This window comes from Geotrypetes seraphini, chromosome 1 (genome assembly GCF_902459505.1).
Source record: "Geotrypetes seraphini chromosome 1, aGeoSer1.1, whole genome shotgun sequence".
Classification (NCBI taxonomy): Eukaryota; Metazoa; Chordata; class Amphibia; order Gymnophiona; family Dermophiidae; genus Geotrypetes; species Geotrypetes seraphini.
The window spans coordinates 299,222,114-299,453,643 of record NC_047084.1 but is presented as its reverse complement, the minus strand read 5'-3'; the positions used below and the strand labels follow the sequence as shown (position 1 = coordinate 299,453,643).

The 231,530-nt window shown below is 42.1% G+C and overlaps 2 protein-coding genes across 5 annotated transcripts; one reads left to right on the top strand and one right to left on the bottom strand.

The window, feature by feature from the left end:
- Window positions 1–49,858: 49,858 nt before the first annotated feature.
- On the bottom strand, window positions 49,859–140,971 carry WDR54 (WD repeat domain 54). Of its 4 annotated transcripts, none has more exons than XM_033954459.1 (11): window positions 140,801–140,937; window positions 128,563–128,735; window positions 125,968–126,203; window positions 119,869–119,931; window positions 112,711–112,777; window positions 106,976–107,032; window positions 96,902–97,029; window positions 95,515–95,615; window positions 82,586–82,748; window positions 60,845–60,919; window positions 49,859–51,330 (listed from the first exon to the last, which is right to left on the bottom strand). In XM_033954459.1, exons 3-11 carry the CDS (start codon window positions 126,190–126,192, stop codon window positions 51,199–51,201), a joined length of 1,011 nt encoding a protein of 336 aa, XP_033810350.1. In that variant the 5' UTR covers window positions 126,193–126,203; window positions 128,563–128,735; window positions 140,801–140,937; the 3' UTR covers window positions 49,859–51,198. The 4 variants fall into 4 exon arrangements, with proteins under 4 accessions (XP_033810350.1, XP_033810360.1, XP_033810342.1 ...); XM_033954469.1 differs by having other exon boundaries at window positions 125,968–126,199; XM_033954451.1 differs by lacking the exon at window positions 128,563–128,735 and having other exon boundaries at window positions 140,801–140,971.
- A 225-nt stretch (window positions 140,972–141,196) lies between these two features.
- C1H2orf81 (chromosome 1 C2orf81 homolog) lies at window positions 141,197–224,589 on the top strand. Its single transcript, XM_033954445.1, has 4 exons — window positions 141,197–141,325; window positions 158,862–159,104; window positions 200,282–200,494; window positions 222,184–224,589. Exons 2-4 carry the CDS (start codon window positions 158,865–158,867, stop codon window positions 223,192–223,194), a joined length of 1,464 nt encoding a protein of 487 aa, XP_033810336.1. The 5' UTR covers window positions 141,197–141,325; window positions 158,862–158,864; the 3' UTR covers window positions 223,195–224,589.
- Window positions 224,590–231,530: the final 6,941 nt, after the last annotated feature.

The window sequence follows — 231,530 nt, the reverse complement described above, 5'->3', positions numbered from 1 at the left end:
TCAGTTGTTTGATCACTACGATAAAATAAATAAATAATCATCTTTATGTAGCAGATTAGCGTATGCAGGTCTGTGCAAGATAAGCTACATGGTTGATACTTTTGTATTTTAGAGATCTTACAGGCTGTGTGAGCACGAATTAGTCCTAGGTAGAGAAGGAATCTGGATATCTAGTATTATAGCTCAGTGCTCTATCAACTATGTGCATTTTGTCTCACCGAAAAAAGCACGTGTGCTGTAGATGATAAAATATGCACATGCATGTGAAGAAGGAGAGATGCTTAGTCCTACGAAGTTGACCCTCCTCTTAAGCAGTTGTTCCTAATTATTTACCAGACATCTTCTTGTATCTTTAAGTATTTTCCTTGAAGTTCTTCTTTGGCATTAGGCTTTGCCTGGGGATTTTGGTTAGATTTTACAAAGGTTTTGCCAGGGAATGTTGTACAGAGCCACTACTACTCAATTGTATGGCAGAACTTTTCCTGCCATGTTGGTATTCCTGTTTTAAGCTTTCTCAGCTGTTGCTCCAGGACTATAAGTTTGGAACATGTTAGCTGACATTCCATCCATGACTTCTAATTGATAAAAGTTTTAAGTCTTGCATGTTTTCTGGACTCTATGAGCATGTGAAAAGGTTGCAGAAAAAGAGGTTTTCTATTTGATATCTTCTCTTTATTTTGCAAGAGAGGTGATGGCCTTTTGCTAGCTAATGCCTTGAATTCCCTTAGTGACGGCACCCGCGGTTCTCACTTTTACCCTTTTGCTATCTCTTTATGGAGGACAGAACTTGTTTGTTTTGTTGATATTTGGTTCCTTAACTACTCTGCAAGCTTAGATTTGCTCTGCAATCATATTTTTATAACACAGATGTAATTGATTGCCCTGTTTCTATCACCATCTTATCAATTTCAGATAATACATTTGGTAATGCTTGGAACATTTTTTTTTTTCCAAGGGCCTTGTGGAAAATTCCAAGTTGAGCATGTCTATCTGACACGGGTAGGATTTTAGTGGGCACTCGTATACGCAGAATAACCTTATTAAGTTGCATGGTAGATTCTGCAGCATGTCTAAGCCACTGCAGTTTTCTAGAGTAGGCAATCTCGGCATGTAATGATGAATTTATGAGACATTAATGCTGGCAGGAACAGGTTTGTTTCAAGGAAGGGCCATTCTCTCGCCTCTCTCTTTTATCCTGTTCCTTTGAGGATTTGAGAATCGTTGTAGCAACTCTTGACTCTTTCATGCGCTTCCTAATTGCTTGGGAATACTGTCTGTTGACTCTACAGCAGGGGTGTCAAAGCCCTTCCTCGAGGGCCGCAGTCCCAGTCGGGTTTTCAGGATTTCCCCAATGAATATGCATGAGATCTATTAGCATACAATGAAAGCAGTGCATGCAAATAGATCTCGTGCATATTCATTGGGGAAATGCTGAAAACCCGACTGGATTGCGGCCCTCGAGGAGGGACTTTGACACCCCTTCCCTACAGGATTGCAAAAGGAGCTCTGAACCAACTGAGAGACCATGACGAGCAAAATCATCAGAGAATATGTTCTTTGAGGAGGCTATAGACTTAGAAGTTAACTGCACAAGATGCAGGCATTGATGCAGATAAGAGCCTCTGGTCCCCAATTTCTGATTTTTCCAATGTGCATACATCTTATTACATTAGGCTAAAGTTTATGCAGTGATATAAGAAGAGACAACTTGGTTCCCTTTTGGATCCTTCGCTCTTCTCTTTGCAGTATGAACAACCTTGTTCAAAAGTAACTTCCCAGTATTTTGTTCCTCTTGGCAAATTATTATCATTGCTTCTTTGACAGAGTCATACTTTTGTTTCATTGACAAGTCTCAGCAAATTTATGGGGATTTTCCTTGCCAGTGTTATGTTTATGTTAGATTACTGAAAAAAAAAAAAAAAAAATACCTGCGGAGCAAAATTGCTTGCAATTGCAGAATACTTTTTTGTCAAGTCACTCATAGATAACTAGAAAAGGGAGCAACATGGTTTTCCGCCAGTAACTATAATAGTAACAGTGTGCTTCTTTCTACCTGAGCTACTGGTGGGATTTGGAAAATATCTAGAGCTTCTCTTAACTCATTTTGATTTTTTTTTTTTCTGGTTGCAAAAACATCGAAGAGACTCCTGTTGTGAAAGGTAGATGAAAGCCGTTTTCTGCACGTGCTTAATAGGGTTAGAAGGAGGAGTATCGCTGAACTCTGATCATGCAGCTGTGAATGTGTTGTTCGAAGGTTTCAGAATGGAACTCTTGTGTAGCAAGAAAATACAGGGAAAAAGTGAAATATTTGTCTCCTGTTATTTTCAATAACACCTGTTGGAGAATTTTTGAGTTTTAAGGCTCCTTTTATGAAGGTGCGCTAAGCGTTTTAGCGCACGCACCGGATTACGCGCGCTAGCCGAAAATCTACCGCCTGCTCAAAAGGAGGCGGTAGCGGCTAACGCATGCGGCAATGTAGCGCGCGCTATTCTGTGCGTTAAGGAGCCCTTAATTTTTGTGTTTTTTATAAAATTGGAGCACCCCTTCATCTCCAAAGCACTTTGAGATGTTGAGCTCCCAATTGACCCTCATCTGAAGGGATATATTTTCTTACCTCCTCTTTTACAAAGCCCGATAGTGGGGGCCGCTGCGGAAACTGCCCCAAAGTCCATAGGGATTTAAAGGGCTTCAGGGCTTTTGCGGCACAGCTTTAGAAAAAGGAGGGGGTGTTGGTGATTAAACATTGGTTTTGCTTGCTTAACCTCTGACAGTTATTTGTGTTGATTTTTTTCTGTTACGTATTAGAATAGGAAATTAATCCGAGGACTGTTGCGAGCATTATTTTGTTCTCATGTACTCCAGCCTAGTGATGGCTTGTTTTCTGATTGGTTAACTTCAAATGTTTTGTAAATTTTAGAAGACTAAGGGCTCCTTTTGCTAAGATGCGCTAGACGCTAACGCCACCATTGAGCTGGTGTTAGTTTTTGGCACGTAGCACGGGGTTAGCGCGCGCCAATCTGCAGCGCATGCTAAAAACGCTAGCGCAGTTTAGTAAAAGGAGCCCTAAATCTCTTTCGGTGGTAAAAGACTACATTACATTACATTAGTGACTTCTATTCCGCTCGTACCTTGCAGTTCTAGGCGGATTACAAAGAAGCTAACTGGACATTTCCAGAAGATTTGCAGGTTAGGTAGCGGAATACATGGTTGATACTTAGGAGGGAAAAAAATTATAAGAGGGGGTGAAGCTATTAGGGAGGATTTACAAGGGAGAAGAAGGACAAGGGGAAGAGTTAAGAAATCTGGATAAATTTTTTGAATAGCATAGTTTTGATTCCTTTTCGAAATGCTTTGAAGTCGCTCGTTGTTGTCAGTAAGTTGGAGATGGAGTGGTCAAGTTTTGCTGCCTGCGTCGCTAGTAGGTTGTCAAACATCTTCTTCTACTGAGTACCTTTGAATGGGGGGTAAGTAAATGGAGTGTGAGTTCTTCTTTGCCTAGTAGTAAGATTCTGATTTAGGCAGTTGTTTAGGTAAGTAGGGGCAGTACCATTTATAGCTTTGAATAGTAGACAGTATAGTTTGAATTGAATTTGTGCTTGTATTGGTAACTACATTCATAATGGTTGCAAGAGTATTATTTTGCCCAGATTGAAAACCTTTCAAAGCTTCTACCACTTGATAGCTTTTTTATGTATTCAATTTTGGACATCCTGTTCCAATAGAACATTTAAACTACACACAATAAAAAGACAAATGCTCTCGCTTGAAGGCCTTCTGAAAAAGTCAAGCCTTACTTTGCATTGGAAATTACAAATGCAAAGGCACCAGCTGCAAATATCTAGGAATCACGTAGGGCTCCTTTTACGAAGGCGCATTAGGTCCTTAACGCGTGGAATAGCACGCGCACTAGCTGCTACCGCCTCCTCTTGAGAAGGCGGTAGTTTTTCGGCTAGCGCACGCTAATCCGGTACGTGCGCTAAAAATGCTAGCGCACCTTCGTAAAAGGAGCCCATAGTTCAAGATTAGTGATGTAAAATGCACGTTCCTTTGTCAGTACCCATTTATAAAGGACTTGGGGGAGGGGGCCGGGGTTACGTAGCAATGTTTTGAGGTGATCGAAGATTCCTAGTGGGAGTCTACAGTTCCAAAAAATCCTATTAACAACTTGGCTTATCTAGATGTAAGGTTTTAAAAATAATTAACAGTATCTTAAAAATTCAGAAAGCTGCTGGCTTCCAATGCAAGGATATCATGGTCAATGTGAGATGGTCCCAAAATTTCATACCCTGCTGTATACAGTTGGGTTCACTTTGCTCTGGATTTATACAAAAAGCAACTTTTGTCATTGAAATTAGAGGTACAGTGACCTGATTGGATAGTCTTGAGTCAAGAAACTGGCAGACCACATTTAAAGAGAGATTTTCTTGAACTTAGGTCTAGAGAATGACATAGGGACAAATTTTTCCCCGTCCCATCCCTACAAGTTTTGTTGCTGTCCCTGGCCTTGCCCATTCCTGTAAACGCAGCCTTAACCGCGCAAATCTCAAACACTTATGATTTTAAAGTTTTTGAGGCTTGTGCAGGTGAGGATGGAGCTTGCAGGAATGGGGCAGAGACAGGAAAAGAACTTGCTGGGATTGGGATGGGGAAAAATTTGTCCCCGTGTCATTCTCAGGAGCATAAATTGTTTACCTACAGTAGTATTTGTATCATTTTTTTTCTCACAAAGATTGCTGGTGAGCATGGAATATGGTATCAGATATAATTGCATACGAGCCAACTGTTTATTATCTTTTGTACAAATCAAGAAAATGGTAAATCATAGTCTTGAGGTAGGGGAGAAGCGAAGGAAGCCATTGCACAATGGAGACACCTAGTGGCGAGGTTAATATTGCAAGCTTCTGGAATGAGTCCAGATGAGTAGACTCTCAGTTGCAAAGTGTCACTTCAGTGAGTAAGCTAAATGAATTGGGAGGGAATATAAAATTAGGAAATCTCCAGGTAGAAACAAATGGTGCTCAATACCAACCCAGTTCCAACTGAGCTATAAGCCTAAGAGCAGAAGGAAATTATTGCATCAAATAATAATAAACTAATGTTGTCTGGGAATGCTCTTTCCCTGATGCTGCCTTACTGTATTTTTGAAAGGGCATGACAGTATTGATTTGTCGCATAGACAGCGGAACAGACCATAACCTGACCAACCTTTTGCCCTAAATGGCATCAGCAAATAAAGAGTTTGGGGGTGGGCAAAGTCAGAGATTGGTTTGTCCACTCTGATTTGTAGGGATGCTCTTAAGTACTTTTTTTTCTGTGGTAATGTAGCATTATATTCATTCTCTCTCACTGCCCATCCCCACTATATTCAAACTGCTTTCCTTTTCAAAGTAGGGATATTTTTACTGTGCCTTTCAATGTGGAAAGCTTCTGCTGGTGGTCTGCTGTCTTTTTTATCCCCTGGTTTTTTTGTACAGCAGAATTGACGGATTGATGGAATGTGTATCCTCTTACAGAAATGAAAATAAGTATTCTGACCAACAGACTTAATCTGAGGCACTTGACAACCATCTTTTGATTTGAGTAAAGTTTTTTGACACCTAAAAGGGTTTTGGGGGTGGCAAAAGAATAAAACTTTAAGGAATCCCATTAGGTATCATTCCAAAACCCATTAATTTCAACTGGTTGCTCTTCAGACCTCAAAATGCTTTTTTTTTGGGGGGGGGGTTCTTTTGTTTTGGTACTACAACACTGGGCATAGATAACTAATTGACCTTTTGGATTTTAATATCCTGCCCTCAGAATGCTCTGGGCTTCTTTAGCCTCTTTACTGAGATCATCGATGGCATTCGAGTGCCTCCCACACCATGTGACATAGCTTGTATAGGTCAGTATGCTCTAGTGTTGCTCCCTATTTTTCCACCCATAAGCTACCCATTCAGTAGTCCCTTGTGTTGCAAGGAAGCATAGTTTATACTAAACAGAATTATTCTAGGATCGTTGTTCCACAGATATCCATTGACTCTTATTCTAGCCACTGCTTCCTTGTTGTGTATTTACTTCTAGCCTCTTTCCTCTGCATTTCCAAAGCAGCAGTAATACGTACATTCCTGAAAAGACGGAGCTGCCTGTTAGTTTATTTCTCAACCCCTGCTGCTTTTTTCTCCTGAGAATATTTGTGCATCAGGTATACAGGTTTCTGTAGGGAATCAGCATGGCAGCATCCTGATTTAGGGCTCCTTTCATAAAGCTGTGCTACCAATTAGCAGCGTACTGAATGCAAAGAAGCCCATGGGAATAGACTTGGCTTCTTTGCATTCAGCACGCCGTAATTAGAAGTTTTCAGATTTTTTTTCAACAATTATTTCTCTTCACAATTTTTAATAGAATCAAAGGCAAAGGTAGAGTCTCTCTTATTTTACTTTTTAAGCTAAATTAGTTTAAAGGTAGGGTAGTATTGCTGCTTTAGTGAATGTTATTTAAATATGAGTCAACCAGCTGTGCTTTATTGCAGAATGAATTCCCTCAGTCCAGCCAGTAGGACATGAGGAAAGTATCAAAATCTGCCTGCAAGGGGAGGGGCCTGATCTGACTGACAGGTCAGGAAGGGGCCCATGTGAGGGCACATTCTTGTCCTCTCTGAACACACCTGCTCAGTCTGGTTCTGAACAGTACCCCTTGTACAGTAGCATATTGATAAATGTGTGAGTGAATTTGTGCTTGTGTGAGTGCATTCAGTGGGGGAATGCTGCTGTGAGCTGCACAATTGTTTTACACTTTTATAATTCACTTTTCTGAACACCTTACTGTGCACAATCTTTAGAAAAAAAAAAAAAACCAACAACAGATAAAATAAACCAGTTCACTTTATATACTTAAAGGGCTGTTTGCATTCAGGGCCTTCTGCTGATGCAACCTTTTTGTATGAAGCATTTTAAAACCACTGTGAGTTATAATAAAGTTAAATATGTAATCTTGGAAAAAAATTTACACCTTTCAGTATTTCACTGTTTAACCTTTTATTAAAAAAACATATTTTGTAAAGTGTGTTTGACCCTATTTTGTTTGATTTTTATAAAAATGACCAACTGGGATGAACTGGTTCACTTTTGTGGTCTCTTCACCATATGTTGTTTCTCCTCAGTTTTCTGTGAACATGAACAGGACTGGACCTGTCAGCGACTATTTAGGAACCTGCCAAGAAAATCCTGTAGTTTCTTGACTGAGGAATTGGTGGGGAGAGAAGGAAATGCCAAAAAGTACAAATAATGAATGTTTATTGGAATTAGCAATTTATATATATTTCATATCCCATATGTGAAATTAAAAACGATCTTAAAGAGTTTAAAAACTATTTTTTTTAAATTTCACATATGAGATATGGAGCACAACTTTTTTGCCCAGTAGTTTTAGCAATATGATTGAGAAGAACTTGAACACCTGGACATGCAAAGGGAGATACTCCCTAGAAAACGTCCTTTTACCTGTTTTAAGCACATGGCTCTCCTGTTGCCTCTAATCACTAGAATATGAACACACTGGCCCTTCTGCAGCTGAAACTGCTACTGAATGAAAGATTAGGTTCTTACCTGGATAATCTTCAATTTACCTGTTTTTCTGCCTCAGATATTTCTAGTTTCCAGGCCTGGTGTAGTTCTCCAATCAGATGTCTGAAAAGCAAATTCTCTAAAGTCACCATGCATATGCATTTAACGGTGACTCTATACCATTGTTAAATGCACATATTTTACCACCCAATTATCAAAATGGCTTACTGTGGTCTTTTCTGTGCTTTCTAGCAGCCTCCGATTGTACTATGCAAATGTAGTACAATGAGGCCATTAATATTAAAACTGTAGTTTAATGAGGTCATTAATATTAAAATGATCTCTCCAGGTGATTCTCCAAAAGGAACGCCCCTCTATTTATGAGGAATCAGGGCCGATGTATACTGGCAGGATCTGAGCTCTTGTTGCCTTACTTTCCTGTCAGTGCCTAAGTGCTGATTGACTTAGGCGTTGACAAGAAAATAAAGCAGCTCAGACCCACTGCCACAATTGATCCTGATTCCTCCTAAATAAAGCCAAGAAAAAGCCTGATGGTCTTGTATCCTCCCCCACCCCCCGCCAATTTCCCCTTCATCCCATGTAGAAGATCGCAAGTGGGATGCCCCCTCTCTCCTGCTGCAGGGTCGAGGACCCATCCTAACAGCAAGCTCCCCCACCCAACAAACCCCACCAAGCCTGGTACTCTAGTGAGCTATCCCACCTCCCCCCCCCAGTATTCCCACAACAGCAAGCTCCTCCTGACAGCGCTGCCCCCCCCCCCACACACACACACACTTCACACCAAGCCTGGTATTTTTTTTACCATGGTGGCGCTTAAAGAATCTGGTCTTGAGTATGAAGACATGCTATATGTGTAAGTGTTTCCCTCAGCCTCTGGTTCTTTTATTGTTATTCTAGTGGCTCTCTTATTCTTATTGTAGTGGAACTCAGTTGCTTTGGGATGTAACTGGAGGGGACATTGTGCTCCGCCTCTAGATGGGAGGTGCTCAAAACTGTAAGTATTCATACTACTGCAAGTCCAGTTCACGAGAACAGATTGATCACCATACATATGGACTCCTGAGAATATTAATAGAAAAAAAGATTATCCACATAAGAACCTAATCTTGCATTTATAGGATGCACATGTAAAAATATGTTCTTTGGGCTCTCTGTCAGAGCTTTGTATTTCTACAGCAGGGGTGTCAAACTCAATCACATAAGGGACTGAACTCTAAAACATAGGCTAAGTCGCTATACTTAGGAGCTATATTAAGGTAGGCTAACCGATTTAGTGTGCGCTAAATAAGCACCTTAATAAAAGGACCCCTTAATCTTAGTAGAAGTATAGGGTTACAACCTCTCCAACCCCACGCCGGCTCTATGATATAAACAAAATAAATAAAAAAGTATTTTCTTCTCTCTTTTAGGTCCTAGTTCACGCTTTCTGTTTAACACCAGCTCTGGCAGGATACACATTTCAAATCTGACATATTGTAATCACAAAACAGAAAATAAAATTATTTTTCTACCTTTTATTGTCTGGTCATTATTCAAATCATGTTGGTCCCAGGCTCTGATTGTCTTCTGATAACTCACTTGCCAAGGTCTCCTGCCCATTTGTTGTTTCCTTCTTTCTCTGTGCTAACCATCCATCTTCCATCTCTGTCATCCCCTTCCGTTTCTCTTCCCTCCTCCGGAGATCTGGTATCTTTCCTTTTTTTCATCTCCATCCCCGCAGCTGCAGCGATGGACCCCACCATCCCCAGATCTACCATCTTTCCTTTTCTCAACTACCCTTTCATCCAGCATATCTCCCTCTTTCCCCACCACCCCAGGGTCCACATCTCTCCCTTTCTCTTGCCAACTACCCTCCTATCCAGTATCTCTATCCCTCCTCCACACCATCCCTTGTGTCCAACTTCTATCCCTTTCTGTTCCTGTCCTCCCTCCATCCCATTGTCCATCATCTCTCTCCATCTCCTATGATTTTAGACCCATTATTTCTTCCCCTCCCCCTCAGTATGGCATATGCACGTCTCTTTGGACCCCTCCTTCCCTCCCTCTGTATACTTCTACACCAGGGCCTGCTGCCCCCCCCCCCCCCCCCAGGCCTACATGTTTTCCTCCTTTTTTTAGCGTTCTCTGGCTTCTCGGTCTCACCTTCAAAGCAGCCTGCAGAGGATCGCCAGTCGGGTGTAGAAATCCTAGTAGGCTGCTGTCGGCCTCTACAGCACGTTCCCTCTGCCGCAATCCCGCCCTTCCTCTGACATACAGAACCACAGCAGAGGGAACGTACTGCGGAGGCTATGGTAGCCTGCTAGGATCACTACAGCCGACCAGTGATTCTCTGTAGGCTGCTTTGAAGGTGAAACTGGGAGAGAAATGATGGACAATGAGATGGAGGGATGGAAGGAACAGGGTACTTTCTCTCAGGCCAAATTTAATTACCCTGCGGGCCAAATTTGGCCTTCGGGCCTGAGTTTGACACCCCTGTTCTACAGGGTTAATCTGACTTTTGGAGTATTCACTGTGTTCTTTCTGCCTTCCTGATACGATTTCTGTGCTATAAAAACCTCCTTAGCCCTGTTATCTTGCTCCCAGTCTGGTCTGATTCCTCCACTATTCAGTACTGCACCTTGGACCTTGTGTTTCAGGCAGCCAACACATGGTGACCACCAGCACCAAAGAACTTGATTTAAAAGGAAGACGGTCACTACAGTGACAGATCACCTGTATGATATCTTAATTTATTCCTCAGTTAGACTACACATTTTTGTGGATATCTTTTGCTTCATGAGTAAATCAAGGAAAATGTTTGTTGTTTACCTGCAATTACATCACTTTCTTTTCCAGAGATAAATAAAAAAAGATTTGACATCGATATGTGAACATTTCTTAAGAAAGAACTGAATATTTCATGGGGTGTCCTAATTTTTTCACATGACATGTATATGATTCAGTGAGAAAAACATAATTTTTATATGTAACCTGTGGTTTGTGTAGCCTGGAGAGTACACAAAGGGCCTGATTCTGTATAGGATGCCTATATTAGGCGCCGTTAGACATCTGAATAAAGGACACTTAATGACACCTAACTTTGGAATCCACATGCAACTTTTTTTAATTGGCTTGGTAATTGACTGTGACAGTTTTCAGCCAATCAAAAGGATGCCTAGTGATGCTTAAGTTGAGATGACTGGTGACACCTAATGATGCCAATCTGAAAAGTAGGCAGAGAATAGGCCTAATATACCAGCCAATTATCAAAACGGCCTAAGTATGCCTAGGCACCACTAGGTGGGATTCTATAAAGGACATACAAAGTGTTAAAAAAAAAAAAAAAAAAATCTGGGGGGAGGGTGTGAAGCAGATGTCCCCAGATCCTGACTGACTGATGGAAAGGCAAAAATTTCAAGCAGGCCATTTGGGCTTGTAGAGCCATCCTTCCACAATGCCTGCAATCAAACCGATTACGGTCTTAGACAAATAAGGCATTCAAGTGAGCGTCAAAGTTCTGGATCTTTCTTCTACACTGCGAGCAAGACAGACTTTGTAAAACATATTTCAACCAAGGAAGAAAACAAAACATTTTCTTTCTCTTTTTTTTTTTTAAGGAGTGATAAAAAAACAATGGTAGAAACATACAGGTGAAAAATCTCTTGAATATGATAGGCCCTTGTTTTTGCATCTGTTAGCAGGTTGTAAAAAAAAAAAAACGGAGTGAACTGAAGCAACATGGGAATGCTGTTAACTATCCTTCCTTCAATCTTCCAGGCATTATGAACTGAAGCAACATGGAAATGCCGTTAAATATCCTTCAATCTTCTAGGCATTACTTATTGACGGGTAACCAGGTTTAACATCCTGCCTGCCAGGGAACATGAACTAGTATCGTCCAAAAATGTGCTGGTCCCATAGAGCTACGCAGCCTCAGATCTGTGCCTTGTAAGAATGCACTGGCAAAAACTTAAGGTGGTATAGTTGGGTTCACATAGCTGTCCTTCCACAGTATCTGTAGTCAGACTGACAGTGGTCTGTCCAAATTGGGAATCATTGGTTATTTTGACCCATGAGTCATGTATATTAATGCTATTTAATGGTGTATATAATGTATACAATTGGCTACCTCAAATTCTAGGAGTGGTGGCAGTAATCCATGCAAAGGCAGTAATCCTGCTTATGCAACTCCATAAGCAGGATTGTCAACCATGCCCATACCCTTCAAACTGGATCTTCCCCTATACTTTCTTGGTGATACCACATTTTAAACAGCTATTCTGTTTTCTTTTAGCACTAGTCTTTAAGCCTGTTAAATTAACGGGTGCTAGAATAGATGTCTGTCTGTCTTTCTTTCTGTCTGTCTTTCTTTCTGTCTGTCTCTCTGGCCCCCTGTCTGTCATTCTTTCTTTCTCTCTCTCTATCCTTGGCTAGTGTTTGTCTGGGGGGGGGGGGACGTTTCTTTCTCTGCTGTCTGTGTTTATTCTATCTGTCTCCCTAGCCCCCTGTCTTTCTGTATGTCTCTCTGTCTTTCTCCCTGGCCCCCCTGCCTACCTGTATTTATCTGTTGTCTCTCTGGCCCCCTGTCTGTTTGTCTTTCTTTATGTCTGTCTCTCTCCCTGGCCCCCTGTCTTTCTTTCTGTATGTCTCCCTGTCTTTCTCCCTGGCCCCCTGCCTACCTGTATTTATCTGTTGTTCCATGCCTGACTGTCTCTCCATGGCCCCCTTCTGTCTCCCTTCCCCCTCCCGAAAGCAAGCCCATTACATTAACGGGTGCCCTGTGCAGCAGCATTAGCGTTTCCTCTACCCCCCTTTCCCTTCCCGTGGTCCCGACTAAAAAGCTGGTGATTCCAGCAGCGTGTACAGCAGTCTTCACACGCTGCTTCGGGTCCTTCTACTGCCCTGATTTACTCTGGCACGTCCCTGATGACATCATCAGAGATGCGGCAGAGCAAATCAGGGCAGTAGAAGGGCCCGAAGCAGCAGGTGAAGACTGCTGCACACGCTGGAATCGCAAGGTTCGTAGTCGGGTCCGCGGGAAGGGAAGGGTGGGGTGGCAAAGGACTCGGGTCCTGGGTGGCAGAGTCAGTTTTTTTGTTCATCCCGGGGGGGGGGGGGGAGAGGAGGCGCTCTTTGTACCCCAGTCCCGGCTTGTGGAGGTGATCGTAAGCTGGCTGGGAGCAGGTTTGTGGAGGCGATCATCAGCGTGTAAAGAAACTTCCGTATTGTGAGGTGGAGAGCAGGGAAGCTTGTCTGGCGCGCATGCGCACTCATGCCGCCGCGACAGATCAGGGAACATGCGGCGTGAGTGCGCATGCGCGCTTAGCGTTTTATTATATATGATGATATAGTTTGCAATGAGTTGAATGGCATAGTGCTCTGTCTTGTGAAAGTAGAGTGAGATTTTAGAGAGCACAGGACAAACTCACTGAAAACTGCATGGTATAGGTACATAAGAACATAAGAATTGCCGCTGCTGGGTCAGACCAGGTGATTCATCGTGCCCAGCAATCCGCTCCCGTGGTAGCCTGTAGGTCAAACATCAGTGGTTCAGCAGGAACTTGTCTAACTTTGTCTTGAATCCCTGGAGGGTGTTTTCCCCTATAACAGCCTCCGGAAGAGCATTCCAGTTTTCTACCACTCTCTGGGTGAAGAAGAACTTCCTTACGTTTGTACGTGATCTATCCCCTTTCAACTTTAGAGAGTGCCCTCTCGTTCTCCCTACCTTGGAGAGGGTGAACAACCTGCCTTTTTTTACTAAGTCTATTCCCTTCATTATCTTGAATGTTTCAATCAAGTCCCCTCTGTCTCTTTTCAAGGGAGAAGAGGCCCAGTTTCTCTAATCTCTCACTGTACGGTAACTCCTCCAGCCCCTTAACTATTTTAGTCACTCTTCACTGGACCCTTTCGAGTAGTACCGTGTCCTTTAAGTACGGCGACCAGTGCTTGACGCAGTATTCCAGGTAGGAGCGTACCATGGCCCTGTACAGCGGCATGATAACATTTTCCAATCTGTGATCCCCTTCTTAATCATTCCTAGCATTCTGTTAGCCCTTTCTGCCGCCACCGCACATTGCGCGGACGGCTTCATTGACTTGTTGACCAGTACTCCCAAGTCTCTTTCCCAGGGGGTCTCTCCAAGTAATAATAATAATAATAACTTTATTTTTATATACCGCAGTACCACAAATAGTTCAGAGCGGTTTACAGTGTAAGAGACTGTACATTTACAGCGAAGATACAATGCGAATTGTACATTTTCAGAAAAGGTATTTATACAGCAAAAAAACAGTAAGAAAAACAGTGCAGATTTAACATGCAGAAGACTGTACATATGCAGCAAAGATATGTATATAGTGGAGAGGCAGTGCGAGAGGCATTATGAAGAACAAAGCAGTAGACAAAACCAATGCAGGGTGGTGAATGTCAGGAAGACAACTAGTTTCTGTTGTAGGATGGTAGAATTTGAGTATTTGGTGATGGGGGAGGTTCCAGAAATTTGTCATAGGAAAGATTTGAGAGATTTCCTGAAGTATGAGTAAGATGGGGCCGATGAGATGAGGGTGGTCAGGCAGTCTGTCCATCTGCCCGCTTGGTATGAGAGAGTTCTATTGAAAAAATTTTTGTAGGTGCATCCCTTTGGGGAAGGGTAGGTAAACAGGTTGGCATTACGCGTGCGAGTGGTTCCAGGGAGCACGAAGTGGTGAGCCAGATAAATCGGGGATAGGCCGGTTAAGGTTTTGAAGCTGAGACAGGCGAATTTGAAGATGACTCTCGCTTCTATTGGCAACTAGTGCAGTTTTCTATAATAAGGGGTGATGTGGTCTGACTTTTTGAGGGCAAAGATCAAGCGGACCGCGGTGTTTTGGATAAGTCTCAGTCGCTGGATGGTTTTCTTGTAAGAGCCTATGTAAATTATATTACAGTAATCCAGTGTGTTTAGGATTAGGGATTGGACCAGCAATCTGAAGGAGGAGAAGTCGAAGTAATGTTTGATGGTACGGAGTTTCCAGAGGGTATAAAAGCATTTTTTGACCTGGGCGTTGGTGTGGTCTTTGAAGGTCAGGCCATGATCTAGGATGACTCCAAGGATTTTGATGGTGGGGTTGATAGGATAGGTTAGGCCGTTGAGTTGTAAGGTGGTGTTCGTTAATTTGTGGTTGGGACTTGCTAAGAAGAGTTTGGTCTTTTCTGGATTTAGTTTCAGTTTGGACTGAGTGGTCCAGTGTTCAACTATAGTAAGTACTGTTGAGATGTGTTGCTCTGTTTCTTGCGAGAATGAGTGGATGGGGATGACAATTGTGATGTCATCTGCGTAGATGTAGGATTTCAACTTTTGGTCAGATAGCATGTGTCCCAGTGAAGCCATGTAGATGTTGAATAGGGAGGGTGATAGGGGGGAGCCTTGTGGCACACCACAGGGGTTGGACCAGGTGTGAGAGTAGGTTCCCTCGTTGTGTACTTGGTAGGTGCGGTTTTTTAGGAAGCCTGTGAGCCAGGTTAGTACTTGTCCCGAAATGCCTATGGAATCGAGGTAGTTGAGTAGAATGTCATGGTCTACCAGATCAAAGGCACTACTGAGGTCAAACTGGAGTATTAGGGCACTGCTTCCCTGTGACAATAGTTGGAGGAGGTAGTCGGTTAGAGAAGCTAGGACGGTTTCCGTGCTGTAGTTTGTGCGGAATCCAGACTGGGAGTCATGAAGGATGTTGTATTTATCGAGGTAGGACATGAGGTTCTGGTTTACAAGGCCTTCCATAATCTTGAGGAAGAAGGGTATGTTGGCGATGGGTCTGTAGTTGGTGGTTGTGGAGAGTGGTTCTTTGGGGTTTTTGATAGTTGGTGATATGAGGATGTGGCCAAGTTCCAGTGGGAAGTAGCCAGTGGACAGGCAGAGGGTAATCCAGTTGAAGAGCTCCACTTTGAATGGAGGGGGGGCCATTTTCATGATGGAGGGAGGGCAATTGTCTAGAAGGCAGTTTGATTTTGCATATTTAGTATATAGCTGTAGGAATAGGTTCCAGTCTGGGTTCTCGAAGCGGTTCCAGGACATGTCGGCGGTAATACCTTCATTGTTTGGGGTGGGCAGAAGGGTTAATGGGTTGGTGCTTGTTGTTGCGAGAGAGGTTTTTAAGTTGTGAATTTTGTTGGCGAAGTAGTCCGCTAGGTCAGTTGGAGAGGGTGGAAGGTCTGTGGGGGAGCTTTTATGTGAGTTGATGTCGAATAATGAGTTGATAAGTCTAAAGAGTTTGTTGCTGTTCAGGGTTGGGGTGTTGATTGATTGGGCATAATATTTGGAGCGTTTTTCCTTGATCATTTTTTTGTATTCGGTGACTTTAGTGCGCCAGGCATACCTATCTGTATCCGTGCCGGATTTGCACCGTACGTCCTGTATTCGTGTATCACCTTACTCTTATCCACGTTAAACCTCATTTGCCATGTCGCAGCCCATTTCTCAAGCGTGTTTATGTCACGTTGCAGGACTTCACAATGCTTCTGTATCTTCACTACTCTGAATAACTTCGTATTGTCTGCAAATTTAATCACCTCACTCGTCATTCCAATTTCCAGGTCATTTATAAATATGTTGAAGAGCACATGTCTAAGCACCTGCGGCACTCCACTCGTGATGCTTTTCTAGTCCAAGTATTGTCCATTTACCGCCCACTCTCTGTTTCCTAACCGCCAACCAGTTTTTAATCCACATATTTCACCCTCGATTCCATGGCTCGCAATTTTTCGAAGTAGTCGTTCATGCGGGACCTTGTCGATCGCCTTCTGAAAGTCTAGATTTACAATGTCGACTTAGTCACCCTTGTCTATCTGCCTGTTTACTCCCTCGAAGAAGTGCAGCAAGTTCATCAAGCAAGATCTTCCTTTACTGAAACAGTGCTGGCTGGTCCTAATCAGATCGTGTCCGTCAAGGTGGTCAGCGATGCGGTCCTTTTATCAGCGCCTCTACCATCTTTCCCGGTACAGAGGTCAGACTTACCGGTCTGTAGTTTCCCAGATCTCCCCTCAAACCTTTCTTGAAGACCAGGGTAACATTTGCCACTTTCCAATCTTCCGGAATCCTTCCCGGGTTGATCGACAGATGGGTTATTAGTTGAAGATGTTCAGCTAAAACCTCTTTCAGTTCCTTGATTACACTCAAGATGCCTAGGTTCCAGTCTATCCCTGGATAATTGAAGTCACCCATGATAACTGTGCTGCCTCCCTTGCAGTTGCGTTTAATCTCGACCATCATTTCCTCATCCATTTCTTCGGACTACCCTGGGGGTCGGTAGTAGCTGCCGATCTTCATTTCCGTTCCATTTGTTCCTGGAATTTGGGCCCATAGAGACTCTACCTTATTTTTCATTTCTGGCGTGTTCTCTCCGGTAGACTCAATTCCCTCTTTGATATATATGGCAATACCCCCACCTTTTTGACCCACTCTTTCTCTGCAGTATAGCTTATATCCCGGTAGCACAGTGGTCCAGACGTTTTCCTCGTTCCACCATGTTTCCGTGATGCCGATGATGTCAAGGTTATCTTTTTGTGCCATAGCTTCCAATTCCCTCATCTTATTCCTTAGGCTCCTTATGTTCGTGTACATACATTTGAGTTTGTGGCCTGTTACTTTCATGTTTTTCCTCCCCTCTTGTGTCCCTTTCGATCCGTCAGGATTTCTGTGTAGCCTATGATCCAGTGGGTCCTCCCCGCTATCTTCCTGCATGGTATCCTCTGGGTATACTGGTTCCCGAACCATCGACCCTTGGTTGACTGTCGGCTTTCCCCTTCTTCATAGTTTAAAAATTTCTCAATTTCTCTCTTGATGTTGCTTGCAAGTAGCCTTGTTCCGTCTCCGCTGAGGTGGAGTCCATCCTTCCTGAATAGTTTGCTCTTCCCCCAGAATGTTATCTAGTTGCGCATGAAATGGAATCTTTTTTCCTCACACCAGCACGTCATCCACACGTTGACTGCTTGCAGCTCCGTCTGCCTCTTCTCATTGGCCCTGGGAACCAGCAGAATCTCTGAGAACGCTACCCTCGGCGTTCTGGTCTTCAGCTTTTTTCCTAGCATCCAGAACTGGTCCTTCAGTCCTTCTCTGCTGTAGTTCCTGTTGCTCACGTTGTTTGTCCCCACATGGATCACCACTGCCATATCTTCCTCTTCTACGCTGTCAATAATCCTGTCGATGCGGCTCACTATATCTTCTATCTTGGCTCCCGGTAAGAAGAGTGTGGTGCAGTAGTTAGAGCTACAATCTTAGAACCCTATTAAATCTCAGCACCCTGAGGTTGTGGGTTCAAACCCTGTGCTGCTTCTTGTGACCCTGGGCAAGTCACTTAGGCCCAAATTCTGTAACCAGCGCCTAAAGTTAGGCACCTATTTCAGAGGTGCCCATCTAGATAGGCGCCTATCTAAATTGAATGCCAAGCCCAATGAAGCTTTTTAATCAGCACCGATTGAAACATAGGCGCCTATCAAGAAAAACGTGATTCTGTAACAAGGCGCTTCTAAAAATTTAGGCGGCCTTCAAAAAAATAGGCGCTATGCATGTTAGGCGTGGATGTGGCTATGCGTTAGGCACCTTTTTACAGAATCACTGCTCTTAAGCGCTCAGTTAGGTGCCTACCTTTTAAGTGTGCCTAGAGCTGGCCTATTTAATGGGTGCCTCCAAAACAGATACCGAAATAGCTGCCGCTCAGCGTGATTCACTAAACAGCACCCATTTTTACTTGAATCACGCTGAACAGTGCCTATATAGGCGTCTAACTTTTGGGCGCTTTCATATAGAATTTGCCCTTTAATCCTTCTGTGGGAGGATGGGCTACAAAATTAAATAAATATTAAACAGAGCAACCCTCCCTGCCTTAAAACTAGTGTAAAGTTACAAGCATGCATGGCCCTCACACACACACTAGTTGGTATGGATGAGTAGACTGGACAAAGCCATATGGTTTGTCATTAAATATATAATGAACTTTTGTGCCTGTGCTAAATTTCAAAGGGAAATTATGCAGATAGCTCCCTGTGGAAATATTTTTTAAAGTTCTGTAATAAAATGGTGATGAAGCCATGTTAGTTCATTTTTAAAGATAATATATAGAAATATTTTGACACGCACCAGACAGGACTTAACAAAGATCTAGGTCTTCTATCACAGTAAAATCCATAAAATTATACTACTGTGTCACCCCTCACCCATCCATCTCTCCCTGTTTCTCCCTCCCCCCCCCCTTCCCCCCACCCTTTTCTGTGAGTCTGTCATTGGAATGCTTTTATGTTTCACTTATATAGTATACTGATATTTATCATTTGATGTTTCTGATGTGAAGAAGGTATTGCTTTCTTATAAAAGTATTTAGTCCAATAAAAAAAATGTATAATTTTAAATTAGGGGGGTTCTTCTTGTTTTATTTCTGTTTATTACCTTTAAAGCGTCTGGAAATCAACTGGTGAGGATTCTGCATATTTGGGAGGAGGTAAGGAGAGAGATGGCTCAGTACAGAATTACAAGCTAGCTGGTTTGAAATCCCTCTATTGCCTTGTGTGACCTTGTCAGAGCCGCTGACTGTGAGAGACTTTAAGCAGATCACTTTATCTTCGACTGTAATTAGGTAATAACACTTCCACCTCTCCCTCTCTTGGAAGATGTCATTCATTGCAGTTTATGGAAACCTACTTCCAGATGATCTATATAAGTTATGTGTATGGGTTTTATATTTATAAACTATGCTGGAATTTTGTTTGGATAAAAGCCACTAGATAAGCCCACACTAGTATTAATAACTTTTTCATTGCCATCGCCTGCTTAGATAGATGTACACTTCTCCTTCCGTATTCGCTGTGATAGGGGAATAACAGAACCACAACTACAGAAAAAATGTGAATAACTTTTTCATATGTTATTTGCTGTTTTCTATTAAAAACCATTGTGAATATGGTGAAACCATGAATAACATGGTGGGAGACCTGGCCTGTTCCTGAAGGAGAGGCAAAGCACGGTGAAGAAAATGCTGGGAATCAGCAATTTTATCTGTAAATGCTTGGAATCAGCGATTTCTCTATGCAAGCTGGTGTAATTTGGGGGGAGGAGCCAGCAAGCTAAAAACCGTGAATAATTGAAACCACAATTGCTGAAAGCGCGAATGCGGAGGGAGAAGTGGAGTTAGGGATCTTTACTAAAGGGCATTAAGCTCTTAATGCTTGGTCAAAGCATGGTAACAGGCTACTGCAGAACATATTAAAGTGATTTGCAGTAATTTGCCCATTTGCATTCTAACCAGAGCACAGTACAGGGGTTCAAGGAAGGTTTAGATAGGTTCCTAAAGGATAAAGGGATTGAGGGGTACAGATAGAAGCAGAGGTAGGTTATAAGAATGGTCAAACCACTTCACAGGTCATGGACCTGATGGGTCGCCGCGGGAGCGGACCGCTGGGCAGGATGGACCTCTGGTCTGACCCAGTGGAGGCAACTTCTTATGTTATCTTTTTTTTTAATATATATAAATATATTTGGAATGGGGCATGGCAGAGGCAGAATGAATGTTCCTGAATTATCCAGCTACTACATTCACATTAGTATGCACTAACTAAATAAAGCAGAGTTAATGCATGAGTTAATGCTCCCTCATTAATTCATTGCTAGTACCATGAGCCAGTGATGTAGTAAGAGGGTGCAAGAGGGACAGTCCTCCCTGGGCGCAATTATGGTGGGGGTGCCGGCATCCCTCCTCCTCTCCACACACCCCCCACCTCTTCCCATTCCTCCCCTCCACGTATGTGTCCCCTTCCCCGATACCTTTTGTTGAAGTTGGTCACTGCGGTCAACAACGTGCTCTTCGTGATCCCATCAGCTCTCCTGATGATGTCACTTCTGGGTGCCGCACATAGGAAGTTACATCAGAGGGAGAGCCGACGGTCACGAACAGCACATTGTTGACCATCACAAGTAACCACTTCAAGCAGAGGTACAAGGGATGTCTGATTGGGGAAGGAGCGTCAGGTGGGATTGTGACAGGAGTGGCAGGGGCAGAGATGAGGGGAGGGGCCGCCAGCTCCCGAGGCGCTTCCCACCCTTACTATGCCACTGCCATGAGCTAATGGAAACATTAGTGCACGACCTGCAATATAAACACTTGAGAAAGCCCTACAAATATACTGCTTCCAATCTGGGTTTAGTGATTGGGAATGACCTGCATTAAACCCTGATGATTGCACTGCAGCTTAGTAAATCAACCCCTGGGGTTGCAGTTTGGAATGCCCAAGAAACTGTTGTCCTGGGCAAGAAAGGAAAGGCACATGGCATGAAAAGGGGTGGTTTGTTTTTTTTTAATTTCTTGCAAAATACAGCTAAGGATTCATCACTTGTAATGAAATAAAATGTTACTGGTTAATCTTTATAAGATAAATATAATGAAGAACAAATACATAACCAAGTTCATGACATTGCATAAAATAATTTGCTAAAAATGCAGTTTACAAGTTAAAAGTGCTTAAGAAGCTTGTATCACTCCAGAAAACATAAATAAATGGACTTCAACCTTTAACTGCCCTCTCCAGTGAGCTATGCACAATTCTACTGTTAACAAGAGCTGATAACATCAATGGTTCAAAGAACACATATTTGACTGACTTCAACATTTCAGTACATTTGCATGAATATTTGAGAAAGAAAAATGCACCGAGCTGTAAACCACCTGGTCTAAGCAAAATTTTTTTTTTTTTAAATCCCTTCTTCTCTGGGTATATTTTGCTAGGTCAGGAAAAATCTTGACATGAGTTCTTGAAAAGGGAATATCTCTTTTTCTTTTTAATGCAAAAAGCCAGTCCTAATCTGATGAGGCCAATGTAATCACCAAAGTTGAAAAAGTTTGAAAGTTAGACTCGGAAGTCTTGAGAATTTCAGAAATATTCAAAATATCAATTTCAGTAGTCTGATCTCCATAAACTTTAAGGGACTCATAATAAAAAAAAATAAAATAAATTCAAAAAGTGGCCTAAATCAGTACTTGGACGATCAAAAAGCCAGATTGTCCAAGTACCGATAATCAAAGCTGGTTTTAGATGTATCTAAAACCAGCTTAGGCCTTTACCCTGCCTCTAAATGCCTAGAGTGAAAAGAGGCATTTTTAGAGCAGGGGAAAGGGCAGGAAGTTGGCTGACCTAAACTTAGTCATACAGCAAGTATAACCAAAGACTTTAACAGGTTGCCCAGTCGGAACCTATACGTTTTGACTTAGACTAAGTCAAAACAGGTATAAGATCCGAATAGGGCCCCCCCCCCCCCCCCACTACAACAATCGCAGCAGGAGAGATGGCTCATCTCCCCTGCCACGATTGCGATCCCCCCCAAACAGCAGTGAACCGCAGCAGGAGAGAAGCCCAACTCTCCTGCCGTGATTCGTGGCAGTTCAGAGGGGATCGCAATCGTAGCAGGAGAAATGCCCAATCTCTCCTGCCGCAATCTCGATCCATCCCCAGAACCCCGACAATACTGGCAGGAGGGAGCCCGACCCCTCCTGCCAAGGTGCAAGCCCCCAAACCACCCTGACTCCCTCAAATGCAGGAGGGAGCCCAACCCCACCTGCCGAAGCAACCCCCACCCCCCCCTCAAATACCAGCAGGAGGGAGCCCAACCCCTACCGAGGCATGAGCCCCTGAACTCCCCGAATCCCGCAAATATGGGCAGGAGGGATCCCAGGCGCACCCTCCAACCCCCCCCCCCTAAAATACAGGCAGGAGGGATCCAAGGTCCTCCTGCCCACCATCATCCCCCCGTGACCCCACCCCCAACACTTTCCCCTGCACTTACATTAAGTTGGATGGATGGGTCCCAAGCCCGTCCGCCTGGCAGACCTGCCATCCTCCGAATGGCAGGCCCAGGGCCTGATTGGGCCAGGTGCCAAAGGCCCCGCCCATAGGAGGGGCCTTAGGTGCCTAGGCTAACCTGAATTGGCCCAGTTGCCTTAGGCCCCTCCTATGGGTGGGGCTTTAGGCACATGGGGCCAAGCATTTCATGCTCCACTCTGCAGTAGAAACCTACTGTGGCTTAGTAAAAAGGAGGGGGGGGGGGAGGGTGTTAAAGGATTCTAAAAGGAAAGAAAAATATTTGACCTTATGATAAATGTGAAACCATAATACAAAATGAGAGCATGCAATCTGGTAAATGCAAACAGGATACAAACCTTTGTGGCTGCAGTGTCTGTAAAATAAAGACAACTCTTAAACCAATAAAACAATGGATATTTAGTATTATAACTAGCTGATAACCCGGCGTTGCCCGGATATTTATTTATCCCAAAATGTCCAACCCCCTACATGTCCAACCCCCTACATGTCCCACCCCCCATGTTACCCCCCCACATGTCCCATATGCCCCACCCCCATGTCCCAACCCCCTACCCTCCACATGTCCCAAAAGAATGTCCCTCTCTATGGGGCTGAACTTAGACTTAAACGGCATCGGGAGTGTCGGTATTCATCTCTGCGAGCCCGAAAACTATGAGTTGGACATTAATATCTGTCGCTTTTGATAATTTTAACATATCACCCCCTTCCCACCCCCACAGTATTTTACCCCGTCCCACCTGCACAATATTTTTCCCCAGATAGTAAGTCATATGTGTACCAAGTTTGGTTGAAATCTCTCCATGCGTTTCAGAGTTATGCTGAGTATTCATGTGTGAGCCCGAAAACACTATGGGGTAGATACTAAAATCTGTCATTTTAAATCATTTTTACATATCCCCCCCTTCCCACCCCCACAGTGTTTGTCCTCAGATAGTAAGTAATGTGTATGTCAAGTTTGGTTGAAATCTGTCCATGCATTGAAGAGTTATGCTGGAACATACATACATACACACACACATATATATTCAAATTATAATGTGAAATATTTGACAAAATGAATACAATACAACTAACGCAAAACTTGATTCTAAACAACAATTTTAGTTTCACCTCCAGGAGCAAGAACATATAAATTCTTGGGTGAACCCACCCTTGAGCAAGCAACATAGAGTTGTGGGCCGCGAGACCCCCAGAACATATCACCCCAGATAGTGAGGGATCTGCATACCAAGTTTCGTTCAAATCGGTCAAGCCGTTTGTGAATTACTGTGAGAATGGCAGCTTTTTACATTTTTTCCATTGACATGAATGGGTGAAATCCGATTTTCTGTTTGTAGCTCCGCCCACGTGTGCAGGTGGGCCGCGAGACCCCAGAACATATCACCCCAGGTAGTGAGGGATCTGCATACCAAGTTTCGTTCAAATCGGTCCCACAGCTTTTTACATTTTTTCCATTGACTTGAATGGATGAAATCTGATTTTCTGTTTGTAGCTCCGCCCACATGTGCAGGTGGGCCGCGAGACCCCCAGAACATATCACCCCAGGTAGTGAGGGATCTGCATATCAAGTTTCGTTCAAATCGGTCCCACAGCTTTTTACATTTTTACCATTGACTTGAATGGGTGAAATCAGATTTTCTGTTTGTAGCTCCGCCCACGTGTGCAGGTGGGCCGCGAGACCCCCAGAACATATCACCCCAGGTAGTGAGGGATCTGCATACCAAGTTTCATTCAAATCGGTCCCACAGCTTTTTACATTTTTTCCATTGACTTGAATGGGTGAAATCTGATTTTCTGTTTGTAGCTCCGCCCACGTGTGCAGGTGGGCAGCGAGACCCCCAGAACATATCACTCCAGGTAGTGAGGGATCTGCATACCAAGTTTTGTTCAAATCGGTCCCACAGCTTTTTACATTTTTTCCATTGACGTGAATGGGTGAAATCTGATTTTCTGTTTGTAGCTCCGCCCATGTGTGCAGGTGGGCCGCGAGACCCCCAGAACATATCACCCCAGGTAGTGAGGGATCTGCATACCAATTTGCGTTCAAATCGGTCCCACAGCTTTTTACATTTTTTCCATTGACTTGAATGGGTGAAATCTGATTTTCTGTTTGTAGCTCCGCCCACGTGTGCAGGTGGGCCGCGAGACCCCCAGAACATATCACCCCAGATAGTGAGGGATCTGCATACCAAGTTTCGTTCAAATCGGTCAAGCCGTTTGTGAATTACTGTGAGAATGGCAGCTTTTTACATTTTTTCCATTGACATGAATGGGTGAAATCCGATTTTCTGTTTGTAGCTCCGCCCACGTGTGCAGGGGGGTTGCGAGACCCCAAGAACATATCACCCCAGGTAGTGAGGGATCTGCATACCAAGTTTCGTTCAAATTGGTCAAGACGTTTTTGATTTACTGTGAGAATGGCAGCTTTTTACATTTTTTCCATTGACATGAATGGGTGAAATGTGATTTTCTGTTTGTAGCTCCGCCCACGTGTGCAGGTGGGCCGCGAGACCCCCAGAACATATCACCCCAGGTAGTGAGTGATCAGCATACCAAGTTTCGTTCAAATCGGTCAAGCCGTTTGTGAATTACTGTGAGAATGGCAGCTTTTTACATTTTTTCCATTGACATGAATGGGTGAAATCCGATTTTCTGTTTGTAGCTCCGCCCACGTATGCAGGTGGGCCGCGAGACCCCCAGAACATATCACCCCAGGTAGTGAGTGATCAGCATACCAAGTTTCGTTCAAATCGGTCAAGCCGTTTTTGAATTACTGTGAGAATGGCAGCTTTTTACATTTTTTCCATTGACATGAATGGGTGAAATCTGATGTTCTGTTTGTAGCTCCGCCCATGTGTGCAGGTGGGCTGCGAGACCCCCAGAACATATCACCCCAGGTAGTGAGGGATCAGCATACCAAGTTTAGTTCAAATCGGTCCCACAGCTTTTTACATTTTTCCCATTGACTTGAATGGGTGAAATCTGAAGTTCTGTTTGTAGCTCCGCCCACGTGTGCAGTTGGGCTGCGAGACCCCCAGAACATATCACCCCAGGTAGTTGGAATTACTGTGAGAATGGCAGTTTTTTACATTTTTTCCATTGACATGAATGGGTGAAATCTGATTTTCTGTTTGTAGCTCCGCCCACGTGTGCAGGTTGGCCGCGATACCCCCAGAACATATCACCCCAGGTAGTGAGGGATCTGCATACCAAATTTCGTTCAAATCGGGCAAGCCGTTTTTGCATTGGCAGCTGTTTTACATTTTTTCCATTGACATGAATGGGTGAAATCTGATTTTATGTTTGTAGCTCCGCCCACATGTGCAGGTGGGCTGTGAGACCCCCAGAACATATCACCCCAGGTAGTGAGGGATCCGCATACCAAGTTTCGTTCAAATCGGGCAAGCCGGTTATGCGGAGGCAGCTCTTTACATTTTTTCCATTGACATGAATGGGTGAAATCCGATTATCTGTTTGTAGCTCCGCCCACGTGTGCAGGTGGGCCGCGAGACCCCCAGAACATATCACCCCAGGTAGTGAGGGATCTGCATACCAAGTTTCATTCAAATCGGTCCCACAGCTTTTTACATTTTTTCCATTGACTTGAATGGGTGAAATCTGATTTTCTGTTTGTAGCTCCGCCCACGTGTGCAGGTGGGCAGCGAGACCCCCAGAACATATCACTCCAGGTAGTGAGGGATCTGCATACCAAGTTTTGTTCAAATCGGTCCCACAGCTTTTTACATTTTTTCCATTGACGTGAATGGGTGAAATCTGATTTTCTGTTTGTAGCTCCGCCCATGTGTGCAGGTGGGCCGCGAGACCCCCAGAACATATCACCCCAGGTAGTGAGGGATCTGCATACCAATTTGCGTTCAAATCGGTCCCACAGCTTTTTACATTTTTTCCATTGACTTGAATGGGTGAAATCTGATTTTCTGTTTGTAGCTCCGCCCACGTGTGCAGGTGGGCCGCGAGACCCCCAGAACATATCACCCCAGATAGTGAGGGATCTGCATACCAAGTTTCGTTCAAATCGGTCAAGCCGTTTGTGAATTACTGTGAGAATGGCAGCTTTTTACATTTTTTCCATTGACATGAATGGGTGAAATCCGATTTTCTGTTTGTAGCTCCGCCCACGTGTGCAGGGGGGTTGCGAGACCCCAAGAACATATCACCCCAGGTAGTGAGGGATCTGCATACCAAGTTTCGTTCAAATTGGTCAAGACGTTTTTGATTTACTGTGAGAATGGCAGCTTTTTACATTTTTTCCATTGACATGAATGGGTGAAATGTGATTTTCTGTTTGTAGCTCCGCCCACGTGTGCAGGTGGGCCGCGAGACCCCCAGAACATATCACCCCAGGTAGTGAGTGATCAGCATACCAAGTTTCGTTCAAATCGGTCAAGCCGTTTGTGAATTACTGTGAGAATGGCAGCTTTTTACATTTTTTCCATTGACATGAATGGGTGAAATCCGATTTTCTGTTTGTAGCTCCGCCCACGTATGCAGGTGGGCCGCGAGACCCCCAGAACATATCACCCCAGGTAGTGAGTGATCAGCATACCAAGTTTCGTTCAAATCGGTCAAGCCGTTTTTGAATTACTGTGAGAATGGCAGCTTTTTACATTTTTTCCATTGACATGAATGGGTGAAATCTGATGTTCTGTTTGTAGCTCCGCCCATGTGTGCAGGTGGGCTGCGAGACCCCCAGAACATATCACCCCAGGTAGTGAGGGATCAGCATACCAAGTTTAGTTCAAATCGGTCCCACAGCTTTTTACATTTTTCCCATTGACTTGAATGGGTGAAATCTGAAGTTCTGTTTGTAGCTCCGCCCACGTGTGCAGTTGGGCTGCGAGACCCCCAGAACATATCACCCCAGGTAGTTGGAATTACTGTGAGAATGGCAGTTTTTTACATTTTTTCCATTGACATGAATGGGTGAAATCTGATTTTCTGTTTGTAGCTCCGCCCACGTGTGCAGGTTGGCTGCGATACCCCCAGAACATATCACCCCAGGTAGTGAGGGATCTGCATACCAAATTTCGTTCAAATCGGGCAAGCCGTTTTTGCATTGGCAGCTGTTTTACATTTTTTCCATTGACATGAATGGGTGAAATCTGATTTTATGTTTGTAGCTCCGCCCACATGTGCAGGTGGGCTGTGAGACCCCCAGAACATATCACCCCAGGTAGTGAGGGATCCGCATACCAAGTTTCGTTCAAATCGGGCAAGCCGGTTATGCGGAGGCAGCTCTTTACATTTTTTCCATTGACATGAATGGGTGAAATCCGATTATCTGTTTGTAGCTCCGCCCACGTGTGCAGGTGGGCCGCGAGACCCCCAGAACATATCATCCCGGGTAGTGAGGGATCTGCATACCAAGTTTCGTTCAAATCGGTCAAGCCGTTTTTTCGTGATCGCGGCACATACATACATACATCCGATTTTATATATATAGATTCATGAGTACTTTGGTAAACAAATGTCCTAATGGCTCCATGCACCAACATACGAGTATATAGGCATATTAATGTTTGGTCAAATTGTACATGAAAATGATTGATTTGAACAAAAGAAAAATATGAGTAAGTAATTGCCAGAAAATGAAACCAAAATATTTTTCATTTTGGTGTTTGTGTTTTTGTGGAACAATACTCAGAAGAGCCATAGCACACATTCACGTACTTTAATTCCATCAGATATTGGTTGGAAAATCAAGTACCTGTCTCCGCTGGCACCTTTGCACAAAGCCTCAGTCAGTGAGCTCTCTGGAGCAGAGAATGTCATCCTCGAACTACTTTGGCTTTGGCGGTATATAAACAATAAATTATTATTATTATTATACTGCATAAAACAAGAAGTGTATGCCAAAGAATTCAAATGCATTAACTACAGTGATAACACCACTAAAGGTAACCATTTCTGGAAGTTGAACCCCTTTGTCAGTAATGATGACCTATTAAGAGTCAGTGGTTAACACAACTATGTGGAATTAGTTAAGGAGAGGAACCCTCTCTCTGATCACTCCTGGTGAGCACACTTCTCTGCTCCATATACTACTACCATGAGCAACTCAAACATGAAAATAATCTAGTGAAGGTACTATGAAATTTGCACAATTGTGGACAGTGAAAACCTGGCACCACCCAGGAATTTTGACACCAGAGACTTCTACTAGACCAGCATCTCTCAAACTTTTTTTTAGCTCCAGCACACTACTAAATGGAGCACATGTTTTTCATGGCACATTATAACTGTGCCGGTCTTCGCAGTCCATTTAGAATTAAGTCCAGAATTGCATTTCCTCTTGTATTTTCCTTGACAAGTTATTCCAGGAAGCAATCACCTACAGCATCCAGGAACTTGGTCTCCCTAGCATAGCCAGAGGTGCCTAGGTTCCAGTCTATCCCCAGATAGTTGAAGTCACCCATGATAACTGTGTTGTGTCCCTTGCAGTTGCAATTAATCTCGTCCATCATTTCTCCATCAATTTCTTTGGACTGCCCTGGGGGTCGGTAGTAGATGCCAATCTTCGTTTCCAGTCCATTTGTTCCCAGAATTTTGACCCATAGAGACTCTAACTTATCCGTCTGTTGTGGCTTCTTCTGTCCAGTAGATTCAATTCCCTCTTTGACATATATGGCAATGCCTCCACCTTTTTGAGCCACTCTTTCTCTGCTGTATAGTTTGTATCCCGGTAGCACAGTGTCCCAGACGTTTTCCTCAGTCCACCATGTTTCCGTGATGCCGATGGTGTCCACGTTATCTTTTTGTGCCATAGCTTCTAATTCACCCATCTTATTCCTTAGGCTCCTTGCGTTCATATACATATGCTTGAGTTTGCGGCCTGTTCCTTTCTTGCATTTCCTTCCCTCTTTGTCCCTTTTGATCTGTCTTGCCTGTGATCTGGTGAGTCCTCCCATCTATCTTCCTACACGGTATCCGGGTATACCGGTTCCCGACCCATCGACTCTCTCTCTCTCGGTTGACTGTCGGTTTTCCCCTTCTTCCTAGTTTAAAAATTTCTCAATTTATCTCTTGATGTTGCTTGCAAGTAGCCTCGTTCCATCTCTGCTGAGGTGGAGTCCGTCCTTCCTGAATAGCTTGCTCTTCTCCCAAAATGTCGTCCAGTTGCGCACAAATTGGAATCTTTCTTCCTCACACCAGCGCTGCATTCACGTGTTGACTGCTTGCAGCTTCGTCTGCATGTAAGAGGAGCGGGGTTTTTCAGCTGATTTACATTCCCTGAGAAAGCCTTTGAGAGGCGAAACAAGGCACTTGTTGGAGGAATTGGGCAAGGATTCTGGATTTTTCATCTGTATGACATGGCGTTTTCTTTTGAAGTCTGGCCAGACATCTTCAATCAATTAATCGTGGCATTTCAGACATGGTTCCCAAGCTAAGTAAAACTTTTTGTTTTTGCTTTTCCTGTGCACAGTGATGGGTATATTACCCTTTTGATAATTACATTTCTGTGGTGGTGGAGTTTTTTGCCAGTGATAGTAAATGAAGACGATTTGAACTTTAAACTATTATTGAAAGTTGTCTGCTGTTGTTCATGAAAATTTTGAGGCTTTTTCTCCACTTGGTTATGAAATTTCTATCGGGGGTGTATAGCCCATCTCTGGCGAGTAATATTTTGTGATTGATTTTTGGTATTATTCTATTACTCTATAATTTTTCTTGAGAAACATTTGAATACCTACATAATGTAAACGCGCATGAGTCAAGTCTCTTTCATTTGAAAAGAAACTGCAATGAGAGGGCATAGGATGAAGTTAAGAGGTGATAGGCTCTGGAGTAATCTAAGGAAAAACTTTTTTACAGAAAGGGTGGTACACTTCTCCCTCCGTATTCACGGTTTCTGCACTCACGGTTTTGCTTATTCGTGATTTTTTGCATGCTGACCCCTCCCCCCAAATTATGTCATGAGTAAAGTACTGTACCGATAAAAAGTTTGGCACTTACCAGCTTTCACCCTGAAAATTGCTGCTTCCCAGCATGCACAGAGAACATCGTTGCTTCCCAGCTTTCATAATCGCTGCTATTATTCTACCTAAACAGCCGCCTACACCAAAACCTTTCACCCAGAGTAAGGAGAACCCAGATCCCATTCACCTACCCCCCACTCAAAGGCATAAGACGCAAAAAACTATATGACAACCTACTTGCTACACAGGCCGCGAAAATTGACCCCACCATCTCCAAGTTGCTGATCACAACTACTGACTACAAAGCGTTTCGAAAAGATATCAAAACCATACTTTTCAAAAAACACATCCCAACAACATAATCTACCTTCATCTTCTATTCCCTTCGCAACTTCCTGCAATTCCTCTCCACAGGCAACATCTAGTCTAGTCGCAATTGACGATAAGTCAATTCATATATAGAAACATTGTATCCACCAAATACCTCACAACGTCAGATATAACAACTTAAAAAGTTATGCTATGTAAAGTAATGTAAAATAATGTAATGTAAGTTATGCTAGTACTGTAAAGATAATGTAAAGTAATGCAAAGTAATCCCACGTAAAGTTTTGTAAAGTTATGTACGAAAAGTTATGTAAAGTTAGGATTGTAAAGTAATGTATTGTCATCGCCTGGAAATGACCAGCCATCTTCTAATGTACTCCGCTTAGAACCGCAAGGCACAAGCGGAATAGAAATCACTAATGTAATGTAATGTAATTTGCGATTTTAATATATTAAAGGATGGCTGTTACAAAAAAACCGCTACAGCATATAAGCTCTCTTGTTATAGGTTGGATATTGCATGTGACCCATTCCCTCTCATCTCCTTGAAACCAGGTTGGCTTCATGCCCCTGGTTTCATTTTTAAATAAACAAATACCATTGGAGATCATTATAGATTCAGGACTTACGTTTAATAATCAAATTTCAGAAACTGTGAAGAAAGTTTTTGTTCACTGAGATTCTTAAGATCAATACAACAATTTACATATTTTAATTCACACTTTCTTTGTAAGAAAAATTGACTACTGTAATGCAGTTTATGCAGGAATCTCAGGATTTAATTTGACATCTTCAAACATTACAAAACACAGCTGTAAAATTATTACACCATTGTTTTTACAGTTACACTTATGCACAAAGTATTATATCTTCAAGAACTGATCTACTTGAATTTATTGATTATACTGTATATTCCTTCTCGAATGCTTAGATCATTACAAGATAATAGGTTAGTGATACCACCGGTAAAATTTCAAAGTTTATTTAAAATTTGATATATCACCTATACATGGTTTCAAGGCGGTTTACAATTAAAATTAGCATGCAGTCAAATATTTCATAACAATAAATACAACAAATGTCTTACTGGAAACAGTTGGGTAACCAGGGAGAATTACAGTATTGATTGGAAAAGAAACAATTAGGGCAAAAACAATAGGTAGGGTAAAAAATATTTAGAAATTGAATAAAATTAAAAATGTCATCTTTGAAATATTGTTATTATCATCCAAAAAAAGGTAAAGTGAGAAAAAATACTAGATATAAAGCATTCTTTCATTTAGGTCCTAGTTTATAGAATCAATTACCAAATTATTTGCAATTAGAATCTAATTTCATGACATTCAAAAGATTATGTAAAAGTTATTTTATTCACAAGCTTTTGGCAAAGAGATACCTACCAATGATCATATTTATTAATCTGTGATATCTTGACAGTGAGTTTCACCAGAAACAATTGTGAGCTACTGTTTTAATAGGTACTATGTATGAGTGGATTAGATCTTTCCTTTTATTTTATGGAGTCCCTTTCCTGTTTTAATTTTATTAACTGATTAGAACAGGGGTAGGGAACTCCAGTCCTCGAGAGCTATATTCCAGTCAGGTTTTCAGGATTTCCCCAATGAATATACATGAGATCTATTTGCATGCACTGCTTTCAATGCATATTCATTGGGGAAATCCTGAAAACCCGACTGGAATATGGCTCTCGAGGACCGGGGTTCCCTACCCCTGGCTTAGAACTATTGAAAGCTTGAGCAGTATATCAAATTTTAATAAAACATTAAACATTTTCTGAACTTATGGGCCATTTCCAGAGATCCTAGTTCTTATGGATATTTTTGTCACCCCCTATCTCTATTTCAAAAGGCTCTTATCTTGGACTTAAAAAGCAAGCAGTCCGTAATCTCATCTCTCTCTCCCCCTTTCCATCCTTGGAATGCATATCCTCTTTCTATTACCGACGCTCAACGTCCATCTTTCCGATGAACTCAGCATCCATCCAGTCAAACAAACATCCAGTCAATTCAACATCCATCTATTCAGTAGTAAACTCCTTCATTGTGTTCTGGGAGAAGTAATTTATATTGGGGCCTGATAGTCAAAATAATTTAACTGGACAGGAGAGGCTTCTGCCCAGCTGAATCATGCTGAGCAAGAGGGGAGGGACTATACCTAACTAGATAATGTTACTGAATATTCCCTGTCTAGGGTTATCATATGGCTCTAGAAAAAGGAGGACAGATTGAGACATCCAGGTTTTACTTCCACTGTGGAGAGTGATGAGGAGAAAGCAAATGTGCTAAACAAATACTTCTGTTCTGTGTTCACAGAAGAAAATCCTGGAGAAGGACCGAGATTGTCTGGCAAAGTTACACGAGAAAATAGAGTAGATTCTGCGCCGTTCACTGAGGAGGGTGTTTATGAGCAACTTGAAAAACTGAAGGTGGACAAAACGATGGGACCAGACGGGATTCATCCAAGGATACTAAGGGAGCTCAGAGAGGTTCTGGCGAGTCCTATTAAAGACTTGTTCAACAAATCTCTGGAGACGGGAGTGGGGATTGGAGGAGAGCGGATGTGGTCCCTATTCATAAAAGTGGTCACAGGGATGAAGCAGGAAACTACAGGCCGGTGAGCCTCGCTTCAGTTGTTGGAAAAATAATGGAAGTGTTGCTGAAAGAAAGGATAGTGTACTTCCTTGAATCTAATGGGTTACAGGATCCGAGGCAACATGGCTTTACAAAAGGTAAATCGTGCCAAACGAACCTGATTGAATTTTTTGATTGGGTGACCAGAGAGCTGGATCGAGGACATATGCTAGATGTAATTTACTTGGATTTCAGCAAAGCCTTTGATACAGTTCCTCATAGGAGGCTGTTGAACAAACTTGAAGGGCTGAAGTTAGGACCCAAAGTGGTGAACTGGATCAGAAACTGGCTGTCGGACAGACGCCAGAGGGTGGTGGTTAATGGAAGTCGCTCGAAGGAAGGAAAGGTGTCTAGTGGAGTCCCTCAGGGTTCGGTGCTGGGGCCAATCCTGTTCAATATGTTTGTGAGTGACATTGCTGAAGGGTTAGAAGGAAAAGTGTGCCTTTTTGCAGATGATACCAAGATTTGTAACAGAGTAGACACCGAAGAGGGAGTGGAAAATATGAAAAAGGATCTGCAAAAGTTAGAGGAATGGTCTAATGCCTGGCAACTAAAATTCAATGCAAAGAAATGCAGAGTAATGCATTTGGGGATTAATAATAGGAAGGAACCATATATGCTGGGAGGAGAGAAGCTGATATGCACGGACGGGGAGAGGGACCTTGGGGGTTATAGTGTCCGAAGATCTAAAGGCGAAAAAACAGTGTGACAAGGCAGTGGCTGCTGCCAGAAGGATGCTGCGCTGTATAAAGAGAGGCGTAGTCAGTAGAAGGAAGAAGGTGTTGATGCCCCTGTACAGGTCATTGGTGAGGCCCCACTTGGAGTATTGTGTTCAGTTTTGGAGACCGTATCTGGTGAAAGACGTAAGAAGACTTGAGGCGGTCCAGAGGAGGGCGACGAAAATGATAGGAGGCTTGCGCCAGAAGACGTATGAGGAGAGACTGGAAGCCCTGAATATGTATAACCTAGAGGAAAGGAGAGACAGGGGAGATATTATTCAGATGTTCAAATACTTGAAGGGTATTAACGTAGAACAAAATCTTTTCCAGAGAAAGGAAAATGGTAAAACCAGAGGACATAATTTGAGGTTGAGGGGTGGTAGATTCAGGGGCAATGTTAGGAAATTCTACTTTACTGAAAGGGTAGTGGATGCCTGGAATGCGCTCCCGAGAGAGGTGGTGGAGAGTAAAACTGTGACTGAGTTCAAAGAAGCGTGGGATGAACACAGAAGATTTAGAATCAGAAAATAATATTAAATATTGAACTAGGCCAGTTACTGGGCAGACTTGCACGGTCTGTGTCTGTGTATGGCCGTTTGGTGGAGGATGGGCAGGGGAGGGCTTCAATGGCTGGGAGGGTGTAGATGGGCTGGAGTAAGTCTTAACAGAGATTTTGGCAGTTGGAACCCAAGCACAGTACCGGGTAAAGCTTTGGATTCTTGCCCAGAAATAGCTAAGAAGAAAAAAAAAAAAAAAAAAATTTAAATTGAATCAGGTTGGGCAGACTGGATGGACCATTCGGGTCTTTATCTGCCGTCATCTACTATGTTACTATGCTTTCAATAGAAGTAAAACCCACATGTCTCAGTCTGTACTACTTACTTTCATTGCTTTCAATGTCAGTAAAACCCGGATGTCTCAATTCGTCCTTCTTTTTCTAGAACCATATGGTAACCCTACCTGTGACCAACATGGCACTCACTGGTTAGTGGTGGGGAGGTCCAGGGGTGGAATCAGGGAGGACCTGAATGTTATTTAAGCACTAGGAATATTCAGGGCTGTTGCCCACACAGCTAACTGGACAAGTAAGACCATATAAATAGCAGTCCTTACTTTGCTTAATTAGCTATGTGGGTACAGCACTGAATACTGGCCAGACCCACATAACTTCTGGGCACTGCTAAACAATGTAAGAATAGCCATACTGGGTCAGACCAATGCTCCATCTAACCCAGTATCCTATTTCCACAGGGGCCAGTCCAGGTCACAAGTACCTGGCAAAAACCCAAATAGTAACAACATTCCCAGATATTTAGAGATGGTGCTGGAATCTGGATAGAGCCCAGCACTGAAAGTACAGGTCTAATTTAGCCATGTCTGAATATTGACTCAATTGTGTTTGGCATACCCAATCATCTTGAACAATTAATGCCTACACCAGTGATTCCCAACCCTGTCCTGGAGGAACACCAGGCCAATCGGGTTTTCAGGCTAGCCCTAATGAATATGCATGAGAGAGATTTGCATATGATGGAAGTGATAGGCATGCAAATTTGCTTCATGCATATTCATTAGGGCTAGCCTGAAAACCCAATTGGCCTGGTGTTCCTCCAGGACAGGGTTGGGAACCACTGGCCTACACATCCATCTCTTCAGTCTGCCAGCCAATTAATCAGCATCCGGATACCAAAGACTCATCCTGCCAGGGCAAGTCTCATTGGATACTGGGTTGGTTTAGCTAATTGTTTGGTAATGCATACAATAAGGATTAAGAGAACAGCAAAAGACACTTTTGCCTAGAGAGAAATGTAAAGCTTTAGCAAAATTATGAAATGTTGCCATATAATTGCCAGAGAATTTAAAAAAAATATGCTGCAAGAATCGAGGATATATAAATTACAATCGCTAATATACAAAGGGCCACTGAAAAGTTCTCAGCCAATTATCAAAGGTCTATACACTTAGTCCACTGATTATCTACTTTTTTTTCATTCCATCGTAAAAATATGGAACGAAAAAAGTAGAAAATTGCTGGAATAAGCCCTCGATGGAGACTGCCCAATCTTTGTTGATTGGGCTAACTTTTCAGTGGCCCCTCGTACATGGCTTTATTTAAATGGTCTAAGGCAGTGTTTCTCAACCCGGTCCTGGAGTACCCCCTTGCCAGTCAAGTTTTCAAGATTTCCACAATGAATATGCATAATCTTGATTTGCATACATTACCTCCATTATATGCAAATTTCTTTCATGCATATTCATTGTGGATATCCTGAAAACCTGACTGGCAAGGGGGTACTCCAGGACTGGGTTGAGAAACACTGATCTAAGGTGCTCATTTACTAATAGCATGTGCTAACCATTAGTAAATGACCTCTTGAATGTATACATTCCCAAGTTTGTAACTTAGTTGATGGCGTAACCTTTCTATGTACGGACGGCACTCACTTACACTTCCTCACTCATTGGCGGTCTACCAGCGACTGACAGCTTCTGTAGGCGGGAAAAAATTCAAGCATGCTCATTAAGGTCACCTACATACATGCACCAAACCACACCTCCCTAGCTTTATTTGTTTACGCAAGAAAAATTAAGGTCCGATACTTTTTGAATAGCACTCGTATATTGAATATTCCAGTAAATGTGCCCAACTTCCCCTGACTTACTCCATCCAAAGAAATAGCAGATGCAAAATCACAGGGACCTTTTGTGCCAGCATGTTCTGTAGTGAATTTTCAAAGGGGAACTAAGCAGGTAGTTTCCCATGAAAATATTTGTAAAGGTTCTGGAAATCAACAGGTGAGGATTTTGCATCTTTGGGAGGAGGTAAGGTGAGGGAAGGCTCAGTGCAGAACTACAAGACAGATGGTTTGAAATCCCTTCTATTATCAACTCCGTGTGACCTTGCAAAAGCCTTCTGACTGTGAGAGACTTTAAGCAGATCACTTTATCTCCAGCTGTAATTAGGTAATAACATTATCCTTTTTCTCCCTCCCTCTCTTGGAGGATGTCATTCATTGAAGTTTACAGAAACCTACTTTGAGATTAGCTGCATAAGTTGGTTATGTGTATGGGTTTTATATTTATAAACTATGCTGGAATTTTGTTTGGATGAAAGCCACCAGATAAGCTCAAACTCATATTAATAACTTTTTCACTGCCATCTCTTGCTTAGATAGACGAGTATTGCAGCTTAGAAAAGGTTGCTGTCTCACTCATGAAAGGAAAGGGAGATGGCATGAAAGGTGTTCCAAAGCAGCACTTCCAAAGGAGTGTTTGGGTTTGGTTAGATTTGAGTTTGTCATGTTCTGACTCTTTTAATTAATCCAACTTCTTGCACAATTTTAGTTTGCAGACTTATCCCGCTTTCCACAAAAATAGAGTGCACATTAATATCTACCGAACAGGATAAGGACAGAGGTCTTTGGATATAACAGATGAACTGAGTAAAAATGCAGGAAAAATTGCTACACACTAAATTTTAGTAGAACTAAACAGGAAAAAAAAAATGAGTAGGAAAACCTGGGCAATTTATTTTATTCACGTTCCCAAAAGCTCAGTGATTCAATGGAAGCTTTTGCTTGTTGTTTCGGGGTCAGCTGGGAAGAGGATAATAGAAAGCCCAATCACAGATCCTGGATAGGGCAATAACCCAGCTGTGATATATACATTTTTGGTAGGGGACTGTATTCTTTGATGCCTGATCAGAAACTTTCACTGCAATAATTATGTTAGATTTCTTTAGGGTCCTTTTACTAAGGTGTGCTAACCAATTTAGCGCACGCTAAATACTAAGATTCCTATTATATTCCTTTGAGCATCTTAGCATGTAGCATATGGTAATTGTTAGTGTGCGCTAAATGAGTTAGTGCACCTTAGTAAAAAAAAAAAACCTTTATATACTACATAAAGATCCACTCATTTGCTGACATACAACTGTACCAAGGCTCAAACCAGGATGCTCAAATCTCCAAACTACACAACTGCCTCTCAGAAATAAAAAGTTGGATGACTAGAAACAAGCTGCAACTAAACGATAAAGGATGGGGTGTGGGTTTGACTTATACACATACTTTTGGATTTTGAAAGTTATCATGTAAATTTCTTGAAAATATTTGGGCCAATATTCAGCCATCATTATTGGTATTTTTGTGTGTGTGTAAATGCCGGCAAATACATTTAAGTCAAATCCTGAAATTTAGCAATAGTATCCAAATAATGGCTAATGCTGAATATCTGGATAAAGCAATGACTGGCAGCATTACTGATAGGAGTGATATGCAGTCCACTACTCAGATAAGTTATCTGGACAACTTTAAGAACATAAGAGTTGTCATTCTGGGACAGACCGAAGATCCATCAAGCCCAGTATCTACTACTATTACTACTACTACCAGTATCCTGTTTCCAACCGTGGCCAACCCAGGTCACAAGTACCTGGCAAGATCCCAAAGCATAAAAGTCTTTTTGCTTTCCTGAGTTGTCTAAATAGAGGATTTAATATCACTGCTATCCAGATAACTCTGCCTACTGCCCCCTGCTCTGCCCACACTCCACCAGTCAGGGCACATATCAGGATAGCAGGTGCAATTGATATTTCCCTCTCCCACCACCTCCAAGCTAACCCTGCACCTAAGCACTAGCTCTTCTCTTTCTATAAAAACAATATTTCAGACACGCATATTAACCTACTTGTGGTATTTCTCTGGTTTACACCTAATCTCATTTGAGAGACCTGAAGAGCTGCTAAAAAACTACCAGATCTGTTGAGTACACTGCACATAACCTGGTGCAATGCACATTACTACTACTACTTATCATTCCTATAGCACTGCTAGATGTATGCAGTGCTGTAAATTAAAACATTCAAGAGACAGTCCCTGTTCAGTAGAGCTTACAATCTAAACAAATAGGACAAGCAAGGGGTAAGGGAGTATTTCAAGCATGGTTATTTTATAGTGAGTGGGGGTTAGGAGTTAAATGCAGCCTCAAAAAGTCTGGATTTGAATAATGCCAGGGATGGAGCTTGACATATTGACTCGGGCAGTCTGTTCCAAGCATTTGGTGCAGCAAGGAAGAAGGAACATAGTCTGGAGTTGGCAGTAGAGGAGAAGGGTACAGATAACAAAGACTTGCCCGATGAATGGAGTTCCCAGGGAGGAGTATAGGGAGAGATAAGAGAGGAGAGATGCAGAGGAGCTGCAGAGTGAATGCACCTATAAGTCAGTAGGAGTTTGAACTGTATGTGGAAATGGAGAGGGAGTCAATGAAGTGACTTGAGGAGAGGGATGACATGGGCATGGTGACTCTGGTGGAATACAAGTCATGCAGAATAAGCTTGTGATATGGCATGAATGATCACAACATTGATTCTTTTGTTTGGAAACTGCAACTCTGGTTTAATAAATGTTTGTATAGTAGTATAATGGTTTCTTGAGAGGGGCCATTAGGATTGTCCAGAAAAACCTAAAGTTGAGAAAACAGTGCAAATTTACATTTTTCCCATTAATTTGATTGTGCTTGTTCAGAAAATATTTTTTTTTAATGTTTTAAAGCCCATCCTGGGGTACCTCAATGCCACTGATTATATAAAGCTTAATTTTTCTTAAAATTTACTATTATTTTTGCTTAATGGAGAAAATTTCTTGGTATTATGGCTATAATTTTATGTTCTCATACTCAGCAATGATACAAGGATAAAAAGACATTTTATGTCATCTGTTTTATAGAAAAAGAACAATAAACCAGTACAGAAATAACACTAGTCTCCAATATGTGTATTATAACAAGTAGGTTTGGATTCCTTAGAACCTCAGTGTTACAACCACAAAAGAATAGGAAAACATTTTTCTGTCATCAAATAATGATGACATTTTACGCAAAAAGTCTAGCAGTATTTTATTAAATGAACCTTCAATATCTGCACTTTATTATGAAAAATAACAGAAATTTAACATATTTCGATAATAGCTAAACAAGTACACTTTGGTGTAGTTATCTACCAATGGCGTTCCAAACACCCAAGCATTCAACATCTTCTTCAGATAGGATAAAGCCTGCAATGCTGTTCAGCTCCTTAATAACATAAGAACATTAGAATTGCCGCTGCTGGGTCAGACCAGTGGTCCATCATGCCCAGCAGTCTGCTCACGCGGCAGCCCTTAGGTCAAAGACCAGTGCCCTGAGACTAGCCTTACCTGAGTACGTTCTGGTTCAGCAGGAACTTATCTAACTTTGTCTTGAATCTCTGGAGGGTGTTTTCCCCTATAACAGCCTCTGCGTTCCAGTTTTCTACCACTCTCTGGGTAAAGAAGAACTTCCTTACGTTACCCTTTTAACTTTAGAGAGTGCCCTCTCGTTCTCTCTTCCTTGGAGAGGGTGAACAACCTGTCTTTATCTACTAAGTCTATTCCCTTCATTATCTTGAATGTTTCGATCATGTCCCCTCTCAGTCTCCTCTATTCAAGGGAGAAGAGGCCCAGTTTCTCTAATCTCTCACTGTATAGCAACTCATCCATCCCCTTAACCATTTTAGTCACTCTTCTCTGGACCCTTTCGAGTAGTACTGTGTCCTTCTTCATGTATGGCGACTAGTGCTGGACGCAGTATTCCAGGTAAGGGCGTACCATGCCCGGTTCAGCGGCATGATAACCTTCTCCGATCTGTTCATGATCCTCTTCTTAATCATTCCTAGCATTCTGTTTGCCCTTTTTGTCGCTGCCGCACATTGAGCGGACGGCTTCATTGAACTGTCAACCAGTACTCCCAAGTCTCTTCCTGGGGGGTCTCTCCAAGTACTGCACCGGACCTCCTGTATTCATGTATAAGATTTTTGTTACATTTAACTATTTATGTTTCATTTTTTGATTGCATTACATGGATTCCTGATGATAGTACTTATAACCTCTCTAAGGGCCTCTTTTACAAAGCCCAATAGTGCAGGCTGATGCATAAATGCTCCGATGCCCATAGGGACTGAAAGGGTGTAAGAGCATTTGCCGCGTGGCACTCGCTAGCACCGCTTTGTAAAAGGGGGCCTAAGTGTTCTGCTTCATAAAACAGAGCTGGTCCTGTGGAAAGATTTCATAGAAAACCCCCAGGGAATATGACTTTTAAAAACCGTGGGATTGTTGCCATCTGGTAACATAAACCAGCTTCTAGTGTGCATGACCCTAGGGGACACCAGGAACACATGACAGCCTACATATCATCCTAGAGAAGAACACAATGACAATCTAAGGCTGTCAGGTGCCATCACAGTAGCAACAATTGTTTCCCCACTTTTCTCGGGAGATACCACATCGCTTCTGTGGCACATCAAACACCAACCAGCCAGGCCCTCAGATTCAACTCTTCTACCACAGTGGACAATACTACAGTCTGATTAGGGAAAGCAAAGCACAAGATAATCTATATTATATCTTACTTCACTCTCTGGTCTTTTCTCTCCATCCAACAGTTTGAAGATCTCAGCACACTCCATTGAAATTTTTATATATCCTTCCACAACATTGTACAGGCTGGAACAGGGTGATTTTCGTGCTGTGGCTAGGAAAATATCTAAACCTGCAACAAAACACACATGCATTGATATCCTTAGGCAGCAGTTAAACATTTTCAGGAGCCATAATATCCCAGGGTTTTCCTTGGCTTTACACAAATACATGCTCTAATCATGTAATAAAATCTCAGTACTCTAAAAAATGATACACAACTGATTTCTGAAGATGTCAGATTAATTTCCAATTTATCTATTTTGAAAAAGTCATGGTAACCTTTAAAGGCAGTATAGCAAGCCTTGAATGAATAAATCAATAAATTAGCATACAGCCTGAAATAAAACAAATAGAAAGAAGTTTATTTTACAATTGTGCTAAATATGGGCTTAGCGTGTGGAAAAGACCTGTGTAACGGTACGCTAAGCCCATTTACCTGTGCGACTTAGTAAAAGGGCCCTTAAATGACTTAAACAGGAAAGAAAATGGGTCTCAGAAAGTTTAGGACTCAACATATTTAGTTAGGTGCCATTGACTTGTGTTCGAGTCCTAGCAACTTGATGAATTACAGATCTGTGCTAGTCCGGTAAGGTCCTCCCAGAGTCAACCCCATGGTTGTTTTCAACATGAACAGCCATCTGATTGTAGGTCATCTTCTTCATCTAGTTTCTTCAATCTTCCCAAACATAATATCCTTCTCCCATGATCTTTCTCTTCTGACAGTGTGACCAAAATAAGACAGACTTAACTTCATTATTTGGGCTTCCAGTGACCTAGCCAGTTTGATCTCTTCCAGAATTATTAGTTCTTCTGGAGGTCCACGGTACACATAAACATATTTACATGCAGAAAATTAACTTCTCACAGAAATGGACAGATTAGAACTTTATATTTTGTCTCACTTCATGTTACAACATATTTCCTGCCAAACATCAGCATGCTCAATCACACAAGTGCTTCCTGCACGCACTTACATGTTGTCAGTAAAACAGAATAAACCAAGACTTGCGATTTTGCAGCAGATAGGACGTTAACAAGGCCTCATGCTGCATTCAGTGCACTCAGCGTGAGGCCTTGTTGCAAGGAGTTGAACAGCATTGCAGGCAGAATTTTGTGAATCAGGCCTATGCACATATCCACCAGATTTTCAGGTTTTGATGTGGGGGTTTTTTTTTTTTCACATGTTTGCACTCACTGCAAAATTCTATTCATAAACCTCTAGATCTGGTCTGAACCAATTACAAATTGCAACTGAGCTGCCCTGCTGTTTTCTCCATATGTTTTTGCAAGGGGGTGCTGAAAAGTTCTCAGCTCAACTTCCTAAATTCTGAGCATTATTTTGCCATTGTAATGGAAGAGTGTTACCTTATTTTGTTAAGTCCCAATTTGCAGAAACAAAATTCTATGTTTTGACATTGTTTCAGATCATTAATTGAACCATACCCATGTCATTCTCTTCTTGGTTGGGCTGAGAACTTTACAGCACTCCCTCATATTGGGATCTCATTTCCCTAAAGTTCCTTTGGAGAATATCATGGACACAATGTGGGGGTAGAAAATAAGGGTGTTTTTTTTTCTTATATGTTTAGAATGGCAAACTGCTGTGCTTCTATGTTCTCTTTCTTAATGAATGCATCAAATCTATGTCTATTAATGATGTCACTGGAAAGGAAGAAACATTTGTTGAATTCTCACATCTGCCCAATCCAGCATCTTAGGGGTTTTTTTCTCTTTGGCACTTCCCTTCTCTGTCTTTTCCACAACATAAATGGTCTTTGCTTTAGTTGTTCAGCTGCCTGCTATGAAAAGACTTGATTTAAGCAGCCCCTGTTCTCCTAAGGAAAACTTCCAGGCACAGATGCCAATTCTTTTCTTTAATAAATGTTGTTTTTCTGCTTTGGCTTTGTACAAGTGAAGACAGCCAGAAAAGCTTAGCACAAGAGGCCCTTGTATGCCTGTAGACACAGCCTGCTGGGAATGAAAGAGGTTTGGGAACCTGAAAACGTAAAAATATGATTATCTAAATAATAAACCTTGCATTGTGTGTTATTTTAATACGTATATATTGAATTCATCCTGTTGGCTAATTTTATTTCAATATTTTAATGGTGATGTTAATTTTAAGACACTGATGTGCCATTTTTAAGTTGTAGTGCATCTGCAAACTCAAGCAAAGAATTGGAAACAACCTTCGTAGGAACTGGCTTAACTAGCTGAACCAATGTTGTTCATTCAATAAATCCACTGCTTAATGCCAGTCACTTTCAAATTCTTAATCTACTAAATCTAATAGCTTCTCTCTTTAAGCAGCAGCTACTGTACTCTCGCATCTGAATCAGAAAGCTAGCTTCTGGAAATGGTATTCCTTCCTCCTAACACAAGCTCCACAACTCCCTTCTGGTTTGGCCAATAACTCATAGACCTCATCTACTACAAAAGCCCTCAAGAAGCTTTGCAATTGCACACACAAAGGGACTATTCCTTAGAGGATTTATTTGATCACTTAATAAAGTCTGAGTTCATGGTCTGAAATGGGTCGACAGTTCAAATTTACCTTGAAAATTGGTCTTCCCTAGCCCAGAACAAACTTCCATGTTGAGCATTGCTGCAATGCTATATCTTCCTCTGCTACTTTTTATTTTTTAATGCAACTATAGCCTGTTCCTGGTTTTCTGACAATTGTCTCATCTACAAGAAGGTTCTTGCCATGCACACTTCTCCCTCAATATTCACGGGGCAGAGCCAGCCCACGAATATTTAAAAAAACACAAATATTTGGCCCGGTTCTGACCTACCCCTGCCTTCCTCCAGAATCCCTGACCTTACCTTAAGCCCTCCGAGACTCCCTGGAACCGTACCTGGTGATCTAGCTTTCGGGGCAGGGACAATCTTCCTACGCTCCTGCCCCGTGCAGATCACTCATAGGAAATGGCTACCGTGAGCTCACGTCATAGTCTTAAGAGCGTAGGAAGATCGCTCCTGCCCTGAAAGCCCGCTAGACCAGGTAAGGTTCCAGAGAGTCTCAGAGGGCTTAAAAATAGCCCCAAAAATTAAAATCGATTTAAAAAGCGGATACTGAAACCGCGGATTCGGAGGGAGAAGTGCAGTCATGCTCCTTCATGGAAATCTTAAATATGTTTAGAACTGCCCTCTCCAACTTATGAACAAAACTTACTAGCTCATGAGGGGTTTTGGTTTGTTTCCGTTCTCTAAGAATTTGGATTGGCAAACTCCCATCATCCAAGAAATGTTAGAAACGGGCAGTTTTGACCCTAATTGGCTGGCCTTTTAGGTGAAAGGTTTTATAGTATTTCTTCTTTACTTTTAGAAATGGCTGTCTTATAGTGATGGATAGATTGAATTTTTCTTGAAGTCTGGATATAAAAAACAACAACCAAGTTGTAGGTGATACCTTTTCATTAGCCTACCTCTAGTAATGTATCTTTGACAAGAAATAAAACAGTTACACTGGATCAAAATAGTACAAATTCAACTACAGTACTTAGGTTTTAGGTTGCCTGCATATGATAGTACAGTTCAGTAAAAGGGGATGAAGGCATAATGACAGTTTAGAGAACAAAGAACCTTTATCTGATAATAGGTGAGAAAGCCAATATCTCTATTGAGTCCTTTTGTGTCAGTTTCAAAGGAGCCAATGCAGAAAACTATCGCAGGCAGACATGCAGAATTAATGAGAGGTCTATTTATATGTTACTGGGTGAATGATGGAGAAGGGGGTTCAGCACATAAGTTAACTCCATCTATTCATTCCTCTACCCCTCTGAATAGCAGTCATTTACCACCCCCCTAAGTCCCTCTCTTCTTTCCTCACTGTATGATTCCTGGCTCTCCTCTCCTGAACCCTCATTTCCCTCCCTCATCCTTGGTGACTTTCAACATCCATGCTGATGACATCTCTTAAATCCTATTCTTCCCGGTTTCTCACCTTAACATTCTGATACAATCTTCAACTGTGATACACCATCCCTAAGAACCAGAATGGCCCACTTGTCTTCTCCAACTGCTCTACCACCAAATTCGGCACCTCAACTCTTCCCGTCTCTGACCCTCCCTTCACAACTAGTCACCCTCCCCCCCCCACGACCCAACCAATCACTACCTACACTACCTATATGTTTCAGAACCTTCAGACTATAGACCCTGACATCCTCTCCACCACCATCTAATCCCTCCTTTCTACTACTATGTCACACAAGTCTGTCAATAAGTCATCCTCTACTACAATATCATTCTTTCCTCTGCTCTAGATACTCTCACTCCTCCATTTCACATCCTGTACGGTGCACCAAACCACAGCCCTGGCTGACTCCGAACATCTGCTACCTGCGCTCTTGTGCCCGATCTGCTTAATGTCTTTGGCTTAAATCCCGCACATGTGCTAACTTCATACACTTCAAATTCCTGCTGACATCCTTCCAGTCTGCTTTCTCACTTGCCAAACAAGAATACTATGTCCATTTAACTCTCTTAGCTCTAACCCTCGCTATCTTTTTGGCATATTCAACTCTCTACTCAAAGTCCCCCTCCCCCAACCCCTCTCCTTCACTTTTCCCCCAACTGATGGCAGAGTTCTTCTACAAGATTCACCTTGAGTTCTGAACCAGGTTACCTCCCCCCACTTCTTCTTCCAGCTGTCTACTCTGCCAACCTCCCTTCAACTCTGCTACTTTTTCTTCTTCTAAAATCACTGAAGAGGAAACTGCACATTTTCTCTTCTCCTCCAAATCCAGTACCTACTTCTCTGACCCAATTCCCACTAACCTACTCAGTGCTATCACTCCCACTATCATCCCTATCTGTCACATCCTCAACCTATCACTCTCCACTGCAACTGTTCCTGATGTCTTCAAACATGCCATAGTCTCACCTCTCCTCAAAAAATCCTTACCAGACCCCACATCCCCCAACAACTATCACCCCATTTCCCTCCTCCCCTTCTTATCCAAGCTACTTGCTGTCCACTGTGGTTGCCTGGATTTCATTTCATCTCAAGCTGTTCTTGACCCACCTCAATTGGGCTTTCGCCCACTCCATTCCATGGAAACCACCCTTGCTTAGAAACATAGAAATATAGAAAGATGACAGCAGAAAAGGGCCACAGCCCATCAAGTCTCTAATGACCTGTTCTTGGTCAGATTCAATGGACTGCACTCTATCCTCATCCTTCTTGATCTGCTGCCTTTGATACCGTTGATCACCACCTACTCCTCGCTACGCTGTCCTCGCTGGGATTCCAGGGTTCTGTTCTCTCCTGGTTTTTTTTTTCCTATCTCTCTCATCACATTTTCAGTGTTTGCATAGGTGGATCCTCCTCCACTGCTATCCCACTCTCAGTTGGCGCACCTCAAGGATCTGTCTTGGGCCCTGTCCTTTTTTCCATATATATACACTTCTTTGGTGCATTGATCTCCTCCCATGGTTTTAATATCATCTCTATGTTGATGAATCCCAGATCTATCTCTGCACACAAGACATTTCTGCAGGAATCCAGGACCAAATCTCAACCTGTCTGTCCAACATTGCAGCCTGGAAGTCTCACTGCCACCTAAAACTGAACATGGTTAAGACTGAGCTCCTTATCTTTCCACCTAAACCCACCTCCCCATTCTTCTTGTTCTCTGTTTCTGTGGACAACACTCTCCTCCTCCTGTCAGCTCTCAACCTCAAGGTCATCTTCTCTCTCCTTCTCTGTCCAGATCCAACAAACCACTAAAGCCTGTTGCTTCTTCCTCTATATTACAAAAATCTGACCTCTCCTTTCCAAGCACACAACCAAAACCCATATCCACCTCTCGCTTAGATTACTGCAATTTGCTTTTCTCAGGTCTTCCACTCAACCATCTCACCATATCCTAAGTGGTTTACACTGAATAGTGATCAAGTAAGTATTTTTCCCTCTCTGTCCTGGTGAGCTCACAATCTATTACCTGGGGCAGTGGAAGGTTAGCCAACTTGCCAAGGATCATAAGGAGCAGCACTGGAATTGATCCTGCAACCTCAGGGTAGTGAGGCACCAGCTCTAACTACCATGCTACTCCTCCTCTCAGTATCTACTAAAAGTCCATATCTCTGCCAGAAGACATAGGGAAAACAGGTAGCATAAGCAGGTTTATAAAGGATATAAACAAGTTCCTGGAGATAGCCAGGTACAATTGGGAAACCACTGTTTATCCTTAGGTAATAGCAATAAGGACTGAATATACTTTCTGGGATCCTGCCAGCAGGAGCATAGCCAGAAACATTTACTGTGCAACACGTCCCATGGATATCCTTTCCCGCCCATTGCATTGCAGTCAAATAGGGAAGGCAATAAATAGGACAACTGTGGAGCCCCCCCACCTTCCTTGTAATCGCGATGCCGTAAACCCTACACATAGCTCGCTACGATCCTGTTTGCCAGATGGTCCTTGGCTATTGTCAGAGATAGGATGCTAGGCTTTGGTATGACCCAGTATGGCATTTATGTTTTTTAAGAAATAAAAAGACTTGATTTGCTGCTGCTTCTACAATCACAGTTTTATTACATAATGCATTTTCTTAGGAACATAACAAAACTTGACATTTTTATAATACAAATGAGATTTATAACTGACACATGAATATGCTTACATTTGCAGCTGTAGGATCACTTACATATCTCAGACTGTTGCCACAGAAATAGTGATTAATAAAATAAAAATAAAAAAATAAAGAAAAGGTGATAGCTTTTTATTTGATTCATTTAATACATTTTGATTAGCTTTGAGAGCTGTCAATCCTATTCAGACTATTCTCTTTTTTCCTAAGAAAGGCAGTATCATTCATAGCTTAGCATAAAGGACCCTATTTATCAAGAGTTTTATCTACAGCTACTAAATGGGAGATCAACCTCAATAAGTCAGGGGTCACAACCTTTTATCTGATAAATAGCAATCATAACAGAAAAGTGGGCTAAGAAATAATGAACATAAAAGAATAATGATGTGCAACCTGTAATATGCTGCTGCATTTTTGAGGGTGAAAGAAAACAAAGAAAAAAGAAAAGCTGGAAAGATAGCCAAAGTGAGAAAGTTGCAGTGAGCAGAAGAATATAAACAGAGAAGAAAACAGAGAAATAGAAAATATATTCTCCAACTAACTACAGTTTTATGAAATTTTGGTTAATCTGAACTCCCTTCCTGGTCCTTTTCATTCTCTTACAAAAAAGGTGAAGAGAGAGCAGAAAAGCATTTCTTTTAAACAGAAAAGCAGTAATCACAGAGACCAAATGATAACATAAATAGTGCCTTCACTGAAAATAAACTAGTCAGTTAGGAAGAAACTCCAAGGTCACCGGATTCATATATACCATGGGCCAGAATTCAAAAACATCCACATAGCAGAGGCTGTCTTTTTGATTATTTATAAGTATTAATTTACGAATCTATTGATGTTTTCATATGTCTATAATTATTTATTTGTATAAAGACTTTTACATTGATCATTTTGTTTCCTTAAATATCTTTTCTGCCGTCAGTAAACTATTGTCTTTGCGGTTTGTTTCTGTGGGTTTTGTTTTGTTTTTGTAGAGCTTTTTGTTCTTGGTTTTATTTTACACGCTCTATCTGCCATTATTCAGAGGCATTATTTTAACAGTGCTGCTGAATATTGTTTCAGACCTCAGGGCAGAATGAATGTGGCATGTGCGTGATCTGCCTATTCTATGGACAGTCAAAAATATTCAGCCATTACCCAGATACCTATGTGGATCAAGGTAGGCCATAAAAAATGCTGTCCTAACTTAAACCGCATAGCTATTTGGATAGCAATTAAATATTGCTACTATCTGTAGAGTGAGTGGTGGTCACCACAGCTTGTGGTTGATGACAGATACTGTATATTATGTAACCACAAGTCAGTCAGCTTTTTTAGTGGCTGTCGCAAAATTATGGAATGGTTTGCCAGGTACTCTATGCCTATGTAGCAATATAGATCATTTTTGAAGATTACTTAATACACTTCCCCCTCCGTATTCGCGGGGATTAGGGGCAAAGCCGGCCCGTGAATATTGAATATTCACAAATAACTTTTGGGCCAGCTATGACCCACCCCCACCTCCCTGCATCCCAGACCTTACCTAGTGGTCTAGCGGATTTTTGGGGCAGGAGCAATCTTCCTACGCTCCTGCCCCGTGCAGATCACTCATAGCAAATGGCTGCCATGAGTTCTCATAGTCTCTCGAGACTATGACGGGAACTCCCCGCAGCCATTTGCTATGAGTGATCTGCACGGGGCAGGAGTGCATGAAGATCGCTCCTGCCCTGAAAGCCCGCTAGACCACCAGGTAAAGTCTGGGATGCCGGGAGGAAGGTCTGGAATGCTGCTTTATTAAAAAAAAAAAAAAAAAAATCACAAATAACCAAATCTGCGGATACTGAAACTGTGGATTCGGAGGGCTCACTGTACCCAAATGTTTGCACAGGCTTTCATTATTTGAACATTCTGTTAAATCATAAGGGTCAGTGTTATATTCATAAAGAGTATGGAATATTTGTCATGTATATGGAGATTGGGTTTATGTATGTTATGTTGTGCCTCACCTAGGTTTTAGTCAAAAAAATTTTTAATAAATAAATAAATATATATGTATATGCAGCACTACATGCTTTCTGGATAGCAGCAATGAATATATAGAATAGAAATAAATATTATGTAGCCAACATTTTAAAAACACGTTGGCCATGTTGTTTGAATATACAGTAGACCTATATATGCCTTTATGAAAGCATATAGTCAAATTCTAATGCCGTTAACAGTGGATACAGAGGATATACAATGCACCTCTCCCTTTAATACAAATGATTCAAGATAAATTATTTGAAAATATTAAATGCAAAATGTACAACATATGATGGATTCTAATATAACGACTAATAAGACACTGGACTGATTTTTATTTCACGATTCAATAGGGCAGAGTATTTTTTTAGGTATCATTTTTAAATCATAAAATAACTGATCTAAAGAGGTTTGTTTGCAATTTTCTTATTAATCTAAAAATTCTGTTGGTATCTAAAAAATGTAATATACAAAAATCTCTGCATCCCCCCACCCCCCGAAACATTACCCTACTGTTTCCAAAATAAGTATCTCTCAAATAATTTCATTTGAATCCTGTGGTTAGCTTTAGTTTGTAGAAGTTTTGTCCTGTTATACAATGCATCCAAGATCTAAGGTTTCTCTAGGAGTTCATATTCAGATAAGCCCCTGCACATTTCCCCAGCTATTATTTTATTATACACAAACTTTGGGGTTCAAGTGAACTGCTGAAAAAAGAGCCAAATCGTATTGCTGACAATATCATTAAGATACTGGTTAAAACTCTCTGGAACTCATACAGAGCGATTCAACTTAGTGCAAGAATCAAGGTGCAGGAATTGTTTTCTGTATTTTGTATAGATTACAAACCAAATGCTTAAGGAATCTGATAAACTAAAGGGAAGGAGTATATGCTTGTGTACTCAGATCTAGCAGAATCACTTAGACTTTTGTATGTTTAGATGTTTCAGCACTTGGCTTCTGTCCATTTGTTGATCTACAGTTCCATGAGCTCTGCAAGGATTACGCACACTGCCTAACATCTGAACCTCCTTAGAGCAACCAGCACCATTTCCACGTTCAGGAAATTCTGCCTTCTGTTCAGGCACTCAAATCTGGATGTATCGGATGATCTCGCAGAGGTCATAGCCTGTCACAGCAAAAGTGTTGCCTTCAGGGTCACAAAATCGAGAGCCGCAGATTTGTACATCAGTGACACACTCCGAGTGGCAGTGTTCAATCTGTACGAAGAGAAAGCACAATTACTTACTGTAACAGGTGTTATCCAGGGACAGCAGGCAGCTATTCTCACATATGGGTGATGTCATCAGCGAAGCCCAGATGCGGAAGCTCGCAAACAGACTTGCTTGAAGAAACTAGAAGTTTCAGGTCGACCGCACCGCGCATGCGTGAGGACCTTCCCGTCCAGCGTAGGGCGTGCTTCCTCAGTTCAGATAGCTAGCAGAGAAGCCAACCAGGAGAGGTGGGTGGGTTGTGAGAATAGCTACCTGCTGTCCCTGAATAACACCTTTTACGGTAAGTAACTGTGCTTTATCCCAGGACAAGCAGGCAGGTATTCTCACATATGTGTGACCTCCAAGCTAACCAGAATGGGATGGTGGGAGTGTTGGCAATTTAGGAGAATAAATTTTGTAATACTGTCTGGCCAAACTGGCAATCCCATCTGGAGAAAACATCCAGACAATAGTGAGAAGTGAAAGTTTGAACCGAGGACCAAGTAGCAGCCTTGCAAATTTCTTCAATAGGCATAGATCTGAGGAAGGCTACTGAAGCTGCCATTGCTCTGACTTTATGGGCTGTGACTCTACTATGTAGGGGTAATCCAGCCTGGGCATAGCAGAAAGAAATACAAACAGCCATCCAGTTGGAGATGGTACACTTAGAGATAGGATGTCCCAACTTATTTGGATCGGAGACAAAAAGTTGAGGAGCAGTTCTGTGTAGTTTGGTGCGTTCCAAGTAGAAGGCTAAAGCACGTTTACAGTCCAGAGCATGAAGAGCTGATTCTCCAGGATGAGAATGAGGCTTTGGAAAAAACACTGGAAGAACAACGGATTGGTTGAGATGAAATTCTGAAACCACTTTAGGCAGGAATTTAGGATGAGTATGGAGAACCACCTTGTCATGATGGAAGACAGTGAAAGGTGGATCAGCAACTAAAGCTTGCAGCTCACTGACTCTTCGAGCAGAAGTGAGGGCAATGAGAAACACCACTTTCCAAGTGAGATACTTCAGATGAGCCGAATCAATTGGTTCAAAAGGAAGCTTCATCAATTGAGCAAGAACAACATTGAGGTCCCAAACCACAGGAGGCAGTTTGAGAGGAGGTTTGACATTGAAAAGTCCTTTCATGAATCTGGAAACCACCGGATGAGCAGAGAGGGGTTTCCCTTCAATATGCTGATGGAAAGCTGCAGTTGCACTGAGATGGACTCGGATCGATGTAGACTTGAGGCCAGAAGTGGATAAGTACAAAATATAATCCAAAACCGAAGATAAGGAGGAATGTTGAGGCTCCTTATCATGAGAAAAACACCACGTAGAAAATCTAGTCCATTTTTGGTGATGGCATTGTCTAGTGGTAGGTTTCCTAGAAGCCTCTAAAACGTCTCTTACAGATTGAGAAAACTGAAGAGGAGTCATGTTGAGAGGTGCCAAGCTGTCAGGTGTAGAGACTGCAGGTTGGGATGAAGCAGAGATCCCTGACTCTGTGTAAGCAGAGATGGAAAAACTGGTAGAAGGTATGGCTCCCTGCTGCTGAATTGAAGTGGAAGGGAGTACCAAGGCTGTCTCGGCCACTGAGGAGCAATCAGAATCATGGTGGCACGATCGTTCTTCAACTTGACCAGAGTCTTGAGAATGAGGGGGAATGGAGGAAATGCATAGAGGAAGAGATTTGTCCATTCCAGAAGAAAGGCATCTGTCTCGAGGCGATGAGGAGAGTATATCCTGGAGCAGAACTGAGGCAGTTTATGGTTGTGGGGAGCTACAAAGAGGTCTATCTGAGGCGTTCCCCACTGTGAAAAAATGTGATGAAGAGGCGAGGAATGGAGAGTCCATTCGTGAGGTTGCAGAAGATGACTCAAGTTGTCCGCCAAGCAATTCTTCGCCCTTTGGATGTAGACAGCTTTGAGAAAGATGTTGTGGCGGATTGCCCAGTCCCAAACCTTCAGAGCTTCCTCCCTGTTTGTTGACATAGTACATGGTGACTTGGTTGTCTGTGCAAATGAGGACTACCTGGTCGTGAAGAAGATGTTGAAAAGCCATGAGAGCCTTGAAAATCGCTCTGAGTTCCAACAGATTGATGTAACACTGACGATCCGTACTGGTCCAGTGGCCTTGAGTACGGAGACCATCGAGATGAGCGCCCCAAGCGTAAGTTGATGAATCTGTTGTAAGGACAGCGTTTGAAACAGCAAGAGATTGGAAGAGAGCATCCACCAGTGGAGAGACTGTCTCAATGAAGGAGTGACTGCTATATGTTGAGAAAGTGGGTCGCAAACCTGCTTCCACTGAGATGCCAGGGTCCACAGAGGAATTCTGAGGTGAAGTCTGGCAAACGGAATCACGTGTACTGTGGAGGCCATGTGACCTACAAGTACCATCATGTGTCTCGCTGAGATGGAAGAGCGGGAAGACAATGTATGACAGAGTTGAAGAACAGCTTCCAGACGTTGTTGCGGAAGTAATGCTCTGAGTTGGACAGTGTCCAGAACAGCTCCAATGAATTGTAGATTCTGGGAGGGTTGAAGGTGGGATTTGGGAAAGTTGATTTTGAATCCCAAACTTTGTATGAACCACGTAGTCCATTGGGTCACTACAATAACCCCCTGAGATGTTGAATTTTGATGAGCCAATCGTCTAGATAGGGAAATACCTGAAGACCATGGTTCCTTAGAGCTGCTGCTACCACTACCAGGCACTTGGTGAACACTCTGGGAGAGGAAGCCAGGTCAAAGGGCAGCACTCTGTATTGATAATGTAGATTCCCCACCCGAAATCTGAGATATTGATGGGAGGCCGGATGTATGGGAATACGAGTGTAGGCCTCCTTGAGATCCAGAGAGCATAACCAGTCGTTCTGATCTAGAAGGGGAATAAAGGGATGCCAGGGACAACATTCAAAATTTTTCTTTGACTAAAAATTTGTTGAGAGCCCTAAGATCCAGAATGGGTCGCAGATCGCCCGTCTTCTTCAGAACAAGGAAGTAACGGGAGTAAAAACCCCTGTTCTGCTGTTCCAAGGGAACTGGTTCGATGGCATGGAGACAAAGCAGAGCTTGAGCTTCCTGAAGAAGGGCGGTCTGGGATGGACTGGAAGGATACTCTCTTGGAGGAAGCTCTGATGGAACCTGAGTGAAATGAAGAGAGTATCCTTCCCATATGATGGATAGCACCCAGAGGTCGGATGTGATTGTCTCTCATCGGTGGTAAAAATGATGGAGACCACCTCCAATAGGGGGAAGAAAGGACAGAGACAGAACGGTGGAGGTTATGCTCTGTTTTAAACAGTCAAAAAGGCTGTGTAGCCTTAGGTGCAGCAGAAGGTTAAGGTTTTTGTTGTTTCTGATTCTGCTGCTTAGGAGGAGGGCGATTGTAAGGAGCCGCTCTCGGAGCAAAACGCCTCTGTTAAATTGGAGTAGGGTGTGCAGGTTTAGCAGGAGCTGGCTTTGGCTTAGGTCTGACAATAGAAGTGAAGGATTTTTCATGTTCTATTGGCTGCCTCAACAGATTCATCGAAGAGATCATTGCCTGCACAAGGAATATTAGCCAAATGGTCCTGGAGATTAGGATCCATGTCAATGGTACGAAGCCAAGCGAAGCGGTGCATTGCTACAGAACAAGAGGCCGCCCTGGCAGACAACTCGAAGGCATTATAAGAAGACTGGAGGAGATGTAATCTGAGTTGTGATAGAGAAGCTATGACTTCTTGAAATTCAAAGTGTTTTTGAGTATCCAAATAACTCAAAAATTTAGGCAAAAGAGTAATGAGGAACTCAAAATAAGTAATAAAATGAAAATTATAATTAAGGACTTTAGAGGACATCATAGAATTTTGATAGATGCGATGTTCAAATTTGTCCATAGTTTTCCCTTCCCTTCCAGGAGGAACAGTGGCATAAACCTTGGAAGGATGGGACCTCTTTAAGGATGACTCCACAAGCTGGGATTGGTGAGATAACTGTGAGTTGTCAAATCCTTTGTGATGGAGAGTTTTATATTTAGAGTCCAATTTGCCTGGAACAGCTGGAATGGTATAAGGGGTCTCCAGGCATCTGGCAAAGTCTGAGAAAAATGCATGTGAAGAAGAAGCTTAAGTGACTCTACCGGAGGTTGAGGAAGATGCATGACTTCGAGATACTCCTTAGAGTATTTGGAACCAGCATCTAATTGAAGATCCAAGTCAACAGCCATCTGACAAAGAAAAGATGAAAAAGATAGCTGATCCGCCAATGCTTTGCCTCAAGAAGGTCTCGAAGTTGTCGAGACAGCCTGGGTCGAAGATGAAGCTTCGGCAGGAAAAAAGGCATCAAAAGAATATGGAAATAAATGCAACCAAATATCCAATACAGAGCACTCTCAAAATTCTGGGAATACAATTAGACAGATGCTGCACAATGCAGACACAAATCCACAAAATCATACAAAAAGCATTCTTCACCATGCGAAACCTAAGAAAAATAAGAAAATTCTTTACCAAAGAACACTACAAAATCATTGTACAATCCCTCACACTTAGTACCTTAGATTACTGCAACAGCCTCTACCTACAATGCCCAAACAACATGATAAAACAACTACAGACTGTTCAAAACACAGCCATCAGACTCATCTACTCTCTTAGCAAATTTGACCACATCACTCCCGCCTATGTAGACTCTCACTGGCTTCCGATAAAAGCAAGATCTCAATTCAAATTCTATTGTCTACTATTTAAAGTAACCCATGGTACTGCCCCCAGCTACCTAAACAATCGCCTATACCGCTACCGCTCACCCAGATCAAGGAGAACTCAGAACCTATTCACCTTCCCTCCTCATAATGGTACACGACGTAAGAAACTTTACGACAGCCTTCTAGCAACACAGGCAGCGAAAATTGACCCCACCATCACCAAACTGATGATCAAAACAACAGAAATCAAAGTGTTTCGAAAATAAATCAAAACAGTTCTATTCAAAAAACACGTCCTTACTTACTAATCTCCTCCCACTCGTACATGCTTTCTCCCCCGTGAATAACACATTAGTCAATCCCTCGAACCATACCTACCAAAAAATATCCAGACTCCTAAATAAGCATCTACCACATGTATCCAATAAACTTCTTCCTTCAATGTTAGGTAATCCTCTTCAGTTATCCGAATATATCGTTATTCTCCACTGTATCTTGTAAGTACTTGAATCTTTACTATGTAATTCAATCGGATAAATTCAGATATCCTCTAATTTGTAATTCTCAACTGTATCATGTAATGTACATGAATCTTTGTTATATAATTCTCCTGGTAATGTCCAGATATCTTCTAATTTGTAATCCGCTTAGAACCGCAAGGCACAAGTGGAATAGAAATCACTAATGTAATGTAATATGGAGACTTGGACGAAGCAATCGAAACCGCTGAATCCTCGAGGTGTGGAAGTGGAGACCTTGATCGAGGAGTCAGCGGTCTAGTAGAAGTAGGAGTAGATCGAGGCTTAGTTGAAGAAGGACGTTCTTTAGAAGAAGAACTATGCCTGGAAGTATGCCTCGATCCTTGGTGAGAACGGTGCTTGGAAGCAGATTTCGAAGATCGAGGAGACTTCGCCTCGGAGACAGAAGCAGCCGATGATACCAAGGAATGGATAGGACTGGAGGCTGTGGATCGAAGCTCCAGAGGCTTGGTGGAGAAACCTCGATGCACTCCCAAAGACTCTGCTCCTTGTTTAGAGTGTGAGGATTCCTGCCGAGGCACTTGCAAAGACTCTGCTCCCTGCAAAGAGTGTGCAAGCTCAGACTGAGGCAAAGGAAGAGGCTCGACCTCACAGGAGTCTGCAGAATGCCCAGGCTGGATGAGAGGAAGAAGCTTCGGTCCCATATTAATAAGGGACTGAATGAATTGCTTCTCCAACATGGTCTGGAAAGAAGCTGGCAAGGATGGATCCGCATCTGCAACCGGTCCACCTGCTTTGGCTGGAGGTTCCACAGAGGCAGTGGAAATGTGCTTTGACTTGGAAGTCTTAGGCACCTTAAGCACCACCGCTGGAACTTTCTGCTGAGCTATCTGACCGGATGATACAGGGGAAGATACAGCAGGAGTCATTGAGGAGAGAGCCGCTGCAAACGAAGAAGGTCTGATGAGGCTCGAGGTCGAAGCAGAAGAAGCAGGAGGAATCTCGGTCAAAGGTGAGGTCGAGGCTGCCTTCGAATTCGAGGGAGCGGAGGAAGAATCCATCCCGAAGAGCTTCTCCACTAAAATGTGACGACGTTTAAGGGCTCAAGGTTGAAGAGTAGCACAGCGCTCGCACGACTTCGGTTGATGGTCAGGCCCAAGGCACTTGAGGCATCAACGGTGTGGGTCCGTGAGAGAAATCGCACACTGGCACTGGCTACACTTCTTGAAGCCCGTTGCTGGCCAGGACATAGGAGGAAAAATAGCCGCCGCAAAATTGAAGCCCCTGGGCTGTGCCGAGCGGCCTACCCCGGAAGCCACATGGAAGAAATTAAATTTTTTTTTTTAATAATAAAAGAAAAATAGTGATTTGTGAAGAAAAAAACACAAACCGCTGTGTAGAGGAGGCACAAAGTAACAAAGTTAAATGCAGAGAGTCAAAGACAGACTTCTCGGCTCCGCGGAAAACTGAGAACTGAGGAGATGCGCCCTAAGCTGGGCGGGAAGGCACTCGCGCATACGCGGTGCGGTCGACTCAAAACTTCTAGTTTCTTCAAGCAAGTTTGCTTGCGAGCTTCTACATCCAGGCTCCGCTGATGATGTCACCCATATGTGAGAATAGGCTGCCTGCTTATCCTGGGATAAGATAAATTATAATATCTAAACAAGTGGAGAAAGTATTCTTTCCGATTCTTCTTCATGTCAATGCATTCGTATGTGAAATGAGAGGGGAAACAGGTGGAAAGGCAATGTTATAATGAATTAGTGTATGTACTGTATACTGCAGCTGTTGGTACTTCTTCTCCCCTAGAAATATACTGGGGCATTTTTGGGATGGTCTTTATTTCTCCTCTGCCCTTTCCCCCTGCTACCTCCACATGCAGTAACTTCACTTCTACAGCACAGCAACTTCCTCTAAATCACTTCCTCCCTTCCTTTGACTAGAGCTGCCTTCCAGACCTCCAGCTTCAATTTATTTCCATTGGCTGGATCCTACCTACAGTTTCTGCTGCTAGTTATAATGGAAGACAATGAGGACCATTTTCAATATGACATCCAACTCCAATTTGGGGAAAAATGTCCAAAAATCCAGTTGATGAATTAACCCATTTTCAAACCAGAAAAAGTATCTTTTTTTAATGGCCATTTTCATAAGAACATAAGAACATAAGCAATGCCTCCACTGGGTCAGACACGAGGTCCATCGTGCCCAGCAGTCCGCTCACGCGGTGGCCCAACAGGTCCAGGACCTGCGCAGTAGCTCCCTATCTATACCCCTCTATCCCTTTTTCCAGCAGGAAATCGTTCAATCCTTTCTTGAAATCCAGTACCGTACTCTGTCCTATTACGTCCTCTGGAAGTGCATTCCAGGTGTCCACCACACGCTGGGTAAAGAAAAACTTCCTAGCATTTGTTTTGAATCTGTCCCCTTCCAATTTTTCCGAATGCCCTCTTGTTCTTATATGTTTTGAAAGTTTGAAGAATCTGTCCCTCTCTACTTTCTCTATGCCCTTCATGATCTTGTAGGTCTCTATCATATCTCCTCTGAGTCTCCACTTTTCCAGGGAGAAGAGCCCCAGTCTCTCCAATCTTTCAGTGTATGAGAGGTTTTCCATGCCCTTAATCATTCGTGTCGCTCTCCTCTGGCCCTCTCAAGTGTTGCCATATCCTTCTTAAGGTATGGCAACACTTGAGAGGGTCCAGAGGAGAGCGATGTGTTCGTCCTCATTGTTTCTATCTTTTTGAACAAAAAAAAAAAAGGCATCCAAATGAAAAGCACACAAAAACCATCCATTGGGACATAGTAGGGACCAATATTCTTAGCAGACTAGCCACAAAAACATTCAAGCAGATCAGTAAGGCACCATAGGGGCACTGCAATAAACTTCACATAAAAGGTATAGGGTACACATCTCACTATAATCCTCTTACACTGTAAGGTGAGCCCTCCAAAACTCACCCACAACCTACTATACTCAACTGTACACCGCAACAATAGCTCTTTTGCCTGCAGGTGTCACCTATATGTTGGAACAGAAGGTTTTGGTGGGCTTACACAAAGGTTGTCCAAAAAAACCTAAAGTTGGAAAAAATGTGCAAACTCTATCTATCCCATGAATATGAGTGTGCATGATCAGAAAAAAAAAATTTTTAAGCCCATCCTGGGATCCCTCAAAGCCACCGATTACATAAAGCTCCGTTTTTTAAAAAGATTTGCTATTATTTTTGCTTAATGGAGCAAATTTCTTGGTATTATAGCTACAACTTTTATGTTTTCACACTCAGCAATAATGCATTGATAAAAATACATTTTATGCAAAAAATCTAGAAGCATCTTTATGGTCTTTCTGATCTGTAAGGGCTATATCCATATCTGTGTCATCAGATGACCTCATCATTTGGGTAGCAGAGCCATCCCGCTTGTCAACAAAGAATATAACTGTGAATATGCTGGTCTGCTAGCCAAGTAACCACAGATGAAATTTTATTCCAAAGCTACATTTTTCCTTCAGTTACATAACTGTGTAGTCTACAGTTAATGCAAACAGTGTCAAGTGTCAGGTCTCAATCATTTTGCCATCTGGTATGTTTGCACTGATCCCAAAAATCAACAGTGTCCCTGGTTGCTCCTTCTATTCTTCATCTTTCTCATTGCTATGGCTCTGAATAAAATGTATGTATTCATCACTAATTTGTTTTGTATATCACTTGTATAATACACTTAACTAGAACTATGCTCTCAGACATATGACATTTCTGTCATCACCTCTGACCTTAGGGTGGGATTGGCCCAAAAGCTTTCTGTCAACTCTTACATACAGATGGTTACTGTTTAAAAAAACAAATACGTCACACTTTCCTTTATCATTGCAATTTCAATAATTTGACTCATATTCTAATGTAAGCAATATACAGTATGAACATGAACAGAGCGAGTGTCAAGTATCAAGAAAGGCAAAAAGATTGACATGATCAAAACTGATTGTCTCAAGATTTCTAAACAGTGTGGCAAGCTAAGGTGATGTCAGCATGCAAAGAAGTATACTTCTAAAACAACCTCATCTGGAATATTGTGTCCAAATTAGGAAGCTGCACCTCAGAATGACAGAAAGTAGAGGCAATCCAGATGGGATCTATAATAAATTTTATGAAGTGAAACTCAAAAAGCTAAACATGTCAGTCTTGAAAGATAGGAGAGAAAGGGGTATGATAGCAATTCAAATACAGTATCTATAAGGTACAAATAATGCAAAGAAATCTGATTTATTTTCTGAAATTTTTGATTAATCATTGATCAGGTGTTCGTTTTATGCTCTTGAGTTCTACATGCATGCTTAGTAAGCCATGCCCTTTCAAAGTACCTCAACAGTATCTGATTCAAGGATTTGGCTGAGTTTCCATATCTGTACAAAGGAATCTTCAGCTCCAGAGAGCAGCTGGGTCAAGGATGAAAAAAAAAAACCCAAAACAATGGCAAGAGTCAATTAACATACTGATATATACAGCTTAGATATTCATACATAGCATGCATGCCTAACATAGCAACAAAATTATCCCAAAGATACTAAAATATTTAGGAATAGTTGGACCAAACACAATAGCCAAATGCAATTTCAAATGGCACTGGAATAGCTCCCAGTCTTCCCAGGTCAAAATGAACACAATCTTTTTTTTTTTTGTTATATTTTTCTATATTCATTCCATTATCCTTTATATTTTATATCATGTCATTATCACCATTCTTAAGTATTCCTTCAGTATTCAGATCACATATACAGAAAAGGAGCACTTAATATAGCAGGCAACATCTCATGTTGGAAAAACTGATTTGGATTTTACTGGGATAGTTTTGGTTTGGTTTAAAAAAATGTCTTGTTGAAAGATCTTATGTGGACAAAAAGAAACGCTGTCTTGGTAGCCACTTTGAGGAATCCCTCAGGGCTCCAGTATTGTTCAATATTTTTATGCTTTCATTATAGTCTATTAGTTTAGATAAGGGAGGTTTTATTTTATTTTTATTCTTATGCTGATGATATCTTTATTTTGATGGCAACATCTATAGATATGAAAAATTGCAATCTCTATTAATAAGATTAAACATTGGACTTTTTCAAATACGAGTTGTTAAAATTAAATACTACCAAAAATAAATTTTGAGCTCCTTTTACTAAACCACAATAGAGCTTCTTACTGTGGGCCAGCAAGGTAAATGCTTATACTCATTCAATTTCTATGAGAGTAGAAGCATTTACCTCACTAGCCCATGGTAAGAAGCTCTACCACGGTTTAGTAAAAGCCAGCCATGTAGGTTACTATCAAGAATCTTTTCTTAAAGCAGCACGTTTAAATCATGAAGATTCTTTGCTAATTGAAAGTTCAGCTGAAGTGCTAGGTATTATTTTGGATTCCTCTCTGATCTTTGAACTTCAAATTAACAACATACAAAAAAATTTTTTTTTTTAAAAACTGAAACAGCTAAGGGCCATTTTGCTGTATTAGTAAAATCATCAATTTTTTTTCAACATACTTTACAATGGTGTATCCATTACACTTTGGAGAAGACCAATTTTTGAACAACACAGCAGCAAGACTGATTTTTAAATAGAAATAATTTGATTGTTTCTCTACCGCTAGTATTGGCTTCCAACTTAGGCTCAAGTTACCTTCAAGCTGACTTGTTTTGTTTTCAAAATTGTAAATGGCTTGGATCCTGAGTATACGTCTAATTTGATTCCTCTTTCTCTTGGTAGATGCACATCTAGATGAAGAGACTGTCAACTTCTAAACATTCCTTCTTTTAAAAAGGTGTGCTTTTAAGAAAATGCTTGACTTGTCCTTTTCTTATCCAGAGATCCATATACTCTACTGTAATGTTCTCCAGCCTTTTACATATAAAGGGCCGCAATGTGAATATGAGAAAGCTCCGAGGGCCACCAAAAGATTTCAAGCTTACACAAATTACTAATTTTGTAAACCACTCTGACCTGCTAATTCAGACTTGGTATTAAGCATACAATTCCTTACGGATGAGTTTGATACCCCAACTCGCGAGTTGGATTGCAGAAGATATCAATCATTTTTCTCAACTCTGCCTCTTTGTCTATTTGGGCAGTGCTCTCTCTCTTCAGTCTGAACCAAAGCAAGTGATAATCTTTAAAAGAGAGAAATTACAACAAGGAGGTGATGTTAATTGCAATCTGCTCTGCACAAGAAAACTAAGAGAGTAAACATTCAATAAGAACTGGTAAAGTAAAGGTGGACTCAACCTCTCCACCCATCTGTGTGCAACTTATACTAACAGCTTTATAGCTCTTTGCAAACAGAGTACTTTAATTGGAGTGACTCCAATATTCTGCTACCCAAAAATTATTTTCTCAAATTTTTGGGCTGCCATAAGGCAAGTTGCTGAAAATTCAAACCCAGAGTGTACTCCAACACAGGCATTTTAGTCATCTGACAGGGCGGGGCATAAGGAATCATATGCTGTTCTACAAGAAATAGGATTATCTAGGTAAGTACCTAATCCTTACTTTCTGTGCAAACAGCATACGGTTTCTTATGGATGGGATATACCAGAGCAGTCTCTTGGGCAGTACAGATGAGCCTGCGACTAGCAACAAGGACCCAAAATCCTTGTGTTTGTGCTTTCACATCTACTCTAAAATTTCATAAAGGTATGGAGAGTGAACCAAATTTAATCAGGCAGCTTAGCCATTTACATGGCTCAAGACAAAGCCACACTTTTGGTGGAGTGAGCTTTCAAGGCCACTGGCAGGTACTTACAACAGCCAATATACACTGCAGAGATAGCCACGTGTATCCATTGTAATACAGAAGCCTTAAAGGCTGGTCTTCTCTTATGATTAGAGCTGGATAAGACAAACAGATGATCTGAAAGATGAGTTATTTGTCACCTCCAGGTAGTGGAGAAGCACTCTCCTAACATCCAGCAACTCAAAACCTTGTCCTACTTCTTCTTGCCCATGAACCAAAATGTAGGAAGTCGACTTTCTTACTGATGTGAAATGCTAAAACCACTTTTGGCAGAAATAGAGAACACCCCTGCTTCCGTGATTCTGAGAAAAGGCTCTCTACATGATAGAGCCTGTAGCTCTGACACCCTCTTTGCTGAGGTGATTGCTAGTAAGAAGACTGTCTTCCCAATAAGATCCTTGAGAGATGTTTCCAATAAAGGCTCTTACAGGGAATTAGAGAGAGCTTGTAAAACAATGTTATGATTCCATGTAGGAAATGGCTGCTGCACCAGAGGGCGGAGCCTCAACGCTCCCTTCAAGAATCTGAGAGACATCCGGATGAGAAGTTACAGACATATTGCCTGCTCTAGCCCTGAAGCAGAAAAGGCTGACTAACTGAACCTTAAGAGATCTGACTGCCAAGCCTTTCTTCAGGCCTTCCTGCAAGAAGGATAGTTCTTTGGAAATGGAAGTCTGCCCTGAGTCTGTCTGACCTCACACTAATACTGGAATGGTTTCCACACCTTAGCATAGGCCACAACCATCGCTGGCTTCTTAGATCTTAAAAGAGTCATGATAACCCTATCCAAATATCTTCTGTGTGCTAAGGTAGCGTGCTCAACCACCATACTGTAAGACCAAAGCATTCTGTATTGTCTAAAGGGATGGGCTCCTGAGACAGAAGGCCCTGATGCAGTGGCAGTCTGAAACAGCTGTCCCACTGCAACTGGACTAGATCTGTGTATCATGGATGACATAGGTAATCTGGAGCTATGAGGATCACTAATTTCTGATGGGCTGCTATCTTGCAAATGACTCTGTCTATCATTGGCCATGAAGGAAACAAATATGAGAACTCTTTTGTTGGCCAAGGCTGCACTAGAGCATTCAGCTCGAAGCTTTCTGGTTCACAGCTTTGACTGAAGATGTGAGGGGCTTTTCTGCTGGCCACTGATGCCATGAGAGTAACCAATGGCTACCCCCAGCGACTCACAATACAGTTGAATGTTCACTGAGACAATGACCCTGGATCCAGGGTTTGTCTGCTGAGATTGTCCACTCCTGCGACAGCAGAACAATTGGACCTCCAATATCAGCTCAGCACTCTTGGTTCCTCTTTTCCTGTTGACATACGCCATTGCTGTAGAATTGTGAGTAAACTCTGACTGCTTTGCCCACCAGCTTTGTCTGAAAGAATTGTAGGGCCAACCGAATGGCTCTCAACTCTAGTCTGTTGATGTTCTCTGTGATGGCCTTGTGTTAGGTGACCCTCACAGTGACCAGCCCCCCAGCTGTAAAGACTGACATCGGTTGTTAGGATCACCCAGGACTGGAGAGGAAGACCTCTGGAGAATGACTCCGGCCAGAAATACCATCGTAAATTCTGGCACACCTCTGCCACCAACACTAACTCCGTCTAGAGAGTCTGACTTGGGGGGGACCAATGCACCAGTTGGACACTCTGTAGAGGGTGTAGGTGAGCTCTTGCCCATGGAATCACCTCTATGGCTGCCACCATGGACCTTAGGACTTGCAGATAGGAATTGGCCTCGCCAAAATCTCTGAACTGCTGTCTGAGCTTCAGTTTGCTTGGCTCTGAGAGAAAGACATGGACCTCTGCCATGTTGATTAGGGGCGTGGCTTAGCGCGAGCACGGATGGAGGTGTGATCCTGAAGCTCCTCACCAACCAGGCAATGAAATAAAGAAAAAATCATTTTCCTTCAAACAATTTTATAAAAAATATATAAATGGAAAGCTGAATAAAAACTACAAAACAAAATCCTAAATTGCGATATTTGAAGAAGGATATGTGCAGACAGGAGACGGAAAAGCGGAGTGCCGTTTGAGCTGACGGTTAAAAAAAAAAATTGAATACAGCGCTGAGGTATATATTCATATATATTCATATTCTGACCAAATATAAAATTTGATAGAAATCGGGAAAGCAGTCTGTGTCTACGGAGGTTTTAGAGTAGCTTGAAAGCAGAGAGAGACTGAGAGACGAACGTGAACTGAAATTGAAAAAAAAGCTGACAGGAGTTGGTAAGCAGAGAGCGTTCACTGTCGGCGAATTCAAAAGACTATAAGATATATGTTTGAATGAGAAGATGTAAAGAATGGATATGTTTCTGACAAAATATAATTAAAGTAAAAAAGCTGAATTGATATATTTGAAACGTGATTTGTGCTGATTAGAATTGGGAAGGCATATAACCGTTTGTGCTGGCGGTTTACTGATGTTTGAATGCTGAAACCGCGAGATAGATGTGATTGAACAGTTTGGCAAAATAGAAAAAAAAAAAGAGGAGAAAAGTATTTACTCTGAACAAATATTTACTGAAACAAAAAAGTCAAGAAAGCTGAGAACTGTCTGTATTTCAACTAATTCGGGAGACTTTGGAACAGTACTGATGCTGATGGATGTGAAAGATCAGAAAATCAGATAGTGATCCGTTCAAAAAATAGCCAAAAAAAAAAATATATAACCTGAATTGTGGCAATTGAAGTGAGATAGGTGCAGACAAGAAACGGGAAGAAAACCATTGGTGATTTTGACGGTTTCATTGAACTTGAGTGCAGTATTGAAACCGCGAAATATAAGTGAAAGATCAGATTGATTGGAAAAATTGTGAAAAGGAATTGGTGTTCTGACCAGCTATATTGAAAAAAAAAAGATTATTCTTTGATAAAAAAGGGGACTTGCATTTTTTCACAGAAATTGGGTGCTGAAGCACTGAAGACAAATAAACACTGAACATCACTTTCCTCTGACAAAGCTGCGATTGGGCTTGTGAGAGAGGAGACAGAGAAAAGGTTCAACTGAATTTTAAAAAAAAAAAAAAAAAACTGAAACAGCAAGACACTGAAGAATTTGAGAGACGCTGAGAAAAAAAAAAAAAAAAGAAGAAAATTGCCTAAAGTTGGTCAAAATAGGAAAAATACTCTAAAAAAAAAAATTTACTCTCCTTAATCAGAGCTGCGATTGGGCTTGTAAGAGGAGGGAAAAAAAATAAAAAAGAGTTCCCCTAAGAGATTAAAAACATAAGAATACCAAATATAAAAGATTTAAATACAAGAAACAATAATAACCAAGAAAAAGAGAACAATAACATGGCAAGTACAAGACAAAACAAAAATGAGGCTGGTACATCTGCAAAAAGACAGAAACAAGATCAAATAACACCTAGCAAGATACCACTTCCTATTGATGAACCAGACATATTAAGCAAAACTGAAGTCATGGAAGAATTAAAACAAATCAAACAAATGCTTAAAGAAACTATAAATAATATGTCTGAAATGAAAGAAGAAATTTTAAATATACATAGACAAATGGAAGTCAATAATAAAAAAACAGCTGAATTAGAATCAAAAATGGAAGCAATAGAATGCGAATCAAAAAGATGTAAAAACGACAGCCTGGAATTAAATAAATTAAAAGATCAACTGGAGGATTACGAGAATAGAGGAAGAAGAAAGAACATCAAACTATTTGGAATTCAAGAAAACTTAGAGGGAAAAAATACCATCCTTTTCCTTGAAAATTTAATTCCAAAAATTCTACAATTAGACTTGAAACAACCAATTGAAATTGAAAGGGCGCACAGAATTCCAACTAAAAATTTAGAAAATAAAAACAGACCAAGACCAATCATTTTCAAAATGTTGAGATACCAACAAACACTAGAGATACTAAATGCTGCAAAAAAAGATAAAAACTTGAATTATAAAGGATCAAGATTATGGTTTCTACCAGACTTCGCCAAAAACACAGCAAGTAAAAGGAAAAAACTACTAGATATGAGACCTCTACTTAAAGAAAAAGGATTTAAATATGGTCTATACTACCCTGCGAAAATGAGAGTGTCATCCGGAGACAAATCCTTATACTTTGAGGATCCCGAAAAACTAAAAGAATTTCTCTCTAAACCAGAACCTATGATATATTAACAAAATATATTAAGATGGTTCTGAAAACTCTATGAAAAATTAGAAAATATATCACATCGAAATATTTGAAGAAATGGAGGAAAACAATATAAAGAAAAGACAATAACAATTAAATGAAAGAAAGAACAGAATATAAGAAAATTATTAAATAATACACTGCATATATGTTTAAAATAATTATATGTTGAAATCGTAATACTAAGGAAATACAAATTAACATATTATTAAATGGAAAATGATACATTAATAAAATGTTATGAAAAATGATTAAATAAATATAAAAGATCAATATAGATAGATAGAAGGGAAACTTGTTTAAAAAATTGAATATTGATTGCCTGGAATGGGGAGAATGTTGGGATTACAATTCCAATGTGTATCCTTAAGCAGCCAATGTATTGGGTGGGAAAGGGAGGGATAAGAAAAATATTTATTAGAATAATTAAGGGAGATACATTAGGGTTAAATATGTGTGTCATGAAGAAAATTTTTTGGTTATTAAATATGAAAGAGGAGAGGAAGAATAAGATAATGAAAAGTATAAAAATATATAATGTCTTTTAAAATATATTCTATCAATGTCAATGGCCTGAATCACGTAATTAAAAGGAAAAAAATATTAACATTTTTAAAAAAACAAAATGCAGATATTTATTGTCTGCAAGAGACCCATCTCAATATGAAGGAATCACAGAAATTATCAGGTGGATGGATAAAAGAATGTTTTTTTGCTCCAGCAGTGGGTAAAAAAGCAGGGGTTGCAATCCTTATAAATAAAAAATGTATGGCCAATATAAAAGTAAAAAATTCAGATCCACATGGTAGATGGATACATATCGATATAGGTATGGGAAATGATACCCTGACGTTATTTAATATATATGCCCCTAATTCGAATCAATCAGAATTTTTCAAAAAACTACAAAATATGTTATTACCACTGGCTGCCTCTAATTTAGTGGTGGCTGGAGACTTTAATGCTGTAATGGATCCATTATTGGATAAAAAACCAGGTAAAAATATTAAATCTTTAGGTCTAGATAATTTAGTTCGATCATGTGATTTGAAAGATATATGGCGTATTCTTCATTTTAATGATCAGGAGTATTCATTTTGTTCACAGGTTCATAAATCATTTTCAAGAATAGATTATATTTTTGTTTCAACAAATAAAGTGCAACAAGTGATTAAAGCCTCCATTGATCCTATTATCATTTCGGATCATGCGGGAATATGGATAGAATTACAATTAGATCAATTAGAAAATAATAGACCTCTTTGGAGATTTGATAATGCATTGCTTGTGGATGACAAATTTTTGGAAAATTTTAAAACACAAATTAATGAATTTTTTCAAATAAATTTAGTGGAAGATACATCTATAGAGAATGTATGGGATGCATTTAAAGCAACTATGAGGGGTAATATCATATCATATTCAGCTTTTATTAGGAAACAAATTAAAAAACAATATATAGAATTAGAAAAAGAAATAAAAATATTAGAAGCTAAATTGATAAGTAAATGGGAATATGAAGTTTTGCAATCTCTTTTGAAAGTAAAAGGTAAATATAATGAATTAACTTCAAAAATGATAAGAAAAGATTTGTTTTCCAAACAAACGGTGTATTATGGAAATTCTAATAAAGCAGGAAAATTATTAGCAAATTATCTTAAGGCAAAAAAAAGGAGAATTAATATTAATGGAATAAAAGATGATAATGGTATAATAACAAATCAAACAAATATAATATTAAAACAATTTTTAAATTTTTATAAGGATCTATATTCTTCCGAACCTTACTTGGAGAAACAAAAAGATGGAAAAAAATTTTTAGATTTAATAAATGGACCTAAGATTCCTGATCATATAAAACGAAGTTTAGAAGAACCTATATCATTAAAAGAATTAGAGACAGCATTGAGATCTCTTAGAGTTGGATCCGCTCCAGGTGGTGATGGTTACACAGTAGAATTTTATAAAACATTTCAAAATATCCTCTCCCCACATTTATTAAAATTATATCAGACACAACTTATAAAAGGTAATATAAAAGGTACTATGGCTGAATCAATAATAATTGTTTTGCCTAAGCCAAATAAAGATCCTACTTTGGTTTCGAACTACAGGCCTATATCTTTGATAAACGTTGATAATAAACTTTTGGCGAAAATTTTGGCTTTGAGATTAGCCAAAGCTCTCCCACATATTATAGATATGCATCAAACGGGTTTCGTTGCTAAAAGACATTCCTCCAATAACTCTAGACTATTATTTCACATGCTAAACTTATCAAAAAAAATTGATGAACCGGCATTTACAGTTTCACTAGATGCTGAGAAAGCATTTGATAGGGTGGAATGGAATTTTATGTATCAGGCTTTAGAATGGTTTGGTATAGGTTCTGGATTTATACAAATGGTAAAAACATTGTATAGCTTCCCGATTGCAAGATTAAATATTAATAATAAGATATCTGATGGTTTTCAATTGCAGAGGGGAGTTAGACAAGGTTGTCCTTTGTCTCCTTTGTTATTTGATGTTGTATTAGAACCCTTATTGTTAGCAATACAGCAAACGAGGGAGATACAAGGAATTCCATATTCAGATATGGAATATAAAATTTCGGCTTATGCTGATGATATTTTGCTTTATTTGAGAAATCCAGAGTCTACCTTATCTTCTTTATTGGAATTAATTGATAAGTTTGGCAAATTTTCAGGTTATAAAATTAATTGGAATAAATCTGAAAATATACCCTTGAATGTTTACTGTGTAAAAGGATTATTTGATACTTTTCCATTCATATGGAAAGAAGAAGGATTTAAATATCTAGGCATTCAAGTTAAAAAAACAATTGAAGATACTGTAAAAGAAAATGAAAAATATGTATTAAAAAAAGTAACGGAGTTATGTGAACAATGGAACCCATTGCATATATCTTGGTGGGGCAGAGTTCAAACTATTAAAATGATGATGTTACCTGTGGTTTGCTACCAAATGAGTATGATACCTATTTATTTTCAGGGGTCCTTTTATAAGAAGCTTAATAGAATTTTAACAAAATTTCTTTGGCTTGGTAAAACACCAAGAATAGCTTTAGTAACCTTACAAAAATCAATTAAGGAGGGAGGGGTAAATTTTCCAAATTTCTATAGGTACCATCAAGCCTATATTCTACGTCAGGGTATGTATTGGATCCTCCCAGAACTTATAGATAATGCACCAGATTGGTTATATTTGGAATGGCGCCTTATGTTTCCCCTAAATTTAGTTCATTTACCAAGTATTAATATACCTAAAAGATACAGAGAAAATAACATAATAATGGATACTTGGAAAACATTGAGATTTATTGATAAATTAACACCCATCCCAATATATAAATCAACTAATCAATCCATATGGATAAACTCCAAGATCAAAATTGGCGGAGCTCAAATCCTTTGGAAGAACTGGATTATTGCAGGAATTAGATCTCTAGATGATATTATTTCAGAAGGTAAACTGCTGGATTTTTCACAATTGCAACATAGATTTGGTCTTAATAAAACACAAAGTTTTAAATGGTTGCAATTGAGGCAGGCCATTCAGGTTGGGTTCCCTGAATGGAAATCATTAAACAATCAATATAGTTTAAAGTTCTTATGCTTTAAAGCAGACTTCCTAGGACATCAAGCCGCATTGTGGTATAAATTAATATCTGAATATTTGAATAAAAAACCAAAAAATGGTCTAAGAGACATTTGGAGCATTGAGATTGGACATCAAATTAATGCATCTCAATGGCCACTAATTTGGTCTTGGAGAATGGGATGTACAGTGTCAGCATCTATGAGACAAACATGGTTCTTTTTATTACATAGAGCTTTTTGGACCCCTACTCGTTTACAAAAACTAGATAGTTCTAAGTCTAATAGATGTTGGCACTGTAATCTAGAACCAGGGACATTAGATCATTTATTATATTACTGTCCTTATATTAAAATATTTTGGAATTCAATTTGGCCACAAATTAATAAATTAATGGAAAATCATATTGCAATATCATATGATACAATTTTATTTGGAACAATGATGAGAAAAAAAAGTCAAATTTCACCAGAAAACAATAAACTTTTATTAATTATGACAGGGGTTGCCATTCAACATATAACTAACAATTGGAAAAATTACAACAACCTAAACTACACATTTTGGTGGAATACAATATGCCATGTTTTTAAAATGGAAAGAACAATATCAATACAAAAGGGGACATATGATAAATTTATAAAAATATGGGGGCCATTGACAAAATACTGTAATGATTAAATAATAGAATACTTTTTCTTCCTTTCTTCTTTTAGAGATTTTCTTATGACACACATATAGGGGGGGTAAGGAAAACAATTTATATATAGTATATTATAATATATTATACAAAATGTAACAAATGATTAAGGGATAATAGAAGGGTGGGGGGAGGGAAAATGAATAAAATTTATCCAAAATATATTGTATTAGATATAAATATGTTTATTGAACAATTGTATTCCAATATGTTATATACTTTTATAAAATTTGAAAATATTATATTAAAATGGTGAAGGGGTGGGGGGAGGGTGAAGGGGAAAATCAAATTCAGACATACATTGTGTTAGATATAAAAGTGATACCATGCATGTATCAAATGTATTTTATTATTGTTTACACTTTTTGTGAAATTTGAAAATAAAAATATAATGAAAAAAAAAGGAAACCTAAATACTCTAAACACTGAGTTGTTTGCAGGTGGCTCTGTTTGAAATTGATAATCCACCCCAAGTCCTGCAAAAGCTGAACTACTTGGTGACAATGCGGCTGGCACTCTGATCAATCGTCCATGTAAGGATGAACCTTAATTCCTGCCTTGTGCAGGTATGCTGCTGCCATACCTTGTGCAGCAGGTAAGACCTTGGTGAATATGAGGCACAGTTGCAAAACAAAAGGCAGTGCAAAGAACTAAAAATGATTCTCCAGAGCATGGAACCAGAGAAATGTCCTGTGTTCCAGGAACTTAGGAATATAGTGTTCCCCTGCGAATTTGCGGTTTGCGGACTCACTAATTCGCTGTATTCTGACCGCCTCTTCCTGTTACTAAAGTAAGGCTACACCAATCAGGAGCTGCTTTGACATGCAGCTGCTGATTGGCGTAGCCTGACTTTAGTACAGGAAGAGGCAGTTGGAACATACTGCGAGCGACTTTCTTCACTTGCCAGCACTCCAGATGCCCACTCCTACCTTCTGACAGGTGAAAAACCGTATTCATAGTTTTTCAAAATTTGCGGGGGCGTACTGTATGCAAATAGGCCTCCATCAGATCCAGTGAGACCAAAAACTTGCCCGACACAACCAAGATATTACCAACCTTATTGTTTCCCTCCAGAACCTGGGCACTTTTAAGGCCATGTTGATGACCTTGAGATTCAGAATTGGTCTCCAATTGTCTGAATCTTTCTTGGGAATGATAAAGTCCAGAATCTGCTCCATAGCTCCAATTTGTAAGAGTCTGTGCACAGTGGCTCTGACTTTGGCAGTGTTCTCCAGTCACCCTGCCAGAGAGTCCAGGCAAACTGCTTTGAGGAGCCAATAGAACTCTAACTTGTATCCTTCTCGTTTGATGTCCAGTACCCATTGGTCTATGGAAATTTGTGCCCAAGTCTCCCACAACTAAAGTCTTCCTCCTATGCAGGGAAATTCAGAGGCTGACCTGGTGTCATTGGGACTGCTTAGACTTGGGTGATGGGTGAGAGCTACTAAAACTTTGTCCAGATCCTTAGGGACACAAACCCCCCAGACCCCTAACTCGGTTTCCTGTAGCTATGAAATGAACCACAGCTGGAACACTCCAAGCCTCGTGGTTTACTGTCCAGTAAGGACTTGGGATGATGATCCATCACACTAGTCATCAAGTTATCCAGGCCCTTTACAAAGAGCATCTGACCCTTAAAAGGAAATCTGCTTAAAGTAGCTTTCAATGCTGAATCTCCTGCCCACTGTTTGATCCCTAACATTCTGCGAGCTGAGACAGAGTAAGATGAGACTTTACTTATGACTATGAGCATGTCATAAATAGTGTCAGCGTCTGCCGCAACCAGAGTCTAGTGTAGCATCTTATGGCACCACAAAGGATGCCGAGGCTGCTGCTTAAAGGTTCAAAGTCAATGTCTCAAATTGTTTTTTGAGGACCAGGTTCACCCTGTGATCCTGCATATGTATCCTTCAGGATCACTCCCCCTTTGCTAAGCAGAGAAGTTCTTTGTAACCTGTACCACCAGAGAATCCACCCTAGGAGAGGTGTGAACAGCTGTTGAAACTCAATGGCCTTGGGATATACTTTCATCATCACCCTGACCCCAGCTAGAGGGCCTTCTGGCATTTCTCAATGCTCCGTTATCATCCTGGTAATCTCAGGGTACGAAGTGAAGCCTGTAGACTGAGACTTGATACTACATAACAGCAAAAGCTGAGCAGCGAATCCAGGTCCAACTCCTGCAGAGACACTGTAATGACCTGTCAAATTTGCCAGCTTGAAAAATCTGTGCATGGTTGGATCTTGGTTGTCTGCCCCAAACTGAGACCCAGACTCCTCCACTGAGGATATCTTTTTTGTTGTTATTGTTGGTGAGCAATGGAATGAAATCCGACCCTAAATTATCCCAGTCCTATTCAGACTGGATCTCCTGGTCCTGCCAAACTACTGGATGCCCCAGGACCTCACTCTGAGAAGGGAATTCCCTCTTGAGCACTTACTGGCTGGCACCACAAGGGTACAGACAGCACAGTTACTTACAGTAACAGGTGTTATCCAGGGACAGCAGGCAGATATTCTCACATGTGGGTGACGTCATCTACGGAGCCCCAACGCGGACAGCTTTTCAAGCAAACTTGATTGAAGTTTCAAGCTTGCTATGCTGCACCACGCATGTGCATGCCTTCTCCCTCCACTAGAGGGCGCATCCCCACCTTGTGGTCCTCAGTTCCATAGCCAGCAAAGAAGCCATCCCTGGGGAGGAGGGCAGGTTGTGAGAATATCTGCCTGCTGTCCCTGGATAACACCTGTTACGGTAAGTAACTGTGCTTTATCCCAGGACAAGCAGGCAGCATATTCTCACATGTGGGTGACCTCCAAGCCAACCAAAAATGGGCAGGTGGGAGGATGGCAAGTTAGGAAAACAGGTTACGCAAAACCGACTGGCCAAACCGGCCGTCGCTCCTGGACAAAGTATCCAGACAGTAGTGGGAGGTGAAAGTATGAACCGAAGACCAAGTGGCAGCTTTACAGATGTCCTCAACAGGAGTAGACCGGAGGAAAGCAACAGAAGCTGCCATAGCCCGGACCTTATGCCCCGTGACTCGACCATGGAGCTTGAGACCAGCCTGAGCGTAGCAAAAAGAAATAAAAGCAGCCAACCAGTTGGACAAGGTGCGCTTGGAAACAGGACATCCCAACCGATTAGGGTCGAAGGACAAAAACAATTGAGGAACCCTCCGATGAGACTTAGTGCGTTGAAGATAAAAAGCCAACGCCCTCTTACAGTCAAGCGTGTGAAGCGCCACTTCGCCAGGATGAGAGTGGGGCTTCGGAAAAAACACTGGAAGAACAATGGACTGATTGAGGTGGAAATCAGACACAACCTTAGGTAAAAATTTAGGATGGGTGCGAAGGACCACCTTGTCATGATGGAATACAGTAAAAGGGGGGTCCGCAACCAAAGCCTGCAGCTCACTAATCCGACGAGCAGACGTGAGCGCAAGCAGAAAGATCACCTTCCAAGTGAGAAACTTAAGATGAGATTTGTCAATAGGCTCAAAAGGAGACTTCATCAGTTGAGCCAAAACCACATTAAGATCCCAAACCACAGGAGGAGGTTTCAGGGGGGGATGAACATTCAAAAGACCCCTCATGAAACGAGTAACCAGAGGATGAAGAGAGAGAGACCGACCCTCGAGATGCCGATGGAAAGCAGCAATAGCACTGAGATGCACCCGAATGGAAGTCGTCTTCAGCACAGACTGGGATAAATGCAACAAATAGTCCAGGACCGAAGACACCGGAACCGAACTCGGATCCAGATGGTGCGAGGAACACCAGGATGAAAATCTGGTCCACTTCTGGGAACAGCAAAGCCGAGTCGAGACCTTGCGTGAGGCTTCCAAAACCTCCCTTACAGACTGAGAAACCGGAACCGAAGTCAAGGGGAAAGGAACCAAGCCGTCAGATGTAAGGACTGAAGATTGGGATGCAACAGCGAACCCCGACTCTGAGACAGCAGAGAGGGAAAAACAGGCAAAAGCAGAGGCTCCCTGACACTGAGTTGAAGGAGCAGGGAGAACCAATGTTGACGAGGCCAACGAGGCGCTATGAGAATCATAGTGGCTCTGGTCGATTTGAGATGCACCAACGTCCTCAAGATCAGAGGGAAAGGAGGAAACGCATAAAGGAACCTCCCTCCCCAGTCGAGAAGAAAGGCATCGGCCTCGAGACGGTTCGGGGAGTACATCCGAGAACAATAGAGAGGCAGTTTGTGGGTCTCCGGAGAGGCAAACAGATCCACCTGAGGAGTCCCCCAGCGGGCAAAGACCTCGCGCAGTACTCGGGAGTTGAGCGACCACTCGTGCGGCTGGAGAAGACGACTGAGTTTGTCAGCCAGACAGTTTCTCTCTCCCTGAATGTAAACCGCCCGAAGGAAGATGTTCTGAGAGACCGCCCACTCCCAAAGGCGCAGAGCCTCCCGGCACAGGGCCAAAGAGCCCGTCCCCCCTTGCTTGTTCACATAGTACATCGCCACCTGGTTGTCCGTCCGCACCAGGGCTATCTGATCGTGTAGCAGATGGCAGAACGCTCGAGCAGCCAGAAAAATGGCACGAAGCTCCAAGACATTGATGTGACAAAGACGGTCCTCCGCCGACCATAGGCTTTGAGTCCATAGACCGTCGAGATGAGCCCCCCACGCGTACTCCGAAGAGTCCGTGGTCAGGACCTTGCGATGCGGAGGGACGAGAAAGAGCAAACCCCCGGAAAGATTGGAAGAGTGGTCCACCAACGGAGCGAGTGTCTCAAGGAAGGAGTCACTGTCACAGGGAAGGAGAGCGGGTCCCGGTCCTGACGCCACTGGGAGGCCAAGGTCCACTGAGGAATCCTCAGGTGCAAGCAGGCAAACGGCGTGACATGAACCGTCGACGCCATGTGGCCCAGCAGAATCATCAGACGCTGCGCCGATACTGAGGGCAGCAGCGAAACCTGGCGACTCAGACGAAGCAGGGCCTCCAAGCGCAGAGGGGGGAGGAACGAACGAAGATGAACGGTGTCCAGCACAGCCCCGATAAACTGAAGGGATTGAGCAGGGCACAATTGGGACTTGGGAAAGTTCACTTCGAACCCCAGACGTTGAAGGAAGATGATAGTCTGTCGGGTCGCTAAGATAACCCCCTCCCTGGAAGGGGCCTTGATCAGCCAATCGTCCAGGTAGGAAAAGACCTGCAGACCCTGTGATCGCAGGGCCGCCGCGGCTACCACCATACACTTCGTGAAGACTCGAGGGGACGAAGCCAAGCCAAAGGGGAGGACCCGGTATTGAAGGTGCAATTCCCCCACCTGAAACCGTAGAAACTTGTGGAAGGCGGGATGCACCGGAACATGAGTATAAGCTTCCTTCAGGTCCAGGGAGCACATCCAGTCCCCTTCCTCCAACAATGGGTACAGGACCGGAAGCGATAGCATCCGGAACTTCTCCCGGACAAGGAACTTGTTGAGCCTCCGGAGGTCCAAAATGGGGCGCAAGTCCCCTGTTTTTTACGGGACCAAAAAATAACGGGAGTAAAACCCCTTTCCCCGCTGGTCGGGGGGTACCGGTTCCACAGCCCGAAGACTCAGCAAGGCCCTGGCTTCCGAGAGGAGAAGGGGAAGAAGTGTCCGGTTGGAAGGACACGCGCCGGGCGGACTGTCCGGCGGAATATCCCTGAAGTTGAGGGAGTAACCCTCCGAGATAACTCGGAGAACCCAGGCATCGGTGGTGATGAGAGTCCAGGCGGGGTAGAAAGCCCGCAACCGACCCCCAACAGGCAGTGGGGTCGACGAAAATGCGGAGGGGACCCGCCCCCATCCGCTCAGAGCGTCAAAAAGACGGCGCAGGCTTAGACGCCCCTTGTGTCTGAGGCTTCTGTTGGTGGGCTCTGGCCTGCTGAGGAGGTCGCCTGGGTGGAGGCCGGGAGAACGCCGGCGTTGACTTCTGCGGATAACGCCGCGGTGGAGGGCGGTACGGCTTCGGAGTCGCTGGTTTCGCCTTAGGGCACACAAGGGAGGCGAAGGAGCACTCATGTTCGGGAGGTGTTTAGTAGCCGCCTCCAGAGACTCGTCGAAAAGCTCCGAGCCTACACAGGGCAAATTTGCCAGGCGCTCCTGCAGATTTGGGTCCATATCTACGATGCGCAGCCATGCTAGGCGGCGCATAGCTACCGCAAATGCGGAGACCCGAGACGTCAACTCAAAGGCGTCATAGACGGCGTGGAACAGAAAGAGGCGTAGCTGGGACAAATTGTCCATGAGCTTGCCGAAGTCCACCTTGTGCAAGTCGGGCATGACCCCGTGATAACGGGGCATGGACTTGACGAGATGACGCAGGTAGGAAGAGAAGGTAAATGCGTAGTTAAGCACCCTGTTCGCCACCATGGAGTTTTGGTACAGGCGGCACCCAAACTTATCGAGGGTACGCCCCTCCCGCCCGGGCGGAACCGCCGCAGACACCCGAGAAGGCTGAGATTTTTTCAAGGACGACTCCACCAGCAGAGACTGGTGGGACAATTGAGCCTTCTCAAACCCCTTGCAGGGGATCGTGCAGTATTTCAACTCCATCTTAGAGGGAACCGCCGTGACCGCATAAGGGGAATCTAGATTCCGCAAGAAAGTCTGCTGCAGGATCTTGTTTAATGGCAGGCACGGAGACTCCCACGGAAGAGAGGGCAAATCCTGTTCCTCCAAAAATTCTTTGGAATATTGGGACCCCGATAAAAGGTCGAGGTCCAAAGCTTTCCCCATATCCATCACAAACCTCGAAAACGAGGAGGGCCTCGAGGGAGGAGAAGGGGAGCGAGAGACCCCTGCCGCCAAGAAGGACGGAGAAGCCTCACGGGAGTATCTGGGCTCCCTACCCGTGCCAGACTCCGAGCCCCAGGAAGCCGCACCGAGGGACCTCGTCGGGGTCGGAGACCTCCGAAGCCCCGAGGAGCCCCTCGGGGAAGTCCCCGGGGTACGGGGCACCGAGGCCTTCCCCCTCCGCCTCGGGGAGGAATCCCTCGATCCTTTCCCCTCAGGGGAACGCAAAAGCCTGGGGTTGTCCAGGCGGAGTTCCGAAACCCTCAGAGTCTCCGCCTCCCGGGTCGGCGAGGAGCGACCGCGCCTCCGAGGTGAGCCCCGATGGCGCTTGGACTTCCGGGACCGGTGCTTCGCCCGAGGCCGACCCGAGGGCGAGGACACGCGGGAGGACCCCGACGAGGAATCGGACGACGAAATCCTGCAAACCCGGCGCACCTTGTCACGAGGCCGCATGCTCCGCCCAGGCTGGTCCACTGTCGAAGTCGATGGTAAGGTCGGGGCCAAGGCCGGGAGCACCACCGGAGCCGAGGTCGGAGCCGAGGCCGAGGCCGCGGTCGAGGCCGAGGGCGGCTGCAGGTGGGCCAGGGCACCGGACAGCTACGAGGCGATAAGTGCTCGGAGCATGTCCTGGAACACGGGATTCGCCATCATAGACGGCATGTCTGAAGTCGGCAGGTGCTCCCTCGAGGGCGACCTCGGCAATGAGTATTCCCGCGGAGCACCCGACTTCAACGTCCGAGGCGGGGCCAAGGACGACCCACCCGCCCCCGTTGAGGAGCCCGAGGATGGCTTCTTAGAGGACCCTGGAGTAGAGGAAGGAAGCAGGGACTTACCCAGGGTCGACTTCGGGGTCGAGGACGCAGGCTTCACGAGGAAGGCATCCGCGGCGAGGTCGAGGGAGTCGAGGCCGAGGTCAAGGCCGAGGCCGACGTCGAAGCCTTCCCCGCCGCGGGGTCCACACTGAAGAGTTCCGCCATGCTGGCGCGCCAGCGGCGGAGTGCTCGAGGCTGAAAAGTAGAGCACCTAGTGCAAGAGTCAGTCGGGTGATCCGCACCCAGGCAAACAAGGCACCACCGGTGGGGATCGGTGATGGAAAGTAACCGATCGCACCGGGTGCACTTCTTAAAGCCCGTCAAAGGACGGGACATGAACACAAAAAAAGGCCGGGAACAAACGAGGTCCCGCGGCCGAGGCTACCGGGAGCCCCCGGAGCCTAGACGAAAAACTTTTTTTTTTTTTCGACGATTTTAACAACACGAACGAAGGAAAATAAAAAAGGAAGCACAGCGACCGAGAAAAAGAACCCATCCGCGGTGTCAGAAGGCAAAAAAAGCACGGAGCACAAACTCAACAGGGCTTCTGGCTCCGCGGAAGAAACAGAACTGAGGACCACGAGGTGGGGATGCGCCCTCTAGTGGAGGGAGAAGGCATGCACATGCGTGGTGCAGCATAGCAAGCTTGAAACTTCAATCAAGTTTGCTTGAAAAGCTGTCCGCGTTGAGGCTCCTTAGATGACGTCACCCACATGTGAGAATATGCTGCCTGCTTGTCCTGGGATAAAACCCTTTATATTTCTGGTATGCTGCAAAAACAGGGTCACAGACCTGACCTGTATTCTCCAAGGACCTCTGTTGGTCTATCATGCACCTCCTCTCAGGGTCAGCAGCATCCATGCAGATGCATTTTGCCAGCAACACAGAGTTGCCCCTACACAGCTCCAGCAGAACTTTAGGAGGGGAGATGGGGGAGGAATAGGAATTAGGACTTATATACCGCCTTTTTGTAATTTTAAAATCACACTCAAAGTGGTTTACATACAGGTACTTCAAGCATTTTCCCTGTCTTGGTCTAATATATCTAATATACTTGGGGTAGTGGAGGATTGAGTGACTTGCCCAGGGTCACAGGGGGTAGCATGGGGTTTGAACCCACAACCTTAGGGTGCTGAGGCTATAGCTCTAACCACTACACCAGCTCTGAAGGCTTCAGTGACCCTAGACCCATGGAGGGACCAGAGGGGGCTAAGCCTATGGTTCCCCCCCCCCCTTGTGTGCCTCGCCGCATGCGGAACATGGACGCTTTTCAGGCGACCATCCAGCATATTCCTGGCATGATATAGAGGCCAAACCACCTGAGGAGTCCATTATAATCAATTTAAACCAAAATCAAGGTGCTTTGAGGCAGATAGAGGCTTTTTTAAAATAAAATTGGGAAATCCAAGATGGCCACTGCGGGTACTTTTTTTGGTGCTAAAAAAAACAGCCTGTGGGAGCAAAACTAAGGTTTTCAAAAATCATGAAAATAGGATTTTAGAGGTAGGGGACCCTGGAACAATCTCAGAAACCTTTAGTTTTGCTAAATTCAGACCCACTCCGATGTCTCCCAAAGACAGTAATGATCTGTACTCACAGAACTGCCTTGTGCTGTACCTGCATCAGCTTCTTACTATACCTGGAAGTGAAGGAGGATTTTCTGCCTTAAACATACAAGGGTGGCTCCAGTAGCTTGTCTCTTTGGGCTACCTTTTATTCAGGCTCACCCCATTTGCTCCCACACAATTCTTCTGGGGGAGGGGGCCCAGCCAACTACTGCCAAGCCTCCCAGCCAGTTGCAGGGTTAATTCAGCCTGTGCTCCAGTGCCTGATCTCCGCTGGGATGAGCACCACTTCCAGGGGATCTATCCCTGAGGTTCCAAGTGATACTGTAGGCTGACCAGGCAGGTACTCTTTCAGAAAGGTTTCCCTCCTGGCTGCAGACACCCAACATCTGGATCTTTTCCAATGCAGAGCTTTCCCAGGACTGCTGGGAACCTCTTAGCAAGGGCAAGCCTTGCAAAAAAAAAAAAAAATCTGAATTAACCCCAAAATAAGAAATCCAGTGCAGAGCAGATGAAAAGACACCTTTTCAACTCACTTGCAGAGGTCAAGAGTGAAGAGAGAGGACACTGCCCAGGGAAACAAGAAGGCAGAGCTAAGAAAAATGATTGACATCTACTGCAATCCAACTCACGAATTAGAGTATCAAACCCATCCATAAAGAATCATATGCTGTTGGCACCAGAAGCAGGATTTACTTTGTTATTTGATTTGTAATTGAATATTTCATAAATAAAAAAACCTTTGCATAAACATCCACACATTCCCCCTTGCACTCCCTTTTCACCCATATTCTCTCCCACTCTCATGCCCTCTCCCTTCGCTTTCTACCCAAGCTTTCTTCCATAGCCTCCATATCAGTCCCTGGCAGCTTTCCTCAGTATCATCATCCTTGGAAGACTTTCAGCTGATGTGACCTGGGCTTCATTTTAGCCCTGCTGGTCCTCATCACCAGAGCCATGTCTTCCTCAACATGCAGGCACATAAGTAACATGAAAGTCGAGCACTGTCACTGACCCCCTTTCCCTGGCTTGGCCTACATTTCCACTGTCAGCATATAGCACTGTGCATGTGGAGAGCATTTCTATAAAGGGGTGCATATCTGGAGCCTATTCTGTAAAGAGAAGTAAGAATAGCAGGGCAAATACATGTGTACAATTTAGATACAACTATTTACACCAGCCTTAGAACTGGGGTAAATGCTTGCAACTAGATGGTAAAAAAAAAAAAAAAATGCATAAATTATAGTATTCTGCACTTTATGCGCACAACTGTGTGCCCGACCTAAGCTCCGCCCATTTGTACACCCACCTTCAAACCTTGCATCATTTAGAAATGTCCTGTCTAAATTAGATTGTAAACTCTTCTGAGCAAGGACTGTCTCTTGTATGTTAAAATGTACAGCGCTGTGTATGCCTTTCAGCGCTATAGATATAATAAATAGCAGTTGTAGTAGTAGTAATAATTTAGGTACCATTTTATAAAATAGCATGTACTCATATGCATGTTCTTGGCGACCTCCTTATACAATTACCCACTATGTACCATTCACCAGTACATGTACACAGTGTGTGCATAAACCAACTGGCTGTTATATATAGTTTAATTTAAAATTAAACTCTTCACTCACCAAGGATGTTTACACAGCTACAAAGTTTACCAGTGAGGATACAAAAAGAATTACCTTTCCAGAATCAGGTGCAATGTCTAAAGCATAAATCCATCTGGCATGTGCGTTCACTTCAGCGTGCACCATCCCTGATACAGCATCATAAATCCGGATCTGACCACTCCCATAAGCTGCAGCTATGACCCCTTTCCACATCTTCACCGATGAGCAAGTGCACCTGCATCAAACAACTCACATTTTACACTGCTATCTACTATTTACCTACACTTCAGACCTCGACAACTATACTTATTTATGAAGTTCAGACACAGCAACTCAGAGACTTCTCTGGTAATTTATGTCAGTAAACATTGTACGTACTGTAAAATTGCAAAGCAGGAAATTTACTTAATAAATAATAATCAAGGTTTTATATCCCATGTTTCAATCTAACCAGAAAATTACAGTCACTTTAAATAAGTCAGTCAACAGTAAAGTTATCCAGATATCAGTTTTAAGTTACTTAGATTACTTTAGAGAGCCTTCAAAGCACACTGACTTGATCTGCCACAGGCTTGATAAAATTAGGTGAAGGTCAAATTAAGGGCCACCATGCAAAATACAGTATTGAAAAAGTCTCTGGAGGAGGGAAGATCTACCTCAAAAAACACAGGTGTGACTATGTGGGCCCAAGGGATTTACAAGTTAAGAGGCCCATAAGGTAGTATGGGGAATGTTAGTTACATCTCATCAAGGAGTGAAGGCAATATTACTACTACTGTGTGGTGCAATGGTTAAAGCTACAGCCTCAGCACCCTGAGGTTGTGGGTTCAAACCCACACTGCTCCTTGTGACCCTGGGCAAGTCACTTAATCCCCCCATTGTCCCAGGAAAAATTAGATAAAATGTAAGCCCACTGGGACAGACAGGCAAAAATGGTTGAGTATCAATTCATGCAAACCGTTCTGAGCTCCCTGGGGAGAATGGTATAGAAAATTGAACAATAAATACTACTACTATTAGGAGATACAGTTAATAGGAGTGGTAAGCTACTAGTTAGGGTGGTGAGCAGAGGGGAGTAGGGTTAAGAGTTGAAGGCGATCTTAAAAAGGAGGGTTTTCAAACTACTTTTGAACAAGGGAAGGGGCGTGATGCATGGACTCAGGTAGTTTGTTCCAGGCATATGGGGCAGTAAGATGAAAGGAATGAAGTCTGGAAAAGCAGTGGAGGAGTTGGGTACAGATAAAAGCAGCTTATCTGAGGAATGGAGTTCTCGGAGAGGTGTATAAGGAGAGTCAAGGAGAGAGAGATACTGAGGAGCTGCAGAATGAACACATTTGTAGGTTAGTAATAGGATTTTGAGCATGCAAAGGTGGAGAGGGTGCCAGTGAAGTGATTTGAGGAGAAAGGTAAAGCGAGCGTAGTGAGATTGAAGCCATGCAGCAAAGTTTTGCACAGACTGCAGGAGGGAAAGGCGATTCAGTGGCAGACCTGTTAGAAGTAAATTGCAGTGGTCTAAGTGTAAGGTTACAAGGGTGTGGACAAGGGTCCGGGTAGTGTGTTCCAAGAGGAAGAGGTGAATTTTGGAGATATTGTAGAGATAGAAGCGACAGGCTTTCGCAGTCTGTTGAATGTGCAGCCACACAGAACACCATCACTTGATCCCTGAACCTTTCCTGACAGCAGGGGATGGGGATGATGCAGAGGCAGTATTTAAACCTCTGGGAAGGAGTTCCAATCAGGCATGCATTCCAGGGTCTGGATGGGATCACTATGTTACATTTGACTGAAGACAGTTCAAAGAGAGAGAAGCCAAAAAACTGTGTGTAGCTGTAAACAAAGGCATTCAGTCCCATTCAGAGGTTAGTTTCAACTGATATGCAAGATTAACAAAGCAGGATATAACTATATGCAAAAAGAAACTGTTGCTCCTCTGTTAACTATACTTTGAATGGCAATATCCATTATTCTTTAGTTTTGATATAGAGAGATCTGGTACTGTACTGAGACATTTCAACCTTAACATCTATCTTTTGGATTTAATCCCATATACCCGTGGTTGTTAAACCTGTCCTGGGGAACCTCCAGCAACTCGAGTTTTCAAGCTATCCCTAATGAATATGCATGAAGCAGATCAGCATATAATAGAGGTGACAGACAAGCAACTCTGTCTCATGCATATTTATTAATGATATCTTGAAATCCCAACTGACTGGGGGTCCCCCAGGACAAGTTTAAGAACCATTGCCATATACGTCTACTAACGGTGATCCTGACGTGTAGAGACTTTACACTATTTATTTCTGACTATCAGGTATGCTACTGCTCTAATTTAAATTTCCCTTTTAGCTAAGTGACAGATATGGAAAGGTAGGTCAACCAGCAAATCGAAGCATAGTTTCTTAGGCCTCTTTTACCAAGCCACTTTAGAATTTTTTTATTACCGGCTGCTGTGGTAAAAGCTCCAACACTCATATAATTCCTATGGGAGGGGCTTTAGGCATCTGAGCCAATCAGGGCCTTAGGCCCCTCTCCAGTGCATCCCAGAATGCACTGGGAAAGAGAAGGGGTTTAGAGATGCTGGGGAGGTCCCTAGATTTGAGGGGATGCTGGGAAGGGGGTCTACAGGTATGGGGGGATTGCCGGTTGGTTGGGGGGGTGTTGGGAAGTTTGGGGGGGGGTTGTCAGGAGGGAGTGGGCATTGCTTCTACCTGGCTGATTCAAGAGGGGTACGGGGGCAGAAGGGAATGGGCATCCCTCCTGCTGATTTCAGTGGTACTTGTGGGGAGTCTTCTGCCGCAGCTTCTCAGCTGATCTCGGCAGGGTATTCCCTTGACTTGATCAGCTCAGCTGCCACGTCTATTTGAAATGTAGGCCAGCATTTTGCTAGCTTACATTTCAGGCATTTGTCACAGCCCTAGGGAAATGCCCAGGGCTGCTGAAGCTTGCCCAAGGCCACTTCAGGTGAAACCACGCCCAGCTTTGGGTGAGATTAAGTGTCCCAATGCGTCTCCCTGAACCACAACAAACGCCTGCCTCTGGGTTTTTTTTTTTTAAAGTGTGTCCTGATTGGCTGCTAGATAGCAGTAGGATGCCTACTGCTGCCCACAATTGGGACGCCCATTTATAGAATCTGCCCCAAAATTTCTACACATATTTTTTCCTATTCCTCTGCAGCAGAAATAACAGGGGTAGAGTGTAGCTATGATGTATCTGCATATCTTTAGGCAAATTTCAAAGAAAACTTTCTAGTTAATTTCTCTTTGAACATCTAGTTAAAAGTATGCAGGCAAAAAGCAGCTGCATAGCTCGCTACTAGGAAGCTTAGTGAGAATTTCCTCCTTAATGGGCAATACTCTCTCTAAGGATTGGCCAGGAGTATGCAAATTTTTTCTCTTGTGAGCGACAAGTTCTAAAAACCAACAATTTTCCAGATTTGCAAGTATTTTTGTGAGCAACCATGTAAAATCTGTGAGCAGCATTCCTAGAACATATGAGCAATTGCTCATGTGCTCAGCTTAGAGGGGACATAGCTATTAGTAGGTAACAGAACTTTTAATAAAGTTTGCCATTTTATGCTTTCACTGCCATTATGGGAGTTTGCCATTTGGGGAAGTAATCATCCTGGCCTTTTGTTAAGATGCATAAACTCACTAATATTCACTTTAATTGCTAGCAACGCTAGAGCTGTGACACTGTGAGGCTCAAGGGTAAAGAGGACAAATAAGCAGAAACTGATAAGGATAAGGCTTAACTGCTTAACAATTTTTTTTCTGTTCTGTGTTCACAGATGAAACACCGGGGGTAGGACTGCAGAAAACAAATGCAAATGGGAATGGATGTGTGGTAGACTGGGAGAGATTCTCAGAAGACTGTTTGTGAGGAGCTAGCTAAATTAAAAATAGACAAAGTGATGAGGCCTGATGGGATACATCTGATTGGCCCAGGTTGTTTAAGGCCCCTCTTATGGAAAAGAATCCATTAAGGGAAACTTTTAAAGAAATAGGCTCTTCCCTGCCGTTTAATAAAAAGTTATTTTGTTCTAACACTACAAAGTGTGATATGTATGTTTGTATAGATCCTTTCCTGGGTACTGTGTCCTGCTGTCACAACTTGTTAGTCTGCTTATGTACTTTCAAATTCCAGGTAGAGAATGACACGGTGAAAAAATTGGTCCCCGTCACCGCCCCGTCCCCGTCTCACCATCCTCTGCACCGCCCCGTCACCGCCATTCCCTTCACCGCCCCATCACCACCACTGCCACCCCATTCACCGCCCCGTCACCGCCACTGCAACCCCATTCACCGCCCCGTCACCGTCACCGCTGCATATATAAAAGCCTCAAACGGGTACGATTTTAAATACTTTTCTTTATTTACGTATAAAGGAAACATTCTTTAAAACTTTAAAACTTAGTTAAATATTAGTTAATAACTATACAAAAACAAACACGACATGTACTTTTAATGCTTACAATGTTAGCCTACATGGTAAGTAGACGCGGCCGCTGTACCTAATCGCGGCAAATCGTGTACCTAATCGTGTACCAAATCGTGTACCTAATCGCGGTCACTATGCTCATCGTGATGAGCATAGTGACCGCGGCTACGGCTGCAAGTCTCCCCTCCCCCCAGCGATCACAGCAGGAGGGCACCCAACCCCTCCTGTAGACCCCCCCCAACGGCCCTCCCGACAATCGCAGCAGAAGGGTACCCAACCCCTCCTGCCGGTCCTCCCAATGGCCTCCCCTAAGATCGCCGGCAGGAGGGTACCCAACCCCTCCTGCTGGACCCCCCCCCAACGAACCCTCCCACCCCGGAACCCCCTTAGTCTTACTTTCCAAGTTGGACCGGACGGCTCCTCACACGTATGGCCAGCAGGCTTGCCTCCGTCCAAATGAGGCGGGCCCGCCCCTACCCTGCCCAACCCACAGGATCCTAGGGCCTGATTGGTCTAGGCACCTAAAGCCACTCCCGCTATAGGAGGGGCCTTAGGTGCTTGGGCCAATCAGGCCCTAGGATCCTGTGGGTTAGGCAGGGGAGGGGAGGGGCGGGCCCGCCTCATTTGGACGGAGGCAGGCCTGCTGGCCAGACGAGCGAGGAGCTGTCCGGTCCAACTTGGAAAGTAAGACTAAGGGTGATGTTTCGGGATGGCGGGGTTTGTTGGGGGAGGGTCCGGCAGGAGGGGTTGGGCACCCTCCTATTGGCGATATAGGGGGCCGTTGGGGGGCCGGCAGGAGGGGTTGGGCACCCTCCTACCAGTGATCATAGGGGGGCTGTTGGGGAGCTGGCAGGAGGGGTTGGATATCCTCCTGCTGCGATCGTCGGGAGGGCCGCTGGGGGGGGGTTGGGGTAGGCAGGAGGGGATGGGTACCCTCCTGCCGCGATCGTTGGGGAGGGCTGGTTCTGTCGGCATGAAGGGCTGAGCACCTTCCTGCCGGCGATCGTCGGGGGGGGGCGGGTTCTATTGGCAGGAAGGGTTGATCTGACAAATGAGGAGCCAGTATATTGGGGGGCGGAGTCAATGCGGCAACGTGCAGGTGAAACACAGGTAAATAGCGGTTCCTAGAAGGGGGGACATTGGCCTGCGGGGACAAATCTATTCACCGTTTTTGCGGGCGGTGAAAGGATTTGTCCCCGCGTCTGCGGCGATTTGCTAATGAGGTCACCATAACCCACAGCCAAACCGCAGCCACGCAGCGGTTCGCTGCGGGGATCGCTCCCCGTGTCATTCTCTAATTCCAGGGTCCCAAAGTTTGCAATAGCCTGTCTCTATACCTGCCACAATTTCCTTCTTACTACAATTTCAGAAAAATGTTAAATACATATCTCTTCTCCTTATAATCTCTCTTGATCTCTACCCGACTATGTTACAGAAGTTCTTCCCAACTATAATGATATATTTCAGAATCTTATTGTAAACTGTAATGAATCCTTGCTGAAATTTGGAGGGTATAAGAAACTGTATGGTAAATTGGTAAATTTCTAAATACAGTCTATTTATGCACAATTATGATTTTTTGACCACCTGTGCTAGTTATTTCACTCCACATGTGCACTATATAGTCTCCAGCTTCTTCTTCATATCAGAAATAAGCAAATGTTGACAAATATCAGTATATATAAGAGAAGCATTTTAGTAATAGTTTTACAGGAAGAGGGAAGGGTGGATAAGTAGGAGACAGACAGGTGACAAGGGCTATTTTTCAACATTTGCTTATATTTTCAACATTTGCAATTTTTATAATGTTTGATAATGTTGTTCTGTATGTGTATGTTTGATTTTTTGTGACCCATTTTGGGTAAGGCGGGATACAAATAAATAAAACTATAAACTAAACTATTTCTGATCTGAAGAAGAAGGGGTTCCCTTCAAAAGCTAATTATAAAATGCATTAAGTTAGTCCAATAAAAAAAGTATTTATTTCCTTACCTTGAAAAGTGGTCTAACATGGCCACCACACCATTTCACTCAAGATAGAGCACACACTAAATCTTTCATTAGCAGAACTATTGCATTATTAATCGGACATTGATATTTAGACAATTGCTTTTGTTATTCTGACACTGCTTTGATGGCATGTAACAAAGTTAACAATAATATAACCTGTGAATGATGGCTCTTACAGGAAAAAAATCTGAAAACAAGACCTGCTTTTTAAAAAATGTGATGTTTGTGACTTATCGGGCTTTTGTGCAATGCTCTTCAATTATTCTAATGATTGTGAATATCCTGGCACTGAGCACAATGCCCATACAGCACAGTTACTTACCGTAACAGGTGTTATCCAGGGACAGCAGGCAGCTATTCTCACATATGGGTGACATCATCGACGGAGCCCGGATGCGGACGCCTCACAAGCACAGCCTTAGGGCTCCTTATTCAAAGCTGCGACAGCAATTCTGCCACAGCAAATGCACTGAAGCCCATAGGAATTGGATGGACTTCGGTGCATTTGCCATGGGAGAATCGCTACTGTGGCTTTGTAAAAGGAGCACCTAGACCAGTGTTTCTCAACTTCTTCAAGCCAAGTACTCCCCAAGTCTAACAAATACCAGCTGAGTACCCAGCCCAAGCTCCACCCCTGACCCCACCCCCATTATAATAGTACTAATTGTAATGCAATTTCTTCCACTAATTTTTCATGTACACACAATATCTTATTAACTCGTAATGACAACCACAAAATTAAAAACCCCTACAAAGCACACTGTATGCAGAGAAAATGTTAATTATCATTTATATTTGTTTTATTTTTAAGAGTTCAAAGGCAGATGACTTTAAAATATGCAATGTCACCTCAGTAACAACTATAGAAAAATATAGTGCAAAATATAGACAGGAAATTATAAATTCTCAAAACTGACACATTTTGATCACCAAATTGAAAATAAAATCATTTTTGTCAGATGATTTAATTAGTTTCTAGTTGGACTTCCTTCTGACTGTGCATCCAATATTTTCTTTCTTTCTGCCTCCTGCATGCTTCTTCTCCTCCAGACCTCATTCCCTTCCCCAACCTACATCTCTCTCTGTCCCTCCATGAGTCCAACTTTTCTTCCACTCTGCTCAACCCCTATTGGCAACATATTTCCCCCTCTCTCCCTCCTCTGTTATGCTGTTCTTCCTCAGGGTCTCTCTCCCTCTGTCTCTTCTATCTGCACCTCCTATAGTCCAGCATCTGCATCCTGTCTTTCTCCTTTGGTCCAGGCCCACCCCCCATCTCTCTCTCTCTCTTTTTTCTTCTGCTTACAACACCCCCACCCCCCTATGTCTAGCATTTGTTCTCCTTTCTTCCAGGTCTTTCTCTACCTCTCTCGCTCTTCTTCCTTCCTCCCTCCCTGGTCCAGAATCTTTCCACCTCTCTGCATTCTCTCTCCAAGTTCAACATCTACCCCGCTCTCTTCTGCCTTCCCTTTGTTTCAGGTTTCTCCCTCTATCTTCCTTCTGTTAACATTTTGAGTCTTCCCACCTTTGTTCCAGGTCTTTCTGTCTGTCTCACTCTCTTTGTCTTCCCCCTCCCCAGGGCCTGGCATCTCTCTCCCCTCGGTTCAGGGTGTTTCCCCTATCTGTATCCTCTAGTCCAGCATCTTCCTTGTCTTCCCCCTCCCATTTGGTTCAAGACTGCTTTCCCACCCCTCCTCGAGGTCCTTTTCTGTCTCTGTCCAGATCCAGGGTTCTAACAACCACAAAGAAAGGAGATTGGGTAGTTTTTTGTTTTTGTTTTTCCAAAAGTTTATTGAAAAAAAAAAAAAAAAAGCAGAAAAATACAAAATCAGAAACAATGCAAACAACCACCTGAAAACGCACAACCTCCCACCCCACCAAAGGTCATACTGGGATTCTTCAGTATGAGGCATAACAAACCAAAGCGAAACACAACCCCCCAACCACAACCCCTCCCACCTCCCCTCCCACCCCAAACCAACCCATTTGTGTGCAGAAAACCAATGAAAAACCACCAAAGTAGCTGGGTGAGACCACTAGGAGGTCGAGGACCATTTGATGTAAGGATCCCAAACCCTCAAAAACTGGGAGAGGCGATTATGCATGAGAGCTGTTAATTTAGACACACGAAAAATAAAGGCTAATTTTCCCAACAAATGCTGCCGAGTAGGTGGGTGCACCTACTTCCACTGTGCAGCCAACAACAGTCTGCTAGCTACAAACACATGAAAAGCCAAGGTCTGACATATGCAATAAAGCGCTGCCCATAGATTTCCGAACAGGTCTATGAAAAATTTCCGTGAGAATTTCAAACACCATAGTCCAATACAGATTGGGTAGTTTTTAAGTAGCAACCACCTCTAAATGTGCCCTAAATGGAACAACCAGGGGTCTTTGGCACACTACAAGGCCACACAAACACCACTTACTCAACCACAATCTGAAAGAAAAGAGACACAGAAAAAAAGTGGGAAAAAAGCCTCAATTAAGCTTCATATGGCAAAAAAAAAACTCCACTTTTGTATCTCAAATGTGATAAATATTCAGTGGTGGAAAAAATAAGGCACAATAGCAGCCCCCAAAAAACCACCTCACAAAAAGCACGCCAAAAATTTCACAAATCATTGTATTGAAAAGGCTGCACTCCAGTGAAACAATCATAAACATTGCAACTTGAGCAAAGGAAGCACAAAAAGACTTAGCTGCCAATGAAGTCCCAGCTGTCTTGAATCGTGCTCACAATCAAGCACCACTGCCCGGACTTCGTAGCCGGTCGATCCACCCGACGGGGAAATCTCCGTTTCGCTCTTGCTGCGTCAGGGGTGTAATACTTCCTGCATCATGGGCAATTCAGCACAATCCTCCATGCAAAACTCACACACTCCACAATCAATGTATTACTTAGGTGATTTGGAGCAGTTTTTAAGTAGCCCATTTACCCCACCCCACATGTAAAGCCTATATTGTAACACTAAATATAAACTGTAACCCGTTCTGAGCTCTTTTGGGAGGAAGGGATATAAATCTAAATAAACATTATTCTGGTAAAAGTGTTTAGATGTGATTATGACTGTTAAGGGGGCCAAGAGGCCTTAAGACTAAGGGTGGGGGGGGGGGGGGGAAGTCCAAGGATGATAGTTTTTGCCTCGGTCACCTAATACATTTGTACAATCCCATTCCACAATGGCCATTGGTGCAAACATTTCAAAATTATTAGAGAGTACCAAAACACAATACAAGGAGCTTGCTCAATATTGAATGATCAGCACCCATTGGCACCTATGAGCTGGCTCCTATGAAAATGGTAACTCATGTGAGAGTTTTGCTCTCAGTACCTTCAAAATGCGTAGACCTAACTAGCCCCTGAAAACCCGACTGGCTAAGAATGCTCCAAGGATTGGGCTGAGAACCACTATGTTCTGTTATAACATTTCCCAGGCACAGCCCATGAGAATACCTATTACCAGTGGCGAACCTAGCATATGTGACACCCGGGGCCCATCATTTTTTGACCCCCCCCCCTCATCTATATGAAAAGCATGATTTTTAGTAACAAGCCACATATCGCACAAGAAGGAAAAGGCAACATCTTATATACTGCAGTGAGCAGTACAATATCAATACACCCTTTGTAAATCTAAATAAGCCAGACTAGTACAGATTGATCCTACACAGTCAATGCTAACAGAGAACCATGTCTTTTGTACACACAGAACACAGAAAACACCTTCACCCATTATGGAATATGTAATCACAAACTACCCCCCTTTTACAAAATCGTAGCACGGTTTTTAGCACTCGCCACAGCGTAACAGCTCCTATAATGTACATGATACTCTGCCTTGTTGCCATTTCCCAGCTAGGCCACATACTACTTCGTGTTTTCAGCCTCACTTCTTTACCGTGACATGCCTGCCCTATTCTGGCTAAGTCCCAGTCCTAGCTTCCAGTGGCCCAAAACTATCATCTGGATGTTTGCTTATCTGGACTCCAGTGGCTCTGCAGCTGTGACCCAGTGAAGCTATGCAAGTGCAAACCCAAGTGCAAAGGGTCATTGCGGTGGGCAGACTGGATGGGCCGTGGCCCTTATCTGCCGTCTATTTCTATGTTTCTATGTTTCTAAATTCAAAAGTAGAGCAGGTTTAAAACATGGCAGGTGTAAAAATAAATAATCAAATGAACATCATTTAGAAAAAGCAGCAAGGTTGGAGCAATAATGATACAACAATTTAAAAGACAGTAATAATAAAAGAAAGACGTCATATACGAGATGAGAGAATGTCTGTGGGAAGAAAAGTGTAACAGTAAACATTCCATCGGAACTGAACCAGGTTGCATAGGATGAAAAAGTGATTAAGAAACATTGGTAAAAACATAAGTGACAAACATGAAATCTTGAAAAAGAAATTGAAAGACTGGATGATAGGACAGCTACCACTGTGTACACATCAGATAGAGCCAAAAATTGTTTAAGGGCAGCTAAAAAATCGGAAGCAAACAGAGGGGAAAGAAGGCACAAAAAAGATCAAAACCGAAGAGAAGGGGCACACTGAGGAGAAAAGTGACACATGGTGCTGTAAGCTTAAACGTACGGTAGACATCGCGGGACCTTGCTGTATCTCCTCGCGGCTTCCAGCTCTGCTCCAACAAGAAAGTGACGTCGAAGGGGGGTGGAATGGCAGTCCTGGGAAAGTGCGAAAAGGTCCCACAATGACTCAATTTACAATTTACTGCCGCTGCTGCTGGTTCTGGAAAGCAGTAGCAGCAGAGCAGGGAGAGTTGTTCCGGACCCAGTGAGCTGGCTGTAAACCCTCTTAAGGCGTGCACCCGCGGTGGACTGCCCCCCCTCCTGTTGGTATGCCACTGCCTATTACAACACTAAAGAGGCATGAGTCAAAAATAAAATACACAAAACCTGTTGTCACTGCATATTTCGTCCCTCGCCAGCTCCCCAATCAGGTCACTCACCTCACCTTGCTCTGAACCTCGCCACCGTCCAGCACCACCCACCTCTTGCTAGGAATTTGAAACCATGCGCTTTGATGAGCTCCGCTCCTTCTCCTACCCTTCTCAAGTCATTCTCAAAGTCTTACTATCTCGCGAGACCAGCCCAAAAGCCGCGGGCCGCAAAAACAGAGTGAGCGCAAGCATGGCTAGTGACAGGGAAGAAGGGGTACGAGCGAGGAATGAACTTTCAGGTTACGGGCCTCTGCATGCCAGTGGCTAGACTAGTCAAAAGTAAAAGTCAAACATATTTCAAATGCAATGAAGTTTATGTACTTTTACATACACTCAGATATGTGTAATCCGACCAAGAGCCGTGGCTCCTGTTACCGAACCCACCGTCCCATCACTGTGTATGGCTATAATGCAATAGGTGAAAATAGAGTACTTTTTAAATATTAGGTATGTTTTTCAGTGGCAACAAAAGGAAAACCAATTCCTACTTAACTCAAAGATATGTTGGTATGTCCCGACATGGACCATGTTTCGAGGGTCTTTTTCAAGGAACCCAAAGGAGGTGTTAATAACTTCAAATGCCAGAGCAATAATGCTGAGTGATACAGACGAGAGAATTGTACATAAGTCACTCTCGTCTGTATCACTCAGCATTGTTTCTCTGGCATTTCAAGTTATTAACACCTCCTTTGGGTTCCTTGAAAAGACTCTCGAAACATGGTCCATGTCGGGACCTACCAACATATCTTTGAGTTAAGTAGGATTTGGTTTTCCTTTTGTTGCCACTGAAAAACATACCTAATATTTAAAAAGTACTCTATTTTCACCTATTGCATTATAGCCATACACAGTGATGGGACGGTGGGTTCGGCTATAGGAGCCACGGCTCTTGGTCGGATTACACATATCTGAGTGTATGTAAAAGTGCATAAACTTCATTGCATTTGAAATACATTTGACTTTTACTTTTGACTTCTATCCTGAGAAGTCTTGTTCCCATTATTATATATAGTTATTGATTTTGACCTCTCAGCCCTGTATTTTTCGGAGTATTTTCCTCACCACTCATTATTTTTTATTATTTTTGACCTAGTGGCTAGACTAGGACATTAGGGCAGCCCCCCGCCTTGTGTTTCCCCCTTCCTCTCGTCCGATAGCTGCGCACTTTGTGGCGTGTAACAAAACAAAATTAGACAAGGGGGAAACTATTACTCCTGTGATGACTCAGGCATCATGTCATTGGAGGAAGACAGCCGGGCAAATTAGCCGGGCCGAGCGCCCGGCTAAAACACACTAGGGAGAACACTGTTATAATTGAATTTCTCTTTTTGGCCACCAAGATTGTATCCTTATCCAGTTCTGATGCTGCTCCCCTCCTTTTTGAGCCTTGGATTAAAGCTAGTGGTACAGTCCTCCTGCACAAAATGTGTGTATTTGGTCAGCAAGTGAACAGAATGCACATGGATTCTGGCTAAAAGCAGACAGGTTGAAAAGTGGGCTGTAAAAATAGAGAAGGTACAACATGCTATTCAAACAAGAATCACTTTATAAAACTTAGAGTCCATAGCTCTGCACATTCTCTCTTCTGTGAGCCTTACCCATAGGCAGAGATCTTGGATACGAGTTTGAAATCTTCACCCGATTTCCATACACATAGAACCCCCGCATCATCTGCAGTCACCAAGTCAGCAGGGCAATCCTATAATATTTCAGATTATTAAATGAAAGTACTCAAACTGCAAAGTGGAAAAATAAAAATCCCAATCTTCCACTACTAGGTTATATTTTGATATTTTGTGATACCTCATTTGAAATTTTTAAAAAATAATAAAGAAGTATTTGAAAGAACAATGAGAGAGATCATCTTAGTTTACAAGTGCCTCAAGCTCCCATAATATATTTAAAGTAATGAAGCTGTCCAGAGCTGAAACCGATAGATCAATAGATCCCAGATACAAGAAGAAAAATGAGCTGAAAGACACAGTTCTACAGTTAATAAAAATGTTCTTAGTTAACTGGAATAAAACAACCATTATTTAAATTTGTTGCTGAACCAAATCATTTTCAAAAAAAGATCAGCTTATGCCAGTTAAATTCCTTCTGGGTAACCAAAAAAAATCAATGGAAAAGCGAAACATGTTAGCTTTTCTCCCCGGCTTTCAAGACCACATATTAAAGATAAGTGCTGTTTATTCTCAAGTATCTTTGATAAGTTAAAATGTTACAAACTTGTTACAACTTTATGCTGCTTTAAGTCTGGATAGAACCAGGGATGAGACGGTATATAAAGCTTAGGACAATGAGTGATATGAGTCCTGAATGGTGTCTCTGAGGTTCTTAAATCTTCTATTAAAATAACCTATACTTAAGACTGATATTTGATGGGTATGTGCTAGTATTACAAACATTTGTACATGTAATGTATGTGCAGATATTGGCTCCAGGAACTTCCCTTTTGATGGGCAACTTGGAAGCATACCAGATAAAAAGTCTATATTCATGCTGAACAATCTTGAGAACCTAACCACTGGAGGTTAGAAGGGGGCCAATAGTTTACGTAAAACCAGTTGCTTGGCAGTTGGCACAAATACTGCAACTCTGGTTATGTTCTCCTGGATGCAGTCAAAACCCTATGCAAGGCTTTGGGCTCTCTGCTACAAAAAGATATTCTCCACAGCAGAGCGTGTTTAGCGAGCCTTTCCCACACTTCAAAGTAAAGGTATGAGGCACACAGCCATGAGAGATTGCAGGCCCCAATACTCAGCAGATCTCCATACCACCCTAAAAGGACTCTATATATACAGTCTTTCTTCCAAAAGACTGGATATACAGAAAGATTGTCTCTTACATTCTTATATGTATATCCCTTTGGATTTTGTGAACAGGTGGAGTCGCACTTCGAGGCAGAATCAATTGAACTACATAAATCTTTTAAATAGCAAGCCCTAGGCACATTTTGAATTAAATGCTTTTGTTCTTTCTTACCTTGCTCTCCGAGACTTCAGAGGCAATGTCGGTGATTGGGTCCCGGTGCTCTGCCAGCACCTCTGCCAAAGTGATATTGGTCCCTTTATTTGGAATGTCAAATACCAGCACCAAGCCTGAGGATGTCCCTGAAATCACAGCAGTCTGTATCACAAGCAAGCAGTGTATAAGCTAATAGCACTACTATACTTTTTCATACTCTCCCTTACTATCTGACATCATGTAGGAAGCTAAATTACAATCTAGACCCCTACTCAATAAGCTCAAATCCATTCCTCCTTTATCTTCTAGTATGAAACAAACCAGCACTTTCATCACCCCTTTTCTACACGCCTATCCTATGTTTTATTTACTGCCTACAGAAACTGTGTTGCCATATCCTTGTTGCCATTCTGCTCCCTTTCTTCATTTTATGCCCTCTACCAACTCTAAGGAAACTCTGCAAAATGTTAGTACTGAAAGTTGTTAGCTTTACTCTACAGTAACTTTAAATTAATTTGCATTACTGAATGGCTTACCCTTTTATTTTTATTGAAAGCTTCTATATCCTAATTCATTTTAAACTTTAATTCCAGTCCTCTAGGTACAATGGGGTGGGGAACAGATTACAGGTGACTAGTGAATACAGAAGCCGTAACACCTTTGAAGTTGCCTGTAAACTCTCTTTGAGTCAAGGCTCTGATCAACCAGTAGTTCAAATATGGGTGGATCCTAATTCCTTTGTAATGAAGATAGGCACCTTTCAGTTTCGAAATGCTGACAAGTTCTCAAACAGGACAGAGAATACTACATGCACGTTGTCCCCTGAGGAAAGCAACTCTGTTTGCCGAAACCCGGATCCTGGTTGGAAATTTCCTAGGATTCCACTTCACTTGGGACTCCAAATGGGTCTTTCTAAAGACCTATGCCTTTTATATATATCTTTGTATTCATATATAGTGTTTTGAATAAATGTAACTATTGGTTGGTTCAGACATCTCTCTTGCCTCTTTGCTGTGTTTTTGTATTATTGTCGAGGCCAGTCCCCTTCTTTTCTCCTTGTTCCATTATAGTGAACAACATGAAGAAAGACCTGGAGAAGCTTGAAGAATAGTCTGAAATTTGACAGCTAAAATTTAATGCTAAGAAATACAAGGTCATGCATTTGGGCTGCAAAAATACGAGGGAACGGTATAGTTTAGGGGGTGAAGAAATTATGTGCAGGACAGAAGAGCAGGACTTGGGTGTGATTGTATGTGATGATCTTAATGTGGCCAAACAGGTTGAAAAGGTGACGGTGAAAGCTATAAGGATGCTAGGTTGCATAGGAAGAAGTATGGCCAGTAGGAAAAAGGAGGTATTGTTGCCCCTGTATAAGACTTTAGTGAACATAAGAACATTAGAAGCGCCATCTCCGGAAAAGACTCTAGGTCCATCAAGTCCGACGATCCGCACACGCGGAGGCCCCGCCAGGTGTACCCTGGCATAGTTTTGGTCCCCATATCGCTGTAAGCTTCTCGTAAAGAGAAGTGCATCTAGCTTACCCTTACCCATGTCAATTCATGCCACTCATAAGGAGATGTACATCTAACTTACCCTTAAATCCTAGAACGATGGATTCCGCAATTACCTCCTCTGGGAGAGCATTCCAGGTGTCCACCACTCGTTGTGTGAAGCAGAACTTCCTGATATTTGTCTTGAACTTGTCCCCCCTTAGCTTCAGCCAATGTCCTCTTGTCCGTGCCACATTGGACATTGTAAATAACGTTTTTTCCTGCTTTATTTTGTCGATTCCTTTCAGTATTTTGAATGTCTCGATCATATCCCCTCGTAGTCTCCTTTTCTCAAGGGAGAACAACCCCAGTCTCTTATGTCTTTCCTCGTAATCCAGGTTCTCCATACCTTTCACCAGCTTTGTTGCTAGTCTCTGCACCCTCTCTAGCAGTTTGATATCCTTCTTTAGGTATGGAGACCAATTGTGGACGCAGTATTCCAAGTGTGGTCTGACCATCGCTCTATAAAGCGGCATTATGACTTTCTCCGATCTACTCGTGATTCCCTTCTTTATCATGCCTAGCATTCTATTTGCGTTCTTCGCTGCCGCCGCACATTGCACCGACAGTGTCCTATCAATTAATACTCCCAGGTCCCTTTCCTGTTCAGATTTTCCCAGAGTTGCACCTGACATACTATACTTGTGTTCCTTATTTAGAATATTGTGTACAATTCTGGAGGCCACACCTTCAAAAAAGACATAAAAAGGATGGAGTCTGTCCAGAGGAAGCTACTAAAATGGTGTGTGGTCTTCATCATAAGGAATATGGGGACAGACTTAAAGATCTTAATCTGTATACTTTGGAAGAAAGGCGGGAGAGGGGAGATATCATAGAGAAGTTTAAATGTAAATGCACCTGAGTCAAGTCTCTTTCATTTGAAAGGAAACTCTGCAATGAGAGGGCATAGGATGAAGTTAAAAGGTGATAGGCTCTGGAGTAATCTAAGGAAATACTTATTTTATAGAAAGGGTGGTAGATGTGTGGAACAGTCTCCTGGAAGAGGTAGTAGAGACAGAGTCTGTCTGAATTCAAGAGGCCCTGGATCTCTAGGAGAGAGAAAGAGATAATGATTACTGCGGCTGGGCAGACTAGATGGGCTATTTGGCTTTTGTTTGCTATCATGTTTCTATAGCCTCAGCACCCTGAGGTTGTGGGTTCAAATCCCATACTGCTCCTTGTGACTCTGGGCAAATCACTCAATCCTTCATTACCCCAGGTACATTAGATAGATTGTAAGCCCACCGGGACAATTAGGGAAAATGTTTGAGTACCTGATTTTAAACCGCTTAGATAACTTTGATAGGCGGTATAAACTAAACTAAATTATGGAGTAAATAGTATATTCTCTCTGAATACATTTTGAGTGACTTTGTGATAGGTTTATTTTAACATCACTTATAAGCTCTCTCTTATCTTGTAGGTGTGCTGAGTTGAATCACACTTGGAAAAAAGTACTTATCATTAGAACTCTTTTCCTTTTTTTTTTTTTATTTTCAAGTTTTAAATAAAGTGTACAAAATATTAAAATACAATTGATAAATACACAATATCACTTTTATATCTAATACATCATATTCTAAATATATTTTTCCCCCTCTCCCTCCCCCCACCCTTCTATTATTTTTTAATCATATATTACATATTATATATCATATTATAGTCTATTATGTAAAAATTATTTTCACTACCCCCCCTCTATGTGTGTCACAAAGAAGATATTTAAAAGAAGAAAAGAAGAAGAAAAATCCTACTATTTATTCATTGCAATATTTTGTCAATGGCCCCCATATTTTTATAAATTTAGTATATGTCCCTCTTTGTATTGCTATTGTTCTTTCCATTTTAAATATATGACATATTGTATTCCACCAAAATGTATAATTTAGGTTATTATAATTCTTCCAATTATTGGTTATATGTTGAATGGCAACCCCTGTCATTATTAATAAAAGCTTGTTATTTTCTGGTGAAATTTGACTTTTTTTCCTCATCATCATTCCAAATAATACTGTATCATATGATATTGCTATATGATTTTCCATCAATTTATTAATTTGTGGCCAAATTGAATTCCAAAAAGTTTTAATGTAGGGACAATGATACAGTAAGTGATCTAATGTCCCTGGTTCCAGATTACAGTGCCAGCATTTATTGGACTTAGAACTGTCTAATTTTTGCAAACGTGTAGGGGTCCAAAAAGCTCTATGTAATAAAAAGAACCAAGTTTGTCTCATAGATGCTGACACTGTACATCTCATTCTCCAAGACCAAATTTGTGGCCATTGAGATGCATTAATTTGATGCTTAATCTCAATGCTCCAAATATCTCTTAGACCATTTTTTGGTTTTTTATTCAAATATCCAGATATTAATTTATACCACAATGCGGCTTGATGTCCTAGGAAGTCTGCTTGAAAACATAAGAACTTTAAACTATATTGATTATTCAATGTTTTCCATTCAGGGAACCCAACCTGAATGGCCTGCTTCAATTGCAACCATTTAAAACTTTGTGTTTTACTAAGACCAAATCTATGTTGCAATTGTGAAAAATCCAGCAGTTTACCTTCTGAAATAACGTCATCTAGAGATCTAATGCCTGCAATAATCCAGTTCTTCCAAAGGATTTGAGCTCCGCCAATTTTGATCTTGGAGTTTATCCATAAAGATTGATTAGTTGATTTGTTTATTGGGATAGGTGTTAATTTACTAATAAATCTCAACGTTTTCCAAGTATCCATTAATATTTTATTTTCTCTATATCTTCTAGGCATGTTAATACTTGGAAGGTGAACTAAATTTAGGGGAAACATAAGGCGCCATTCCAAATATAACCAATCTGGTGCATTATCTATAAGTTCTGGGAGGATCCAATACATACCCTGACGTAGAATATAGGCTTGATGGTACCTATAAAAATTTGGAAAATTTACCCCTCCCTCCTTAATTGATTTTTGCAAAGTTACTAAAGCTATTCTAGGTGTTCTACCAAGCCAAAGAAATTTCGTTAAAATGCTATTAATCTTTTTATAAAAGGACCCCTAAAATAAATAGGTATCATACTCATTTGGTAGCAAACTACAGGCAAAATCATCATTTTAATAGTTTGAACTCTCCCCCACCAAGAAATATGTAAAGGGTTCCATTGCTCACACAATTCCGTAACTTTTTTTAATACAAATTTTTCATTTTCTTTTACGGTATCTTCAATTGTATTTTTAACTTGAATGCCAAGATATTTAAATCCTTCTTCCTTCCATATGAACGGAAAATCTTTAAATATTCCTTTTACACAATGAACATTTAAGGGTATAATTTCAGATTTATTCCAATTAATTTTATAACCTGAAAATTTACCAAACTTATCAATTAATTCTAATAAAGAAGATAAGGTAGATTCTGGATTTTTCAAATAAAGCAAAATATCATCAGCATAAGCCGAAATTTTATATTCCATATCTGAGTATGGAATACCCTGTATCTCCCCCGTTTGCTGTATTGCTAACAATAAGGGTTCTAATATAACATCAAATAACAAAGGAGATAAAGGACAACCTTGTCTAACTCCCCTCCGCAATTGAAATCTATCAGATATCATATTATTAATATTTAATCTTGCAATCGGGAAGCTATACAAAGTTTTTACCATTTGTATAAATCCAGAACCTATACCAAACCATTCTAAAGCTTGATACATAAAATTCCATTCTACCCTATCAAACGCTTTTTCTGCATCCAAGGAAACTGTAAAGGTCGGTTCATCTATTTTTTTTTATAAATTTAACATATGAAACAATAATCTAGAGTTATTAGAGGAATGTCTTTTAGCAACGAAACCCGTCTGATGCATATCTATAATATGTGGGAGAGCTTTGGCTAATCTCAAAGCCAAAATTTTCGCCAAAAGTTTATTATCCACATTTATTAAAGATATAGGCCTGTAGTTCGAAACCAAAGTAGGATCTTTATTTGGCTTAGGCAAAACAATTATTATTGATTCAGCCATAGTACCTTTGATATCACCTTTTATAAGTTGTGTTTGATATAAATTTAGTAAATGTGGGGAAAGGATATTTTGAAATGTTTTATAAAATTCTACTGTATAACCATCACCACCTGGAGCGGATCCAACTCTAAGAGATCTCAATGCTGTTTCTAATTCTTTTAATGATATAGGTTCATCTAAACTCCGTTTTATATGATCAGGAACTTTAGGTCCATTAATTAAATCTAAAAAATTTTTACCATCTTTTTGTCTCTCCAAATAAGGCTCGGAAGAATACAGATCTTTATAAAATTTTAGAAATTGTTTTAAAATTATATCTGTTTGATTTGTTATTGTACCGTTATCATCTTTTATCCCATTAACATTAGTTTTCCTTTTTTTTGCTTTAAGATAATTTGCCAATAATCTCCCCGCCTTATTAGAATTTCCATAATACACTGCTTGTTTGGAAAACAAATCTCTTCTTATCATTTTTGAAGATAATTCATTATATTTACCTTTTGCTTTCAAAAGAGCTTGCAATATCTCATTTTCCCATTTGTTTATCAATTTAGCTTCTAATATTTTGATTTCTTTTTCTAATTCTATATATTGAATTTTATTCTGTTTCCTAATAAAAGCTGAATATGATATAATATTACCCCTCATAGTTGCTTTAAATGCATCCCATACATTCTCAATAGATGTATCCTCCACTAAATTCATTTGAAAGAAATCATTAATTTGTGTTTTAAAATTTTCCAAAAATTTATCATCCACAAGCAGTGCATTATCAAATCTCCAAAGAGGTCTACCCTTTTCCAATTTATCCAATTGTAATTCTATCCATATTCCCGCATGATCCGAAATAATAATAGGATCTATGGAAGCTTTGAATCACCTGTTGCACTTCATTTGTTGAAACAAAAATATAATCTATTCTTGAAAATGATTTATGAACCTGTGAACAAAATGAAAACTCCTGATCATTAAAATGAAGAATACGCCAAATCACATGATTGAACCAAATTATCTAAACCTAAAGATTTTATACTTTTACTTGGTTTTTTATCCAATAATGGATCCATTACAGCATTAAAATCTCCAGCCACCACTAAATTAGAAGCAGCCAGTGGTAATAACATTCTGTAATTTTTTAAAAAATTCTGATTGATTCGAATTAGGGGCATATATATTAAACAACGTCAGGGCATTATTTCCCATACCTATATCAACATGTATCCATCTTCCATGTGGGTCTGAATTTATTACCTTAATTTTGGCCATACATTTTTTATTTATAAGAATTGCTACCCCTGCTTTTTTACCCTCTGCTGGAGCAAAAAAACATTCTTTTACCCACCCACCCGTTAGTTTCTGTGATTCTTTTGTATTAAGATGGGTCTCCTGCAGACAGTAAATGTCCGCATTTTGCTTTTTTAAAAATGTTAATACCTTTTTTCTTTTAATTACATGATTCAGGCCATTGACATTAATAGAATATATCTTAAAAGACATTATATATTTTAAAACTTATCAGTATAATCTTTTTCCCCTCTTCTTTCATATTTAAAATCCAAAAAATATTTTCTATGACACACATATTTACCCTTGAAGTATCCAATCCCTTATTTACTTTCTCTTTAATCATTCTAATAAATACCATCTTTTTCCCTCCCTTTCCCACCCAATATAATGACTGCTTAAGAACACACATTGGAACTGCAACCCAAACATTCCCCTCCCCTCTAGGCAACCAATATTCAATCAATATCCCCTTCTATCTATCTATATTAACCTTTAATATCTTTAGTCATTTTTTTACTTCTAACATTTCATTAATGTATCTATATCCATTCATCAATTTTTAATTTATATTTCCCTAGTATTATAGTTTACATCATAAAAATTTATCTTAAACATGTATTTAATATGGTATTGTTATTTTTCCTATATCTTATACTTTCTCTCTTTATATTTTTATTGTCTTTTCTTTAGTTCATGTTTTTCTTTCTTCAGTATTTCAATATCTCATTTTTTATAATTTTTCACAATATCATCAAAACCAATCTTGATATTTTATGTTAAAACGACATAGGTTCTGATTTTGAAAGAAAGGCTTTTAGTTTTTCTGGATCTTCAAAATACAAAGATTTATCTCCAGATGATACTCTCATTTTTGCCGGATAATATAATCCGTATTTAAAACCTTTTTCTTTTAGTTGAGGTCTCATGTCTAATAATCTCTTTCTTTTATTTGCTGTGTTTTTAGCAAAATCCGGCAAAAAACATATTCTGGATCCTTTGTAATTTAGATTTTTGTCTTTCTTGGCAGCATTTAATATTTCTAGTGCTTGTTGGTATCTAAGCATTTTGAATATTATTGGTCTTGGCCTACCTTGATTTTCTACATTTTTTGCTGGGATCCTATGCGCTCTTTCTATTTCTAGTGGTTGTTTTAAATCCAGTTGTATTATTTTTGGAATTAAGTTTTCTAGAAAATGTATAGCATTTTTCCCTTCTAAATTTTCTTGTATTCCAAAAAGTTTAATATTTTTCCTTCTTCCTCGATTTTCATAGTCTTCCAGTTGATCTTTCAATTTATTCAATTCCAGACTGTCATTTTTGCATCTGTTTGCTTCACCTTCTATGACCTCCATTTTAGTTTCTAAGACAGTTGTTCTTTTATTATTTACTTCCATTTGTCTGTGGATGTTTAGTATTTCTTCCTTCATTTCAGCCATATTGGTTACAGTTTCCTTAAGCATTTGTTTAATTTGTCTCAGTTCTTCCATAACTTCTGCTTTACTCAATATATCAGGTTCTTCAGCAGGAAGTGGGATCTTACTTGGTGTAATTTGATCCTGCTTCTGCCTTTTTGCTGACATACCAGCTTCATTTTTATTTTGTCTGGTACTTGCCATGCTGTTGCTCTTCTTTTTTCTTGGATTTTATTTTTTCACAGTTGTTAGGAGACACAAAAATTTCTGTCAGTCACAATTTTCAGTAGTTTGTCTTTGATATCTTGCTACACCAGCTTAGAAGAAAAAAAGGTGATGAAATATCAGATCTTTTTAACTCTCTTTTCTTAGGTTTTGTTTCAGTTTTGGCGGTACTAATTTTTCTTCACAGTGATCTTTTAAATCCTGTATACCTTCACACCGTTAGCAACTTGTTCTTGTTGTCGCGCTGCTCCAGCACTGAGAAGACTGTAAATGTCTGTCAGTCACACCATCAACAATTTATCCAGAGATAATAACCGATGAAAGAGAAACTGATCCCCCTTTTTTTTTTTGCCTTCCTCTCTCAGGGCTTCGTTCTAACTTCGGCGGCACAAGTTTTCTCAACAATTTTTTTCTGTCAGTTATCTGCCCCGATGCCGCGCCGATTCACCGCTGAGAAAAAAAAAAAACGGCAATCTTACTTTTAATTCTCCTCTCTCAGGATCTATCTCAGTTTCGGCGGAGGAGATTAATATCAGTCGGCCACTATTTCAATTTCACTTATTTTCTCCGAAATCAACAATAAAGGGATAATTTTTCAATAACTGTTACCTAGTTGATGTCACACAGCACAGGAAAAAACCGTCTCTTTATTCCCAGGATTTTGCTTCAAACCGGCAGAGGAGGGCTACATCCAAATGCCATATTATCGGACTGACAGGCATCAGCTTTCCACCTAAATCAGTCCAAAGGGGGAAACTCTTCTCTCTTCCCCTCTGTCGTCGGGTAGCTCAATGCCAGTCCACCGCGATCTTCAAGCTCCTTCAAACCTCGTCTGTCACCTAGCCCTCAACACCGCATCGCTCCCGCACAGAGAAAAAACGGCACTTTCACCTCTTGGATTTTTTCCTCTCAGGTTTCACTTCCGTCTCAGCGAAGGAGGTCAATATCGATCTGTCACAAATTCAGTACCGAAAGAAATTATTTCTTGATGAAATCTGTAATAAGGGGGTAATTTTTTTTTATTAATTGTTGCCTAGTTGAAGAGGAGCGTCGCAATCACACGTCCATTTGTGTTCGCGTTAAGCCACGCCCCCCAGAACTCTTTTCCTTGATAATTATGCCACTACTTGTAGAATGTTTCACTTGTACTTATGTTGACATTTTTTGTAATAAGGATTCACCATTCAGAATGCTTTCTTTTATATTAATTGATTTACTTAATGTTTAATAGTATTTTTATGTATACTGCTTATTTATAAATTATTTAATTTTTTTCATAATTATGATTACTTTATTCTTGAGTCATTATATTTTATGTTTAATTTGCATGTTTGTACCACCAAGAAATTATGCTCTTTGTATGAAATTATGAATTGGCTTTTGGATCTCTTTTAATAGTTATGTTATAAAACAAAAAAACATCAAATGAATAAGGACTATGTTCATTTTTAGATTTATACCCCTGATGTAGCCCATGTTTGGGCAAAACATTGCCCAAATTGGGTGTTTTTAAGTTGTCTTTTGAATAAAGAATTATTTCTACATTTTACTTGGGATCCATTCCTTTCCTGTATAATTTATGAAGAGGTCATGACCAGCACTAATTTACCAACACAGATGTAGTGTCCACTCGCAGCAGCAATTCCTCGAGCAAACACCGCCTGAGCTGAAAGAAAACAGTAAACACATGGTCATAATCCTATAGGCATGTTAGTTCTCAAGAAAGACTTAGGGCTCCTTTTATTAAGCTGCGTTAGCGTTTTTAGCGCATGCAGCATTTTAACACATGCTAAACCCATGCCACGCGGCTAGAACTAATGCCAGCTCAATGCTGGCGTTAAGGTCTAGCGCGCGTTTCCACGCGTTAAAGCCCTAATGCGGCTTAGTAAAAGGAGCCCTTAATTACAAGCTCTAAAGTTACTGAAGTAATTTTCTTTAAAGTTTGACCAAGAGCCTTCTCTCTGAATGGAGCTTACAAAGAATACTAGTATTTGTTATCTCATATCCAGGGTTTGTTAATAAAGATGAAAAGTTCATACTAAAAATTAAGTCAGAGATTCTATTATTCCCTTCGTTCTTTAAGAGAGACGTTCAATAATTTATCTACACGAATATGACAAAAAGTAGCAAATATGTTGAAACATGTCTGTGCATGTCGTGACATGTCTCAAGGTTATTCATGCACAGTTGTGGCTCAGGGTGAGTCTAACATTCCAAAAGACAGGACATCAGGAAAGTCCTTGTGCAAATCAACTAAGAAACTGTTAGATTTGGACCACTGTCCATAAAATTTCTCACAAAAGAAGCGATATAGACAAAGGAGATCCATGAACACATGTCTGCACTTTATGGTGAGTCTTCCCCATTATCCTACAAAGTAAAATTTTGGAGCAAGCAGTTTAAGTGGAGTAGAGTCCATTAAAGATGATCCTTACACTGGACGGCCTATGGAAGCAACTTCCACAGAAATGCACAAGAAAGTCGAGGATTTAATTTTGTTAGACAGACGAATTAAAGTTTCCTGAATAGCTGAAGAAATGGGCATCTCGGCAAGTACAGTTTAGAAAATAATTCATGAAAAGTTGGGCATGTCCAAGGTTAGTGCAAGATGGGTTCAAAGAATGCTGATGCCATGTCAGAGAGGCACGAGGCTCTAGTGCTGTCAGAAAAACTTGGAAATGCTCCGTGAAGACCAAATGAATTTTTTTTCCATCATTTGGTGACTGGAGATGAGACTTTGGTCTATCACAGAGATCCTGAGTCTAAAATGGAGTCAATTCAGTGAAAGCACAAGTCATCCCCCACCCCAAAAAAGTTCAAGTCTGAAAAATCTGCAGGTAAAGTCATGGCAACTGTCTTCTGGGATGATGGACTTTTGCTTCTGGAGTTCATGCCACACAAGACAACCATAACTGGGGAGAGTTACACTAACATAATGATCGCTTTACGGGAGTCAATCAAAGAGAAAAGATGAAGAAAACACAGCAGGCGTGTTGCTTCTTCATGACAATGTGCTGGTGCACATGTCGCAACAATCACAGGCAGCCATCCAAGAATGTGGATTTCAGCAGCTGAACCATCCACCCTATAGTCCTGACCTGACTCCCTCGGATTATTTCCTGTTCCAAGTTTTAAAGAAATCTCTCCGTGGACACCAGTTTTCAAGAGATGAAGATATCAAGGAAACTGTGACTGGTTTGTAAGTCAAACAGAATTCTTTTCAAAGGGGTTAAAATTGCAGGAAAAGTGGATGAAGTGTATGGAGCTATCAGGGGACTATATTGAAAAATAAAACAAAAATTTGATAGGGCTTTTCTTTCCTACTGAGGTAGATAAATTATTGAATGCCTCTCATATTAAAATTTGTGACACACTTACCACAAAATGCTTCAGGAGACTTATAACCACACATATACAAAACAAATGAAACAATAAAAAAACATACATCAAACTTACACGGGTCATTACAAATATACAGTAACAATAAAACAAAACAAAAAAATGAAAATAAAAGCAATAATACATTCAAGTATTAAAAATTAGTGAGTGTTGTCCTGAGAACACATAGCCAAAAGATAAACCCCAAAACCAAATGAGTAAATTTTCTGCAATCTTAGGAAATATTTTCTATTATCTTAATGTAATTAAATTTAAATCTGCCATCTTTGGCATCCTGACATTTTAAATTTGCATGTTCTTTAGCCATTGTTTTGTAATGAATAAACACCATTTTCTTAACATTATTTATGATTTGAAGGGAATGGGGAGGGTTTATATAAATGAAAAAAAAAATAAAAATAAAAATGTAAAAAAGAAATATGACAAAGATTGATTCAATTAAATAATTGTATGGAAAGGGAGGAGGGAAGAAGGGTTTAGATATATATACCTTTGTTATGATCTTGATAGATTTATCAAGTGATGTTAGTAAATCTATGTATTACTTATATTGTGCACTTGCTGAAAGTTTAAAAATGAATAAAGAATTATAAAAAAAAAAATAAAATAAAATAAATAAATAAATAAATTTAAATCTGGAGTTGCCATTCAACAGATTACATTCAATTGGAAAAATCAGAACAGATTAAATTACAGTTTCTGGTGGAGTTCTGTATGTCATACATATAAAATGGAAAGAACATTAGCAATACAGAGGATATTTTGGTAAATTTCAAAAGGTTTGGGGACCATTAACAGAATTTTGTAATGAGCAATAAACATTTTCCCCAAATAAGATAATTGAAATGAGGGGATGGGAATGGGTGGGTGGGATGGTATTTTTTAATATTTTATTACATCATATAATGTATAATATAATATATGGATATTTTTGATGTATTAGGGATGGAAGGGTGGTTAAATTTCATGATTTTCAGATGATATAGCAAATCAAGTGATGTTTTACAATTCAAATGTTATTTCCTGTTACACTTGATGTAAGTTATAAAAACGAATTAAAATTTAAAAATAAATAAATAAATTTAAATCTCTATCAATTGAATATGAAAAGTCATACTCTTATCACTCAAGCTGTCCCTTGGGTTGACAGGGGCTGGAGATGTTACAAAGGCACATCTTCTGGAAGGCAGGGAGTTCTAACCGCTGCTGAACAGTAACACTTAGGGCTCCTTTTACAAAGGTATGCTAAGCATTTTAGCACACTCACCAAATTAGTGCGCGATAGCCGAAAATCTATTGCCTGCTCAAAAGGAGGCGGTAGTGGCTATCGCACGCTATTCCGCGCATTAAGGCCCTAACGTGCCTTGTAAAAGGAGCCCTTAATGGCTGTCATGATAGCCATTGGGTTTCAGAAGAAAATCCACAGCTCTCAGGAGGCAGAATGCTACTCTAATGGCTGGTCAAGAAAACCCCCCATATAACCTCAAAGGGAAAAAAAAAAATGAAGGCTGTTGAGCTAAAAAAATAATTCAGTGCATTTATATAGTTATAAAAAAAATAAAGAAAAGATGAACGATATTAGTGCTAAGTGAAAGGCCTAGGAAGAAGACTGATGAAACTATGAAGCCAAGAAACAGAATAATTTGGAGCATAAAACTAGTACTGCTGCTTTGACTGTGAAGACAGTGTATTATAATCAACTAAACACCAAATATAGATGTTAAGAATGAAATATAGGCAAATTTCCATACAACAGTGAGCACAATGGTTTGTTAGATCAGAGGTTACCAACACGTGGTACGTGTACCACAAGGGGTACATGGCATCACATGGGTCTCCCACTCTCCTCGCTCCTCACAACCCTGGTGGAGCCATTGTCATCATCGTCATTGCTGCCAGTGCAATTAATTTTGCCTCTTGTGTTGGAGATCAGACTGCGCTTCCACTGTATTCTCTGTTTTGCTTCAACAGGTTAACAGCACTGACTCATACATGGCTAGAGAATGACACGGGGACAAATTTGTCCTCATCCACCTACACAAATAGTTGCATTTTCCTACATAAAAAGTTTACTTTTATTGGTACCTTCAGATTGATTTCCAAAGTATTCAATACGTAAGAACATAAGAATAGCCATACTGTGTCACACCAATGGTCCATCTCTTTCCAACAGTGACCAGTCCATGACATAAGCACCAGGCAGAAACCCAAATAGTAGCAACATTTCATACTACTGATCCCAGATCAAGCAGTGGCTTCCCCCATGTCTGTCTCAATAGCAGACTATAGGTTCTTCCTCCAGGAACTTATCCAAACCTTTTTTAAACTCAGCTATGCTGTTACCACATCCTTTTCCTCCTCCTATTTGTTTTAAAAGCATTTCCATGTAACTTCATTGAGTGTCCCTCAGTCTTTGGAACATAAGAATAGCCTTAATGGGTCAGACCAAAGGTCCATTCTCACAGTGACCAATCCAGGTCACTAGTACCTGGCCAAAACCCAAAAAGTACCAACATTCCATGCTACTGATCCAGGGCAAGCAGAGGCTTGCCCCATGTCTTTCTCAATAACAGACTATGGACTTTTCCTCTAGGAAACTGTCCAGACCCTTCTGAAAACCAGCTACACTATCCACTCTTACCACAACCTCTGGTAATGCGTTCCAGAGCTTAATTTTTCTGAGTGAAAAAATATTTCCTCCTATTGGTTCTAAAAGTATTTCTCTGTAACTTCATCGAGTGTCCCTTAGTCTCTGTAATTTTTAACGGAGTGAAAGATCAATCCACTTGTACCTGTTCTACTCCACTCAGGATTTTGTAGACTTCAATCATATCTTCCCTCAGCCGTCTCTTTTCCATCCCCTTTATCATCTTAAGTCACTCTTCTTTGAACCTTTTCTAGTGCTGCTATATCTTTCTTGAGATAAGGAGACCAGAACTGAATGCAATTCTCCAGGTGAGATTGCACCATGGAGTGATACAGAGGCATTAGAACATCTCTTTTTTAATAATTCCTAGTATCTTGTTTGCTTTTTTGGCTGTCACCGAACATTAGGCAGAAGGTTTCATCATATTGTCTACAATGACACCCAGATCCTTTTCTTGGGCGCTAAACCCCAAGGTGGTCCCTAGCATCCAGCGACTGTGATTTGAGTTATTCTTCCCAATGTGCATCACTTTGCATTTGCCAATATTAAATTTCATCTGCCACTTGGATGCCCAGTCTTCCAATTTCCTAAGGTCTGCCTGCAATTTTTCACAATTTGCATGCATTTTAACAACTTTGGACAGTTTAGTGTCATCTGAAAATTTAATCACCTCACTTGTCATTCCAATTTCCAGATCATTTATAAATAAGTTAAATAGCACCGGTTGCAGTACAGATCTCTGCGGCATACCACTGTTTACTCTCCTTCATTGAGAAAAATGACCATTTAACCCTACCCTCTGTTTTCTATCCAATAACCAATTCCTAATCCACAACTGAACTTTGCCACCTATCCCATGACTCTTTAATTTTCTCAGGAGCCTCTCATGAGGAACTTTGTCAAAAGCTTTCTGAAAATCTAGATACACTACATCAACCGGCTCACCTTTATCCACATGTTTATTCACACCTTCAAAAAGCAAATTGGTGAAGCAAGATCTCCCTCAGCTGAATCCATGCTGACTCTGTCCCATTAAATCATGTTTGTCTATGTGTTGAACAATTTTATTTTTTATAATTATTTTCACCATTTTGCCCAGCACTGAAGTCAGGCTTACCGGTTTGTAATTTCCCAGATCTTCCCTGGAACCCTTTTTAAAAATAAGCATAACATTGACTACCCTCCAATCTTCAGGTACTTTTTCAAAGAGTAAAAAAATCAATTCATTCCCTGGCTAATCTTGTTGCAAAGCACAGATATAGAACTTTTGCTGAATGGATAATCTCCTCCATACATACCAGGTGGTGTTTCAAGGGCATCTAAAGCATGCCAGTAAACCATGATGGATCCATCTGACTCGTACATCTACAGAAAGAGAATACAAGATCAATTTAAATGGAAAGATTAGACACTTACCTTGATAAACTTCTTTCTAGTAAATAGGCACATCGTTCTGGAATAGATTGGTTATGAACCTCTGATCATGAGATCCTCTGTAGAGAGCCTCATTTACATTTTTTCACTTCGCATCCTCTCACTCTGGCCTGTCCTGTAACTTCTCAGTTTGTATCAGAGCAGATGGTCAGCCCTAGGGAAGAAATACAACAGGGAGGGGTACGGGGACTCTCCTCAAGAAACAAGTCTGATCTGCTCATATGACAACATATAACATGAAAAAATCATGAAACATTTAACCTTGTAATAAGATAGATGAACAAAGATGTTCTTGATCACATAAACCCAGAGTTGTCCCCGGAAGACAAGTTTACCAGACAGAAACTGACCAATTTTGGACATGTGATGAGGGTGAATTCACTAGAAAAGGAGGTGCTACACAGAATGGTTAGTGGTAAAAGGAAGCAGGGCTGGATATCATCAAAATGACACAGAAATGAGTATCAAGCAATTGAAAGAAGCCGTGGAAAACAGGGAAGCATGGCGAGGACTGGCCTACAGAGTATTCAAGGGTCAGTGATGACTGAATGGATAGTAGTAGTAGTAGTAATAATAAGGTAGAATGAACAGGCCACCTAAGTGCAACCTACACTAAGAGTTTTGGAGTTCTGAAAGATACTCCATAGTCTCTTCACAATAATAGTGGATCCCCCTATCCTTGAATGTACTGGACATAGGAAAGAAACAAAGTATCTGGTAATATGGACATGTCTGAGACAGCAAGCAAGCTAATGAACATCTGAAAGGGCAGGCTTCCAGAATGATGTGCTTATTTACTAGAAAGAAGATTATCAAGGTAAGTACCTAATCTTTCCTTCTAGTGCAATAGGTACATTGTTCTGGAACAGATGGGATGTATCAAAGCAGTCCCCTAGAATCTAGGGCAGGACAGATGAGCCTGCTGAAAGTACTGAAGATCTGAACATGGTAGCCAATTTGGCCACTACATCCACCCTATAAAACTTTGTGAAAGTATGGAGGGAGGACCATGTGGCTGCTCTACAAATTTCTTCAGGGCTAACTGCTCTAGATTCCACCCAGGAGGATGCTATGCTCCTAGTGAAATAGGCCTTATGGCTGCTAGCAATTGCTTTCCACTGCCAATGTAATCTGAAGAAATGGCCAAACAAATCCATCTAGAATGGACGCTTTTGAAGCTGGCCGGCTCCAACAGCTGGTACCCACTATCATAAAGAGATGATCCAATAGTCAAAACTCATTCATTATTTCCAGATAACACAATAACACTCTGTGAACATCCAGCAATTTCAGAGCTTTGTCACTCTTCTTGGACCCCGTGGGCATGAAGGCCGGCAACTGTACTTCCTGGTTGAGGTGGAAACTGGAGACTACCTTCGGCAAGAAAGAGGGGACTGTCCTCAGTGAAACCCCCATCTCCAAAACCCTGATGTGACCGCCACTAAAAATGCTTTTTTGACTGTCAGATCCATCAATGACACTGTCTCTAAAGGCTCATATGGAGCTCTACTGAGAGCCTGTAGAACAAGATTAAGACTCCATGTTGGAAAAAGTTGACATACTAGAGAATGCAGACGTAATGCTCCCTTCAAAAATCTGGACACATCTGAGTGAAAGACCAATGTCCTTCCATTAGTCTGAGATCTGAAGCATGAGAGACTGCTATCTGTACTTTGAGGGAGCCAACCACTAATCCTTTCTCAAGCCCTTCTTAAACAGTCAAAATAAAAACAAATTATGGAAGCCCCCCAGCTGCTACAAGCAGTGCTGGGGCCGGAAGAATTGTCTTAGGTTTACTTTACATAAAGCTCAATAATCAGCTCCAAAAATGCCCACCCAGATAGTGGCAAACCTCTCCCTCAAAAGACAAACCTCAGCTTCCTATAAGCTTGGGCTGGAAAAATTGTAGACGTCTAAAGTACAGTTTCTGTTTTCCTTTTGAAGGCACAATCGGTGCCCCACCCCCGCACACAGTCCAAACAAACAATTGGGGTTTTATTGGGGGGGAGGGTTTAAGCATAGAGTTCTAAATACTGCCTCCACAAACACAGTTCTGGCAGTAAATGAAAAAGAATAATCTCAGCAAAAGAAAACAGTAGCAAAACAATCCTATTCATCAATGTCTACAATTCAGCAATTCAAAATACTTAGCACTGCCTTTAGTACTGCTTAGCAGCAAACTTACCTCCATTAGCTCAGGTGTGGCAAATAGTTCCTCTGGAGCTAGCTCCTCCTGAAGCTCCATTGGCTCTTCCTGGACTGGTGAAAACTCTGGTGTGGACCCAGCTTCTTCCACTTCCATCTGGTCTAAACCATTACCCTCATTTGAGCCTGAAACCTCTTCCTTAGGAAGAGACCTGTGTCTTCTTCCTAGCCTCTCTAACAGCCTACTGAAATCTACAGGTTTTTCATGTGGGGAGCCATGCCCTGCCCTGGCTAAGTTGGATCTCACCTGGGTCTCTCTAGGGCTCCCCTCGTGGATACTAGGGAAATTACAAGGACCACGGCAGGCGTATCTTGAGTGCCACATTGACTGATTTCAGATCCAGAATCGGCCTCCAGTCTTCTGATTCTCATTTGGGCATGATAATGTATATGGAGTATCTGCCAGAGCCTGATTCTTCGTCCAGGGTGGCTTCTAAACTGCTAGATCCAGTAACTTCTTTACTATTGCTTGGACTCAGAATGCCTTCTCTGGCTTCCCCACTGGAGAATCCACAAATAGGCCTGGAATTGGATGAAAGAAACTCAAGCTTGTAACCCTCCTGAATAATTTCCAGGACCCAGAAGTCTCATGTGATCTTCACCCAAGCCTCCCAGTAAGCTAACAACCTCCCTCTTATCCTTGGAGGTACAGCTCCTGACCTGGTGTCAGAACTGTTTCTTGGGGGCTGCCGCAGGGCATGATCCTGAGGACTGGAAATGCTTAGCACCTTCAAATCTCTGTCTCAAGCCTTGAAAAGAACTCTGGACCAAAGGTCCTCCCGAGTACTGGTGAAAGCCAAATACCAGGAAAATTAGCTTGACCTGATCCTCTAGGGGTCCTTGGTCTGCTTTCTGGTTTACAATCCTGCACACCAAAGAGCAACTGGCCCTTAAAAAGCAATTTGCTCAACTTAGCAGCACACAGATGATCCTCGGCCAGCCAGCCAGCCATCTAGCACAAATCTGGCATGAATCCTTAGTATCCTGGCTTGAGGAGTCCATCTAGATCAGGGATCTCAAAGTCTCTCCTTGAGGGCCGCAATACAGTCGGGTTTTCAGGATTTCCCCAATGAATATGCATTGAAAGCAGTGCATGCACATAGATCTCATGCATATTCATTGGGGAAATTTTGAAAACCTGACTGGATTGCGGCCCTCAAGGAGGGACTTTAAGACCCCTGATCTAGACCAATTTTTAGTCAAATCAAGGTGTTTTGAGGCAGATAGCTTTAATTTTAAAAAATCAGGAAATCCAAGATGGCCACCGCGGTAGCAATTTTAGCGCCAAAAACAGCCTGTGGAAGCTAAATAAGGGGTCAAAAAATTTGAGGCATAGGATTTTAGAAGTGGGGGACCCTCTCCCTAGCACCAGAAACCTTTAAAACGCACTTCTGGAGACCTTCCTCCCCCCCCTAATTTTTTTATCGTAGGCTATCACAGATCTATCTACTCACTGTGCATGCTGATTCTGGGAGATGCAAAGGGCTGAAACAGCAGCCAGAGAACTTCTGTCTCAGATAAATCCAGATAGCTTGCTTCTTCAGACTGCCCCTCAGTCTAACCAGTTGGACTTAGACCTCAACTCCCACTGGAACCCACATGGGAAGTAGGGGGACGGAAACGCAGTCAGCACCTGATCCTGGTGAATGCCATGGGGCCACTCAACCTGCACTCAAGCTCTCTGTGGACAAACCTGGAGCGATCCTTGCTCCCAAGAAAATGGCCCCTGAGCTCCCGGACTGTTAATGCAGGCTGGCCAAGCAGGCTGCCTCTTAGCTACAGATTACTGCCCTCAGAGTCTGTTTTCCTCAGTCAGTCTGCAGTCAGAGATGTCCTGAAACTAGGAGTCTCTGCAGCACTGAAGAGCCTCATGACCAGATAAATAAAAAACCCGAGATTAAATGAAAAGTAAACACAAACATAAAGGCTCCTACCATCTCGTGTATAGACAGTAAAACTGAGGAGTTACAGGACAGCCTAGAGCAGCGGTCTCAAACTTGCAGCCCGCAGGCCGATGCGGTCCTCCAGGGACTATTTTGCGGCCCGCAATCTGTCCTCTCCACTTCACAAGTTTTCCGATTGTGGAGAGGACAATCGCGTACAGACTGCGACTGCTGTAATTGGACTTGCGTCTCTCTGAAGGGAATGTCGGCAAATGGTTCACGGCTCGCCTAAAGCAGGGGTCCCCAATCTGCTTCCCTTCCCACTGCCCTCCCCCAAGCCACCGTAATCAGGGAACAGGCCAGCGCCAAGGTCTTAGCTCTCCCTGCTCATCTTCCCCAGCTTGGAGCCGACCAATTCTCGCCACCCAACGTCAATTCTAATGTCGGAGAGGAAGTTCCAGGCCAGCCAATCGGTGCCTGGCTGGCCTGGAACTTCCTCTCGGATGGCAGAATTGATGTCGGGTGGTGAGAATTGGTCAGCCCCGCGCTGGGGAAGATAAGCAGGGAGAGCTAAGACCTTGGTGCTGGCCTGTTCCCCTATTGCAGTGGTAGCGGCCTGTTCTCCAATGGTGGTGGCTTGGGGAGGGCAGGGAGAAATAAAGAAAGAAAGGGGGGACAGAGAGACAGAATGAAAAAAGGAAGACGGGATACAGACAGAAAGGGGCGTGGAGACAGAAAGACAGAAAGAAAGGGCGGGTATGGAGAAAGAAAAGGGGCACGGAGAGAGAGAGAAAGACAGACATATAGAAAGAAAGGGGGCATGGAGAGAGAGAGAAAGAAAGAAGGGGACAGGGTGAAAGAAATAAAAAGTTGGGGGAGGGAAGGATACAGATGCCAGGCCAGGGGAAAGGAAGGAGGGAGGGAGAGAGAGAAAGGAAAGAAAGAGATATCAAACTATGGAAATAGGGACGGAAGAAGAGAGAGATAGAAGGGAAGGTAAGACATGGAAACGTAGATTTTGAAAAGAAAGCAGAAAAATTGAATATTAAGTTAATGCCAAAGATGGATCCAATGTAAACTAGTTCATCAATTTTACAAATTCTTTAGGGCTTCAGACATGCCATTACTTGTTCACTGATATTTTTAGCGATACAAAATGTATTTTATATGGCTATGGCTCTGGCTTCTTCATTTGCCCATATATATTTATTTTTTTGCAATTTCTCTTATTTTTTATATATAAAGTGCTTCTCATAAATAGTTATAAAAAAGTTAACTTATCTTAGCAAATTGTCATTTCCTTAATAGGATCGGGTCGGGGCTTGTCACATCGACATGTTTCGCCGTAAGGCTTCTTCAAGATACAGTCCCCTATAGAAATGAAAGAAGACATTATAATTCCTATCCCCGTGTATTCTATGGCAAAATTAATACATTTTAAGAGGACCATACAGCAGATACCTCCGCAGCCATATGCTCACCCTTTTTTTTCAGTTCAAACAGACCATCCCGATATCCAAAGCTTTCTGATCTATCAAAGATGGCTGCGGCGTCTTTTTTCTCAATTTAAGTACCACCCCCACAAATTGAGAAAAAAGATGCCGCGGCCATCTTTGATAGATCAGAAAGCTTTGGATATCGGGATGGTCTGTTTGAACTGAAAAAAAAAAGGGTGAGCATATGGCTGCGGAGGTATCTGCTGTATGGTCCCCTTAAAATGTATTAATTTTGCCATAGAATACACGGGGATAGGAATTATAATGTCTTCTTTCATTTCTATAGGGGACTGTATCTTGAAAAAGCCTTACGGCGAAACATGTCGATGTGACAAGCCCCGACCCGATCCTATTAAGGAAATGACAATTTGCTAAGATAAGTTAACTTTTTTATAACTATTTATGGGAAAACTTTATATATAAAAAATAAGAGAAATTGCAAAAAAATAAATATATATGGGCAAATGAAGAAGCCACAGCCATAGCCATATAAAATACGTTTTGTATCGCTAAAAATATCAGCGAACAAGTAATGGCATGTCTGAAGCCCTAAAGAATTTGTAAAATTGATGAACTAGTATATTATGTTAAATATGGACTAATGCTAAGGAAGTGACTGGACATTTACTTATAAAGATGGATCCAACGCAGCAAGTGAAGACGGAGAGAAAAACAGTCAAAGGACAAAAAGGCCCTGGAAACATAGTTAAAAGCACAGAAAAATAAAGTTACCAGCCAACAAAGGTAGGGAAAATGATTTTATTTTCAATATAGTGATTGAAATGTGTCAGTTTTGAGAAAGGAAAGATATTAAACTTTAAATGTGAGGGCTGCAGAAAAAATAGTTAATGACAATTTTGCATGAGGTAAAACTCTTTGTAGTTTATAAATCTTTCCTTTAACAGTTAAAGGAAAGATTTATAAACTATAAAGAGTTTTACCTCATGCAAAGTTGTCATTTCTTTAATAAGACATTAACTATTTTTTCTGCGGCCCTCCAAATACCTACAAATCCAAAATGTGGCCCCACTAAGGGTTTGAGTTTGAGACCACTGGCCTAGAGAGATGGGAAGTGGAATGAAAAATGTAAATGAGGCTCTCTACACAGGATCTTGTGATCCTGCCATCTGTTCCAGAATGATGTGCCTACTATATTAGAAATATAATAATGAAACTACTAAAGAGAAGTGTACTTTATGTTACAGCAGAATTCCTCAGACAATCTGACCTAAAATCCCAACACAAACAGGTCCTTCAGGTGGTCAGTAAATGCCAGTATAGATCAACAGTTGAGATTACAAGTGGAGGTAGCATAAGCAAGCCACATTAAGGAGGGGAAACCCAAGTCAACCTACCTCAATTTACTTTTGAACAATATAAAGTTCAAGTTTATATTTGTGTCTATTCTCAACATTGTTAATTTAGAAATGAGTCCAACCTGAATTCCCTTCAGCGAAGTCAGAACCAGAAGAGCTCGATATGGCAAGACACACCAGGATGCCTACAAAAAAATACACAGCATTTTCCATAAGGGGTATCCACTGCCACTGAATCATACTAAAGTGTTTCAAGCACAGAACTGCGAAACCTGAAAAATAGGATTAAAATCTTGCCTGCACCAATTGCTGAAAGCAAATGGTATTTGTACTCAAATCCTTTCCCTTCCTGTTTCTATCACAGAAGTGCTTTCTACAGTTCATATTTCTTTATTTGCATTTTATAATTACAACTCAAAAAAAATTATAAAGAGAGATTAGGTTCTTACCTTGATAATATCTTTTCTAGTAGATAGGTTTGTCATTCTGGACAGCTGGATATTCTTCCCATGCTCGAGAGTCATGCAAAAGGAATCCTTTCCAAGTTTTCAACTCCTCCTCCTTCTACCAAGGGCTCTGCTGCCCCTTTCAGTTTGTACCAAAGCAGGCGATAGCCTTATATAGATACACACAAGAAAGAGGGATATGGGAAGACTCCCCAAATACAGTGTTGTTTTCCTCTGAACGTATAATGAATATATTAAACATTGCAATGGAATAATCTAAACTTCAGAATAACCATGCAAATCAGAAACATACGAGAGTTCAAACATTGCCCCAATGTGCTATATTGCAATACAATATTCTTCATACCCTTGACTGACATCAAAATCTCAGCCTTGACTTGAACCATCTGATTGAGAAAGTAGGCAGGCAGAGAAATAACTGACAAGGCGGGGTTCCAGAATGATCTATCTACTAGAAAAGAAATTAGCAAGATAAGATTCTAATCTCTTCTTCTAGTGTAATAAGTGTGTCATTCTAGACAGTAAAAATGTACAAAAGCAGTCCCAAAAATCTAGGGCCGGACCTCTGGGCCTGCTCATAACAGGAGGCTTGACTTCTGCTAGGTCCTGTGAATCCCTGATAGGATCTCTGAGCTGAGTCTCCTCCAGAGTACTGTTGAAAGTGATTGGAATTACAAACTTTAGACATCCCAAAACCTCTAAAGGCTCGCAGTCTGCTGTCAGGCAGAGATTTGGGTCATACAGACCTTTTCCAAATAGCATCTGCCCTTTCAAAGGGAGTCTGCTAAGGGTAGCCTTGAAGACGGAAGCTCCCACCCGTTGCCTGATCCAGAGCATTCTGCAGGCTGAAATGGAATAAGCTGAGACTTTGCTCATGACTCTGATGCCGAAGTGAGCATCAGCCACCTAATCCTCCCCTGTTAGCATAAGCTGGGGCAAAGGCTTGCCCTCTGCCAGGGTAAACCTACAAGCGCATGCCACAAATGAAGCTGCTGCAGCTGCTTTGATTCCTAAAGCCAAAGCTTCAATCTGCCATTTTAGGACCACATCCACTCTGCGATCCAGCGCATCCTTTAATGCTACACCTTCCTCACTTGACAGGGATGTGCACTTGGTTACCTGAACCACCAAGGAATCCACCTTAGGCTGAGTGAACATCTGCTGACATTCCTGTGCCACAGGATACAGCCTAGACATTGTTTTGGCTACCTTTAAAGAGTCTTCAGGAGCATCTCATGCTCCGTGACTAACACACTCATATCGGGATGCCAGGAAAAATATGTGTAACTAATAAAAAGTCACTCCAAAAATGATGTAGAAAATGAGTTTAAACTCAAAATATTATCAAATTGTAAATGCAATAGAATTCTGCTCAGAGATATGAAGGCTGCTCTCTCCGCCTCACCCACTAATCATTGCAGTGTTCAATAAAGCTTCACTCCAAGTCGTATATTCATAAATTATTCTATTTGCTAGCTTATGCAGCTATGCTGAAACTTCTATCGCAGTTTTATGATAGAAAAATGTTAGCTTGGACAACTAACTGGTTCCGACGTGCCACATTTCGGTACTGCGTCAGGGAACCGACAAACAAAGACAGATTTAACTGGAGATGAAGTCGCACTATATATTGAATATAATTTAAAGTTGCCATTCACAACAAGGTGTGAATGGCAACTTTAAATTATACTCAATATATAGCTTTATTGAACACTGCAATGATTGGTGGGTGAGGCGGAGAGATCAGCCTTCATATCTCTGAGCAGAGTTCTATTGCATTTACAATTTGATAATATTTTGAGTTTAAACTCATTATCTACATCATTTTTGGAGTGACTTTTTATTAGTTACAGTTACTTCTTTAGTCACTCAACAATAATATTATAGTTGAGTCAATTACCCCTGTAGTGTTTATTGACTGGGAAAAATAGTGGGCTGCACTCTCACTCCACTGAGTGGAAGGAGCCTGATGGGAGACTAACTCTCACAGGGTCAGTAATGATCTCTAATAGTGCTTAAGGCTTGAACAGCCAATGTACAGTGGGATCTTCCCCTTGTTGAGAGCTCCCACTGCATCCCGAGTACTCGCTCTTGTGACCCTATATCTCTCAGCAGGGAAGACTCGCTCTGTGAGAGCAAAGGCATACAGACTAACCCCTCACCTTCCAAATCCCTGCCAGAAAGGTCCACAGGAAATTGGTCAGCTTCCGGCAATGTCACTGATTTGTCCTGGGTTCCCAAGCCTCCTCCGTGACCCCTGGCTTGCTGCCAGACTTCATATGATTATCCTGGCTATCCAAATAAGCTCTCCAGATCAAATTAATGAGTTCAGGAGAAAAGGTATTACTAGGCAGCATTGAGCCTATGTAACTCCGGCTTATGTCTCTTGGGCTCCACAGCTCCCATGCTCTTGTGCTTAGGTACATTGCTGTTCCAGGATCTGGAAGGAATTTTCTCCTGGCAGATAGGCCCCCAGATGCTTCCTCAGCCCTAGAGACCAAAGGAGAGGCTAAGCTGAGCACTCCTGCCTCCCCTTCAAGTTCTGTATTGCACATGGTGCAAGGGCACTCTTGAATGGACCATCCAGAGCAACTCTGGCATCTATTAGGGGTAAAAGAGCCTGAGGACTCCATTCCTGCCAGTTTAAAAAAAACCCAGAAAACAGGATTTTAGGAGGTGGGGAAGATGATAAGAAGTGGCAGAAACTCTTAAAACCAGGATTTTCAGAAATCCCCCCACCCCCAGATTTTGCCCATAGGCTGTAATAGCCTTATTCACTATGACATGTACTCTAAAGGTGCTGCAGCCTGCATGAACTCTATGTATTTATTTATTTAATTTTCTATACCATTCTCCCCAGGGAGCTCAGAACGGTTTACATGAATTTATTTAGGTACTCAAGCATTTTTCCCTGTCTGTCCCAGTGGGCTCACAATCTATCTAATATACCTGGGGCAATGGGGGGGATTAAGTGACTTTCCCAGGCCACAAGAAGCAGAGTGGGTTTGATCCCACAAACTCAAGGTGCTGAGGCTGTATTTATGGGAGAAGAAACTCTGCCTCAATTAGCCATTCCTCCCAATGCTGAGATCTGGCTGCCAGTCGGACTGAGGTTGGCCTGATCCTCAACTCCCACGGAACCATGCACACGAAAGTGGAGGGGGTGAAATCACAGCCGGCACCCTGAAGAACCCTGCTGAGTCCCCTGCTGAGCTCCCTGCAGATGCCTAACAGCCTGAGCTCAAGCCCCTGCAATTCAGTAGGCGAGTTAAGGAACCCCAAGCTCTTCTGCAGGCTGGCCCAAGAGATTAACCTGCCAGCTGCAGACCCAAGTCTGCTTCTTCTCCATGCTTGCTGAGTTCTTCCCCTGAACTGGGAAGTTCTAGTGCACCAATAGCCACAAAACCCAAGAAAAATCCTGAAAATAATAAAGAAATAAACAGAGAAGACCAGAAAGACACCTTCCTGTTTGCGTGCACAAGGGAAAACTGAAGGGGGCAGCAGAGCCTTCAGTAGGAGGAGGAGTTGAAAATCTGGAGTGGATTTCTTCTGCACAGCTCACGAGCATGGGAGGAATAGCCAGCTGTCCAGAATGACACACCTATTGCACTAGAAGAAGTTAGGCCTAGATGTACTAAAGTCAGCGATCCTCAAACGATTGTTGATAAACTGGTTTTGACTGGTTTAGCGATGATCAGATTGGTCGACTCAATCGGAAAACGGCTCACCACATGATTTTCTATAGGATTGATCATTCTTTGATCTGGCCATGCAAATAAGGTCATAATGTTTAAAAGCCATGTATACTAGCAGAGCGATTGATGCTCTAACATGGCTTCCCGATGCACAAAAAAAGTGATCGCTTTTAGCGATCCGAAAAAAACAACTGGTCAAGAGACCAGTTGCTTACCTATCCTACCAATGCAAAAATATTTGTAACATGCCATACCTTTATTGTTTAATGAGCACAGATGCTGTTTCTGCCCAATTAAAAAAAAGAAAAAAGTCCCCCCTGTCAATGACAGCCCCTCTCAAAATCCTCCAGATAAACTGGCACCAGGGACCGACTCCCCCCTTCACCAGCAAAAATTGGCAGGAGGAATGCCCACTCCCTCCTACTACCAGATGTTCCCTCAAACCACCCCCCCCCCACCCACCCAGGACTTTTGTCTGAAGAAACCAGAGAGCAGAAGAGAGACTCAGTCTCTCCAGCTCTGAGGCCAGCTGATCCAAACTAGCAGGCCTTCTCCTCCTCGGTGCATCATGTGATGAACAGGGAGGGGCTAAGGCATCTGAGCCAATCAGGGCTTTAGTCCTCTCCTGCTCTCTTCAGACAAATGTACTTGGGGGGGAGGAGTTCGGGAGAGCATCCAGTGGCAAGAGGGAGTGGGTATCCCTCCTGCCTTTTTTTTTTGAGGGAGGGGGAAAGGGGTAGGAGACGGTTTGTTGGGGTGATGCCTGGCATCTGGTGGCAGGAGAGAGCAGGAATCTCATCTACCTTTTTTGGGGGGAGGGGGCTGGATCGAGAGGTAGAACTTGGTGCAGAGGAGGATACCCGGTAGCAGGAGGGAGTGGGCATCCTTCCTGCTGTTTTCACTGTTGGGGGGGGGAATCAGTCCACGGTGCCAGTTCGTCGGGGGAATGTTGGGGAGGGCTTTTTTTCTTTTTAATGAGACAGATATTTTGCATGTGCAAAACACGCACAACATCTGTGTCCATTAAGAAAAGAAAAGGTTTCCTGCCCCGAACAGCTGAGTGGCAGGAGGCTTCTCCTGCAGGTTCTGCACATATGTGAGAGTTGTTCCCACAGCAATCAATTGGATGGGAGCGATGGGATTATGATGAACCGCCACGCAAATCATTTGCATGCAAAATTTTTTGTGCATCGGATCAGAGCAGACTCACGCAGTCTTACCAATCCTATTTAGTGCATCTAGCCCTTAGTGACATAAGAAATAAAAATGTACAAATCATGGCAATGAAGAATTCTTTTTAACATATGCATTCAAAATGAGAAAATGTTTGCTTTTCCAAGCTTCTTTTAAGGTAACGCTCCATCATATTTTCACCACAGATGAACACCCATTAGTAGTATTCTTCCAGTTATTCAAAATGAGCACAATTAAAACCCTATCTCAATTCCTATTGGTTTTTAGGGACAATATTCAAACTTTTACATAGGTAGACCTATTTTTATCTGCATAAAGAATTGGCCCAACTCAATGCAGGTAAGAATGCCTGTGCTGTGAAATAGTGTGTATACTTTCCCATGTGAAAGAAATGTGAAGATTTCATGTTCAAATCTCTGCAGGTAATTTACCATGTGACCATGTGTACTTTGCACCTGCTCTGAAAAATTTGATTGCTTCCAATTTTCAAAGAGAATCTCACCAGGGGTTTCATGGTTTTTAATCTTTATTTGTTTAGATTTTTTGTGAAATTATTATCAGCACAAAAGAAGACCCAAGTCCATCACAGGCAGTTGCACAATCCAGGGGTTTCATTTTAAATTAAAAGTTTTCAGGCTTGCAGGGATACAGCTTCAGAGCCAGTCTCAAAATTGCCCCCATGCAATATGGGAAGATAAACTGGGAGGAATTTTCACACTGCCCACATCAGGACAAAGTCTGCAGGTACATTTTTCATTAAAAAAATGGGGATGAAAGTAGCAAAATGCAGAACCTTTGGAACAAAAACAATGGCCATATCTGGAAACGTATACGGTAGGGTGTTAGCCTTATTTATCTACATTACCTGAGTTATCACAGAGGAGCTGACAGTTACACTGCCCTCTTTGGATTGCAGCTGGCGGTGGGAAAAATTGAGTCCATCAGTGGAAGCGCTCACCATATTTACGGTGTTGCCATGCACAACAGTGAAGTAAGTCAGGTTTTTATCCAGGATTGGCAGCACACTCAGGTTGTTATAGAGTGCTGAGGCACTGCTTTTGATCTGGATGCTCTTTTCCTTACGATACATTTTGAGCCTAGCTAGTAAGATAAAAAAAGCAAATAATATATAAAATATATAAACAAATAAGCTGTGGCATATTTAAAAATAAAATTAGAGAGATGGACTGAGGTAGCAGCAGCAATACATAGAACATAGAAACATGATAGCAGATAAAGGTCAAATGGCCCATCCAGTCTGCCCATCCGCAGTAACCATTATCTCTTCCTCTCTCTAAGAGATTTCACATGCCTATCCCACTCAAACCTCACCACAAGACTGAATGATGGTTGAGTCCCCAGGGTTTGGATACTCCAGGAGAACTAGATATCTTCTGATTATTGTAGATAAAGATCTCTTGTGCAGAGAGCACATGTATTCAAACCATTCTGTTCCTCTGTGACTCTGAGAAGGGTGTCCTATGTTCACCCATTCAGTGGCATACCTGGCCTGTTGGCTACCTGGGGCAGAGCATCCCCCTCCTTCAGGCAGTAGGAGGGTATGCAGAGCGGTCATGGTGCTACAGTCCGCATGTGCATGGCCATCAGCTCTGCTAGTTCCTGCCCTGAAACAGGAAGTTGACATCAGAGGGAGCAGGGGCCACTCCAGCACCCACAACTCCATACACCTGGGATGGACCGCCCCCCACTGCCTCACCCTTGGTACACTAGAGCAGGGCTCAACAAATCCTGGGCACTAGGTCCCCATGGAGAAACATATGCATTCAAAGTACCCCACTGAGAAAATGTTTACATTTCCAAGCTTCTTTTAAGGTAACGCTCGATCCTAGTTCCACCACAGATGAACATCCATGAGTAGTATTCTTCCAGTTATTGCAAAATGAGCACAATTGTCCCTTTAAGTCCTATTGGCTTATCTGCATAGAGAACTGGCCCTACTCAGTGCAGGTAAGAATACATGTACTGTGAAATAGTGTATATACTTTCCCATGTAAAAAAGGAAACAAGCTAGCATACCACTATAACCATGAAATGCATCACACTCTTCTATCACGGTCTCAGAACTGGAGCCTACGCAAGGTATTTATATCACAAACTCGAGTGATCAGCGTAGTACTTTAGCTCCCTGCTCCAATCATTGACCGCTTAGGTTTTAAAACATATAAACTTTAATAATTTAATCTTAAAATATTTCTTGTAGAAAACTTTTTTTAAATATATATACTTTTAGTTCATTTTATTTTAATTCAATTTATAGAAAACCTCACTATCAGTGCAAATTTGCCCACTTTGTATGCACTATTAAGGATTTGAAAAAATGACAAGCTACTTATCTTTAAACGGCGCTTGTCTCTGGATATGTTTTTTTCAGCAGTGCTCAAATAGTTGCACAAGCCAGTATTACACAAGCCGACGCGGCCAGCGTTTCACGGACTCACTGTTTGTCCGCTGCTTCAGGGCCAGCACTACGGCATTCAATTAGCATTCAGTTCCAACGTTGGAACTGAATGCTAATTGAATGCCGTAGTGCTGGCCCTGAAGCAGCGGACAAACAGTGAGTCCGTGAAACGCTGGCCGCGTCGGCTTGTGTAATACTGGCTTGTGCAACTATTTGAGCACTGCTGAAAAAAACATATCCAGAGACAAGCGCCGTTTAAAGTAGCTTGTCATTTTTTCAAATCCTTAATAGTGCATACAAAGTGGGCAAATTTGCACTGATAGTGAGGTTTTCTATAAATTGAATTAAAATAAAATGAACTAAAAGTATATATATTTAAAAAAAAGTTTTCTACAAGAAATATTTTAAGATTAAATTATTAAAGTTTATATGTTTTAAAACCTAAGCGGTCAATGATTGGAGCAGGGAGCTAAAGTACTACGCTGATCACTCGAGTTTGTGATATAAATACCATGCGTAGGCTCCAGTTCTGAGACCGTGGTAGAAGAGTGTGATGCACTTCATGGTTATAGTGGTATGCTAGCTTGTTTCCATTTATTATTTACTACCACTTGGGATACTTGTTTGTAGATTGTACCCATGTAAAAAAGGGACAGAGTTAGGTTCACAGAGTAAAAGGAATGTGAAGATTACATGTTCAAATCTCTGCAGATAATTTACCATGTGTACTTCTATAACTGATATTATGCAAAGGTCAGCAATATAAGAATTCCATCTAGACAGTGAGGAAAACATATTGTTCTCAAAAGATCACAAAAGCACAAAATTCATCTGCATTATACGTATATGATTCTTCATTCCATTACCACAACACATAATCTCGACACTATAGCATCTCTTCCCAATCTCTGGTGACATCTTTTCTAGCCAAAATCACTACTATCATATCCACACTGTAAGCTCACATTGTCCCCTTAACCCACCCCACACTGGTGCTAACCCCACCACCTTTAGCCAGCACTCTTTCTTCCTTTAACATACCTTTTACCTCAGAACTGGCCTCAATAATATCCTCCGTGCAGCCAAAGAATGCGCCCCTCACAATCCAATTCCTGCTACCATTCTGAAGCACTTCATTGCAGTTTTTGGATCATTCCTTCACTTGATGGTTATGAATAGCCTCAGCTACGGCATTGTATCCTCTGTATGGAAATCTGCAATTATTCAGCCCAAAATAAAAGATCACAACCTGCCTACTAATTCCTTTTCAAACTAATGCCCAGTTTCATTGTTTTTCAAGCTAAAATTGTTGAAGCTATTGTTTTTTCCAATCTGTCTAACCTTGTTGAGAAGACAAATGTATTATATCCACATCAAAAAGGAATCCGACACCATTCCAATGAACTTTCCTTGATTGGCCTTACCCACCATGACCACCTTAAAACCATTCTCCTGATTTCACTGCAGCCTTCGATATAGTTGATTACAATCTTATGCGCCACAAACAAACTGAAACAGGGATAAAAGATACAGCATATGATTGGTTCAAATCTTATCTCACTAACAATACTTACCAGGTATTGTTTCAGATAATCTCTGCATCTTTTATCACCCAATGTGTGGTCCCTTAGGACTCCATCTTGGCATCAATGCTTTTCAACATTTTTATGGCTCCGTTGCTAAGCCTAGCTTAATCTCTCGGATTTACCGCATTTGTAAATGTCGACATCCAGCTTCTTTGCCCAATTGATCCTACAGACAATACCGATATCTTGCGTATAAATCATTCACTCCAAAATTTTTCATCATGGCTACTAGACAATAGATTATCCCTTAATTCCTCAAAATCCAAAGGATTATTTACCGCTTTTGATGCTCAGAATTTAGTTTCCCCAATTCATCTTTGTAATACACCTGTACAAATGGTTTCTTCTGCCTACCACACCCTTTACTTATTCAAAACCAGGCTGAAAATTCACCTTTTTGAGACAGCCTTCTACTCATAACACTACTCTGTCCTTTGCTCAATCACTCTAGCCAGAAATTTTATCATCCCCTCTAAATGTAACCCCAACCCAGGCATCCTGTTTGTCTGTCTTGATTATTTAGATTGCAAGCTTACTCGAGTAGGGACTATATCCTTTGTGACTCTGTACAGCGCTGCATCTGGTACAACACTCTAGAAATAATTAATAATAGTAGTAACCCAAAGTTGTTTTTACAGATTACGAATGATTCGTTCAATTAAATCACTCCTTGAAGTTTCAGCCATAAATATCACTCTCTTATCATTAGTCAATTAGACTACTGTAACACACTATACCAAGGACTCAGGCAAAAAGATATTCAGCGACTCCAATTAATACAAAACACTGCTGTGAAACTAATCACTAATGCACGCAAATACAATCACATATTCTCTTGTCTCAAATCCTCCCACTGGCTTTCTATTTTGTATAGATTAATCTATAAAACACTATTTCTGGGTTTCAAGATAAAACAAACAGACTCCTTCTTTTCTGGACCACTTTATAATCTCCTAAAATCTGACTTGTACTTTAAGTTCTTCACAGAAAAATCTTCTAGTTGTGCCAACACCTCGGCAGATTACTTATGATACAACCAGAAATAAAATATTTTCCATATTAGAAGCCACTCTCTGAACACTGCCAATGCATCTACGGCATATTCTATGTTGGACAACTTTAATGCAGAACTCAAAACTTTTCTATTTGAAGATGCATTTAATCAAATATCCTCTTTTGTCCGTTAATTTTCACTTTTCGCTTAGTATTTTCAGCCAAGATCTGCCAACTGGCTGGCCTGCACAGATGAGCGACATCGCTCTTCTGTCCTTTTAACTGTCCTCCACTTTCCTATATGTAGCTCTTTTTTCCCCGACACTCCCTATGCACTTCCCCCTCCAGACAGCTTTTTTTTAAATACTATTTGTAAATCACTTAGATGTTTGTTCATGGGCGGTACATCAACAAATGCACTTGGAAACTGGATACTGGAGCCCAGGATTTATTGCCCACCTCTGAAACTTATTATTGTTGGATAACACTAACATGCATGTTTTTTGCTTCTGTATTGTAATTTGGCTCTCTATGTAATCGTGAGATGTGTGGTGCATGAAGCTCGGAAATCTCATGGCTTCAAATCTTGCAGGACTTGAAACTGAAGACCCAAACTTCCTATACCATACAGTTCAAGATTACACTAAAGCTGAATCACAGTGGGTGCTAGGAAACATGCAAAGGCAGCCTGTGAGGTGAACGGAATAAGTAGCAATGGTGAGAGAGAAAGAGAGTGAGTGATGGGGTTAAGAGTGTAGGTTAGGGGTAGGCAATTCCGGTCCTCGAGAGCCGGAGTCAGGTCAGGTTTTCAGGATATTCACAATAAATATGCATGAGATAGATTTGCATTTCAAGGAGGCAGTGCATGCAAATCCATCTCATACATATTCATTGTGGATATCCTGAAAACCTGACCTTGCTCCAGCTCTCAAGGACCGGAATTGCCTACCCCTGGTATAGATTGAATGCGGGGGGGGGGGGGGGGGGGAGGGGTGAGTATGTGCAAGCCAGTGAGAGACTGATGGAGACTCAGGTTTTGGTGACATGTGAAACAAAGAGGCAATGGCCTCTTTGTTTCACCTATCTATAAGGTACTGTCATATATCTGATAAGATGCTTTGCAGAGAAAGACTATTGGTTTTTGTCAGTTATTTGCAGAGGCACTGTAAGTAACTGATTTACTAAAGTTTCCTTGCCCAGAGACACAAAACAGGAAGTACCTATAGTAAGCCAGTTTCTAAAAGAGCTATTGCTGATCTGGAAAAGGATGCCTTCCCCCTGCCCTTCACCAGGAAGGATGTTGGAAGGATGGGTAGGGAGAAGCAAGATGTGTGTCCACTGCTAGCACCTAGATTTTCTGAAAACTTGTCAAGGCATGCACTAGTGTACCCATTTCTTCACCCCCAGAACAAGTAGCACAGACATACTAAATATAACAACAGAATAAGACCACTTAGCCCCTCCAGGCAGCCTGTTTTCCCCTCCTGTTGTAATAACAAACAGGCTGCTTTATCTCTTATTTTACTTTGCATCCACACAACTAAGAATTCTCTGAGGTCTGCTGAATTTTCCTAAATCTATGACTCCTTTGGATTTATTAAAAAAAACACCTGATTGAAATTTCCTTCTGAAGCTATTCTGCCTATCAACAAAATGTATTATTTGCCTTCTAAGAAAGATTTAGGAGTAAATCCAGAGTTGGAACAAATTAATATAAATGCTCAGGAAAATTTAAACGCTACGGATTTGCTTGAAATAAGTTTATCCGAAACGTCCGAAAGAACCACTTTACTAGTATCATTTGTATTTGAGAAAGATCTTAATGCTATTTTTTATTGTATTTCTGCAATTCACAAGCATTGTTCTTTGGTAAAAAAAAGTGTGGATGTTTCTGGATGTTACCCGGCAAACACAAGAACGAAGAAAATTATTTCTAGCAATGAGATCTGAGGCACTGACTTTAGGTGCCTCATTTCTCCTGGCTTATCCTTGTAAGTGTGTGATTAAATACCTAGGAGTAAAATATGTTTTTATTCACCAGAGCAACTGAGAACATTCCTGGATTTGAAGAAATTGGTGACTTGAAATGTTAAGTTGCATTTAGAACTGCTGTTATGGAAAATTAGGACCCCAAGCCCCCACTTGAAGGAGTAGCTTAAAGCTTAGTTCTGTGGGCTGAGAACCTGGAGAACTGATTTCAATTTCACTGCAGCTCCTTGTGACCCTAGGTAGGTCACTTTATTCCTCATTGCCCCAGGTACAAACCGTGTCGAGCTCCATTCTCATGGAGATGATGCGGTATATAAACTTAAGGTTTAGATTAGATTAGATTAGACTGTGAGCCCACTAGGGACAAAGAAAGGACCTGCATATAATATACAGCATGTAAACTACTTTGGTTGTAACATTGAAAAGCAATATATCAAATCTGTGACTTTTACCTTTTTATGTTTCTTCCGCACATTCATCATCATTTCTAAGAATAAATATTTATTTATTGCTTTTCATTCTTGTAACATGTTACCTTATTCTGGAACTTCCTTTTTACTGAAATATAAAGGACTTATGTTCATATCTTTGGAATGAGTTCAAACTTGTATCATATTTCCATGCTGATATCTTATTTCTCTTCTAGATATGGAGAACATTGTATTTGCACAGTACTCCTTTCTTATGTTGCCATCTAGTGGCTATATTGAAAATCTGCACTTTTTATATACAGTATCTGTCAAAAGTTTTGAAAACTTTGCTTTGATTAGTGATCAAGGGCAGGAAGCAGTGTAGTGTGGGAGAACTGGCTTTGTCCTGAGTGAATCCTCTGTTTACTTAGCAACTCTTAGCTAGACCTGTAGTTCCAGTTGCCCCGATTCAGCTAGGTGCTGAAAGATTTCTTTAATCTAGTTATATATTGTATATCAATTACATTTTCATGAACTATTAACATCTTATAAATATTTTGGGGGGACCATCCGAATGTGAGCATTAATGAAGTATTCTTTAAAACCAGTTCACTCCAATCTCATAAGTCCAATTTGTAAGAGCTTGTAAGAGGACTGAAGCACTGCTCCTGAGTATTGAATTGGAATTGACTATCCCCTGATACAGCACAGTTGCACAACATAGTACAATGTTGGGGTACTGTAAGAAAGTATGGATTTCACAATCAAAGTGTTATTGGATATAAAAAAATGAAGATGTGGCGGCGGAGCAAACCTAAGATGGTGTCTTGAAGCTGCCACGAAGACACTGTCGCCAGGAAAGACGTTTTCTTCAATTTTACCCGATGGTCAAAAAGAAAATCCAAGATCCGGGTGTTCCCAGAAGTACTTGTTTCTCTTAACGGGCCGATGGACGTTTTCGTGGAGCGCGGATCCCGAGTTGAACAACCGGAGGGATCTTCAGCTGGAGGTGGCTCGCGGGCTGAAGCGAGCGGATCCTCTTATCTCCGGAGGAGCGGAGCCCACCAAGTCCCCCAGGAGCTACGGAGGAGATCTTGGAGGTTAGACCGGCCCTGGGCGTTTCCTCTCTGCATCAGCAGAGTGGGTCTCCTGATCCTGTGCAGGAGCAGGAGGATAATTCAACAAGTCGGGTGGAGGAAATGGAGCAAACCCATGAAGAGGAACTGGTTCGAGTTTCCTTGATTGCTGCAGCTCAAGGTACTTTGCCTATTTTGGGTCCTAGAATGGAGTGCCCCCTTCCTAAGGTCATTAATATGGAGATAATTTGGGAGGCAATTTCTAGCCTACAACTTTCTCTGGGTAATCAAATTCAGCAGTTATCTACTTCTTGCATGACGATGCTCTCTGAGCACACAGAAATTAAGAACAAATTATCTACTTTGAAGAACAAAACGGCAGACTGTGAAACTAGATTGAAAAATTTGGAACTGCAAGCTTCAATTTGGGTTAAAGATAGTGGGAATTTGCATTTTAAGAATGAAATGTTGGCGAATGTAACTAAAAGATGTAATCTTAGGATTATAAATTTCCCAAAAGTTTTTTCTATTTCAGCACAAGATATGTTTAAGCGATACCTGAATGAGATTTTGAAAGTACCAGAGGCTTCATATCCACCCCTCTCAAAAATTTACTATTTGCCTGGGAGAATAAAATCTCAAGTTGCTAATCAGCAGAATTTATCTGCTGATAGCCTTAATTTAACTAATTTCCTAGCGAGGTCTGATAGTGAAGCCCAAGTTCCGGCTACTCTTTTGGTACAGTTTGCCATAGATTACGACAGGAAATGGTTACTTAAACTGTTCTTTAAATATAGAGATGTTTCTTTTATGTCGTATAAAGTAAGAATGTATCCTGATGTATCTAAACCCACCCAGAAAAGAAGAAAGCAATTTCTTCTTTTGAGACACCAGGTATTGCGGTTAGAAGCAACCTTCGTTCTACGATATCCATGTAAATGTGTAATGGTATATAAAGGTAATAGATATGTATTTTATGAGCTGTAGCAATTATCTAAATTTATTTCCACACAGTCTATGTCTGTTTCATGAGATTTGTACTCCAGTTAATCTGCTCAATTGAAATTGCTCGGGGGCTATCAAGTGCCATCTTTATTTTCCTAATGTTGTCTTTGATAGTAAAAGTTTAATCAGTCATTTTATAGGTCCGTCCCTCTTAATGTGGACCAACTAACTTTGGAATGTATTATTTTACCTGCAATTATTATGCAAGAATATTTTGATTTTTGCTAATTAGCTATATTTCTGTTTCCATGGTATTTTTCTTTTTGACTTGTTTTATTGTTATATGATGAAAATATAATAAAGAATTAAAGTAAAAAAAAAAGAATGAAGATGCTATTAACTTTTGAAATACTGAAATATTGAGAATAGTTACTAAGATAAGTTCTTGGTGAATATATAAAGAAATTATAATGTAGAGATATAAAGATTATAATTATATAAAGTTGGACTTTAAACAAAAAATTGGACTTATGAGGATTGGAATGAGCAGGTTCTGAAGAATACTTGATTAATGCTCACATTCTGATGGGCCATAAAAAAATGTTTTTAAGATCTGGCTGCAGTTTCAGCCTAAGCAGCTCCCAGTACAAGCATGGCACAGTGAATACAAGGCTAAAAGCCTATGAGAGAAAATCAGGGGAAGGTGTCTTTAAAGTGATTTATTTTGGGTGCTGGGGCTAGAGCTAGGGACCCTACCAATGAAATCCTATTTTCAGAATTTTGTGACCCCTAGTTTAGCTCCCATGGGCTATTTTTGGTGCTAAAATCGCTGCCAAGATGGCTATCTTGGATTTCCCGATTTTAAAATATACGTGTCTATCTGCCTCAAAACACCTTGATTTCGCTTAAAATCAGATGGGACAGACTCCTCAGGGCAAGATACATTGGATTCATGCTATATTTGTGCTGGATGGTGGGCCGGGATTGTCCAAGTTCCATGGACAGCAAGGCACATGAGTGGGGTAGATGGGAGCCAAGGACTTAGCCTCTTATAGTAACCCTGGGGGTGTAGGATTCCAGATGGCTTGAGATCCAGGTCAAAAGTCCTAGTTAGAGCCAGGAAATGTGTGTCCCCAGTGAAAAACAGCCACACACCTGTTGTAAAATCTCAGAAAAGAACATGGGAGCAACTGCAAGAGACCTTGGGGTGTTCTGGGCATGATTTTGCCCAGAATTCATCAATATGCTGTATAAAGCATATTTGTTTAACAGTGGCCACATGGAACCCTCGGGGATCATGGCAATGCTGGTGCCAGGGTCTCTCCCCCCTATAGGTGCAATTCCCCCTCAGCAGAGCCATGCACAAGAGATGGAGGTTCAGCAGAGGACTTGGATGATCTGCATTCAGTTTCCATGCCTTTACTTTCCCAGTCTGGGGGTTCTTCATCACATCTGAGAGAGCCGGATCCTGAACAAGTGGTGGCTCTGGATTTTGGAGAGGATCCAACTGCACAGGCGGTTTAAACCTTCAGCGATTTTGGAGATAATTATGGAGTCTCTCCAAGAATTAAAGCTAGACTCCACAGACCTCAGCTACGCAGTGCTCGCTTATGAGCAGCACTTAGACTCAGAACACATGCTTTCTCTCACATCACATTACTAAAATGTTAACAGGTCTCATTAGGAGGTCTCAGAAGGGCCCCTTCAGGTGGCCAAGACCATGGCAAAACTTTATCCAACAGATGCTGATTTTAACCCGCTATTTATCCCACCAAAGGTGGATTCCTTGGTGGCACAAGTAACTAAGCGTATCTCTCTCCCCAGTGAAGGCGAAGTGGTGTTGAAAGATATCCACAACCGTAGGATGGATTTTGTTCTCAAGAAACAATTAAGTCTGCAGCTGAGGGATTAAAGGCAGCGGCATCTTATGTAGCACACGCTTGCCACTCCAAGTTGCGCTGTGATCCAGAGGCAGATGTCGGAAGGGATCAATGGTTTTTCTTGTCAGGAGTGGATTATGTAGCAAATGTTCTATATGATATCTTCAGAGTATTGAGCAAAATTTCTCCATATGCCATTTCCACCTGAGGAATGCTGTGAATCAGAAAGTGGATATGGGACTCATTGTCCAAGGTAAGCCTAAGCAAGTTACCCTTTAAAGGACAATTGCTCTTTGAGAAAGGTCTGGATAACCTCATGGTCAGTGTGCAAGATCACAAACCAAAGTCTTTATCAGACAGCAAACTGAGAACACCCCTGGGGGTCAAGTTGAGTTAATTTTCACAACTCTAGGAGTTTTCACCAGTACTTGGGAAAATCATCGGTACAGAAATCATTACAAAGCACGAGGCAGAGATTTGGTGGTGCCCGGTGCCCCCAATCTTCAGAATTATGCCCCACTCCCACCCCCAAGAAGCAGTTATGATACCAAGGCAACATTCAGACCTCCAAGGATTGGTGGGAGGTTAACGGCCTATTGGGAAGTGTGAGTGTACCCACTTCAGACCACTGGGTACTGGAGATTACTCAAGAGGAGTACAAGCTCTTTTGTCTCCTCCCAAACCTTTTTGTGGATTCTCCAGCAGGGAAACCAGAAAAAGCAGTCAGAGTTTGAGCGACAGTTCAGAGGCTACTGGATCTAGCAACCACAGAAGCCTTAACAAAGAATCAGGCTTAGGCAAATACTCCATATGCTTCAAGTTTCAATTTATTTGATATACCGCAAATACAACCACAGTTAGTCTAAGCGGTCAACTTTCAGAAAAGCCACCTGGAGCCAACACAGTTCCTGGAGTATCTAGGCATTCTGATAAACACAAAAGGAGAACACAGTTTTTCTGCCAGAAGTCCACAGAGCAAAACTTACGTGGCATATCAGGGAGTTCTCGAGACAGGCCAGCACTGACAGCTTGCATTACCTGCAGGTGCTGGGGTCAATGGTAGCGGCTACATATTTGGTTCCCTGGGCAAGGGTGCGCCTATACCCTCTCCAGGATGCGTTTTTATCCCACTAGTGCCCGCAAAGGGATACGTTGTAGATGCATCTACCTTGGACAGCAGAGGCGCACCTCAGTCTGAACTGGTAGCTGAAGCCTCAGTCTTTGGCCAAAGGAGTTCTACTCCGCATCTCCTCATAGGCGATTCTGACTAGAAATGCCAGTATGTACAGTTGGGGAGCACATTGCAAAGAGCATCTGATTAAGGGACGCTAGTCCTCCCTCCCAGAGAAAGTGGTCAATCAACCAGTTGGAGCCGAGAGCCACCTGCCAGGCGCTGCAGACGTTAATAAGCACATTGTGGAACAAAGCTGTGCAAGTTCTCTCAGACAAAGCAATGGTAGTAGCCTATGTCAAGCAGCAGGGGGGCACTAAGAGTGCTGCTCTACACCTGGATGCTCCAATATTGTTTTGATAGGCAGAGATCCATCCACTGTTTCTCTTGGCGGCACATATAGCAGGAGAGGACAATGGAGGCTCTTGAACAAACTTGATGGGCTGAAGTTAGGACCCAAAGTTGTGAACTGGATTAGAAACTGGTTGACGAACAGACACCAGAGGGTGGTGGTTAACGGAATTTGCTCAGAGGAAGGAAAGGTGAGTAGTGGAGTCCCTCAGGGATCAGTGCTGGGGCTGATCCTTTTCAATATGTTTGTGAGCAACATTTCTGAAGGGTTAGAAGGAAAGGTTTGCCTCTTTGCTGATGATACCAAAATATGTGCAGCACAACAAAGAAAAATGGGGAGACCCGATGATCCACAGTGAAAACAATCCACCAATGAAATTGAAACCAAAAACTGTGGATACAGATGTTCTGGAGATAATTTATTAAACACTGACATATAAAACCATGAAAATTCAATTAAAAAGTACAATGCTAAAAAATATTGTGATAAAAATCCAACCGGTACTGAGCAGACTTGCACAGCCTGTGTCACGTATATGACCATTCAGTTGAGGATGAGCTGGAGTGAGTTTCGACAGAGACTTCAGTAGATGCATAATACTGGGCAGAGCTCTAGGTTTCTGGCCCAGAAATATCTAAGAAAAAGAACAATTTAAATTAAATCATTAAATTATAGAGAGAATGTATGTTTGGGCAGACTGGATGGACCATTCAGGTCTTTATCTGCCGTCATTTACTATGTTACCATGTGCAAGTGGATTTTCTCAGCCAGAAGACCCTAGATCCTGGAAAATGGGCACTCTCTCCAGAGACATTCAACAAAATTGTGAGTCGTTGGGGGCACCTGATGTTCGATTTGATGGCATCAGTGGCCAATAAGAAAGCAGGTTCTGTTCTTCAGTCAAAGATTTGAGCCAGGAAGTGACGGCTTGGACGTCCTGGTGGGTGATGGGATAATCGCACGCCAACAACCCAGCGGCGACAATTCGGTGGAAGACAGAAGTGCGCAGGGGAAAAAATAATTTTTAAAGAGCTCCGTCTGGGGGTTTGGGGTGGCAACCCCCCACCCCACTTTATTGGTTAGTGTTCACGCTGCCGTTGCGGGGGTGGGGGGGGGTGAAACCCCCCACATTATAGATACAATGGAACTTTTCCTGAAAAAAATCAGAAAAAGTTCCATTTTCGCTATAATGGAGGTTTCCAACCCCCCGAACCCTCCTCCAACAGCAGCGCAAACACTAACCAATAAAGTGGGGGAGGGGGGGTTGCCACCCCAAACCCCCCATCAGAGCTCTTTAAAAATTACTCTTTCCCCCGTGTGCTTCTGTCTTGTGCCGAATTGTCGGCGCTGGATTGTCAGCACTCCACTGTCTATGAACCGTCCTGGTGCAACCTTGGCCAAAGGCAGAGCTTCTATATGTCTTCCCTAGCCCATGATAGGCAGAGTCTCACGAAGAATAATGTCACACCCAGGGCTGGTAGTTCTGGTTGCACCAGACTGGCCAAGGTCTGTGGTACACAGATCTGATATATCTACAGAGGGGCCAGTGTCTCAGATTACTGTGCCATCCGGGGTTGCTCATACAGGGCCCTATCGCCCTGGAAGATTCTGAACACTTTGGTCTTACAGCATGGCTCTTCAGCGCACAACCTTAGCACACAAAGGCTTTTCTGATGTGGTGATTGCCACCCTCCTATGATCCAAGAAGCAGACAACGTTAGCTGCTTATGCAAAGGCCTGGAAGTGCTTCCAGATCTGGTTAGCATAGAAGTGTGAGCACCTGGTCTCAGCTCCAATCTCTTTGGTCCTAGTATTCCTGCAGGAGGGTCTTGAAAAAGGCCTGGCAGTGGGCTCCCTCAAAGTTCAAATAGCAAGTCTTTCATATTTCATACCAGCCTGTAGTTTCCCACTTCTCTGTTACCAACCCCATGGAACCTTACATATATAAAAGAGAAAAACAGAGGGCTCAGAAAAAAAAATAAAAATAAAGAGCTAGCTATATAACCCCAAATTTATGAAGACAGGAGTAAAGTCAGACTCCCATACAGCATTTTCAATTGTGTTGGCATTTTATTCTAAGAAATCAGCAGTAAATTTAGTTTTTATTCAGAGTCTGGCTTAGATACTGAACTTTATAGATTGAACTGGGGCAACCAGAAAAGGAAGACATCATAGAGGAAATGGCTTGTTAGCTCTCCACCCTCCATCAAGCCAGACACACGTGTCCAACGGTCAAAAAAAAAACCTGGACGTTTTGCCTTTGCCCCACACTGTATGCCTAATATGAGGCCACCCAGGCAGTTACATAAATGACCTGTTATTTTGCAGGTCGAACGTTATTCCATAAAGAAAGCTGGAGATGATGTAGGTGCGATATGAAGATTGGGAAAAGCAGTAGGACTAGGCAACTGCTTCTGCACACAGCTCCAAAGATTAACTGGAGTCGCAGCAAAACATTAGGTCCTCCTGACGACCACACAAACTCGAAAGAAATAACAGATTGTATTTTTACCGGAAAGAAAGGCGAGTAGGTTTCAAATAGCCTATTTTACCCAGATAAGGCGTGACTTGGGAGCGATCATAATTGGCGATGGGGCCAAGGGGCCTAAAGGTTGATGAGGGAATGAGTGCACAGCTGAAGGTCTGTCGAGGGTGCTTAATACGCTTGCACCGGCCCTAAATAACAACAGAAAGGTAAGGGGGAGTCAAGCTACGATTCAATTCGCTCATCGCATTTTCTCGCTCTCATTGTCCATTTTGAAGGGGGAAGGTCTCAAACACTAAAAGCCTCAACCACTACCATCCGTCTAGGGAAGGGGGAATTGCTGCCCTCCTCCATCTCTCCCTTATCATCCCCGCTCCCAGTCTCAGACTCACCGTTCAGAACGGAACAAGACAGGAAACTGCCCCCCAGCTCACTTCCCCCCGCTTTCACTCAGCAGCGTCACTCGCAGCCATAGAGACCACGCAGGTTCAATTACGTCATCCCGCTGCCGCCTCGCGGGACCGCGGGGAGCGAGGGCGTCGGGTGGGAGTGCGCACGCAGTCTTCCCTGGGTCGTCGCTAGGCGACGCGCGTACACAACTCTGGATGGGGGACTGCGAGTGTTGGACAGCGGGCGTCGGCTTCAGCGGGACTCAGCGGCTGCTGCTACACATCGTATAAATCCGCGGTGAGAGTCTGTGGAGCCCCGGGAAACGTAGACGGGAGAGGGAGTGTGAGTGCTTGGAGGCAGGTCGGTAGAGTCTACCGGGCAGAGGAATCGGTCTCTGAAGGGGCTGTTCCTCGCTCCTTTCTATTTGGACTCAAAACAAGAGACACCCTTTTGTGGCCCCCTTCTGCTCGAAGTCTGACCAAAAGCCTCCTTTCAGAAGATGGGGTCGTACCAAGACGCAGGGACAGGTGGGCAGACAGGGGTTGCTGTGGTTACCAGTACTATTGATCGGGCGGGTGTGAGTCACATCTAATGTTATCTTAATTCATAGGTACAGAGCTGCGGGCTTCCCCAATCCAAAAAACATAGTGGAAATGAAGGAGTCTGGGACTGGTTTTCCTAAGTGTTGAACTAAGTTTTCTCTTTAATAAAATGCTGAATTATGTTCTAGCCTGCCTGCCTTGGGTGTTAGCTTGGACATTCTAACTTCTTATGGCTATCTCAGCATAAACGACATGTAACAGAAAGACTGCAGGGCCTAAATAAGTGACCTGCTAATGACCTGCTAGTATGAGCTTAGCACCAATGATTGTTAAGAAAAGTAACAGGTGAACAATTTTTTTCTAGAATTCAGTTGTATAGCCAGAAGAATGTATAAATATCTCTGTAATGTCCTGGTTTCAGCACTTCTGAAGCCAGCTTGGAGCTCAGGAGTCGCATACATATGCTAACCATCTGTGCTTTCTTCAAGTCTCTAAGTTTTGTGGCTTCCCAAAGTGACCTTTCAGAAAGAATAGAAACATAGAAACATAGAAAGATGACGGCAGAAAAGGGCTATAGCCCATCAAGTCTGCCCACTCTACTGACCCACCCCATTAAGTCTGAGTACTAATGACCTAGTTCCTTAACTCGACCCTCGTAAGGATCCTACTAGGGCATCCCATTTATTCTTAAAGTCAATAACGCTGGTGGCCTTGATCACCTGCTCTGGAAGCTTGTTCCAGTGATCTACAACCCTTTCTGTGAAGAAATACTTCCTTATGTCACTATCGAATTTCCCTCCTCTGAGTTTGAATGGATGCCCCCTTGTGACCGAGGGTCCCCTGAGAAAGAAGATGTCTTCTTCCACCTCGACACGTCCCGTGATGTATTTAAATGTCTCAATCATGTCCCCCCTCTCCCTGCGCTCCTCTAGAGTGTAGAGCTGCAATTTGTTTAGTCTTTCTTCGTACGAGAGATCCTTGAGCCCCGAGATCATCCTAGTGGCCATCCGCTGAACCGACTCAACTCTAAGCACGTCTTTACGGTAATGTGGCCTCCAGAATTGCACACAGTACTCCAGATGAGGTCTCACCATGGTTCTGTACAGTGGCATTATGACTTCAGATTTGCGGCTAACGAAGCTTCTATTGATACATCCCATAAGTTGCCTTGCTTTGGATGAGGCCTTCTCTACTTGTTTGGCGGCCTTCATGTCTGCACTGATGATTACTCCCAAGTCTCTTTCTTCTGAAGTCCTAGCTAGTGTTTCTCCATTCAGTTAGTCATTCAGTGTATATTCTATATGTTTATGTCTAGGAGGGAGAGATATGTCCTCATAAAGTTATTAGCCAACAAATGATACTAGTCAGCAGTGGAGGAGGAGGAGAAGATCTTAGGGTTGAAAGTAATGGTGTTTGCATAAATATAACTGCACATACGAGGTTGCCAATTGCCTCTGTTCATGATGCAGTATTTAAACTACTCCTGGTGGAATTCTGTGTACAGTACCATATTTTGTGTAGGAATTCTCCCATCATAAGGTCTGAAATCCCTTCCTTTCTCAGGCTTCAGCCTCCTCAGTTCCTTCTTTCGCTCCAACAGCAGTTCTAAAGCCTGTAGAAAACAATAGAACAAACCTCTACAGAACAATCCACACTTGTACCTAGGCAGATGCACAGATTATTTTGACTTTGAATGCTGAGGCATTGTAGTCTTCAACCATAGACAACTTTGAAGGATGTTAGTGTTTATGTTATTATAATTGCTGTTGTCATGTTTGTGATGCATTAATTGGATGTTATAAGCCTCCTCAAACTCCACTTTGGAGGATATGGCAGGATAATAGGGAGAGGATTAGAGGCAGTTAAAAAATTAGTCAGGGACACTGTTCAGGCAATTAGGCCTGATGGGCTGCCGCGAGAGCGGACCGCTGGGCAGGATGGACCTCTGGTCTGCCTCAGCGAAGGCAACTTCTTATGTTCTTATATAAGATGACAAATAACATAACAAACATAACAATTTAGATCTCAGTTTCATTGTAGGTTGTTCTCGAGCAAGCAGATGCATAGCCAATGCTTTGAATTTATTTGTTTGTTTGTTTTAACCCATTTTGATCATACAGGATTTATAACCAATACAATTTTCTTTGATCTAAGACTCCTGATTTAGACCTAGAGGCCGAAACATGGCTATGTTGAGTCTGTTTCAAGTTCAGCAATAAACGGCCACTTTGCTTTTGGCATTCTGTGCTTCTTTGTAGTCATATCCACTGTTGTGCTGTTCCTTCTAAATCCCAACATGACTCATAATTCTGTCTGCCCCAAAAGTCATCTTCTACATGTAATATTCCAACTTCTCTTCCTGGCTCCTTGCCTCCCAGCTATCACTACCTTCCCTCCCCTCCTAAACCCCCATGGTAAGCCTTCAGCTTCCTGCTCCCACCTCCATGGCACATTCATTTTTTTACTCTCAACCTCAAACCCCCTCAGGGTGACTACCCCTTTACTTTGCCCCCAGTTCCCTCTCCCAGGTACATGATTCACCCCTTTACCCCCAATACCCCATTGTACATTCACTTTTTTCTGTCCTCTTCTCATTTTCAGCCATGACAGTAGCTCTGCTTACTTTCTCTTCCCCCTCCCCTGCTGAGTTTCTGTGGCAAGGAGGAAGTGACTCGTTGCACAGTGGGTCACTTCCTCCGCCTGTGTTTAGACCCAACTGTTTGTGAATCAAATTCACATAAACAATCGGGGCTAAGTTAGCACAGGAGGAGCTTAGCACTGGAGGGGAAAAAGGAGTGAGCAGAGCTACTTCTGCCCATGCCTGTTATGAATTCTGCACAACATGAGCAGAATTCTGCACGTCCTGTGAGACTGAGGAATTCTGTGCAACTTCTACATGCGCAGAATTCCTCCAGGAGTATTAAATAATGAAGCAATGGAACTTGCGCAGAGTGCTAGTTATAATTCTGGATATACCTTGTTGAGCAGACTGGATTGACCATGCAGGTTTTTATTTTAACTTGAAAAAGTTTTTATTGAGCAGAAATCATACCAAAATACACTGCAAATATCAACAATACACTTCAAGTGGCAACAATATAAACACAAGATAGATGCACAGTGACTCCAGTGCATCCATTACAGAGCTAATAAGCATCCAAACAGTACAATCCACGCCCAACCAGCATTTCTACCCTCCCCCCTCCCCCTGAGAGTTGAGGAAACAAAAGAGAGTCAGTGAAAAAAGCAAAGAGAAAACCAATTAGTTTTCACAAATGACCAGGTTAGCAATCGGAAGGAGAGCCACACATTAATGGTATGCTCAAAATTCAAATTGACTCCAAATGCGATTAAATTTAGGTAGTGCAGTATGTTTGATAGCAGTAAGCTTATATATGATATACAAGTGGTGCAGCTTAGTTTCTATTGTGGCCGTGAAGAACAACTTACAGAAGCTCAGTTCCCTCTTCCAAATCTAAATCATACCTATGTAAAAGTATTGCCTCCCAGGAAGCCCGAACCTCTTTCCCCAAGATCTTAGACAACATCTGAAAAGTGTGGACCCAAAAGCCCTGCACCTTAGTTCACTGCCACCACATATGTAAATATGTGTCTACTAGCCCACATCCCCTCCAACAAAGGTCCTCTCCCCGCCCCATGCATGACTGGTGTGTAATACCTGCGAAAAAGTGCTTTATAGCCATTTTCCACCATAGGGGTTGTCAAGCCCAAGGAAGGCACCCGGGACCAAATTTCTTCCCAATCCTGTAGACTAAGTGGATAATCTAGCTTTGCCTCCCAAGCCTTCATATAAGGTAATGGAGCCCCACACCGTACATTTAAGCATTTATTCAAGGCTGAGATAGCATAAGAACATAAGCAGTGCCTCTGCTGGGTCAGACCAGAGGTCCATCATGCCCAGCAGTCCGCTCACGCGGCGGCCTATCAGGTCCAGGACCTGTATATTAATCCTCTATCCCCTTTTCCTTCAGGAAATTATCTAATCCCTTCTTGAATCCCAAAACCATACTCTGTCCTATCACACTCTCTGGAAGCGCATTCCAGGTGTCCACCACCCTTTAGGTGAAGAAGAACTTCTAACATTGGTTCTGAATCTGTCCCCTCTTAATTTTTCCGAATGCCCTCTCGTTCTTGTAGTTTAAGCATTTATTCAAGGCTGAGATAGCACCTTTCTGCAACGAAGAGACCACCAAGTCAAAATGTGTTTGGCCCCCCACCCTAATCCTGGGTTAAACCTGAGGATTGGAGATAATGTTTCACTTGAAGGTAGGGAAACAAGTCCCAAGGGAGTAACTGATATTGAGCCCGAAGCTCGAGGAAGGTCTTAATCCTTTTCCCAACAAAATCCCACAATTGTCCCACACAAAGCAAACCCTTAGCTTCCCAAGCAGCAAATACCCCCTCCTCCCTACATGGGACAAATTCCATATTATACCGGAAGGGTGTAAACCAAGAATACCATCTGCCATCCTAAAGCAATCCCCGTGCCGCCTTCCACACCCGCAGAGTTGTCCTAACCGAGTTGAGAGACCCCACTCTCACAGAGCCTCCCGGCAACCGTGGCAAATGCAAAAGATGCAGCTGCCCAACATCTTCTTGTTCAACTACTACCCACTGTTTACATCCATGTGCCTGCCATTCGATAAGAGCTCACAACTGAACCGCCTGGTAATATTTCATGATATTAGGCACCGCCAGACTCCCCTCCCTCTTTCTAAGACACAGAACCCTCCGGCCAATCCTGGGATGCCTATGAGCCCATATAAATTTAGAAATTCTACGCTGGAGACCCTACAAAACCGACTGGGGCACACAAAGGAGTACTGTCTGGAACACAAAGAGCAGTTGAGGGAGGATCATCTTCTTCACCACTTCCTTATGCCCTATCTAAGAAAAATGCATCTTCTCCCTCAACCATCTAAAGCTTTCCGTATCCGATTAAGCAGGGAAGTATAGTTAAGATCATACAGATTAGCCCCTAGTGGTCCCTAGAAAACTTCCAAGTATCACATAAATTTTACCCAATGGAAAGGAAACCACCCTCGCAGTTCCTCCACCAACGCCTCAGAGAGACTGACATTTAACAGCTCACTTATTCACATTAACTTTGAAACCAGAAACGTCCCCATAATTATTCAATTCTTGCAAAATTCAATTAGTACTGCAATAGGAGAGGCATTCTAGACAGATGGGTAGTGTCCCCATGGCCACGTGCCATCAGCAGAAGGAATCCACTCTGGATTTTTCCTTTTGCCTCTGTTGTACTTCACTGGGCTCCTTATCTCTACCCGCAGATCTTTCCTTCTGCACATGTGCCTGCAGGAGGGTTTGTTCTGCTCTCCACATTTTGTTATTTTATTTGGTGTATTTCATCCCTTTCTAAGGGTTTTCTGGTGCTCGGAGTGTTTTCAGCTCTGCTTGCTTCACACACAGACTTTGGTCTGTAGCTGACAGGTCAATATTAGCCAGCCTGCATAGTTTTCTTTGGAGCTCAGGACCTTCCCTGAAGTGATCACACCTACTGTTAAGCAGGGGTCAAGTGCAGGCTGTTGGACACCCTTAGGAGACTCGGCAATGTCTCATAGGATGCTGGCTATGTCTTCTTGCCTCCACTTGTCCTAGTACATGTCCATTGGTCTACAGGGGTGGAGGTGCAGCATAAGCTTAGCCTCTCCCCTGCTGAAGCAGGTGACTAAACTCTCAGCTAACCCAGCGAGGTAGTCTTCTTTATTTTTGGGGCTTGGCACGGCTGTTAGTTCCATACGCCTGGCTGAGGACCCTCCGCAGCCTAAGAAATGCAAAGTTAAGTCATCTAAGGGTGACTACACCCCAGGAGCCCGGACACTTTCTCAGATTTTATGAAATTTTTGTGGAACGAGTTTCAAAACCAATGTTCTCCCCCTGCGCAGTCTCAATCTGTATCCAAGGCCTCTCTCAGTGGTGTTGCTTCTTTGGACAGTTCCTCGGTTCAACCTGCCACTGTTCTTGCGCTGCCTGATCCTGATCTGGGGGATCCTGATGCATTTGACCAGTTTGCTGACACCTTATTTACAGGTGCAGGGCATCCCAGAATGGGAGATTAGGGACTGTGTGCTGGATCTGCGGATCCCTCTGGGTTTTGGAACCTGGGGCTGATTCCACAATCCTGTGTTTATTTAAGTCTGTGGCTTTGCTGGATCTTATTTCTGAATCTTTGCAGGAGTTGAATTTAGTCACTCAGCCAGCTCTGTCCACTTCTTCCTCCTGGCTTTGTGGTGTGTACTCACAGTCTGCTACCTTTCCCTGGCACCCTGATAGGAGCGTTCTGGTCTCGGAGCAGTATGACTCAGAAGGTGCTCTTAAAATAGCCAGAGCCATGTCACACTTATATCCTCTGGCACAGGAGTGTTAGTAGCTTCTGGGTCAACCCAAGGTGGATTCTTTGGTTGTGCAGGTGACTAAACGCACATCTCTGCCCAGTGAAGGTGATGTGATGAATAAAGATATGCAGGACCGCTATTGTAGCCACCTGGTTCTCAAGGAACTGGATAACAGTGCCCCAAGTTGCCACAGGGAAAACTGATCCAGCCATGCTTCTCAGAATGGAGACAACCCTACAGGTATGATAGTGTTAAGGAATACAAAACACCAAAATCTTGTTGCAAAAATTCTCAACTTAGATTTATTTGTCAGAGTGCACCAAGGCAAAAAGCAAAATTCAGGGGCATATCCTGTGTAGCTTTCAGGATTTCCATACACAGTTCAATCAAAGCCAAAAACTGTACTTTTCAATCCAGTTTATTTTTGCAAACACTCTTCTTGGCCTGCCAGAGCAGGACACAGGTAAGTTCAGTTTATCAACCTTAACAGTTCAGGCAATCAAAGCACAAAAGAAGCACAGAAGCCTCCAGCTATCACAGTAATGCTGGGGCCAGGAGAATTGTCTTTTAAAAGCTTATCCAAAATAGCTTCCAAAATTCCTACCCAGATATTGGCAAATTTCTCCCTCCTTAGACATAACTCAGCTTCCAAAATCTCTGGCTGAAAACAATAAAAAAAAAATCCTTACATTCAGTCAACTTCAATGCACAATGAAAAAAACCCCACAGTTCTTTTCCAGGCACCAGGCTGTGTCCCCCCCCAACACACACACAGAGTCCAAAAACTATTGTGGGATTACTCCAGCACTGCAACTTAAGTCCAGCAATACAGTCAGTCTTGTTCAGTTAACAAGAGAGAAAATATTCAAAATCAAAACTGTATCCAGGCAGTATTCTTAGTTAGTGTCCCAAACACGGAAAGCAGCAATACAGCATAGCTTTCAATCAGGGCTTGGCAGGCAGCTAAACTCTTGTTCATCAGCTCTACCTCTGGAATCAGATCCTCCTGCAACTCCATTGGTTCCTCCTGGACTTGTGCTCCAAACTCTGGAGGGGCATCAGCTTCCTCTATTTCCATAGGATCTATGGCATCACCCTGGTCAAAGCTGGGAAACTTCTCCTTAGGGATAGTCCTGGATCTCTTCCCTAGCCTCTCTAACAGAGTAGCAAAATCTGCAGGCATTTCAGTGTGAGAGCCATGCCCTGTCCTAGCTGAGCCCACTCTCACCTGTGGCTCTCTTGGGCTCCTCCCAGTGGACACTAGGACAATTACAGGGACCAGGGCAGGCACGGAGCCTGACTGGCCACACTATGTGGATGTGGTCCTCTGGAGACTCTTTGACTGAGCTGCTTTAGGCATCAATGCTGCTTCGGCAATTTCCTTTGTTACACGTGCCTGTGTCTCTGTACTGCACACACTTGAGAGTGAGGCTGTAGATCCTCCTCCTCAATTTTTTTGACCGACACAGATTATATTGCTGAAGCATTGTATGACCTTATGCAAGTTTTGGCAAAGGAGTCAGCATACTTATAGAAACATAGAAATAGACGGCAGATAAGGGCCACGGCCCATCCAGTCTGCCCACCCTAATGACCCTCCCCTACCTTTACCTTATGAATAGATCCCACGTGTCGATCCCATTTGGCCTTAAAATCAGGCACGCTGCTGGCCTCAATCACCTGAAGTGGAAGACCATTCCAGCGATCAACCACCCTTTCAGTAAAAAAGAATTTCCTGGTGTCACCTCGCAGTTTCCCGCCCCTGATTTTCCACGGATGTCCTCTTGTTGCCGTGGGACCCTTGAAAAAGAAGATATCTTCCTCTGCCTCGATGCGGCCCGTGAGATACTTGAACGTCTCAATCATGTCTCCCCTCTCTCTGCGCTCCTCGAGCTAGTATAGCTTTAATTTATTTAACCGTTCTTCGTACGGGAGATCCTTGAGTCCCGAGACCATACGGGTGGCCATTCTCTGGACCGACTCCAGTCTCGGCACATCTTTGCGATAATGCGGCCTCCAGAATTGCACACAGTATTCCAGGTGGGGCCTCACCATGGATCTATACAATGGCATAATGACCTCCGGCTTACGGCTGATGAAACCCATGATTTGTCTTGCCTTGGATGAAGCTTGCTCCACTTGATTGGCAGCCTTCATGTCCTCGCTGATGATCACCCCTAAGTCTCGTTCTGCTACCGTTCTTGTTAGGATCTCACCATTAAGGGTATAAGTCCTGCATGGATTTTGGCTACCCAAGTGCATAACTTTGCATTTTTTGGCATTGAAGCTGAGTTGCCAGGTCCTAGACCAGCGCTCCATCTCTGCTTCTTGGATGCTCTGGATCAATGGGCTGGTGATTCCACTTCCAAGGCTAGTTTGGCTAGGCTTCCCTTTAAGGAGCAATTATTGTTTGGCAAAGGCCTGGATGACCTCATGGATTCCGTGGTGGACTGTCACCCTAAGACTTTCCTTGATAGCAGACCCAGGACCTTTAGAGGTTCTGGTCGCTCTCATTTTTGTGACTCTCGGCGATCCTGCCCGTATGCAAGTGCCATATCGCAGAGATTTTCCCAGGGCTCCTGACGACGGTATGCTGGCTACAGGCAATCCTAGCCTTCCACTACCTAGACGGAGAGATTGATAAGGGAGGGGGAAGAGAGAGAGAGATAGTCCTGTACAGGTATACAGGTGAAGATCTTAAGTCCTCTATAAAATTAGAGGTGAAGACAAAACCCCCTGAAAATTCCCCAGAATAATATGCCAATAAACACTACTAAAGGCTTAAGATGGCTGAGAATGCTCTGACTAAAGCTGTCAGCCTTTGCACAATCTATGCTTGCTGAAATCAGCAAACCAAGCAAAACTTATTTTTTTACATGGCAACTGGTACCACATCTGCTGTAGTTCCATAAGAACAGGGAAGTGAACATAAGAAGGATGAGGACAAGTCCTGACCAAGAATATAAGAATACATCATTTGCGAGATATATCCTGGAATGGGCGGAGTCTTACTGGACCTTTTGCTCAAAATTGATGATTTGATATTAAAATAACATTTGATGGGAATAGATAGTTATTTTAGTAAACAGGGTGTGTGTACAGTATGACACAGCATGACACAAGATAATGGTGACTAATTAATAAACTGATAAATGTAATGATGTTTGTAAGTAACCAATAAAAACTAACAATGTTTCCAAGTTTATTATGTATTTGAGTAATCGCTTATATCGACTTCTAAGCGATGAACAAAAAATAAAAATGTTGGGTTACAATAATCAAAGGAAAACAAATTATATAAATATGACTAACAAGTCAAAATTAATTGATACAGAAGGAAGGGGTAGATGCAGAAATACAATTTAAATAGTAAAGGAGACATATAAAGGAAAAAACGTTAGGGAAGGGAAGAGCAATAAGCATCAGAGAATTTAGAAACCAGGGCTCACTCAAAGCATCTGATCTAAACCTAATGTCTGGTTAGAGGACCAAATATAGTTTTATTAGTTGTCAAATGCATCTTTAAAAAGAAAGCATTTTAGATTGCTCTTAAATCTTTTCAAATTCAATTCTTCTCGCAAGTGAATTGGGAGTAGATTCCACATTTGGGGGGCAGTAACGGAAAAAATAGTTTGTCACCGTGTATTAATTGTTTTTAGGGAGGGAACAGTCAGGAGATGCTGATCAGTGGATCTAAGAGATCTAGGGCAGTGTTCTTCAACCTTTTTACACCTGTGGACCGGCAGAAAAAAAAGAATTATTTTGTGGACCGGCAAACTACTAGGACTAAAATTTAAAAACCCCGTTTATGCCCCATCTCCGCGAGCTCGGTCCCCACAAACCATCTGATCCCATCTGCACAAGCCGCAATTATGATTTTATATTAAACGTATTTTATTAAAGTATAAAAAGAAACAATATTCTGAACAATTGTGATTTTATAAATACAAATATACAGAGCACGGACCAGCAAAACCCCTGTCTCCCCTCCCCTTCACATATATCCCCTCTACTATCAAGAAAACTGAACAAGCCAAGTTATTATAGAATGCTACATAGAAATATCATGCTAACAGAATACTGCAGTCCCCAGTTATGTCTCTAGCAGGATATATATTTCAAATCTGATATATTCTAATGACAAAATAGAAATAAAATTATTTTTTTTCTACCTTTTATTGTCTCTGGTTTCTGCTTTCATCTTTTTTTTCACTCTTTTCCTTCCAGCATCTGCTCGTTCCATCCAATGTCTGCCCTCTCCCCCTTCCTTATGTATCTGATTTCCCCTCTTCCCTGAGTGCCCTCCAGTTCCATGTCCATCCAGCCTGTTCCTCCTCTCTCCTTTTTACATCATTCATTCCAGCTTCACTGCCTTCTTCATTTTTATCTCTCCTACACCAGATCTAGCATCTTTATCCCTCTTTCATTTCTCTGCTGACCCCCTTTCCAGCATCAATGTCTCTCTACTTTCTCATTTCTCTCTCTCCCCTTTCCCTCATCTGATCTCTCCATTCCACCCTGACCCCCTTCCCCTCCTGTAACTCCCTGCCAGCTGTTTCCTTCCTTTTTTCTTTTTCCCTTTTCCCTTCCCTCCTTCCTTTTTATCCTTCTCCCTTCCCTCCTCCCTCTATCCAACATTAACTCTCTTCCCATCCCTTTCCCTCCTCCCCTCCCAGCAGCATCTCTCCTTCTTCTCCCTTCCCTCCTCCCTCTATCCAACATTAACTCTCTTCCCATCCCTTTCCCTCCTCCCCTTCCAGCAGCATCTCTCCTTCTTCTCCCTTCCCTCCTCCCTCTATCCAACATTAACTCTCTTCTCATCCCTTTCCCTCCTCCCCTCCCAGCAGCATCTCTCCTTCTAACTCTCTCCAAGCCCAGTAACAGCTCTCCCTTTATCCAGTAGCTTCCCTGCCTCCTACAGTGGCTGTCTCCCCTTCCAGCAGCTCTCAGTACTTGCCTGCAGGAAGTTGCTGGTAAATCACTACCCTGGCAAGTAGGAGAGCTGGTGGGAGGGGAGGAAGTCACTGTGAAGGCTCCCCAGAATCTTGCTCGCACACGCTGACCATCTCCCTCAACCTGCACCTGTATCTGAAGCTCTCTCCATTCTACTTGTAACTTCCCCGCGGCCCTCTTCAGCAACTCGGCAGGGGCGGCGATCAAGACAGGCTGCTGACGTCGGGACCTTCACTCTCTGAGTCCCGCCTATTTTGTTTCAACTTCCTGTTTCCGAACAGGCGAGACTCAGAGAGGGAAGGCCCCGACGTCGGCAGCCTATCTTAATCGCCTGAGGCTGAAAGGAACATTAATGAGCAGGAACCGCAGTTGGCAGGAAATTTAATTGGCGACTTGATCTCGCTGGCCCTGTGCGGACCGGCATAAATTTTCTGCGGACCGACACCGGTCCGCGGACCGGCGGTTGAAGAACTGTGATCTAGGGGAAGAGTAGGGAATCAATAATCTATGAATAAAAACAGGTGCTTTATAAAGAAGGGATTTGAAAGTCAGTAGACATAGTTTGTAAGTTATACGATGAGGAACCGGAAGCCAATGCGCTTCCTTAAGTAAAGGAATCACATGATCAAATTTTTTAGCATTCCTTATAAGTTTTTAATTGCGGCATTTTAAACAATCTGTAACCTGTTATTGTAACCTGTTATTAATTATTAATAAAATATATATTAATTATACCAGCATATTGGGTTTCTGTGAGGTCAGTTATTGAAGGCTGTAAACAGGTGGCTTTTCTACAGATAGGGGGTAGGTTCTCAGCATTTCTTCCTACCTGGATTCACATTTCATCCGACCAAACTGGAATTTGCCTGGCCTCTGGCGGATTGGTTTGAGGACACTCTTACAGGTCACCTGGACAAAGCACTCAAGGTTCAAGCCACCGTTCAGCGCTTGCTGGATATTTTAGCTATAGAGCCGGTGCCGCCCGAACACTTGGGCTCAGGCAGATACTCTATATACTTGATCATGCCAAAGAAAGACTCTGGAGATTGGAGACCTATTCTGGATCTTCAGCACGTGAATGCAGCTCTCAAGGTTCCACACTTTCACATGGAGACAGTGGGATCGGACATTGCAACAGTGACCCAAGGAGAGCTTCTTGCCTTTCTGGATCTCATGAAGGCATACTTGCACATTCTTATTTTTCTGGCCCATTGCAAATTTTTGTGGTTTCGTGTTCTGGAACAGCATTACCAATTCTCGGCTCTGCCTTTTGGACTGGTGACAGCACCAAGGTGATGGTGGTCATGGCAGAGCATTGAGCACCTGGGTCTCCAGGTTCACCCTTACTTAGACAACTGGCTGATCAGAGCTCCCTCACCTGAGAGAAGGAGCACAGTGGAGCAGGTGCTCCAGGTGCTGGAGTACCTGGGCTGGATTGTGAAATACAGAAAGAGCAATCTGATGCCAACACAGTCGCTGGACTATCTGGGAGTCCTCTTCTACATGGATGTGGACCACATCTGTCTACCAGAAGCCCTCAGTCAGAAACTGTGTGCCAGATTTCTTCCCTTCTGGAGCAGCCGGCTCCTTCGGCATGGGACTATCTTCAAGTACTGAGGCCAGGCAAGGTTAACCAATGGCTGAGAACGCTGTCCAGTGGCGTCACGAAAGGGGCTGGATAGAGCCAGATCAGGAGGGTAATCCTTAAAGGATGCTTTCGCCACTCCAGCCGGCTTCTTAGCCTTTTTCTTGGCCGCAGGGGTGGACCAGCAGCTGCGCTGAAGTGCAGGTCCCAGGAGGTTCTGGATCCGGCCAGCTGTGCACCCCCCTAGGTCGTGCACCCGGGGCGATCCCCCCTCCACCCTTGGTATGCCATTGCTGGTAGGGTCAGGGTCTTCTCCAACAATGTGACGGCTGTAGCTTATGTCAATTGCCAGGGAGGAACCTAGAGTTGTACAGTGAGAGATTGGAGAAACTGGGCCTCTTCTCCCTTGAAAAGAGGAGACTGAGAGGGGACATGATCGAAACATTCAAGATAATGAAGGGAATAGACTTAGTAAAGACAGGATGTTCACCCTCTCCAAGGTAGAGAGAATGAGAGGGCACTCTCTAAAGTTAAAAGGAGATAGATTCCGTACAAACGTAAGGAAGTTCTTTTTCACCCAGAGAGTGGTAGAAAACTGGAAAGTTGTTCCGGAGTCTTATAAGGGAAAACACCCTCCAGGGATTTAAGATAAAGTTGGACAAGTTCTGCTAAACTGGAACGTGCGCAGGTGAGGCTGGACTCATTTAGAACACTGGTCTTTGACCTGGGGGCCGCCATGTGAGCAGACTGATGTGCACAATAGACCAATGGTCTGTCCCAGCAGCGGGAATTCTTTTTTTTTTATATAATTCTTTATTCATTTTATAATTCACAAACAAGTGTACAGCAAATATCAAACAATTAGAATACAATATCACATGAAAATCTACCATATCATACATCAAAAAGATATAGCCCCCACCCCCTCCTACTTCCATATACAACAAAAAAAATATACCACATAAATATATCTTATCATTCATATATATTATTAATAGAAATCCAAACCCCCCCCCAATCCACATGTAAGAATTAAAAATGGGAAAAGTGTAAATTATTCATTATAATAATTTAAAAATGGCCCCCACACATCCTTAAATTTATTATAGTAACCTTTTTGAACTGCCAACGCTCTTTCCATTTTAAACACATGACATACAACCTTGTACAATCTTTCCAGTAATACGTTATTTGTTGAATGGCAACTCCTGTCAATATCATCAACAGTGGCAATTCTTATGTTCTCTGGCTCATGAAGCCTGCCTTCTTTTTCTTTGGGCGGAATGTCCCCTCCAAGCGCTGATGGCAATGCATGTATTGGGAGTCAACAATGTTCAAGTAGATGTCTTCAGCAGACAGACTCTGGATCCGCAGCGGTGTTCTGAGCCATAGTGCGACGCTGGGGTTGGCCCCACTTTGACCTCAAGGCCATGGCAAGAAACAAGAAAGCGGATTATTTCTTCAGTTGAAGATCTGAGCCTGTAAGCGAGGTGCTCAACGCTCTGGTGCAGCCATAGCCTCAGGAAATTCTCCTATTTGTCTTTCTTCCTTGGCCAATAGTCCTTCCTGTACCTGCCTACTATTTCTGTCTGTTTATGCTTCTCCAAGCTGATTCATAGATACCTGTCAGCCTTTGGGGGCTGGGAAGAATACTGTATATATGTTTTGTTAAAAATTGAAAACTTTTTATATGACTTGTAATATTTATGTTATGATGATATTTTAATTATTGATTGTTTTTGTATTTTCCTGTAGATTTTACAGCCTCTTTGAATGTAAATTGCCTTGAACCTTTTTGCTATTGTATGATTAATAAGTTGTGTATTAGATTAGATTTCCATTTTATGTGGGAGTAGTTTCTGAGCTCCTTTGAAGCATTTGTTGGAGGTTAACAGTACTGTTTGATTTTACTTCTCGAGCAGAACAGTTTGTTTCTAAGCCTGTTGCTACAAGTGCCTCTTCACATTTATGTGGTGGCTCTCAGTGCTTGGGTACTAACTGCAGGTGGAGCTATGAAGCCCAGTGAAGTACAGCAGAGGCAAAAGGAAAAATCCGGAGTGGATTCCTTCTGCAGATGGCACGTGGTCATGGGGACACTACTCATCTGTCTAGATTGTCTCACCTATCTATTAGAAAAGAACTTTCCAAAGTAAGTACATAATCTCTTTATTGCCACTATACATATAGCTTAGCAGTCACACATATTTTCTGTGCTGCTGGTTATATGTATAATAGTGCTAAATATATGTGACTACAGTGGTACCTCGGTTTACGAGTGCACTGGTTTGCGAGTGTTTTGCAAGACAAGCAAAACATTTGCAAAATCGGAGCCTCGGAAACCGAGCGTGGCTCGATTTATGAGCACCCCCTCCCCCCCCCCGATATCCCTCACCCTTCCCCCCGCGATCTGGCACCCTCCCCCCGTGATCCAGCACCCCCCAACGCAATCCGGCACCCACCTCCCCCCCTGCAACCTGAAGTCCCCCAGACCCACCCGAACCCGCTTCTTACTTTCAGCTCGGCCTTGGCACCGGCATGTCCTGTGCGTTGGTGCCGGTGCCCAAAGATCGGCCTCCTCTTCTGTGCTGGGCCTTGAACATCTGCGCAAGCTCAAGGCCTGCGAGTTCATGTTCTCATGTTCTCTCCGAGATCTCCAAGAATCTCGGAGAGAGCGTGAACTCGCAGGCCTTGAGCATGCGCAGATGCTCAAGGCCCAGCACAGAAGAGGAGGCCAATCTTCGGGCACTGGCACCAACACACAGGACATGCCTATTCCGGTGCCAAGGCTGAGCTGAAAGTAAGAAGTGGGTTTGGGTGGGTCTGGGGGGCTTTGGGCCGCGGCGGTGGGGGGGTGCCGGATCGGGAGGGGTAGGGTGTCTGATCGCCGGGGGGAGGGTGCCGGATCGCGGGGGGCCTTCGAGGGGAGCAATGCCGGTTCTCGTGGGGGGTGGATAGAGCAGCGCCACTGGCCTCGGGGGGTGGGAACGTATCAAAGCGAGTTTCCATTATTTCCTATGGGGAAACTCGCTTTGATATACGAGTATTTTGGTTTATGAGCATGCTTCTGGAACGAATTATGCTCGTAAACCAAGGTACCACTGTACTTCAATTGCCCTAGCCAGCATTTTTTTAAAAATGACAAGGAGTATAGATATTGATCCAATTGACCTGTCTTTGCCGCCCAGTTTGTGAACCAGGAACACTTGTCCATCAAGGACTCAATTCTGTAAATGGGACTGAAAAATGCACTAAGCACTGTTCTATAAATGCAGTGGTGTCAAAGTCCCTCCTCGACGGCCGCAATCCAGTCTGGTTTTCAGGATTTCCCCAATGAATATGCATGAGATCTATTAGCATACAATGAAAGCATGCAAATAGATCTCATGCATATTCATTGGGAAAAATCCTGAAAACCCGACTGGATTGTGGCCCTCAGGGAGGGACTTTGACACCCCTGTATAAATGGCTCTCAGTGTTGGTTGTTGTTTATAGAATAGTGTGGGTCTGCACCTAACTTAAGTGTAAATCATCATGCCTAAATTCTATGACAGTGCAGATAATTGTAGGAGCACCCCTGATCCCATGACCTTATCATTGCCACACCCTATTTTTGGAACCACATATAAATTTTGTTTGGGTCCCGGCACCTAAAAATGCATGTGTAAATTTTAATTAATGCTAGTTAGTGCCAAGAATTGATTATTAGCACCCAATTCAATTAAATTGCACATGGAAATTGGGCACATGCAATTTTTAACACTATTTATAGAATTAGGCTACAAATGGGCATTTGAGGAGTGGAAGAACAAGAATCTTGAACACATTCAGTTCACCCATCAAGCCAGATGGGCCTTCTTCTTTACTTGATTCGACCTTATCATTACATATCAGTTGGGACCCAAGAATGTCAAGGGCACTAGAGGAAGAACTTGCCATCCTAAAGACTAAGATCGTGGCAACTTTATTCACATGATTTACCAAGTTACAGCAGGCTCAAACAAATACATCTAAGGACACACCTGGCCACTGTCTATTTTTTTCCTGTAATCTGTGCCTGCCAGACTGTTTTATTTTAAATGCATATTAGCAAACAAGCTGGGCATCCAGAGGTCTCCAAGACCATGCAGTTATGATATAGTTCTATTTGGAGACTAACCATTAAAAATGATATGTTATTCCATATGCACCTAGGCTAAGTCTACTCACTTCCCAAGAGTAGAGATACTTCAGCTCCTTCACGTGCCTTCACTCCTTGGTCTCAAATTGCCATGGATTTGATTGTGAATATCCCTTCTTCAAGGGCACTGGGAAGTAGTGGAAACATTTGAATAAGCTTGCTCACTTTGTGCCTCTAAATTATTTTATTTATTTATTCATTCAATTTTCTAAACTGTTCTCTCAAGGGAGCTCATAACAGTTTACATGAATTTATTCAGGTACTCAAGCATTTTCCACTGTTAATTGGCTGTTCTTTTTCTACTGCACATCTTTCAATTATATAGGCTCTTGCTTCTAAGTAATTATTAATTTGGGTCTCTTTGCAGTCATTTTGTCACAGGCTATTAAAGTGCAAATGATAACACTTTCCACTTGTGTTTTACAGACCATGTCTCGACCTGCAAGGGCAGAGAAGTTAAGGGCAGAGAAAGCCCGAGCCGCTTTCCCTGTTCCCATCCCCTCAGTAAATATCCCCCAAATAGTGGAGATTGTGCCAGGCCGCTTCACAGAGACAGACTGGATCTCTATGGTTGCTGTGGAGGAAGGGGAAGAATATGTAGGAGAAATGATAGATGATCTTCTTGCCCAGGTCATGAAGCAATGCTTTCAAGTATATTTACAACGACAGGTAAGTACAGAGATTCTTCTGTCCCTTCAAGGAGCTCCCTTCTCAGGGAGCTCCCTTCTCAGGTAAGAATGGCATCAAACCCTGTGACCGAGGGAATAATATTTGATCTACTACTTACAAATGGAGAAAATATTACTGATGTTCAAATAGATGGTCATTTGAGCTCCAGTGATGATCAGAAAGTGTAGTTTAATATAAACAGCCAAAGCAGTAAGTACAAGTCTTGGACTTCAGTAGTGCCAGCTCTGTTAAAATTGAAGAGTACTTTTTTTTTAAGATTCTTTATTCACTTTTAAAACTTCAATTGTACACAAAGGATGATGCATTTACATAAAATATTATCATTACAGCACAATATACTTAATAGAATAAAAACAAGACTTATTTTCTCCCACCCACTTCCCATTAACCAACATCTCATAAAAATATTTGTAATCAACCCTTCTTTTTTTTTTGTTTTAAATATCTTTATTCGTTTTTACATTATGCAAACAAGTGTACAATAATTCAAGTCATACTATACATTCTTCACTTGAAACTCTACATTCATTTTATACCATAAACTATCTCCCCTCCCTCCCTTTCCATATATTACCCCTCATAATGTCATAAAACCCACCCATCCCTCCTCCCCCCTACATATATTTAATGGGGATAAATATAATTATTTATTTATTATAATACTCAATTAATGGTCTCCACACCTCTTTAAATTTCTTATAATAACCTCTCTTGATTGCCAATGTTTTTTCCATTTCATACACCTGACAAACCGAACTCCACCAGAAACAATAATTCAATCCTCTATAGTCTTTCCAGTTATGTGTTATATGTTGGATGGCAACTCCTGTTAAAATCATTAACAGTTTGTTATTATTCGATGAAATTTGACTTTTGGCCCTCATAGACATTCCAAACAAAACTGTGTCATATGATAGGGCCACAGGATTCTCTAACATACAATTTATTTGACCCCCAGATCAATTTCCAAAAATTATTAATAAAAGGACAATAAAATAATAAATGATCTAGAGTTCCAGCCTCAAGATGACAATGCCAACATCTATTAGACTTAGAGCAATCCAATTTTTGTAAGCGAACAGGGGTCCAGAGTGCTCTATGCAACAGGAAAAACCATGTTTGCCTCATAGACGCAGACATTGTACATCTTATCCTCCAAGACCAAATACGTGGCCATTGAGATGCATTAATTTGATGCTTAATCTCAATGCTCCAAATATCTCTAAGTACAGTCCTTGGTTTTTTATTTAAATATCCAGATAATGTTTTATACCACTGTGCGGCCTGGTGACCCATAAAATCTGCCTGGAAGCATAAGAATTCTAGAGTAAAATGAGTATTTAAAGACTTCCATTCAGGGAACCTTGCCTGAATAGCCTGTTTCAATTGCAACCACTTATAACTTTGTTTTTTATTAAGTCCAAATTTATGTTGCAATTGTGAAAACTCCAGCAGCTTACCATCATTAATAACATCATCTAAAGTACGTATTCCTGCTTCAATCCAATCCTTCCAGACAATCATAAAACCGCCTATTTGTATCTTGGAGTTCAGCCATATATTTTGACAAGTAGATTTTTGAATAGTAATAGGAGTTAAGTTGTTTACATACTTTAATGTTGTCCATGTGTCCATTAATATCCTATTGGTTTTCCTTATTCTAGGCATTTTAATGCTAAGCAGATGACGAAGCCTGATAGGAGACATGAGCTGCCACTCCAACCATAACCAATCTGGAAGCTTCTCCATGAGTTCTGGGAGGACCCAATACATACCTTGGCGCAATATATAGGATTGATGAAACCTATAAAAATTTGGAAAATTTACCCCTCCCTCCTCAATTGGTTTTTGTAAAGTCACTAGAGCAATTCTTACAGCTTTACCCAGCCAAATAAATTTACTAAGAATATTATTTAACTTTTTGTAAAAAGACCCCTGAAAAAAAACTGGTATCATTCCCATTTGATAACAAACCACAGGCAATATCATCATTTTGACAGTTTGAACTCTTCCCCACCAAAATAAATGTAAAGGATTCCATTGCTCACATAACTCTGTTACTTTTTGCAATAAACTTTTTTCATTCATTATAATTGTCTCATCAAGCGTGTTTTTTATCCATATACCTAAGTATTTTATTCCTTCTTCTTTCCAAATAAAAGGTAATGAGTCAAATAATCCTTTTGTGCAATGCACATTTAAAGGAAGAACTTCTGATTTAGTCCAATTTATTTTATATCCTGAAAACTTTCCAAATCTTTCAATCAAAACCAATAAATTTGGAATGGTTGTTTCCGGATTCCTCAAATGAAGTAATATATCATCCGCATATGCAGAAACTTTATATTCTTTATCTTTATGCGGTATACCCTGTATCTCCTCCTCTTGTTGAATAGCTAATAATAAGGGTTCAAGCACTATATCAAAAAGTAAAGGAGACAAAGGACATCCCTGTCTAACTCCCCTTTGCAATTTAAAACAATCAGAAAAATTATTATTGATATATAATCTAGCAACAGGAGAGCTATACAGAGTTTTAATCATTTGTATAAATCCCGAACCAATACCAAACCACTCCATGGCCTGATACATAAATGTCCATTCCACACGATCAAAAGCTTTCTCTGCATCTAGAGACACAGAAAAAGCCGGATCTCCAATTTCTTTTGTTAAATATAACATTTGCAATGCCAATCTGGTGTTATTAGAAGAGTGTCTCTGAGCAACAAACCCTGTTTGATGCATACCAACTATGTGAGGAAGAGCTTTTGCCAAACGTGTAGCCAAAAGTTTGGCTAATAATTTACCATCTACATTTATCAATGAAATAGGCCTGTAATTTGAAACCAACATGGGATCTTTATTTGGCTTCGGCAAAACAATAGTTAATGATTCTGCCATAGTGCCTGATATACAACCTTTCTTTAGTTGATTCTGATATAAATTTAATAAATGAGGTAAAAGAGTATTTTGAAATGCTTTATAAAACTCTACCGTAAAACCATCACCACCTGGAGCGGTCCCTACTCTAAGAGATTTCAATGCTGTTTGTAATTCTTGTAAAGATATTGGATTTTCCAAACTTCTTTTTATATGATCAGGAATCTTCGGACCTTCAATATTATTTAAAAACACTATACCATCTTTTTCTTTATTTAAATAAGACTCAGAAGAATACAGGTTTTTATAATAATTTAAAAACTGTTTTAAAATAGGACCAATCTGAAAATGAGTTTCACCTTTTTCATCTTTTATTGCATTCAATTTCATCTTTCTTTTTTTCACTTTAAGATAATTAGCCAATAATCTTCCCGCCTTATTTGAACTACCATAATACAAAGCTTGCTGACACATAATATTTTTTTTAGCCAAATTAGAAGAAATCTCATTATATTTATATTTTGCTTTTAATAAAGTTTGCAACGTAGAATTCTCCCACTTATTAATCAATTTTAATTCTAAATCTTTTATTTCGTGTTCCAGTTCCGTAAATTGCTTATTTAATTGTTTTTTAGAATAAGCTGAAAATGATATAATTTGCCCTCTCATCGTTGCTTTAAAAGCATCCCATATTATTTCTGTAGATATTTCCTCTGTAATATTATTTTGAAAATATTCATCCATTTTTAATTGAAATTCTTCACAAAATTTTAGATATGCAAGCAATGCATTATTAAATCTCCATACAGGCCTACCATTATCCGGGTCATTAAAATTTAAAGAAATCCACACTCCTCCATGATCTGATAAAATTATTGGTTCTATAGAGGCTTGTGTAACATCTTGTATTAGCCCATCAGAAACAAGAATATAATCAATTCTAGAAAAAGATTTATGAACATGTGAATAAAACGAAAAATCTCGATCATTAAAATGAAGAATTCTCCATATATCTTTTAAATTGCAAGAATTTATAAAATTATCCAACCCTAAAGATTTTAAAATTTTACTAGGTTTTTTATCCAATAAAGGGTCCACAACAGCATTAAAATCTCCTGCTACTATCAAATTATTAGCAGCCAGTGGTAAAATTATTGGTTGTAGAGTTTTAAAATATTCAATTTGATTCGAATTAGGTACGTACACATTAAATAGCGCCACAGTATTATTGCCCATACTCATGTTCACATGCACCCATCTTCCTAATTTATCTGCTTTCACCATATTAAATCCTGCTGAACATTTTTTATTTATTAAAATTGCTACCCCAGCTTTTTTCCCCACCGCCGGTGCAAAAAAGCAATCTCTCACCCAATTACCAATTAGCTTTTTTGATTCATCTCCATTAAGGTGAGTCTCCTGTATGAAATAGACATCCGCATTTTGTTTTTTTAAATATAGCAATACTTTTTTCCTTTTTATCGGGTGGTTGAGATCATTAACATTTATTGAAAAAATTTTTAAAGTCATTATATCAAATCAAAACAATAATCAATAATATTCTTCACATCAATATTATAACCTCTTTTCCCCTTTTTAAAATTATTATTAGAACCCATCCCCTCCCCTATACCCCTTCCCATATTCTTAATCCCCTCCCCCTCCCATCCCTCCCTTAAATTACTTGCCAACTTTGAAACGCACACCTTGACTAGGCAATAGATAAACTCCCCACAAGCTATATTTATAATTTTAAAACCATTAGCCAGATCATTATCATATTAAAATGAATATCATTTTATCACACAAGACTTCTTTATCAAGGATTACCTCTTTTTTTTTTTTTTTTCCTTTCCTTTCCCCCATCTCTCATGAACCCTCCCTTCTCTACTCACTCATTTCCATTAAGATATTATTGAAATACATAAATAATCACACCAAATTTTAAAATTACATTCATCCAAACCACATCCATCTTTCATGTCAGATTACATCACATTCCCTCAAGTTAAATATCACTTTTAAATATTATTAAATATATAATGGAAATCTTTTTTCCTAACTTTTCCTATTCAAAAAGTCAATAAATTCCCCAAAACAACAATTTTTATCCCTTTAACATAACCCTCCTAACATTCCATACCCATTTCCACACTAGCATATTTGCTACCCTTTTAATTTCCACTCCATTCACAACATTCTCTTATATCATATGCTTTATATTATAACATCCAAACTTTCCTACATCCTTCGCTTTTACCAAAACTTCTAATTAATTAATTTATTTATTTATTTTTTTTAATCTCCTCGTATATCCACCATTATTTATATTAAGTTCAGACCAATTTTTATCCCAAACAACAATATTATGACTCTTGTTGCATTAATAGATTTGCAATTTTAAAACTATAGTCCATACATAACAACAAATTTCCTTTTCTTGTAATAAGATGCTATATGTCTCATAAAGTCTCATTTCAAATCTCCTCTTGCTTGCAGATCCATATCAAATTCTATCCTCTCACACTACTGTTTATACATTCTCAGTCTCATCTTTTGATCCACCTTAAATCTCCTTTCCAATTGTTTTGCATAAAGATTTACAATGACCACAATTTCAAACTTGTGGTGCCAATCATAGATCCTTCACATTCTACATATACAAACCCTGTTCCTTTTTTTTTTTTTTTTTTTTTTGACCATCGTAGCTCTGTCATTTTTATTTTAAGGTCAGGCCAACTATATACCAGAACCATCTTCAAAAAATCCTCTGCTGCATTTAGAGAATTTCCATTACAATGTCTTATTCCATATATCACAGCTGACTTCCCCTTTTATGCAAATGAAAATTGTAAGGCTTACAAAGTCACAGTCTAACTCTCATCTTGCTTGCAGATCCATTCTATTTAATGTCCTCTTGCTTGTAGTTTATATCTTCTCAATACTATTTAGAACTTATTTCCTTCAATCTGTTTTGCACAATCCTCTATCGTTTCTCAGTCTGTCTGTCCAAACAGCAAGTCAGTACAATCCATCTTATTAACCTCTGTCCTTTAAAAGGTCTGTAATATTGCATCTCTTATACTCTTGCAGGCTACATTCCATTTGCCTCATGACAAGATAGAATGTGGAATGTATTTGAAATCCAACTGCAGCCATGCCTTCAGAATCCTATTAACTCTTTTTTTTTCTTTTTTCTTCCTTTAACATAGAAATTTCCAAACAAAAATAAACATTTCAACCAAGAACACAAATACTTCCATCCAAGTCTCTATTAAGTAGCCATTGGTGATTCACACTGCTCCAAAAACTCCTTAAGTTTATCTGCAGTATCAAAATTCAAAGTTTTATTTTTATAAGTGACCCGCATAGTTGCCGGGTATATGAGCCCATATCTAGCTCCCAGACTTCTCAGCTGTGGTCTCAGGTCTAATAGCTGCTTTCTCTTTTGTGCTGTTGCTCTGGCAAAGTCAGGCACTATGTAAATCTTTGAATCCTGACACTTTAAGTTTTTATTATCTTTAGCTAATTTAATTATTTCAGCTACCTGTTGATATCTAAGTAGCTTAAAGATCAGTGGACGTGGTCCTTTTTGGCTGTTTGATAATCTCGTTGGGACCCTGTGTGCACGTTCTATTTCCAATGGAAACTTGTTTTGCATCGGGAGCACCTTGGGCAAAAAATTAATCAAAAATCCAATCGGATCCGACTTTTCAATTCCCTCCGGGATCCCAAGCACCCTTAAATTGCTCCTTCGTTCCCTATTGGACAAATCTTCCAGCTCCCTTTTCAGTGCTTCAATTTCCTTACTGTGTTCCATGTGCTTTATACTTTCCTCCTCACACTTTTCCACTCTTTTCTCAATTTGATCCACTTTCAATTCCATTGCTTGCAGTTTATTTGATAAACATACCACCTCTTCTTTCACTTCTTTTATATTTTTAGCGCATTCCAATACTATTTCCTTTACCGCCTGTATTTCCTTCATTATGTCTTTATTTTCTACATCCTCCGGCGGCAACGGAACTGACATCGGTGAAGCCGTATCAAGTTTCGATCGCTTCCCGCTTCCTGAGCTGCTCCCCGCCGCCAAATTTTTGTTTTGCTTTCCCGAAGCCATTATCCACCTCTACCTCACTTTTCAGAGTGAAATTTGAATTTTTTCTGGCTATGATCTCTGTCAAATAGCTTGTCTTCACAGAGCAACTCCACTACCCAGCCATTTAGTTCCGCTCCAAAGCCACGCCCCTGTAATCAACCCTTCTATACTTCTTAACAAATGCCAAATATACCCCCTCCCCAGATGTGCATGTTTTCCTCAGTTATACAAATAAATCAATCTTTACAATATTTAGTTAATGGTTCCCAAACTTCCATAAATTTTTTATAATATCCCTTCTGAATGGCCATAAACTTTTCCATTTTAAAGACATTACATAGGGATTCCCACCAGAATGAATAATTTAATCTGTCCCAATTTTTCCAATTCTTTAAATAAAGAAGATATCTGGGTATTTCCAGTAGAATTACATTACAGGAGAAGAGTTAATTACAGTTTATATTGAAGAATTATAGTACATTCAATATCACAGGAGATGTTACATAGCAACTGAGTCAATTTACAACTGGTGGATAATAAAGAATTACCATATATTCTAGATTACAAAAGATGTTTCATGAGCTGAGTCAAGTTTCTTCGGATGGAGAGTAGCATCATATGCCTGTAAGCGGAGGTGTATTTATTGTTTTGATGTTTGCATGCTGTTGATTAATTAATGTTGATGATATGGACAGTAGGGGTGTTTATTTTGGTTGGATAAAGAGATTCTGTTCCCTAAGGAATTGATTGGGAACTCATTAGATGGCGGTTTAGATGATGGGAGATATTTTTTGAACAGTAGTGTTTTTATTTCTTTTCGGAGCTCTTTTATGTCTGTAATTTCGATCAATAATTTTGAGATGTCGGAGTCAATATTAGCTGCCTGTGTCCCTAGTAGGTTGTCATAAAGTTTCTTGCGTCGAGTACCATTGAGAGGAGGGTAGGTGAAAATGTTCTGTGTTCTCCTTCTTCTGGATAAGAGATAGTAGTGAAAACGGTTGTTTAGGTAGCTGGGTGCCGCGCCGTGGGTTACTTTGAATAGGAGACAGTAGAGTTTGAATTGTGTTCTTGCTTTTATTGGTAGCCAGTGAGATTCTAAGTATGCTTTGGTAATATGGTCGTATTTGCTGAGTGAGTATATGAGTCTGAGGGCTGTGTTCTGGACGGTCTGTAGTTTTTTTATTGTGTTGACTGGGCAAGGTAGATAAAGGCTGTTGCAGTAGTCTACCATACTTAGCACGAGGGATTGGACAATGATCCTGAATTGGTCTTTATTAAAGAATTTTCTTATTTTTCTCAGATTACGCATTGTGAAGAATGCTTTTTGGATGATTTTATGGATTTGTGTTTGCATAGTGCAGCCTCTGTCTAGTTGTATTCCCAGGATAAGCTGCATGGCAACTCATGTCATTATAAACAAAAGTTTATAATTTTTTGCCAAAATTTGACTTTTTGCCCTCATAGATGTTCCAAATAAAACGGTATCATATGATAATGCCAATTGATTTTCTAATAAATTATTAACCTGATCCCAAATCAATCTCCAGAATTTTAGTATCAAAGGACAATAGTATAGTAAATGATCTAGCATCCCAACTTCCAGATGACAATGCCAGCATCTATTAGATTTGGAAATATGCAAACGAACTAGGGTCCAAAATACTCTATATCAGTGTTCTTCAACCTTTTTACACCCGTGGACTGGCAGAAATAAAATAATTATTTTGTGGATTGGCAAACTACTAGGACTAAAATTTAAAAACCCCGTTTACGCCCCATCTCCGCGAGCTCGGTCCCCGCAAACCATCTGATCCCATCTGCACAAGCCGCAATTATGATTTTTTTTTTTTTTTTTTTTTATAATAATATTTCTTTATTGAGCAAACCAGCATACACAAAACAGAACATTGTACAAGAACATCCAGCAATCCAGCGAAAATCGGGCACATACAGAGCAAAGGGCAAAAACACAAGGGAGAACAGAATGCTCCAACACTAGAGGTGCTCAATACAGTTTTCCATGTAACACCCTCTAAGGCCCCCCCAAACATAGCGGAACACTCCAATACCATAACACACAGCAAAATGCACCTAAAACACCGGATACAACCCCCCCCAGCCCCCCCACCCACCCCTACTCCCGACCTGTGGTAGACATAGATGAAGTATACAAAATAGACAACAAATATACAAGAATTGACTAAACAAGAACCAAAGAGAGACCGAAAATATACACACAAGAATGAGGAGAACTAAGTCCAGAAGGAAGAAGAGAAGAAAAAGAAAGAGAAAGAGAAAGGAATCCCTGGATGGAATCCACGAAAAAAGACAGAAGACCCCAATATAGGCTAACAGTTCAATAGGAGACTCCTCTCGCGATGGGGAAGGGTCAGCCAATAGGCCTCCCAGATATCCTGAAAGCGAGACCACCTGCCTTCATCTCGAGTGCCCGCAGCCCGTCTTTCCAAGAGAGCTAAGTCATATAGGGACCCCTGCCATCTAAAGAAAGAGGGAGCATGCGGTTCTCTCCAAAAAGTCAAAATGGCTTTCTTAGCCAACAAAAGGGCCTTAGAAAGCAACTGCCGCTGCCCAACAGTGCACCCAGGAAGCTCCGCTTCTTGGTAAAAAAGAGCTCCACAGGGAGTACATCTCGGGATCCCAGGAACCAATGAGGACAGGTAGGTCCAGACACGCTGCCAAAAGGCTCCCACAGAGGGGCACTCCCAAACATATGCCCCAGGGAAGCAGGAGTAATAGGACATTTGGGACACCCCGCATGCTCTGCAATACCAGCCCGGTGTGCTCTGTGAGGGGAAATAAAAGCTCTGTGAAGGAATTTATATTCTCGTTCCCTATGTAACATGTTACATGATATGGTGCGTACATAGACAAAGCAACGAGAAAGCAATTCAGATGGAACTATGCAACCCAAGTCAGCACTCCACGCCCCTGCCAACCAATCAGCTCGTTCGGTTTGTAACGGGGGGCCCAGAGCAGTAACATAATAGCGAAGACGTGGAGCCGCATCCTCCCCCAACGCCAAACACCTCCCAAGATCCCGTGCCACCGATCCGCTCAACTGATCCCCAGAGAAGCTAAGAACATAATGTCGGAGCTGTAGGTAGCCGAAAGCGTCCACCTTATCCAGCCCATACAGCGACCCCAATTCGGCAGAGGAAAGAAGATCGCCCCCATTGGAGAGAACATCCCCCAGTCTACAAATTCCATGTGCATGCCAAATCCGAAATACCTTGCTGTCATTACCCGGTTTAAAATGCAAATTACCCACCAGCGGGAGTAGAGGAGTGATATTAGAGTAGATGCCCAGATGCTTACACAGTAATTTCCAAATGTGTCTCATATAAGCCCAAACAATATGTCCCCTGTAGACAGAATCCAACTGGGCAGCAGGAGCATGTAGCAAAAACAACCCAGAGATAGGGTGTAAAAAATCCCTGTCCACAGAAAACATTAAAAAAGAGGAGCTCTCCATACACCAGTCCCGAATCAATCTAGTCCCACAGGCCAGATTATAGGTGCGAATGTCTAGCAGTCCAAATCCCCCCTGCGACTCAGGTAACATCAAAATACGAAGAGATAGCCGAGGCCGGCGCCCACGCCACAAGAAAGTCCTCAAAGCCCTATACAACTGAGCTAAGTCCCCGGTCCGCAACCACAGTGGCAGAGTTTGAAACAGATAAAGCCACTGAGGGACTATCATCATATTGTACAAAAATATACGCCCCGCAAGGGATACCGGCAAATCACCCCACAAGCGGATGAGCTCCACCGTGCTCCGGAGCAGGGGCTTTACATTGATCTCATAGAGTCGTGTGAGGGAAGACGGTATCAGGACCCCCATATATTTTACCTGCTGATTTCCCGGAGTGGGAAATCAGCCCACGCATGCGAGATACTAATATGGAGAGGAAGCGCCTCCGATTTAGACACATTGAGTTTGAGGCCCGAGATTACCCCAAACTGGTGAAACATCTCCAATAATCTAGGGAGACCTGAAACTGGGTCAGTCAACATTACCATAATGTCATCGGCAAAAGCCATGCAGCGCAGAGAGGAATTCCCCAGCTCTACTCCAGCTATCTGAGGGTGGCATCGAAGGGAAATCAACAAAGGCTCCAAAAACAATATATAAAGCAGAGGGGACAAGGGGCAGCCCTGGCGAGTGCCTCGCTGGAGCACAAAGTCTGGAGAAGCTACCCCATTAACCAATACGGCCGCCACTGGGTGAGAATAAAGGGCTCCAAGAGCTCTCATAAAGAACCCCTCCAACCCATAATATCGCAACAAGGGGAATAAAAAAGCCCACTCTACTCTATCAAAGGCCTTTTCGAAGTCAAAACTAATAGCCAGCGCTGGTTGCTGCCGAGAAACACAATGGGCCAAAGCAAGGAGGAGCTTCCTAACATTGTGACCTGCTAATCGCCCCCGCACAAAACCTACCTGATCTGCACCCACCAAAGAGGGAATAAACTGGGCCAGACGATTAGCCAGAACTCGAGCTAAAATTTTTAGATCAACATTAATAAGCGAGATAGGTCTATAGGATCCCACAAGCAAGGGGTCTTTTCCCGGTTTAGGCAATACAGTAATCAGTGCTCGATTCGCTCCCAGAGGAAACTGCCCCACCTCAGCTGCGCTTTCAAAGTATCCCCGTAACGGATCAGCCACATATCCCTGAAGAAGACGATAGAATTCCCCCCCAAAGCCGTCCGGGCCTGGAGATTTACAAAGAGGTAGATGCTTGAGAACATCTAGCACCTCCTCTCGGGTTATGGGAGAAGCCAAGACATCCGAGTCTGCCGCTGACAGCTTAGGTAAGGGCAAAGAGTCCAAAAATGCCCGAATCTGAGCCTCTCGACCCACTACTTCCGCTGTATATAAAGATCTATAAAAGGTAACAAAAAGCCGTTCCATCTGAGACTGATCCGTGACCAACCTTCCCCCATCATCTTTAAGCGAGGTAATCAAGGTGGCTCCCCGCCTCGCCTTAGTCATCTGGGCCAGCATTCTACCCGGCCTATTACCAAACTGGTGTAATCGGTACTTATAACAGAAAAGGGATTTATGGGCCCTCTCATGAAGAAGTGCGTGGAGTGCTGACTGGGCCGTCTGAAAAGCATGCTTATGAGATAGGGTAGGATTCCGAAGGGCCAAAATTCTACTGTCCCGCACCTTGCGTTCAAGAACCAAGATTTTTTCCGCAAGCATTTTCTTACGGCGCGCACAGTAAGCTATCACTGCCCCTCTGAGCACCGTCTTGGCCGCCTCCCAAAATAAAGTTCCATTATCCACATGGTCCCCATTAAATTCCACATAGTCCCGCCACTGCTGCTCCAAGTAAGATTTAAAATCCGGGTCCAAATAAAGTGCTATTGGAAATCGCCAGTGCTTCCCTCCCCCCAAGGTGCCAGTCGAGAAGCTTATGTCCTTCCACACCAAAGTGTGATCCGAAATGGCCAGTACTCCAATCTCAGCCGCATGAACCGCATAAAAAGAGGAGCGCGAGAGAAAAATATAATCTATTCGAGAGGAGGAACCATGCACTTTAGACGTGTGAGTGAAATCCCGCTCCCCTGGGTGTAGGGTCCGCCAAACATCCACTAGATCCAAAGCCTCCAGCCAAGCGGCAAGCCCATTATCGGACCTACCGGAGGTGGGAGATGATCCCTTAGAGGAATCCAGAAGCGGATCTAGTATAGAATTAAAATCTCCCATAAAGATTTTCTGAGACTCATGAATTTGTGATACAGACAGCAGTACCCCCAATAGTGTCTTATAAAAGGACCGCTGTGCACTGTTGGGAGCATATACGAACACCAAAATTACTGGGCGTTGATGAAGAGAACCCTGGACAATAACATAGTGGCCCTCTGGATCGGAGAGGACCCGAGATGCAGTAAAAGACACTGATTTGCGTATCAACAGTGCTACTCCAGCCCTGGTTTTAGAGGAGGAGACCGAGTAACACTGCTCCACCCAGGATTGGCACAATTTACCATGTTCCCGTTCATTGAGCTTAGTCTCCTGCAGGCCAGCTATATCAGCCTGATGTCTGGCTAGGCACTGCAAGATCTTAGTTCTCTTGATAGGAGAATTGATACCAGAGACATTTCAGGACACACATCTCAAACCCTTCTTAACAGGCATAATAGAGAAAAGAAGAACCAGAGATACCAAAAGAGAAAAAGAGCACAAAACAGCTGCCGAGGGTCCCAGCCCATCCCCCAGCAGCCCAGTCTCCACCTCACTTCCCCACAGGAATCAGCAACAGACTCACAGGTCAGGAGCCTCCCCCCTCCCTCCCTCCTGAACTCCCCCTTCCCTCCTCCCACCCAACCCCCCCAACATACCAAAACCCACATCCTCAACACCCCCTCAAAAACCCCCCCAATCCCACCCACAACCAAGCCCCCCTCCCACCACCCCAACCCCCACACCTAGAACCCCCTCCCCCCTCCCACACTCTCCAGACACACCTCTCCAGAGAGGGTATACCAAAGGGCCCCAAAGTCCCACCCCACTCCCCAGCCTCCAGAACAGCCACCAAGCCAGAGTCATTCAATGGAAACCAAAGAAAGAGCCCAAGGGCTGGTCGGATAATATAAAACCATAAGAAAAAGCAAGATCGTACAAAACCCCGCTCAGGCAAGAAATCCACAAGAAGCCATGGCAGAAAACTGGATAACAGGAACCCCAGCTATACAGTCAGAGCCCCCGAAAGGGGTACCACAAACAGAGTACAGGCACAACCGGTGCAAAGTAACAGTGCCAATGGGGATACCACCCGCTCTCCGTGGGCTGCCCCACTCAAATCAAACTGAGTAAACACCGAATATTTTCAGAATTCCTCAGGTGCCAGACCCCAGATCAGGATACCATTGAAGAACTTGCGCTCTGGCCGCCGCACTGGTGTCAAACAGATGAGGCTGGCCGTCATAGATCACCCGGAGCTTAGCAGGGAACTGCAACGTGAAGCGAAGCTTTTTCTCAGTGAGTTGCTTGCAGACAGATGAGAAACCCCTCCTCAGAGAAGCCACCTGTGCAGAATAATCCTGAAATATGAGGATACGCTGGTTCTGAAACTGTAAATCCTTGCACTGGCGATAGTTTCGGAGAAGAAGATCCTTGATGGCAAAGTTCAATATGCGAAGAATCACCACTCGCGGTCTGGTCGCTCCCTCCTGTCTTCTGCCCAGCCGGTGTGCCCGTTCGATGCGCAAAGGTCCCAGGCCCCGCGTGCTCAGCAACTCCGCCGCCAGCCAGGTCTCCAGTGTGGGAAGCAGATCTCCCTCCTGCACAGATTCAGGGACCCCCACCCGGCGCAGATTGTTCCGTCTGGAGCGATTCTCCAGATCCTCCATTTTTTCCTCACATTGTCCCACCTTGCAGCGCAACTGCTGAACTTCGGTCTGCAGCGTGACGAGAGAGTCTTCCGCAGAGCCAACCCGCTGCTCTACTTCAGTGACCCGGGAGTTAAATTCAGCCACCGTTGTGGATAAGGCAGCCAGTGACTCCTGCACTTTGTCCAGGCGCGTCCCCAGCGCCGAAACAACTGCCTCAGTGAGGCGCGCGATAAGATCCGCTCCCTCAATTATGATTTTATATTGAATGTATTTTATTAAAGTATAAAAAGAAACAATATTCTGAACAATTGTGATTTTATAAATACAAATATACAGAGCATGGACCAACAAAACCCCTGTCTCCCCTCCCCTTCACATATATCCCCTCTACTATCAAGAAAACTGAACAAGCCAAGTTATTATAGAATGCTACATAGAAATATCATGCTAACAGAATACTGCAGTCCCCAGTTATGTCTCTAGCAGGATATATATTTCAAATCTGATATATTCTAATGACAAAATAGAAATAAAAATTTTTTTTCTACCTTTTGTTGTCTCTGGTTTCTGCTTTCATCTTCTTTTCACTCTTTTCCTTCCAGCATCTGCCCGTTCCATCCAATGTCTGCCCTCTCCCCCTTCCATATGTATCTGACTTCTTTCTATGCCCCTCTTCCCTGTCCATCCAGCCTGTTCCTCCTCTCCTTTTTGACATCATTGCCTTCTTCATTTTTATCTCTCCTAAACCAGATCTAGCATCTTTATCCCTCTCTCATTTCTCTGCTGACCCTCTTTCCAGCATCAATGTCTCTCTACTTTCTCATTCCTCTCTCTCCCCTTTCCCTCATCTGATCTCTCCATTCCACCCTGACCCCCTTCCCCTCCTGTAATCTCCCTGCCAGCTGTTTCCTTCCTTTTTTCTTTCTCCCTTCCCTCCTTCCTTTTTTTTCCTTCTCCCTTCCCTCCTACCTCTATCCAACATTAAATCTCTTCCCATCCCTTTCCTTCCTCCCCTCCTCCCCTCCCAGCAGCATCTCTCCTTCTTCTCCCTTTCCTCCTCCCTCTATCCAACATTAACTCTCTTCCCAACCCTTTCCTTCCTCCCCTTCCAGCAGCATCTCTCCTTCTTCTCCCTTCCCTCCTCCCTCTATCCAACATTAACTCTCTTCTCTTCCCATCCCTTTCCCTCCTCCCCTCCCAGCAGCATCTCTCCTTCTAACTCTCTCCAAGTCCAGTAACAGCTCTCTCTTTATCCAGCAGCTTCCCTGCCTCCTACAGTGGCTGTCTCCCCTTCCAGCAGCTCTCAGTATTTGCCTGCAGGAAGTTGCCGGTAAATCACTGCCCTGGCAAGTAGGAGAGCTGGTGGGAGGGGAGGAAGTCACTGTGAAGGCTCCCCAGGATCTTGCTCGCACACGCTGACCATCTCCCTCCATCTGCAACTGAATCTGCAGCTCTCTCTGCGGCCCTCTTCAGCAACTCGGCAGGGGTGGCGATCAAGACAGGCTGCCACGTCGGGACCTTCACTCTCTGAGTCCCGCCTATTTTGTTTCAACTTCCTGTTTCCGAACAGGCGAGACTCAGAGAGGGAAGGTCCCGACGTCGGCAGCCTATCTTAATCGCCTGAGGCTGGGAGGAACATTAGTGAGCAGGAACCGCAGTCGGCAGGAAATTTAACTGCCGAATTGATCTCGTCGGCCCTGTGCAGACCGGCAGAAATTTTCTGCGGACCAGCACTGGTCCACGGACCGGCAGTTGAAGAACTGTGCTCTATATAATAAGAAAAACTGTTTGTCTCATAGAAGAAGACATTGTACATCTCAATCTCCAAGACCAAATTCGTGGCCATTGAGATGCAGTAATTTGATGCCTTATCTCAATGCTCCAAATGTCACGCAGACCATTTTTTGGTTTCTTATTCAAAAATCCAGATATTAATTTATACCACTGAGTGGCCTGGTGACCCAGGAAGTCCACCTGAAAACATAAGACCAGCAAGCTATTTTGAACTTCCAGATTTTTCCATTCAGGGAACCCTTCCTGAATAGCCTGCTTCAACTGCAACCATCTATAATTTTGTGATTTATTGATACCAAATTTGTGTTGCAATTGTGAAAAATCAAGCATCTTACCATCAGAAATAACATCATCTAAAGTGCGTATGCCTCCTATCATCCAGTATTTCCAGATGACCTTAAATCCGCCAATTTTAATCTTGGAGTTAAGCCATATAGTCTGAGACGTAGATTTATAAATAGGAATAGGTGTTAAATTATCTACAAATTTTATAGTTTCCCAAATATCTAATAAAATTCTATTGTCCTTATATAATCTAGGCATCTTAATACTCGTAACATGACATAATCTCAGTGGCGACAGGAGTTTCCATTCCAACCATAATCAGGCAGAGTTTCCATGAGCTCAGGGAGGATCTAATACATACCCTGTCGCATAATATAGGCTTGATGATACCTATAGAAATTTGGAAAATTTACCCCACCCTCTGCAATTGATTTTTGTAAAGATACTAGGGCAATTCTTGCTTTTTTCCCCAGCCAAATAAATTTGGTGAGAATACTATTTAACTTTTTTGGGGGGGCGTGGCTTGGACACGTAAGAAGATGGTCGGGTAAAGCAATAGCTCCGTTAAGACATATATTTATAGAAGATAAGCTACAAATATTAGTTTTTGGACGTTTAAAAGTGTCAAAATCAATCTGATTATGGCATCCAGCAAGCAAAACAAAAACGATTTGGTTGGAGGAGGAACCGGGTCGGGCAGTAACAAAAGATCAAAGCCAGAACCAGCAACTCCATCCAAAGTTCCATTGCCAATGGAAGAAAAAGAAAATCCTGATATTATAACTGAACTTCGACAAATTAAGGCAATTGTTTTAGATAATGCTAAAAAATTACAAGTGGTTATTGATGAAGTTGCTTGTCTCACTAAGAGAATGGACCTGGTCGATATTAAGCTAAATCTTCTGGAAAAACGGGCAGATCAAGTGGACACAGAAATATTGCAAAGTAAAATAGATAGGAAGGAAATGGAATCTGTAAAGAGAGATCTTGAAGACTGTCTTAACCGCGAAAGAAGGAATAATTTAAGAATTATTGGGCTACCGGAAGGGGTAGAGAAGAGCGACCCAATTTCTTTTCTTGAACGGTTCCTGCCGAAAATATTACCGATTAAATAAAAAATCCCGTTGGAGATCGAGAGAACGCACAGGATTCCAGTGCAAAGAACAAACAGTCAAAAAGGACCCAGGACACTAATTTGTAAACTGCTAAGATACTAGCATGTATACTAGCATGTATACTGGCCCGCCTACTCCACAGGGCTTTAAACTAGGTAAGTCGGGGGAGGGTACATACTTATATCCCAGAGCAGTAAGAAACCACCCTGAGGAGGCAAGTCGCACTCACACTACCAAGTCTAAGGTAAGTACCAATGATACCCATGATAAGTCAGGGAGAAATATCACTGAATTTTTAGGAGCCACACTAACTAATAAAGTAAACTCTTCACAGATATGGAGGGTTATGTATATTAATGCACACAGCTTGGGTAATAAGATTCTAGAATTAGAGACTGAGATAACAAACGCCGATCTTGATGTGATAGCGATATCCAAAACCTGGTTCACGGAATCTCATGGGTGGGATATGGTTATACCAGGGTACAACCTACTTCGTTGCAACCGAGTGGGTAAATTGGGAGGAGGAGTAGCGCTATACACTAAGGAAAGCATCAAAACCACCAGAATCACAGATGTTAGATACACCGGGGAATCCCTCTGGGTGAATCTGGCCAGAGGGAATGAAAAATGCCTATACCTTGGTGTGATATATAGACCTCCCAGGCAACAGGAAGATAAAGACATGGAATTAATCGAGGACATAGAGAATATCACACTGCGCGGGGACTCAGTAATGCTAGGAGACTTCAACATGCCAGATGCAGATTGGAACACACTCTCCGCGACTACGGGTAGCAGCAAAAGAATATTAAACTCCATAAAAGGTGCACGCCTCAAGCAATTGGTATTGGAGCCCACCAGGGACCAGGCGTTACTAGACCTAGTCCTCACCAATGGAGATAGTGTCACGGAAGTCTCAGTAGGAGACACACTGGCTTCCAGCGACCATAATATGGTATGGCTCAACCTCAAGAAAGAATTCCCAAAAACAAACACAGCAACAAGAGTTCTCAAATTTAGAGGCGCAGACTTCAACCGCATGGCAGATTTCGTCCATCAGGAACTACATAAACAAAAAAGACGCATTTATCGCCTACAAACATTTAGGCAGAGAGGGGGCAAAAGAGGACTATCTAGACAGATCCAAAGCTGTCAAAACAGCAGTCAGAGAGGCCAAATTCCGAATGGAGGAAGAGCTAGCACGGAAAATCAAGAAAGGGGATAAATCTTTCTTCAGCTATATCAGGGGCAGGAAAAGAAACAAAGATGGGATAGTACGCTTGAAGCAATCGGACGGTAACTTTGCTGAATCAGACTCTGAGAAGGCAGAATTACTAAACCAATACTTCTGCTCAGTGTTCACCCGCGAAGCGCCGGGAGCTGGTCCACAGCTTCAGACGGGAGATAACCGGAAAGACCCGTTTCATGATTTCGAATTTACGCCCAGTAGTGTCTACAACGAACTATCAAGACTCAAAGTAAACAAAGCCATGGGACCGGATAACCTACACCCCAGAATGCTCAGGGAGTTAAGGGAAGTCCTGGCAGAACCATTATCTGTTCTTTTCAATCTTTCCCTAAGCACAGGAAGGGTCCCCTTGGACTGGAAAACTGCCAACGTAATCCCACTCCACAAAAAGGGCTGCAGGACAGAGACAGCAAACTACAGACCAGTGAGTCTCACGTCTATAGTATGTAAACTCATGGAAACACTGATCAAACAGCATATTGACACAATCCTGGACGAAGAAAATTTCCGTGATCCACACCAACACGGGTTCACCCGGGGTAGATCCTGCCAATCTAATCTGATTAGCTTTTTTGACTGGGTTACTAGACAACTGGACGCCGGAGAGTCACTGGACGTGGTATATTTGGACTTCAGTAAAGCATTTGATAGTGTCCCTCATCGAAGATTACTGAACAAACTGAAATCGATAGGATTAGGAGACATTCTAACTACATGGGTTGGGGATTGGCTGAGCGGCAGACTTCAGAAGGTGGTGATAAACGGTACCCCATCTGAAGCGTCGGACGTGATCAGTGGAGTGCCGCAGAGATCGGTCCTGGGCCCGATTCTATTCAACTTATTCATAAGAGATATGACGCAAGGACTTAGAGGAAGGGTATCACTGTTCGCCGACGACGCCAAACTTTGCAACATAGTAGGCAGATGCTTATTACCTGATAATATGACACACGACCTACTGCTACTGGAACAATGGTCAAACACTTGGCAGCTAGGCTTCAATGCTAAAAAATGCAAGATAATGCACCTGGGCAAGAGAAAACCGTGTAGAACTTATGTACTAAATGGTGAGACCTTGGTTAGGACCACGGAGGAACGCGATCTAGGAGTGATCATTAGCGAGGACATGAAAGTTGCCATTCAAGTGGAGAAGGCTTCCTCCAGGGCAAGACAAATGATGGGGTGTATCCGCAGAAGTTTCGTCAGCAGGAGACCTGAAGTTATGATGCCGTTGTACAGAGCTATGGTGAGGCCTCACTTAGAGTACTGTGTTCAGTTTTGGAGACCACACTACCAAAAGGACGTGCTGAGGATCGAGTCAGTTCAGAGAATGGCCACCAGGATGGTAATGGGGCTCAAGGATCTCACGTATGAAGAAAGACTAAAGAAATTGCGGCTGTACTCACTTGAGGAAAGAAGAGAACGGGGAGATATGATTGAAACGTATAAGTAACATCACGGGATGCATCGAGTCAGAAGATGATATCTTCAGGCTAGTGGGACCCTCGACCACCAGAGGGCATCCGCTGAAAATCAGGGGAGGGAAGTTTCATGGCGACTCCAGGAAGTACTTCTTCACCGAAAGAGTGGTGGATCACTGGAACAGACTCCCACTCCAGGTGATAAAGGCCAGCAGCGTGACGGATTTTAAGAAAAAATGGGATACTCACGTGGGATCTTTAAGGGAGTAAATTCAGGGGGGAGATACCTGGAATGGGCAGACTTGGTGGGCTATAGCCCTTTTCTGCCGTTTTTTTTTTTCTATGTTTCTATGTAGTAGAAATCTGTCAGTTAGCAAAGGAAAACAAAAACCTTAAATGTCAGGACTCAAGAAACCATATAGTGCCTGACTTCGCTAAGGCTACAGCAATTAAAAGGAAGCAAATGTTGGATCTACGTCCACAATTGAGGGCATTGGGTGCTAGATTTGGCTTGATGTACCCTGCAGTAATGATGGTCACACACGCTAACAAAACTTTAAATTTTGTTGAGCCAAGGAAACTGCAGGAATATTTGGAGCAGTGCAAGCAACCTATGTCTTCATAATAAATACCCTCATTAGAGCTTATATTTTTATTCTTCTTAAAGTACATCGTGAACTATTTTGTTATATTGGAAATTTGAGTTGTGAGGTGGCTAAAATGTGGAAATATCATGGTGGAATGCAAGAGAAGGAAATTGACAGTGTTAATGGAATGACTGCTTCATTTGAAACTTGACAATATTTGAATCCTTGCACGAGCGATATGAAACAGATGCAGGAACGACTCGTGTGATGGATAGATTTAACAAAGATCTTCGTGAAGAAAACTTCACGCTTCTTTCCTTCAACATATTATGGAGGAATATGCTCTGTTTTAGTAAATGGAGACTCTGACATAATAAATTTCTTATAAAGTGGAGATTTAAATGGGCTAAGTAACAGTTAAATATGTTGAGCCTGTTAATTCTTGAATGGGAAAGTAGTTGTACATCTGAATGGTCTTGGATTGGCTTAAAATGTATGCAAATACTAGTCGGTGACTTGATTGGCTGGATTGACTCAATGAAAGAGTGATTGGAGGCATGTCTTGGAGAAACAATCTGGCCTGGAAATCTTAATTTAACTGATGCCCGAAGACCGAAGAATCGTCTTTAATGTTCTGAAAGCTGATGGGAAAAGGTTTGTAAAGGGAGTTCTAAAGAGTGGAGCGATTATATGGTGGAGTGGATGGCAATTACAAAAATTTATCAAATCATCTGTTGTAGGGTGAATCGGATTTAACCCAAGAAGGGAAGAAGCCTGAAAGGCTTGTACTATGAGTAATGAATTTAGTTTTTGAACAAAAAAACCCCCAAAACTCTTCTTCATTGTGAAAATATTGAATGTAGCTACGTCTAGGTTCATTTTGTAAACATATTGTGAGAAGTGTTCAGAAAGTTGACTAAAGAGTTGCCATCTCGTTCATATCGGAGGAATGTTGTAGTTTGAATCCCGTGTGCTGTCATGGCCTTCTAACCCCTGCAGCGCTGCGCCGTACTCTTGTTTGCTGAAGTTGTATGCGCTGATTTGGATATGATACCACACATACTTTGGTTTAAATATTAATCTATTTACTTTTGATATTTCGCTTATGTAATGTTTGTTTGGAACTATATAGTGATGGATGAATTTTATATAAATTTTATTCTATTTAATTAATTGATCAAACGTATTGAAATATTTCCCTTTATATTAGAACACAAAGCTCCCCAGAGGGAAGACTTATGAGGCAAAAGGTCAATTAATTAATTTTGATGTTTGAATACAAATTTCATCATAACATTTACATATATATAACTTGTTGGATTGTTAATTGTGTGAATAGATAAAGCTAATTAATGAATTCTATACAGAAAAGTAAAATTGATATAGAATAAATATTATTAATTTTCAGAGGGATATATTAAAATACATAATTTTATTAAGTTAAAGGTTTTCTTAGGTAAAATATTGGAGAAGATATTAGTACATGAGAAGAAATAAAATAGATTAAAATCTTAAAAACTTAAAATAATACTTAAGATTTAGGTTAATTTTGAAGGAAATATATATATAATTATAAGTTGATTTATAGGAAGATAAGTTTTAGTTTCATTTATAAATCACATAATGGATTTTAAGATATTTTCTTTAAATGTTAATGGTCTCAACCATCTGATAAAAAGGAAAAAAACATTGTTATTTTTAAAACAACAAAATGCGGATATCTGCTACATCCAAGAGACACATCTGTCAGATATAGAATCTAAAAACCTGGAAGGAGGCTGGGTTAAACATTGATTTTTCTCCCCTGCTGTTGGTAAAAAGGCTGGTGTTGCTATTTTAGTGAATAGGAAATGCACTGCTTTGTTTAAATTAAAGGCTTCAGATCCTTTAGGAAGATGGGTACATGTGGAAATGAGCATGGGGAATACTACAAAGGCGCTTTTTAATGTATATGCCCCTAATTCGAACCAAAATGAATATTTTAAGACCCTACAACAACTGATACTCCCACTGACTGCCTCTAATTTAGTGGTGGCTGGAGATTTTAATGCTGTTATGGATCCTTTGATGGATAAAAATCCTAGTAAAATCATGAAATCATTAGGATTAGATAATTTTGCACAGTCTTGTGATTTGAAAGATATTTGGCGATTACTTCATTTTGATGGTTGGGAATTTTCTTTTTGCTCCCATGTTCATAAATCCTTTTCAAGAATAGATTACATTTTTGTTTCAAATCAATTAGTACAACAAGTGACACAAGCCGCCATAGATCCAGTCATTTTGTCGGATCATGGAGGGGTGTGGATTGAACTCAAAATTGTTGATCAAGATAATAGTAGACCTGTATGGAGATTTGATAATACATTGCTTGCAGATCCAACATTTTGTGAAGATTTTCAATTAAAAATGAATGATTATTTCCAACTTAATACCACAGAAGAAATCTCTATGGAAACCTTATGGGATGCTTTTAAGGCAACCATGAGAGGTCAAATTATCTCTTTTTTGGCTTATCTTAAGAAACAGGTCAAAAGACAATTTTCCAATTTGGAGCAAGAAGTTAAACTTTTGGAGTCAAAATTGATTGATAAATGGGAATATTCTACATTACAGGACCTTTTAAAAGCTAAAGGTAAATTTAATGAGATTTCATCTAAATTGGTAAGGAAAGATTTATTTTCTCAACAAACTTTGTATTATGGAAACTCAAATAAGGCGGGAAGAGTATTGGCAAATTATCTTAAAGCGAAAAAAAGGAAGACAAAAATAATTGCCATTAAAGATGAGAAAGGTGATACTTATGCTCAACTTGAACCTATTTTAAAACAATTTTTAAAATTTTATAAATCTCTTGATTCTTCTGAGCCTTATTTAGACAAAGAAAAAGATGGTTTAGAGCAGGAGTGCCCACACTTTTTTGGCTTGCGAGCTACTTTTAAAATGACCAAGTCAAAATGATATACCAACAATAAAATTTTAAAAAGCACACTGTACGCAGAGAAAATTTATATTCTGTGTTTTTTTTCAAAGAGATCAAGGCAGATGACTTTATGCAATGTCACTTCAGTAACAACTATACAAAAATAGACAAATATACCCCCCTCCCTTTTTACTAAACCGCGATAGCGTTTTTTAGCGCAGGGAGCTGCGCTGAATGCCCTGCGCTGCTCTTGATGCTCAAAGGCTCCCTGCACTAAAAACTGCTACTGTGATTTAGTAAAAGGGGGCCATAGTGCAAAATATAGACAGCAGATATATATTCTCAAAAGGCCACATTTTGATCACTAAATAGAAAATAAAATCATTTTTCCTACCTTTGTTATCTGGTCATTATTCAAATCTTGTTGGTCTCAGGGTCTGGTTGTCTTCTGATAACTTGTTTGCCAGGGTCTCCTTCTTCCTTCTTCTAACTTCTATCTCTGTCCTCCCCTTTCATTTCCCTTCCCTCCCCTGGAAGTCTGGCATCTTTCCTTTTTTTTGTCTCCATCTACAAATCCACTTTTTCCTCAACTACTCTTTCATCCAGCATCTCTCCCTCCTTCCCCACCACCCCAGGGTCCACCATCGCTCCCTTTTTTCCCAACTACCCTCCTATCTAGTATCTCTATCCCCCCCCACACACACACACACCATCCCTTGTGTCCAAGCCCCCCTCCCCCGAAGTCTTGCACCCCACCCCTGAAGGCCAGCACTACCCCTTGAAGGCCTGCCTGTCCCCCCTGAAGGTCTGCACTGTACCCTCGGAAGGCCTGCACGTTCCTCCCTGCCCTCCCACATCAACATGTCCCCGGCCAGCGGCTCCATGACCAGCACCCCTCCCATTTGCTACCTAAATCCGACCGACGACCCACACAAGCCCGTCTACTCCTACTTCTCCCTTCCCTGTTTCTTCAAGCACGTCCACCGCTAGAAGGACGAGAGCGTGTTACGCCCCTCCACCGCCCACTCCGGCAGCCTGCTCTGCGCCGAGGACTCCTCTTCCTCCTCTACCAGCAGCGACAGCCTGAGAGGCCCGGAGGGCATCGGGGCGCAGTGGGGACAGAACGAGCTGACTTCTCGACTGACCCTAAAGCAGGAGCGGCGGCGGCCAGCCAGCAAGAGGCAGCGCTGCCGACCTGCTTTAGGGGGGAGGGTCAGTCAGAGAAATGGTAGGCTGATTTTTGTTTTTAAAAAAAAAAAAAAAATCATATCAATTCACTCGCTAATCTTCATCCCCCACCGACCTTCACCCCGCCCTGCCAGTACTCTGATTGGCCAGCGTTCTACAAGGTGGCGGACCAGTTAGGAGGGGGAAAAAAAAGAAGGGAATGGAACCCGGCTCTGTGATCGACTGGGGTTGCCTGAGGGATCGACCGGTCGATCGCGATCGACGTATTGGGCACCCCTGGTTTAGAGTTTTTGAAATTATTAGAGGGACCTAAAATTCCTGAACATATAAAAAGAAGTTTAGAAGAGCCTGAATCACTAAAAGAATTGCAAACAGCTTTGAAATCCCTTGGATCTGCTCCATGTGGTGATGGTTTTACGGTAGAGTTTTATAAGTCGTTTCAAAATACCCTATTGCCTTATTTATTAAATTTATATCAGACTCAACTAAATAAGGGTTGTATCACAGGCACTATGGTAGAATCTTTAACTATAGTTTTGCCAAAGCCAAATAAAGATCCCACTTTGGTTTCAAATTACAGGCCTATTTCTTTAATCAATGTAGATGGTAAACTTTTAGCTAAGACATTGGCTTTATGCTTGACTAAGGCTCTCCCTTTTATTATAGGTATGCACCAAACAGGGTTTGTTGTTCAGAGACATTCCTCTAATAATACTAGATTGGCTTTTCATATGTTATATTTAACAAAAGCCATGAAAGATCCGGCCTTTTCTGTGTCCTTGGATGCAGAGAAGGCCTTTGATCGAGTAAATGGACCATCATGTATCAAGCAATGGAATGGTTTGGTATAGGTTCAGGATTTATACAAATGATTCAAACGTTGTATAGCTCCCCTGTTGCTAGGTTATATATTAATAATAATTTCTCAGAACACTTTAGTTTGCAGAGGGGGGTTAGACAAGGCTGTCCCCAATCTCCTTTACTTTTTGATATTGTTTGGAACCCTTGTTATTAGCTATTCAGCAAGTGAAGGAGATACAGGGTATTCCTTATTCAGATCGAGAATATAAAGTATCTGCATATGCAGATGATATTCTGCTTCATTTGAGAAATCCAGAAACAACCATTTCATGTTTACTTGATTTGATTGTGAAATTTGGAAAATTTTCAGGATATAACATAAATTGGAGTAAATCAGAAGTTCTTCCACTAAATGTACACTGTACAAAAGGTTTATTTGATTCATTTTCCTTTGTATGGAAGGAAGATGGACTAAAATATTTAGGAATTTGGACAAAAAACACACTGGAAGATACAATGAAAGTAAATGAAAAATCTTTATTACAAAAGGTAACAGAAATGTGTGAGCAATGGAATCCTCTACATCTATCTTGGTGGGGGAGAGTACAAATTGTTAAAATGATGATCTTGCCTGTGGTTCGTTACCATATGGGTATGATACCAGTTTTTTTCCAGGGCTCTTTTTACAAAAAGTTAAATAGTATTCTAACAAAATTTATTTGGCTGGGAAAAATTGCTAGAATTGCTTTAGTGTCTTTACAAAAGCCAATTACGGAAGGAGGGGTAAATTTTCCCAATTTTTATAGGTATCATCAAGCCTATATTATGCGCCAAGGTATGTATTGGGTCCTCCCAGAGCCCATTGAAAATATCCCGGATTGGATATGGTTGGAATGGCGACTCATGTTTCCTCTGCGACTTTGCCATGTTCTTAGTATCAAAATGCCTAGGTTATATAAAGAAAACAGAATATTAGTTAATACATAGAAAACTTTAAGATATGTAAATAATCTAACACCTATTCCAATACATAAATCAACAAATCAAACTATTTGGCTAAACTCCAAGATTCAAATTGGCGGTTTTAAAATCATCTGGAAGCATTGGATGATGGCAGGTATACGTACACTGGAAGATGTATTATCTAATGGTAAGTTGCTTGAGTTTTCACAGTTGCAACATAAATTTGGTCTTTGTAAATCACAAAGTTTTAGATAGTTGCAATTGAATCAAGCCATTCAGGGAGGGTTCACTGAATGGAAAAATCTCAATAATCAACATAGCTTGGAATTCTTATGCTTTCAGGTAGATTTCATGGGACAAACAGTGGTATAAATTAATATCTGGACTTGTAAATAAAAAAACAAAAACTGGTCTTCGGGACATTTGGAGCATTGAGATCAAGCATCAAATTACTGCGTCTCAATGGACACGAATTTGGTCTTGAAGGATAAGATGTACAGTGTCTCCATCTATGAGACAAACTTGGTTTTTTTCTTTTACATAGAGCTTTCTGGACCCCTGTTCTTTTACAAAAATTAGATAGTTCTAAGTCTAATAGATGTTGGCACTGTCATCTTGAGGCTGGGACATAAGATCATCTTTTATTCTATTGTCCATTTATATTGATATTTTGGAAATCGATATGAACCCAAATAAATAGGTTGTTAGAAAATCCAGTGGCCTTGACATATGATGCTATTTTATTTGGCATGTCAATGAGAGCGAAAAGTCAGATTTCTTCAAAAAACAACAAGCTTTTATTTATTTTGACTGGAGTTGCCTTTCAACAGATTACATTCAATTGGAAAAATCAGAGCAGATTAAATTACAGTTTCTGGTGGAGTTCTGTATGTCATATATATAAAATGGAAAGAACATTAGCAATACAGAGAGGATATTTTGGTAAATTTCATGAGGTTTGGGGACCATTAACAGACTTTTGTAATGAGCAATAAACATTTTCCCATAATAAGATAATTGAAATGGGATGGGAATGGGTGGGTGGGATGGTATTTTTTGATATTTTATTAAATCATATAATGTATAATATGATATATGAATATTTTGATGTATTAGGGATGGATAGGGTGTTTAAATTTCATGATTTTCAGATGATATTATAGCAAATCAAGTGATGTTTTACAATTCAAATGTTATTTTCTGTTACACTTGATGTAAGTTATAAAAACAAATAAAAATTAATTTAAAAAGAAAAGAGAATACATATTGCAGTCTGGAGACCTAGAACAGAAACATTTTTTAAAAACCTGTTTGAGCAATGTCTCCAACTTGCAGTTCTGAATATCCTTCAGTACAATATCTCCCTCAACAGGGATAGTAGTTGTCTCAGTAACAGCATCTAACTTGGGCTGCTTCAGCTTTTCATTTTCCATTGGGATCAAATCACTGACATAGCTCTGCCAACTTGCAGCCCAGCTTCAGAAGAATCCTATTCTGCCTAAATAAGGATTTCAATGGCTTGCCTAGAAAAATCCTCTGGGAGCTTTCTAATTCCTTCCAGGATGGGTTCCTCTACTGAAGGTGGTTCTTGAACCATCATTGGAGGAATATTTAGAGCCTCCAGAGACGTGGAGGGGCATAATTTAAAAAAAACATCTAAGTCCCCTTTTGGCCTAAATCCTAAACACTGAAAGCAGCAGCAGGGAAATGTCCATTCTCAAAAAAAAACGTCCAAATTGAGGTTTTCTTGAGAATGGCCTACCTCTACGTTCAGCGTTCGGGGGGCATGCAGGGGGGTTGTGGGGCCGTCTTCAGCAAGAGGGCCTGGGCTCCCTCCTGCTGGTATTGTTGGGGGGTGGGAATTCAGGGGCTGCGTTGGCAGGAGGGCTTGAGATCCTCCCTCCTGCTGGTATTGTTGGGGGTAGGGGTTTGCAGGGGTTCACGGGGAGGGCTGCGTCTAAGGCAGGAGGGCCTGGGCTCCCTCGTGCCGGTATTGTCGTGGGTTCAGAGATGTCAGCAGGAGGGCTTGGGATCCCTCCTGCCACGATCACGGCCGTTCATGGGGGATTGCGATAGGAGAGATTAGGCATCTCTTCTGCCGCGATCGTTGCCGGGGGGTGCGGTTGCCCGGGCTGCTGAGCTGATCGCAGCAGCTGCAATCAGCTCAGCGACCCCTATTTGGAACTTATACCTGTTTTGACTTGGTCTAAGTCAAAACATATAAGTTCCAACTGGGCGATCTCCCTAGACTTTTGGTTATACTTGCAGTACAACTAAGTCTAGGTTGGCCCACCCCCTGCCCTTTCCCCTCCTCTAAAAACGCCTCTTTTCGCTCTAGGCGTTCAGAGGCAGGGTAAAGGCCTAAGCTGGTTTTAGATACATCTAAAACCAGCTTTGATTTTCGGTACTTGGACGATCTGTCTTTTTGATCATCAAAGTACCGATTTAGGCCACTTTTTGGACTTTTTAAAATTTTATTATGAGCCCCTTAGTCATTATCGTGGGAAGTTTCTCTCTTTGGAGTAGCCTCACTACCTTGAATTCATTACCCCTTCCTACTAGAATTTTGCCTTTTTCCAAAAGTTCCCCGAGTGACAGAGTCCTTGTAATTAAAGAAGTGACATGGTCCTGGCATGGCCGAAGTCATCAACTCAGACTTCCAGTATTCTAGAACATCCAAACACAAATGCTTTGTGGATGTTAGCCCTCTACTTCTTTGGGAGCCCTGAACTCTCTTAAGTAAATAAGCTTGATGGATCATGGCGCACAGCCGTTTGGCGCACGGCGAAGGCGAGTGACAAAGGCGCTCACCTTAGCGAGAGCGCCTTTGCGAAGGGCCAAGTTGCCTTCACAGGACACCTAAGAGGCAGCAAGGTAAGAACAAGTTAACACAACTGTGCTAACAAGCTAGAAGGCTAACAAGCTAGAAGGCAGACCAACTAGCGCTAACAAGCTAGAAGGCAAACCAACTAGTGCACAGCTAATGACAGATAACACCCAACACATAGCTAGCACCCAGCAGAGACAAACAGCCAGCTCCACCAGACAGGCCCAACAGACAGAGCCAAGAGATTTGCATAAACAGACAGCTCGCAGTAAGCAACAGAAAGCACTCAGCAGAGACACACAGCCAACAACAGACAACACACAACAGATAGCACACAACAGGCAGACTAACCAACACAACCAGGCGGTCAAACTAACACACAACAGGCAAGCCCTCCAACACCAACAACCAGAGTAAAAACCCAAGTGAAAAAGACAAGACCAGGAATGGCAGGGAAGACAAGAAGCACCAAGACTACAATCAAGATCAACGCCCCAGCCGCAGAAGAGATCCAGAAGCAGTCTCCGTGCAGACTGAAGAGGACCCCCCCTGATGGACGGCGGAGATCTCTGTACAGACAGAAGCTGAGCCCCACCTGAAGACTTCAGTCTCTGTGCAGACATAAGAGGACACCCAGCAACAGATCAGCAGAAACATCCTGCAGGAACTGGCGAGTCTGAGGGAAGTAGTGCGGTGGCTACGAAGTATCCGGGAGGGTGAGGCGTTCATAGATGAAGTCCTCCTAGAACTGTCTCGGGTCTCCGAGCAAGTGCACGAAGACAAGTCCATCCTCAAGACACCCGAACCAACCGGACATGCAGCATTGGAAGTAATGACTGGGGTACAAGAAGAGACTCGAGACAATGACACCTGGCAACTAGTCACCTCTGCAAGCAAACACAGAAGGCAGTCCTCTTGGGTATCTTCAAGCAAGCAAAGCAACCTCACATCGACCCCACAGATCATCCTGAGCAACAGATTTCAGCTCCTACAAGAATGAACTGCCAGTAGAACTCAGGAGGATAGTCAGGAAGACATCCAGGAAACCCAGCAGATGACCCCAACTCAAGAAGCTACAAACAAGCACCCCCTCCCCCCCCCCCAAGAAACGCAGAGTGGTTGTCATTGGGGACTCTATGCTGCGAGGAACCAAGGGACCGGTATGCAGACCCGATCTACAAGCAAGAGAGATCTGCTGGCTACCAGGAGCCAGGATCCGGGATGTGACTACCTGCATAGGAAAAATAATAAAGCCCCAAGACCACTACCCAATGCTCCTCATCCACGTTTGGACAAACAACACCGCCAGGAACTCACCGGAGAAGATACAGGAAGATAAAGCCCTAGGTGAGAAGCTGAAGCATCTGGAAGCACAAGTGGTCTTCTCCATCCTACCAGTAAGAGACAAGGGGAGAGCTAGAGAAGAACGGATCAAGAGGATTAACGAATGGCTACGGGGATGGTGCAAAGAGATGAACTTTGGCTTCCTGGACCACGGAGAGGCACTTCAGGGACTGCAGGGACCAGATGGTCTACACCTAACCAGAAGAGGGAAGACGTTCTGGGACGACGCCTGGCTCACCTGCTCTGAAAGGCTTTAAACTAGGTGAGCCGGGGGAGGGGACCCACTCTCACACTAGTAGGATAAGTAACTCTGAGGTAAGTAATCGCACGTATGCTAAAGGGGACAGAGGCAATACCAAAGGAAACAAAGGCATGATCAAGGAAGACGAATTATCTCGCGTCAATATAGTGAGGGACAAAGCAAGAGACAGTGACTTAGTATCTGAGGTAAGTAATCGAGTCGGTAAGGTAGGGGACAGAGGGAGAGACGGGGACTCCATCTTAGAGTCAGGGGTAGGAAATCGCATGGGCACTGGAGGAGACAGAGGAAATAGTACGGGCGATAAAGACAAGATTGAAGGGGGACAAACTATCTCAGACAGAAAGCACTCCATGCAAACAGAAAGAATGGACAGCCATATATGCTAATGCCCGTAGCTTAGGCAACAAAGTACTGGAACTGGAAGCGGAAAAGAGAAATGCCGACCTTGATGTAGTGGCGATATCAGAAACCTGGTTCTCGGAGTCTCACAGATGGGATATGGTCATACCAGGATATAACTTACTCCGTCGCGACAGAGAAGGCAAATCAGGAGGAGGGGTAGTTCTGTACATTAGAGAAGACATCAAAGTTACTAAAATTACGGACATCAAGTATAAGGGAGAATCCCTCTTGGTGAACCTTGCAAGGGGCAATAGCAAATGCCTGTATCTTGGTGTTGTATACAGACCACCAAGACAAAAGGAGGACGCAGACGATGAATTAATAGAAGACATTGAAACCATCACACTGCGTGGAGATACAGTGCTGATGAGAGACTTCAATATGCCCGATGTGGACTGGAACAAACCTTCCGCTACAAACAGTGCCCGCAAGAGGCTACTAGCCTCCATGCGAGGAGCAAGCCTCAAGCAGTTGGTATTAGAACCCACAAGGGATCAGGCAATCCTGGATCTGTTACTCACCAACGGAGACAGTGTCACTGAGGTATCGGTGGGAGAAACCTTGGCCTCCAGTGACCACAACATGGTGTGGTTCCACCTCAAGAAAGGAACCACTAGGTCAAATACATCAGCTAAGGTCCTAAATTTTAAAGGAACAAATTTTCAAGGCAAGGGAGACTATGTCTACAAAGCACTGCAAAATCAATGCACGATGGACAAGGTAGAGGTATGGGCGGCGCTGAAATCTACCCTGCAAGAAGCAACCAACATATACATAAAAACCATGAGCAAACGACGCAGAAAAAATAGACCACAGTGGTTCTCCGCAGAGATCTCAGAACTAGTAAAGCAAAAGAAAAAAGCTTTCATTACCTACAAACAATCACAACGACCGGAAGCTAAAGAAACCTATCTGGCGAAATCTAGAAAAGTTAAAATGATAGTCAGAGAGGCCAAATTCCGGATGGAAGAAAGCATAGCTAGGCAGGTAAAGAAAGGGGAGAAATCCTTTTTTAAATACGTTAGCGACAGGAAGAAGAACACAAACGGTATTGGGCGCCTAAAGAAACCTGACGACGACTTTACAGACTCGGACGCAGACAAAGCAGAACTACTCAATAATTATTTCAGCTCAGTCTTCACCTGCGAAGTGCCAGGATTTGGTCCTCAGCTACAGACAGAGGAGAGCTTGGAGTACCCCTTCCGGGACATGGAATTTACCGCGAGCGACGTCTACCACGAGCTTTCCAAACTAAAAGTTAACAAAGCTATGGACCCAGATAATCTACACCCTAGAGTACTTTGAGAATTGAGAGATGTCCTGGCATAACCGTTAGCCGAGCTCTTCAATCTTTCTCTAAGCAAGGGAAAAGTGCCCCTGGACTGGAAAACTGCAAATGTTATCCCACTCCACAAAAAGGGATGCAGGTCAGAGGCGGAAAATTATAGACCGGTGAGTCTCACATCAATACTGAGTAAACTCATGGAAACGATTAAAAACAGATTGATCACGATTCTGGATGATGAAAGATTAAGGGATCCCCACCAGCATGGCTTTACGAAGGGAAGGTCTTGTCAATCCAATCTGATAAGCTTCTTTGACTGGGTAACAAAAAAACTTGATAGGGGAGAGTCCCTGGACATCGTGTATTTGGACTTCAGTAAGGCTTTTGACAGTGTCCCACACTGTAGGTTATTGAACAAGATGAACACGTTAGGACTAGGAAAAACACTGACAGCATGGGTAAAAGGCTGGCTTAGCGGCAGGCTTCAAAGGGTAATGGTAAATGGTATTCCCTCAAAAACATCAAAAGTGACCAGTGGAGTGCCACAGGATTCAGTCTTGGGCCCGATACTGTTTAATATCTTTGTAAGGAATCTGACTCAGGGACTTCGAGACAAAATTACATTATTTATCGATGACACTAAACTATGCAACGTTGTGGCCAGGGCAACGGAACCTGACAGCACAACCAGGCCCAACACTATGGAGCAAGACCTACTTTTACTGGAACAATGGTCCAGTAATTGGCAACTAAACTTTAATCCATACAAAACTGAGAGAGAAAATTCAAAAACAAAAAAGGATTCACCAATAGCTAATATAATCAAAATAAAGAATCCCCTGCAGAAAAAGCATTCTTATAATCAAATGCAAAATTAGTGTAATGCAATAGAATAATCTAATTTATAAATGATTTAAACATTTTATTGATTTCATTCTTACCATCAAGATTTCATCAAAGCACATACATATAAAGAGACTAAACAAACAATAAGCTAAGAAACATAAATAAGTGCAAATACCAGGAAAGCCAGAGGGGTATACATTGTTCATAAGATAGATATTCAAAAAGTCACAGCTTGAAAATCCAGTAAAGCCAAAGCAGCAGGTGAGTGCCCAGGCCATCCAAGAGTCAAGTGAAACAAGTCCAAATCAAGTCCAAGTCCAGAGCATAATAAAGTGCTGAAGTGCAAGTGCAGGTGCAGATGCGATAAGAAAACAACAGTATTTCAGTATAGTGCAAAAACAGACTCAGTAGACATTCCACAATGTTTCCCAAGCACAGGATAAAAACCGGAAAGGCAACCGATCTTCTCACCCTTCCTCGACACAGGCCGTGTTTTGATAATATCTTTGTCAAGAGGAAGAACTAGGCTGAAAATAAGAATATGCAAAACACCAACATAAAAACAAATGAAACAAACAATAACTTAACAAAATAAACCTAAATCATAGCAACCCTACCGGGCAGAGAGTCAAAGACGGATATCCCAGAAGCAACGCTTGACTTGCAAACGCCATGCAAACATGATGATGACAGAGAGGGGGCGGAGCATTAAATAGCAAATAGTGGAATAACTTTAATGCAACAAAATTAGCCTGCAAACAAACACGGGCCAATTAAATGAAACAAATTAAAAAGTCATCAAACTTTAATGAAGCACCAGCCACTCAATCTCTCTATTTAGACCATTAGGTATAACAGTCTGCCAAGCAAATATCAAGCGTTGCTCCTGGTAAGTAAGTAAATGGGAAATATCTCCCCCCAAATTGGCAGCAAATTGTTTGAACACACAGAACCGCAGATCGGATAAGTCATGATTGCAATGTACCCAATGATCCACCAGCAGGGCTTCACTTTTGAGAGTTCTGATACAACTAAGGTGTTCGGCAATATGTGATTTAATCGCTCTTTTGGTTTGCCCTATATAGAGCTTCTGGTATTTGCACTTATTTATGTTTCTTAGCTTATTGTTTGTTTAGTCTCTTTATATGTATGTGCTTTGATTAAATCTTGATGATAAGAATGAAATCAATAAAATGTTTAAATCATTTATAAATTAGATTATTCTTTTGCATTACACTAATTTTGCATTTGGTTATAATAAGAATGCTTTTTCTGTAGGGGATTCTTTATTTTGATTATATTAACTAAACTTTAATGCCAAAAAATGTAAAGTAATGCATCTTGGAAACGGAAATCCATGCAGAACATACACCTTGAATGGTGAAAACTTAACAAGAACTTTTGCAGAAAGGGACTTGGGAGTACTCATCCGAGAAGACATGAAAGCTGTAAACCAGGTAGAGAAAGCTTCAGCAAAGGCTAGACCAATGCTGGGTTGCATCAGAAGAAGCTTTATCAGCCGAAGGCCTGAAGCCATACTGAAGTCATGCTGTCATAGTGTACAGATTCATGGTCAGACCACACCTGGAGTACTGTGTCCAGTTCTGGAGGCCATATTATCAGAAGGATGTGAAGAGAATGGAGTCGATCCAGAGAATGGCTACTAGGATGGTCTCAGGACTTAAAGATCTCCCATACGAAGAACGTTTGACCAGACTGCGTTTATATTTTCTCGAAGAGCGCAAAGAAAGGGGAGACATGATAGAAACATTCAAATACGTCATGGGCCGCATTGGAGTGGAGGAAGAAATCTTTTCTCTTAAGGGTCCCACGGCAACAAGAGGGCATCCACTAAAACTTAAAGGTGGAAGATTTCATGGCGACACCAGGAATTTCTTCTTCACCGAAAGGGTGATTGCTCAATGGAATGGTCTACCACGCAAGGTGGTCGAGGCCAGTAGCGTGCTCGACTTCAAGAGACGATGGGACAAACAAGTGGGGATGCTACAGAGTTATGCTTATAAGATGGATTCTCATGGGAGGGAGGACTCTTGAGTGGGCAGACTTATTGTGGGGGGACTTAGAGAGGGAGGGTTCTTGAGTGGGCAGACTTGTTGGGCCGCCGGCCCTTTTCTGCCGTCATACTCTATGTTTCTATGTTAAAAAAAAAAAAATTCCCCTTCTTCCCCCAAAGGCTTTGCTGGAGCTTCCATAAGGGAAATGAAAAAGGTACACTCTGCTGCTGAAAAGAAATCACCCACCACTGAACCAGGCTTCTCCCAGCACTAGAGAAAGCAGTCACAATAAATAAATATTCCCATTCCCGAGCTCCCTCAAGAGACAGTAAGAATAGGTCAGTTCTCCATTTGTAATCACCAGTGTCTAGCTTAGCTCAGATTTAAGATATGACAAGACTGCTGCTATTTCTGCTCAAAGTTAAAACTCACCTTGTAAGCAGTGAATTTCCTTCTTATATAATTTTAAGAGCAGAAGAAAGGAGGTTGGTGAGGAGGGACCCAAACAATCCCCCTTTAGTGATACCAAAACAGTGTCAGAGAGATACCCCCTGTTTTTTTGGGACCAAGTTCTAAACTGGCCCAGGACCAGACCTAACCAGACCAGCTCAAGAGACAGAAAATTACTGAGGCAATATCATTGGTTGTATTTGGAATGGCGCCTTTTGTTTCCTTTACATTTAGCTCATATTCCTAGTATTAAACTACCTAGAAGATATAAAGATAACAGAATTTTAAATGATATATGGAAAACATTGAGGTACATTCAGACCTTAGACTTAGTAGGGATGGGCGGACCCACTATGCCTAAGGCCTGATTGGTCCAGGCTTCTAGAGCCTGGGCCAATCAGGCCTTAGGCTTTGGCGGGATGGGCCGGGAAGGGGCGGGCCCGCCTCATTTCGACGAGGCGTGCCTGCTTGCTCGACGTGCAAGACCCATCTGTAAGAACAGGTTTGGTGGAGTGGGGGTTGTTAGCGCCGGGGGGGGTGCGTCTTCGGGCAGGAGGGATTGGGCACTCTCCTGCCAGCGACCGATATTGTCGGAGGGGGGCGGTCGGTAGTGTCGGGAGGGTGCGTCTTCGGGCAGGAGGGATTGGGCACTCCTGCCAGCGGTCGGTAGTGTCGGGGGGGGGGGGCGGTCGGTAGTGTCGGGGAGGGGGGTGCGTCTTCGGGCAGGAGGTTTGGGCACCCTCCTGCCAGCGATCGGTCAGGAGGCCACGGCCCGCTATACTTATAGCGGCAGAGAGATCCCTTGCCGCGATAAGTATAGCGGCCGCGTCTACTTACAATGTAGACCAGCATTTTGCTGGCCTACATTTTTAAGCTTCTCATCTACTAGGGAGACGCGTAGGGCCGCCTAGGTTCAGCCTAAGGCCCGCCTAAGGCCCTTAGACGAGCTTAGGCATCTTGCGGGTCTCCCTAGGCTCCCGGAGGCGCCTTCAGGCCTGTCTGGGGAGCATTTTTTTTTTTTTAAAACGTGCATCCCGATTGGCTGATTAGACAGCTGTAGGACGCCTACAGCTGCCTAAAATTGGGACGCACTTTTAGAGAATCAGGCCCTTATTGTCTGTTTTAAAATGACTCAAGAAATTTAGTTACTTTAAGAAGGGTGAGGGGTAGGGATGTATATTTTTGTTCTAGATGATATGATTAAGAATTTCAAGTGTTGTATTGAAAGTTTAATGGATATTTTATTGTACACTTGTTTAAGATTTAAAATGAATAAAGAATTTAAAACTAAAGAGAAATACTGAGGCTTTGAAGCTGCATGGTATCCTTATAGGGCAGATTTCACAACTCCGTTCTCTGTCTCTGCCAGCGATGGGCATAAACTACAGGTGCTGGTTTGGCGAGAGAAATAAGGAATATAGTTTATACCTTTGGAATCCAGGGAGGCATTCTAAAAGAATGCATATACAGGCCTTATTAAACCAGATTGGGTTTACACCCTTAGAGCAATTTACAATTGGTCGACAAGTCAATAAAACCATCTGCGCAATGTGTGGCAGTGGCGAAAAGGGCAAACAGAATGCTAGGAATGATTAGGAAGGGGTATGCCCCCACCTGGAGTACTGCGCCCAGCACTGGTCACCGTACATGAAGAAGGACACGGTACTATTCAAGAGGGTCCAGAGATAGAAACATAGAAAAAGACGGCAGATAAGGGCCGCGGCCTATCTAGTCTGCCCACCCTAATGACCCTCCCCTATTTAGCTCTGTGCAGAGATCCCACGTGACGATCCCATTTCTTCTTAAAATCAGGCACGCTGCTTGCCTCGATCACCTGAAGTGGAAGTCTATTCCAGCGATCAACCACTCTTTCGGTGAAAAAGTATTTTCTGGTGTCGCTGTGCAATTTCCCGCCCCTGATTTTCCATGGATGTCCTCTTGTCACCGTCGGACCTTTGAAAAAGAAGATATCTTCTTCTACCTCGATACGGCCCGTGAGCGTCTAAAATGGTTAACGGACTGGAGGAGTTGCCGTACAGTGAGAGATTAGAGAAACGGGGCCTCTTCTCCCTTGAAAAGAGGAGACTGAGAGGGGACATGATCGAAACTGGCTGAGGCTGAGGAAGATATCTTCTTTTTCAAGGGTCCCATGACAACAAGAGGGCATCCGTTGAAAATCAGGGGCGGGAAACTACGAGGTGACACCAGGAAATTCTTTTTCACTGAAAGAGTGGTTGATCGCTGGAATAGTCTTCCACTACAGGTGATTGAGGCCAGCAGCGTGCCTGATTTTAAGGCCAAATGGGATCGGCACATGGGATCTCTTCACAGGGCAAAGGTAGGGGAGGGACATTAAGGTGGGCAGACTAGATGGGCCGTGGGCCCTTATCTGCCGTCTATTTCTATGTTTCTATGTTTCTATGAAACATTCAAGATAATGAAGGGAATAGACTTAATAGATAAAGGCAGGTTGTTCACCCTCTCCAAGGTAGAGAGAACAAGAGGGCACTCTCTAAAGTTAAAAGGGGATAGATTCCATACAAACGTAAGGAAGTTCTTCTTCACCCAGAGAGTAGTTGAAAACTTGAACGCTCTTCCGGAGGCTGTTATAGGGAAAAACACCCTCCAGGGATTCAAGACAAAGTTAGACAAATTCCTGCTGAACCAGAATGTACGCAGGTAAGGCTAGACTCAGGGCACTGGTCTTTGACCTAAGGGCCGCCGCATGAGCGGACTGCTGGGCACAATGGACTACTGGTCTGACCCAGCAGCGGCAATTCTTATGTTCTTACTAGTGTTTAAGCCTGTTACATTAACGGGTGCTAGAATAGATGTGTAGACTTTTAGCACAATGGGTCGTTGAGGCATTTCTTTCTTTCTTACTTTATGTTTTTTATCTCTCTCCCTGCCCCCCTTTCTTTCTGTCTCTGTCCCCCTGTGTGTCTCTGTATCTTCCCTGGCCCCCTGTCTTACTGTCTCTCTCCCTGGCTGTCTGTCAGTCTTTCTTTGTTTCTGTATCTTCTCCCTTCCTTTTACCTCCCATGTCCCCTGTCCAGCAGTAGCCTTTCTCCCAATCACACCCCTCCCCCCAAAGAAAACCAAGATAGTTTATTGTTCTCAACCAATTAAAACCCTCCCCCCAAATCAAAACAAGATTGTTTCCTGTCCCCAAAAAATCACACCCCTCTCCCCAAATGGAAGCAAGATTGTTCCCTTCCCCCCTTCCCAACAACCCCCCCCTTACCTAAAGTAATGTAAGATCGTTCACTGATTCCCCAGCACACACACCAACAAAATTAAAGCAAAATATTTCCCTTCCCCAAACAGGCTTATTTGATAAGGGGCTCGGCGCAGGCCATCATGTTGAGACTTGGAAACCGCCTCGCACAGAACGCAACTGCGCAGACAATGAGTGTAGGCGTCAGTGACAGCAGGTTACCTCGACCACCGAGGTCACGCCCCCCAGTGAGACAGCAGGTATGGCGCGCTGGGGCAGTGCAGAAGAGGAGGAAGATGGGTTTGTGTCTCTCTTCTTTTCCTTTCCTCCTCCTCCCTCTCCTGCTCCCACAGTCTCCAGAACCCTCATGCAAAGTTTTCACGAGAGGGAGCACGACAGCGGGGCCGGGGTGGGTGCCAAGGAGGTGCGGCGGGGCTTCTTTTCGGCATCAGTGAGGAGAAGGATTTTTGTCTGCGCAGGTTCGAGCCTCCGCCGGCCGCCACCCGGAATACCTTCATCTCGCCAGTCCCGTGCAGGAGCAGCGGCCAACTCCGCCAGGGCCTTCGGGAGAGTCCTCAGCAGCTCAGAACAGCAAACAGGGTCGCGAGTTTGGTGCAGTTGTAGGCACAAATGTGCACTCCTTCCGGCCACGGACATACAGAATACGCAGGTAGGAGTGTGCATGCGCCGCTTAGGGTTTTATTATCTAGTCATTAAGCCCGTTACATTAACGGGTGCTAGAATATATCCATGGAGGTGTGTCTGTCTCCCTCCCGCTGACTCTCTCTCTCACCCTGGCCCCCTTTCTCTGTCTGTCTTTCTGTCCCTCTCCCTGCCTCTGTGTCTTTCTTTCTTTCTTTCTGTCTCCCTCCCTCCCGCATCTGTCTGTCATTTTTTCCCATTTCCCTGTGCAGCAGCATTTCCATCCCACTTCCCTGTGCAGCAGCAACAGCATTTCCCTCCTATCCCCCCCATTTCCTGTGCAGAAGCAGCAGCGGTATTTCCCTTCCCCTCCAGGTCCCTGTGCAGCAGTAGAAGCATTTCCCCCCACCCCCCTTTCCCTTCTCTTACCGCGATCTGGCCTGCCCCGTTCAGCCCCTCCCCCTTCTTTTACTGCGTTGTCCTGCTCGATCTGGCCTGCTCCTGACCCTCCCATCCGACCCTCCCACCGCCGACAAACCTCCTGACTCCAGCAGCGTAGGCAGCACTTTAAACATGCTGCTTCGCAGCCTTCTACTGCCGATTTCCTCTGCCGCGTCTGTCTCTGATGATGTCATCAGAGATGCGTCAGAGGAAATCGGCAGTAGAAGGGCGCGAAGCAGCATATTTAAAGTGCTGCCTACGCTGCTGGAGCCAGGAGGTTTGTGGAGGGTCAATGGGCGGAGTGGGGCTGCTCTCAACCACTCAGTTGCTGCCACTGGAATGCAAACAGAGCCGCAAGTGTGGGGCAGTTGTAGGCGCGCATGCGCACTCCTTCCGGTCACGGACATACGGAACATGCAGGTAGGAGTGTGCATGCGCTGCTTAGGGTTTTATTATAGAGATGAGCAATTCAGCTAAACAGACCCAGTCTGGCTGTTCTGACTAGTTAAAGGATGGGTTGAGATTAAAGGTAATCTCTGTGGCTAAAATACTGTAGTGTGTATTGAAGTCAATAGAGGGCATATCATCTCACATGTGAAAGGACGAGACCTCGCTTTGCATGCACTACCTATCTTGCTTGTATTTCTATACTTCCCTGTACATACATGACCATTTTCATTGACTGCATTTGGCTCAGCTTCTAGAATTACTGTGAGCTACTATTCATTATTCTGGCTATTTCTTGTTTTCCAGCGGATTCCATACACCATCAACCAGGCCAAAGATGCCACGATCCAGATTATTGAGTGGCGTTTTCTGGTACGAGACACAGGAGAAGCTTGTGTAGCCAAGGATGATACCTGGCAGGAAGAGAAGGAGCCTATATCAGTCATCACAGATTCGTGGGCTCAGGGGACAGTGCCTGTAATCCATACAACCTTCATTCCTCATATGGAAGATGAACAGGTACACTTCAATATATTTTATTTCAATAGTCTGTAAAGTTAACTGTTTATCTTTTATTTATCAACATTAAAATTCAAGACATAAGTTTGTTTCTCTTTAGGATTCATTTTCAAAAAGGGGAAGATAGACATTTTTCTTGCCAAACCTTTCCAATTCGCTATTTTCTAGACTGATTTCTATGCTGTTCATCTGCAGTTCATCTAAATCTCAAGGGGGCATATTAGATACGTGCTATGTGCGGGATTAGGGTGGGCTTATGTCCTGGAAATTATTCGGCCATAATCAAACATTTTAGAATATGTTCAGGGCACAATTTGGACATCTGAGGCTAGAACTGTTTTAACAATAAGTGCCAAAAAGTTGCCCAAACTGACCAGATGACTACTGGGGGATATAGGCATGACCCCCCCAACACTCCCCCAGTGGTCACTGACCCCCTCCTACCCCCCAAAGATGACAATGAAACAGTATATACCTGCCCATATGACCGCTTCAGATGTTCTGGGCAGTCCTATTAAAGCAGCAAGCAGATCAGTGCAGTAGACTGCAGAGAAAGGGACCGAGGTTCATATCTAGCTACTACACTTGTGGTAGAGTGTGTAAGTCAACCAAAATCCACCTAAAACCTAGTGGGCTATCATAATAGGTGACAACTGCAGGCATAAGGGCTATTGTTGTGCTATACAGTTGGGTCCAGTAGGTTTTGGAGAGCTCACCACACAATATCAGGGAGTTATCTTGAGATGTATACCTGGTACCTTTTAGGTGAAGGTCACTGCAGTGCTCCCTGAAGTGCCCCACTGCTCCTTTGGGATTTCTGGCCAATCTACTAAAAATGCTGGCCCTTCTACATCCCAATGGCTTGTTTTGTGCGTTTTTCTTTTGGACATGTTTTTTCTGAAAATAGTTCAAAATGATATAGATGCATATTTGAAAAATAGGCATTTAAAAAAAAAAAATTCTACATAGGACGTCAATGGACCCCAAATTAATTTAAAATTTTTATTATTCCCTAATATAACAGCGTTCATTTTCTCATATTTATATATTAGACATAAACTTGCCCACCAGAATGTAAAGTTGAGACGATCCCAGTTTTTCCAATTTTCCTGGAAAGATTGGATGCAAGTAGGCATAAGAACATAAGAGGATGTTATTTCAAATTGAAAAATGCTTGATTTTTCGCGGATGCAACAATCTTTTTGTATCTCAAAATTTCAATTTTATAAATGGTTGCAACTGCAGCAGGCTATTCAGAAAGGGTTCCCTGAGTGGCGTAATTTGAAAATTTTTTATAGCCTGCAACTCCTCTGTTTCCAGGCAGATATGCTAGGGCATCAAGCCACCAAGTGGTATAAATTAATATCTGAACTTATGAATAAGAAACCCAAAAACGCTCTTAGAGACATTTGGAACATTGAGATTAAGCAGTATATTTCTGCATCTCGATGGCCACGTATTTGGTCTTGGAGGATGAGGTGTACAGTATCAGCATCTATGAAAGAAACTTGTTTTTTTTTTGTTACATCGTTCTTTTTGGACCCCAGTTAGATTGAATAAGTTAGATAATTCTAGATCTAATAGATGCTGGCACTGTCACCTAGACATAGGAACATTAGATCATCTACTGTTTTATTGCCCTAAAATTCTGATTTTTTGGAAATTAATTTGGGGACATATTAATAATATTTTAAATTCTGAGATTCCTTTAACTTATGAAATAATAATTTGTGGTACCATTTTGCATATCAAAGATTCCCTAGATAAACAGAAAAGAGGTCTCTTTTTAATTATGACAAGTACAGCTATACAATTGATTACACGAAACTGGAAAAACTGGGATCTTCTCAACTTTACATTCTGGTGGGCAAGTTTATGTCTAATCTATAATAATAAAACGCTAAGCGCGCATGCGCACTCTCACCGCGTGCTTCCCTGATCCCTGTTCTGTCTCGCTGTGCCGGCAAGAGTGTGCATGCGCGCTTACGTCACCAGGACTCCAGGACGCGCGGAGTGGCGGCTGCTGGGAGGAGGCCTGTCAGCGGAGGGCAGACGCTGAAAGGGCCAAGAAGCCGACGGGAGCAGCGAAAGCGCGCAAGGCATCAGGCCCCAGCGTCTCCGAGCTGATTGGCATGTCCTTGGCTACCCTGAAGAAGACTCTGGAAGCAGCCGGAGGCGAAGAAGAAGAGCCCTCCGAAAAGCAAGAAAGTGGCAGTGAAGAAAGCGAAAAAGGCGGCAGGGGCCAGAGTGAAAAAGAGTCCGAAGAGGGCCAAGAAGCCATTGGCAACCACCATCAAGAAAACAGCCAAGAGCCCCCAAAAGGAGAAAGCAGTTAAAGCCAAGAAAGAGGCGAAGAGCACGGCTAAAGCCAATTTAAAAAAAAAAAAAAGCTGACAACCTTTAAACTCTGCCCTTGCCCTAGCACCGTTTCTACCATGGAGGTGAGGCTGCCCGGTTCCCTACCTTGGTGCCAGGGTGGTGAAGTAAAACCTTTTTAAAGCTGCAGGGGGGGAGAGAAATGCTGCTGCTTAGGGGGCAGGGAGAAAGACGGATAGTGGGAGGGAGGGAGACAGAAAGACAGACAGACATATATTCTAACAGGGGGGAGGTAAAACAAAGGGAGAAGGGCTGCTGCTGGATAAGGAGAGCAGTGAAGGGGTGGTGGTGAAAACAGGGGAGGTAAAAGGAAGGGAGAATGGACAGGTGGAGCAAGCAAGGGGAGGGGGTGGACGGCCAAGGAAAAAGAAAGACAGAAATACAGAAAGCGGCTAAGGAGATAGAGAAAGAAAGAAATAAAGACAGACACACACACACACACATATATTCTAGCACCCGTTAATGTAACGGGCTATAAGACAAGTATATAAATATGAGAAAATGAACACTGTTATATTAGGGAATAATAAAAATTTTAAATTAATTTGGAATCCATTGACATCCTTTGTAGAATCTTTATAGTTATGGTTTGTTATTAAATAATATGCACATCCAGGGAGGGGTGGGAGATATACAAGGTCTTTAATCAATTATTTTTACAAATGGTAATGGGGGAAGGATGATAAATTTTATGGTTTAAACAATAAGTCTGAATGGATATATATGTATTTTCTGTTTAAAATATGTATAATATAGTATTAAAATTAGGGGAATATTTTATAGTTACTCTAATGGAAAGATTGGGTTGGGTAGGGGAGGGTATTAATAGGTATGAATCTTGAAAAATTTAAGTGATGTCTATAGTGTAAAGGGATTAATTTATTCTGTTTTCCACTTATTGAATGTGTTTTAAAAATGAATAAAGAATTTTAAAAAATAAATAAAATACAAAAACTGTAACTCAGGAAGACTATTTTTAAAGTTATAATGGATGCATACTGGAGTAGTGCAACAATATATTCTGATCAGTGGGTTTACAATAAATCATGGCTACAAATTGATGTTCCCCCTTTACTATTTGTACATTTAAAAAATGTATTGAAGTCTCATGGTATGACAATTCAAACCAAATCGTAGGATGACATTTAATTTACTCAACAAAATTTTGCAAGTTATCAACTGAACTTGACCACAATTTAAAAAAAATGTCATCAATAAATCTACACAAGAAACAACAACAAATTATAATTGGAATTCCACAATACAAAATACAAAATTAGAAACAGGAGTGGAATTCAAAAAATCAATGACTAATAATTCATGTCTTCTAGTGTGCCCAGGAAAAATATCCTATTTTCAACTTATTTGACAATAGTCGGGAAGGAGGAAAGACTTCAGACCAATTACTAGTGAACTACCGGTCTGGAGAGATGCTAAAGAAGGAGAAATTAGGTTCTTACCTGCTAATTTTCTTTCTTTTAGACTTTCCAGACCAGTACAGTCCCCATCCTGCCTGTCTGTGTGTTGTTCTTACGGTATTCGCATGAAGAGTGATTTTTTTTCTGTGAGTTCTAGTATTTTTATAGGGTCGGGGAGATAAAAAAGAACAGCGGCTTTGGCTCAGCTGGTGTAGCTGACAAGCTGTGGGGATGTTTTGCTGAAGGGGCTTCTTCTATGCAATTTCTAACAGTATCGCTCTATGTTAGTTGTTACTCCTGTTAGGAGTGTTGTTACTGTTATAATTAGCACATCTTAGTTCTGCTTGGCTATTCGGCAGACTGGTTAGATTAGAGGGAAGCATAGCTATTAGTATTACAGCCAAAGTTTTGTTTCAGTCTCTACCTGCTGGTCATGGTGAGCCATTAGCCATCAGTGAACTGTACCGGTCTGGAGAGTCTAAAAGAAAGAAAATTAGTAGGTAAGAACCTAATTTCTCCTTCTTTTATATTCCCTCATATTTTGGAAAAATTGCATTTTTTTCAAAATTTTGGTTTTCCGGGCTTTCAGCCATTTTCCCTTGACGGGAACCTCAACTCTTTTTTTAGTTTGAGTTCTACTCGACCTCCCCCTTTGACTTTGCATCGGCTGTTTTTCCATTGATGTACAAGGCACCTAGCAGCTTCAAATGGTGCACTCGATGCAATGTGACCATTTCAGGCACTGAACCGCACAACTGGTTTGTACATTGCCTAGGTCCTGATCATCGGGATATTTCATGCACACTCTGCTCTCGTAGAAGAGGTCGCTTAGAGCCAGAAAAATGCAGTTTGAAATACATTTTGGTACAACTTCAGGACTCTCAACCACAATCCCGACACTCAACCACAATCAGCTCCAGCAATGATACCAGCACTGACTGTATCAACAACTCACTCCACTTCCTCATCTTCGGCACTGTCGGCATCAGGGGAGCCTCGTAAGCAATCTAAAGAACACAAACATGTCTACCCTACCAGACATGCATTGGCATAGTCTCAGGTGTCAACACACTGATGAACGATCAGCATCTTTACAGTTGGTGTGCCTCGGCATCAAGGTCCTCAATGCCTTGCCACCTAACTCAACAAGCGCCTACTGTACCCTTATTAACATCAGTACCAGCTCCATTGCTGCAAGACCAGCTCCAAGCACTGCTGCAGCAAGAACTGGCTGTGTTACTACAGTCACAGCCTGTGCAAGCTCCTGCATCATCACTGCTGGTCTTAGTTCAGTCCAAGCATCAGCCCCAGAGTACTTCAAGGCATTGATCTCAGATGCCTTGATGTAGAGGTTCCACATCAAAAAGACCCTTGGGTCTAGATTCTCTAACCGGTGCTGATTTTTTTAAGTGGCAGTAGGCGCCCTATCTTAATTAAAAATACCATTTACACAACATTTTTAATTGAGTTTCAAGGCACCTACTAAAACCTAAAAAATTATGCCTCCATAGGTGCTTTAGGCTGCAAAATGCCACTGTTGGCATGGCAAATGCTAGAAATGGAGTTAGGCAGCTTAAAACACCTACAGAGGCACAATTCATATCAAAGGTAGGAGCCGAAAAGGTAGACCTGGAAACCCTGGCCTACATGTCTTTGCCAGAGGTATGATTCTATACCCAGCGCCATCACGTGATTGGCATGTGATCGGCAGCTGCTTTTAAGGTGGCTACCAGCAATGGCACCAGTACAGAATCCGGGCCTTGATGCATGCATTGTCCAGAGAGCAGAGCTCACCAACCTTCTCTCGGTGTTCTTCGTCACCTCAACGCTCTCCTCGACACTTTACTTACTGAAGAGCTAGCATCAAGGACTCTGACTCAGATTTGTCACCACGCTCTTCTGATGATTTCCCAGAGTTTTCTGTGAATGAGTCCTATGGGATACCATCAGATCTTTCACCTCCTCCTCGATGCAGATCCTCATCCTTTACCAACATTATTAGACAGATTGAACAAGCACTCCCTATTAGTATGGAGTCTGAAGAGGAGCCTCGTGCAGAGCTCATGGAGGCCTAGGACTATGAAAAGTGGCCTAAAGATTGCATCAAAGTGACATCACGCAAACTAATGAGGAAGCCCCCCCCCCCCATTAAAAACTGGGACAGCCCGCTATCTGTCCCAGTGGTTCCATGTAAATTGAACTCTTTAAACAGAATCCAGACTTGTCCTGGATTTGACAGGCCTCAACTTCAACACCAATCTCTAGCAGTTAGTCAGGCCTGAAACAAGCGAGCAGTTCTCATACATATGCCAGTACACTACCAAGCAGAGAAGGCTTGGACAAGTTTGGTAGATGGGTATTCCAAGAAACGATACTAGCTAATAGAATACTCAATTACAATTTTTACATGAACTTTTATTTAAAGTCTTTAATTAAACAATTGCCAAACTTTGAGCAACATCTTCCATCAAACCAGCTCAAACCTTTCTTACATCTGCTCAAGAATTGGTTGAAGACCAGAAAGTATACGGTCAGATCCACATTTGATGTCACCTCTTGTACTTTAGCAGTGTCCTTCAAAATGCACAGGCAAGCTTGGCTCTGAATGTCTGATTTGGACACCAAGATATAGAAAAAAACCAAACAAATTGCCGCATTTAAAAATACCGGAGTTAAAAGTTTGTCATTTCCTGGGGCACAGCTGCAGGCCATGGCCAAAGAGGTATGCCCTAAGGGGCATGCCAGGCCACTTGTGAGCCCCTTTAGAGCCTCAGTGGAGCCTTGATGCGTGGAAAACTTTGGTGTTTATTGTATTTTATTATTTGATGGGGAAACACAAAGCTAAGACCAAGCATGTTCCAGTTAGTACTCCTTCAATCCCAGGCCCTATAGAGAGATATTTGGTTTCATTGGCTAAGGCCTTTTCCTCTCCTCTTATTGCAGGATATGATTCTGTGGCTTATTGAGATTGTGCCACCTACAGCTTCTCATCTTCTTTTGAAAAGGGGTCTGTCCCATGTTGATTTTACCCCCAAAGAATTGTGGCTTTACACCAGCTCCTATCAATTTCACCTCTGACTGAGCTTCAACCAATGGAATTTCCATGGAAGTTATGTCTTTGGAGTGGCATTGCTAGATGTGTGGAAAGTGGTAAAGAGGACTCATGGAGGCCTTGGACTATGAAAAGTGGCCTAAAGATTGCATCCAAGTGACATCACACAAACTAATGAGGAAGCCCCCCATTAATATATATGAATTTTCTAAAGGTGTTGCCTCCAAAGTAAATGATATGGAGGAAAAGCTTAGGAGTTTTGATTGAGTTAGGTTGGATTCTCAGACTGGCACAGACAGGTGTTTCAGCGATCATAGTCTTTGCTTGCACAAGCAACTTGAATTCATTAAAAATAAGAGTTAGAGCTGCCAACTAGAGAATCCTAAATTTTCCTTTGTGTCCATTATTATCTGCAGAGACACTTTTAATGGATATTTTAAAGATGTTCTGTTGAGAGGATTATATTGACTAAATGTTATTATCTGCCTAAGAGGAATGTTAGTGGAAACCTTGGGGAAGTGATGTCTAAGACCCCTGAGGGTAAGAAGGATATTAAGGAAAATTTAGCAACTTTTTTGGAAACAGCTCAGGATGATTTTTCTGAGCTTGCTACTCTTGGTTTCCTTCTTAAAAGCAGATAAAGTAATGATTTTCAAAAGTTATTTTCAGAGAAAATATTTCCTATGTTGTGGAGAGAAATTACAAATGTTTCTGGATGTTTCTAGAGCAACAAAATTTCTGTGGTTAGGTTCTCAAAAGAGCCCAAGATATGTTACAACTATTTCTGTAGATAGGAATGATTTCCCTTTGGAGATGCACTCACAAATTTTAGGGGTAGAAATTGATACTATCTTGCCTTATCATATACAATTTGTGGTTAAACAATGTTTTTTAATAATAAGAAAACTGAAATTTATAAGGAAATATATTGAGATTGAACCTTTTAGGATTTTGGTGCAGTCAAGTTCAAGTTCAAGTTCAAGTTTATTGATTTTGATATACCAACCATCAAATTAATATCTAGCTGGTTTACAATAAGATTACAGGATAGAAAAGAAAAAAAATAACAAAAAAGTATATATATAATTAATTTAATAGTATTGTGTGAACATAAATAACATTACAAGACAAACTGGAAAGTGAGGGTGGTAGGGAGGGAAGGTTAAAAGTTACATATTGGAGATAGAAAAAGGTGACAGTGGGGTTAGGATAAAACATGAGGGGGGGTCATAATATCAGAGCTATTTAATGTTTGCAAAAGAGGGAATAAGTGAGACTCTATATGATATCAAATGCATCGCGGAAGAGGAAGGTTTTTAGTCCTGTCTTAAATTTGTCAATTCGTGGCTCGTTGCGGAGGTACAGTGGTATGGAGTTCCAGAGGGTTGGGGCAGTTACTGCAAAATTTACTTTTCGTGTATTGTAAAATTCTTTTATGGATGGGATGAATAATAGGTTTTGATCTGTTGATCTTAATGTACGTGGGGAACTATGAGGAATGAGGAGTTTATCTAGAAATAGGGGAAGATGAGAGAGTTTAATTTTAAAGGTTAGGATGATGATTTTATAGGTGATAACGGTGAGTGATGGGAAGCCAATGTTCATTTTTGAAAAGGGGAGTTACATGATCATATTTGCCTAGTTTATAGATAAGTTTTATTGCCGTGTTTTGAATTGTCCTTGATTTTGTTTAGAACAGATTATTGCAACTTGGTGTTGGTTATTTGTTTTAAATCTCCTATTAATTGATTGCAATTGGTTCAAAATTCAACTGTAAGATTAATATTTGGCTTGTGGAAATTTGAGCACCTAAGGCACCTGGACTTCTCATGAGAAAACTCTCCACATCAGTCTCCTAGAGCAGTGTTTTTCAACCTTTTTACACCCATGGACCGGCTGATATAAAAAAATTCTTGGTTTTCCATTAAGAATCCTATATAATAAAACGCTAGCCGCGCATGCGCACTCAGACCTGCGTGATCTGTGATCCCTGATCTGTGATCCGTAGGTCCGTGGTCAGAGTGCGTATGTGGCGGTCACATCAGGAAAACAAAGCACAGCACAGCCGGTGATTCCCCCCTCATTCACCGCCAAAGATTCATGTCTGTCCAGGTCAGGGAACAGAATATTATAAGAAGAGACAGCCTCACAATGCACAGGGGGTGAGAGGAGAGATGAAACCAACGGTCCCACACTCGAGCACTGTGGCCTACTCTTTTACACTGCACAGCCAAACTCTGCAGCTCCTCTCAAGAGCCTCACCAACGGACTCATAGCCACACCTAAGCGCCAGTTCCTCTATGGCAGTTAGCATAGTGAGGGGCCGGGACTTAGGAGAAGGAGAGCAGATCCGGGATTCGGCCGGCCCCGGCCAGGCAAGACCCCCCTTCCCCGCCACACCCAGGCCCCGGCGGTCCACGCCTGCAGGAAGAGGGCTTCGAGGAAGCCGGCTGTCGGCGGAGGGCAGACGCGGGCCCAGGACGGATTTGCTCCAGCTCGCGCCACCTTCAAAATTATGGCCCCACACCGCCTCCCTGCTCGCGCAGACCTCCATCAATGAAAAACGGCACTACCGTTTGAAGTTTATTTTAAAGTTTAAAGTCGCTGCGGCTCCTCTCAAGAAGGCTTCCGACGCAGGCAGTGATCGTGAGAGGAGCCGCCGCGGCAACTTTAAACTTTAAAAATAAACTTCAAATGGTAGTGCCATTTTTCCATTTCCGGCTGTGCCCTTGCTTTCTCCCTAGCCCCCAGTGCCCTACCGGTCTGTACCTTTGTATTTATCCTTTCCAGTGCGCTTTTTAATACTCGAGGCAGCAAAACAGCCATGCAGGTGGTGCCTGAGCAACAAGCCTGTCTTGCTGTCTTATCCCACCAGGACGTCTGTTTCTTAAGGATTAATTATGTGCTAAGAATAAATAGGGAGCCAATGCAGAAGCTATGTGGAGGGAGACAGCAGAAAGTGGAGAGTAAGTGGTACATGCTGAGAGGGAGACCAAGGCAGGAACTGAGGAACATCCAAAGGCAATTGTCTGACTGGTATAAGGAAAAGAAAGAAGGGAAGAGATGGAAAAAGACCAAAAAAATTAGCTATAGGGGCTTCTACAGACGGAGAAAAAAAGAGTAGGGATGTGAATTAATTAGATTCAGTTCATTTAGACAACTTAAAATGAAGTGGGGGGAGAGAAATGCTGCTGCATAGGGGGCAGGGAGAGAGACAGATAGAAAGAAAGACAGATAGACATAGTCTAGCACCGTTAATGTAACGGGCTTGCTTTGGGGAGGGGGGAGGGAGACAGAAGGTAGAAAAACGGAGAGACAGTCAGGCAGATAAATACAGGTAGGCAGGGGGCCAGGGAGAAAGACAGAGAGACATACAGAAAGAAAGACAGGGGGCCAGGGAGAGAGACAGACATAAAGAAAGAAAAACAGACAGGGGGCCAGAGAGACAGATAGAATAAACACAGATAGACAGCATGCAAGGAGAGAGACACAAAGAAAAAAAAAAACAGACAGCCAGCGGCCAACCCAGACAAACACTAGCCAAGGAGAGAGAGAGAGAGAAAGAATGACAGACAGGGGGCCAGAGAGACAGACAGAAAGAAAGACAGACAGACAGACAGACATCTATTCTAGCACCCGTTAATTTAACGGGCTTAAAGACTAGTATATATATGAATGTCATAGGAGATTATTTTCAGGTGGTATATATTAGTTATATATGAATTTGGGAAGGGCTGGGCTTCAGCGCAAAAAAATGCAAGGTCATGCACCTTGGTAACAATAATCCGTGTAAGACATACACACTGAATGGTGAAACCTTGACTAGGACTGCAGCAGAGCGGGATTTGGGGGTGATCATTAGTGGAGACATGAAATCAGCCAATCAAGTGGAGAAGGCTTCATCCAAGGCTAGACAAATGTTGGGCTGTATCCGTAGAAGCTTTGTTAGCCGGAAGCCAGAGGTCATAATGCCATTGTACAGAAGCATGGTGAGACCTCATCTGGAGTACTGTGTGCAATTCTGGAGGCCACACTACCGTAAGGATGTGCTGAGAGTTGAGTCGGTTCAGCGAATGGCCACCAGGATGATCCTGGGGCTCAAGGATTTCTCGTACAAAGATAGGCTGCACAAGTTGCGGCTATACTCTCTCGAAGAACGCAGGGAGAGGGGAGATATGATAGAGACATTTAAGTACATCACTGGTCGCATAGAGGTGGAAGATGACGTTTTCCTTCTAAAAGGACCCTCGTCCACAAGGGGACATCCACTGAAAATCAGGGGAGGGGAAATTTCATGGGGATACCAGGAAGTACTTCTTCAAAGAAAGAGTTGTAGACCATTGGAACGAACTCCAGGAACAGGTGATCGTAGCCAGCAACATACAAGATTTTAAGAATAAATGGGATACCCACGTCGGATCCCTACGAGGGTAGCGTAGAGGGTCAGATCCCTACAAGGGTAGCATAGAGGAGGGCAGCTTGGGGAGGATTGATAGAGTGTAGCTTGGGGGAGGGTTGATAGAGTGGGCAGACTTGATGGGCTATGGCCCTTTTCTGCCGTCATTTTCTATGTTTCTATTGAAGATTTTTCAAGTGATGTTGTATTATAATTGTTTGATATTTACTGTATACTTGATGTAAGTTATAAAATGAATAAAGAATAAAAAAAAAAAAAAAAAGAATTCTTTTGTGGACCGGTAAACTACTAAGACTTGTGACAAACCTAGCACCAGCACTAGTCTTACCTCTAATAGGATCCGGTGCAGAAGGGCTGGCAGGTTAATTCTGGTGACCAACTTGAGGCTGACCTCCCTTGCCCTTACGACCAGAGCAGTGGTGATCTGGATCAGGGACAGGCAGACTGGCAGCAGCAGCATTCTGTGCATAAGTCAACTAGGGCAGCCAGAGATCAATCAGTTGAGCCTAGGAAACCCAGGCAGAACAAACAAGGAAAGCCTGCAGTAGCACCAAAGCCCATCCCCCTCTACAGGCTGAAGGGGATTGGCTGTGGGCTGATTAAAAGCAGGCTGAAGCAAGCATCAGGGGGAGGAGCGAGTGACGAGGGTGAGTCACTTTGGCAGCCCAAGGTAGTGCCAGAGCCTTGGGATCAAGCAGCAGAGGCAGAGTTTTCAGATTGGCCGATGCAGGAGGTGGAAGAAAGCCTCCCCACCTCTAACTTCCAGATTGCTGAAAGGGTGGAAAGAATGGAAGTGCAGGACGCTGGCCCTATGGCAGAGAGCCAGGCAGAACTCATGGACACAAACTGAGAGTCAGTGAGTAGCTGGGAAGCAGCCGATGTTTTGTTTTGTTTTTTCCTTTCTAAGCAAGAGAAGCTTTATGTATTTTTCTGCCTGTCCTTGAGCTAGCTATTATTTTGTGTTCAAGAAGTGTACTTACCTGAATGTGGAAAACTTGTTTTCCTAAAGGGAAATTTGGGACTAAAGTACCTGGAACTGTATGAATGTGTTTTGGTTTTTTTCTCTGTTTTGGAAACCTTACTGTGGCTACCGTTTTCCTGGTAGTGTAATCACCTGATTTCCCACAGCTGTACTGCCTTCCAAAAGGTAGCTGCAGTGAAAGTAATCTCTGAGCAAAGCTGGGCTGTGGCTTGCTACCAAACTAAGTACATAACTTTTGCTGCTATAAGAAATATCTGGGCTTTATATGTCTGCTGGAAAGCTATCATTCATACCTCTGAGACAAATACTGCTGAGAGGAAGTTTGGGTTTTGTTTCTGAACACCAATATAAATTCATTGCTGAACCAGAGTGCAAGAACTCAAGCAAGACAGACTGTATTTGGTTTTCTTTAGTACCTTTATTTTGTTTTGAAGCTGAATTGGTGAAATGTTGCAGATATTTGCCTTTGTGTTACACCTTTTTGGACCACCAAGGTCAGAATAAAATTCATTATTCTTTCTTGAAGAACTTGGTCTGAGTTGTGGTAACTTGAAACCATACTTACCTTATTTTCTCCCAGATCTAGGCAGTTTCCTAAGGTCCATCAAAAGTCCTGAAGATACCCCTGGTCATAGGGGATACGCCAGAACAGAAGGTTTGTCACAGTGTAGCTCCACTCTGAGGAGTGTTTGTGACAGACTGAAATTTAAAAAACACATTTCTGCCCCATCTCCGCGAGCTCGGTCCCCGCAAACCATCTGATCCCATCCACACAAGTCTCAGTTATGATTTTATATTGAACGTATTTTATTAAAGTATAAAAAGAAACAATATTCTGTACAATTGTCATTTTATAAACACAAATATACAGAGCAAGGACCAACAAAACCCCTGTCTCCCCTCCCCTTCACATATATCCCTTCTACTATCAAGAAAACTGAACAAGCAAAATTATTACAGAATACTACACAGAAATACCATACTAACAGAATACTGCAGTCACACATGACAGGAATAGTGTTAGGGGAGTGCCCCCTAGTCAGAGAGAGTCCTAAGCCAGCTAGAAGCTAAAGAAGCACTGCCTGATCTTTGCAGTCCCCAGTTATGTCTCTAGTAGGATATATTTCAAATCTGATATTTTTTTCTACCTTTTGTTGTCTCTGGTTTCTGTTTTTATCTTCTTTTCACTCTTTTCCTTCCAACATCTGCCCTGTCTCTTCAATCCAGCATCTGCCCGTTCCATCCACTGTCTGCCCCTTCCAGAAACTGTCTGTCTCCCCCTGCCATCTCTTCTGTAGACCCCCCCCCCCCCTTTGGTCTGGCGTCCATCATCGTCCCTCTGTTCCCTCATGGTCTGACATCTTTCTCCTTTCATCTCTCTTTCCCTCCCCCCTGTGGTTTTTAGCATCTCTCTCTTCTCATTTCCTCTGCTCAGATCTGATATCTCTGTCTCCTTCCCCGTTCTCTGGCATCTCTCTCTCTTCCCTTTCCTTCTCTGGTCTTCCTTCTTTATTTTCTGCCTCCATATAAATTAAATTCTTTCTTATGCAGTCCTCAGTTTCCCTCTTTTCACTTTGTCTACCCACAGCATGCCACCCCTTTCCTTCACCCCTCCACTATCTCACTAACTCTATCTTCTTCCTCCATCCAGCATATGTCCTTTTTCTTTATCCCTCCTTCCATCCAGTATGTGTTCTCTTTCTCCACTTCCATTCAGCATTTGCTCTCTCTTCTCCCCACTTCCATCATCTGCCCTCTTCTCTCTCCCCCTTCTCCCCACTTCCATTATCTGCCCCTTCTCTCTCTTCCCCCTACTTCCATCATCTGCTCCTTCTCCCCACTTCCATCATCTGCCTCTTCCCCCACTTCCATCATCTGCCCTTTCTCCCCACTTCCATCATCTACCCTCTTCTCTCTCCCCCTTCTCCCCCACTTCCATCATCTGCCCTTTCTCTCTTTCCCCCCACTTCCATCATCTGTCCCCTTCTCTCAATCTCTCCATCCACCACAGGCCCATCTCTCTCCCTTCCTCTCACTTTTCTTTCCGATTTTGGCAACAAGATCAGCAACGCCCCCCCCCCCCTCCGCATGACACTCAAGATCGGCAACGGGCATCCTTCTTCCCCCCCTCCGCCCCAGGCATCAACAGCACTTCAGATCGGCAATGCGGTGCTTAGTCCCAAGCTTCCCTTTGACTCAAACTGCCTGGGCGGAAACAGGAAGCTGAGTCAGAGGGAAGCTTTGTCTGAGCACCGCGTTGCCGATTTGAAGTGCTGTTGATGCCGGGGGGGGAGAAGGAGGCCCGTTGCTGATCTTGGTGCCGGGGGGGCCGTTGCCGAACTTGAATTGCATTGCGTGGGGGGCTGATGATGCCGCTCATCGCCGTTGCAACCCAGATGCTGCCGATGGCCCCAATCAGATCTTGCCGGCCCTGCGCGGACCGGCAGAAATTTTCTGCGAACTGGCATCAGTCTGCAGACTGGCGGTTGAAGAACAGTGTCCTAGAGCTCCGAGCAATTCACAGTGCTCTCCACACCTTCCAGGATCACCTGAACAAACAAGGAGCCATGGGGTCTCGCCTACTCTGCCAAGAAGTGATATAGATATGGAACTGTGCAATTGCTCACACCATCCTGCTCAAATAAGTTTATCTACTAAGATACCAACAGACAAAGGCCTCAAAATAACGTACATCAGCACTGACTGTGGTTTGATCCACTTGAAATAAGTGTTGCCCTCTTTTTTGGGAATGTTCTGTTTCTATGAGCAGGCTAACGTCATTCGTTTGTTGGAGGTTTTTGTAGTGCAGCAGAGCTGTTAATGGTAAGGACTAGGGTTTAGGCTTTATTTATGAGTACTTTATAAGGGATTGGAAGGGAGAGTGAGCATATATGATTCTTTTTCCCAATTCTTTATTCATTTTCAATCTTACAACAAGTGTACAATATTACATCAAATTAATCATATATATCACTTGAATTTCTTTTCTAATATCATCTTCAATACATAAATTAAGCCTCTTCCCCACCCTCCCTTTCCACAAATATTATAAATCAAACATCTTACATATAATATATTCAAAAATATTAATTAAACCAATAATATAGCTATATATCCCCCCTTTCCCATAATTATAATTATACTTTTAGTATAAAAAGGTGTCTAATCATTACAATATGTTATCAATGGCCCCCAAATCTTTTTAAAATTATTATAATTCCCTTTTTGAATGGCAATTATTCTTTCCATTTTGTATATGTGACATAACGAATTCCACCAGAAAGTGTAATTGAGTCTGGTGTAATCTTTCCAATTTCTGGTGATATGTTGAATGACAACTCCTGTCATTATTAATAAAAGTTTATTATTACTAGATGAAATTTGACTTTTTATTCTCATGGACGTCCCAAATAGAATTGTATCATACGATAAAGCTACATGGTTTTCTAATAAACAATTAACTTGAGACCAAATTGATTTCCAAAAGGCCATAATACAGGGACAAAAATATATTAAATGATCTAGAGCACAGTTCTTCAACCGCCGGTCCGCGGACCGGTGCCGGTCCGCAGAAAATTCCTGCCGGTCCGCGCAGGGCCGGCGAGATGGACGCTGTTAAATTTCCTGCCCTGGTGGTGTTCGGGGAAATCTGTTCCGCCCAGCCTCGGGCGATCGAGACAGGCTGCTGACGTCGGGCATTCCCTCTGAGTCTCGCCTATGCGGAAACAGGAAGTTGAAAAAAAATAGGCGGGACTCAGAGAGGGAAGGTCCCGACGTCGGAAGCCTGTCTTGATCGCTGCCCCTGCCGAGTCGCCGAAGAGGGCCGCGGGGAAGCGGCAAGTAGAAGGAAGATGCGGTGGTCAGCGTGCGCGGTGGGGGCAGCGTGTAGATTGGGGCCATCAGCAGCGTCTGTGCTGAGAGTCTGCCCACGTGCAGGATGCGGCGGATAGGGGCCTCCGGCTCGTCTTGGGCGGCAGGGCCTGCGGTGCAAAGTTTTTGCCGGCTTGGGGGGGGGGGGTTGCGAATGTGCAGGGAGCCTTCAACAGTGGCTGTCTCCTCTCCTAGCAGCTCTATACTTACCAGGGCAGTGATTCACTTTGGCAACTTTACCTTCCTCAGAGGCAGCAACGACTTAAGGCTGCCTAAGGAAATCACTGCTGCAGGCAAGTACTGAGAGCTGCTGGATGGAGAGAAAGCCACTGTTGGAAGCTGGGAAGCTGCTGGATAAAGGGAGAGCTGCCACTGCACCTGGAGGTAGAAAGAGAGATGCTGCTGGGAGGGGAAGAGGGAAAGGGATGGTTAGAGAGTTACTGTTGGATAGGGGGGAGGAGGGAAGGGAGAAGGAAAAAAGGAAGGAAACAGCTGGCAGGGAGATTAGAGGAGGGAAAGGGGAGAGACAGGAATGAGAAAGTAGAGAGAGATTGATGCTGGAAAGGGGGTCAGCAGAGAAATGAGAGAGGGATAAAGATGCTAGATCTGGTGTAGGAGAGATAAAAATGAAGAAAGCAGTGAAGCTGGAATGAATGATGTAAAAAGGAGAGAGGAGGCACAGGCTGGATGGAAAGGAGAGAGGGGCATAGAAAGAAGTCAGATACATATGGAAGGAGGAGAGGCCAGACAGTGGATGGAACGGGCAGACGCTGGAAGGAAGAGTGGAAAGAAGATGAAAGCAGAGACCACAAAAGGTAGAAAAAAATCATTTTATTTCTATTTTGTCATTACAATATATCAGATTTGAAATATATATCCTGCTACTGCTAGAGACATAACTGGGGACTGCAAAGCCTAACACTATTTCTATCATGTGTGACTGCAGTATTCTGTTAGCATGATATTTCTGTGTAGCATTCTGTAATAATTTGGCTTGTTCAGTTTTCTTGATAGTAGAGGGGATATATGTGAAGGGGAGGGGAGACAGGGGTTTTGTTGGTCCTTGCTCTGAATATTTATATTTATAAAATGACAATTGTACAGAATATTGTTTCTTTTTATACTTTAATAAAATACGTTCAATATAAAATCATAACTGAGGCTTGTGCAGATGGGATCAGATGGTTTGTGGGGACCGAGCTTGCGGAGACGGGCGAAAATGTGTTTTTTTATTTCGGTCTTAGTAGTTTGCCGGTCCACAAAATAATTCTTTTATTTCTGCCGGTCCACGGGTGTAAAAAGGTTGAAGAACACTGATCTAGAGTCCCTGCTTCCAAATTACAGTGCCAGCATCTGTTAGAACTAGAGCAATCCAACTTTTGTAATCTAACTGGGGTCCAAAATGCTCTATGCAACAGAAAGAACCAAGTTTGCCTCATAGATGCAGAAATTGTACATCTCATTCTCCAAGACCAAATTCGTGGCCATTGAGATGCAGAAATTTGATGCTTAATCTCAATGCTCCAAATGTCTCTAAGACCAGTCTTTGGTTTTTTATTCATGAATCCAGATATCAATTTATACCATTGTGCGGCCTGGTGTCCCAAGAAATCCGCCTGAAAGCATAAGAATTCCAGACTATATTGATTACTAAGATTTTTCCATTCAGGGAACCCCTCCTGAATAGCTTGCTTCAGCTGCAATGATTTAAAATTTTGTGACTTGTTTAGACCATATTTATGTTGCAACTGTGAAAAATCAAGCAGTTTACCATTTGAAATAACATCATTTAAAGTTCTTATACCTGCAATAATCCAATGCTTCCATACGATTTTAAAACCGCCAATTTGAATCTTGGAGTTTAACCAAATAGATTGATTTGTTGATTTGTGTATTGGGTTAGGTGATAAGTTACTGACATAACGTAATGTTTTCCATGTATCCATCAAAATTCTATTCTCCTTATATATTCTAGGCATTTTTATACTGAGAACATGAGAAAGATGTAAAGGAAACATGAGTTGCCATTCTAAATACAGCCAGTCTGGGATGTTTTCCATGAGATCTGGGAGGACCCAATGCATACCCTGGCGTAAAATATAAGCTTGATGATACCTATAAAAGTTTGGAAAATTTACCCCACCCTCCATAATTGATTTTTGTAAAGATACTAAGGCAATTCTAGGCATTTTACCCAGCCAAACAAATTTTGTAAGAATACTATTAATTTTTTATAAAAGGACCTCTGAAAAAAAAACTGGTATCATACTCATTTCATAACAGACCACAGGCAATATCATAATTTTAATAGTTTAGACTCTCCCCCACCAAGAAAGATGTAGAGGATTCCATTGCTCGCACATTTCTGTAACCTTTTTTAATAAAAATTTTTCATTTTCCTTGACTGTGTCTTCTAGTGTATTTTTTATTCTAATACCTAAATATTTTATTCCATCTTCTTTCCATACAAATGAAAATGAATCAAATAATCCTTTAGTACAATGCACATTAAATGGAAGAATTTCTGACTTGCTCCAATTTATCTTATATCCTGAAAACTTTCCAAATTTCTCTATCAACTCCAGCAAGCATGGAATGGTAGTTTCCAGATTCCTCAAATAAAGCAGTATATCATCTGAATAAGCAGAGATTTTATATTCCCAATACCCTTTATCCCCTTTGCTTGTTGAATGGCTAATAACAAGGGTTCTAAAACAATATCAAAAAGCAAAGGAGATAAGGGACAACCTTGCCTAACCCCCCTCCGCAAATTAAATTGCTCTGATAAATTGTTGTTAATGTATAACCTTGCAGCAGGGGAGTTATACAATGTTCAAATCATTTGTATGAATCCTGAACCTATACCAAACCAATCTAATGCCTGATAAATGAAAGTCCATTCAACTCGATCAAAGGCTTTCTCCGCATCCAAAGAGATCGAGAAAGCCGGATCATTCTTTTTTTTGTTACATTTAGAGTATGAAAAGCCAATCTAGTATTGTTAGAAGAATGTCTCTTAGCAACAAATCCTGTTTAGTGCATATCAATAATAAAAGGGAGAGCCTTAGCCAATCGTAAAGCTAATATCTTAGCTAAAAGTTTTCCATCAACATTGATTAACAAGATGGGCCTGTAGTTTGAAACCAAAGTGGGATCTTTGTTTGGGTTTTGCAAAACAATTTTTAATGATTCTGCCATAATACCTGTAATGCAACCTGTAGTCAGTTGAAATTGATATAAATTTAATAAATAAGGTAAAAGGGTACTTTGAAATGATTTATAAAACTCTACTGTAAAACCATCACCACCTGGAGCAGATCCAACTCTAAGAGACTTCAATGCTGTCTCTAATTCTTTTAGTGATATAGGCTCCTCTAAACTTCCTTTTATATGTTCATGAACCTTTGGTCCAATAATTAGATTCAAAAATTCTAAACCATCTTTTTTCCTGTCACCATAAGGCTCAGAAGAATATAGGTCTTTATAAAAATTTACAAATTGTTTTAAAATATTTTCAATTTTAGTATGTGTTTCTCCATTTTCATCCTTTATTGCAATATTTTTGTTCTTCTTTTCTTTGCTTTAAGATAATTTGCCAATAATCTTCCCGCCTTATTTGAATTTCCATAATACTGAGTTTGCTGGGAAAACAAATCTTTCCTTACAAATTCATTATATTTGCCTTTTGCTTTTAATAAAGCCTGTAATGTATTTTGCTCCCATTTTTCAACTAATTTACTTTCCAACTGTTTAATTTCTTTTTCCAAATCATGAAATTGATTTTTCAGTTGTTTTCTAATATATGCCGAATATGAAATAATATTACCTCTCATAGTAGCCTTAAATGCATCCCATAACATTTCTATGTTAATATCTTCTGAGGTATTAAGTTGGAAAAATTCAATTATTTTTAATTTAAATTCTTCAAGGAAATTTGAATCCGCAATCAAAGTATTATCGAATCTCCAAATGATTTACAATAGTCTTGCATACCAGATTGTAACTCAATCCATACACCACCATGATCAGAAAAAATGTTAGGATCTATGATAGCTTTTGTCACTTTCGGAACTATTTGATTCAAGACAAAAATATAATCAATTCTAGAAAAAGAATTATGGACCTGTGAACAAAAGGAAAATTCCCGATCATTAAAGTGAAGTATACGCCATACATCTATTAAATTACAAGATTGTGCCAAATTATCTAACCCTAATGACTTCATAACTTTACTTGGTTTTTTTATCCATTAATGGATCCATTACAGCATTGAAATCTCCAGCCATTATTAAATTAGAAGTAGCCAGTGGGAGCAATAGTTGTTGTAGATTCTTAAAAAATTCCATTCGATTCGTATTTGGGGCATACACAATAGAGCATATATGATTAAGAAATAAGATTGCAGGATGTGGACTTGAAATGATATCTAGATCATAAGAAGTCCTGTGATCTGACTTCCTATGATATTATGATATGCTCAAACCATATTATAAGAATTGTGTTTGTTGGGAGTAGTATATGAATTTGTAGTGTAAAAGGTGTTTATGGAGAAATCTAAATAAAAATTTTTGGGGTAAAGTTAGAATCTATCAGTAAAAAAGAACATTTTTCAGTGATTATATATAAGGAGATACTCAGAAACACCATTAGGTAATAATTTTTTTGATCATCTTTTTACCCACTCGTTCTATGAAGACAAAGAAGTTTATCTGGCAGGGAAACAAAGTATCTTAGCGGATAAGCTGAGCATACTCCTTCAACTTCATGAGTGGTCTCACAACACACCCCCTCTTGCGGCAGATCTTTTCAGTTTGGGGCACCTCTAAGACATATGATAGGTATAAGACAGGGATCTCAAAGTCCCACCTTGAGGGCTGCAAACCAGTCGGGGTTTCAGGATTTCCCCAATGAATATGCATTGAAAGCAGTGCATGCACATAGATCTCATGCAAATTCATTGGGGAAATCCTGAAAACCTGACTGGTTTGCAGCCCTCAAGGAGGGACTTTGAGACCCCTGGTATACGAGGTCTGACAATTAAGTTCACAAACTGGCCTCCGGTGCACTTACTACATTGGCAGCACTATACAAACAACTGAGTAAGGTTTCATAACCTTGGTGTATATCAGTGTCTCACAGCTGTGTTCGAGTCGACGTGTGGCGGTGTCTTGCTGAGCGATGTTCATTATTGTTGTTGCATGTTTTTGTGTGCCATCACGAGAATAAGCTTGAATTAGAGCAATGAACAAACATTAAATTTCTTGTTAAACTTGTCAAGAGTGGAAGTGAAATTGGGGACAGGAACACCAGAAACTGTAATGTTTGTAGTTGTATGGTGACTGTCTTTATCAATGCATTTCGTAAAAAATAAATAAATACCGTAATACTGTGCTGTTGCAATATAGTGTTTCCAGCATAAGAAGTTATATGTATGTCCCCCACTAATGAGCCAGAGCTTACTTATAAGGTTTTCCTTCATTCTGGGGTGAGGGGGATGCAAATGTTTTATAAATCAGACCCTCATTCTGAATTGAGACTTCAGATTTGCTCACTTTTCTTCTCTTTTTTAAACAGACTTTGAATGAGTCCAGCTGGATGAACCTAGCCTCTACACCAATAATTTCAACAGATGAATGCAGATTTATTGACTTATCTTCTACACAGCTTCCGAGTTTATCACTAGATGAAGAGAGTGAAAAAACTGCTTCAGAGAAAATAAGCATGGTAGAAAAATTGGAAGAAGAAATTTTGACAAAATGGAAGGCTCCATCCAAATTGAAGGAACTAGTTTACCAGCCAATCCCTCCATCTCAGGATCTGAAGCCTAAGCCAGAGTACAAACCTCATCTTGTGCCCTTACAACCAGCTGAGAAAGAGCTATCAATTCAACAGCCCTCACAGACCATACTAAAGCAAGAGTCACAGAAGGATATAAGCAAATTAAAACAACTCTTTTCCTCAAAGCAAACCATCCTAAAAGCTCAGCAGGGAAGACTTCCTCAAAGAAAAGAGGTGATCTGTGATGAATTTGGAAATGCCATCTATGTTCCTAAGATTGATCCTTCATGCTTACCAGTTCCTTACATTCAACCTCAGGTTGAAATTTTAGATTCATATGTGGAGATAGAGCGACAGCGAATGGATTCCTATGGGATTAATAGACCAAAAGGCAAGAAATTGTCCTTAAAGATAACTGATCAAAGAAGAGGAACTATAACGGACCTTAGTTCTTTTCCATTGCCTTCTTCTACAGATGCCCTGTCCAGACAGATGATAAAAGGCAAATCTAGTGCCCCCATATCATTAAAGTCTGTCATCGTTGTAGAGGCCATGCAGTTGGCCCCTGGAGTGGTGATGAGAGATACCAGTAGCTCAGTACCCAGCTCATTCAGAGGTCCAAAGCAAGAAGAAGTAAAGCAAAAAGAATGCATTAGAAAGGAATCTGACAAAGATCTAAGACCTGTCCTTACCACAGTACCTACTCCCAGTATTACAGTTGATCAGCTCCTTAAAAATCACACACCCCAAGTGCATCCTATAACCCGTTTCCAAACAAACCCATCATCACTTAGAGGGCACTCATAAGCAGTATACTAACCCATACCCCATCCTATAGCATAGAGATGGGGGTCCATTATAGCTATCAAGTGCATCATATTAAAAAGCTTGCATATCAGGAGCTGGAATGTAGTACTAAATAATGCAAACCAGGGTTTCTGGCAACACACTAAGGGTCAGCTGGGCAGAGTTTTCTCTATTTTGTATCTATGAGGAAAATGTGTAGTACAGATAACCCTCAGTAAGCCTAGATAGATTTTTCTACTATCATTAGATATTGCATGTTGTTTTGTTTCATTAAATACTGTGGGGGTAATTCTATAACTGGTTCCCTATAAATAGGCACCCAGAGAGCACCTGATTGAAGTCTATTCTATAAATGAATGTAGGCTTCTACTTTCCTTTATAGAGATATGCACATAAAACATAGGTGCAAGCACTTATGCCATCTTACATGTAACTTTGTGCCACATCCGACATATACCATGTCTATATATGCACCCATCCTCAAACTCCATGCTTTTGACAATATGTGCTTATTTATAGAATAGGGTATGGACACATTTGGCATATACCAATCGGGACTCACTTTTTTTTTTTTTTTAATTGATGCAGTGAACGAAGCCTACAATGTAGGTGTCTGATTTGTGCCTACGGAAGCGCCTAAGGCTGGCGTAGGTGTGGCTTATATTGGAAGTTGCCTTAGGCATCCGTAGGTGCGAGTCAAACGCCTTAAATGTAGGCTTGTAAAATGCTAGCTTATATTTAAGGTGTCTGTACAAAAAATAGATGCGATTCTGGACGCAGCACCTACCAGTGATTGCCATGCGGCAGGCGCAGTTTTCAGAATCAGGCCCACACTATATATACTAGTATTTTAATGGTTTATGCTAATATCTGGCACAATGAAGGACATTCTACAAGTGGATGCCTCCTTTTAGCAGCTCTAGAGCTGCAAGGTGAAAGCTTATTTTATAATGGCTTCTGGGTGGCCAGATTCTGTTATAAAATACTAGCATTAGTGCATCTAAAATGTAGGAACCTGCAGTTCCACCTGCCAGATGTGGCATAGCTGTGGGTGCTAAAGGTGGCAAGGGCGCATATAACATATAGCATTCTGTAAACTATATGGTAGATTCAAGAGCAATGACCCTTTGCCTTTACACACTGTTCCACTTATTTGCACCCTTACAGAATGGTGCTTAGTTGCTTTGCTGCTACTTACATGCGTGAGTCTACACTTACCCGTGAAAGGGCAGGTATTTGGTATATGTGCCCACATATGTGGCATGAAATTGCAGGTGCCCAGTTACAGAATTGCCCTTCACATGTTATATCATTGGAGATGTATCATTAATGCACTGTATAAATCTAAGGGAACCCATGTTCTTTAATCCAATAAATGAACTACATTTTATTGTGTTTTGTGTTCAGTGTTTTTCTTTACATACATAGAAACATAACATAGTAGCATAGTAGATGATGGCAGATAAAGACCCGAATGGTCCATCCAGTCTGCCTTTCCTGATTCAATTTAATTTTTTCTTCTTAGCTATCTGTGGATAAGAATTCAAACCTCTACCCAGTACTGTGCTTGGATTCCAACAGCCGAAATCTCCGTCAAAACTCACTCCAGCCCATCTACACCCTCCCAGTCATTGAAGCCCTTCCCAGCCCATCCTCCCCCAAATGGCCATATACAGACACAGACCTGCAAGTCTGTGTCTGCATATGGCCTTGTGTATGCAGTACTGGCCTTAGTTCAATATTTACTATTATTTTCTGATTCTAGATCCTCTGTGTTTATCCCACACTTCTTTGAACTCTGTCACCGTTTTCCTCTCCACCACCTCTCTTGGGAGCGCATTCCAGTCATCCACTACCCTCTCCGTAAAGTAGAATTTCCTAACATTGCTCTTGAATCTACCACCCCTCAACCTCAAATTATGTCCTCTGGTTTTACCATTTTCCTTTCTCTGGAAAAGATTTTGTTCTACGTTAATACCCTTCAAGTATTTGAACATCTAAATCATATCTCCGCTGTCCCTCCTTTCCTCTAGGGTATACATATTCAGGACTTCTAGTCTCTCCTCATACGTCTTCTGGCGCAAGCCTCATCATTTACGTCACTCTCCTCTGGACCCCTTCAAGTCTTCTTACATCCTTCGCCAGATACAGTCTCCAAAACTGAACACAATACTCCAAGTGGGGCCTCACCAACGACCTGTACAGGGGCATCAACATCTTCTTCCTTCTACTGGCTATGCCTCTCTTTATACAGCCCAGCATCCTTCCGGCAGCAGCCACCACCTTGTCACATTGTTTTCATACAGTGTTATTCTGTCCCATGGAGAGAGATAAGCTACTCTACAAGTTATCCCAGGACAATCAGGCAGCATATTCTCACGTGGGAGACGTCATCCACGGAGCCCCGATATGGACAGCATTAAAAGTGTAGTATCACAAGTTTAGAAACTTTGCGACTGCCCGCACTGCGCATGTGCAAATTCCTTCCTGCCCAATGTAGGCTCGTGGTTACTCAGTTCTTCGTTTTCCATGGAGCGAAGAAGTCTATTTTTTTCTTACTCTGTCAGTTGCCGTGTCTTCCCGTTCCATCTTTTCTGCTTTATTAAGCAATTTTTTTCTTTCAATTTTTTTCTTTTCAAGTTTTTCTTTTCTAAAATAAAATAAAAAATAATAATAATTTCAGAGAATATTTTATTTTCTGTCCGTTGTTTCCTCAGTATCTGCCTCAGGTTTTTTCTTTTGGTAAACTTTCTTATTAATCATTGAGTTTAATCTAGCCAAACAAGTTTTCCCCATGTCGAAGCCTGCAACAGGGTTTAAGAAGTACTGCCGGTATCAAAGATCTATTTCCGTCATAGACCTTCATAGCTGGTGCCTTCAGTGTTTGGGGTTTGATCATCGGATCGAGTTTTGCACCAGGTATTCCACTCTTCAAAAGCGCTCTCTTAAGGCCCGTCAAATTCAGCAAGAAAAGCTGCTTGGTTCTTTCCACAAGGAGATTGCCAATGTGCTTAAGTCACACTTCATGCCTCTTCTTCAGTCAACTCCCTCGGTACTGGCTCAACTTGATCTCACTTCTTTGGAGCCTCACTTTACTTCTGTGACTAATCCATCGAAGCATCAGGCTTCTACTATAGGATCTCCTGTGAGAGGACATTGTTCTAGCTCTCCACATCGAGTACCTGCTTCAAAGAAGTACTTTTCTTCAGTGCAGCATTCTAGACCTCAACATCAGGATTCTTCATCACGACCTTCATCTGGGTTCATCATCACTCTTTTGAAACAACAACATGCTTCTCCATCCTCTTCACCTTCATCAGATTGGTACCGGAAGCATTGCAGCCCTTCTCATAGGCATTTTTTCCAGAAGTATTTTTTGATTCAAGATCTGATGTGGACTATGGATTTTCGTATAGAGAACCTAAGTCTTTTCTCTTCCAAAGGAGGTTAATTCTTCAACTGCAGAGTTTTCAGATATACTCAATTTTACTGTCTCACAGAGAATTTGCCAACTTACTATTACATGACATGTTTTAAAAATTTGCGAGAACTGACTGCAGTCAATAAGGAAGCGGTGCGGGGCAAGTCTCGAGATCGCAAACATCGCTCCTGCCCTGCATAGCGTGATTGGAGGAGGCATCCAGCAGCCGTCCAGGAGATATTTACCAGTGAGGGAGTTCTTTAAGGGGGGGATGATGTATAGGCCACCCCATTGTATAGGCTGATTTAAGTTTTAAAACTCTTAGATAAGCCGCCCCATGTTTCTAGCCGTGGCTTATTTAAAACCTACATTGGCATTTCCTGTGGCCTATACATGGGGAAATACGGTATTACTATGAATGGACAATCAAATAGCTATGTATTATATCAACATGCAAGGAGGCACAGGCTCTCTCCTCTGCTAGGAAGCTCAAAAGATTTGGCTGTAGGCAACTGCTCGGAATATCTTCCTCAGGGCAGTTTACATGCTGGGAGAACAGAATTGCTTAGCGGAAAAGCTCAGCAGAATTCTTCAACCCTACGAATGGACGCTCAGCTCTGCAGCTCTCCATCCCATCTTTGCTCAGTGGGGCACTCCTCAAGTGGACTTGTTGCATCTCCCCACAAAAAATTGCCCCAGTTCTGCTCCAGATTTACTACCTCACCGTCTGGAGGTGGATGCATTTCTACTGGATTGGACATGCAAGTTTCTTTATACGTTTCCACATACGCCTCTCATTCTAAAGACTCTTTTCAAAGTCAAGCACGAGTCCGCTACTATGATTCTCATAGCTCCTCAGTGGCTCAGGCAGCCTTGGTTCTCCCTTCGGCTTCAGCTCAGTGCCAGGGAACCAATGCCTCTGCTGATATTTCTATCTCTTCTTACACAGAGTCACGGTACACTTCTACATCCCAACTTTCAGTCCCTATACCTGATAGCTTGGTATCTCTCGGGCTGAGTGCAGCTGACCTTTGTCTTTCTCAGCCAATGAGAATCATCCTCGAAGCCTGCAGGAAACCAGCCACTCAGCATTGTTATCAGCAGAAGTGGACTTGTTTCTACGCCTGGTGTCTTCTCCATCATTATGATCCGCATAATGAAACTGGATTATCTTCTTCACTTGTCTGATTCTGGCCTCAAGTCTACATTTATCAGAGTCCATCTCAGCGCTGTTACATCTTTTCACCACCCAGTGGAGGGTAAACCTCTCACTGCTCATCCTCTGGTCTCCAGATTCATGAAAGGACTTTTCAATGTGCAACCACTTCTCAAACCTCCTTAATGTAGTTCATTCCAAATTAATGAAACCTCCATTTGAACCAATGTCGACAGCTCATCTCAAGTACCTAAATTGGAAAGTTGTTTTTCTCATCTCACTCACTTCTGTGAGGACAGTCAGTGAACTTCAAGTATTAGTGGCAGATCCACCTTTCACGGTGTTCCATCATGATAAAGTGGTTCTTTACATGCATCCAAAGTTTCTGCTGAGAGTTGTCACGGAATTCCATCTCAATCAATCAATTGTGCTTCCAGTATTTTTTCCCAAGCCTCACTCTCACTCCAGAGAAGCGGCTTTTTATACCCTGGATTGCAAATGAGCTTTGGCTTACTATCTCGACAGAACAAAGCCACATAGATCATCTTATCAACTTTTCGTCTCCTATGATCCTAACAAGTTGGGGCATCCTATTTCCAACAGAATGATTTCCAACTGGCTAGCTTCTTGTATATCGTTGTGTTATGCTCAGGCTTGGCTACAACTGGAGAGTCGTCACAACCCATAAAGTTAAAGCTATGGCAGCTTCAGTAGCTTTCCTTAGATCTACCCCTATTGAGGAAATTTGTAAATCTGCCACCTGGTCCTCGGTTCACACATTCACCTCACATTACTGTCTGGAAACTTTCTCCAGACGGGATGGGCACTTGCCCAGTCAGTATTACAAAATTTATTTTCCTAAAGACCAACTCTTCCACCATCCCATTCTGGTTACCTTGGAGATCACCCACATGTGAGAATATGCTGCCTGCTTGTCCTGGGATAAAACACAGTTACTTACCGTAACAGGTGTTATCCAGGGACAGGAGCAAATATTCTCACAATCCACCCACCTACCCGGGTTGACTTTTTAGCTGGATAACTGAACTGAGGGACCGCATGCCTACGTTGGGCGGAAAGGTACACACACATGCGCAGTGCAAGTCTTAAAGTGACGATACACCTTTAAAGTGTCCGTACTGGGGCTCCATCAGGGACGTCACCCACATGTGAGAATATCTGCCTGCTGTCCCTGGATAACACCTGTTATGGTGAGTAGCTGTGCTTGTTTAACTCATACCCAACATCGGTGCCCATAAAAAAAAGAGAAAAAAAATGTCTTCCTGCCCCAAACAGCTGAGCGGTAGGAGGCTGCTGCTGCTCAGCTGTTTGGGTTTCCCCTGCTTGTTCCACGCATATGTGAAAGTCGCTTTTCCAATGACTAAATAGGGTGGGATTACGGCAGACCTCTGCAAATCTAATTTGCATGCAAAGTCGGTTGAACATCAATCACAATTTTTAAAATTGAACAATTTGTCAGCCCATAGTGATTCACTGGATTTTAGCAACAATTTTAGTGCATTTGGGCCTAAATAGAGACTTTCCTTAACTACAACCTGAAATACTAGGAGTGATTTTATAAATGGTGCCTAACTGAAGATTGACAGGTGCTATGCTATGTCTTAGGCACCATTTATAAAAGCGGGACCCTAATGTGGTTTAGTAAATAGGTCTCTTGGAAGTTCTGGATAGAGTCTGTAAATAGATAGCTGACAATGTCCCTTGTAAATTTCCTAGGGATTTAGTCTGAGCATGAAGCAAAATGAAACTTAATAGTGAACAGAGCTAAAATTAGATGTCACTGTATTTGCAAGAAATCAGAACACAGAAATGAAGGAGAGAAAGAAAATAATAATAACTTTATTTTTTCTATACCGCCATAATCTTGCGACTTCTAAGCGGTTCACAGTGAAGACTGCTGTGCAATCAGCAAATTACAGCGTACAAATAGGGAAGATGTCACTATTTAATATGGGAAGCTGAGAACACTCCATATTATTGCACTTTTGCACCGTTTTCACATTGATCATTCAAATATTATTTGAGAAGCTAGCCTGCAGAGCCACAGAAGCAGACCATCCTTTAAGATAAGTGCCATATGTTTATTAATTCATTTAACAACTTATGATAAATTTATAATCACTAGTGTGATGGCCTCATAATAGTAGACCAGAATATATACAAAACAAGGGACATAAAAGTGTTATGATGGTCCCTCTATGATCTCATTGTGGCTCGCATGCAAGAGATAAGACTCTGAGCACTTTTCACATATTTAAATAATTAACCATAAATATTTATAAATTATTTTAAGAATTTAAGTTTATAGTAAGTACTTATTTAGAAGCTGGTACCCATTGCATTGATTGTAAAACACTCCCAGCAATTTAGCAATTTTATACTCCTTTAATTTCATAGTTTTAAAAAAATATAATATTAACATGTTACAGTGAAGGGGGATTGATAGTCAGCGAATTTCAGAATACAAATGGTGAAGAAGTCACTGAACAGTCAGTGAATACAGAATACAATTAGTGAGAATACGCAGTATCAACATGTTGAGTAATAGTTTTTAAAAAGGGGGGAAGTTGACTGACTAGGAAATAAATCTATTGAACAGAGCGGTCTTAATTTCTTTCTGAAAAGCACCGTAGGTCGACCTGGCTCTATCGATGAAATTGCCTAGCCAGGTTTGCTGTCTATCAGCTTGAAACTTAAAAGTTCTGTCCAGAAAGGTCCTGTATTTGCAATCAGAGATCTTCGGATAGGCAAAGAGGTTGTGATTTCTGGTTGTCCTTGTGGGGGTGTATAGTTCGAAGTGAGGTAAGAGATAGGGGGGGAGGCATTCCCCACACCAGTTTATAGCAGAAGTAAGAGAACTTGAATAAAATTTGTGCCTCTATTGGCAACCAGTGTAGCAGTTTGTAGTAGGGACTAATGTGATCGCTTTTCTTTAATCCGAATATTAAGCAGACGGCCGTGTTTTGCACTATTCTTAATTTTCTCACTTTTTTTTTAGGTATACCCACATAAATGATGTTGCAGTAGTCTAGGGTGGATAGAATCAATGACTGTACCAGTAGTCTGAAAGATAGAGGGTAGAAATATTTTTTGATGGTTTTTAATTTCCAAAGTGTGGAGAAGCACTATTTTGTCACCGAGTTTGTGTGTTCGATCAAGGTCAAGTGGGTGTCTAAGGTGACTCCTAATATTTTTATAGTTTTTGATATTGGGTGATCGTGACAATTTAGGTGTATTGATGTTATGGTGATTTTGTCCTTTGGGCTTGCCAAGAAAATTTTTGTCTTTTCTGTGTTTAGTTTCAATTTAAAATTGATAGTTCATTGTTCAATTTCAGTCATGATATGGGAAATGTGCTTTAAAGTTTCATTGGTCACGTTGGTCAGAGGAATTAGGATAGAGATTAGAGAATTGCACGGGGAAAAAATCTCTCCCCGTCACCGCCCCGTCCCACCATCCTCTGCACCGCCCCGTCACCGCCGTTCCCTTCACCGCCCCTCCCTTCACCGCCCCATCACCGCCATCCCTTTCACCGCCCCATCACCGCCACTGCCATCCCATTCACCGCCCCGTCCATATAAGCCTTAGTACTGTAATATTTAGCTTATTCCTTTCTTATAAATCAAAGTTCCTGCTGCTGAACTAGAGAAAGAGATGTTCAGCTGGCAGGGCTTGTTTATAAATTTTTATCAACACAACTAACATACTACTTTATCCTAAAGCAAAAAATAAATAAAT

Excerpts from the sequence above, each read along its gene's own strand:
- WDR54 (XM_033954451.1), bottom strand. The coding sequence starts at position 126,192 with ATGTATCGTAAGGAAAAGAGCATCCAGATCAAAAGCAGTGCCTCAGCA. Across the intron at positions 112,778-119,868 it reads CTTCGCTGAAGGGAATTCAG|ATGTACGAGTCAGATGGATC; the intron begins GTTGGACTCATT and ends CTCTTTCTGTAG. Across the intron at positions 60,920-82,585 it reads TTGCACCTGATTCTGGAAAG|CTGCTCTCTGGAGCTGAAGA; the intron begins GTAATTCTTTTT and ends TCCTTGACCCAG.
- C1H2orf81 (XM_033954445.1), top strand. The coding sequence starts at position 158,865 with ATGTCTCGACCTGCAAGGGCAGAGAAGTTAAGGGCAGAGAAAGCCCGA. Across the intron at positions 159,105-200,281 it reads AAGTATATTTACAACGACAG|CGGATTCCATACACCATCAA; the intron begins GTAAGTACAGAG and ends CTTGTTTTCCAG. Across the intron at positions 200,495-222,183 it reads CTCATATGGAAGATGAACAG|ACTTTGAATGAGTCCAGCTG; the intron begins GTACACTTCAAT and ends TTTTTTAAACAG.